The 247589-nt window shown below is 42.3% G+C and overlaps 12 protein-coding genes and 1 long non-coding RNA gene across 18 annotated transcripts; 5 read left to right on the top strand and 8 right to left on the bottom strand.

The window, feature by feature from the left end:
* Nucleotides 1-32670: 32670 nt before the first annotated feature.
* On the bottom strand, nucleotides 32671-78304 carry LOC124121285 (nose resistant to fluoxetine protein 6-like). Its single transcript, XM_048389226.1, has 16 exons — nucleotides 77937-78304; nucleotides 74129-74275; nucleotides 72392-72576; nucleotides 71339-71411; nucleotides 68523-68613; nucleotides 67823-68052; nucleotides 66594-66761; nucleotides 64998-65094; nucleotides 63575-63667; nucleotides 62886-63048; nucleotides 61204-61283; nucleotides 59806-59931; nucleotides 40831-40951; nucleotides 39496-39682; nucleotides 35981-36123; nucleotides 32671-33415 (listed from the first exon to the last, which is right to left on the bottom strand). Exons 1-16 carry the CDS (start codon nucleotides 78139-78141, stop codon nucleotides 33293-33295), a joined length of 2232 nt encoding a protein of 743 aa, XP_048245183.1. The 5' UTR covers nucleotides 78142-78304; the 3' UTR covers nucleotides 32671-33292.
* A 4050-nt stretch (nucleotides 78305-82354) lies between these two features.
* Nucleotides 82355-99082, bottom strand: LOC124121299. Of its 3 annotated transcripts, none has more exons than XM_046484278.2 (6): nucleotides 98995-99082; nucleotides 96311-96523; nucleotides 88600-89486; nucleotides 86774-88349; nucleotides 85471-85594; nucleotides 82355-84818 (listed from the first exon to the last, which is right to left on the bottom strand). In XM_046484278.2, the coding sequence occupies exons 2-6, from the start codon at nucleotides 96337-96339 to the stop codon at nucleotides 83952-83954; spliced, it is 3483 nt and encodes a 1160-aa protein (XP_046340234.2). In that variant the 5' UTR covers nucleotides 96340-96523; nucleotides 98995-99082; the 3' UTR covers nucleotides 82355-83951. The 3 variants fall into 3 exon arrangements, with proteins under 3 accessions (XP_046340234.2, XP_046340235.2, XP_046340236.2); XM_046484279.2 differs by having other exon boundaries at nucleotides 96393-96523; nucleotides 98995-99015; XM_046484280.2 differs by lacking the exon at nucleotides 96311-96523 and having other exon boundaries at nucleotides 98995-99050.
* Nucleotides 99083-103891: 4809 nt separating this feature from the next.
* Nucleotides 103892-120011, bottom strand: LOC124121300. Of its 2 annotated transcripts, none has more exons than XM_046484281.2 (5): nucleotides 119902-120011; nucleotides 116760-116887; nucleotides 114318-115584; nucleotides 110556-110679; nucleotides 103892-107660 (listed from the first exon to the last, which is right to left on the bottom strand). In XM_046484281.2, the coding sequence occupies exons 2-5, from the start codon at nucleotides 116881-116883 to the stop codon at nucleotides 106839-106841; spliced, it is 2337 nt and encodes a 778-aa protein (XP_046340237.2). In that variant the 5' UTR covers nucleotides 116884-116887; nucleotides 119902-120011; the 3' UTR covers nucleotides 103892-106838. The 2 variants fall into 2 exon arrangements, with proteins under 2 accessions (XP_046340237.2, XP_046340238.2); XM_046484282.2 differs by having other exon boundaries at nucleotides 119906-120011.
* A 4685-nt stretch (nucleotides 120012-124696) lies between these two features.
* LOC124130611 lies at nucleotides 124697-130950 on the top strand. The gene is made up of 3 exons (XR_007219428.1): nucleotides 124697-124826; nucleotides 128046-128132; nucleotides 129843-130950. It is a non-coding gene; the product is annotated as an uncharacterized LOC124130611 (long non-coding RNA).
* A 194-nt stretch (nucleotides 130951-131144) lies between these two features.
* On the bottom strand, nucleotides 131145-133847 carry LOC125376867 (neuroblast differentiation-associated protein AHNAK-like). The gene has a single exon (XM_048389234.1). The coding sequence runs from the start codon at nucleotides 133845-133847 to the stop codon at nucleotides 131145-131147; it is 2703 nt and encodes a 900-aa protein (XP_048245191.1).
* Nucleotides 133848-138220: 4373 nt separating this feature from the next.
* Nucleotides 138221-161704, bottom strand: LOC124121302 (O-acyltransferase like protein-like). Its single transcript, XM_046484284.2, has 15 exons — nucleotides 160873-161704; nucleotides 158575-158729; nucleotides 156204-156300; nucleotides 155518-155605; nucleotides 154359-154639; nucleotides 152256-152435; nucleotides 151293-151389; nucleotides 150645-150737; nucleotides 147295-147460; nucleotides 146231-146310; nucleotides 144618-144740; nucleotides 143434-143554; nucleotides 142115-142301; nucleotides 140530-140672; nucleotides 138221-139692 (listed from the first exon to the last, which is right to left on the bottom strand). The coding sequence occupies exons 1-15, from the start codon at nucleotides 161258-161260 to the stop codon at nucleotides 139570-139572; spliced, it is 2322 nt and encodes a 773-aa protein (XP_046340240.2). The 5' UTR covers nucleotides 161261-161704; the 3' UTR covers nucleotides 138221-139569.
* A 1235-nt stretch (nucleotides 161705-162939) lies between these two features.
* On the bottom strand, nucleotides 162940-181446 carry LOC124121303. Of its 2 annotated transcripts, none has more exons than XM_048389385.1 (8): nucleotides 179550-181446; nucleotides 176624-178450; nucleotides 172386-172440; nucleotides 171682-171756; nucleotides 168967-170096; nucleotides 166599-166680; nucleotides 165836-165925; nucleotides 162940-164179 (listed from the first exon to the last, which is right to left on the bottom strand). In XM_048389385.1, exons 2-8 carry the CDS (start codon nucleotides 176673-176675, stop codon nucleotides 164062-164064), a joined length of 1602 nt encoding a protein of 533 aa, XP_048245342.1. In that variant the 5' UTR covers nucleotides 176676-178450; nucleotides 179550-181446; the 3' UTR covers nucleotides 162940-164061. The 2 variants fall into 2 exon arrangements, with proteins under 2 accessions (XP_048245342.1, XP_046340242.2); XM_046484286.2 differs by having other exon boundaries at nucleotides 176624-176686.
* Nucleotides 181447-182756: 1310 nt separating this feature from the next.
* On the bottom strand, nucleotides 182757-186552 carry LOC124121286 (3-[(3aS,4S,7aS)-7a-methyl-1,5-dioxo-octahydro-1H-inden-4-yl]propanoyl:CoA ligase-like). The gene is made up of 2 exons (XM_048389384.1): nucleotides 185737-186552; nucleotides 182757-184558 (listed from the first exon to the last, which is right to left on the bottom strand). Exon 2 carries the CDS (start codon nucleotides 184544-184546, stop codon nucleotides 182906-182908), a length of 1641 nt encoding a protein of 546 aa, XP_048245341.1. The 5' UTR covers nucleotides 184547-184558; nucleotides 185737-186552; the 3' UTR covers nucleotides 182757-182905.
* Nucleotides 186553-186620: 68 nt separating this feature from the next.
* On the top strand, nucleotides 186621-194135 carry LOC124121294 (3-[(3aS,4S,7aS)-7a-methyl-1,5-dioxo-octahydro-1H-inden-4-yl]propanoyl:CoA ligase-like). Its single transcript, XM_046484274.2, has 2 exons — nucleotides 186621-188152; nucleotides 192253-194135. The coding sequence occupies exon 2, from the start codon at nucleotides 192267-192269 to the stop codon at nucleotides 193917-193919; it is 1653 nt and encodes a 550-aa protein (XP_046340230.2). The 5' UTR covers nucleotides 186621-188152; nucleotides 192253-192266; the 3' UTR covers nucleotides 193920-194135.
* A 3434-nt stretch (nucleotides 194136-197569) lies between these two features.
* LOC124121295 (phospholipase A and acyltransferase 3-like) lies at nucleotides 197570-205154 on the top strand. 2 transcript variants are annotated; one of them, XM_048389637.1, is made up of 6 exons: nucleotides 197576-197912; nucleotides 198734-198860; nucleotides 198945-199089; nucleotides 200229-200373; nucleotides 201302-201431; nucleotides 202300-205154. In XM_048389637.1, exons 2-6 carry the CDS (start codon nucleotides 198744-198746, stop codon nucleotides 202390-202392), a joined length of 630 nt encoding a protein of 209 aa, XP_048245594.1. In that variant the 5' UTR covers nucleotides 197576-197912; nucleotides 198734-198743; the 3' UTR covers nucleotides 202393-205154. The 2 variants fall into 2 exon arrangements, with proteins under 2 accessions (XP_046340231.2, XP_048245594.1); XM_046484275.2 differs by having other exon boundaries at nucleotides 197570-197912; nucleotides 198734-199089.
* Nucleotides 202431-206662, top strand: LOC125376866 (calphotin-like). Its single transcript, XM_048389233.1, has 8 exons — nucleotides 202431-202434; nucleotides 202989-203093; nucleotides 203415-203486; nucleotides 203776-203913; nucleotides 204030-204143; nucleotides 204762-204866; nucleotides 204958-205062; nucleotides 206532-206662. The coding sequence occupies exons 1-8, from the start codon at nucleotides 202431-202433 to the stop codon at nucleotides 206660-206662; spliced, it is 774 nt and encodes a 257-aa protein (XP_048245190.1).
* Nucleotides 206663-211239: 4577 nt separating this feature from the next.
* On the top strand, nucleotides 211240-223058 carry LOC124119083 (phospholipase A and acyltransferase 3-like). Its single transcript, XM_046481487.2, has 5 exons — nucleotides 211240-211387; nucleotides 215151-215282; nucleotides 218896-219079; nucleotides 220573-220702; nucleotides 221516-223058. Exons 2-5 carry the CDS (start codon nucleotides 215171-215173, stop codon nucleotides 221633-221635), a joined length of 546 nt encoding a protein of 181 aa, XP_046337443.2. The 5' UTR covers nucleotides 211240-211387; nucleotides 215151-215170; the 3' UTR covers nucleotides 221636-223058.
* Nucleotides 223059-233799: 10741 nt separating this feature from the next.
* Nucleotides 233800-243888, bottom strand: LOC124119114. The gene is made up of 3 exons (XM_048388858.1): nucleotides 243475-243888; nucleotides 239705-239971; nucleotides 233800-234298 (listed from the first exon to the last, which is right to left on the bottom strand). The coding sequence occupies exons 2-3, from the start codon at nucleotides 239964-239966 to the stop codon at nucleotides 234075-234077; spliced, it is 486 nt and encodes a 161-aa protein (XP_048244815.1). The 5' UTR covers nucleotides 239967-239971; nucleotides 243475-243888; the 3' UTR covers nucleotides 233800-234074.
* Nucleotides 243889-247589: the final 3701 nt, after the last annotated feature.

Below are 247589 nucleotides of genomic sequence, written 5' to 3'. Positions count from 1 at the left end.
GGCAGTCAGATGACTACCCCCGTAAGAACAAGTCTTCATCAATTTAGACGTAAGGTCATTGCACGTGAAAGAAGGTTTTTTTTTTAATTTGGGATAATCTTATCTCTTATTAGGACTTATAGCAGGTTATACGATACATGTATGAAATAAACTCAAACCCGTAATTCACCGTAATAATGATGGTGATTATCATGTCATAGTCTGTTCTGTATTGAAGAGATTATATTATCAGGGAATACGATAAGGATTGTGTCTGAGTGGGGGGGAGGGTACATCACAGCATCAACTGGGACAACGTCCAAATCCTCTCCATGATTTCACGAAAAGAAAACTAACAGAAGCAGTCCACATTCACCGCCACCAATCAACAGAGATCAAGGTTATTTCATCCCATCCGCCTACTATGAACTCATCAAGCAATAATCACTTATCCTGTTTATTGGCTTCATGTCCCATTGCCTTCCATCGTGTTGTGACAGCATCATCCCTTTGTTGCCAACACCAGCCAATGTTATCCCACTCATGTATGCAATTGTTGTTACTGTTAATCATCTACTTACTATATATATTCTGCTTCTTCTCAGCAGGCTCAGGCACCACTCTCTCACTAGAACTTTCGGCAGATAAAGTAGGACTTTGGTTTAAAAGAGAAAAAATAAATTACAACAATATTAAAAAAGCCAACAAAGGATACCAGATAATCTTCCCTAACCGAGAATCTTACAACGCAGCAAATAAAATAACTCAAATATTCCACGTCACGGTAATCAAACAAAACACCTAATTGGCAACAATATACACGAGGCGTAATTAGGGTTAACCAAAGGGAAACAACTGAAGACTTACAATTATACTCTCTAGAAGCTAACCAAGACCAAAACCCTCAACCCCTAATCACCAGCAGGCGTAGAATAACCTCAACTAGAAACGGAAAAACGGTCCCAACCTCCATTGTCATAATCAACTTCAAAAAGACTGCTGAAGCCCCCAAACACACATCCTTCGGACCCACACCAACTTAGAAGTCAAACCCTATATAAAGCAGGTTAAGCAATGTACAAAGTGCCTCAAATACAACCACACTGCCTCCCAATGCACATACCGTAAAACTAAATGTAAAAAATGCGCACAAACAGACTGCCCAGGCACATGCACACCCTGGTGCATCCACTGCAAATCCACCCAACATACTTCACTTTCAAACCAATGCCCGCACAGACACACACTCACCCAGCAGGCGAACAAACACATAAACATAGACACGGCTAAAATCCAAACACGAAAATTTGCTACACCTGCATCTAAACAAGTTCCTCCCTACACCAAACACCACACCCATAACCGACAGCTCTGTCTGGGCCCCCTACCGAGAAACCGCACCCACCTCACACACACAAGCAGCCACTCAACCAACCCACGAACCCTCCCATAGCCAAAACATCAACCCCCGCATGCAAAACAAACCTCAAAATGACCACCACAACACGACCCTCATCCAAGCACCCTACAGCCCATATGGTAACAACACTCTCCCACAAGCAAGCACAACAACAAAACACAAACACTAAGAAATCATCAGCTACACCCATCCCACAAACACCTTCACAATCCTCCACATCACATGCCTCCCCCATGGAAACTCAATCAGCTAAACCTAATCTAACCGATGACGAAGATTTCTCCATTACTGAGGAAACAATAGACACTACTCCAACTAAAACAAACCAAACTCCCCAACCAGCCAACACCCAAAACCTAAATAACCTCACCTTACTCCTAGCATACATGCATAGTCAAAACTCACCAAAAGCTAGCATGAAATCCTTCCACAAAGTAGCTTTCAATCTAAAATTAACCGATCTTCCCTTCTTCCTCTTTAACCTCCATCTAAAAGAACTCACCGAATAAAATAAAAAATAAAAAATAAATCACCAATCACCCGAACCCAATATTCGAAGGACTAAATATTTTTCAGTGGAACGCCAACGGACTCACCTCCCACGGCCATGAACTAAAAACTAAATTTAAACTAAATAAAGGCCCTCACATTGCTTGTATAAAGGAAACCAAATTCTCAAAAAAATCCAAATTCACACTACCTATCTACAACTCAGTTAGAACTGACAGAGCTAAACCGAAAACAAGAAGAGCCGCAGGAGGACTAATCATATTTATCAGGGAAGATATAACTTACGAAGAAATAAAAATAGGCACGCCAAACCTAGAAGCCAACGGCATTAAAATCACATTAAATAACCGAAACATAAACATCATAAATATTTACCACTGGGCGGAACAAAAAGTCCAACCTGAGGATCTAAACAAACTACTCCAAATAAGCGATAAATCTACTATATTCCTAGGAGACTTAACGCTCACCATCCTACATGGAGCATAGATGATAAAATAGATAATCATGGCAAATTAATCTCCGAATGGATAGAAACAAACGACCTAGTACTCCTTAATAGCAACCAACCCACGAGGTACGATAAGATAAACCAAAAAATGTCGGCTATCGACCTAACCATATGCACCGCAGATCTAGCCCAAAGTACTCAATGGGAAGTGCACGACGTCCCGCTAGGTAGTGACCACTTCCCCATAAACATAACCATAGGAAATACAAACGTACCAATCCAAACAGAAAACCAAGAACCAAAATTCCATTACAATAAAGCTAACTGGGACCAATTCCAAGATATCTGCAACGAAGATAACTTAAACGAAATAGAAAATAATGATCCAGAAACCTATTGTAAAAACCTAACAGACTATATAATAAACGCAGCCAAAACCTCCATCCCCTTCAAAACATCTAAGACAGGCAAACCGACGGTACCATGGTGGAATGAGGAAATAGAACAGACTAGACGAAAACGTAAATCAGCCTTCAATAAAACAAAACGCGACTACAAATATTTAAACATAGCCCACGAACTAAACCATCAGGTTCAAAAACTAGTCCAAATAGCCAAAAGTAGAGACTGGAAAAAATTCTGCGAAGGTATAAATAACCGTACAGATGCCAGAATGGTCTGGCGCAAAATCCACGCCATCAGAGGCTTAAAACGACATAAAAAAAAACCTTACATTGACAACTCAACCAACCCCGCCCAAAAAGCAAATAATCTCGCCAACCACTTTTCGGCCGTTAGCAGTAACACCAACTTCAGTAAAAAATTCCAAGATAAACTTAAAACAGAAAACAAACCCACAAAAGAACCAAACAATAACAATCTAGGAATAAATCAACCCTACACAATGGAGGAGCTCCTCTACGTAATCCAAAACAGGAAAAAGGGCACAGCCCCAGGATTAGACCTAACTTCTTACCAAATAATTAAAAAACTCCCCCTAAAACTACTCCAGGCACTACTATACAATCTCATCTACCTAAACGGACAGGTTCCTACTCCCTGGAAACAGGCCCTAGTCATACCAATCCCTAAACCTAATAAACCAGCTAATCAAGCTAACTCATATAGACCAATATCCCTAACTTCAAACTTATGTAAAGTAATGGAATCAATGGCTAAAGATAGATTACAACATTACTTAACCCAAAATAACATCATAAACCCAGATCAAAGCGGTTTCACTCCTGGCCGCTCAACCCTAGATAACCTCGCCCGACGAGAACAAGATATTAAGACAGGACAACTAAATAAACAATATACCACAGCCATCTTCTTAGACTTCTCTAAAGCTTTCGACATGGTATGGCACGATGGGCTAATACAAAAACTTAAAAAAATAGGACTCAAAGGTCAGATAATAAACTACATCCAGGACTTCCTAAACAATCGTAAAATAACCGTGGGTATAGACCAAACTCTATCGGACCAATGTCCCGTAGAAAATGGTACTCCACAGGGCAGTATCCTCAGCCCCACCCTCTTCAATATAATGATAAACGATCTATTCGAGGGCCTATCCCCTAAAGTAAACACATCAAAATTCGCGGATGATGGAGCCATCTGGATCCGCACTAAAAGCATGAACATGGTCCAAAATCTACTCCAAAAATCTCTTAATAAAATACAACAATGGGCTGACAAATGGGGCTTCTCCCTTAACTCAGAAAAAACAACAGGAATAGTATTTGTTACCACGTAAATTGTAATAAAAAGGTAAATTGTAATACTTGCAGCAAATTGTAATAATTTTGACGTAAATTGTAATAACAACGTAAATTGTAATAATAGTTGACGTAAATTGTAATACGCAAATTGTAATAAAAATTGACGTAAATTGTAATAATCTTTACTTGCGGTAAAATGTAATAAATTCTTACGTAAATTGTAATAACCTTACTACCGTAGTGTCCAAGACGCCTATTGACTAGAAATGATCTTTGTCAGTTGAGCTTGCGTTTCACATGTACAATTCGAGAAATACTGTGTATGATGACAAACGTACAAAACTGTTAAGTTAGGGATGGTTGGTATAGGCTTTATCGTACAATCGTCATGAAAGGGTGGTGTCAACATCGATAAATTTAAATGACTGAAAGATCCATCCTCGGGTTCAAAATGATAGGTTACACAACCGTATATTCGACAAATAATTTAATTGTGACATATTGTTCAATACTCTTATAAGGCTATTCAAGATGTTTTTTGCATGACTTGCTTCAACAGTACGTTGACCAGTTCGACACGACTGAACGAGTGATGACGAAGGGTACAAACACAGGCTGGTCAACCAGTGTGTCGATTTGCAGTGGAAATGCTATACGAGTTGATAAGGAGTACATGATCCTTTTCTTGAAACAAACGAGGGAATTTAATCATATTTATACAATTCATTTCATTTTGACGAAGAATTCAAATACAACAAATGAGTTGACAGATCCCGTGCATACACAAATAACATCCGGTATCTTCGGATAACTCTTGTACAGTGTCAAAGAGTATACGAATTATCATAAATTTCTTGCAATCAATTGCTGAAATATACCTGCTTGTATCCAAATGGAAAGGAATTGAAAATTTATAATGAAAATATGTTTGTCACTAAAGTAAATTTTCTCTTTAACCTTGAAACGTACTTGATCATTAAACTCGACAATCGTTGGTGGATTGCGCCAAAAAACCTTGATACGAAATATATACGTACAATAATCCCCTGAAAACATAACCTCCTCTGAAAGATTAAGAGGATTATTTTTAAAGTAATTTGGGCTAACATCAAGCACTGTAATAACATACTCTTAAAATTCCAATGAAATGACTGGTGACTTACCAAAAAGTCAAATTATATTTTGCTCCGATTTTTTTTACCTTGTTCTAATTGCCTACCCTTATCACTTTTTTTCTGAAATTATGTTAAAATTTCTTAATTTGAGACTGCAATATATGTCTTCAGAGGGTATTATCACTATGTAACAACTGTTTTACCCCATTTCAAATTTGGTTTCATGCTGAATCGCTCTTTTCAACAACTGCTAACACACTTTAAATGCAAGGAAAGCATCCCAAACATATATTTTTAAATATAAATACATTGTGTTGATAACCACGTACTTAACCTACAGAAATAACACTCCAGTGAGTTTATATATATATATATATACAACAATGTTCGATGTATTAAATTTCAAAAAGTTCTCACACCCCACACTAAGTCATATTTAATGACGATTGTACGATAAATGCTGTACCAAACACACACATACATACATACCTATGTGTGTGTGTGTTGGTGTGTGTGTATGTATGTGTGTGTGCGTATACTGATGAGGGCATAGTATCGGAGATAAATATAATTTGGTTTCTCACTATTCTTTTCATTGGAATGTTAAGAAGGTATGCTATAATTTCAATATTTTATTACAGTACTTGATGTTAGCTGGAATTATATTAATCCTCGTAAACCTCCAGAGAAGATTATCCTCTGAGGTAATTTTTGACCGTTTATATGTCACAAATTAGTGATAACTTATGAAAAACGTAATTATCTGTTTCGAAACTTATGTACCGCATTATACTGAGGTACCTAAGTTGGTATCAAGGTTGCTTGGCGCAATCCACCAACGATTGCCGAGTTTAATGATCTTAGATTACTCTTCGTACACGGTCAAAGAGAATATGTACGTTAGTGACAAAACCCTTTTCATTATAGATTTTCCATCCTTTCAATTTTGATCAAAACATATATATTTCAGCAATAATTGATTGCAACAAATTTATTAAACATTCTGATGCTCTTTGAAACTCAACAAGACATGCCCGAAGATACCGGATATTATTTGTGTATGCTTTGAATTATGATTTCGTGCCATTATCATGATGGATTCTGTTTTTGTTGTTGGGGCAAGGAGTTATTATCCCAGCAAAAGTTGTCAGTAAGTTGTTGTTAGTTCTTCATGACATATGAAAGGAATCCAGACAGTTACATTTATTTCATTAAATATACTTCTTCCTATGAAAAGAAATATTTTATGTTATATTAATGATCCATATGTTAATCATACATTGCTACAAATATTGCATAAGTTAACATGGTTTGCATTTATTTAATATTTTTTCTTTATCTGTGAGAAGTTCACAGAGATCGAGAATACACAATATCTAATAGTATATGCAATGTAGGTAAATAATATCCACGCCCCTCTTTTGATATTAATAAACACATTGTATATAATGTTATGTATTAAGTATTCTCATTTCCCATGCATGGGAAATCTATGCTGCATTTGCTGACGACTGGTTTTTTTCCTTTGACATTGCACTGGAGATCTGTCACTCATTTGTTGTATTTGAATTCTTCGTCAATCAATCAATCAGTTTACTCGGTAATAAGGCCTCAGGCCCTCGTACATATATGTACAAATTAGTTTCAAATCAAGTGCTGCATGAAATAATATTTACAGGTAAGAAGAACGAAGACAGATAACATTTTTAACATAATTGGCGAAGTTCTCAAGGCGGTTTACATCAGAAGAGTTTAACATTCTAACCAGTGTGTCTTTACGATTTTTACCAGTAATGAAGTCTAAATATGGAAAATATTTTGAGCGAATATCTTCATAAATGGGGCAATCAAGAATGAAATGAATTTCATTTTCAACTGCCCTTAACTTGCACAATGGACAAAACCGGAGTGTCTTATCGATGCCATCCCTCCTTCCTGTGTTATGCATAATTCCCAGTTCTCCAATACGTAAAAGGGTAAGCATACGTCGCTTTTCTTTTGATAATAGATACGGTTCAAGTGATAATGATGTCTTAAATAATGAATACAGTTCTAATTTCGAGCATCCAGACAATTCAGAATACCATGTTTGTGCATGACAGTCCTTAACCCTCAGTCTAAACTCACTTATAAAATATTCAGGATCACCAGCACCTTGAAATTACCACACATGTCCGAAGCCATGAGAATATAACATATTCTTAATAGCCGAAACCCATGTATTCCTACCAACGGCATCAAACCTAACTAACATATCGTAAACCCGTTTTGGAAATCTCTCTTGAGACATATTAAGAAGCTTAAACCAGTATCTTAAACATCTTGTGTAAGAATCAATATAAATACCGTATCGACCACACTCTCCGAGCACTGCAACATTTGTAGATTTGGAACCGATACCCAAAACAAATTTACAAAACTTTGCTTGGAAACGTTCGAGAAACAACCATTTATGAACCCCCTAAATCTCTGAACCATATAAAATAATAGGTTTAATCTGAGAGTCGAACATTTTAAACAACACTTTGGGAGCGATATTTCGAAGTTTATAACTAAGCTGTTTTATAGGAATTAAAGCTTTACTTGCTTTCAAAACTAATGTCTGAACTGTTTTCGACCAACACAGCCTGTTTGAAAATATAATACCCAAATAACTGTCATATGTAGAAACCTTGACAGGCATACGCCCCAGTTTCCATTTCTCGTAGTTCCTTAACTTACCACCATTACGAAAAACTAAGATATCAGTTTTATCCATGTTAACTTTTAGACCCCATTTGTTACAAAATTTGTGTAAAACATCAATCTTCTTCTGTAGTTCAAGAACTGAATCTGCAAAAATACACAAGTCATCCGCATATAAGAGAAGAACCAATTCCAGTAAATCCTCGTGTACAAATATCCCTCTACCACCACACTGCTGGATGTCCTCTTCCAACTGGTTTATGAATAACGAAAACAAAAGAGAACTTAAAACGCACCCTTGTCGCACACCACTGAGACTGTTAAAATAATCTGAGATGCTACTCTTTGAAATTTTTACACAAGCGAGAGTTTTAGAAGAAATGTCCTGTATGATAGTAAATAGTTTCCCATGAATTCCTTTTGAATGCAGAACAAACCAAAGAAGATCCCTGTTAATAGAGTCGAAAGCTTTCTGAAAGTCTATGAACATACAGTAAAATATTCCTTTTGACTTAGACAAATATTTCTGCACTAATGATTGAAGAATAAACATGTTATCCACTGTGGAATATCCTTTTCGGAAGCCAGCCTGACATTCCGGGAGCTTATCATATAACTTAACAAAATGCTTTAATCTATTATTCAAAACCTGGGTAAAAACCTTACCACAAATATCCATCAAGGAAATGCCTCTATAATTGTTAACAACATGAACATTACCTTTCTTATGGAGAGGGAAGATAATACTTTTAGACCATTGATCTGGAAAACTACCTCTGCATAGAATGTTGTTAAAAAGAACTAGAAGATGTGGAATTAAAACATCACTGCCATACTTTATCATCTCTGGTAAAATACCATCAGGACCAGCTGCTTTACCATATTTGAGGGAATCTATGGCTTCTGAAACCTCTTTAGCCGTTATATCTTGATTTAACAAACTGTCAACATCCTCATCGTTACACACATGACAATTCATGCTATTTACTGGATGCTCTGTAATAACAGCTTTGCAGAACGCAACAAAATCCACATCAGTTACATTATCAGTAATATTCAAAACAGTTTTAAAGTAATCAATCCACTGAGAAACACCAATACTGGGTGCTGTTACGGGTGGCTTCCGTAGGTGAAATTTCAGTTCGGACCAAAATGTTTTTGAATTTCTCTTATCATTACAGGAGTTAAGAATATTTACAATAGCAGATTCTTCAAATACATCCTTTTTTGCCGGCATATTTCCCTGAATCTATTGCGGACAACATGAAAGTTCTTTAAAGTATCTATATCTCCACTAATTCTAAACATGTCTAACTGTTTGTATTTGTAGCGTTTCATATTTTCACATTCTGCATCAAACCACGGCGAAGAAGCACACCTGCTAATGTTAGTGTTACGACTGTTGCTTACAGCCATCCCACTGTCCTCAGCACACTCTTGAATTATAGATGTCAAATGTTCAGCTTTTTGAGAAGATGTAGAACAGTGAGATATATCTCCAACTGGCATCTCAAGTAATCTGTCTTTCAAAGATACACAAATAAGTTCAACGTTCTGAGAGCGCCATATATATTTCGGTATTGAAACACTTTTTTCTATTTGATCTGCAGGTTTTATCACATTAGGTCTACACTTAAGACTACAAGTAACTGGGAAATGGTCTGATTCAGTACGTGTCTGAACAGTAAAGTCTGATAATGAATAAAATAAATCAGTTGAAGCAACAATATAGTCGACAACGCTGGCCCCAGTGTTTGCAAAACACGTGAATGATCCATGTGCATCGCTGGTAAAACGCCCACTTAGAAAGTGAATCCCGTATGTGCAACAGAAAGCGATAAGCTGTTTTCCAAAGTCATTAACGTAAGCGTCTCTCGATTTCCTTAGAATTGAGAAGACGTCACTTTCATAGTTCATGTCACGTAAACATGGAATGTAATCAATATCGTCATCACATAATATATAGTCAGGCAGTAAACCAATGCGTGCGTTAAAGTATCCTGCCATCATAACATGAACGTCTGGGTAATCTCTTAGCATTTCTAGTAAACAGTACTCTAAATAATCAATACCTTTGAGTCCTCGGGTATCTGTCACCAAAGAGCTATTATCAGGGTGAATGTAAACAAAGCACAGAAGAATATCCTTCTGAACATCAATGAAACTTGAATCTAACACAAGAAATATACAGTCACTAAATGAAGTGTTCACATGTTTTATCACATTAGTTAATGTTTTCCTCACTAAGACAGCCACGCCGCCTCTATTGTTGTAGTCACGCTTGTTCAAATACACTGAGTACGGTTCAAACGAGCTTTCTAAGTTTTCCTTTTAACAACTTTTCCAGGTTTCCAGATATGCAAATAAATCATAATTTTCGCAAAAACTGACAAAGTGAGTTATTAAGTTTATTCCTCAAACCTTGCACATTCCATGACATGAACGAAAGACATCCACGAGGATCCCGGCCATCCTTCTAGCTCTCAGCAGTATCGTGCAGAGTGTCGCCTTCCCGCCTCTCGATCAGCGCGTGTGCACGCGGTTGTGTTTTGGCGAGCTGTACAGGGGAGTTTGTTTCCAGATCATATGTCATAGTTTTCCCGTTTTCAAATATAAGTTTATCAAATCGCAACCGACACCTCTCACCACGTTCTCAAGCGTCATCCATCAGCACTTTGAATTGTCTCGTTTGTTCCAGGAAACGGTCATGTGCTCCTTATCTCAACTCGTAACTCAATGTTATTGCAATGGACTCCTATCTAAGCTACTATTGGATGATAAATCAATTAAGCTATTTGTCGAATAGACGTACCTAATGTCACCCATCATTTTTAACCCGAGGATGGATCTTTCAGTCATAAATTTCGATGTGTACAGTTGCTAGAGAATCATTCTAACAATACAGACATGACACAAGCTGCACGTAAAATAATTGATAAAGGTAGTCCTTGCGGGTTCACATACCTACATGTACATCGCCCAGGACATTGTCATTATTTGCTCTACATCCTCCGAGCAACGTTAAAAAAATTGAAACTTGAATAATAATAAATTGATATTATGTATATGAACATGTATAAATCAGCTTGCACACACGACTACTTCAGAATGACATGTCATCCATTTGCTAGTTTAGTTTAGTTAAAAATTATTTTATTCACAGAACAAAATGAGAATTGAATTGGGGACAAGGTCTTGCAACTTAGTAAACCCCTCTCCGCATAAAATATGTACAAATATACAGTTGCAAAATAAATAAATTTGCTTCAGTCAGTAAAAGTCAGACTTTCCACATTTACACATCAATATATTTTTTGTAAGTTTGTTACGTTATAATTATTCCATTGTGTATATTACTACCTACTTTACCAATTGAAATATGATTCCATTAGGTTAAATATGAACAATTCTGATGAAAATCGTCAATAGGATATATTACAATTAAGTACAAAACACACAGAGTATTTCTCAATTAATAAAGAAAACTAAGTTCATTCTAGTAATTAATCTTCGTCTGGACAACCATAGAAAAGAAATTCCAATGCGTTTATATATACATATAATTATACAACAATGTACGATAACGACCTCAATCCTCCCCCACACCCATACTTTAATGACGATTGTACGATAAACCCTGTACCAACCCTGACAAGGATAGGTTCTAGTCATTTAACGCCTTTGACACAAAACTTATAAGGTTATTACAATTTACGTAAAAAGTTATTACATTTTACCGCAAGTTGAGATTATTACAATTTACATCAATTTTTATTACAATTTGCGTATTACAATTTACGTCAAATTTTATTACAACTTACGTTGTTATTACAATTTACGTCAAAATTATTACAATTTCCTGCAAGTATTACAATTTACCTTTTTATTACAATTTACGTCGTAACAGTATTCAAACATAAAAACATGAAACCCGCCTCCCCACTCCTCCAGCTAAACAATCAAACAATCAAATTTCAAAAACAAACCAAATTCTTAGGACTTATTTTCGATGAACATCTCACCTGGGATGCTCACATCCAAAACCTAACAACTAAATGCAGTAAAGACCTAAACACCCTAAGATGCCTAACTGGCTCTAACTGGGGAGCATCCAAAGATACCCTCCTCTCTCTCTACATATCACTAATTAGATCAAAACTAGACTACGGCTGCGCCATATACAACACCCTAAACAACTCTCTATCTAAAAAACTTGACTCAATACAATATCAGGCTCTCAAACTAATTACACGCACCCAACATGGCACCTCCTACACCTCACTTCAGGCCTTAACAGGAGAAATGCCACTAAGTCTAAGCAGGGAACAGCTAAGCTTAAATTTCTGGGCCGCGTCCCAATCAAACCCTCTCATCCAAAACTTAATAAACCAAAACATCAGCCCCAAAAACCAAGCTCTAGCTCGTAAACACCCCTTACTTACCCCAATATCCCAAAGAATAACAAACTACCTAAATGAACACCAAATTAAAAATATTAAACAAAACTGCAAACAATCAAATATCTTCACCCCTAAACTTAAAATACCCAAAATAGACACAACACTAGCTAGCCAAATAAATAAACAAACCGACCCAAACATAGCTAAAACTACCACACTAGCATACATACACGAAAATTGGCCAAATTGGTGTCACATTTACACGGACGGATCCTCAGATCCGACCTCCAAACACACAGGTTTCGGAGTCCATACCACACAACCAACTAAAACCACACGATCCTTCCGACTCCCAAACAACCAATCAATATTCACGGCAGAACTAATGGGCATGGCCTCAGCCCTCCATAATCAAGAATCCAAAAAACACAAAAATATCCTAATACTTACCGACTCCCTAAGTGGACTGCAAGCCCTCCAAAACAAAAATACCAAAAACCGACCTAAATTAATAAATCAAATACTTAAAAGCTCCAACGACCTAACTAAGGCAGGCAAACAAATAACCTTCTTGTGGATACCCGCCCTCGTAGGAATATACGGTAACGAAAACGCCGATAAAGCAGCTAAACTATCCCTCAAAATCCCACAAATAAGCTTAAACTTACCCATCTCAAAATCAGAAATTAAAAGTGTAAACAAGCAAAAACTCACAAAAAAATGGCATAACCTATATCTAAACTCAAATAGCCAAATCAAAAAAGTGCTCAGCAAACCACTAACCAAACCCAAAATTCTCCATCCATCGAAAAAAATCGACAGAGTAATCACTAAACTCCAAACAGGACACACCAACCTAAATAACCACCTAAAAAAATTAAAAAAACACACTACAGGTAACTGCCCACACTGCAAACAACCAGAAACCCCAGAACACGCACTCATCCACTGCACACACTACCTAACACATCGAACCGCATTACAAACCACCCTCAATCTAAACAAGGCTCTAACTCTAGAAGCAATACTAAACCCACAAAATAAACTAGAAAACTTCAAGGCCTTAGGCGTATTCTTAATAAAAACGGAACTAATAAAACGCATCTAAAAACACAATAACCTACCAAATCAAAATCACATAAACAAACAAACATCCACCATACCCAGCTCCCTTAGTTCTCCTCCCCAATCCCATCGGCATCTATTCCAAATCTCAAAATTCCCAATTTCTATATAAGCAACCCCTAAAACCCCCCTCTTGGGTTGCACAGACCACCTTCGCCCCTTTCGGAAACACATTAAATGGCCTGGCCGGGCCCGTGTGCGAAATACGCATCAGTCGGAAAGCGCACGTTAAATCTCCAAAGTAAGTAAGTAAGTACTCTCATTCAGTCTTGCTTGACAACGGTATAAGGATCTATACTGAAACATTGCTTTTTACAGTATGAAAGAAGTTGTTATCCATAAAATTGTCTATCTTCTCATCCGCCAACGTCTAAGTAATACCTATCAAATAATTTGTGGAGGATACATGTTAAACTGTTGCATAACATCTCAGTAGACAAAAACACTATGGTGTGTGTGTGTAACATCGCATTATTTATAGGGACGACTGGGATGGCGCATTTTAACAAGATTATCCCAATCAGACACAGTATACTGACTCCGAGCCGACCAGTCCTTGTTTCAGCCCCTAATGCCGAGCGCCAGACAGGGTAACAACAAGTACCAAGTTTTAACGTCTTTTGGTATGACGCGGCCCGGGATCGAACCCGGGCGGCTCTCTACCACTAGACCACGGAGGCGGCCTCAAATTAAACTAGGCACCGGAGCGGTGGGGTTGTGCAGTGCTTAAAGTGTTGGCTCGTCAGCCAAGGGTCGGGTTCGATTCCCCACAGGTGAACAAAGTGTGAATATAAACGTCAAGGCCAGAGAATAACCAGTATCCATTATCTTAGAAACAGATTCCATCGAGCGTAAAAGGCAAAATAGCAGTAAAATATATAAATGCAACACTAAAAATAAGTGCTGTTTACTCACAAAGTAGACACAATTTATGGATAACAACTTTTTTAATACTGTAAAGGCGACGTTTCGGTGTAGATCCTAATACCGTTATCAAGCAAGACAATATGGGTCCATTCCGGAACATCGCTTTTTCAGTATTAAAGAAGCTGGTATCCATAAATTGTGTCTACTTTGTCATCCGTCAACTTCTAAGTGATGCCTATCAAACAATTGATATTTACTTGTTTACATTTAGTTCAGAATGCTTTTTGCAAGGAAAGAGACGAAAATGATTTCAAAATTGAAGTATTGGCATCCGCCTACCAAATGAAAATTCCATGGCATCAAGTACTGCACTGTGTTATCCGGAATGCCATTATCAGTGCTGGGCATCTGGTGTACCAAAAGAGGGTTGGCACTCTCAGTTCTGTGAGTAAATCTTACAGGAACAGATGCTGGTATGGTACTCTAAACATTTCAGCCTCAAACACTCAGGGGGCGGTCGGGTACCCTAGTTGTTAAAGCGTTCGCTCGTCACGCCGAAGACCCGGGTTCGAATCCCGACATCTGTCTAATGTGTGAAGCCCATTTCTGGTGTCCCCCACCGTGATATTGCTGGAATATTGCTAAAAGCGGCGTAAAACCAAACTCACTCACTCACTCAGCCGTTTAAGAGAATATCAGACCCGTGAAGATCCGGGTTAGAATAGGTCTTCAGCAACCCGTGCTTGTCGTAAGAGGCGTAACGGGATCGTCGCTGACTTGGTTCATGCATGTCATCGTATCCCAGTTGGTTGATCGATGCTCATGATGTCAATCACTGGATTGTCTGGTCCAGACTCGATTATTTACAGACCGCCGTCATATAGCTGGAATATTGCTGAGTGCGGCGTTAAACAAACAAACAAACAACCATAGAAAAGGGATATTTGGGTTTCTTGGGACATAGTTAAGAAAAAGTACATATATCAATATTACATTTATAAACAGACACATCATAAAAATACTAACAGTGAGTGAGTTTAAAGTCGCTTTTAACAGTCTTCCAGTTAAATCACAGCGAGTCAGCTTGATGTGGGAGGAAAGCCCGAAGTGATGCAGGTCTTAGATGTTTACCACTTCGGTGACACACCTAGGAAGAGGGATTCGGGGCAAAAATGGATTCCAACCCACAATCGTAGGTTCCTGGCGTGCCCAAGGGACGCAACTCTGCACGGCGAATTGAGGCGCCTGAGACGACTGGACACCCGCGTTCCCACTCAAACCATTGTGAGACACTACTGATACACGTACAATACAAATCCAATTTAAAGCTGATATTTTATAAACACTGAAACAGTGTACATCAGAGTATTCAAAGTAAGGAAACGTTGTGCGAAGCGGATTGCAATCCTATGAACTATTGAGGCAAATACGGTAATGAAGCGATGTCATCGACATATTGAATTATACCACGGCGTACTATTGATGTGGTAGGAAAACCTGACCACTGGGGTGAAAGAAAAGCCACGAAAACTATTTCTACAATCATAAAGAAATATCGGCTATAAACAGTCTCCATTTTATAATTCCAACTATATCATAGCCCACAAGCACGAGGTTGGTGTGCCAAACAAAGAATCATTCTCACGGTCACAGCATCCTGGCACATCTAAGGGCCGTAACTTTGGCCACCCGTGCGCCCTCGACATATTGAGGGACTTGATATGTTGGTTGGTTGGTTTGCCACCCTCAGCAATATTCCAGCTATATGACGGCGGTCTGTAAATAATCGAGTCTGGACCAGACAATCCAGTGATCAATATCATGAGCATCGATCCACGCAATTGGGATCGATGACATGCATCAACCAAGTCAGCGAGCCTGACCACCCGATCCCGTTAGTCGCCTCTTACGACAAGAATAGTCGCCTTTTACGACAAGCATGGGTTGCTGAAGATCAATTCTACCCCGGAATCTTCACGGGTACATTGATATGTAATACATGACAAGGATGCGTCAAGTAACAAGGCCAAAATATTCAGATATATCGTATGTCAGGATGCAAATAAGTATAGACCAACCATTTAATATTCTGGGGAAAAGGGACATTTTTTCGATCACTGTTCGGAAACAATTCAACCAAAAATAAATTCACAAGTTGCTTTCTTGCTAATTTTGAGGACATTTATCTTTTACTATCCTGTTTTCACCTCATCTTTTTTTTCAACAACAAAACATTGAATATGCACGCGCAGCAGTGAACATCTCTAAAGACCTGTAGAAATGCACGTGCAGAAATGGTATCAAATGCAATGTATAGTTGCCTAAACATCACAGGTAATGCAAAAGCACAAAATATATGCGGCGTTTAACTGCACAGCAGTGAGGAAGGGCCGTAAATAGGTGCCAACCTTGCCAAGATTGCATCACTCAGATTGTCTGAAAGTCAGACAGACTGGCAGCACACAGGAGACGACAAGGTCAAGCAAACAGTGCACGCGTGACGACACCATATGACGACAGGTACTTGCGCACTTTGCATTTGCGCAAAGGTTTGCCACAGCGACCGAAACGCCACGTCAGTCGACGCACAGCGCTACGACGACTCCGGATCGCATGTTTTCGAGTCTGACGTCCATTCCGTTGAATGGCCTTGACTCATGAAGATCAACGCCCAGGTCAGAATTGGTCTTAGACAACCCATGCTTGTAAAGGCGACTAACGGGATCTGTGGCGAGGCTCGCTGACTTTGATGCATGTCATCGTATCCCAATCGCGTATATCTCATTAAAATCAGATCTTAGTTCTCGCTACCGCTAAATAAAGATCTAAGGACATCCGATTGCGGGTCATATCAGAGCGACCTTTCATCTGACCAATCAGAGCATCGCTTATCAGATCATGAAAGTGACAGTTGGAATGTGATTTTTTATCGTGCAAACTCGAAAAAAGAACACACAGGGTATTCCGAACGACAGTTATGGGATTTATGTCTGTTAGCCATTCCAAAATGGCCTTTTGGGGTGTTTTTTATTTTTTAATCGAGTATATGTCAAAATATGTTTCGAGGCGTAGCCGCCATTTTGAAACTCGTGCAGTAAAACTCGATTAAGCTGCCTTCTGATTGGCTATTGTCAAATTCTTGTTAGTCATTCCATTGGTCGGTCAAAGTTCGCGAAAGGTCGGTCTGACGTGACCCGTAATGGGATGTCCTCCGATCTTTGTTTAGCAGTAGCGAGAACTAAGATCTGATTTTAATTTGATTGGTACATCGATAAATATATCACTCACTGGAATGTCTGAACCAGACTCGATTATTTACGGACCGTCGTTATAAAGCAGGAATATTGCTGAGTCAGAGAGAGAGAGAGAGAGAGTGAGTGAGTATGGTTTAATGCCGCTTTTAGCAATATCACGACGGGTGACACCAGAAATGGGCTTCACACATTGTACCCATTTCGGGAAACGAACACGGGTCTTCGGCGTGACGAGCGAACGCTTTAACCACTGGGCTACCCGACCGCCCCACAGAGACAAAGAGCGGTTAACTTTCGCAATAGCTCAAATGCCACGAAAGCTGAGATTGTAATTAGTTTCAAAAGCGTTACTTTTCCCTGATATTGTCCAATACCATGGCAAGTGTGATGATTTGTTTGTTTGTTATTTGTTTGTTGTTTAATGTTCCAGCTATATGACGGCGGTCTGTAAACAATATGTTTTGACATAGCCCGTGATCGCTGACACGATCAGAAGTGTATATAAAAGGAAGACATCGCACGAAACAAAAAGGCTGGACGACCTAAAGTGCCGCCTTTAAGAAGGTATTTTGTTCATGGAAACCACATCCTACCTACTGGCGATGCAATTGTATAGTTCGTTCCAATACGACCACCGAATGACGCGAACTGTACGAACACTTTTCTAGGGTGGTCGCAGCGCACAGCAACATCGCCATTGGTGACATAGCAGCCTCCCAATGTACCAGGCATCTTTGGTAAAGCATCATGTGATTTGTGCTGAATGTGGATCCTCCTCACTGAAGTATTGGATGCTGCGAACAGAACATCCGCTTCATCAGTCAGACAAAACTGGACAGGCTCATCAATCGGTTTGAATGGGGAAGATGCACTCACATGCGGTTTCGTCATATTGGCTTTTTGGAAATAGGTAGACATCAGTTCGTAATGCATGTTAACTTGAACAACCCACGAAAGACGCCCATTAGCAAATATAGAAAGACTTCCCAGTAGTTTACACTTAGACATACTAATGAAGACCAAGGTCTTTCCCAGTTTTGTGCTTATTTTCATGCGATTGGTGCCCATACCTCTATAATCCCACACCGAATACAATTGGTCTCTCCACTTGTCGACCGCCATAGCGGTAATGAAAGACCCTCGAATAACTGCTTGTGTCTGCTCGTCATTGAAGCACTGTGATGTAATCATGCTTTTAGGTGCGAGAACATACAGTTTACATTCGTGGAAGTCGAAATGAAATTCTCCTTTAGAGTACATGATCCCAGTGGCAATGACTGTCAGTTTCTCTGTGCTTAGAAGAAAAATGTCCCTCGTGTTTCTTGATTTCTGGTGCTTTTTTGTAAAAAGCATAAATTGTCCTTTTGAAACATTGGCTCCTGATGGAAATGTACATGGGCACACCTTGGCTTTTTTATTTGTGGTGGCAGATTCTGGTTGCGTCTTCAGTTTTGATCTCTGCTCAACGGCTTGTGTTTTGTCGGTCTTCTGGTGCACAGCTGACAAAATGCCTGTAGCAAGTTTGGCATCATCAGTTGTAACAGATGGGGCGACAGAGCTCTTGTTGGGAGAAGCAATTTCCAAAGGCGCCAACTTTCTAAGACCTGCTCGTGTAGTCTCACCAGTCTTTCCCTGTGTCTGCAGGGTCGTTCCTCCATGACCACCAGTTTCACGAATGTCCTGTGAATCATAGGTTGTTCTCTCGTCATAACGGTCATCTGATGACGTGGACTTTCCAAGACCTGCTCGTGTAGTCTTACCAGTCTTTCCCTGTGTCTTCAGGATCGTTCCTCCCTGACCACCGGTTTCTAGAACGTTCCTTACGCCAGAGAGTGACATTCTGCCCCTTTCAATGATGTGCGCCATATTACACTTAAGGGTAGTGTTCGACCAGTTTTCTGCCATCCCTAGCTGAACAGCTAATTTTAAATGATACGGATCTTGTGTGCGTGTTCGTGGTGTCCATGGTAACGCAGGTGAAGGGATGCTGGACATGGTTCTCATCGTCAGTGCTGACAGCAACAACAGGCAGCATACGTACTCCATTGCACAGTCCCCGTCCAATGTGGGTCCTCGATCGTGAAGAGAGGCCACTGTCCTTGTGCCGTGTGGTATTCAAGTACAGCAGCAGTCTTCAATAATGTCAGCACCTACTAGGGCCTACACGTCCCATTTGACAATAGTGTTTCCGACCTTACAGGGAACACAGCGTACCACGTGATTTATAGATTGCTCTGACGTCGAGAATATTCAAGTCCTGGATTATCAAGTTTCAATAGGTGGTATATACTGATAGCAATAAATCAAGCAACAACGGAATATATAAGCTGAAGTAATACGTTTCGCTAATTCTGGGGAAAATATATTGGTATAAATTATATTTAAATTAACAGTCTTGAAAACTGGTTCGGAAAAAAATAAAAAAGTATTTGTGATTAAGATTAAGAATCGTTTTCTTGGCCCAACAGCAAACCATCAAGAAGTACCCTGTAAAGACGTATTTCATTGACCTGTCACTAATGTCACAGGGAGTTCAAAGCTAATTCACCTGGCAGTGTGTTTTGGTTGCTAAGTAACATCATAATTGGATTAGTTTGGTCTCGGCATTTCAAGCAGCCTGGGAGGAAATAAAGGCAATTGAGGAATAAAACAGACGTTGTTTTTAACGTCCAACACTAATATCCGACGTTGCTCCAAAGTAACGTTGGACCAGCGTTGCGTCAACGTCTGAATGCTAGCTGGTTGCCTTTGCTGGCGAAGTTCGTTATTGGGGTGGGATTGCGGCGTGTCCTTCACAACAAGTCATTATCATCTCGGTTGGACGTCTTCCTTGGGCGGCCTTGAGTGAGTGAGTGAGTGAGTTGGGTTTAACGCCGCTTTGAAGAATAGTCCAGTCATATCACGGCGTGTCAGCATAATATGGGAAGGAAGCCCGAAGTCATGCATTTCTCAGACGTTGAACCACTTGAGCAAAACCCATGAGCACGGGTATGATGCTAACAGATCTAGAAACGCAATCGGGGCGAATCGAAATTCGATCCAACGATCATAGGTTTCGTGCCATCTTCTCGAGGCAACGGAGTTAACTGACAATAAAAGTTCAGTTTCCACCCTTGCCGAACTAGGCTGGTATTATGGAGTTACATTTTGGCTGGACTAACGAGTCTATGCATAGTCCAATCAAAATCGCGCACCGAAATCGAAATCCGGTTCGTAAACTTTCGTGCAGATTTCGGTCGACTGCAGGATTTGCAAAGCATGTGCACCGCCAACTCGTTGTCAGCAGATATTTTCCAAATCTTTTCATGTTTTTAATCAAGGTGCTCGCGTGATTTGATGCATTTCGCGATGTAAAACCCGTTTTATCACAATATAGATCTTGATTATCGATCAGATCGTCTTGACCGGGCGCCACCATTTTGTGTGAATATACGCAAGTGATACGAGAGGTGAAATTTGATTGGTCCATAGGAGAGGCTTAGAAGAGACATAACTGGTAATAGCCACTGGTGGCGCTACAATCGAGCCCAGTAATTCCAGTCTAGTTCGGCAAGGGTGAAAACTGGACTTTTATAGTCCCTTGCCTCGGGAAGATGGTTTCGTGCGTGCTCAAGGGGCGTCGCCCGTCTGACGGTGTCCCTGAAACAATCTACCGGTGGCGCTGTGATCATTGTTGATCCGGTGTCCAATCTGTCCCAGGGCAACCATGGATCTCGCATGCCTACAATCTCCATCGACTGTCATCTGAGATTCATGTTCAACGTTAGGTCGAGCTAGACCTCGCATAACAAACGCGAATAATGACTCCACACGTCGTTGGTTTGTTTTGTTTGTTGTTTAACGCCGCAAAAAATATGCATCTTCCTTTTATTCCGTCTGATGGTACGGTAACGAGCAAAAGGCCAAATGAAGAGCTCTCCTGCGATAAGCTTGTTTGTTTGTTGTTTAACACCGCACTCAGCAATATAACAGCTATATGACGGCGGTCTGTAAAAAATCGAGTCTGGACCAGACAATCCAGTGATTGACATCGATCCACGCAATTGGGATACGATGACATGCATCAACCAAGTCAGCGAGCCTGACCACCCGATCCATTCAGTCGCCTTTCACGACCGGCATGGGTTGACGTCACTCGAAAAATTAATCACCTTCGATATCTACCTTTTCCTTGTGTACCCTTCACGCAGGTGTTGTTTATCTTTTTACCAGCAGTATATATCATGCTAAACATAGAATATATACGATGGAAATGTAGTATTTCGAAAAGACGGTGCATGTGCCAGACAAAGATAACTGTCTACAAATATCTTTTCTTTTGTTAAACAACTGAGACAAATACATTAAAATCATTAGTCCATGACTTTATCATTAATAAACAATTTCACATCAGCTTCAAGTGGGAGGGAAGCTCAAATGGTCCACAGATCGCAGGCGCTTCTACGCCTGCCACGGATTTCAATTTTGTGAGTCGGCAGATTCGTAAATCCAATATAAAATACCCGTCTGGTCTTATGGTTCCGACAGAGCAAGGATCATTATCAAGTTTGGATTCGAACTCGATCAGCGCATCCTTGCAATAATGCTGAGGAACACAACGATGTCACTGAGCTATTCTTGGCAGTGCAATCTGCGCATGACAGTAAGAGTGAGTGAGTGAGTGAGTTGGGTTTAACGCCGCTTTTAACAGTATTCCAGTTATATCGCGGCGTGTCAGCTTAATGTGGGAGGAAAGCCCGAAGTGATGCAGGTCTCGGACGTTTACCACTTCGGTGAAACCCACGAGCACGGGTATGGTGCTGACAAACCTAGAAACATAATCGAGGCGAACCGGGATTCGAACCCACAATCATAGGTTTCTGGCGTGCCCAAGGGACGCAACTCTGCACAGCGAATCGCGGCGCCTTAGACGACTGGGCCACCCGTGCCCCCTGACAGTAAGAGAGGAACCCCATGCAGACAACCTACCACGCATTCGTGACCAACTCGTGTTATTCCGGGACAAGCCGAATAGCGACTCGTGCCCATCTCGTGGCCATTTTAGCGACCGGGTTCCGTCTTATCGCAAACGGGCATACCTAAAACAATTGTCAACTCGTTGCTATGGTTAACATTTCCCCATATATTATATATATTTCAGATGCAACTTAAAGCACATCGGGACGTGCGGAATTATACAGTATGATTGAACACATTTAACTATGTCTTTGGTATATTTTTATATACAAGACATATGTAAAATCAAAAATTATTTCCGAGGGATTCTTTGATGAAGAACTTGAAATCATACGCGCATTCTGATTGGTTTGTCGTATTTTCGCACATAACATTCATCGATAGGGGGACGAGTCTTCTTGCAGGTAACGGAAAGGGGCGAGTGGTGACGAATGCCTACCACGAAGAGATCAACTACTTAAGTGAGTGAGTGAGTTGGGTTTAACACCGCTTGGAACAGTATAACAGTATCCCTCCTCCCCCCCCCCCCCCCCCCCCACAGTATCGATCCCGGGTCTTCGGTGTGACGAGCGAACGCTTTAACCACTAGGCTACCCGACCGCCCCCACAACAACAGATACGGGTGAATCCGTATTCGAACCTATGACCATCGGATCCGCGTCCGGGTAAGGGACGCAACTCCTTATAAGACTGGGTCACTTGTACCCCATTATACCATTTACTTTGTAAAACATTCTCGGCAAGGATATAGCTGGTTATAAAACCGATAATAAAATATTAATGACAAAACTTGATACTTTTAAAGGTAGAAAATTGAAATCCAATATTTTATCAAAAAAGGTTTTCAGACATTAATGTATTCAACTGATAAATGTTGGAGACACGAAAACGGAAATGTCACTTCAAATGAACAAAAAGACATGCTTCAATTATATTCAGAAACAGATAATATGGACACACCATACCTTGTGATGAATCATTAGAAGGAAATCGGAGATTCGCCATAAGTGCACAAGGTATTGTAGAGGCCAGCAAATGGCAAAACGCAAATCGTGTTGTGAAAGATCCACGTTGTGGGAACAAAATTCCCGTGAACCACACTTAATCACATTAAAATATAATTGCCATGGATTTTTTCAGATATTTGCATGATAATCACGTGTACGAACAATTTGTCATGGTTACCCAAGATGGCGCTGAAACTGCACGTGCATTTCGGTCACTGCATGCATAAAATACCATGAGAAGAACATTCGTCACACATTCGAAGTACACGTGGGGCCGTGTCAATTCAAGTACAGAGTAAATCTTTGAGGAGTTAAACTGTGAAAAGCAACTTTGTTGACAGTCAAACCTCGTAAACGTTATTCATGAACCGCCTCCGAGGTTCTGTTGTAGGGGTGAACTGCCCCCGTGGTTCAGTTATAGGTATGAACCGCCTGAGGTTCAGTTGTAGGTATGAACCGCCTCCGAGGTTCAGTTGTAGGTATGAACCGCCTGAGGTTCAGTTGTAGGTATGAACCGCCTCCGTGGTTACGTTGTAGGTGTGAACCGCCTCCGAGGTTCAGTTGTAGGTATGAACCGCCTCAGAGGTTCAGTTGTAGGTATGAACCGCCTCCGTGGTTTAGTTGTAGGTATGAACCGCCTCCGAGGTTCAGTTGTAGGTATGAACCGCCTGAGGTTCAGTTGTAGGTATGAACCGCCTCCGTGGTTCAGTTGTAGGTATGAACCGCCTCCGAGGTTCAGTTGTAGGTATGAACCGCCTCAGAGGTTCAGTTGTAGGGATGAACCGCCTCCGTGGTTCAGTTGTAGGTATGAACCGCCTCCGTGGTTCAGTTGTAGGTATGAACTGCCCCCGTGGTTCAGTTGTAGGTATGAACCGCCTCCGTGGTTCAGTTGTAGGTATGAACTTCCTCAGAGGTTCAGTTGTAGGTATGAACCGCCTCCGAAGTTCAGTTGTAGGTGTGAACCGCCTCCGAGGTTCAGTTGTAGGTATGAACTGCCCCCGTGGTTCAGTTGTAGGTGTGAACCGCCTCCGAGGTTCAGTTGTAGGTATGAACTGCCCCCGTGGTTCAGTTATAGGTATGAACCGCCTCAGAGGTTCAGTTGTAGGTATGAACCGCCTCAGAGGTTCAGTTGTAGGTATGAACCGCCTCCGTGGTTCAGTTGTAGGTATGAACCGCCTCCGACGTTGTTCAGTTGTAGGTATGAACCGCCTCCGTGGTTTAGTTGTAGGTGTGAACCGCCTCCATGGTTCAGTTGTAGGTATGAACCGCTTCAGAGGTTCAGTTGTAGGTATGAGACGCCTCCGTGGTTCAATTGTAGGTATGAACCGCCTCCGAGGTTCAGTTGTAGGTATGAACCGCCTCCGAGGTTCAGTAGTAGGTATGAACCGCCTCCGTGGTTCAGTTGTAGGTATGAACCGCCTCCGTGGTTCAGTTGTAGGTATGAACCGCCTCCGTGGTTCAGTTGTAGGTGTGAACCGCCTCCGTGGTTCAGTTGTAGGTGTGAGTGAGTGAGTGAGTGAGTGAGTAAGGTTTTACGCTGCTTTTAGCAATATTCCAGCAATATCACGGCGGGGGACACCAGAAATGGGCTTCACACATTGTACCCATGTCGGGTATTGAACCCGGATCTTCGGCGTGATGAGCGAACGCTTTACCGTGGTTCAGTTGTAGGTATGAACTGCCTCCGTGGTTTAGTTGTAGGTATGAACTACCTCGTGGTTCGGTTGTAGGTGTGAACCGCCTCCGTGGTTCAGTTGTAGGTATGAACCGCCTCCGTGGTTCAGTTGTAGGTATGAACTGCCTCCGTGGTTCAGTTGTAGGTGTGAACCGCCTCAGAGGTTCAGTTGTAGGTATGAACTGCCCCCGTGGTTCAGTTGTAGGTGTGAACCGCCTCCGAGGTTCAGTTGTAGGTGTGAACCGCCTCAGAGGTTCAGTTGTAGGTATGAACTGCCCCCGTGGTTCAGTTGTAGGTGTGAACCGCCTCAGAGGTTCAGTTGTAGGTGTGAACCGCCTCCGTGGTTCAGTTGTAGGTATGAACCGCCCCCGTGGTTCAGTTGTAGGTGTGAACCGCCTCCGAGGTTCAGTTGTAGGTATGAACCGCCTCCGTGGTTCAGTTGTAGGTATGAACTGCCCCCGTGGTTCAGTTGTAGGTATGAACCGCCTCCGTGGTTCAGTTGTAGGTATGAACTTCCTCAGAGGTTCAGTTGTAGGTATGAACCGCCTCCATGGTTCAGTTGTAGGTATGAACCGCCTCCATGGTTCAGTTGTAGGTATGAACCGCTCACTCACTCACTCACTCTTTTGAGTGGAAGACTCAAGCCCCAGCGCACAAAGTTGTCATGAGAATCGGGAAGGCTTAATCTGTCAACAATTCTTAAATAGCAAAACACACCAGTACATGGACAGACTGATACACCTGTGTAGGGATCAAGAAATACTAGTATTGGTCTTTGAGTTATGCTCTCGACACAAATCCTACCTTCCTTTGAGCCTAAGTCAAGTTTGTTGTCATGGAAACCTGGAAATGTACACATATCAAACATATCTTAACAGCAAAATGCTGGTATACGTGTACGTTTGATAAAAAAATACTGAAGTGACTTTGAGTGATTCTCCAAATCCAACTCTCGCAAACAAACTGTAGCAAACATATATTTCTTAAAAAACATTGTGTTGTGAGCTAACAACGGGCCAGAGTGTTGAAAGGCACTCAATAAACATCCCAGTTGTGTAGCAGTTCCAGCTGATGTACGAGACAATGTCATACCACAATGTCACACCACACTGCCATACCACACTGTCATACCACACTGCCATACCACAATGTCACACCACACTGCCATACCACACTGTCATACCACAATGTCACACCACAATGTCACACCACACTGCCATACCACACTGTCATACCACACTGCCATACCACACTGTCACACCACTGCCATACCACACTGTCATACCACACTGCCATACCACAATGTCACACCACACTGCCATACCACACTGTCATACCACAATGTCACACCACACTGCCATACCACACTGCCATACCACAATGTCACACCACACTGTCACACCACACTGCCATACCACAATGTCACACCACACTGCCATACCACACTGCCATACCACAATGTCACACCACACTGCCATACCACACTGTCATACCACAATGTCACACCACACTGCCATACCACACTGTCATACCACAATGTCACACCACACTGTCATACCACAATGTCACACCACACTGCCATACCACAATGTCACACCACACTGCAATAATACACTGTCATACCACACTGCCATACCACACTGTCATACCACACTGTCACACCACAATGTCATAATACACTGTCACACCACACTGTCATACCACACTGTCATAATACACTGCCATACCACACTGTCATACCACACTGTCACACCACACTGCCATACCACACTGTCACACCACACTGTCATACCACACTGTCATAATACACTGCCATACCACAATGTCACACCACACTGCCATACCACACTGTCATACCACAATGTCACATCACACTGCCATACCACAATGTCATACCACACTGCCATACCACACTGTCATACCACAATGTCACACCACACTGCCATACCACACTGTCACACCACACTGCCATACCACAATGTCACACCACACTGCCATACCACAATGTCACACCACACTGCCATACCACACTGTCACACCACACTGTCACACCACACTGTCATACCACAATGTCACACCACACTGCCATACCACAATGTCACACCACACTGCCATACCACAATGTCATACCACAATGTCACACCACACTGCCATACCACACTGTCATACCACAATGTCACACCACACTGCCATACCACAATGTCACACCACACTGCCATACCACAATGTCACACCACACTGTCATACCACAATGTCATAATACACTGCCATACCACAATGTCACACCACACTGCCATACCACACTGTCACACCACACTGTCATACCACAATGTCACACCACACTGCCATACCACAATGTCACACCACACTGCCATACCACAATGTCACACCACACTGTCATACCACACTGTCATAATACACTGCCATACCACAATGTCACACCACACTGCCATACCACACTGTCATACCACAATGTCACACCACACTGCCATACCACAATGTCACACCACACTGCCATACCACACTGTCATACCACAATGTCACACCACACTGCCACACCACACTGCCATACCACAATGTCACACCACACTGCCATACCACACTGTCATACCACACTGCCATACCACAATGTCATATCACACTGTCATACCACACTGTCACACCACACTGCCATACCACACTGCCATACCACACTGTCATACCACAATGTCATACCACAATGTCACACCACACTGCCATACCACACTGTCATACCACAATGTCACACCACACTGCCATACCACACTGTCATACCACAATGTCACACCACACTGCCATACCACAATGTCACACCACACTGTCATACCACAATGTCACACCACACTGCCATACCACAATGTCACACCACACAGCCATACCTCACTGTCATACCACACTGTCATACTTGGAAACTGGCTTCCACGGGAGATATCACTTGGGTGTGATACTTGTTACAGGAAGCAGATATATTGCTTTTATCATCTTAACTGGCTTCCACGGGAGATATCACTTGGGTGTAATACTTGTAACAGGAAGCAGATATATTGCTTTTATCATCTTAACTGGCTTCCACGGGAGATATCACTTGGGTGTAATACTTGTTACAGGAAGCAGATATATTGCTTTTATCATCTTAACTGGCTTCCACGGGAGATATCACTTGGGTGTAATACTTGTTACAGGAAGCAGATATATTGCTTTTATCATCTAAACCGGCTTCCACGGGAGATATCACTTGGGTGATATATTTAAGTTGCATTACAATGCTTTGCAGGCCACTGTGACTGGTTACAATGACATCACAATCAAATGACATCATTAACCTCTCTGCCACTGAGGCCGGTTAGCTGAATGTTTTGCACTCAAGACACCGGCTATTACTGATTACAAACTAAAAATGTTGGAAGAATGAATTTGGATGATAAATAGAATCTTACCCTCAAGTCTTGTGATATCAAATATATCAATGCTCATCACTAAATGTATAAAAGTTTGAAACTTCTATCAATAAGCGTTGATATATTTGATATCAAAAGTGATGAGGGTGTGATGGATACCCCTCTTGGTTTGTAGTGATACATAGCACTTAATATCTTGCTCATCAACAGACTTGAGTGAGCGAGTGAGTATGGTTTTACACCGCTTTTAGCAATATTTCAGCAATATCACGGCGGGGACACCAGAAATGGAAACTCACTCACTCACTCTGGCTGCAGTGTTTTTTGTACGATATATAACTCCCACTCATCGTTTATTTCTTGTACGAGATATCAACATTATGTACAGCCTCTTTAAGGATGATGATAAAATATACAAGCTTTAAAAACGTTTTTCAATAATGATGACTCTGTCTATAGAATCAGTCTTCGGCAATGTCGGACAAGTCCATTTCATGCACAGGTGGGAATTTCCCGCATGTTATCACAATCCTCACGTTAATAACCTGTACCGTTTCTCCCAATACCGATTGTCATATCTCTCCTGCTTTTGGATGCAGTCGTTCAGCCATCGCATTTATCTGCGTTGCCCAGTAACATCTATGGGGAACATCTCACTAGACACTCCCCTCTCGAAAATAACGTCAACAATATAAGACGTCATAAAGTTGTAAGCGCATGTTCGAATCTCCAGAAATGACGTCATGATAGAACAATATTTTATTTTGAAATAAACCTGCTTTGTCTTCATTGTTCTTAGCGATTTATTGCAACGCTATCTTATATTTTGGCATAAGAATGTTACATAAGCTCATTGTGTTGGCATAATCATTGGATGAAGTTACGTTCAATTATTTGCAACAGTGGCCTGATAGGATGTCACATTCGCAAACCATGAAAGCAATGGAACAGTTGGAACGAAGCAATCTCATTAAAATCAGATCTTAGCTCTCGTTACCGCTAAACAAAGATCTGAGGACATCCCATTACGGGTCACGTCAGAACGACCTTACGTGAAGTTGGACCAACCAACTGAATGACTAACAAGAAGTCGACATTAGCCAATCAAAAGGCAGCTTTCTCGTGCTTTATGGCACTTATTTCAAATTGGCGACTACGCTTCAAAACATATTGATAATTTCTCAATTAAAAATTTGAAACCTGAACAAAAGAACATTCTGGAATGGCTAATAGATGGTCTAGATTGTATTGATTCAGTCGTTAAGCCCGTACCTATCGTTTGGAATACCCCGTGTTAAAGTTTTCGAGGTTGCATGATTAGGAATCATATTCCGAGTGGCACTTTCATGATCTGGTAAGCGATGCTCTGATTGGTCGGATGAAAGGTCGTTCTGACGTGGCCCCTAATGGGATGTCCTCAGATCTTTGTTTAGCGGTAGCGAGAACTAAGATTAGATTTTAATGAGATTAGGAACGAACTTGCCAGTCAGCATGAAGCAAAACTTAAATGCTCAGTGAAATTAATTGAACAAAATATGAATGAGTTTCAAGCTTATTCTCCAGAGTATATTGCCACAATTGCTAAGATCATTTACGAACCACAATGTGCTTTCAAAATAAATAGTCTTTTTTTTGGTGATTTGGTCAAATCATCATATCTTATTTAGATAATTCTCTCAACCAATTAAAATGCAGGATTTTATAATGCCATGGTAACAATGTATGCAAAATATTTAACAGAAAGTAATAAATCAATTTGACGCTGAAATTCAACATTATCACAGAAGACAGTAAACATGAAATACTAAATAACCTGAATATAACAAAATAGTGCCACAGCACTGTAGCTCACCTGGGTATGTTGTCAATGTTTCCATTGCAAGGACATGCACTTTGATCAAGGTAAAAAAGTGATGGCTCCCTCGTAGCCATATTGAAAGTTCAAGTTTGATATCTTGAACAAACGTAACCCCCTCACAGTAACAATCATACAGAAATAATTATAGCTGATCCATCCAGCCATGTCAGAGAAGATGTTGACATGTAATGCCCCCATTTCACTACAACCACAAATATCCTGAATCGCCCTGAATAGGATATGTTTCATGTTCGTAGATAAATCTCAAGCATTTCTTGAAGTTCTTAAATGAATCTTATTTGATTCCCAAACATTCGTACAGTTTGCGGGAGTTTGACGAATCGGTGAGAAATTTTTTGTTTGTCAAAAACTTTCATGGAAGGGTCCCCGAATTGCAATTTCGTGGCTGAATTGTAATCCATTCGTAATTAATTGTTATGTTCCGTAGCAGCTTCGCAATCGATTTTTTGGCATTCTTGACTATTCTTAGCGTTTTGTGGCTCCCAAAATTTCTTGTCCTCAACCCCAAAACAACCCGAAACAGCCACGAATGTCCCGAGTCAACTACGAATCATGTAAGAATTAAGTAAGAACAACAAGGTTCCCCAAGGACCAGGACCAGCTCGTGCTCTCCGTTGAACCTCCATGGTGGAAATGATGGGTTGGCCAGTTTTTGGGGACCCAAGAACATGCCGAAGTGTCAGGAAAAGTACCGATTTTTGCAAACTATTCATAAATATGTCGTATTAGTCGTATATTATTCGTTGCGATCGTCCTGCATTTGTACATGCATTCGGCATATTCGTAAATTAGTCGTAGGTGATTCTTACAATTCGTGCATGATCCGTACATGAATCTTGTCGTTCATACATGTTTCTTAACCCATTCGGGGGCACGGGTGGCCCAGTCGTCTAAGGCGCCGCGATTCGCTGTGCAGAGTTGCGTCCCTTGTGGGCATGCCAGAAACCTATGATTGTGGGTTCGAATCCCGGTTCGCCCCGATGATGTTTCTAGGTTTGTTTCATGAAAGTTTGCATTATTGGCCGAATCATCACAAATTTCGAAAGTTTCTGATTCGGGTCGATTTGGGATATTCGTGGTCGTAGTTAAAGGGGGAATAAAGAGTTTAAGAACAACGACAACAGACAACTTGCAAAGACATACGCTCACAAGCCCTTTCATGTCAGGTTGACTAAAATGGTAAAAATATCAGAAAACATCACTGCATTAAAGTGTATCCAAGTTTTTGCCATTGCCATTTTAACATAGAATGGATTCTCACAGCAAACTATGGGCTGTGTGAACACATTCAGAAACTATCAAAACCACACACTGAACAAACAATCCCATCCCCCCATCCACCTACCATCCCACCCATTCACTGTCCCTCCCACCCACCATCCCTAACGTCCCACCCATTCACCCATCCCACCCACCATCCCACCCAGTTATAATTATGTAGACATCAATTATATATTTTATCACATCAAACAAGTCACATGTGCAGAATATGTTTTGGCAAATATTGAGATGCTGAAGCAGTTCTTTTATTTTGAAATTACAAAAATTCAATGTGATCTCTTAATAAAAAATGGCCCAATTTTCTTTTTTAAAAAGCACACCTTCATTCGTGGAGCTCTTTAAAAACATAAACAGTCGAATCTTAATGTAAAACTGATGCATGCTTGTATTTGGGACCAATAGCATCCTTCTCTCATAAACAACAACTAGAATCACGTATATAAGTAGAAATAGAGTGTTAAAATAACATAACAAGGATATTGCCATGACAACACTACATACGTCAGCCGACAAACCATTCTTGAAACAGGTATCTCACGGTCATTGATTGGGACCTTTCATATTTATCACAGCTGACAGTGAAGACAACTCTAATTTTAAAATAGTTTATAGAAGAATCGTGTAAACATATTTGGAACATTGTCAGTAAGCGCGGATTTAACAAATATATACCTTGGCAAATGAAGTCAACTTGGCACTATTAAAAACATGGCTGCTGCCATTGATCAACTGCAGCATAATACAGTCGAATTGTGTAAAAGTTAAAAAACCATTTGGAACCAAACTTCCCAGGCTGCAGAAGGGGATACTGTTGTCTCAGTTCCATGAAGGCCGCGGAACGCGAGTCCAGTGGATAGGTGTGGCTCCAGGTGTGGATCCAGGTGTGCTGCTTGGAATTGCCTTGCTGTGCCAACACGACGTCATGATGTACATTTGCCATTCATAGAGTTGAATTATTTTTGTACTTTGCTATTCATAGAGTTGAATTATTTTTGTACTTTGCTATTCATAGAGTTGAATTATTTTTGTACTTTGCCATTCATAGAGTTGAATTATTTTTGTACTTTGCCATTCATAGAGTTGAATTATTTTTGTACTTTGCTATTCATAGAGTTGAATTATTTTTGTACTTTGCTATTCATAGAGTTGAATTATTTTTGTACTTTGCCATTCATAGAGTTGAATTATTTTTGTACTTTGCCATTCATAGAGTTGAATTATTTTTGTACTTTGCCATTCATAGAGTTGAATTATTTTTGTACTTTGCCATTCATAGAGTTGAATTATTTTTGTACTTTGCCATTCATAGAGTTGAATTATTTTTGTACTTTGCCATTCATAGAGTTGAATTATTTTTGTACTTTGCCATTCATAGAGTTGAATTATTTTTGTACTTTGCCATTCATAGAGTTGAATTATTTTTGTACTTTGCCATTCATAGAGTTGAATTATTTTTGTACTTTGCCATTCATAGAGTTGAATTATTTTTTCATAAGCCATCTTGGCAGGGATGTGTCTTGGTCCAGAGGTTGGAGTCTGTTGGTTCGCTCAGTTGCTCTTGTTCTTGTGGAAGAGTGCCTTTTCCAGTCCCATCATGGGTGATTCGAACGTGAGGGAGAGGATGGCAGCGACACCGTACGACACGCCCATGTTGCCCAGGAAAGCATAGGCCTGGAAGTGGACGAAGTGGAGCTGTTGAATTCAACACCAAGTGTCGCAACACTGACACTTACAGATTGTTACACTCAGACATTGCCACTTGGGAGATTCACCTGAATATTCCATCTTACCATGTACCTCCCTGTATATTCCAGCCCTGCCCAGCCAGGTCGACCTAGTGGACCATGTACCTCCCTGTATATTCAAGCCCTGCCCAAGGAGGTTGACCTAGTGGACCATGTACCGCCCTGTATATTCAAGCCCTGCCCAGGCAGGTCGACCTAGTGGACCATGTACCTCCCTGTATATTCAAGCCCTGCCCAGGGAGGTTGACCTAGTGGACCATGTACCTCCCTGTATATTCAAGCCCTGCCCAAGGAGGTTGACCTAGTGGACCATGTACCTCCCTGTATATTCAAGCCCTGCCCAGGGAGGTTGACCTAGTGGACCATGTACATCCCTGTATATTCTAGCCTAACCAATCCTGGTGTATCTAGCGGACCAGGTACCCCCCTGTATATTCTAGCCTAACCAATCCTGGTGTATCTAGTGAACCAGGTACCCCCCTGTATATTCTAGCCTAACCAATCCTGGTGTATCTAGCGGACCAGGTACCCCCCTGTATATTCTAGCCTAACCAATCCTGGTGTATCTAGTGAACCAGGTACCCCCCTGTATATTCTAGCCTAACCAATCCTGGTGTATCCAGTGAACCAGGTAACCCCCTGTATATTCTAGCCTAACCAATCCTGGTCTATCTAGTGAACCAGGTACCCCCCTGTATATTCTAGCCTAACCAATCCTGGTGTATCTAGCGGACCAGGTACATCCCTGTATATTCCAGCCCCGCCCAGGCAGGTCTATCTAGTGGACCAGGTACCTCCCTGTATATTCCAGCCCCGCCCAGGCAGGTCGACCTAGTGGACCAGGTACCTCCCTGTATATTCCAGCCCCGCCCAGGCAGGTCGACCTAGTGGACCAGGTACCTCCCTGTATATTCTAGCCTAACCAATCTAGGTCTATCTAGTGGACCACGTACCTCCCTGTATATTGCAGCCTAACCAATCTAGGTCGACCTAGTGGACCAGGTACCTCACTGTATATTCTATTCTAACCAATCCAGGTCTATCTAGTGGACCACGTACCTCCCTGTATATTCCAGCCCCACCCAGGCAGGTCTATCTAGTGGACCAGGTACCTCACTGTATATTCCAGCCCCACCCAGGCAGGTCTATCTAGTGGACCAGATACCTCACTGTATATTCTATCCTAACCAATCTAGGTCTATCTAGTGGACCACATACCTCCCTGTAAATTCCAGCCTAACCAATCTAGGTCTATCTAGTGGACCACGTACCTCCCTGTATATTCCAGCCTAACCAATCTAGGTCTATCTAGTGGATCATGTACCTCCCTGTATATTCTAGCCTAACCAATCTAGGTCTATCTAGTGGACCACGTACCTCCCTGTATATTCCAGCCTAACCAATCCAGGTCTATCTAGTGGACCACGTACCTCCCTGTATATTCCAGCCTAACCAATCCAGGTCTATCTAGTGGACCAGGTACATCCCTGTATATTCCAGCCCCACCCAGGCAGGTCTATCTAGTGGACCAGGTACATCCCTGTATATTCTAGCCTAACCAATCCAGGTCTATCTAGTGGACCACCTACCTCCCTGTATATTCTAGCCTAACCAATCTAGGTCTATCTAGTGGACCACGTACCTCCCTGTATATTCTAGCCTAACCAATCCAGGTCTATCTAGTGGACCACGTACCTCCCTGTATATTCCAGCCTAACCAATCTAGGTCAATCTAGTGGACCACGTACCTCCCTGTATATTCCAGCCTAACCAATCCAGGTCTATCTAGTGGACCAGGTACATCCCTGTATATTCCAGCCCCACCCAGGCAGGTCTATCTAGTGGACCAGGTACCTCACTGTATATTCTATCCTAACCAATCTAGGTCTATCTAGTGGACCACGTACCTCCCTGTATATTCCAGCCTAACCAATCTAGGTCAATCTAGTGGACCACGTACCTCCCTGTATATTCCAGCCTAACCAATCCAGGTCTATCTAGTGGACCAGGTACCTCCCTGTATATTCCAGCCCCACCCAGGCAGGTCTATCTAGTGGACCAGGTACCTCCCTGTATATTCCAGCCCCACCCAGGCAGGTCTATCTAGTGGACCAGGTACCTCCCTGTATATTCCAGCCCCACCCAGGCAGGTCTATCTAGTGGACCAGGTACCTCCCTGTATATTCCAGCCCCACCCAGGCAGGTCTATCTAGTGGACCAGGTACCTCCCTGTATATTCCAGCCCCGCTCAGGCAGGTCTATCTAGTGGACCTGGTACCTCCCTGTATATTCTAGCCTAGCCCAGGCAGGTCGACCTAGTGGACCAGGTACCTCCCTGTATATTCCAGCCCCGCTCAGGCAGGTCTATCTAGTGGACCTGGTACCTCCCTGTATATTCTAGCCTAGCCCAGGCAGGTCGACCTAGTGGACCAGGTACCTCCCTGTATACTTTAGCCTCGCCCAGGCAGGTGGAAGATAGCTGGTCACTCACCATGTTGAGGTCTGTGCTGTAGAACAGCTGGCGTTGAGATGAGTAGTACAGCTCCATGATGATGGGGTGCACCAGGTAGGCGCAGTACGTCAGGCGACTCAGAGGGATGAAGGCCTCCCAAGACAACAGGGTGTTCACGAAGCCTGCAAGGGAGCATTGCATTCAGCAGTCACGTCACATTTATCTGCAGATGGTCTAGTGGTAGTGCGTCCTACCGGAGAGTGGAAGGTCCAGGATTTGATCCCCAGCCACCTTATACCAAATGACGCTAAAAGGTGGTACTGGTTGTTACCCTGTCAGGCGCCCGGGCTAAAATATGGACATGTCGGCTCGGAGTCAGTAATCTGTGTCTGTGTGGGCTATTCACGCCTCGATATTGCTACAACTTATGACATTGTGTTTGTACACATCCTCAAATATCCCATGTATCTTATCTCAATTATTTAAGAAATAAATGACGAGTGGGAGTTGTTTATCATACAATAAAACACTGCAGGCTGACTCATTCATCACCACTCGCCCCTTTCCGTAACCTGCAAGAAGACTCGTCGCCCTATCGATGAATATTATGTGCAAAAATACGACAAACCAATCAGAATGCGTGTATGAATTTAAGTTCTTCGTCAAAGAATCCCTCAGAAATAATTTTTGAGTTTACATATGTCTTGCATCTAAAATATACCCAAGACACAGTTAAATGTGTTCAATCATACTGTATAATTCTGCACGTCCCAATGTGCTGTAAATTGCATCTGAAATATATATAATCTATGGGGAAATAATATGTGGACCATTACGCAACGAGTTGACAATTGTTTTGGGTATGCCCGTTTGCGCTAAGACGGAACCCGGTCGCAAAAATGCCCATGAGAGGGGCATGAGTCGCTATTCGGCTTGTCCCGGAATATCACGAGTTGGTCACGAATGCAGGCTGACTATTGGCAAAAAAGGTACAGATAATCAACTTAAAAATTGTGAAAATATCCGACATTCCCGAGGTCCGACTGTATTCATTTTTTAAATACAGGCAAATATTTTTAAAAGCTTAAACATTTTATTAGGATCCGAAAGAGGCTGTAAATAATGTTGGTTATCTGTACCTTTTCTCCCAATACCGATTATCATATCTCGTCCAATCGTTTTGACCATTGCGTTTATCTGCTTTGCCCAGCTTCATCTAGTAGACACCTATAGGGAACAACTCACTAGACACTTCCCTAAAAAATAACTTCTTCCAATTTACGTTGTCATCAGGTTGCAAGCGCATGTTCGAATCTTCAAAAATGACGTCATAAAAGAACAATGTTTTTTCGTGAAATATAAGATAGCTACGTGATAAATCGCAAAGAAAAATGAAGAACGAAGCGTGGTTTATCTCAGGAGAAAATATTGTTCCATCATGACGGTTAACCCTGTATGTATGAGGTCCACCAACTGGCGCTGACCATTGTGAAGAGAGCGGTAGCGGGCGGTCCGCCATTTTTGTCCATTCATGAATCCTATAGTGATGTGAGGTCGTAATGACATCACCCTAGAAATGATGTCATAGCTGAAGATTGTTGATGTCCTTTGACAATATTGTGGTTTTCTAAGACAGCAGTCGTGATAAGAGCATTTTTTCTGAAGGGCAGTTCAAAAGGATCAAGAAATAATGGGAAACAAGCATATAGTCGACGAAGTCATCTATATCCCCCGCCATTTTAACACGTTATGGTCCCAAACCAGGTAACTGACCCAACATTTCTCTTAGGCAATGTCAAAATAGCTCCAATGGAAATTCTAAAATAAAAATTTATGAAATTCCTAAATAGCAAAAGGCACCAGTTCAGTATGTGCCTAGTAGACATGCAAAGTTTTGTAAGAAAGTATTTAACAGTTTTTGAGTTATGCTCCGGAAACGAACACCACCCTTATAGAACCTAAGTCCAATTTGTTGCCATGGAAACGTAAAAAGTAAAAATTAATAAAATTCCTAAATAGTAAAAGGCACCAGTTCAGCATGAGTCTGATAGACAAGCAAAGTTTTGTAGAGAAATATTTAATGGTTTCTGAGTTATGCTCCGGAAATGATTTCGGGACGCACACACGCACGCACACACGCACACATGGACGGGACCCATTTCTATATCCCCTTGTTGGGGCGGGGGATAATTAAGAAATGATTACACTCGCATGTGAAATACAGCTTAGTTATTGATGTTACTCCGATCTGATGTCTCTCTGCATGAACATCGGTAAAGGCCATAATAATTTCATTGCTAGATTATCATCAACGCCCATCCATCCACTGGTCTATCAGCCTATCAGTGCGTACCTTCCTGTCGTCTGCTTGCAGTCAGCTGTCAAGATGGTGCTCGCTATTTTGAAAATACCAGAGGGTTGGAAACCATTAAAGACTGGTATGACTTCCTTTGTCAGAGTCTGTGACTCTTGTGTCAGATCTTAAACAAGTTTGCTTGTGTGGAACTTGACAAGTTAATCACTTAATTTCAATTGAGGCTAAATTCATTAACACATGAGTACACGTTGGGGCAGGGAAAACGACACAGGTTTGACACAGATAGATCTACATCCGACTGCTACTGTTGAATTTATTATCTTTGTTTTTTCTATCATCCATTGTTCATACCAATGTTTTCAGTCTTCAACTTGACGACTAATAAAAAATAAAGATAAAAAATTTAAAAAAACTCTCTTCCTAGTTTTGAAAAATAGGTTGATGGTAATCTAGCGATTAATTAATATGGCCTAACAGTAATTAATAAAACACATGCACTGGGAGATTTAATGTTGCGTTGTTGTTTTTGCTCTAAGTGTTTAAGAGGTCGCCTTCTGCCTCAGCAGTTTCGGCTGACCTGTCCCTCATTGGGACTCATGTGTGTGAGTTAAGTAGGGTACACATATCTACCGTATTGTGAGTTTTAGTGTTGATGTAATTTCTTTTTTTTTTGTATTGGTAAGATTTCTATTTTTGTATTCATATGTTTTGATTTTTGAATTTTTGATAATTTAATCAAAAGAATATTGTACTTACCGTATATGACCGCGGATAAGCCGACCCCGTAGATAAGCCGAGGTGTTAACTTGACCATTCAAATACGAAAGAAAATGATATGACCCGCAGATAAGCCGAACCAGGAAGTGAAAAAAACACTGCGAAGTCGGACTGCAAGACATGTGCCGGTACTCGCAGATATTCAATAATATAAGATGAAAACTGTTGTAATTATATTGAAAAAGTCATCATTATTTCTAATAAAGATTTAACAAACCAGTCATCCACTTTCATAATGTGGGAAAATGTTTCTCTTGTCTTTTTTTAATCTCATTATGATCGTTTTTTGTTGCCATCAACAACAATGCGCCATTTTGTGAATTGGTGTATATAGAATTATGAACCCGTGAGAAAATGTACCAACAAAAAAAAAACACGTCTTTTTTCGTTTTGAACTCATGATATATCGCGATATGCACTCGGATTAAGGGAAGATCAACACCTAATCCTGTCTTCTCACCCCCATTCCCGGTGGCACAGGCGACGATCACCCAGGCCACGCCCACAGCCCAGGCCGTGCGTCCGACAGTGTTGTACAGAGCGTTGGCCCCATGGCTCATCTTATGACCGTGATTGGCGCCGTCGAGGCCGTACAGCACTGCCAGACATATAGCAGCAGCGGATGCCCACCCTAGCAGACACAGGACCTGAAACATCACAACCAACATCTGGACTATTTCACTCATGGAGACATGAATGTCAGCTACAATTATTTTCAGTAATTCTCATTGAGCAAAACTGTTATTGCGTCATGTGTGCGGGTAGTTGCCGCTCCCGGTGATGGGGTCAGTGAGTATAAGGCTGTCCTCCATTCACTTATAAAACCTCCAGTCACGTTATCCTATTGTTCTCTCCATTTGGGTAAAATCTCATAAACAGGGATGTCATAATATCCAGGAGATATTGTCATCCCCGCAAATTTTGCTATATTATATGTTATAGGTGAGGTGAAATGGGGTTTAACGTCGCGTCCAAGATTATTGCACTTATATAGCGACGTGGAAGTACGTGTGTGTGTTTGTGTGGCTGCTTGTACTAGTCCGGACTGATGCCGATTTATAGTGCTAGCTCACTGAGATACCATGCCGCAGTTTAACATGAATACCCCACTCAGACACAGTAAACTGACTCCGAGCCGACCAGTCCTTGTTTTAGCCCCTTAATGCCGAGCGCCAGACAGGGTAACAACAAGTACCATCTTTTAACGTCTTTTGGTATGACGCGGTCGGAGATCGAACCCTGGACCTTCCGCTCTCCGGGTGGACGCTCTACCACTAGACCACGGACGCGGTATTATATGTTATAATATCGCTGGGATTCTATATAAATTCCTAGGGATTTCATTAATACAACCTCTGTTAATATTGTAACATATGAATGTTTCTCCCCGGAAATTTATTTTACTTTTGAACAGAATGTAATGAAATGTAAAATCAAATGACAAATGTTTTCTTATTCCCACGGATCGAAATTCAACCTTCATATCTGTAGCTTAGTGAGTTTACCACTAGGCTACAGAGGTCTTCAGCAACCCATGCTTGCCGTAAAAAGCGACTATGCTTGTCTTAAGAGGCGACTAACGTGGTCAGTCTCGTTGACTTGGTTGATGCATGTCATCGTATCCCAATTGCATGGATCAGTGCTCATGATGTCACTCACTGGATTGTCTGGTTCAGACTCAGTTATTTACAGACCGCTGTCATATAGCTGGAATATTGCTGAGTGCAGCGTTAAACAACAAACAAACAAACAAACAAACAATGCTTGGTGCTGAGTCACAGATGAAGATTCTCACCCTGTTCATCCTTATCTTGCACTTTGTTGTGTAGAGGATGTAGCCAGCAACGAGGCCGATGATGTAGGGCCCCATCCGACACCAGGGCTTATAGTAGTACTTTGTCGTATAGTTCACAGCCCTGCAAGAATGGATAGTTAACTGTCTTTGTGATCACTACTCAAACCGAATGTACTTTTCAAACAAGCCACACAACAAAACACTGATTTCAATGTACACATTTTTACATGATTACACTATTTGTAGTACTCAGGGATGAGTGAGTGAGTGAGTTGTGTTTAACGCCCCTTTTAACAGTATTCCAGTCAAATCACGGCGTGTCAGCTTAATGTTGGAGGAAAGCCCAAAGTGCAGGTCTCAGACGTTTACCACTTCGGTGAGCACAGGCATGCTGCTGACAAACCTAGAAACATAATCGGGGCGAACAGAGATTCAAACCCGCAACCATAGGCTCCTGGCGTGCCCAAGGGACGCAACTCTGCACAGCTAATTGCGGTGCCTTAGACGACTGGGCCACCCATGCCCCCTATTCAGGGATGAAACAGGTGAGTGAATGTTGTTTTGTGCCACAGTTTGCAATTATTCCAGAGACCTGAGACCAGTGGTTGATAGCATGAGGATTGATTCCTGACATTCGGCCCATAGTCTGAAATACATAGTCTGTAGTGTCAGTAAACATGGAAGACAGGGGACTACACACTGGACACACATACTGCTGGCATCACAACATGGAGACAGGGGACAACATGGAGACAGGGGACTACACACCGGACACACATCCTGCTGGCATCACAACATGGAGACAGGGGACTACACACTGGACACACATCCTGCTGGCATCACAACATGGAGACAGGGGACTACACACTGGACACACATCCTACTGGCTTCATAACATGGAGACAGGGGACTACACACTGGACACACATCCTGCTGGCATCACAACATGGAGACAGGGGACTACACACTGGACACACATCCTGCTGGCATCACAACATGGAGACAGGGGACTACACACTGGACACACATCCTACTGGCATCACAACATGGAGACAGGGGACTACACACTGGACACACATCCTACTGGCATCACAACATGGAGACAGGGGACTTCACACTGGACACACATCCTGCTGGCATCACAACATGGAGACAGGGGACTACACACTGGACACACATCCTACTGGCATCACAACATGGAGACAGGGGACTACACACTGGACACACATCCTGCTGGCATCACAACATGGAGACAGGGGACTACACACTGGACAAACATCCTACTGGCATCACAACATGGAGACAGGGGACTACACACTGGACACACATCCTGCTGGCATCACAACATGGAGACAGGGGACTACACACTGGACACACATCCTGCTGGCATCACAACATGGAGACAGGGGACAACATGGAGACAGGGGACTACACACTGGACACACATCCTGCTGGCATCACAACATGGAGACAGGGGACTACACACTGGACACACATCCTACTGGCATCACAACATGGAGACAGGGGACTACACACTGGACACACATCCTACTGGCATCACAACATGGAGACAGGGGACTACACACTGGACACATCCTACTGGCATCACAACATGGAGACAGGGGACTTCACACTGGACACACATCCTGCTGGCATCACAACATGGAGACAGGGGACTACACACTGGACACACATCCTACTGGCATCACAACATGGAGACAGGGGACTACACACTGGACACACATCCTGCTGGCATCACATCATGGAGACAGGGGACTACACACTGGACACACATCCTGCTGGCATCACAACATGGAGACAGGGGACTACACACTGGACACACATCCTGCTGGCATCACAACATGGAGACAGGGGACTACACACTGGACACACATCCTACTGGCATCACAACATGGAGACAGGGGACTACACACTGGACACACATCCTACTGGCATCACAACATGGAGACAGGGGACTACACACTGGACACACATCCTGCTGGCATCACAACATGGAGACAGGGGACTACACACTGGACACACATCCTGCTGGCATCACAACATGGAGACAGGGGACAACATGGAGACAGGGGACAACACACTGGACACACATCCTGCTGGCATCACAACATGGAGGCAGGGGACTACACACTGGACACACATCCTGCTGGCATCACAACATGGAGACAGGGGACTACACACTGGACACACATCCTGCTGGCATCACAACATGGAGACAGGGGACTACACACTGGACAAACATCCTACTGGCATCACAACATGGAGACAGGGGACTACACACTGGACACACATCCTGCTGGCATCACAACATGGAGACAGGGGACTACACACTGGACACACATCCTGCTGGCATCACAACATGGAGACAGGGGACTACACACTGGACACACATCCTGCTGGCATCACAACATGGAGACAGGGGACAACATGGAGACAGGGGACTACACACTGGACACACATCCTGCTGGCATCACAACATGGAGACAGGGGACTACACACTGGACACACATCCTACTGGCATCACAACATGGAGACAGGGGACTACACACTGGACACACATCCTACTGGCATCACAACATGGAGACAGGGGACTACACACTGGACACATCCTACTGGCATCACAACATGGAGACAGGGGACTTCACACTGGACACACATCCTGCTGGCATCACAACATGGAGACAGGGGACTACACACTGGACACACATCCTACTGGCATCACAACATGGAGACAGGGGACTACACACTGGACACACATCCTGCTGGCATCACATCATGGAGACAGGGGACTACACACTGGACACACATCCTGCTGGCATCACAACATGGAGACAGGGGACTACACACTGGACACACATCCTGCTGGCATCACAACATGGAGACAGGGGACTACACACTGGACACACATCCTACTGGCATCACAACATGGAGACAGGGGACTACACACTGGACACACATCCTACTGGCATCACAACATGGAGACAGGGGACTACACACTGGACACACATCCTGCTGGCATCACAACATGGAGACAGGGGACTACACACTGGACACACATCCTGCTGGCATCACAACATGGAGACAGGGGACAACATGGAGACAGGGGACAACACATTGGACACACATCCTGCTGGCATCACAACATGGAGGCAGGGGACTACACACTGGACACACATCCTGCTGGCATCACAACATGGAGACAGGGGACTACACACTGGACACACATCCTGCTGGCATCACAACATGGAGACAGGGGACTACACACTGGACAAACATCCTACTGGCATCACAACATGGAGACAGGGGACTACACACTGGACACACATCCTGCTGGCATCACAACATGGAGACAGGGGACTACACACTGGACACACATCCTGCTGGCATCACAACATGGAGACAGGGGACTACACACTGGACACACATCCTACTGGCATCACAACATGGAGACAGGGGACTACACACTGGACACACATCCTGCTGGCATCACAACATGGAGACAGGGGACTACACACTGGACACACATCCTACTGGCATCACAACATGGAGACAGGGGACTACACACTGGACACACATCCTACTGGCATCACAACATGGAGACAGGGGACTACACACTGGACACACATCCTGCTGGCATCACAACATGGAGACAGGGGACTACACACTGGACACACATCCTGCTGGCATCACAACATGGAGACAGGGGACTACACACTGGACACACATCCTGCTGGCATCACAACATGGAGACAGGGGACTACAAACTGGACACACATCCTGCTGGCATCACAACATGGAGACAGGGGACTACACACTAGACACACATCCTGCTGGCATCACAACATGGAGACAGGGGACTACACACTGGACACACATCCTACTGGCATCACAACATGGAGACAGGGGACTACACACTGGACACACATCCTACTGGCATCACAACATGGAGACAGGGGACTACACACTAGACACACATCCTGCTGGCATCACAACATGGAGACAGGGGACTACACACTGGACACACATCCTGCTGGCATCACAACATGGAGACAGGGGACTACACACTGGACACACATCCTGCTGGCATCACAACATGGAGACAGGGGACTACACACTGGACACACATCCTGCTGGCATCACAACATGGAGACAGGGGACTACACACTGGACACACATCCTGCTGGCATCACAACATGGAGACAGGGGACTACACACTGGACACACATCCTGCTGGCATCACAACATGGAGACAGGGGACAACATGGAGACAGGGGACTACACACTGGACACACATCCTGCTGGCATCACAACATGGAGACAGGGGACTACACACTGGACACACATCCTACTGGCATCACAACATGGAGACAGGGGACTACACACTGGACACACATCCTACTGGCATCACAACATGGAGACAGGGGACTACACACTGGACACATCCTACTGGCATCACAACATGGAGACAGGGGACTTCACACTGGACACACATCCTGCTGGCATCACAACATGGAGACAGGGGACTACACACTGGACACACATCCTACTGGCATCACAACATGGAGACAGGGGACTACACACTGGACACACATCCTGCTGGCATCACATCATGGAGACAGGGGACTACACACTGGACACACATCCTGCTGGCATCACAACATGGAGACAGGGGACTACACACTGGACACACATCCTGCTGGCATCACAACATGGAGACAGGGGACTACACACTGGACACACATCCTACTGGCATCACAACATGGAGACAGGGGACTACACACTGGACACACATCCTACTGGCATCACAACATGGAGACAGGGGACTACACACTGGACACACATCCTGCTGGCATCACAACATGGAGACAGGGGACTACACACTGGACACACATCCTGCTGGCATCACAACATGGAGACAGGGGACAACATGGAGACAGGGGACAACACACTGGACACACATCCTGCTGGCATCACAACATGGAGGCAGGGGACTACACACTGGACACACATCCTGCTGGCATCACAACATGGAGACAGGGGACTACACACTGGACACACATCCTGCTGGCATCACAACATGGAGACAGGGGACTACACACTGGACAAACATCCTACTGGCATCACAACATGGAGACAGGGGACTACACACTGGACACACATCCTGCTGGCATCACAACATGGAGACAGGGGACTACACACTGGACACACATCCTGCTGGCATCACAACATGGAGACAGGGGACTACACACTGGACACACATCCTGCTGGCATCACAACATGGAGACAGGGGACAACATGGAGACAGGGGACTACACACTGGACACACATCCTGCTGGCATCACAACATGGAGACAGGGGACTACACACTGGACACACATCCTACTGGCATCACAACATGGAGACAGGGGACTACACACTGGACACACATCCTACTGGCATCACAACATGGAGACAGGGGACTACACACTGGACACATCCTACTGGCATCACAACATGGAGACAGGGGACTTCACACTGGACACACATCCTGCTGGCATCACAACATGGAGACAGGGGACTACACACTGGACACACATCCTACTGGCATCACAACATGGAGACAGGGGACTACACACTGGACACACATCCTGCTGGCATCACATCATGGAGACAGGGGACTACACACTGGACACACATCCTGCTGGCATCACAACATGGAGACAGGGGACTACACACTGGACACACATCCTGCTGGCATCACAACATGGAGACAGGGGACTACACACTGGACACACATCCTACTGGCATCACAACATGGAGACAGGGGACTACACACTGGACACACATCCTACTGGCATCACAACATGGAGACAGGGGACTACACACTGGACACACATCCTGCTGGCATCACAACATGGAGACAGGGGACTACACACTGGACACACATCCTGCTGGCATCACAACATGGAGACAGGGGACAACATGGAGGCAGGGGACTACACACTGGACACACATCCTGCTGGCATCACAACATGGAGACAGAAGACTACACACTGGACACACATCCTGCTGGCATCACAACATGGAGACAGGGGACTACACACTGGACAAACATCCTACTGGCATCACAACATGGAGACAGGGGACTACACACTGGACACACATCCTGCTGGCATCACAACATGGAGACAGGGGACTACACACTGGACACACATCCTGCTGGCATCACAACATGGAGACAGGGGACTACACACTGGACACACATCCTACTGGCATCACAACATGGAGACAGGGGACTACACACTGGACACACATCCTGCTGGCATCACAACATGGAGACAGGGGACTACACACTGGACACACATCCTACTGGCATCACAACATGGAGACAGGGGACTACACACTGGACACACATCCTACTGGCATCACAACATGGAGACAGGGGACTACACACTGGACACACATCCTGCTGGCATCACAACATGGAGACAGGGGACTACACACTGGACACACATCCTGCTGGCATCACAACATGGAGACAGGGGACTACACACTGGACACACATCCTGCTGGCATCACAACATGGAGACAGGGGACTACAAACTGGACACACATCCTGCTGGCATCACAACATGGAGACAGGGGACTACACACTAGACACACATCCTGCTGGCATCACAACATGGAGACAGGGGACTACACACTGGACACACATCCTACTGGCATCACAACATGGAGACAGGGGACTACACACTGGACACACATCCTACTGGCATCACAACATGGAGACAGGGGACTACACACTAGACACACATCCTGCTGGCATCACAACATGGAGACAGGGGACTACACACTGGACACACATCCTGCTGGCATCACAACATGGAGACAGGGGACTACACACTGGACACACATCCTGCTGGCATCACAACATGGAGACAGGGGACTACACACTGGACACACATCCTGCTGGCATCACAACATGGAGACAGGGGACTACACACTGGACACACATCCTACTGGCATCACAACATGGAGACAGGGGACTACACACTGGACACACATCCTGCTGGCATCACAACATGGAGACAGGGGACTACACACTGGACACACATCCTACTGGCATCACAACATGGAGACAGGGGACTACACACTGGACACACATCCTGCTGGCATCACAACATGGAGACAGGGGACTACACACTGGACACACATCCTGCTGGCATCACAACATGGAGACAGGGGACTACACACTGGACACACATCCTGCTGGCATCACAACATGGAGACAGGGGACAACACACTGGACACATCCTACTGGCATCACAACATGGAGACAGGGGACTACACACTGGACACACATCCTGCTGGCATCACAACATGGAGACAGGGGACAACACACTGGACACACATCCTGCTGGCATCACAACATGGAGACAGGGGACTACACACTGGACACACATCCTGCTGGCATCACATCATGGAGACAGGGGACTACACACTGGACACACATTCTACTGGCATCACAACATGGAGACAGGGGACTACACACTGGACACACATCCTGCTGGCATCACATCATTGAGACAGGGGACTACACACTGGACACACATCCTACTGGCATCACAACATGGAGACAGGGGACTACACACTGGACACACATCCTGCTGGCATCACAACATGGAGACAGGGGACTACACACTGGACACACATCCTGCTGGCATCACATCATGGAGACAGGGGACTACACACTGGACACACATCCTACTGGCATCACAACATGGAGACAGGGGACTACACACTGGACACATCCTACTGGCATCACAACATGAAGACAGGGGACTACACACTGGACACACATCCTGCTGGCATCACAACATGGATACAGGGGACTACACACTGGACACACATCCTGCTGGCATCACAACATGGAGACAGGGGACAACATGGAGACAGGGGACTACACACTGGACACACATCCTGCTGGCATCACAACATGGAGACAGGGGACTACACACTGGACACATCCTACTGGCATCACAACATGGAGACAGGGGACTACACACTGGACACATATCCTGCTGGCATCACAACATGGAGACAGGGGACAGCATGGAGACAGGGGACTACACACTGGACACACATCCTGCTGGCATCACAACATGAAGACAAGGGACTACACACTGGACACACATCCTGCTGGCTTCACAACATGAAGACAGGGGACAACATGAAGACAGGGGACTACACACTAGACACATCCTACTGGCATCACAAACATGGAGGCAGCGGACTACACACTGGACACACATCCTACTGGCATCACAACATGGAGACAGGGGACTACACACTAGACACATCCTACTGGCATCACAAACATGGAGACAGGGGACTACACACTGGACACACATTCTACTGGCATCACAACATGGAGACAGGGGACTACACACTAGACACATCCTACTGGCATCACAACATGGAGACAGGGGACTACACACTGGACACACATCCTACTGGCATCACAAACATGGAGACAGGGGACTACAAACTGGACACATCCTACTGGCATCACAACATGGAGACAGGGGACTACACACTAGACACATCCTACTGGCATCACAACATGGAGACAGGGGACTACACACTGGGGACACATCCTGCTGGCATCACAACATGGAGACAGGGGACTACACACTGGACACACATCCTGCTGGAATCACAACATGGAGACAGGGGACTACACACTGGACACACATCCTACTGGCATCACAAACATGGAGACAGGGGACTACACACTGGACACACATCCTGCTGGCATCACAACATGGAGACAGGGGACAACACACTGGACACATCCTACTGGCATCACAACATGGAGACAGGGGACTACACACTGGACACACATCCTGCTGGCATCACAACATGGAGACAGGGGACTACACACTGGACACACATCCTGCTGGCATCACATCATGGCGACAGGGGACTACACACTGGACACACATCCTGCTGGCTTCACAACATGAAGACAGGGGACAACATGAAGACAGGGGACTACACACTAGACACATCCTACTGGCATCACAAACATGGAGACAGGGGACTACACACTGGACACACATCCTACTGGCATCACAACATGGAGACAGGGGACTACACACTGGACACACATCCTGCTGGCATCACAACATGGAGACAGGGGACTACACACTGGACACACATCCTGCTGGCTTCACAACATGAAGACAGGGGACAACATGAAGACAGGGGACTACACACTAGACACATCCTACTGGCATCACAAACATGGAGACAGGGGACTACACACTGGACACACATCCTGCTGGCACCACAACATGGAGACAGGGGACTACACACTGGACACACATCCTGCTGGCATCACAACATGGAGACAGGGGACTACACACTGGACACACATCCTACTGGCATCACAACATGGAGACAGGGGACTACACACTGGACACACATCCTGCTGGCATCACAACATGGAGACAGGGGACTACACACTGGACACACATCCTGCTGGCATCACAACATGGAGACAGGGGACTACACACTGGACACACATCCTACTGGCATCACAACATGGAGACAGGGGACTACACACTGGACACATCCTACTGGCATCACAACATGGAGACAGGGGACTACACACTGGACACACATCCTGCTGGCATCACAACATGGAAACAGGGGACTACACACTGGACACACATCCTACTGGCATCACAACATGGAGACAGGGGACTACACACTGGACACACATCCTGCTGGCATCACAATATGGAGACAGGGGACTACACACTGGACACACATCCTGCTGGCATCACAACATGGAGACAGGGGACTACACACTAGACACACATCCTGCTGGCATCACAACATGGAGACAGGGGACAACACACTGGACACATCCTACTGGCATCACAACATGGAGACAGGGGACTACACACTGGACACACATCCTGCTGGCATCACAACATGGAGACAGGGGACAACACACTGGACACACATCCTGCTGGCATCACAACATGGAGACAGGGGACTACACACTGGACACACATCCTGCTGGCATCACATCATGGAGACAGGGGACTACACACTGGACACACATTCTACTGGCATCACAACATGGAGACAGGGGACTACACACTGGACACACATCCTGCTGGCATCACATCATTGAGACAGGGGACTACACACTGGACACACATCCTACTGGCATCACAACATGGAGACAGGGGACTACACACTGGACACACATCCTGCTGGCATCACAACATGGATACAGGGGACTACACACTGGACACACATCCTGCTGGCATCACAACATGGAGACAGGGGACAACATGGAGACAGGGGACTACACACTGGACACACATCCTGCTGGCATCACAACATGGAGACAGGGGACTACACACTGGACACATCCTACTGGCATCACAACATGAAGACAGGGGACTACACACTGGACACACATCCTGCTGGCATCACAACATGGATACAGGGGACTACACACTGGACACACATCCTGCTGGCATCACAACATGGAGACAGGGGACAACATGGAGACAGGGGACTACACACTGGACACACATCCTGCTGGCATCACAACATGGAGACAGGGGACTACACACTGGACACATCCTACTGGCATCACAACATGGAGACAGGGGACTACACACTGGACACATATCCTGCTGGCATCACAACATGGAGACAGGGGACAGCATGGAGACAGGGGACTACACACTGGACACACATCCTGCTGGCATCACAACATGGAGACAGGGGACTACACACTGGACACACATCCTGCTGGCTTCACAACATGAAGACAGGGGACAACATGAAGACAGGGGACTACACACTAGACACATCCTACTGGCATCACAAACATGGAGGCAGCGGACTACACACTGGACACACATCCTACTGGCATCACAACATGGAGACAGGGGACTACACACTAGACACATCCTACTGGCATCACAAACATGGAGACAGGGGACTACACACTGGACACACATTCTACTGGCATCACAACATGGAGACAGGGGACTACACACTAGACACATCCTACTGGCATCACAACATGGAGACAGGGGACTACACACTGGACACACATCCTACTGGCATCACAAACATGGAGACAGGGGACTACAAACTAGACACATCCTACTGGCATCACAACATGGAGACAGGGGACTACACACTAGACACATCCTACTGGCATCACAACATGGAGACAGGGGACTACACACTGGGGACACATCCTGCTGGCATCACAACATGGAGACAGGGGACTACACACTGGACACACATCCTGCAGGAATCACAACATGGAGACAGGGGACTACACACTGGACACACATCCTGCTGGCATCACAACATGGAGACAGGGGACAACACACTGGACACATCCTACTGGCATCACAACATGGAGACAGGGGACTACACACTGGACACACATCCTGCTGGCATCACATCATGGAGACAGGGGACTACACACTGGACACACATCCTGCTGGCATCACATCATGGCGACAGGGGACTACACACTGGACACACATCCTGCTGGCTTCACAACATGAAGACAGGGGACAACATGAAGACAGGGGACTACACACTAGACACATCCTACTGGCATCACAAACATGGAGACAGGGGACTACACACTGGACACACATCCTACTGGCATCACAACATGGAGACAGGGGACTACACACTGGACACACATCCTGCTGGCATCACAACATGGAGACAGGGGACTACACACTGGACACACATCCTGCTGGCTTCACAACATGAAGACAGGGGACAACATGAAGACAGGGGACTACACACTGGACACACATCCTACTGGCATCACAAACATGGAGACAGGGGACTACACACTGGACACACATCCTGCTGGCACCACAACATGGAGACAGGGGACTACACACTGGACACACATCCTGCTGGCATCACAACATGGAGACAGGGGACTACACACTGGACACACAACCTGCTGGCATCACAACATGGAGACAGGGGACTTCACACTGGACACACATCCTGCTGGCATCACAACATGGAGACAGGGGACTACACACTGGACACAAATCCTACTGGCATCACAACATGGAGACAGGGGACTACACACTGGACACACATCCTACTGGCATCACAAACATGGAGACAGGGGACTACAAACTAGACACATCCTACTGGCATCACAACATGGAGACAGGGGACTACACACTAGACACATCCTACTGGCATCACAACATGGAGACAGGGGACTACACACTGGGGACACATCCTGCTGGCATCACAACATGGAGACAGGGGACTACACACTGGACACACATCCTGCAGGAATCACAACATGGAGACAGGGGACTACACACTGGACACACATCCTGCTGGCATCACAACATGGAGACAGGGGACAACACACTGGACACATCCTACTGGCATCACAACATGGAGACAGGGGACTACACACTGGACACACATCCTGCTGGCATCACATCATGGAGACAGGGGACTACACACTGGACACACATCCTGCTGGCATCACATCATGGCGACAGGGGACTACACACTGGACACACATCCTGCTGGCTTCACAACATGAAGACAGGGGACAACATGAAGACAGGGGACTACACACTAGACACATCCTACTGGCATCACAAACATGGAGACAGGGGACTACACACTGGACACACATCCTACTGGCATCACAACATGGAGACAGGGGACTACACACTGGACACACATCCTGCTGGCATCACAACATGGAGACAGGGGACTACACACTGGACACACATCCTGCTGGCTTCACAACATGAAGACAGGGGACAACATGAAGACAGGGGACTACACACTGGACACACATCCTACTGGCATCACAAACATGGAGACAGGGGACTACACACTGGACACACATCCTGCTGGCACCACAACATGGAGACAGGGGACTACACACTGGACACACATCCTGCTGGCATCACAACATGGAGACAGGGGACTACACACTGGACACACAACCTGCTGGCATCACAACATGGAGACAGGGGACTTCACACTGGACACACATCCTGCTGGCATCACAACATGGAGACAGGGGACTACACACTGGACACAAATCCTACTGGCATCACAACATGGAGACAGGGGACTACACACTGGACACACATCCTCCTGGTATCACATCATGGAGACAGGGGACTACACACTGGACACACATCCTACTGGCATCACAACATGGAGACAGGGGACTACACACTGGACACATCCTACTGGCATCACAACATGGAGACAGGGGACTACACACTGGACACACATCCTGCTGGCTTCACAACATGAAGACAGGGGACAACATGAAGACAGGGGACTACACACTAGACACATCCTACTGGCATCACAAACATGGAGACAGGGGACTACACACTGGACACACATCCTGCTGGCATCACAACATGGAGACAGGGGACTACACACTGGACACACATCCTGCTGGCATCACAACATGAAGACAGGGGACTACACACTAGACACATCCTGCTGGCATCACGACATGGAGACAGGGGACTACACACTGGACACACATCCTGCTGGCATCACAACATGGAGACAGGGGACTACACACTGGACACACATCCTGCTGGCATCACAACATGGAGACAGGGGACTACACACTGGACACATCCTGCTGGCATCACAACATGGAGACAGAAGACTACACACTGGACACACATCCTGCTGGCATCACAACATGGAGACAGGGGACTACACACTGGACACACATCCTACTGGCTTCATAACATGGAGACAGGGGACTACACACTGGACACACATCCTACTGGCATCACAACATGGAGACAGGGGACTACACACTGGACACACATCCTACTGGCTTCATAACATGGAGACAGGGGACTACACACTAGACACACATCCTGCTGGCATCACAACATGGAGACAGGGGACTACACACTGGACACACATCCTGCTGGCATCACAACATGGAGACAGGGGACTACACACTGGACACATCCTACTGGCATCACAACATGGAGACAGGGGACTACACACTGGACACACATCCTGCTGGCATCACAACATGGAGACAGGGGACTACACACTGGACACACATCCTGCTGGCATCACAACATGGAGACAGAAGACTACACACTGGACACACATCCTGCTGGCATCACAACATGGAGACAGGGGACTACACACTGGACACACATCCTGCTGGCATCACAACATGGAGACAGGGGACTACACACTGGACACACATCCTGCTGGCATCACATCATGGCAACAGGGGACTACACACTGGACACACATCCTGCTGGCTTCACAACATGAAGACAGGGGACAACATGAAGACAGGGGACTACACACTAGACACATCCTACTGGCATCACAAACATGGAGACAGGGGACTACACACTGGACACACATCCTACTGGCATCACAACATGGAGACAGGGGACTACACACTGGACACACATCCTGCTGGCATCACAACATGGAGACAGGGGACTACACACTGGACACACATCCTGCTGGCTTCACAACATGAAGACAGGGGACAACATGAAGACAGGGGACTACACACTAGACACATCCTACTGGCATCACAAACATGGAGACAGGGGACTACACACTGGACACACATCCTGCTGGCACCACAACATGGAGACAGGGGACTACACACTGGACACACATCCTGCTGGCATCACAACATGGAGACAGGGGACTACACACTGGACACACAACCTGCTGGCATCACAACATGGAGACAGGGGACTTCACACTGGACACACATCCTGCTGGCATCACAACATGGAGACAGGGGACTACACACTGGACACAAATCCTACTGGCATCACAACATGGAGACAGGGGACTACACACTGGACACACATCCTCCTGGTATCACATCATGGAGACAGGGGACTACACACTGGACACACATCCTACTGGCATCACAACATGGAGACAGGGGACTACACACTGGACACATCCTACTGGCATCACAACATGGACACAGGGGACTACACACTGGACACACATCCTGCTGGCTTCACAACATGAAGACAGGGGACAACATGAAGACAGGGGACTACACACTGGACACATCCTACTGGCATCACAACATGGAGACAGGGGACTACACACTGGACACACATCCTGCTGGCATCACAACATGGAGACAGGGGACTACACACTGGACACATCCTGCTGGCATCACAACATGGAGACAGAAGACTACACACTGGACACACATCCTGCTGGCATCACAACATGGAGACAGGGGACTACACACTGGACACACATCCTACTGGCTTCATAACATGGAGACAGGGGACTACACACTGGACACACATCCTACTGGCATCACAACATGGAGACAGGGGACTACACACTGGACACACATCCTACTGGCTTCATAACATGGAGACAGGGGACTACACACTAGACACACATCCTGCTGGCATCACAACATGGAGACAGGGGACTACACACTGGACACACATCCTGCTGGCATCACAACATGGAGACAGGGGACTACACACTGGACACATCCTACTGGCATCACAACATGGAGACAGGGGACTACACACTGGACACACATCCTGCTGGCATCACAACATGGAGACAGGGGACTACACACTGGACACACATCCTGCTGGCATCACAACATGGAGACAGAAGACTACACACTGGACACACATCCTGCTGGCATCACAACATGGAGACAGGGGACTACACACTGGACACATCCTACTGGCATCACAACACGGAGACAGGGGACTACACACTGGACACACATCCTACTGGCATCACAACATGGAGACAGGGGACTACACACTGGACACACATCCTGCTGGCTTCACAACATGAAGACAGGGGACAACATGAAGACAGGGGACTACACACTAGACACATCCTACTGGCATCACAAACATGGAGACAGGGGACTACACACTGGACACACATCCTGCTGGCATCACAACATGGAGACAGGGGACTACACACTGGACACACATCCTGCTGGCATCACAACATGAAGACAGGGGACTACACACTAGACACATCCTGCTGGCATCACGACATGGAGACAGGGGACTACACACTGGACACACATCCTGCTGGCATCACAACATGGAGACAGGGGACTACACACTGGACACACATCCTACTGGCATCACAACATGGAGACAGGGGACTACACACTGGACACATCCTGCTGGCATCACAACATGGAGACAGAAGACTACACACTGGACACACATCCTGCTGGCATCACAACATGGAGACAGGGGACTACACACTGGACACACATCCTACTGGCTTCATAACATGGAGACAGGGGACTACACACTAGACACACATCCTGCTGGCATCACAACATGGAGACAGGGGACTACACACTGGACACACATCCTGCTGGCATCACAACATGGAGACAGGGGACTACACACTGGACACATCCTACTGGCATCACAACATGGAGACAGGGGACTACACACTGGACACACATCCTGCTGGCATCACAACATGGAGACAGGGGACTACACACTGGACACACATCCTGCTGGCATCACAACATGGAGACAGAAGACTACACACTGGACACACATCCTGCTGGCATCACAACATGGAGACAGGGGACTACACACTGGACACATCCTACTGGCATCACAACATGGAGACAGGGGACTACACACTGGACACACATCCTACTGGCATCACAACATGGAGACAGGGGACTACACACTGGACACACATCCTACTGGCATCACAACATGGAGACAGGGGACTACACACTGGACACACATCCTGCTGGCTTCACAACATGAAGACAGGGGACTACACACTGGACACACATCCTGCTGGCATCACAACATGGAGACAGGGGACTACACACTGGACACACATCCTGCTGGCATCACAACATGGAGACAGGGGACTACACACTGGACACACATCCTGCTGGCATCACAACATGGAGACAGGGGACTACACACTGGACACACATCCTACTGGCATCACAACATGGAGACAGGGGACTACACACTGGACACACATCCTGCTGGCATCACAACATGGAGACAGGGGACTACACACTGGACACACATCCTGCTGGCATCACAACATTAAGACAGGGGACTACACACTGGACACACATCCTGCTGGCATCACAACATGGAGACAGGGGACTACACACTGGACACATCCTGCTGGCATCACAACATGGAGACAGAAGACTACACACTGGACACACATCCTGCTGGCATCACAACATGGAGACAGGGGACTACACACTGGACACACATCCTACTGGCTTCATAACATGGAGACAGGGGACTACACACTGGACACACATCCTACTGGCATCACAACATGGAGACAGGGGACTACACACTGGACACACATCCTACTGGCTTCATAACATGGAGACAGGGGACTACACACTGGACACACATCCTGCTGGCATCACAACATGGAGACAGGGGACTACACACTGGACACACATCCTGCTGGCATCACAACATGGAGACAGGGGACTACACACTGGACACATCCTACTGGCATCACAACATGGAGACAGGGGACTACACACTGGACACACATCCTGCTGGCATCACAACATGGAGACAGGGGACTACACACTGGACACACATCCTGCTGGCATCACAACATGGAGACAGAAGACTACACACTGGACACACATCCTGCTGGCATCACAACATGGAGACAGGGGACTACACACTGGACACATCCTACTGGCATCACAACATGGAGACAGGGGACTACACACTGGACACACATCCTACTGGCATCACAACATGGAGACAGGGGACTACACACTGGACACACATCCTACTGGCATCACAACATGGAGACAGGGGACTACACACTGGACACACATCCTGCTGGCTTCACAACAAGAAGACAGGGGACTACACACTGGACACACATCCTGCTGGCATCACAACATGGAGACAGGGGACTACACACTGGACACACATCCTGCTGGCATCACAACATGGAGACAGGGGACTACACACTTGACACACATCCTGCTGGCATCACAACATGAAGACAGGGGACTACACACTGGACACACATCCTACTGGCATCACAACATGGAGACAGGGGACTTCACACTGGACACACATCCTGCTGGCATCACAACATGGAGACAGGGGACTACACACTGGACACACATCCTGCTGGCATCACAACATGGAGACAGGGGACTACACACTGGACACACATCCTACTGGCATCACAACATGGAGACAGGGGACTACAAACTGGACACACATCCTGCTGGCATCACAACATGGAGACAGGGGACTACACACTGGACACACATCCTGCTGGCATCACATCATGGAGACAGGGGACTACACACTAGACACACATCCTGCTGGCATCACAACATGGAGACAGGGGACTACACACTGGACACATCCTGCTGGCATCACAACATGGAGACAGAAGACTACACACTGGACACACATCCTGCTGGTATCACAACATGGAGACAGGGGACCACACACTGGACACACATCCTGCTGGCATCACAACATGGAGACAGGGGACTACACACTGGACACACATCCTGCTGGCATCACAACATGGAGACAGGGGACTACACACTGGACACACATCCTGCTGGCATCACAACATGGAAACAGGGGACTACACACTGGACACACATCCTGCTGGCATCACAACATGGAGACAGGGGACTACACACTGGACACACATCCTGCTGGCATCACAACATGGAGACAGGGGACTACACACTGGACACACATCCTGCTGGCATCACAACATGGAGACAGGGGACAACACACTGGACACACATCCTACTGGTTTGTCATCAGCCAAGGATCGCCATGGTTTCAATGACGGCTGTTTTCTACTTGCCCTGGGTTTCCCCCCAGGAGGTCGCTGATGCTGGCGGGGAGGGAGTAGTAGCTTGTCACCACCCCCGTCGTGATGAAAGTGGCGAGGAGGAACACGCCGGCTGCTGCAGCACCAAGCACTCTGGAGCTGCAACATCACATCACATCACATCATCAATCATTGTCTATTTGTTTGTTGTTTAACACCGCACTCAGCAATATTCCAGCTATGTGACGGTGGTCTGTAAATAATCTAGTCTGGGCCAGACAATCCAGTGATTGACATCATGAGCATCGATCCACGCAATTGGGATATGATAACATGGATCAACCAAGTCAGCGAGTCTGACCAGCCATCCTGTTAGTTGCCTCTAGCATAATCGCCTTTTGCGGTAAACATCACACTACACCACACAGGGGTAAAGACCATGGTCTTTACCTATAGTCTTTACCCATACTCTTTACCCATGGTCTTTACTCACGATCTTTACCCATGGTCTTTACCTGTGGTCTTTACCAATGGTCTTTACCCACGATTTTTACCCATGGTCTTTACCTGTGGTCTTTACCAATGGTCTTTACCCACGATCTTTACCCATTGTCTTTACCCATGGCCTTTACCCATAGTCTTTACCCACGGTCTTTACCCATGATCTTGACCCACAATCTTTACCCATGGTCTTTAACCACGATCTTTACCCATGGTCTGTACCCATGATCTTTATCCATGGTCTTTACCCACAGTCTTTACCCATGGTCTATACCCACAATCTTTACCCTCGGTCTTTACCCACGATCTCTACCCACGATTTTTATCCATGGTCTTAACCCATAGTCTTTCCCCACGATCTTTACCCATGGTCGTTACCTGTGGTCTTTACCTGTGGTCTTTACCCACGATCTTTACCCATGATCTTTACCTGTGGTCTTTACCTGTGGTCTTTACCAATGGTCTTTACCCACGATCTTTACCCATGATCTTTATCCATGGTGTTTACCCATTTTTTTTGTCTTTACCCACGATCTTTACCCACAGTGTTTACCCATGGTCTTTACCCATGGTCTTTACCCCTGATCTTTACCAATGATCTTTACCCACAGTCTTTACCCACAGTGTTTATCCATTGTCTTTACCCATGGTCTTTACCAATGGTCTTTACCCATGGTCTTTACCCATGATCTTTACCAATGATCTTTACCCACAGTCTTTACCAATGATCTTTACCAATGATCTTTACCATGGTCTTTACCCATGGTCTTTACCCATGGCCAGGAGACAGACATCTCTCAGAAATGCAGTGCCGCATCAATAAGACTTGGTAATTCCGTATAACTCTTGCATGTTACAGACTCAGCAAAAGACCGAAAGACTGGTTCGGTCTGTTAGAAAACCTTTCAACAGCCAGATGATTTTACTCACAAATATAAGGGCACAAATATCAGAGGACTGAGAATGTAGAACTGCATGTCGTTTGCAAGGTACCACGCCCATCCCATACACTGAAAATAGGAGACAATGTTTTTTATAACCTGTTTTTTCTGGGTGTATCCAACAAAATATTTATTTACAGAACACCATCAAACAATCAATTTATCTTCTCTTCTATGACACAAAAAGTGATGTCTGGTTATTTTCATTTTCATTTTTTTTCCACCACCTTTGAAAGAAATTGGGCATATTTCTGAAGAAACTACTCATTGTAAACAGTCAGGTGGTCAGACAGATGGACAGACAATGAACAGATGGATTGACAGACAATAAACAGACAGATGGACAATGAACAGTCAGATGGACAATGAACAGTCAAATCGACAAACAGATGGACAGACGACAGACAATGAACAGATGGATTGACAGACAATGAACAGACAGATGGACAATGAACAGTCAGATCGACAAACAGATGGACAGACGACAGACAATGAACAGACAGATGGACAATGAACAATCAGATGGACAAACAGATGGACAGACGACAGACAATGGATAGACAGGTGGACAATGAACAATCAGGTGGACAGACAGATGGAGAGGCAATGAACAGACAGGTGGACAGACAATGAACAGACAGGTGGACAATGAACAGTCAGGTGGAGAGACAATGTACAGACAGATGGACTGACAGATGGAGAGACAATGAACAGACAGGTGGACAGACAGATGGACAATGAACATGCAGGTGGACAATGAACAGTCAGGTGGACAGACAGATGGACAGACAATGAACACACATGTGGACAGACAATGTACAGACAGATGGACTGACAGATGGAGAGACAATGAACATGCAGGTGGACAATGAACAGTCAGGTGGAGAGACAATGAACAGACAGGTGGACAGACAGATGGACAGACAATGAACACACATGTGGACAGACAATGTACAGACAGATGGACTGACAGATGGAGAGACAATGAACATGCAGGTGGACAATGAACAGTCAGGTGGACAGACAGATGGACAGACAATGAAAAGGGAGATGGAGAGACAATGAAAACACATGTGGACAGACAATGGACAGACAGATGAAGAGACAATGAACAGTCAGGTGGACAGACAAAGAATGGACAGGTGGACAATGAACAGTCAGACAGATGGACAGACAATGAATGAACAGGTGGACAGACAGATGGACAGACAATGAATGAACAGGTGGACAGACAATGAACAGACAAGTGGACAGACAATGGATAGACAGGTGGACAATGAACAGTCAGGTTGACCGACAATGGATAGACAGATGGACAGAAATGAACAGACAGATTGGATAGACAGGTGGACAATGAACACTCAGGTGGACAGTGGCCAGATAGATGGACAATGGACAGACCGATTGTCCATGGACAGGCAGATTGACTGACAGATGACAATGGACAGATGACAACGGACAACCATTGTCACAGCAAACTTAGACCTCAGTGCAGCTGAACTGAATGAAGATCAAACACATTAATAAATATCTACATCATTTGTGGATCTTGTCAAAGTCTTGTAAAAATACTACAGAATTCATTTGAGCAAAAAGATAAAAGAAACGCTTTTAAATATATAAAATCAAATGCTACTTTCCTGTTTTTGATGCTTGACATGGGAAGCTCACCTGATTGTCGGCTCTGATAATGTTCTGCAGGTAAAGCATGTTCACCCAGAAGTTGCTCCGGCATACATGGTTGGGATTCGTCTGGGGGAAGAACGGCCCACTCCCCCAGTACTTGAACAGCACAACATACACCATCATGAACAGCATGTAGGGCGGAGTCAGCCTGAAACAGTGGGACACATACCGTGATTTATACACTTTCATGTTTCCACAGGTTTAAATATTTTTGCGTATCAATTTTAATTATCAGTTTTAAGTTTTTCAAGCATTTAATCAAATTTCGTGACACATTTTGATTTCAGTTCATGACAAAGTGGGGGCGGTCGGGTACCTTAGTGGTTGTAGCGTTAGCTCATCACGATGAAGGTCGGGTTAGAGTCCCGATATGGGTACAATGTGTGAAGCCCGTTTCTGTTGTCCCCTGCCATGACATTGCTGGATTATTGCTAAAAGCGGCGTGCAATCAAACTCCCTCACTCACTCATGACTGAGTGATATAAGCGTGTCTCACATGCCTATTAGTTTATGTTAGTTCATTGTCAAACAAACGAAGGCAAAGATTCCAATGCTGTTAGAAACTTAAATTGTGTCTGGTCTGTTTCAGATATAAATAAAATTATGAAGATCCGCAAAATGTCTCCAAGCCACCCCTAAAAAACCCCAGAAAGAACAGAAGATGACAGCCTCACCTCCAGTATCTGTGGAAGTAGAACATGAACCAGTTGATACGACCTTCACCTTTCTGCAGCTCCTTCAGTGCTAGGTACGCCACTAGCAGCCCACTGAAACACAGCAGGGTTCCGTGCATTGCGGTCATGTGGCTTTTGTGGATGTGGATTTTTATTATGGCTGCCATAGCCACCATATTGAATATTGCATTTGAACTTTCAGTCAGGTGAGCTAAACTTTCAGTTCATACCCAATTTTAAGTTGGGAGGTCGCCTGGTCATTGGGGTCACTAGGGTCACTAGGGTCACTGGGGTCACTGGGGTCACTGGGACTGGGTCAGGGTCACTGGGTCTGGGTCATTAGGGTCTTGGTCAGGGTCACTAGGTCTGGGTCACTGGGGTCACTGGGTCTGGGTCACTAGGTCTGGGTCACTGGGTCTGGGTCAGGGTCACTAGGTCTGGGTCACTGGGGTCACTGGGTCTGGGTCACAAGGTCTGGGTCACTGGGTCTGGGTCACTAGGGTCACTGGGTCTGGGTCAGTAGGGTCTGGGTCAGGGTCACTAGGGTCACTGGGTCATCAGGGTCACTGGGTCTGGGTCAGGGTCACTACGGTCACTGGGGTCACCGTGATCACTGGGTATAGTGTTGGTAGCCACAACAATCCTACTTGGAATGGAAGTCAAGAACATGAACAAGTGTGTCTATCAGGGTGCTGACTCAGGAACTATATCAGATCCCTACAGCAATTAATGATATCGCTTACCAGATCTTGGGACATCACCAAATTGTGAACCTGAGTCAGCCTTAAAACAATGGTCAAATGTCTGTTTATCTTTTTCTAATTTCATTTTCTTCATGTCAGTGAGTTTGTTAACCATCAAAGGCCTTCAACAGCAAAACATAAGTGAATGGGTTGAACTCTGTCGTATATATTATTTATTCTACTTTTGGTTTTTATATGGTACTGATCAGAATCCAAAAAGCAGTTAGGCCTTTTTTGCGTTGGTTTATGGATTAAACAAAAAATTCAGATTGGTGGGAGGAAAAAATAAAAATACATTCTGACATGACAAAGAAAGGCAGGTGGATTATGACGGAGTTACTCCCCCTTACCGTCACCACTGCATTGTCATGTAGATAAAGTGTTAAAGTGTTTCCTTCTTGGGTCTGGATGACAGTGTCATCTCTGTATTGCAAGATTCCAGAAATATAGATTTTTAGTTTAATATAAAGTTTTTCTAGACTGTAGGGATAAGAATATTTTTTCAGTTGCTTGCCATTTCTTTACTTTTACGACAAGCAAATTTCTACATTTTAAACAAATAAAAGTTTCACTAACATTTTAAGTTCACAATAAAATTTCTACGAAAGTGATATGGAGTCGTTATTCTCGTGGATGCAATGTAGCCAGTATGTGGGTCAAGTTGGACTGAAGATACAAACCTCAGAAGGAAAAACGTGTCCACGGAGAAGGTGGCGTTATCGATGGCATCGAATGTCCAGCGACTCACCAGGTTGGGTAACTCTGTTACAACATTTCCTGGAATAAACAAAATGAAAGCATGAACTTTATCAATCACATCTTCATGTTCATCATCAAGTCACAATGGGATACTGTCTTCCTCATCACTTGAAATAGAATCACGAATATCGCGTTGGATACAAAGCTTAAAAAGAAAGTTTCGATACATAGATAGCTGAGTGTGGTAATACTTATTAAGTGATAACAAGCCTCTCCAGCTATAAGGAATAGCCTGTGAAGTAATGACAAACACTGCAAGTGCGCTTTTCAAGAAATATCACTTTACTGGCGATAAACATCATGACTAAGTTTCGACCAAGTGGTTACAAGACCCGTGAAGATTCCAGGGTAGAATAGGTCTTCAGCAACCCTTGCTTGCCGTAAAAGGCGACTATGCTTGCCGTAAAAGGCGACTATGCTTGTCGCAAAAGGCAACTAACGGGATCCGGTGGTCAGGCTCGCTGACTTGGTTGATGCATGTCATCGATCCCAATTGCGTGGATCAATGTTCATGGTGTCAATCACTGGATTGTCTCTGGTCCAGACTTGATTATTTAATCTAAGCATGTTTTGTTTATTTAAAGTATTAATTGTTTTTTGTTAAGCATGTTTATCTCTGCAGACGTTGTAATATGCAGCTACTTGCCGACTCGTCTCGCATCAAAACACGGGCTGTGTCCTCCCGGGCAGAGGACCACAGAGTACTCTGATGACTGTGTTGGATTAACGAGACTGATCATTGAGTGATTTCGGTAATTCGTTGCAAATTAAGTGTTTAGAGTCGGAGTGAGAGACTGTCAGATTAGCGGATCTACTGATTTAATCAGTTCCCATCATTAGTGTCGGATAAAGCCGAGTGTGGAATTAACGAGTGTCGGATTAACGAGACTTGACTGTATGTGACCAATGTTTGGCTGACAAATGCAAACTGTTTCCTGAATTATGTTTATTTGTTTTTATTTATCTGCGCCCCCCCCTTTTCATTCAATCTCATTAAAATCAGATCTAAGTTTTCGCTACTGCTAAACAAAGATCTGAGGACATCCCATTACAGGTCACGTCAGAACAACCTTTCATGAATTTTGACCGACTAATGAAATGACTGACAAGAAATCGACATTGGCCAATCAGATGGCAGCTTTCTCGAGCTTTACAACACTAGTTTCAAACTGGCGACTACGCTTCGAAACATATTTTGACGTATTCTCGATTAAAAAGTTTTAAACTGATAAGAGGAACATGCTGGAATGGCTTATAAATGGCTTGGATGAAAGGTCGTTCTGACGTGACCCGTAATGGGATGTCCTCAGATCTTTGTTTAGCGATAGCGAGAACTAAGATCTGATTTTAATGAGATTGCTTTTCATTCTAATCGTGGTCTTGAGGTAAATAATTTGTCATAATAGTGTACGTTGGCCTCATACCAAATGAAAACATATTTAATAAATGTCAACTTTGATCATGATAGTTCAAGTTTTGTGACTGTGACATTCTGTCAAAGTGTAAAGAGTACGTACTGAATGTTGTAAGCCCGAAGAAGTAGGTGTGTCCGAGGATGACCCACGACATGCTGATGAAGCGTATCCCGTGCACTGCACGCAGGCTGTCGGAGGATTGCTTTGTGCTGAGCAGCTTGCTCCCATTGGTGTAGACAGAGAAGGCCAGAAGCATCTTGCCACCAACACCTGCCACACAATATCTCACTGGTAAAACATCTTGCCACCAACACCTGCCACACAATATCTCACTGGTGTAGACAAAGAAGGCCAGAAGCATCTTGCCACCAACACCTGCCACACAATATCTCATTGGTGTAGACAGAGAAGGCCAGAAGCATCTTGCCACCAACACCTGCCACACAATATCTCACTGGTGTAGACAGAGAAGGCCAGAAGCATCTTGCCACCAACACCTGCCACACAATATCTCACTGGTGTAGACAGAGAATGCTTAAGAAAAACATCTTGCCACCAACACACAATCCACCTGTCACCAACCAATCACAAAACACCATCCACCAGTGACAGCCAATCAGAAATCACTATCTGCCATCACCAACCAATCACAAAACACCATCCACCATCGACAGCCAATCAGAAATTACTATCCGCCATCACCAACCAATCACAAAACACCATCTGACATGACCAACCAATCACAAAACACCATCCACCATGACTAACTAATCACAAAACACCATCACCAACCAATCACAAGACACCATCCACCATCGACAGCAAAACCAGAAATCACTATCTGCCATCACCAACCAATCACAAAACACCATCCACCAACCAATCACAAAACACCTTCCACCAACCAATCACAAAACACCTTCCACCATCAAAAATAATCACAAAACACCATCTACCTATCACCAACCAATCACAAAACACCATCTTCCCATCACCAACCAATCACATTACACCATCCACCATCACCAACCAATCACAAAAAACCATCCACCATCACCAACTAATCATAAAAACACCATCCACCATCACCAACCAATCACAAAACACCATCCACCATCACCAACCAGTCACAAAAAACCATCTACCCATCACCAACCAATCACAAATCACCATCCACCATCACCAACCAATCACAAAACACCATCCACCATCACCAACCAATCACAAAAAACCATCTACCCATCACCAACTAATCATAAAACACCATCCACCATCACCAACCAATCACAAATCACCATCTACCCATCACCAACTAATCACAAAACACGCACCTGGACTGTAGGCCTCCTCTACCTGCCTGTTGAGGAGTTCACTGAGCAGCGGAGCCTGCTCCCCTGATGACAAGCTGTCGTCCGACCGTCCCATGAGATCAGAGCCGTATTTACTGTTACTCGACACAGGGACCTCCAGTTTCTCAGCTTCCCACTTGGGCATCTGGATGAAGACAATGTCGAACACTGTTCCAGCCAACAGGAGGAGAGCAAAAACACTCAGCACAACTCTGTAAAACACAGATTAAAAAAAAATCATTCTAAGAGATCCTTTTGTATCTTTTATCTGTTACCATGGTTACAGGGACATACTTACATGACAACAGAGGCTGCAGAGTCGATGGGTAACTCTCTCTCCTGGCAGATGACGGAGCTTACTGTCAAGTTACCATGGTTACAGGGACATACTTACATGACAACTGAGGCTGCAGAGTCGATGGGCACCTCTCTCTCCTGGCAGAAGGCGGAGCTTACTGTCAAGTTACCATGGTTACAGGGACATACTTACATGACAACTGAGGCTGCAGAGTCGATGGGTAACTCTCTCTCCTGGCAGATGACGGAGCTTACTGTCAAGTTACCATGGTTACAGGGACATACTTACATGACAACTGAGGCTGCAGAGTCGATGGGCAACTCTCTCTCCTGGCAGATGACGGAGCTTACTGTCAAGTTACCATGGTTACAGGGACATACTTACATGACAACTGAGGCTGCAGAGTCGATGGGCACCTCTCTTTCCTGGCAGATGACGGAGCTTACTGTCAAGTTTGGGGTTATTTCTGTTAGGACTGAAACATTTACAAACATTTATCAAACATTTATGACATCTATTAAATGTAAGTGACTTTTCAAAGCAAGAAAAACATAGTATAAACCTTTTTGGCGGACAACATACTGCTGTTTTGTAAGGGATGTAACCATCTCAATCTCCTTTGTAAGTGACGTAACCATCTCAATCTCCTTTGTAAGGGATGCAACCATCTCAATCTCCTTTGTAAGGGATGTAACCATCTCAATTTCCTTTGTAAGGGATGCAACCATCTCAATCTCCTTTGTAAGGGATGCAACCATCTCAATCTCCTTTGTAAGGGATGCAACCATCTCAATCTCCTTTGTAAGGGATGCAACCATCTCAATCTCCTTTGTAAGTGATGTAACGATCTCAATCTGATTTGTAAGGGATGTAACCATCTCAATCTCCTTTGTAAGTGACGTAACCATCTCAATCTCCTTTGTAAGTGATGTAACCATCTCAATCTCCTTTGTAAGGGATGCAACCATCTCAATCTCCTTTGTAAGTGATGTAACCATCTCAATCTCCTTTGTTAGGGATGTAAACATCTCAATCTCCTGTGTAAGGGATGTTACCATCTCAATCTCCTTTGTCTGGACTTTCCACAGGTAATCTCACCCACAAGTGCAAGCTGATATGAAGGCGAGTTTTAGAAGCATATCTTTTGTACGTATGTTTGTTTGTTGTTTGACTCAGCTATATGACACCGATCTGTAAATAATCAGTTCTGGACCAGACAATCCAGTGATTGACATCACGAGCACTGATCCATCCACACAACAGGAACATACGATGACATGCTTCAGCCAAGTCACTAACTGACCACCCAATCCATTATGTCGCCTCTTGTGACAAGCATTGGTTGCTGGGGACCTATCCCGAATCTCCAAGAGTTCTTTCGAATATGGTTGGAAACAAAGCAGTGGTATTTATCATGTCAACGTAGATATAGTCCACCAGCTAATCGAGAATGATAATATTATTTTTTACATTAATATTGGAGATGGGGTGTGATTCAAGTCTGATGTTCTGACATCTATAAAGCAACAGAATCATAAACAAAGAGCAAAGTTCATATAAATATCAAGAAAATATTTGAATTCAGAAAGTTGTCAATAATGTAGCTCACAAGCTTCTCACAATGGATGCCAGATAGACATATGTTTGTTTGTTTGTTGTTTGTTTGTTTGTTAGCAATATTCCAGCTATATGACGGCCGTCTGTAAATAATCGAGTCTGGACCAGACAATCCAGTGACTGACATTATGAGCATCAATCCACACAATTGGGATACGATGACATGCATCAACCAAGTCAGCGAGCCTGACCACCCGATCCCGTTAGTCACCTCTTACGACAAGCATAGTCACCATTTACAACAAGCATAGTCGCCTCTTACGGCAAGCATGGGTTGCTGAAGACCTTTTCTACCCCTGAGCTTCACGGATCAGATAGACATATGTAATTTCCTTCAGTGAGAGGTTGATGTGTACAGCAGTCAACATAAACAATCATAGAAAATTTCTTATTGATGATTTGTCTGACTGCACTTATGCACTTAGCTTCAAATTGTTTCTAACACTTTCTCATCTATTCTACGGCTGTGTCTTTGCGTAGTAATGCCAGCTGGTTGTTGTTTACAAAGCCTAATGTTGGTAAGTGTCATAAAAATTATTGACACATTGAACAGTATTATAGAGGCGGCTAAACATGTAATTCTGACATGAAGATTGTGTTAATAGGGCAAACCAAATTTACATTATGTTTGGTCTATCATCGTGAAATGCTTGGAGTTGAGGTGTAGTTAATTTCATCAGACATTGATACGTTGTAAGAATGCATAAAAATTTGGGTACGATCTGTCTTTAACAACTAGAAAATGTTTGTAAATATGTACATGGTTAATGAGAAAAATGTTTGCAAATATGTACATAGTTTACAACTAGATGTATAGTCAGTATAAACAAGATATATACTCTGTATCAACAAGATGTTTAGTCAGTATAAACAAGATATATACTCTGTATCAACTAGATGTATAGGCAGTATAAACAATATATATACTCAGTATCAACTTAGTATCAAACTGCCCTTTGTCAAAGGGAAGCTACTCTAAACCTAGTCTACGAGATGTCACGGCCACGGTCGGACGTTGTTGACAGTTGGTCTGTCCTGTCATAAGGTTAAGAAGTGTAGTCAGATGTACACACAGCGACAAAACGAAACAAGGTAACAATTCAAACATATTTCGGCCAAATCCAACTATTTTAATTTGTGGAAAAGCTTTCAAGCCGCAGATACAAGCACAGATATGGCTACTGATCCCGCTTGGCTAGGCCTAGTGCCCAGCAAAATTGTGTTCTCCAAAGTTGCCAAAACTTATAAAATGCCTTCGCTACGTCACAGTTAGACACTGATTTTCAGTATATTAGACTGTTCCTTTGATAATGATAGCAATTATCCCTGTAGTTTATCCAGATTCTCGATGGTTAATTCTGACTCGATCGCCGAATGACGAGGGTGACGCCATGTTTGTTTATAAACAGTGAAAATAGTCCCTACTTGACCTTTGAAATTTGCATCTCTATCCGCATATGACCCCAACGGATATCGTTTTTATCCGTTGGCTTTATCCTGCTGAGAAACCTACCCATTATATGATAAATACTCTGTATCAACAAAGTATATACTTTGTATCAAGACATGAGGGTACAACCAACCTCCATTGAGAATCATCATCACGTCTCGGTTACTGCAGGAGTCAGGGAAACACGTTCCAAGCTGCACAAACAACTGAAAACACAAGCAGTGATCATGTCACACTTTCACATGTCATCACTAACAGACTTGTCGCTGTCCTTTATGTTGACTAGGTCAAAATAAACAAAAACTGCAGCCAAATATGTGTCTGGGGTGATAGCTCCTGTTGAGCAAGAGGATGGTATGCACCGACTCACCGGTGGAGCTAGAGGATGGTATGCACTGACTCACCGGTGGAGCTAGAGGATGGTATGCACCGACTCACCGGTGGAGCTAGAGGATGGTATGCACTGACACACCGGTGGAGCTAGAGGATGGTATGCACCAACTCACCTGGGGAGCTAGAGGATGATATGCACTGACTTTCCAGTGGAGCTAGAGGATGGTATGCACCAACTCACCTGGGGAGCTAGAGGATGGTATGCACCGACTCACCGGTGGAGCTAGAGGATGGTATGCACTGACACACCGGTGGAGCTAGAGGATGGTATGCACCAACTCCCCTGGGGAGCTAGAGGATGGTATGCACTGACTTTCCAGTGGAGCTAGAGGATGGTATGCACCAACTCACCTGGGGAGCTAGAGGATGGTATGCACCGACTTACCGGTGGAGATAGAGGATGGTATGCACTGACTCACCGGTGGAGCTAGAGGATGGTATGCACCGACTCACCGGTGGAGCTAGAGGATGGTATCCACTGACTTACCGGTGGAGCTAGAGGATGGTATCCACCGACTCACCAGTGGAGCTAGAGGATGGTATCCATCGACTCACCCGTAGAGCTAGAGGATGGTATGCACCGACTCACCGGTGGAGCTAGAGGATGGTATGCACTGACTCACCGGTGGAGCTAGAGGATGGTATGCACTGACTCACCGGTGGAGCTAGAGGATGATATGCACCAACTCACCTGTGGAGCTAGAGGATGATATGCACCAACTCACCTGTGGAGCTAGAGGATGATATGCACCAACTCACCTGTAGAGCTAGAGGACGGTATGCACCAACTCACCTGTGGAGCTACAGAATGGGATGCCAGGCAGTACTGACTCCGGAATGGCTGTGTGACCACCGTCGTGTTGTCCGCCAGCACCTCCTCCACCGCGACGTTGGTGCCGATGCACTCATCATATGACCCGAGCCAGTGTAGTTGGTACTGCATCAAACCACTGCCGGGCTTCCCAAATGAGTCCAGGACTTGAAACAAACAAACAAACAAACCAGATATGAGGCCTCACAAACCAGAGACTTGTGTTTCCCTCAATTACCTACTCATGTCGCAAGTTTTACACATGCGAGGCTCTAGAAAAATGAAGAAAACTGAAAAAATAACACTAGCGTCCTATGAGTTACTACCAGTAACTCAAGGATTCAAAATGTTTGTTTTTTCTGATTTGTGGGTTTATTGAGTATTAGAACCAATCACAATAACTGTTGGGTTTCAAAGGTAAAGGTTTGCGGCAGTGGACACTCAACAATAACTGCAAATCTTAAAACACATTATGTTAATCACCAATGTACATTGTACAATACATAGTAATCACTTTCTGAAGTACTCTCGATGTCTAAGTGACATGACATCACTCTGGAATGTTATGACATGACATGACATCACTCGGGAATGTTATGACACGACATCACTCTGGAATGTTATGACATGACATCTATAACATCACTCGGGAATGTTATGACATGACATCTATGATATCACTCGGGAATGTTATGACATGACATCTATGACATCACTCGGGAATGTTATGATGACATGACATCGATCGGGAATGTTATGACACGACATCACACTGAAATGCTATGACACGATATCACTCGGGAATGTTATGACATGACATCTATGACATCACTCGTGAATGTTATGACATGACATGACATCGATCGGGAATGTTATGACACGACATCACTCGGGAATGTTATGACATGACATCAGACTGAAATGCTATGACACGATATCACTCGGGAATGTTATGACATGACATCTATGACATCGATCGGGAATGTTATGACATCTATGACATCACTCGGGAATATTATGACACAATATCACTCGGGAATGTTATGACATGATATCACTCGGGAATTTCATGACATCATGATGCAATGGACGACACCTCATGCTTTTATATATTAGTAACTGTTCAAAATAAATATAATTTTTGTTTTGAAAATTATGAAAAGAGAATAAGTGATCACGTGGTCATTGCACATGTATAGTTGCATGCCAAAATATTCATTAGTTTGAGAGCTATGCCCCAGAAATCAAGACTAATGTTGTTTCAAAACATGGTTACAAAATTAAATTTTAAAATTGCAGAACGCACCAGTTTAAGCTCATGAACAATGCATATGCCAAGTTTCATTGAAAAATGTTGAAAGGTTTCCAAGTTATGGCCAGGAAACAAAGCCTACCCTCATTTGAGACTAAGTCGAAATGGTTTCCATGGATACAAAAGAAAAGAAAAATTAGAAATATTTCAAAATAGCACACACAGGCACAAGTTAAGCCAAAAAAGCAATGTATATCCAAAGTTTCCTTGAAACGAACCCTACCCTCGTTTGAGACAAAGTCGAAAATATTTCCATCGAAACATAAGAAAAGAAAACTTAGAGAAAATTGCAAAATAGCAAAAAGCACCAGTTTAGACAAAGTCAAAATTGTTTCCATGGAATTACCTTTATGAGCACCCTTGAAAAAGTGCACTAGAAAAACCTAGATATCTATCCCTGAACTCACACTGAAGAGCCCACTTGTCCCTGTCTATCAATCCCTCCACCAGAAGCGCCGTGTCGTTTGAACATTGAGGAGTGACCCCCACTGCGATCTCCGCGGACTTCTCCAGATAGCTAGCACCTGCCGCAACCACATCTTTCCATTTTATCCCTGGAACATCAACAATTTATATTCCCAACCATACAGCTGATATCGGTTATAGAGCCACATTTTATATACAAAAACATCTGGAACTCCAAAGCAAGTCTACAATACTTTGGCAAGTCTAGTTTTCAGATTTTGAAAATGAAGACATTCTGTTACCTGGGACATTGTATTGAGACCAGATTTTTGTTACAGCTACAGCTTCAAACCCAGATATTTTATTTCACTATGAACCAAAATAGTTCTTTCTAAACTACACACAGCAACAATGTATTTTTTTACTCTCACAATATGAAGCATAACTATTTTTGTGAATGGAATTATTTCACGTGGAAAAACAATGTCTGAAGCAGGGCTGTGGCAGGTAGAAAAATATGGACTTGAGTATCCATTTGTCACTCCCAGAATCGGAATCGGTTCCTGGTTCTTGCCGACTTCGTGTATTACAATTCCCTTACAAACAGACCACATCTTGCTTGTATCCAATGCTTCCCAAGAAATGTATAAAAAAAATTCGTTGGCGATTTACGCGATTCTGAAATTGAATTGTTGTAAACTCTAACAGTACACGAAACATTTCGATAAAAGACATGTCGACTAGCGCATGCCGCTGAAATGTCAATATCCTAGCAAAACTAAGGGAGGCTACTCAGGCCAAATAGTTCCAACAGAAGACGTACACACACAGATAAAACATTAATTGTTTTCCAATGTCTGCGAGATAGTGAATATGAAATGTGATATAAATCACATTTTGACTTTTCATTATTTTATAAAACTACAGCATCTTCAGAACACCAAAGTACAATTCACAAGCTTCAATTAATATTTATTAAAAGATACATGACATCAAACATTTTGACTCATTTTCCGTCTTAAAACTGTTTATGTAATAATTGCAGTTTTTAGACACAATGACTGATGAATTGAAAATAGATTGTATGAGGAAAGGTTGTGAAATATTGTTTTTATTACATTACAAAACGAAAAAAAATTGAAATATTTTTGTACAATCTGCACACATGGTGATCTTCACCGAAGTAGTGAGTGAGTGAGTGAGTATGGTTTTACGCCGCTTTTAGCAGTATTCCAGCAATATCACGGCGGGGGACACCAGAAATGGGCTTCACACATTGTACCCATGTTGGGAATCGAACCCGGGTCTTCAGCATGACGAGCGACCGCTTTAACCACTAGGCTACCCGACCGCCCCCTTCACTGAAGTAAGTTGTTGTCAAACAACTGGGAGAACTTGAGACTGATTCGAACTTCCCGTGTATCTTAGCAGCATGCCCCATTAACGGCATTTTGTGTTCATTTTAGATGCATAAAGGTCAAAGTGTTAAAATATTTCTCTTTCATTTCATTGGCCTACCACAGACACATGCCCTGCTAAGGGTCCTTGTCAACAAAGTTCATCTAGAATTATCTCCCTTCCTTGAGTGCTCAAATTCTCAAGACTTGGTTCCTACCCAATATTGGCTCCTTGAGTCCCAATCACAGCCCTTGTCTCAAGGTACGGAAAAGAGCAAAAGGCAAAATGAAAAGCTCTCCTTCAATATGCATGTTTGTTTGTTTGTTGTTTAACACCGCACTCAGCAATATTTCCAGCTATATGACGGCGGTCTGTAAATAATCGCGTCTGGACCAGACAATCCAGTGATCTTATACACAGGGTTGAAGAGTTTTGATGGTTTTTTTCCCCAACACAGACATAACTGTGAGTACGTAACACCAGGGCCCACTTGCACAGAGCGATCTTAGCGCTAAGACTATCGCAAGCCAATGTTAAAGTATGGGAGTTAAGATCATCTTAGCGCTAAGATCACTTTGTGCAAGTGGGCCAATGTCAACAAATATGTACTGAAGTACGCAAACTAATAATGTAATTACACTGTCTGGTTATAAAGAGTGTTCATTGTATATCTGGATTTAAATTTGTAATCTATTTTATTAATTTTATTAATTTTATTAACTTTATTCAAAATTTCATACAATATTGATTATATTCATTTCTGTGAAATCGTGTGTGAAGTGATAGATAGATCACACAACTCACCGTTATTTACAGCAACCACGGTCAGATTACCGCAATTGATGCCTTGAAACTAACTTTAGTGGACAGAGAATGGAGATATATTTCATAAATGTCATATCATAGGTGAGTCAGTGAGTGCTTCTGGTGACAGGAAATTGCTACCATCATCATTATTACTCATCTCACCGATGTGGTGACTATAAGCTATATTTGTACGCATGTTATCATCAAAGTGTACGCAACCAGTCAGCAGTTTATGAAACTCCACTCTAAATTTGTCCACAGTTTAGATAAACCACGGGTTGAACCATCCTCGATTATCTAGTGTATTATATGGTTTGGTTCATCTCTTCCCTACTCTGGTTGTAGTCATGGATACAAGGATGAAGCTGTTATCTGGCTCAAATACTGATAAAAACAGCACACAACCACAATCACCACCTCATTTACCTTGAACTATTCACTTTAATAGCCCACCCACGTTACGCCACACTTTTCATATTTCATGGTTCACAGACTTTTATCCTAACCAATAAGCTGGAGAAATGGGGACCTATAGAATCACATTAGATAAAAAAATCAATGATGATATTAATCATGTTTATCGCTAGGAAAATAAACATTTCTTGAAAAGTGCACTTTGCAATTCTTTGTCATTACCGTAAACAGTATTCTTTATCGACAGAATGTCTTGTTTTTACTCTATACAAATAAGCACACTTACAGCTGTCTTCGTTAGTTAATCATCGGATATTTCCTAATTCTATTTAAATTGAAGAGTGAGTGAGTGAGTATGGTTTACGCTGCTTTTGACACCAAAAATGGGCTTCACACATTGTACCCATGTCGGGAATCGAACCCGGGTCTTCGGCATGACAAGCGAACGCTTTAACCACTTGTCTACCTGACCGCCCCTTTAAGTGGAGGACTACAGCTCAACATGTTTTTTATTTTATTTTTTACAGTTGGGGAAAGAGCAGAGACTAAGTACAGATTAGTTTCAGCAAGATGAGTATCCATGCACATATATACTAACAGGCCTCTCGTTCTCTGTATACGGTATTTGCAGTGGCCAGAGACAACATATTTAACATGTTAATCAATTATTTTAAAAGTTAACACTCACTGGGTTTTTTGTAATGCTGTACATAGTTTTTTTAAACACACTTCTAAAGATACTGAGTTTGAATGACATGTTTTTGAGTTTTCAGTGTAATTAAAACCTTTATTAATTTTAGGATATTAACTACAAATACAGAACTGACACTTAAAATTGATGTTACATAGTTCAACTCTTGCTATTTAGAACTGTTAAAAATTAAATAAAGTGACTCTTGACAGATTAATCACTTACAAAATCAGAAAAGAAAAGAAAATATAATGGTCAGTCACAAATTAAGTCAAACAGAGACCATATATCTATTATATGGTCTCTGGTCAAAGCAAAGACTTTTTTTTCAATACAAGAAACCTAATTCTACAAAAGAGGTTATAGCACAAAACGGGAAAATAAACAACAATTTAAAAGTAACAAAATTAAAGTGAATTCATAATATTGACGAAATTCGATCTCGAAACCCGGAAGTGAACTGTCAGGTTTTTCAGCAGGTTTTTTAACCGTTAACATACCTTCAATTTGTTCAAGCGTGTCCTCAAATTTTTTGTCTAGATCCTCATGACTTGTTCCTAAAGTATGACCATCACCAAGCACTTGATTCACGGTTTCGCTGTATGACTTTGGCTGACATGTGCCCGTTGCCAATATCGTCATACACAAACACGCTGTGAAAACTACGGAAATGTGTTGAAATTGTCCTCCCGTGAAGCGAGCCATTAGATAGGTGCAGATGTACAGGGCAATCAGCGCAAGTGTGAGTTCGACGACCGGCAGGTTAGACTGTTAATACTCTGTCATGGACATGTGATGTCAAAGTCACTATCTGGGTATTCGCTAGTGTTCACGTACGTGATAGCAACACACTGCACGACCAAACTCGGATCTGTTTGTTTACTTAACATTTCCACCAAACCGGTTTCATAATTCAAATTTCTGATTGGCTCTTTGGTTGTTGCATCCAATGAAACGAGCAGAAACGTAAACCACTGTTTGGAACCCGTTTGTCTTGCACGGGTACAAATGGTTTGGTGGAACTGACCCGGTTCAATGCTGGATTTGGTTGGTTGGTTTGTTGTTTAACGCCGCACTCAGCAATATTCCAGCTATATGACGGCGGTCTGTAAATAATCGAGTCTGGACCAGACAATCCAGTGATTGACATCATGAGCATCGATCCACACAATTGGGATCGATGACATATATCAACCAAGTCAGCGAGCCTGACCACCCGATCCCGTTAGTCGCCTTTTACGACAAGCATAGTCACCTTTTACGGCAAGCATGGGTTGCTGAAGACCTATTCTACCCAGGAATCTTCATCAATGCTGGATAGAAAATGTTGTAAGTGAATAATAACAAGAAAACATTGATGCAGAGCATCAAAGTTCCCCGCCATATGTGATGCCTCACAAACGCATAATTATGATGTTACTGAAAGGCATGATGGAGCATAATTATATTAACCACAAATAACACAACGCTGTTGTGGAAAAAAATATTATTTATTTTGAGTATTGGGCAATACAGTTGATACATTTGCATAGGGTAGGTCTATTTAAAAATAGTTTCTTGTTTAACGCCGCACTCAGCAGTATTCCAGCCATATGACGGCGGTCTGTAAATAATCCAGTCTGTACCAGATCATCCAGTGATTGACACCAAGAGCATCGAACTACGCAATTGGAATATGATGTTATGCATCGACCAAATCGGCGAGCCTGACTACCCAATCCCGTTCGTCGCCTCTTAAATTACGGCAAGCATAGGTTGCTGAAGACCTATTCTAACCTGGGTCTTTATTTAAAAAGTAGATCGAAGGAAATGGAAGCAATTTCTGGCACAAATATAAACATGTGGAAATAGTATCAAAACTGCCAACAACATTGGCAGATGCACATACTCAAATAATAGATCACATTCTTTTTATACTTGGCATTTGGTTATAATAATGTAAATGAAAATACTAAGGGCTCCATATGGCAAAAACGTTATACTAGATAAGGTCTTTTTGTCACAACCACAGATGCACATACTCAAAATATTATCACGTAGTTGGAGAACATTTCAATACCGGGGCTAATCAATAACGGAGATTCCTCGTCTCTTGTTTTACGTTTTTTGGTCAGTTTCTTTTTTGTATTTCTTTCTTTCAAAGAATAGCAATTGTGATCATGATGAGTTGAGTTAATTTTGTTTCTTTCTATGTACTGTTTTTTTTTATCCAGTGTCAGTAACTGTTGTGGATTGTGGTTTACTTGTAACAATGACTGGTTTGAGTTCATATGATGATGATTGATTGGTTTGTCGTTTAACGACGCACTAAGCAATATCCCAGCTATATGACGGCGTTCTGTAAATAATCGAGTCTGGACCAGACAATCCAGTGCCTAATATCATGATCATCGATCCACGCAATTGGGATCGATGCCATGCATCAACCAAAGCCTGACCATCCGATCCCGTTTGTCGCCTCTTACGACAAGCATAGTCGCCTGATATACTGTTAAGATGTAACATAACAATTCATCCATACTACTAAACAGAAGTAAAACCGCTTGTCCATTCGGATCAATCTGACCCAAACCATTCCGCTGATGAGAGTCAAATAATGCATACGAATCAAAATCCGTAAAAATTGCAATAGAGACATCATTAAAAGTTAGCAAAAGTGACGGGGATATCAATATTGCTTGTTGAAAAGATTCTATGAAATTTGTTTTCCCTGCTTCAATGTTTGGAGCACCTGTGACGGAGCCATAAAACTGATCTGTTATGTAGACAATATCGCTTGAGGCAGTGGCTGCTGGGAGCTGATTATGACCTAAATACCCCTCATATGTGACTGTAGAGAGCTGTGCCTTCATCCAACAGATTATCGAGCTCAGTGGAACACGGTACAGACGCAAATAGATTTGAGCCATGGGACACAAAATATATGAGTGACCAGAGCTACCGCTGTACATTGAATTCCACTAAACGGTTGAAAAATACTACAGCCTTGATGCAAATTCGCCGACACACTGGCTATGTGCGGTGCACTGATAAAAACACGGGGGACTGGGTTAATTCAAAATACGGAATATAACTATTCCAAATATTTCCAGGGAACATGAGCATCCAAACAATCAAAAGTGTGGTATGTAGAATGTGGAATTCAGCCATATTACATTTAAATTGAGATGTCGTGGTTGTTCATGAATAAGCATATTCAGAACATAATTTGTATTATGCTGTTATTTACGATCTCCGGAGCGCAGTTCTTCTTTTGTATACACCATGAAAATCAGAAAATTAGTCCTTGAGGAAAAAAGGACATCGGATTACACATGAATGGTTTAATAATGTCAGCTAATGACCAGAAACGGTCAGATGCATCAATTAACTACATAAAGACGATTTTGAAGTATCTCTTATTGCTGGAAAAGAATAGCATCAACATTCCACGCGCATGATTTGTGTTTTGTTTCCGTAAATGCGTGGCTTGAAATTTTAAATAAACCAACATGTCGACATACATGCTACAAAATTAACGTTTCCCGTATACGTTAGAGAGAGAACAAAATTGATAAGCAGTTAATGTGTAAAATGTGATTCACTTAGGCATTTTATAAAATGCTAAAATATTTCAGTCTTTTACAAACTGACTAAAAATTCTGTCAGTGAAATACTGGGTAATAAAATATATTTCTTGTTTCATATTACTTGGAACTCTTCCGTCCACATCCTTGTTAAGGTGACCGTCAGATGTAGACAATGACAGGTATATTGAAGCTTGGACGCTATATATTCTATTTTTTAGCTCTTTATACACTCCTTTGTGAACATTTTATCACGGCGGGGGGCACCAGGAATGGACATCAGACATTGTACCCACGTGGGCATGAAAAAATGACACAGTTCTATGTTTTTCAAACATAAAAGATAAAAACTTGAACGTGTGGATGACCAGTCCCAAGAGTGTTTCTGATTATAGCTTTTAAACTATTCACTGAAAAACGAAAGGGTATAACAATTATTAGTTGATAATAAAAAAAATGTCCGAGGGCACGAGGCTGTCGGTTTTCTGGCAGACAATGGAAGACGTGCACCAGGGGCAAAGTTTAAGGTCGACAGCAACCAGATTGATTGTTTCAGTTGACTAATGGTCGAAAGGTCACGTGGTTATTCACGTAGGAAAAAAACCAGTTGGGTAACAATGGCATGCATCAACCAAGTCAGCGAGCCTGACCACCCTGACCACCCGATCCCGTTTGTCACCTCTTGCGACCGACATGAGTTGCTGAATACCAGTTCTAACCGGATCTGAACGGGGACGATATAAAGAGTGAGTGAGTTGGGTTTAACGCCGCTTTTAACAGTATTACATTTATATCGCGGCGTAAGCTTACTGTGGGAGGAAAGCCCGAAGTGATGCAGGTCTCAGACGTTAACCACTTCGGCGAAACCCACGAGCACGGGTATAGTGCTGACAAACCTAGAAACAAAATCGGGCGAACCGGGATTCGAACCCTTAATCATACGTTTCTGGCGCGCCAAAGGGAAGCAAATTGCAGCGCCTTAGACGAACTTAAAGGTTGCCACAGAGGCGTGGTTACAAGACCAATCTGCGGATTTCTATAAAAGGGGTATTAAAAGCTTGAATGACAAATGAACTATTGAGGTGAATGATGATTATATTGAAAAATAAAAGTGCAAAAGATATTATGCGACATGAGCAAAACTTCACACACACACACCTTCAAGAAACCATTTGGCATGTCCCGGAAGACAGGTGTTGGTCACGAATGATAGCCCATAGGCATATCTAAGTCTGAACTAGACTTTCACATTGGCTAGTGAACATTCTGAAGAGGGTATGGCTTGTCTATTTCTGAAACATAACACTCAGTTGCTCCAGATGTACAGCTGTATGTTATACCATAAAATCAAATATATTCACAAGAATTTTATTCATATTTGTGATACAATGAAGTAATGTTTTACAGATGTCAGGTATATCCTCTTTTCTACCAGTGAATGTAAGCTTGTGATTCCTTGTGGCAGGCTGAATGATGAATTACAGAACCAATTTGATTGATTCTGTTCATGTTGCAAAAAGGGTCATTATAGATTTGACACATACAAGAATGAACACCATACAGGGCAGAGCCTGAACATGAGGCCAGACTTTTTGAGGGGTTACGTATGTTTGCCCCCAAATTTCCGGTATTAGGACGAAAAAACAAAAACTAAAAAACTCCAGTTTCAAACATTTGTTTTGGCTTCCTCAACATGTGAATTAGGTTGGAAAAAGTTCTACAGAATAAAGTGGGGCCAACAGTTTCAATGGTTGGTCCTCCTGAAAAAAGAACCCACTGATTTTCATTACTTTTTAAACAAAAACATATTTTGGAATGAGCCGAATTGAAAACAAGTTTTATAAAAAAATCTGGCATGGGCTGGACAAACTGTTGTGATATCAATTACAGCATGAGTGAGTGAGTGAGTGAGTGAGTTGGGTTTAACGTGATGATAGTGCAACATATGTCTCCCAATTTACATCATGGTAAGAATAAAAAGCCTAATGGACATAGAAAAGTGTCTATCTTAAAACACCGTCTACTCCTCTGACTTAGCACTGTGATTTATGTACAGATGAAACTTAATCACTGATTATTTCATGGCATGATTTAACCTGTGAATTATCATTATGTGAATTAAATGTAAATAAAAACCCAAAATAAAACACAGGGTAGACAATCCTTATCTAACTTTCGACCTCCATTAAACAAGATAAATACCAGTTTGTAGATGAAGAAATACAGAAAATTGTCTGAAATTTTAAAACATTTTAGATGGCAACGAATATTACTCCAGTTTTAAATACAACTGAACAGAAATTGTCCCGAGAACTGAACCAAAGGAAAATACTTCAGCAAACACATTTATCACTGGGCATTATGAAAAAGTTTTATGAGGTTCGAGCCACTGTTTGTCTGTGGGAAATGCTTGATAAATCCTTAAATACTGAACAGTTTCAAAACAATAAAGGACTTTCTTACGACAATGATACAAAACAAACAGTGAGTTACAAAGTTTGAACACTTGAACATACACTAAACATCTCCCACTAAAAAGGTTTGATTCATGTATTGGTATGCAAATAAACTGAAAATACAAGCCAGTCATCTACCATTGTAGCTCATTGTCCTAGTACAAAACCTCACATACCTTGCTAATCAGCAGAACATAATGTAACGTAGACAATGTTTTCTAAGGCATACAGTGAGGATGCTTGATGATTTAAGGTCAACTGTAACCCTTGACATTGAAAGTACAACACAATCTAAAAAGGATTCCATTTCATAAATGAGAAACTGTTTTCAAAGTCACAAAATTCTTTCAAAGGTACTGCTTATCAAACCAGTTCCACCATTCCATACAGGAATACGTGCCAGCAGACTTACTCCAGCTCTAGACAAGTCTTCACTGGCAGCATCTGTTTAGCTATTTTGTCCACACAATCTCCAGTTTGTCTTTCTTCCAACTCAAGCTGTGTAATCCATCTGATCACCACCAGTAGTGTTCTCTTCACACTGCGACACATCTTCATCTTTCACTGCATCCCCTCCAGTCCCCTGGAGGTTCCCGGACACCACCTTGTTCCCCTTCCCTCGGCCTCGCCCACGCTTCCCCTTGTTTCCACCTCTGGGGGTACTTGTCTGGAAGGAGGCGTTGCCACGACCTACATTTGCGAATGGAGATTTCACTTTGGTCTTAGCTCCAGTAGTTGATGTTTCAAAGAAGGTAGAATGTGCAGTTTCATATTCTCCTGATGTGTCAAACGACTGACTGGCTGACCCTTTCCCTTTCTGGCCTTCTGGTTTGGGAGCTGGCATCAGCTGGTCCTTGATGTCAGCATGCTTGGGTAGAAGTTCCTTCGGGATGATGGAGTACTTGCCGCTGTGGCCGCCATTCTTTCTCAACAGCTCCGCCATCTTGTCTGGCATAAACTTCCTGAAGATGACTGAGTAAGCATGATCTTTATTCTGCTTAGTGGAGAAGCGCAAGTCAAAGCTACGTGCGATCAAGTTGAGCAGTTTCTTCTCCCCAGGAGGGAACCCTGGCCCAAACAGGAGTTCCTCTAGGTTTTCCTCCTTGGCAAACTTCTCTACCATCTGTTCGATGACCAGCTTGACCCACTTGTTGGCCATCAGAGGCTCAGACGTTGTCCCCTCTCCATTGGCTGCCCCCTCCTTCCCCTCCGCCCTCGGCTTCTCCTCCACGGAGGAGTCGGTGGTGACGGGGACCATGTCATTGGTTCCAGTGTCACCAGCCTCAGCCTTCAGCTTGTCCGCTTTTTCCTTGATTGTCTCGTATGTGAACCAGAAGTTCGACTCGTCTCGGGACACAACCTGGAACGGGAAAACACTTTTTACAATCCTTATCCATGACGCCGTACCATGCCTCAAAAACCGAAGTCCTCCATGGGGATTTAGAGGAAGAATCAGCACCCTGGGTATGTTTTAAGGGGTCACAAATGGACTGGTCATTTATGATAGGGGTGGGTGGGGCAGGGGATTGGACAAACGACTATCTTATTTTTAAAAAGTATTTCTATTTGAAATTGGTTCATGCCCTGCCCCAAGGATATAATGTCGCATAACCTCTCAACTAAAATATACATGTCTAACAATAACAGTGACTTAGTGCCTTTTTCATTCATTTCTCACAACTGTAGAGTTCCCGTATGCGTGACGTGTGCATTCGATCAGTAAACAGTCAAGAAATACAACGCAAGTTGAAAGGGATACACAGGGTGTTGTTATATTATCTGGTTCCAAGCGATCTTAGCACTAAGGTGATCGTATCTCCCATACCTTAACATAGACTTATGACAACTGAAGTGCTAAGACTGCTTTGTGAAAAGGGGCCCTGGTCTGCCTCGATATGATATGACTACTGGCAGTGTGTCTGTGTCAGTGTCATGTGTCACCTGAGCCGTTATTGACAAGACCAGACAACTATCCTCCTGCATGGTACATGCTAGCTGGACTTCCCCCTCACCTTGATGGCTGTCTGTGTCTGGTACAGCTTGAACAGAGCGTCGCCTGCAGACAGGTTGCGGGCTGCGTTCTTGGCTGGAGCACACGCCTCTCCCACCAGCTCTTGTTGGATGTACATCTCACACCTGGAAGTGGAAGGACCATGTGTGGTCAAACAGGAAGATGGAACACCTGCATATGTGCTCAGGGAATTATTAAGGCATTGGAATAGGCTGATATTCAGTACCATATCTGACACAAAAAGTCAAAAGTGACACAAATTATTGTGGTTCAAGGCCCCTACCACAAAGACTAATGACTGTCGTAAGTCTGAGATCGCTCTATAGAAAAGGACGGAGCTTTGCAAGGCTGATCAATAAGAGAAAAGGGCATAAGTCTTCACGTTCCATTACATCACTGAACATGCTGATTGCAATGCAATGTCAAAATGCTTCAGATTTACAGAAAATATAGAGCTTTGAAAAGAACAAATTCCCTAATTTGCCTGGCTTGTAGTTTGAATAACTAGCCAAATTCTACCTTCTAACAACCTTTTCTTCACTGATCATAATATCTTATCCTTGACTTATTCATGACAGTACTGACTTGGTAAGATCACTTAATGGAATGGGGACCTGGACAACATAAATATCATTATCAACAAATTAGCTGCTTCACATCCAACACCATGTCAGAGTGCAAATATTTTATGTTCATTTATCCATCAGCCTAAACCAAGATCTGAGGACATCACATTACGGGTCATGTTAGAATGACCTTTCATCCAACCAACCGGCGCGTTGCTTACCAGATCTGGAAAGTAGGGATTCTGAATGACTGTTACAGGCTGTTAGACTGAATCTGTCAAAATCATGGTCCATCTCTTGCTTCAAGGGGATAAACATTTGAACAGACACTCTTGGCCATCTATCAGACATTCCAGAATTTTACTTTCTTCAGTTTTCAAATTTTGAATCGAGAACTTTGTCAAGATATTTTTTAAAAGAGAAGTCTGGAATGAAAGTTGCCATTTTGAAACTAGTGCCATAAATCTCGAAAAAGCAGCTTTCTGACTAGCTAATGCCGACTTCTTGTTAGTCATGTCATGAAAGGTAGTTCTGACATGACCAGTAACGGGATGTCCTTGGGTCTTTGTTTTGGTCAGTGGATAAATGAACATAAAATATGTGCACTCGAACAAGGTGTTGGCTGTGAAGGGGGTAATTTGTTGAAGTGGTAGCGAGCACTAAGATCAGATTTTAATGAGATAGAAGTTCTGGGCAAAGACAATGACATCACATATCCTCAATCTCAAGTCAACCTACTTGAAAAATGTCCCAACTGGGCTTATCTTCCATTCCAACAACATAGCATTCTGGGTAGCACTCATGTTGAGGATGCAGAAAGCTTGTCTCTTCCGGTCGAACGCCCACTCATGATGCTCAATGAGGACGATGTCGTTCTTGTCTTTGCCATGCTCCATCGGGTCCAGCTTCATTCGCTTCAGCCGCTGCAGGTTTGACTCCCCAGTCCGGCTCTGTCCCTTCACCCACACTTCTAGGACACCGGGACCCTTGGTGTCTTCAGGGGTCAGTTTCTGAAAGTCATTGTAGATTATTTCAGCCGTGCTTGTGGAAAGAACATCCAAGGCTTTGGTGTAAGCATCGCACTGTGCATCTTTGCGTTTCTCTCCCTCCCCAATAGCCAGCAGGATGTTGTCCAAGTAGAGGTCACACTGGATTGTGCCTTTGACGTCCTTGCTCCCCCCCTTCCTGTAGACACATGTGGGCACAAGGAGCAGTTGATGGGCAGTGACGTCCAGAAGGTTGACCACTGAGTCTATACCCGGAAACTCAGGGACTGATATCAAGAGGGTCTTCAGTTTCTCAAGGGTCCGCTCACTGGGAAGACTGGCGTTGTCCTCTTTGAAGTCTTGACCAGCTGCTGCTGTAGCTAAAGGATCGAACGTGGGCATGTCATCGGCTTCATCTGGAGAAATACCCTGCATGATCACAGAAATGGGTTTTGTCTTCAGGAACACAATGGCCTTTTCAAACGTCTTCAGTTTAGCCTCCTTCTTCTTGTGACTTGTGGCTGAAGCTATTAATGTGTCATTAATTGTCATCTTCCCCTTGAACCACAGCTTCCCATTGGGCAGTCGGGTATTTTCTTCCGCATACTTGTGAGACAGGTTACAGAAGGAGGCAGAGAAGGACTGAGTCAGCTCACTGATGACGTTGTTGCAGTTGGCCTTCCCACTGTTCAAGTACTGTATCAACTGATCAAAGTTCACCTCAAGTCCAACCAGACCCGAAGCAGGTTCTCCCTTAGTGCCCTCCTCCAAGGATGCCACCTTCTTCTGGGCATCCATCACAGGGTTCGAGCTCCCTTCATCCTTCAGCGAAGCCAGCAGCTCGGCTCTCATCTTCTCCGTCCCAACATCTTCCATCTTCATGATGGCAGCAACACTCTTGGATTTCAGGACATCGACAGCCTTTCTGAAACACTCATGCTTTACTTCTTTCTTGTTTGCACCCACACTTCTCGCCAGGAAAACAGATCCGATGAAGAGTCTCCCTGTGAACATCATCTTGTTGCAGACTTTGAGGAGCTCCTCTACTTGGTAATCAGATTTGAGACTGAGCTTGCTGCCTGTCAGACCATTCTCAACCGTCTGGATGTCATTGACTCTCTGGGTATCATTCTGGATAAACAAAGCAAACCGTCGCATCTTCTCAGCCATAGACATGTTGGAGCTGTCGATTGTGGACACTTTGGCAAGGCTGTGAACAGGGGCTACCTGACCAAAGCCTCCTCTGTTTCCTCGCCCTCTTGGGCCACCTCTAGCCACTTGACTACCCTTTGGGCTCCCGCGCATCCCCCTGTTGAATTTGTTTTGACCTGCAACAGTTGTTAAACAATGCTTTATAAATGAGTGTTGTGTAGTGAACGATATCAACATGATAGTGACAGGTGACAGATCATAAATCATACTTACCATACCAGACTCAAATTAAACTATCCCTTGAATATTTACAGGATGTGAGAGTCTATGATAGTATTTAGAATTGGTAGGCAGTGTCCCTATCCATAATAAAGAAGTTGACATACATCAAACTTAGGGATCGTGAACCAAAACACATTTACTCACCACCAAAACCAGCAGCTTTGTCATAGGGTGTCGCCTTGGCAAGACCTCTACCACGCCCTCCTCGACCTCCACCTCCAAAGCCACCAAAGCTTGGCCCGTCATTCCAGTTCCCCCCTCTTCCTCCACGCCCCCCTCTCTTGCCCCTCCCCCCATCAGATTGCTGGCTCACCAGTTGGAGGGCCTTCCTGATTTTATCAAAATCCACAGTCCCCTGCTTCTTATACTGTATCTCCGCCGCCTTCAACACGGCAAAGTCATCGGTAAAGTCTGGATCGTCCGATTGGTTACCAAATGAAAACGATTTTCCCCTTCCTCTCCCCCCTCTACTTTGTCCACCCCAATTAGACGACCTTCCGAAATTTGAGCCCCCCTTGTAACCTGAACCTCCTCCAAAACCCGAACCTCCCCCAAAACTTGAACCTCCCCCGAATCCTGAACCTCCCCCGAATCCTGAACCTCCCCCGAATCCTGAACCTCCCCCAAAACCTGAACCTCCCCCGTAACCAGTGTCTCCCCCATACCCAGTGTCTCCCCCATAGTTGGAGGAGCCAGTACCTCCCCATCCCCCCCCACCACTGTTCCAATCAGCTCCAGAGGACGAGGATGCTGCTGTGGAGGAGCCCATGTTGTCGTACTGTCTCATCTTCCAGGGGCTGTCGAAGTTGTCCATGCCGCTGTCAAACATGCTGTTCATGCCGCTTGTGGTGTTGGACTGGTTGGCGTATGGAAAGGGAGGTGGGGGTGGGAGTGCCATTGAGTCGGAATACCCTCCCTCATTCCACATGTCGGTCTTTCTCTTCTTGTTGAATGGGTCATCTGATCCTCCCATGTCCTCATACGGACGTCGTCCACCAGTATACATTGCCGGGCTGGATGTCGAGTTATACCTGAAATTTGCCAGAAGAAGATATTTCAGGCATGTTCATTGTTCCCCCACACAGATACAAACATGTTAACAGTTGTAGTCAGGTTTGAGAAGACATTATAGTCAAGACTGTTTGTTTTTCTGAAAGTATTCTAGATGATACAAAAGATGCATTCATAAAAGCATCCGGTTACATTTCTGCAGCTAGTTATTTCATCAAAAAGTCATCCTTGTTATTATAAAGAAGTCACATCACGACATTTTTCTCTACATCAAAATCATTACATGTCAGAAATAATTAAACAATTTCCCAGCAAATTACGTTCAATGTAATTGTTTAATGCTGCTTTGAACATTTCAGTAATAATACAGCATTAGCAAACTACAAAGGATAAGTCATAAGACCACAAGTTTTTTTTCAGATTTTGGGTGTACATTTCTTACATTTGTTTTGTCTGAATCCAATCTCATTAAAATCAGATCTTTCACTCCGATACAGAACCACTCTGAGTGAGTGAGTGAGTGAGTGAGTGAGTGAGTGAGTGAGTGAGGTTTAATGCCGCTTTTAACATTATTCCAGTTATATCATGGCATGTGAGCTTAATGTGGGAGGAAAGCCAAGAGTCTACCACGTTTACCACTTGGGTGAAACCACCAAGCACGCGTATGGTGCTGACAAACCTAGAAACATCATCGGGGTGAACCGGGATTCAAACCCACATTCATAAATTTCTGGTGTTCCCAAAGGATGCAACTCTCCACAGCGAATCACGGCTCCTTAAACTACTGGGCCACCCGTGCCCCCAGTCCACATGTGAGGACAACTCCATCCAATATCACATAAAGCGAACCCTGAGCCAACTTTTAACAAAACCAAACCCACAGAACACAGACATTCTTTCAGGGGTACTCCCCTCCATCATGGGTGAAGTGAGTGATTTTACGCCGCTTTTAGCAATATTCCACCAATATCACTGCAGGGTACACCAGAAATGGGCTTCACACAGGGCATATGGGGAAACGAACCCAGGTCTTCAGCATGACGAGAAAACGCTTTAACCACTAGGCTACACCATCACCCCCTCCTTGAGTGAGTGAGTGAGTGAGTGAGTGAGTGAGTGAGTGAGAAAGTGAGTGAGTGAGTGAGTGAGTGAGTGAGTGAGTGTGTGAGTGTTTAGCGCCGCTGTTAACAGTACTCCATTTATATCACGGTGTGTCAGCTTAATGTAGGAGAAAAGCCTGAAGTGATGCATGTCTCAGACGTTTCACCACTTTGGAGAAACCCACGAGCTCGTGTACGGTGCTGACCCCTCTTTATGGGTGTAGTTGCCATGGAAATGATGGTAAGTAAAACATCAACAATATACTGTTGCTGTTTTCCTCATTTACATTCAGAACAGGCTGATCAATTTCATTTCCGATATACAGAAATCAGACATGCTTATCTGAAAGTTTGGCTCATTCATAGCGACAACATAGACGACTCAGTTCTGACTGGCTGGTTAAAAACTATGACCTTCCCTGATATCCTCAGGTCTTCAAGTCATAGGTATCGTGTCGGAGTTAAAGATCTGATCTTAATGAGATTGGTCTTATACAATTATACCTTTACATTCATAACATTTTGAGAACAACTTAACATGCATGCGACTAGGACAATAAATTGTGTTACTTCAAATTATTTCAATATCAATCATTGTGATCATAATAATCATAACAAGTGATCACAATAACATCAGTTTCATCAATAGTGTAATGATGGAATTATAGAGCAGTATAATAGCTGCATTATTAGGGTCATGCTAATGGAGTAATAAAATACATCTTTGTGAAATCTTTCACATATGAATGACTGATGGTTCTCTTTTTCACACAAACACAAAGGATGGCCATCATTGTAGGACTTAGTTTTTGACAAATGGTTTGTTTGTGTCACGCCACACTCAGCAATATTCCAGCAGTCTGTAGATAATCCAGCCTGGTCCAGACAATCATGTCATCAGTACTGTGAGCAACAATCCACGCTGTCCGAGTACCATGACACTCATCAAGCCGCTGAACCTGACCACCTGATCTATTTGGTCACCTCTTACAAAGGTCGCGGGGGACCTATATTGTAACCTGGAGTCCCCACAGGGAGATAAGCATAGGTTGCGGGGGACATATATTGTAACCTGGAGTCCCCACAGGGAGATAAGCAAAGGTCGCGGGGGACCTATATTGTAACCTGGAGTCCCCACAGGGAGATAAGCATAGGTTGCGGGGGACATATATTGTAACCTGGAGTCCCCACAGGGAGATAAGCAAAGGTCGCGGGGGACCTATATTGTAACCTGGAGTCCCCACAGGGAGATAAGCATAGGTTGCGGGGGACATATATTGTAACCTGGAGTCCCCACAGGGAGATAAGCATAGGTTGCGGGGGACCTATATTGTAACCTGGAGTCCCCACAGGGAGATAAGCATAGGTTGCGGGGGACTTATATTCTAACCTGGAGTCCCCACAGGGAGATAAGCATAGGTCGCGGGGGACCTATATTGTAACCCAGAGTCCCCACGGGGAGACAAGCATAGGTTGCGGGGGACTTATATTGTAACCTGGAGTCCCCACAGGGAGATAAGCATAGGTTGCGGGGGACCTATATTGTAACCTGGAGTCCCCACAGGGAGATAAGCATAGGTTGCGGGGGACCTATATTGTAACCTGGAGTCCCCACAGGGAGATAAGCATAGGTTGCGGGGGACCTATATTGTAACCTGGAGTCCCCACAGGGAGATAAGCATAGGTTGCGGGGGACTTATATTCTAACCTGGAGTCCCCACAGGGAGATAAGCATAGGTCGCGGGGGACCTATATTGTAACCCAGAGTCCCCACAGGGAGACAAGCATAGGTTGCGGGGGACTTATATTGTAACCTGGAGTCCCCACAGGGAGATAAGCATAGGTTGCGGGGGACCTATATTGTAACCCGGAGTCCCCACGGGGAGACAAGCATAGGTCGCGGGGGACCTATATTCTAACCCGGAATCCCCACAGGGAGACAAGCATAGGTCGCGGGGGACCTATATTCTAACCCGGAATCCCCACAGGGAGATAAGCATAGGTTGAGGGGGACCTATATTGTAACCCGGAGTCCCACAGGGAGATAAGCATAGGTTGCTGGGGACTTATATTGTAACCCGGAGTCCCACAGGGAGATAAGCATAGGTTGCTGGGGACTTATATTGTAACCCGGAGTCCCCACAGGGAGACAAGCATAGGTTGCTGGGGACTTATATTGTAACCTGGAGTCCCCACAGGGAGACAAGCATAGGTTGCTGGGGACTTATATTGTAACCTGGAGTCCCCACAGGGAGACAAGCATAGGTTGCGGGGGACTTATATTGTAACCCGGAGTCCCACAGGGAGATAAGCATAGGTTGCCAGGGACTTATATTGTAACCCGGAGTCCCCACAGGGAGACAAGCATAGGTTGCTGGGGACTTATATTGTATCCTGGAGTCCCCACAGGGAGACAAGCATAGGTTGCTGGGGACTTATATTGTAACCTGGAGTCCCCACAGGGAGACAAGCATAGGTTGCTGGGGACTTATATTGTAACCTGGAGTCCCCACAGGGAGACAAGCATAGGTTGCTGGGGACTTATATTGTAACCTGGAGTCCCCACAGGGAGACAAGCATAGGTTGCTGGGGACTTATATTGTAACCTGGAGTCCCCACAGGGAGACAAGCATAGGTTGCTGGGGACTTATATTGTAACCTGGAGTCCCCTCAGGGAGACAAGCATAGGTTGCTGGGGACTTATATTGTAACCTGGAGTCCCCTCAGGGAGACAAGCATAGGTTGCTGGGGACTTATATTGTAACCTGCAGTCCCCTCAGGGAGATAAGCATAGGTTGCTGGGGACTTATATTGTAACCTGGAGTCCCCACAGGGAGACAAGCATAGGTTGCTGGGGACTTATATTGTAACCTGGAGTCCCCACAGGGAGACAAGCATAGGTTGCGGGGGACTTATATTGTAACCTGGAGTCCCAACAGGGAGACAAGCATAGGTTGCTGGGGACTTATATTGTAACCTGGAGTCCCCACAGGGAGACAAGCATAGGTTGCCAGGGACTTATATTCTAACCTGGAGTCCCCTCAGGGAGACAAGCATAGGTTGCTGGGGACTTCTATTGTAACCTGGAGTCCCCACAGGGAGACAAGCATAGGTTGCTGGTTATATTGTAACCTGGAGTCCCAACAGGGAGACAAGCATAGGTTGCTGGGGACTTATATTGTAACCTGGAGTCCCCACAGGGAGACAAGCATAGGTTACCAGGGACTTATATTCTAACCTGGAGTCCCCTCAGGGAGACAAGCATAGGTTGCTGGGGACTTATATTGTAACCTGGAGTCCCCACAGGGAAACAAGCATAGGTTGCTGGGGACTTATATTGTAACCTGGAGTCCCCTCAGGGAGATAAGCATAGGTTGCTGGGGACTTATATTGTAACCTGGAGTCCCCACAGGGAGACAAGCATAGGTTGCTGGGGACTTATATTGTAACCTGGAGTCCCCACAGGGAGACAAGCATAGGTTGCCAGGGACTTATATTCTAACCTGGAGTCCCCTCAGGGAGACAAGCATAGGTTGCTGGGGACTTCTATTGTAACCTGGAGTCCCCACAGGGAGACAAGCATAGGTTGCTGGTTATATTGTAACCTGGAGTCCCAACAGGGAGACAAGCATAGGTTGCTGGGGACTTATATTGTAACCTGGAGTCCCCACAGGGAGACAAGCATAGGTTACCAGGGACTTATATTCTAACCTGGAGTCCCCTCAGGGAGACAAGCATAGGTTGCTGGGGACTTATATTGTAACCTGGAGTCCCCACAGGGAGACAAGCATAGGTTGCTGGGGACTTATATTGTAACCTGGAGTCCCACAGGGAGACAAGCATAGGTTGCTGGGGACTTATATTGTAACCTGGAGTCCCCTCAGGGAGACAAGCATAGGTTGCTGGGGACTTCTATTGTAACCTGGAGTCCCCACAGGGAGACAAGCATAGGTTGCTGGGGACTTCTATTGTAACCTGGAGTCCCCACAGGGAGACAAGCATAGGTTGCTGGGGACTTATATTGTAACCTGGAGTCCCCTCAGGGAGATAAGCATAGGTTGCGGGGGACATATATTGTAACCTGGAGTCCCCACAGGGAGATAAGCATAGGTTGCGGGGGACCTATATTCTAACCCGGAGTCCCCACAGGGAGACAAGCATAGGTTGCTGGGGACTTATATTGTAACCTGGAGTCCCCACAGGGAGACAAGCATAGGTTGCGGGGGACCTATATTCTAACCCAGAGTCCCCACAGGGAGATAAGCATAGGTTGCGGGGGACATATATTGTAACCTGGAGTCCCCACAGGGAGATAAGCATAGGTTGCGGGGGACCTATATTCTAACCTGGAGTCCCCACAGGGAGACAAGCATAGGTTGCTGGGGACCTATTTTCTAACCCGGAGTCCCCACAGGGAGACAAGCATAGGTTGCTGGGGACCTATTTTCTAACCCGGAGTCCTCACAGGGAGACAAGCATAGGTTGCTGGGGACCTATATTGTAACCCGGAGTCCCCACAGGGAGACAAGCATAGGTTGCTGGGGACCTAAATTCTAACCCGGAGTCCCCACAGGGAGACAAGCATAAGTTGCTGGGGACCTATTTCTAACCCGGAGTCCCCACAGGGAGACAAACATGGGTTGCTGGGGACCTATATTCTTACCTGGAATCCCCACAGGGAGACAAAAAACAACAAAGCCTTCTCAGACTAGAAGGTACAACACATTCCAGCTACATGATGGCCTTTAAATAATCGGGTCTTGACCAGACACCAGTGATCATATATCATTCTAGTCTGCAGCTCATTTTCTGACTTGTTTTTTTTATTTATTGTAAAATAACTAGTCCCGAAATAATTTCACGAGCCCTGGACAAACGGACTATTGGAAATCCCTGCATCATGAGCACTGTCTTATGCCATCGTGGTACAATGACACTATACCAAATCGCTGAACCTTTAGTCACCATAGGTAGTATGGGACCTATTTCATCCCGGAATCTCCATGGGGACTGCCTCCGTTCACATACAAGTTGGATAGTACGCCGACAACACAACTATTAAGCTTCAGCCTCTTTATGTGTTGATGGTATTTCTGACACTGGTGGTGCTTTGTGTGAAAAAGAGACCCTCTCATTTCAAGTGCTGATTTCTATTGTAAGAATGCAACAAGCGGTTAAGCCTGAGGTTTTACAATGGTTGAAATAGAATCTGATGCATTGGCTTCCCATATAAAAGAAAGGTAATTTCATGTTAAGAGTCTGCACTGCTCAAAATGAATATCCCTATGTAAAATACAAGATTTCTGAAACTCATGCTCATAACATAATCTTAATATGCATGGTGGATCATTCCTATAAACAGATAATGATTTTGCTTTTGAACGGAGAGACTACTAACTCAAGTCTGATCTCTGCAAAAAAATAATTTCACATTATTAATCCTCTAGTTTCCAATACCAACACGTGAACCTAGACTTAAATGTCATTGTTGCACTGGTACCATCTTTGACTGCATTTCAAAATATTTCCAAGGGTTATCAAAATATTCCACTTTGTGTAAACTAGGTTACTATTCTGAAAAAGACAGGCCATAATACAGAAACATTATTTCTAAACAGAGAAGTATGTGCGACCTATGTGAAACTGTGTCCCTCCTAACAGGCTTCCCGCATCTTCAGCATCTTACAATAGCCATCAGCATCTTAACAAGCAACATAAATACTGAGCCCCAAGTCTGAACTCACTGAAGAAAGGACCCCAGATCTCCTGCCATCACGGACAGCACTGAGAGTTGGGGCTAATATATCTTTCAGTAAGTGCAGTTACCTCTCTTGAAATTGTCAACTGATTTCGTTGCTAAGAGACGACTGCTGAGTTAAAGATCAGACTGTACGTGGCACTCTGATCTTGAACACAAAAGGCAGTTTTACTCAGTGTCGTCTTGCTTCAATCGGATCCTGTTGATCAAAGAAGAAAATGGCAGATTAAAAGCACATACTGATTTTGCTCTATGAAGCATAGTTATTGTCTCAAATCCAGAGTGGATAAGAGCTAGAAAATTGAAACTGCTATGAGATAGTATGACAGTCAGTCTGTGCTAACAGCTCTTCAGTCAAGTAGCACAAACTAGTCGTCGTGCATCATTTATCATGTTTACATCATGCACATAGGCTATTACTATCGAAACATAATAATAAGCCCGATAGAAAAATATTGATGCTTTCTGTAACTGCTAGAAGGTGCAAGATGATGTATGCCAAGGTGTTGAAGCAAAATTCAAGACTTCACCTATGCTTCATCAAAACTTCACCTTGATAATTCTAAAACTGTACACTGGTTTAAAACCAAGGTAAGCACTGTGAGTGTGTCTATCCACTCACTACTCAATAGTGACAGAATAGTGCAACATCCTCCAGGCCATGTTTGTCTACCCATTGTGATTAATTCTACCATTGGTTTATCACCAAAAAAGATCTATCCCTCTGCATCGAACTAGAGATTAGTTTTTCAATTCTATTGCCATGATTAATATTTTCATATTTTTAGTTTCGAAAATCACTCATTTTTGTCCCTGTTTCCTTCTATTGTATATTAAGATGTCCTTCTGGGCCTACACTATCACCAAGTTTACTGATAATTCCCAGGTGTGTTGAAGTATGTGCTAGCTTTTCAAAACCACACAGTTATCAATCTATATACTTACCTTTCAGCGATCCCATCAACCACTAATACAACTCAATACACATTAGCATAATTAGGCACATCTTCATGGTGAATGATTTGTCCGAGTAGTAACTTATCATGCTTACTGTGTCTACAAGGAAAGTACAACTGTCTTTCTTAAACAATTCCCAAACATGAGTTGTATACAAACTTTTATTCTTAAGTGTTTACGAATATATTCAAAAACAGACATGTCACTGTTCCAAACCCTTGCTCCTAAAAAATGGGATAACCAGTTTGTCTGTGAGTATCGGTTGTTGACTGGTACCTACAATTACGTCCCCATACAATAATTGGGAAAAGTTGGGGAAGTGAAAACACTGCAACTGAGCTTGAGTTCTGGCATCTTATCAAGAATTTCTGCTCAAGAAGTTGCATGTTTTTCCTATCCTAATGGTCATATGAATATCCCCATGTCACATATTTTTTAGCCTAACCTCTTTTCAAGCCTCTAAACAATACATAATCACATGCTTAATAGTGTAATCAAGTTAGATGTTTCAAAACCCACTGAAGACATGAAAGTCTTTGCTACTTGTCTCTGAAGTTATGTTAGGAATTAAGCTACACAGGGTAAGATATTCAATAAGTAGTGAAACATATCTCAACACTTGCTTTTTCACGAATGCACATTCTAATGAAACTTTGATCTGATGATAATTTTGCATTGGAAAATTTGTATGTACCGATTATGTATCGGCTATCGTACACTTTCTGTCTGTAATGTCATGTGACATATCATGTTGTGCAGCTATTTTTAACTTGACTGTAATGGAGGGGCTCGAAATGATGTGATTGTAACAAGATGGCTCCTGATGGACCTGTCTCGCTTAGCAAGGCATTATCAAGATAAAATTAACAAGACATGGTCATTTGACCATCCAAATGTTAACAGAAACAAATGTCTCAAAGGTTAGACATAATTTTAGTGTATTGATATTGCTATTAGACATGTTATCAGAAATAACTTCTCACAACATGAGGACATTCCATTTTGAGACATTATTTCATTACAAACAGTTGTCAATGGATTTCTCATTGATTAAAAAACATTTCTTATGATGTAGATGGCAGGAGCAGATTATGCCAAAATATGATGTCACCGCAACAAGTTGGTGATTGACTCCTTATTCCTCACCTCTTAGAACATGTAGAATTTAGATGGCACTGGGAAATTTCATTTCTAGATTTACTTAACCATGGGAGGACTAATCGTGTTAAAATACTATGAAATTCTTAGTCACAGACTGCATTCACCAGCAAATATATAAAAATGTATCAACATTTTCTACCCAGTCCTGGACAGGTTAAGTACTGCTTTACTTCCCACTTCTCGTATAGTATATTTCTTTGTTTCTTACTTTTCATCTTGTCATTCGGCTGAACAAATGGCACGATATTACTGAGCTTCATGCGTTAACATGAATTCGTTTGAAATATTAGTTAGTTGTGTAATGTGCCTAAACCTATCACCAAATCAGAGATACGATAAATTGCTGGCCAGTTATTATGCTTTGCAAGAGTGAAATCTGAGGCAAGTGAACGCTTTGCAAGGAACGGATGCGCCGATAAATGTCGGAAAATGAAAACAAACGTTTGTCGATTGGATAGATTATTCTTAATCTACAACAATATACGAATTTGTCTACGTGCTTATAATGACTGGTACTTCCTGAAATAGCGTGTTATTCCATTATGATCTTACCCAAAATTATCTTCATGATTAGGTCAACGTGAAGCCATGCGTCAAAGCGCCCTCTACACGGAAGGAAGTTCGACAACTCTTCTCCCACCACCTACCACATCTTTGCCCATGCAGTCTCACCAGCGTGTTGCAACAATTGTTCGAATTCACAGGTTAGCTGAATACTCCCCGGAGATGAATGTAAACAAATGTTATTGACCAACAAATATATTGAAAAGATATTCTATCGTTCAGAATCGTAGAGTTGTATAAATAAAGTACATAAGTACACGATGAATAATACTAAAATACTAAAACATTTAGCGGCACACCTCATATGTAAGTTAACAAAGACAGATTCAATTGTCCATATGATTAACCAAAAAAACTCTAAACTTGTGTGCAGTAATGTACAACCAAATTCAGTTACACATGAGAAGAAATAAATTTCAATTTCGCATGTTGTTAATTGTTTGAACAATATGCACAAAACATTTCTGAGACCAGTATCAAACAATATATATTACACAATTTTAGCAGGAAAGGATAACAAGTAGCACAAAATTCATTTGACAAGAACAGTGAAGGCGCCAACAGTTCACAAGGAAACATAACCTCATATGACTTTCAACAACGGGATAGGGGCCTCACTTGATTTAAACAGTATGTCTCCCTCGTTGACATATACACATAGAAATTAGTTATGCAACACCCGTATGTTCTCAGATTGAGCAACCTTAATGAACTAGTGCATGAAATGTGTAAAAGATTTCTTTACCAAATAAATTATTTAGTGAAAAGGAAGGGTTGAGGGGGAACATAGCCAAGACTACCATGAAATAATGTGTGCTTTTTTAGATGTTACAGATTTGGAAAATGACTTAATTTCCTCCAAAAAAATCAAACTTAACTGTCAGTACCATCACACTTCTGGTTCACGGAATTGAAGAACAATGTCCTGCAAGTCCAAATATTGACTTTCCATCAGTATCTTGTGTAACCTCCCTGAACCCGAACAACTGCTTCAAGAACCCTCCTCATTCTTTGGATCAATCTCTGGATTTGATTCTGAGGAATTCTGTCCCATTTTAGGCCGTCGTGTTCGACAAAGAGACCCACCTGTCCATACGCTCAATGAATTGACTGCTGCTCTGCTCTGCTCTTTGATTTCTCAGAATCAAATGTCTGGTTAGTGTGTTAACATGACAGATTTGGAGTCATATTTGTTGCACTGAGGTTTGTGCTCAATGATTTACAAAGGGTCTTAAAGTCGCCACTATGCCAATCATAGACTTAAGATAGCCATCTGGTCAAGATGGTTGGTTGGTTGGTTGGTTTGTTGTTTAACGCCGCACACAGCACTATTCCAGCTATATGACGGCGGTCTGTAAATAATCGAGTCTGGACCAGACAATCAAGTGATCAATATAATGAGCATCGATCCACGCAATTGGGATCAATGACATGCATCAACCAAGTCAGCGAGCCTGACCACCCGATCCCGTTAGTCGCCTTTTACGACAAGCATAGTCGCCTTTTACGGCAAGCATGGGTTGCTGAAGACCTATTCTACCCCGGATCTTCACGGGTAATCTGGTCAAGTGGTTAGGGCGTACGCCCGTTCGTTCGATCCAAGTATATCCCAGCAGAGGACAATCGGTGAGTGGGGTAGGGGATTAACCATAGATCCAAGCAGATTAGAATTTGTTTGTTTGTTGTTTTACGCCGCACTCAGCCATATTCCAGCTATATGACAGCGGTTTGTTATAAATCGAGTCTGGACCAGGCAATCCAGTGATTGACATCATGAGCATCGATCCACGCAATTGCATGGGATACAATGACATGCATCAAGTTAGCGAGCCTGACCACCTGATCCCGTTAGTCGCCTCTTACGACGAGCATGGCCAACTCTTATGACAAGCAAGGGTTGCCGAAGACCTATTCTACCCCTGATCTTTACGGGTCAGATTAATTAGAACTTCAGCATCTATCTCTATAAAATGATGTCTGGCAGAATGTCACAAGAGGTCATATTCATAAGGTTTATTTTCATTTAAAATTTAAGATTTGAAATACATTTGCCACCGTGAATTTTGTTTACGAGTTGGGATTGGGAGGGGAGTTTGGTTACGAATTCACGTTCGGCCTGTGCAAACACCTCCCTCAACATCTGCATATGCAGATATAATGTATCTGTCACATATCATGTTGACCTTTTGAACTTAATATACAAATATTCGTAACAAGGGTGAATGGTAGACACAAAGATAACCATATTATCGTGAGTGTGCTTTATTTACTGTCAGAGTTTTGTGTATCTTCAGACACAATTTTTCTGCTGATAGAGTGGGACCGCCTCCGTGGTCTAGTGGTAGAGCGTCCGCCCGGAGAGCGGGGCCGCCTCCGTGGTCTAGTGGTAGAGGGTCTGCCCGGAGAGTTGGACCGCCTCCGTGGTCTAGTGGTAGAGGGTCTGCCTGGAGAGTGGGACCGCCTCCGTGGTCTAGCGGTAGAGCGTCTGCCCGGAGAGTGGGACCGCCTCCGTGATCTAGTGGTAGAGGGTCTGCCCGGAGAGTGGGACCGCCTCCGTGATCTAGTGGTAGAGCGTCTGCCCGGAGAGTTGGACCGCCTCCGTGGTCTAGTGGTAGAGGGTCTGCCTGGAGAGTGGGACCGCCTCCGTGGTCTAGTGGTAGAGGGTCTGCCCGGAAAGCGAAGATCCGGGTTCGATTCCCGATATGGGTACAATGCGTGAAGCCAATTTCTGTTTCCCCCGTGATATTGCTGGAAATATTGCAAATAACGGCGTTAGACCATACTCACTCACTCACTCTTACAATCATGGGTTGCTGAAGACTTATTCTATCCCGGATCTTCAGGGGTTCTATCCTGATAAAGACAGACCCTGGACGCATTCACTCCCATTGCTTCCTTTTGATTCAGTGGCACTGACAAAATAGCTGTTTGTTTGTTTGTTTGTTTAATGCTGTACTCAGCACTATTCTGGAGGTCTGTGAATAATCAAATCTTAACCGGACAATCGTGTGACTGACATGATGAGCATCGATCTACGCACCTGGGACACAAGGACATATAGCCAAGTCAGCGAGCCTGATCACCCGTTGTCCTCTCTTACAAGAAAAGGTTGCTGAATTAACTCGGATCTTCAGGGGTAAAATTGAGTGAGTTGGGTTTAACGCGGCTTTTAACAGTATTCCAGTTATATCACGGCGTGTCAGCTTAATGTGGGAGGAAAGGCTGAAGTGATGCAGGTCTTAGACGTTTACCACTTTGGTGAAACCCACGAGCACGAGCACGGGTACGGTGCTGACAAACCTAGAAACATAATTGGGGCGAACCGGATTCGAACCCACAATCATAGGTTTCTGGCATGCCCAAGGGACGCAACTCTGCACAGCGAATCGCGGCGCCTTAGACGACTGGGCCACCCGGGGTAAAAACATTAATAGCTGTCCAATCAAATTACTGAGCGAGAGAAATTCTGTGCTAAGTCAGAGATAGGAACAAGGAAGACGACCGTGAGGTCACATGCGAAATAAAGGTATTGTGGCGAATGGCTCCAGGGCATTAATCGTAACAGAACTATAATATCATACCCTTGATAAACGAGGATGGCCAGGCATATGACTCTACGTGACTGGTCACTCCTTTCATTTCAAAGCAGACATATTCAGAGATATGTACCCGCTACCAGTCAGATTGGACTGGCATCTAAGTTTAGTAATTATCATTGTCATATCCAGCTATGATTTTGATGAAAATAAGTGATCTTTTGCATTATATTTCATAACCCAACCTCCTCAAAATATGTAAAACCCAACGAAAGCTAAAACAAGTGATTAGTAACCAATTATTGATTGGTTGTTCATGTAGCAAAGTCAATATCTAGTTGAAACAGCAGGTGATGTTTTAAAGACAAAATGTGTAAATTATTTCAGCTAATTTCATTTCAGATTTCAAAATATCCTAAAACGAATCTGCCCAAATAGTAATGGTTGTCATCCCTCCATATTGCTGGTGTACAAAAGAGTCCACTGCAGAAACAACAGTAGACCGACCAGTGATCCAAGGTGTGAGCAACAACCCGGGCTGTTGGCATGGCGACACGATTAGCTAGGTCAGGACTGCCAGCTGTTTGTTGTCCAGCAGTGTGAAGGCAATCTGTAAATAATTGAGTACAATAGCTGAGTCTCTCTTCTTTGTGTGCATCTTCGATTATCCCTGTTTTGCATCTCCCTCATTGCATCTTCTATGATGATCCATACCCTGAGTCCATCCTCTAGAATGGAGGTCAGGTGAAATTGAGTTTAATGTCGCGTTGAAGATTATTGTACTTATATAGCTGTGTGTGTGTGTGTGTGTGTGTGTGTGTGTGTGTGTGTGTGTGTGTGTGTGCCTGTGTGTACCTTGTACCTGTCTGGACTAATGCTGATTTTATAGTGCTAGCCCACTGAGATACCATGCCGCAGTTTAACATGAATACTCCACTCAGACACAGTATACTGACTCCGAGCTGACCAATCCTTGTTTTAGAACTTAATGCAGAGCAACAGGCATGGTAACAACAAGTACCATCTTTTAACATCTGGCATGATGTGGTCTGAGATCGAACCCCCTACCTTCCACTCTACCATGGAGGCGTCCCTCTCTAAAATGGAGATATGATTAGGGGGGGGGGGGGGGGGGGGGGGGAGATAATAAAACATGACATCAATTCAAATTATTTTGAATGTTTGTTGTTAAACCTAATCTCAGCAATATTCCAGCCATATGACTGCGGTCAGTAAATAATCTGGAGTCTGGAGCAAACAATCAGTCATTTCAGCCGAAGTAAACAACCAACGATCGATCCAGTGTCTAAAACATGAAGTTTTACTCAACAACAATGCAGAAAGGACGATTACATTAAAGGTTTTATTTCAGATTAAAGTTAATGTGATCATAAATTCATGACTAACGAGAAGGTGTCTTCTGTACAACAACTGGAGCACAACAGCTAATACAATTCAAGAAGAAGTTACTCACAAAATAGGAAAACAATATCAATGTAGAGATACACACAGAGACTCCATGCTCAGGTGAAACAGCTCTTGATGGTCCTTGCAAGACGGAATCCGGTCAACACCAAGCACCACTGCCAGCTCAAGTCTGGATCAGCTATTGTATTATAGTTCCTTGTTTTTTCAGATGTTTTTTCAGATATGTTTTCCACAAACCATAGTTTGGTTATATGAAATATAAATTCGCAAACACATATTTTAAAGTGGTCAGCTGGTCGGTACAAAGAAATGTCAGAAGTAACATTTAAAGTTTAATCCCCTTCTAATTTTGGGGTCGGTGGTGTGACCTATCCATCGGTGCCTAGCTAGCTGGGCCTCACAATATCACAAGCATGAAGTACATGTACTCACACAACTAGAACCAATTCTAACTTTGGATCCCGGCATAGCGAGGGAAGCAGTAGAGGATGGGAAGCTGCCACAGTTTCTTTAGGAACCAATTGTGTTAGCCGGCGCAATGGAGGTTTCAAATGTTAAATCTCCTGTCACATTCTTCTATCTCCATTATTAGCAGTCGTTATTGAGTATTTGATGACTACAAATTTCATTGGAAGGATGTTATCCAGAGGTTTCAAATGTACAAATTTTGAAAAGCATGTACACAATAACCAAATCTGAAACAAAAGTATCTAGCCATATTGTGAATACAAAATGTAAGCAGCATCCACGGTGTGCAAGACAGACACTGTGGAATGCTATGACGTCATGACACGATGGACAATATGATTGACGTCACAGGCTTCATGACTTTAACTGCTTGGTTATGCTGAGGGAAAACGACAAAAGCACAGATTTGTTTATAAATATGAATAGTATTATTCATGTCACCATACCAAATTACACATTTAAAAAGAAAGCGATTTATCAAGAAAAGTACTCTCTACTTTAGTACTTTGAATCCCAATTATGATCTCTTTTCAACCAGATCACGGCTCGCACTCATTCATTTCACAATAATCAGTAACCATGGTAACCAAGAAAAGACAATACACGTATAAAACTCGTCACCATGCTGCACAACACAACACAACCCAATGACAGGACATGGTGGCATTCTAGTCCTCCCAATCATACACTGTGAACCCAGCCAACCATGCTAGCCCAACGTTCTAGTCCGGAATCATTCAGGCTGGAAGTGTACTGGACTATGACAAGAAACAGCACTATGTACCCAGCAATAGAAACTAACAGTTTTAGTCCACTAGTCCTTATGATGACAACATACAGCATAACCCTTAAAAGGATACCTTAACTATTGGGCAGTTCGGCAAGGACTATTTGACGTGTGCCAATTTCTAACGCTTATATACCTACTGTAAGGCCAGACGTCTTACAATCTTGGTCTACATACTTAAAATTAAATGTCAGCCTGTAGCAGGGGATAAAATCAAATACACACGACATAGTTTTGTGTTCTTCAAACATTACTGAATATATTGTGGTTTGAAAGCTTGGCTTGTAGGCCTTGTAGTCTAAAGTAAGGATGTGATAGTCAGATTTTGTAAGCAGAAAGTACACAAACCAGTCATTAAAAGGAACCGCCTTTCTGTAAAAACAGGTCATTGAAATATAGGGAACGCTAACTACATATGGAAAACAGTGTTCATCATGAACAAACTTCTGGGGTTCTTGTTGAGCTATTACAGAATCTTGGAATGCCCAATACGTTCACCTTAAATATTAGGGTTACGACAAGAAACCCCAGACGTTCATGCCCCATGTTGAACACTGGTGAAAGAAGAACACGATCCCTCATCATGGGGTTTCTTCAGAAAATGAAAAAACAAAGCTGCCAAAGGTCTTGCGGTGCGCAGACATCAATGAAAAGGGCAGTCTACTCTTGTGATATCTCCAAAGGCCTTTTTATCAGATGTGCATTGGGCATTCTGACAACACAACGATGTCCACTGAAACTGGTTAGCATATGCATGAATTTGGTGACCATGATGTGTCAATCTCATCAAAATCAGATGTTATTTCTGGCTACTGTTAAACTGAGGACATCCTATTATGGGTCATGTCAGAACGACCTTTCATCCAACCAATCAGAACGTTGCTCACCCGATCAGGAGTGGGATAATCTTTAGAACGGGAGAGTGAGTGAGTATGGTTTTACCCCACTTTTAGCAATATTCCAGCAATATCATGGCGGGAGACACCAGAAATGGGTTTCAAACATTGCACCCATTGAACCCAGGTCTTTGGCATGACGACCACTAGGCTACCACACCGCCACTTCAACGGACGAGGCTATTCATAGCCCGTGGGAGTACTGCCAAACAATCTAGGCCATCTATTAGATACTCTAGGACGTTCTTTTGTTTAGTTTTCAAATTGTGAATAGAGAACTTTGTCAAAATATATTTTTGAGCATAGTCTGGAATGAAAGTTGCCAGTTTGAAACTAGTGCTGTATAGGTCAAGAAAACTGCTTTCTGATTGGCTAATGTCATCTTCTTGTCAGTCATGTAATTGGAAGGTCCAAGATCACGGGACCTGTCATTGGATGTCCTCAGATATTTGTTTAGCGGTAGCGAAAACTCAGATCTGATGTTAATGAGATTGATGATGTGGCTGTATGGTAGGCATCTGTAATTGAATGCAAATAGGAGATGAATATTTGGAAAATATACAAAGTCATTTCTCATTTTTCAAGTAAGGTTGATTTTCCTGTTGTCACTTAAAATCAATGTTTAGATCAAACTGCAACACTACCTGTGCAGCCGGGGACAAACAAGCCAATATGGAAACCAATGACACATGATGATTTGAGTCTAAATGATGGCCTTTAAGCCTTTCCTAACACCAGCACACTCTCAATGTCGGCATGGCTTGGCAGCCCTTCTCGGGGCACAAGTTCGTATCTACCACTGGGCTCGCCCAGCTTGACAAGGATATCCACCATCTGATCTGGGGTGTTCTTCCTGTACAACTTCAGGAACCGATCCTTGATCTTCTTCTGCATAATTTTCAGGCCAATTTTCTTAGCCAAATACTTGATCTGATCCCAGTCGCCCTGCTCAAACCCATACACAAAGCGCAGATCCCGAAGGGTGTCCATCTGCTTGTATTCCTGCATGACCTTCTCTATGGCGTCCCTATGCCACTTGTTGATACGGCATCTGTTAGGAAGCTCATCCTCTCCCTCCGCGCCACCATCTTCATCCTTGGCTTCTTCCTCCCCCTTACCGGCCTCTCCATCCTTACCGCCATCCTCACCCTTATTTCCATCCCCATTGCTCTCTTTCTCCCCCTCCTTGCCTTCACCACCATCTGAAGCAGCAGCACCACCAGCAGCTCCTGACACAGAAGCACCTGCAGCAGGATCTGACGAAGTCGATGACTGGACCTCACTCTCCTCCTTGACCTCACTTTCTTCCTTGACCACTTTTGGTGCAGCCTTTCGTGCAGCTTTTGGTGGAGGAGCAGGGACCTCCTCCTCCTCGTCATCTTCATCCCCATCGGGATCATCCCGGAAGTACCTCTTGCGGGTGATGATGATAAAGTCGTCTGTGCCCGTTTCTCCACTCTCAGCCTTCAGTTTGTCCCCCTTCTCTGTGATCTCTTCCGATGTCACCACAATGTCATTGCACTCCTTGGTCGATCTCACCTTAAAGTGAAGAGAATACATTTATGTTGCATTTGCTGACTCCAGTGTCTCTGATGCTACATCAGGGCTCAGAGGTCACTTTTGGACTTACTTGTTGATAGCTAAGTAAATGTTTATCAGTAGCCAAAATGAAACGTTAGTCGCCATGCAACTTTACCTAAAACAATTGTGATAAATAAAATATTATGTTTATTTGAAGTTGTTTGTTATTTATTATAATTGATTACAGTAAAAGACATCAAATTTGAACACAAGGTTGCAAGTGTAACAATGTTAAATGTTTGAGCATTAATATATTAGCTGGCTCTCAAATAGATGTTTGTTTTGAGAACTGTCAAACATGATATGATGATATGATCATGGATAGTCACTTTAAAAAGATACTTTATTTCAATCCCAATTTTGTACATAACCATGAAGGTGTATGCCTGATGTCTTGAAAGATTGAAAAAATCAAAATGTCAATGAAATTGACTTTATTTAACTTGTCACTGATTCATGAAAATTGAAAGTTCCCTGAGTGAATGAGTGAGTGAGTTGGGTTTAACGCCGCTTTTAACAGTATTCCAGTTACATCACGGCGTGTCAGCTTAATGTGGGAGGAAAGCCTGAAGAGATGCAGGTCTCAGACGTTTAGCACTTCGGTGAAACCCACGAGCAAGGGTATGGTGCTGACAAACCTAGAAACATAATCGGGGCGGAGCGGGATTCGAACCCACAATCATAGGTTTCTGGCGTGCCCAAGGGACGCAACTCTGCACAGCGAATCGCGGCGCCTTAGACGACTGGGCCACCCGTGCCCCCGAAAGTTCCCAGAGATGAAGCCAACATTTATCAAGGAAAATATCTGCTTGTAAAACATCTTTGCTACTACATGTAATACTTTTTTTTAAAGGTCTAATCCTACTGTTCATACATAGGAAAGCTATGTTTATTACATTATTTAAATAATGCATTTACAATTTAATTAAGGTTGTTGTAAATAAAGATGTAAGCTCACACATTCATAACGTCCCGATTATGGACCAAGGAAGTGAAAAATTGACGATTTGCAGCAAATATAAGATTCCATTAAATCCCCTTACCTATTTCTTTTTTATTTTAATTGTATAGGAAAATTATTTTAAAGAGAATTACAAATAATATCTCTCTTCACCCATTTCCCGATAACAATGGCTGTCCGCTAAGTAACATGAAGAAATACCTACGTTTTCGAAGCTTCATATGAATAACACGTACGTCGAAGTGATACACCCTAAGAAAGCTTATTATTTTTATCTACATGACAGTAGCCTCTCTCAGAGTCTTTTTGTTGCTGTAATATATGAATTAATTGGATAAAAAATTTCTTGTCGAAATCTGCTCCTCAAATTACAGCAATAGTACTGTCCTTGTGCATGATGAATTTCAGATTTTGACGAAAGGTTTTTGTTAAATCGTGTTATTCTGAACATTTTAAGCAGGAAATCGTGATCTATATTATAAAATTGGAACTTCATGCTTGTATCGTGCTAGGTTACGAGCCCTGACAAAGATTTTTCATGCATGTATTTTGGCATTAAACAACCGGGCCGAGAAATCGAAGCGACGAAAGCCGAGATGTCATTTCACTTCCATTACACGCAATCGTGCGAAAAGATGGAAATAATAACTTAGCTGTAAGTTTGACAACTTTAAGATATATTTTTGTTGATTTTTTATATTACTTTGTATAGTGTAATTAAAGATTTAAGAAAAACACCTTGCAATGTCATAATTTTTCAGACAGACAATTTCCTTATTTTTCAACAGTCAGAAGCATAAATGTAAACATTACAATGATTTCTAGTCAGGTGATCATTTCATGTGAGATTCTAACACACAGGATTAGAGTGAACCATTGGTTTGGGTGGTGAACATGGTGATGCTGGGATGTGTTCGGGTGAATTGTTTAAAGAAGCTGGAAACTGTGTTCCACATAAGGATCGAAAGAAGAAGGAAGAAAAGCATAGAGTGAGATAGGATGGGTTAAAAATGTATTTTTTTCAAGAATCATCAGGGACAATTTATTTTTGGGGATAAAATCCAAATATTAAGAATCTAGTAACTAAAATATATTTCACAGATACTTCAATTTTGACAGTTGTTGACATCTAAATACATAAAATCTAAGATCTCTGATGATTTTACATAAACTTATGACATCTTTCTGAGAAACGTAACAGGAACATGTGCACATAATCTTGAAGTACCCACAGTTTGATGATGTCAAGCCCAAGAATGCATGACAAACTACACATAACAGGGTTCAGTGATGTAGAATGGTGCGCAAAGCTTAGAGGTAGTGAGTGTGTTCCATGATTGTTGACTTGAAAAGTAAGTCAGTCAAACACAAACTGAATTTTATTTTACATGCACTTGGAGCAAGAAGAGATAAATATTAGGTTGCACTTTTTAATAACGGTGTGCACTCGTGCAAGTTTTATACAGTTAAATTTAGCCTGAAATATTATGCCTTAACAATTACAAGCATGTAACCAGGGTATGAAACTCCCAAAAATTTCAGCCAGACCACAGGACTGGCTAGCTGAAATACTTGCCAGCCCTGACCAAAACCTGCCTGCCCACTATAATCATATGTTTCTCAGGATAAGCTAACGGGGTTTCTTTTGGGTTACATTTTATCATTCATCTTTATATGTGAATTAATGCTTATCATCAGGAAATATTTAGAATATTTTCACATATGAAATATAACCTGACCGTTGGGCAGGGGGATTTGAAAATCTGGCAGCCCGAGTTGAAATCAACCCGTCTCGGACGGTCGGGCAGGCAGGTATTTCGAACACTGCTGTAACCTAATGCAGATCACAACTTCATTACAATTAACACTAAGAAAAACGAGAGCACACAAACCTTGAGAACTGTCTGAGACTCGTAGAACTTGAAGAGTGCATCTGCCGCTGCCAGCGTGCGGACTGTGTGTTGGTCCCCGGCAACGGCCTCTCCCACCTTCGTCTGCTGCAGGATCATCTCACATCTGGAACACAACAAACATCCACTACATCAACACACCAGCACACACCTCAGCATGTAATGATAAGCATATCTATATCAGTCTTGTTGCAGAGATACGTGTTGCTAGGACAAGCGACAAGCAAAAAGTGACTTAGTTTGTTGGCATTAACCAATGTTGTGGAAGTCGTAGACACAGTATGGTGGACAACATAATTTGGGAATCTTGGATCTGTACAGAGTTGTAGCACCTTCAAGAAGGTGAGGTGAGGTGAAATGGGGTTTAACGTCGCGTCCAAGATTATTGCACTTATATAGCGACGTGCATGTACGTGTGTGTGTTTGTGTGGCTGCTTGTACTAGTCCGGACTGATGCCGATTTATAGTGCTAGCTCACTGAGATACCATGCCGCAGGTTAACATGAATACCCCACTCAGACACAGTATACTGACTCCGAGCCGACCGGTCCTTGTTTTAGCCCCTTAATGCCGAGCGCCAGACAGGGCAACAACAAGTACCATCTTTTAACGTCTTTTGGTATGACGCGGCCGGGGATCGAACCCCGGACCTTCCGCTCTCTGGGCGGACCCTCTACCACCAGACCACGGAGACGGTCCCTTCAAGAAGGACTACAATCTCATTAAAATCAGATATTAGTTCTCGCTACCGCTAAACAAAGATCTGAGGACATCCCATTACGGGTCACGTCAGACTGACCTTGCCCGAACTTTGACCAACCAATAGAATGACCAATCAGAAGGCAGCTTTCTCGTGCTTTGTGGCACTAATTTCAAATTGGCGACTACGCTTCGTAACATATTTTGACAAATTCTCGATTACACATTTGAAACCTGAACAAAAGAACATTCTGGAATGGCTAATAGATTGTCTAGATTTTATGGATACAGTCGTTAAACCCGTAACTATCGTTCGGAGTTTAAGTTTTCGAGGCTGCATGATCAGAAATCACATTCCTACTGTCACTTTCATAATCTGGTAAGCGATGCTCTGATTGGTTGCATGAAAGGTCGTTCTGACGTGACCCATAATGGGATGTCCTCAGATCTTTGTTTAGCGGTAGCGAGAACTGAGGTCTGATTTTAATGAGACTGAGAAGGACTAATGCTTCGCATTTTCAGAAATATATCAGGAATCAAAACTTGCGAGGACTGCCAGTTTGCCCGAGTAAAATTTCCTTTCTGAGTTTGATCTAAGATTCTAAACAAAGTACCCTTGTCCACAGGAAACTGGGAAAAAATGTTATTTTGTTCAAAATGGGACTTTCAAATTTCATTTATTATCAATTTATTCTACCATTGCATTTCACATGTTCAATGCAATAATGTAAAACTAACGTTTAAATCCTCTTCCTCTATATTGGTCTAGGAACGAAAACCAACGTGCGAGCAGGCCTAGATAAATTGGTTTGAATAGAGAATACCGGACATCTTCAGCCATATTCTTGATGAATGTCCTTCCCCAGTAGCAGTTGCTGATTTTTCGATCCTAATGCTATTGTAAGTAAATGTCATTTTTAGTTTCCAAAGTTAATGATAAAATACCTGTCTGATGATCTTGTTCCCAATGGAGGTCATTGAAGACGTTGCTGCACGTCGTTATAACACTTCTATTTTTGAGTAATATCAATATGCTGATGTCCAATATTCACTTATCAATTGCTTTGGATATTCAATTTTGAGGTTTAATTATAAACAACATACAAATGCAAGTGGGGTAATTTTTCTGCTTATTTTGAGCTTTATTGCCCCATTTTACACATAGTAACGCTTTAGCATACTGCCATATTACTTTAAAAGTAGCATCAAACAAACTTGGCGGATAGGTATCTGGTGTTCTGCAGGCAGTACAATGGATGGTGTATCGCATTTTTGTACACGTGCAAACAAGTCAAAACGACGGAAAGGATTTCAAATTACAACGGTATCAACTCTGTGGGAAAACAAACCTACACGCTCTCATGATTAATTGTTACCATACGTAGTTGATATAATTATTGTCTGAAACGTTCTTCAAAACATTGCTAAACTTCTGCTTACAGTATTGGGCATTGCCTCCATTTAAACATGAATATGTTATTAGTGTCAGCAGCAAATGGATTTCCTCCCAATCCTGCACTGTTATTGGCTAATAATAGCGCACTCAAATTTGACAACAAAAATCTGAATGTACAACACAAGGTTTTTGAAAGATGGCAGTGAAATATCAACATGATCATACCAATACCAGTCAATTCTAGAAATGAGCAGTATGGAACTTACTGGTTGGAAAAAATATGTCTGGTATTAGTCAGTTCTGACTCCCCCTCCCACAACCCATCCTCACAACCACGTCTCCTCCCACAATCCATCCTTACAACCACGTCTCCTCCCACAAACCATCCTCACAACCACGTCTCCTCCCACAACCCATCCTTACAACCACGTCTCCTCCCACAACCCATCCTTACAACCGCGTCACCTCCCACAGCCCGTCCTCACAACCACGTCTCCTCCCACAACCCATCCTCACAACCACGTCTCCTCCCACAGCCCGTCCTCACAACCACGTCTCCTCCCACAACCCATCCTCACAACCACGTCTCCTCCCACAACCCATCCTCACAACCATGTCTCCTCCCACCCTTCCTTACAACCACGTCTCCTCCCACAACCCATCCTTACAACCACGTCTCCTCCCACAACCCATCCTCACAACCACGTCTCCTCCCACAACCCATCCTCACAACCACGTCTCCTCCCACAACCCTTCCTTACAACCACATCTCCTCCCACAACCCATCCTCACAACCACGTCTCCTCCCACAACCCATCCTCACAGCCACGTCTCCTCCCACAACCCTTCCTTACAACCACGTCTCCTCCCACAACCCATCCTTACAACCATGTCTCCTCCCACAACCCATCCTCACAACCACGTCTCCTCCCACAACCCTTCCCCACAACCCATCCTTACAACCACGTCTCCTCCCACAACCCTTCCTTACAACCATGTCTCCTCCCACAACCCATCCTCACAACCACGTCTCCTCCCACAACCCATCCTCACAACCATGTCTCCTCCCACAACCCATCCTTACAACCACGTCTCCTCCCACAACCCATCCTTACAACCACGTCTCCTCCCACAACCCTGTCTCCTCCCACAACCCATCCTTACAACCACGTCTCCTCCCACAACCCATCCTCACAGCCACGTCTCCTCCCACAACCCATCCTCACAGCCACGTCTCCTCCCACAACCCATCCTTACAACCACGTCTCCTCCCACAACCCATCCTTACAACCACGTCTCCTCCCACAACCCATCCTCACAACCATGTCTCCTCCCACAACCCATCCTTACAACTGCGTCTCCTCCCACAACCCATCCTTACAACCACGTCTCCTCCCACAACCCATCCTTACAACCACGTCTCCTCCCACAACCCATCCTCACAACCATGTCTCCTCCCACAACCCATCCTTACAACCACGTCTCCTCCCACAACCCATCCTTACAACCATGTCTCCTCCCACAACCCTTCCTTACAACCACATCTCCTCCCACAGCCCGTCCTTACAACCATGTCTACTCCCACAAACCATCTGCACACATGGATGTAATGATCAATGTACCACACACTCTCCATCATCAGTACTTGCCTGTATCCCTTCTCATCTGGCTCAATCTTCCACTCCAGGAGCATCCCATTCCACATAGCGCTCATCATCAAGATACTGTACGCATTTTTTCTTCGATTGAACGACCAATCATGCGTCTCCACAATGACCATCTCATTCCACTCTTTATCTCTCTGTATGGGATCTCGTCTCAGGAGTTTTAAACGGCCAATGTTTGATTCGACACCCTCCGTTCTAGACTTTGCCCAGACTTCAGTTTTGGCCACTTTCAGCTCTTCCTCCTCTGAAGCCGGCTTGCCCGCATCAAACAGTTCCTCTCCTGTCATGGTGGTAAGTTTATGGTAGGCGTTTTCGTAGGCTTCGGCATGTGCGTTTGTCCGAGTCTCCCCCTTCCCTTTTCCGATCAGGACCTTCTGCAGGAAGTACTCACAAATAACGTTCTCCTCGGCTGGTCGGTTCTCATCCGCTTCCAGGAACTTAACAATACATTTGGGCTCCAGGCCAATCCGGAACACGTTCCGATCCAGCAAGTGCATCAGTGAGGCATTGGGGTGGCGTGTCGTCTCCTTGCAGTACGCAACTACCGCTGCTAGCTTCTCCTTCACCTCGTCATCCGTCAGCTCCACTTTGAGCACCTGGTCTAAGGATGCTCCTTCGGGGATTTCGACCTCCATCTCTCCTTTCTCGATTGAAATGAACCTCTTCAGGGCGATGGCACCAGGGTCATCGTACTCTTCGTCTCTTTTAAAGAAGGCTTTGGCATCAAATTTCAGAATCTGTATGCCGACATCTTTCAGCCCCAGTATGTGCCTGATGGACTTGTTTCGGATGATGTTGATGGCCTTCCTGTAAGTCGACTGTTTGGTCCTCTGCTTGTCTCCCCCTACACTGCGGGCTATGAACACTTTATTGAGTTTGAGACATCCGGTGAATATGTACTTCTTGCCTACTTTGTGCACCACTTCGTGGCTGTAATCGGCTCGTAGGCCTGACTGGCTGGCAAGGACTCCTTTCTCGATCACCTGAACGTCGTTATTGCTGTGATATCTTCGGAGATATTCACCAAGCCTTTCCAGTCTTTCAGCCACTGTTAAAATAGCTGGTTCAGTTTCCTCGTTGTAGTTGGGCTGATAGGACTGGGAGCTGCCTGGGTGACTCCAGTAGCCGCCGTCCTGCTGGTACCCCTGCTGCCCCCCCCACCCCTCGCACTGGTCGGGCCCGTACCCTGGGGGGCCACCTGCCGACCCCACCCACTGCATCCAGCCCTGGACTTGCTCTGTCAATTGGTCTTCAAAGAAAAATACAATTCATAAATGAACAAATCACATCAACCTCACAGGGGAAAGGAAAACATCATTATGTCTAATAAGGCTCAGAAGCATTTTATTATGATTCACTTTTTAATCACATTCTTGATACTGAATAAATAGCTTATGTATCGTTCAAGTAGTCAGTGCTAGAGATTCGTGTGTGTGCCATAGTTTGTTTGTTGTTTAACACTGCATTCAGGAATATTCCATCTTCCCGAGGCAAGAGAGTTAACTGACTATAAAAGTCCAGTTTCCACCCTTGCCGAACTAGGCTGGTATTATGGAGTTACGTTTTGGCTGGGCTAACGAGTCTATGCATAGTCCAATCAAAATCGCGCACCGAAATTGAAATCCGGTTCGTAAACTGTTGTGCAGATTTCGGTCGATTGCAGGATTTGCAAAGCATGTGCACCACCAACTCGTTGTCAGGAGATATTTTCCAAATCTTCTCACGTTTTAAATCAAGGTGCTCACATGATTTGATGCATTTCGCGATGTAAGACCTGTTTTATCTCAATATAGATCTTGATTATCGATCTGATCATCCTGCCCGGGTGCAACCATTTTGTGTGAAGCAAACGCAAGTGATATGAGAGGTGGAATTTGATTGGTCCTTAGGAGAGGCTTAGAAGGGACATAACTGGTAATAGCCACTGGTGGCGCTACGATCGAGCCCAGTAATTCCAGCCTAGTTCGGCAAGGGTGGAAACTGGACTTTTAAAGTCAGTTAACTCTCTTGCCTCTGGAAGATGGGAATATTCCAGCTATATGACGGTGGTCTTAATAATCGAGTCTGGACCAGAAAATCCAGTGATTGACATCATTAGCATCCATGTACGCAATTGGGATCCACGGACATGCATCAGTCAAGTCTGCGAGCCTGATCACCAGATCCCACTAGTTGCCTCTTTCGACAAGCATAGTCGCCTTTGATGGCAAGAATGGGTTGCTGAAGACCAATTGTACACCGGAACTTCACAGGTCGTCAGTGCTATAGATGAATGTTGAGTGCTAAAAAGGGAGGTCAGTGCTATAGATCAATCTCAATTCCATTATGATTAATACTGTGAAAATATCCATCACAGTAGCTTCATTTTGGAAGTGATGGCCCCTTTCAATTACTGACAAGTATATGAATAATGAGAACATCTACCGTTCTGAGAGTAGTAATCATTCCTCCTGCCCCCGTAGTAGCCTCGCCCTCGGTTCCGGTCAAACCGCCTCTTCTTGGACCGTGAGTGGTCGCCCCAACCTTCGTTTGACCGGTTAAATGACATGACTCTGCACAGAAGAAAATACATAAAGTAACTCATGACAACCATTGGCTGTTCGTCACGACAGATCTGGAAATATCTCAAGTGAGGGAGTTAGTAGGTTATAGCCACTTTTGTAATATTCCACATTTCAGGAATCAAACCTGGGTCTTTGGCGCTATTAGCAAACACTTAAATTACTGGCCTACCCCACCGCCCAAGAAACCACCAGATATGGGCTTCACACATGTATCTATGTGAGGATTCGAACCTGGGCCCTTGGTGTGAGGAGAGAACACCTTAAGTACCAGCCTACCCCATCGTTAGAAATCTTTTGAAATGAAGCTGTCTGTATAGGGATGTGAGTAATGTATTTTCTTGAGTATAGTGCGCACGATCGGAAGATCACACAACTCACCGTTATTAACAGCAACCACGGTCAGATTACCGCTATTGACGCCTTGAAACGAACTTTGGTTGACAGAGAATGGATACATATATCATAAATGCCATACTTCGAATCGTTAAAACTCATATTTGTTTTTGTTGGACGATTCTATGTCAACACGATCGCGCGATCACGTGCACGGGAGCCTTGACGGTGACTGGTCAGACTGGTTCCATGTAAAAAATAATACCCGGCAATAGCGATCAGCTGCTTCGCTAAGGGTTATTATTATTTTAAATATGTTTAGTAAAAGCTGCATCTAAATTAACAAGATATTGGAATATATTATTCCTGATAAAAAAATAGTTTCAGATACATTTTTTGCCGATCCTTGCATAAAAATCCCGTAAAGTTATATCATTGGGTGTGCCTTGACCGAATCACCGGTAGATTCCAAGAAAACGTGTGTACAGCTGATTGCTGTGTCCGGCTTAGTTTACAAGAAAATACACAAGGTAATCTTAATCCCTGGATATAAAACAATGCCTAGCAGAACAAAAAATACAATTTAAATGGTAAATCAACATGTCTGGTGATTTTTTATCTCAAATTTCGAATTTGTACTGACGAAGTTTCTCATCACCCGTTCGTTTGCTGGACTTTGCTGGAGGGGGCGCGCATTATACTCAAGAAAATCGGCAATGTTTCAAAGCAATGTTGTGTAAACTTGGATTGCTTACATTGACCATATGAATTGTACTCTCTAATATCAGTGAGTGAGTGAGTTAATATTTAACGTCACATTGGCAATATTTCAGCCATATCGTGATGAGAAGTTAGACAGTAATAATGCATATAATTAAACTTTATAAAAACCTGTCATCGAAGGACAGTACGATAACTAGCATATCACAGATTAGATTTAAAACTAGTTGAGGCACATTTAAAAGGAGAAAGAATCAATTGACATCACAATATAAAAATGGGCTTGAGATCGTCAGTCACTAAAGGGAGATCACCATACCAGGGACCATGGGGACTTACAGTGCCTTTGCTTCCTGCATGGACGCTGGTAGGGTTTATATCATCCCTACAGTCACTTGTATTAGTATACCAGTTAAGCCTTATGTTAAAATGACGAAAATACTATTTTTTAAAATTCTGGCATGCATAAAAATACTTTGAATGATGTGGGACTTACATACCCTCTTAGGGGGACAATAATTTTACGCTTCAACCCCCCTCGAGGGTACAGCCACCTCTAATATCAGAATGCTACAGAAGCCACTTGTTCAAATCCTATCAAGTAATATTTCCTGTGGTTGACTACTGTGACATTCTTCATGTTTACAGGCTGGTAACAAGCAACCAAGTCCCAAGGTTTGTAACAAAGTCCATTATTGCACATGTTCCGAAGCCTTGTAAAACGCATGTTTAGATGGGGATTTGTAGGCCCTATGTTTGAAATGAAACTTTGAATGAAGAAGACATGAATCTATTATCATATCGTTAGTGTAGAAATAGGAAACAAATGGTTTGGGTCCACCATCCACAGATAATTTAAAAACTAGAGTAGTAATCACTTGACAACATGAGTTTTCACACCTGCCTTCTCCCCTATGTAATAGGCCAGGGGCAGATCTGTCTCAAAACATGCTTTGATAATTCATGTCACATAAAACCTAGATCTCATATTTCTTCTTTAAACTTATGAAACTTTCAGCTATTCGTTCGGCTGAAACCAGTACAATCGACACTGTCTGTATTCAGTGTTCAATTTCTTCCCAAATTTACTCTTTCGTAACTTTACATAGCTTCATCAACCAAAATGCTGTATCCAATTGGTTATTCCAAAACAAAGATTCTTACTTCAATGAAACAATTATAAATGCTTACAATGTAACGCTAAACACTTCATGCCAACAATACACAAAATATTAATAGTTGATTGGTTACACAGGTCGGAGATTATTTGCATAGTTTATATCTATTATGTTTTTATGGATACTCCTGCTGTAAACATGGTTAAGTAGCATACATACCATCAATAGTTCCCACATAATATCTATAAACTAGGTCGATATGTGCTTGTGAAATAGTTGCAGTGAAAATATATTCAAATATTACCACCTATATTTCAATATTTGCAAGTAAAGAATGGCCTACTTTTACTTCTTTTCAAACTGTTACACTACATACTGATCAATTTGGGTCTACAGAAACCATTTCTCCTTTACTATTACCAAGTGCATTGAATAGATTATAGTACACATATGTGGAAAAGTTTCTGGGTATAATTGAATGAGATTAGTTCGTCTGAGAAATGTGTCAAATATCAAGAACAACAATAAATCACACCAGCAAACAATGACAAACCCGCTATTCCCAGAATTTCTGATCAGGAGGTGAAAATATATTGCTTCAAATCAATACATTAGTATTCTCAAATCGGGCACGACACATTCTACAGTTCCCAAATGCATAATAAAATGGAGTATTTGTTGGAACACGGGTAGAAAGGGTTTCTGATCACCGTTGGGGGCAGCTTCCGGGTCATTGCGGCCAATAACAACTCTTTCATTGCCTAGCACCGTAGATTTTTCTTTGAAATAAGATTAATATACCTTGTTGTTAAATAATACAAACCGCAATACCTACGTAGGTAGTCTTATATGCAGGGATATCGCATATACAACGGACAAACCGGTAGATTATTTCGTCGAGAGAATACACACGCTTCTCTTTATGGGGAGGTAACTCTAAGTCACACATCCGGTTGTGATGGCTCGGAATGTAGAAGTCCTGAAGGTATAAGTTCTAAACTCAATAATAAGTAGTTGTTTGTTATAATTTTAAAATTGACATACCCAAATATGTTTTTTTAATTTTTCATAACTACATATCCTTGTAAGATTCCTTGAATAAATTCACTGCATTTAGCGTATTTGATATATTTGATCTCTGTGTAAAAAATATTAAGTTTAATCAGAGACCATATGTCTCTGGTTTAATTACCCCCCCCCCCCCCCCCCCCCCCAGTAGGTAAGCAAATCAATATCACCTCGTAAAAAATGTACATATCGAAATTCTTTCATCTTCGATTGATGAATAAGTAAATAGATTTGTTGATAGAAGAAATATTGTAAATATGTATGAAGCAATGTATAAATATTTTCTAACAGTATTCCAGTTATATCGCGGCGTGTCAGCTTAATGTGGGTGGAAAGCCCGAAGTGATGCAAGTCTCAGACGTTTACTACTTCGGTGAAACCCACGGACCCGGATATGGTGCTGACAAACCTAGAAACATAATCGGGGCGAACCGGGATTCGAACCCACAATCATAGGTTTCTGGCGTGCCAAAGGGACGCAACCCTGCACAGCGAATCGCGGCGCTTTTGACGATTGGACCACCTGTGTACCCAGCTCGCTGGTCGTAGTAATGCATGGAACCTGTATAATATATACAACTGGCATTTCTCCGCACCCAGTATTCGTTTATCTGGACATTAGTTAATCCGGACGATTTCACTGAGAAGGCCACAGTCCACATAACAGGGTTTCATAACTGTAGTTATTAATCGAGTGAAATATATTAAGTTGTCATAGCGACCGATTTCTAACAACCTTTGTCTGAATGAACATTTAATTCCACAGGCTAATTACCATGCAGCCATGACGTGTGTATGACTGGAATGATTTAATTGCCATTTCTTCTAAGATGCTAATCCCTATCGTTAATCCCCATTGTAATGTACACTGATGGCGGCCGGGTCGCCTAACCTTGTCGGCACCTATTGTTCTGGACGAGTTGAGCAGACAGGCATGCTAATCCTCAGACAATAGGAGACGGCGGGGGTCGTCTCAAGACATAGATATACATTAGGTAATACAGCGGAGAATGGCCTTGACATACGACACATATAAAATCATATACAAAAATAACATAATTTTCTATAATAGATAAAATATAACTACGGTTGATTTCAACATTTCAATATACATACGGTATTGACAACATTATTGATTTTTTAATACGTACATAATTTACTTTAAAAAATGTAACCAGGGAAATTCGTTGATGTCATTATGTCAGTCAACAATACCCGATACAAACAACATTTACATAATCTGATATTCATGTACATTCATAAATACTTCAAGTTGCTCTTGGTAGTTGGTATGATAAACAAGGGAGATAGCTCTGTGGATATTGCCCTCTTTCAAAACGTGAGTTATCTGTCCTTGGCGGCCGCTATAAAATAACACGGTGCGCATGTGCTGGTCAATGGGTATCTTCTTCCTAAGCTGGTCCCTGGCTCCCTATGCGCGTCGTCAACTTGCGCCAAGCTAGGAGCCTGTACAGGCCAAAATTAAAAACACTCAGCGTGTTTATTTGACGTCACATCCGGTGATTTTCAGAAATGGCTACGCTTATGCCGAAACAGGGGACGGACACACCTGTGAAAAGCGTATCATCTTGCGTTCGCTGTGATAAACCAAAATCTGATGGCGGGCAATTTTATAGGGTGGAAACTAGACCAACAAAATCATCTGACAACAATCTCGCTTATCTTTTGGAGCGCTACGGCGGATTAAAGTGTTGTTGTTGTTGCATTAAGTGTTTAAGAGGTCGCCTTCTGCTTAGGCAATTTCGGCTGACCTGTCCCTCTTTGGGACTCCTGTGTGTGAGAAGGATACATATACTCGTATCTATTGTGAGTTCGGTGTTCACATAATTTCTGTTTTTGTATTGATATGATTTCTATTTTCTTATATTGATATGATTTCATTTTTATCCTTGGCTGCTCTGTTTATATACGTTCGAGTAGCTGTCCATCTCTCAGAAATAGAGTTAGTTTGGCCTTCGCTATTGCATCTCTTGGCTTTAGGAGATCTATGACAGATAGCGGATCTAACTGCAATTCTTGTTTTAACCTAGCCCGGGCTGGGGCATGGTCTTGACATTCTAGTAACACGTGGTCAATGGTTTCAGCCTGATTGCAAGATGAACAAACCTTGTCATAGTGCTTTTTGTGACCAAGTCTGAGGCGTGAGATAGCAATTTCAATCTTCCTTTCATTTGAGTATGAGTTTGGCTTTTGTTGGATCTTGGGTTGAATTTTGTAGAGCCATCTGCCGATCTTACTTCCGTCCCATTGGGCTTGCCATCTTTCTGCTATGGAGGCTTTGATTTTGCTTTTTATCTCTAGTTTACTAAAGGGAATAGGCTAGCTTCGCCAGTGAGTCTGCTTTTTCATTTCCATGAATATCTATGTGAGAGGGGATCCAACACAGCTCCACCTGTTGCCCTTGGTCCGATAGTTTTGTATATTCGTATAGAATATTGTTGACTGTGTTTGGCCTGGAGTTTGAGTTTCTGCCACTGATGGCCTGAAGTGCACTTAGCGAGTCTGATAGGACGACTGCCTTTGCTTCCGGAAGTTCCGGTATGAGTTTGAGTGCATGATGAATTGCCTCCAATTCAGCCGTGAATACTGACTGACCATCAGGCAAGCGAACTGAATGTGCTTGGGGTTTGGAGCTGTGGATATGGATCCCGTAACCAGCACTGTTGTTGAAAGTATTCTTGGATCCATCAGTGTATATATGGGCCCAGCTGTCCCAGAGTGACAGACATGTGAAGAAGGGGGGTTATATACATGTGATAACTTATGTTTATATAAGCTTGAATGATGATAGATTGATGTTTACACAAGAGATAAGGATGAAGTATAAAGCCCGACGATGTAGATATAAATAAAAAAAAGGCATGCTAGTAAAAACAAACAGTGACTGATATTTTAGCAATATTCCAGCAATATCACGGCGGGGGACACCAGAAATGGGCTTCACATATTGTACCCATTTCGGGAATCGAACCCGGGTCTTCAGCGTGACGAGCGAACGCTTTAACCACTAGGCTACTCGGCGCACCGTGGTGTAGGGGGCACGGGTGGCCCAGTAGTTTAAGGCACCGCGATCCGCTGTGCAGAGTTGCGTCCCTTGGGCACGCCAGAAACTTATGATTGTGGGTTCGAATCCCAAACAATAGGGGATGACAAAGTAGACACTATTTATGGATAACAACTTCTTTATTGACTGCAAAGGCGACATTTCGGTATAGATCCTTATACCGTTGTCAAGTTAATGTAATGACGTAAGAACAACCCGCGAAGCACAATGACATATAAACATTCACGCTTGTAATTTATCATTTAACTTAAAAAACATAAAATATCATGTCAAAGTTATAAAGCCATATGCTTTCCTAATGTCCACCATATAGGTAGTTCTGTGAACTAGATACTCTTTATGGAGGGGTGCGTGGGGGTGATATGAAAAAAATCTTATATGAATTGGAGGTTCACCCTCCACCAACTGTATTTTTGACATATTTTTTATTTATGTTTTAAAACTGCCAATGTATATATGTAACCATGGGGAGCGGTATTAATATAAGCATTGTTGCTTGTTTACCAGTCCCCATTTTATTCTGCATGTATGTGATGATGTTATGAAATAAAAAATATGTTTAACACCCCTCCCCCAATAACATCTGACCAGTCCTTTAACTTAAAAAACGAAGTTAATTTTTAGAAAAAATAAAATTACGTTTTTGATGCACTGATTTTAATTTCTCACTTACATCGAGTTCAACACAATTTGAAACTTCAGTCAGCTTACAGGGTAACTGAAGTTTTTATTCTCAGTTAAAAGGCGACCCTGTTCTTTGTGCACAAGGCGAGGCAGTAGCTCCTGTGAAGATCTGGGGTAGACTAGATCTTCAGCAACCCACGTTTGCCGTAAAAGGCGACTATGCTTGTAAGAGGCGACTGATGGGGTCGTGTGGTAAGGCTCGCTGAGTTGGTTGATGCATTGCATCGTATCGTGTCCCAATTACGAGGATCGATGCTCATGATGTCAATCACTGGATTGTATGATCCAGACTCGATTATTTACAGACGACCGTCATATAGCTGGAATATTGCTGAGTGCGGCGTAAAACAACAAACAGTAGGAGACCGGACAACACACTGATGGCACACGCCATTCGTGACCAACTCGTGTTATTCCGGGACAAGCCGAATAGCGACTCGTGCCCCTCTCGTGACCATTTTTGTGACCGGGTTCCGTCTAGGCGCAAACGGGCATACCTAAAACAGTTGTCAACTCGTTTTGTAATGGTTCACATATATTTCCCCATATATCATATTATATATTTCAGATGTCGGGATGTGCGGAATTATACAGTATGATTGAACACATTTAACTGTGTCTTGGGTATATTTTTAGATGCAAGACATATGTAAAATCAAAAATTATTTCTGAGGGATTCTTTGACGAAGAACTTGAAATCATACGCGCATTCTGATTGGTTTGTCGTATTTTCGCACATAACATTCATCGATAGGGGGACGAGTCTTCTTGCAGGTTACGGAAAGGGGCGAATCGTGACGAATGGGCACACGCGTGGCGGGGCTTACCTCCCTTGTATATGCCAACACTGAAACGAAAGTAACTTCTGTGAAACAACTCTTTACTGACGTGTACACTTCAGACGTGTTTTCTGTGGAAGGTAGGTTAATATCGTTACGTATGTTCTGACGTGATAGTTTTAGTCATTTACAGAAATTAGATTTTACACTGTTCAGTACAGAACGTATTGTATAACTGCCAAGACCTGCAAGAAGATTGTAACGACCAGATCGGATGCTTTACACCAGGTGTTATAGATTATTCTCTTTTGTGAATTGCCTGGTACAGTCATATATATTGTGTGTAATATATGTGAAAGTATATTTCACAGAATCGTTGTTGTTACCGTTATTAAAGTTTCAATTATTCTGCAAAAGTCTGTTCAAGTATTTTGTTTAAAATAATCCGAGGAACTTTTTTTCTCAGCGAATTGTTTATTTTGGTTTACATGGCTATGGAAAACATGTATCACTACGCACGATCTATACGTAAGATTTCGACAAGTTGCTGATGTTAATGTTTAATGCAATTATTCCTTAATTTGGAAGCAAAAATGTGAAAATGATAAATAGAATTCATCACTCGTGTTTTTTAATATGGGAAATATCAAACTCGTCCCGTTAATCGGTATTTGCCTCTCCAAAGGCTCGGCAAATACCGATTAACTAAGACTCGGTTGATATTTCCCATATTAAAAAACACTCGTGATGAATCCTCTATGTATGTACTATATGTGAAAGAATATATAGATATATATGCATGTAATATATGTGAAAGTATATATATATATATATGTAATATATATGAAAGTATATATGTATATGTAATATATGTGAAAGTATATATGTATATATGTAATATATGTGAAAGTATATATATACATATATTTGTAATATATGTGAAAGTATATATATGTATGTACTATATTTGAAAGTATATACAGATATATATGCATGTAATATATGTGAAAGTATATATATATATGTGATAGTATATATGTATGTATGTATGTAATATATGTTAAAGTATATATATATATATGTAATATATGTGAATGTATGTATGTATGTATGTATGTATGTATGTATGGGTGTATGTATGTATGTATGTATGGTTGTATGTATGCATTACTTTCACACATGTTACAATGTTTTTCCCAATGTTAAATAGTCTCTTATAACTTTAAAGCGTGTGGGTTGTTACTGTATAAATGCTTTTATACTAAGACATTTTTAAAGAGTGTATTCCGAATGTATTATATATGTAAGAGGTGACCCTCACATACAGTATCTGTCAAGTCGAAGAGGCGACGTGACTCAATATAGAGTCACGCTCGACTGCACACCTTTCCCCGTCACCGTCTGATACTGCTTATAATGGTGCTTGTGTTTATGAATATTTGGATATGCGTCAGAAGTTTAACTTTCGATTGTTGATATAAATACTTTGGAATTAATAATGCAACATTGAAAGCGTTATTTTAAACTGTTAATGCATTAAGAAAAAAAGATCAAATGGCGGCCCCGTCAAGCATTAAAACACTTATTTACCTCCTAGTTGTGTGCCTATAACACGTAGCGGAAGGTCCAGGGTTCGATCCCGGGCCGCGTCATACAAAAAGACGTTAAAAGATTGTACTTGTTGTTACCCTGTCTGGCGCTCGGCATTAAGGGGCTAAAACAAGGACTGGTCGGCTCGGAGTCAGTATACTGTGTCTGAGTGGGGTATTCATGTTAAAACTGCGGCATGGTATCTCAGTGAGCTAGCACTATAAATCGGCATCAGTCCGGACTAGTACAAGTAGCCACACACACACATACACGTGCATGCACGTCGCTATATAAGTGCAATAATCTTGGACGCAACGTTAAACCCAATTTCACCTCACCTCACCTATAACACGTGGCTGTCATGTTTCGTCGTTTCCTGGCAGACATTTTGTACTATTATTTCTGAGGTTGCATTTCATGCGTTCTATTTCAGACAGTGCCTTAAGTTCTCCTTGATTAACACTGGTTAACACAGGTTGAAACTTGTTAACGCAGGTTGAATCTTGTTAACCCTGGTTGCCAGAAATGTGGCAACCTTGGTTGACTCAGGTCACTTAAAGTTTAATAATAAAACGCGTCTTGTAACACCACTTTGTTTAGTTAAGGGGAGCTTAATTCACGGACTGCCGTCATTGTAATAAGTGAGTGAGTGAGTTTGGTTTTACGCCGCTTTTAGCAATATTCCAGCAATATCACGGCGGGGGACACCAGAAATGGGCTTCACACATTGAACCCATGTCGGGAATCGAACCCGGGTCGTCGGCGTGACGAGCGCACGCTTTTAACCACTAGGCTACCCGACCGCCACCATTGTAATAACAATCTTATCAGTTGTGGTAAACACAAGACGAAGTTGAGCCCAAAGAATGTGTTGCATATAAACTACTACATATATAGATATGGCGTAGTTGGTATTTATTTGTGAGGGAATATTATAGTCAATCAAAGCTAATAAGCCAATAAATGTTATTAAATGGACAAATTAGTCTAAACAAAGTCAAATATATGTCACATTTTGGTAATTTAAAAACATTATATTTTTTACTTCAACAACCATTTCTGTAAATATTTGCCAAAGCCTCCTGGAGGTTTAGCTTAATGAAGATGTTTTGGGGCTATTTACCAAATGTAAACAAAGACACGTGTGGCTTGAATGCATCATCGCTCCTTCAAGTAACAACCTCATTTTATGCATCAAAATACTGTTATTCATATATTTTCCGGTGTGAAACTAACAATCTCCATTTTCACCATGTTTTTAAAAGCCTCATTTTGCCATATTTAAATAACAAAGATTATATTTATCAAAGTACATAAATCATGACGTGGGGGCACGGGTGGCCCAGTCGTCTAAGGCGCCGCGATATTCGATGTGCAGAGTTGCGTCCCATGGGCACGCCAGAAACCTATGATTGTGGGTTCGAATCCCGGTTCGCCCTGATTATGTTTCTAGGTTTGTCAGCACCATACCCGTGCTCGTGGGTTTCACCGAAGTGGTAAACGTCTTAGACCTGCATCACTTCGGGCTTTCCTCCCACATTAAGCTGACACGCCGCGATAGAACTGGAATACTGTTAAAAGCGGCGCTAAACCCAACTCACTCACTCACTCACTCAATTATGACGCACATTCTGATTGGCTTGCACTGTTTCGACTCGAGCCTCCTTGTAGGTTACGTTGCGAGTGTTGACCAATTGTGTCACCAAATATATAACCGCGATGCTGTTGTTGTTTACAACTCTGATATATATCGTGCATCTGATTTTCAGGTTATAGGTTCGCATCCCATTTGTGAAGAAGAATATAAGACAATCTTTGTAACACTTTGCTGTCAGACGAACAGGAATTCATCGAAGGTAAATTTACTCCAATAATGTTGGCCTTTATTGAGGCATTCGTCACCACTCGCCTCTTTCCGTCACCTGCAAGAAGACTCGCCCCCCTATCGATGAATGTTATGTGCGAAAATACGACAAACCAATCAGAATGCGCGTATGATTACAAGTTCTTCGTCAAAGAATCCCTCAGAAATAATTTTTGATTTTACATATGTCTTGCATCTAAGATATACCAAAGACACTGTTAAATGTGTTCAATCATACTGTATAATTCCGCACGTCCCGATGTGCTTTAAATTGCATCTGAAATATATATAATGTATGGGGGAAATGTACGAACCATTACGCAACGAGTTGACAATTGTTTTAGGTATACCCGTTTGAGCTAAGACGGAACCCGGTCGCAAAAATGGCCACGAGAGGGGCACGAGTCGCTATTCGGCTTGTCCCGGAATAACACGAGTTGGTCACGAATGTTATTGAGGTATAGACTTACAGACCGGTGTGCACACTTTGCGCAAATTTAAACCATATTGAATAAAGTAATATATCAACAATAATAACTTCACAGACTGTTTATTTAATCATTAACAAAAAACAACAACACGAAATAAGTGACATCGTTCAGCGCAATAATGCAACAAAAAACCCGCTCATTTAAATATCAAACAAGATGAAACAGTAGTCCGTTAGTGGGCGTGGACTATTTCTGCTAAGCCAATCAAATGCCACAGAATGTATTTACTTTGGACTGAACCGAAAATATATAGAATCTATCTACGATTGAAGAAAATATGATATCAGAAATAATTCGTAAAGCTCATAGTAGTAAGCTCATATTTAGCTTCTTTGACAGGCATTTAGAAGTTGGAGTTCTAAGTAAGGATACGAATTTATGGATAAAGAAGTTGTTCATCCATAAATTCTTATCCTTACTCAGATTTAGCTGTTACGTCAAGCATGTCTTCTGTCCCTGAAATACAAAGTATCTAGTTATAATTGAGTGAGTGAGTTCGGTTTTACGCCGCTTTTAGCAATATTCCAGCAATATCACGGTGGGGGACACCAGAAATGGGCCTCACACATTGTACCCATGTCGGGAATCGAACCCGGGTCTTTGGCGTGACGAGCTGACGCTTTAACCACTGGGCTACCCGACCGCCCTATGTAGTTATAAGAATTTGAAGATGTAATGTTAACCTATATGCTATCACCACGGCATAACGTCTTGTACACATAAAGAAAGGATGGCCCAACGGTCAAAGGCGTCCCTTTGCTGCCAAGATCGTATTCGAATCCAGTATTCCTATAATGCTCCTTGGATAGGCAACACCATACCCGGTCGTTGGTTTCACGAAAGTGGCAAGTATCTTCTACCTCCACCACTGTAGGTTTTCCATTTCACTAAGATGACGTGAGCCAGGCTGACCCCAACACTCTATCCTCTGTAAACAATACCACGTTAAACATTGGTGACTATGACAAGGAGTGTTTCTGATAACAACTTCTTTATTATGGCCGTACATCAGGTGAATGACATGGGGGGTCAATTGGAGGGAATCGATGGACATAACACTTGTTATCGGGGAGGGGTACAAGGTGAAGTGTTTATACAATAAAATGAAATGTCCCTTGCACTGGGGAAGGAAACTCTCTGATCTCGATTGACTGATGTCTAGGCTCCTCCGATGAACATTTCGTCTTAATGCGTGCATGCTTGTGTTTCAGACCACCACGTCAGAAGCAATGGCCGACATGGAAGTTGGAAATGATATTTATCAGAAACTCCTGGCGGTGAAGGTCGCGATAATAGTTCTGTTTACATTGTTAAATGTACTGTGCTGTAAGAAGGACACTGAATACTTCCGGCTGGTGCTGGTTGGGGTCAGTTTGTCCTTTGTTGGAGATTTCTGTATGATGTGGAATTACTATGTGGGGATGGGTTTCCTCATTGTTGCTCGGGTGCTCTACATTGGAACATCAAGTGGGAAGTTGCACAATCCTTTGTTAGCTACCTTACCTTGCATCCTATGCTGTCTCCTGGTGTATGTCGCTCGACTTGAATTTAAAGGGGGTCTTTTTGTTGTTCATGTGATCGTAGCCATGGTAGTGCCATGCATAGCATTTGCATCCGCACAAGAAAACATGGGGCACATCTGTAAGTGTTTCGGCAGCACAGTGCTGATGGTAGCTAATATTTTATACTCTGTTTCCCATGACTTTGGCATACCAAATGTTAATATAGTGTCAGAAATTGTTTCTTTGTTTGGGCATGTTGCTGTAATGCTGTCTGCGCTTTGTTTGAAGCAAATACGAGAGGTTGAATCTGATTGGTCACTAGAAGAGGCGTAGAAAGGACATAACTCGTAACAGCCACTGGTGGCGCTACGATCGAGCTTAGGAATTCAAGCCTAGTTCGGCAAGGGTGGAAACTGGACTTTTAAGGTCAGTTAACTCTCTTGCCTCGGGAAGATGGGTAAAGTTGGAATCGGAATATCGACTCTGATTGTGCAGAGGTTTCTTACAAATATGGAAATATTTTTTGTCGCTTTTATACATTATCATGTAAGGCATATCCTAGGACTATTGTGCCCGTTCCAAAACAATGGTGGATGTTGTCTTGCTACAACTCTCACCCTACCCTGTCAGCTGTATAGTTTTGCTATCAGGTCAATGTGTGAACCTGGTTTTTGAAATTGGACTTATTATGTGACAATTGACAACTTTGTAATGTTATTGTGAAATAGAAAATAGTTTTCTTGGTGATTATTTTGAAACTTGTGTCGTTTATTTGGTTTTATATTACCAACCAGAAATAAATATGTTGCTAACACTCCGTTCAGAGTTGTGTTGTGTGGAAGCAGCCACAAGAAATGTACGTGTCCAATATATATTCCGGGAGGATGGCTGGCCCTCTGGTTTCAGCGCAACGCTCTGTTATAACAGATCCTATATTTACAGTGCATTCACCTTGCAATCTTAGAATCTCACCTCTCAACAAATCAGGTTCTAGGTTTCTGGCTTTGGACATTATTGCGGGGAGAACTTGGCTCCACGTTGTTCCACAACTGGATACTGGTCACCCTGACTAGGGACACTGACATACAGGTACAGACAGAAGGTTATGGTCACACAGTGAGGGAGGATTGTGTGCAAGTCGTTTTTCTTCATGCCATCACTTGGCCCACTATTGTGCAACTCAGTTTTCTTCATGCCATCACTTGGCCAACTATTGTGCAACTCGTTTGTCTCCATGTCACCACTTGGCCCACTTTTGTGCAACTCAGTTTTCTTCATGCCATCACTTGGCCCACTATTGTGCAACTCAGTTTTCTTCATGCCATCACTTGGCCCACTATTGTGCAACTCAGTTTTCTTCATGCCATCACTTGGCCCACTATTGTGCACATCGTTTGTCTCCATGTCACCTCTTGTCCCACTATTGTGCAACTCGTTTGTCTCCATGTCACCACTTGGCCAACTTTTGTGCAACTCGTTTGTCTCCATGTCATCACTTGGCCCACTATTGTGCAACTCAGTTTTCTTCATGCCATCACTTGTCCCACTATTGTACAACTCGTTTGTCTCCATGTCACCACTTGTCCCACTATTGTGCACATCGTTTGTCTCCATGTCACCACTTGGCCCACTATTGTGCAACTCGTTTGTCTCCATGTCACCACTTGGCCCACTATTGTGCAACTCGTTTGTCTCGATGTCACCACTTGGCCCACTATTGTGCAACTCGTTTGTCTCCATGTCACCACTTGGCCCACTATTGTGCAACTCAGTTTTCTCCATGTCACCACTTGGCCCACTATTGTGCACATCGTTTGTCTCCATGTCATCACTTGGCCCACTATTGTGCAAATCATTTGTCTCCATGTCACCACTTGGCCCACTATTGTGCACATCGTTTGTCTCCATGTCACCACTTGGCCCACTATTGTGCACATCGTTTGTCTCCATGTCACCACTTGGCCCACTATTGTGCACATCGTTTGTCTCCATGTCACCACTTGGCCCACTATTGTGCAACTCGTTTGTCTCCATATCACCACTTGGCCCACTATTGTGTAACTCAGTTTTCTCCATGTCACCACTTGGCCCACTATTGTGCACATCGTTTGTCTCCATGTCACCACTTGGCCCACTATTGTGCACATCGTTTGTCTCCATGTCACCACTTGGCCCACTATTGTGCACATCGTTTGTCTCCATGTCACCACTTGGCCCACTATTGTGCACATCGTTTGTCTCCATGTCACCACTTGGCCCACTATTGTGCAACTCGTTTGTCTCCATATCACCACTTGGCCCACTATTGTGTAACTCAGTTTTCTCCATGTCACCACTTGGCCCACTATTGTGCACATCGTTTGTCTCCATGTCACCACTAGGCCCACTATTGTGCACATCGTTTGTCTCCATGTCACCTCTTGGCCCACTATTGTGGAACTCAGTTTTCTCCATGTCACCACTTGTCCCACTATTGTGTAACTCAGTTTTCTCCATGTCACCACTTGGCCCACTATTGTGCAACTCGTTTGTCTCCATGTCACCACTAGGCCCACTATTGTGCAACTCAGTTTTCTCCATGTCACCACTTGGCCCACTATTGTGCACATCGTTTGTCTCCATGTCACCACTTGTCCCACTATTATGCAACTCAGTTTTCTCCATGTCACCACTTGTCCCACTATTGTGCACATCGTTTGTCTCCATGTCACCACTTGGCCCACTATTGTGCAACTCAGTTTTCTCCATGTCACCACTTGGCCCACTATTGTGCACATCGTTTGTCTCCATGTCACCACTTGGCCCACTATTGTGCACATCGTTTGTCTCCATGTCACCACTTGGCCCACTATTGTGCACATCGTTTGTCTCCATGTCACCACTTGGCCCACTATTGTGCAACTCGTTTGTCTCCATGTCACCACTTGGCCCACTATTGTGTAACTCAGTTTTCTCCATGTCACCACTTGGCCCACTATTGTGCACATCGTTTGTCTCCATGTCACCACTAGGCCCACTATTGTGCACATCGTTTGTCTCCATGTCACCTTTTGGCCCACTATTGTGGAACTCAGTTTTCTCCATGTCACCACTTGTCCCACTATTGTGTAACTCAGTTTTCTCCATGTCACCACTTGGCCCACTATTGTGCAACTCGTTTGTCTCCATGTCACCACTAGGCCCACTATTGTGCAACTCAGTTTTCTCCATGTCACCACTTGGCCCACTATTGTGCACATCGTTTGTCTCCATGTCACCACTTGTCCCACTATTATGCAACTCAGTTTTCTCCATGTCACCACTTGTCCCACTATTGTGCACATCGTTTGTCTCCATGTCACCACTTGTCCCACTATTGTGCAACTCAGTTTTCTCCATGTCACCACTTGTCCCACTATTGTGCAACTCAGTTTTCTCCATGTCACCACTTGGCCCACTATTGTGCACATCGTTTGTCTCCATGTCACCTCTTGTCCCACTATTGTGCAAATCAGTTTTCTTCAAGCCATTACTTGGCCCACTATTGTGCACATCGTTTGTCTCCATGTCACCTCTTGTCCCACTATTGTGCAACTCAGTTTTCTCCATGTCACCACTTGGCCCACTATTGTGCACATCGTTTGTCTCCATGTCACCACTTGGCCCACTATTGTGCACATCGTTTGTCTCCATGTCACCACTTGGCCCACTATTGTGCACATCGTTTGTCTCCATGTCACCACTTGGCCAACTATTGTCCACAGATGATGGTGCAGACACTTGATACACCTGTGTTAATTCAGTACAACAAAGCTAAACGAAAGTGATCGATGTATAAAATTCTATACTGACTTGTACACTGTTCTCCACTTGATTGTCTGGATCTTCACTTGATTGTCTGGTTTGTTTCCAGGCCGCCGTCGCATGGCAGGAATACTGCTGTGCGGTGCCAGGCAATAACAAGTTACTGTTTTAGTTACTGGTGGGTGCTACCGGTAGAGTAGGACATGCTTACCCATTTCGCGAACACCTGGTGTCATCACTAATCTTCAGTGGTCTATTCACATCATGTTTAAAGCCATTTTGACCTTTACCCCAAATGGTTGGTTGGTTTGTTGTCCAGTGATTGACATCATGAGCATCGATCCACGTAATTGGGATCAATGACATGCATCAACCAAGTCAGCGAGCCTGACCACCCGATCCCGTTAGTCGCCTTTTACGACAAGCATGGGTTGCTGAAGACCTATTCTACCCCGGAATCTTCACGGGTCTTACGCCAAATGGAATCTGTTTCGGCAGATAATCTAGAGTGGATATTCTCTTGCATTGACAGTTTATATTCTCTTTCTTGTTTTTTTTCATGTAACGTGAGTGGATTAGACGTTTTATAGTAGGAAATAAACTGAAATGTCCAGTTACATCACGTTTACAATCGTTATTCTACCACCGCCGCACATGCAGGTAAATACACAGTAAATAAAAGGCCTCCGTCAAACAGGCAACAGCTGAAAGATTTAATGATGACAAACAACCCTTAAACCAGTAATGTTGAAACCTAACAACACCAACAGCCTGCAGAGGTATTCTTATGTCAGCTGACTCCTACCTCGCAATGATTGTATGAAAGTAATAGAGCGACACATCGTATACAGGTTTGTATACACTGTTATGAAAGGAACGTACCTTGCACAAACTCGCCAAGTATTGTCGATAGGCTTGGCTGAGTTTTCGGGTATGTCAAGGTGACATTTTCACTATACCTATTTTTATACCGACACTGTTTATTTTGAGCATCACAAATATGACGAAGCTGTTTATTGGCTTGAAATCTAAATACTAAGAGAATTATATTTTGTCGGGTGGAAAACCTGCAGATCTTTCTGCCTTATGGAATTCGGATTTCTAATTGCCAATTTAATTTTGAAATGCTCCCTAGCCTGGTTCTATGTGAAAGCTTTTTCAGCATCCCTACATAACCCGGGTAAATGCATACACCCATGTTTGATGGCGGCAAATAATGAAACAACCAAAATAGCTGGGCAGATATGTCAAATAGATGTTCACTTCTGGAAGAAAGCATTAAAATTTGTACATAGGGATTATTGAGTATGCAGAATCCGATTTTAATTGGATACACGCTGGCAAACCAATGGTTCCCACTGAAATTGAGATATCCAAGATGGCCGCCATCCGTATTACAAATTTCGATATATGGCCCTAACTTTAGATCTGTTTGCATACACCCATGTTTGATGGCGGCAAATAATGAAACAATAAAGACATGGCTATTCGATGGGGATGTATCGTAGGTGAAGGGTAGGTCACAAGCCGCCTCAATGGACAGTTTCACAGTGAACAGTAATGAGCAGACTGAAGAAGGTATTGCCGTGATCAGTTCGAGTGTGTTCACAGATACCAGACATTCTCAAAAGCGAGAGCGAGAGCACCAATGCACACCCATGCTCGTCGTCAAATCAATGTCACGTGCACGTCGCTATATAAGTGTAACGATGCTGAACGTGACGTCTATAAACCCCATTGCATCTCACCCCATCTCTGGCTTATCAACTGCGATGTTTGCAGTCAGGAGAATGTGTCGCAAATTCATTTTTTCCCCTGTTCTTACGTCTCTTCTTACACAGACTTTTGTTCCAATGAACACATATATCTCTACAGCCAGGTTCGAGACAATGTCAACGGACAGCATCGATGTGAGAAGCCAGCATGTTGAGTTTGTTACTAATCAGCGTAGTTTTATTCCTGGAATGGTTTTGCTTGTTTGTTTGTTGTCTGACGCCGCACTCAGCAATATTCCAGCTATATGACGGCGGTCTGTAAAATAATCGAGTCTGAACCAGACAATCCAGTGATTGACATCACGCGCATCGATCCACGCAATTTGGCTTGATGACATGCATCAACCAAGTCAGCGAGCCTGACCACCCGATCCTGATAGTCGCCTTTTACGACAAGCATAGTCACCTTTTTACGGCAAGCATGGGTTGCATCAACAAATTTACTATTGTTCTGCCATTTCACACTACACTACAATTAGGGGAATGTTGGTAGAAGCGAAAGAGTCTGTTTGCAGTTGTCGAAGTTGTTGGTTTGTTGTATAACGCCGCACTCAGCAATATTTCAGCTATATGACGGCGGCCTGTAAATAATCACGTCTGGACCAGATAATCCATTGATTGACATCATGAGCATCGATCTACGCAATTGGGATAGATGACATGCATCACTGATCCCGTTAGTCGCCTGCTACGACAAGCATAGTCCTGCTTGACAAGGGTATAAGGATCTATACCGAAACGTCGCCTTCACAATATTAAAGAAGTTGTTATCCATAAATTGTGTCTACTTGATATGACGGCGGTCTGTTAATAATCGAGTCTGGACCAGACAATCCAGTGATTGACATCATGGTGCCCATTTTAAGCTTTTCAAATTTTTGGTAATTGACGTGAACATACCTGAACGTCATTCTTATTTCTGTAGCAATGAATGCTTTAAAGCTGCTTTGAGCAGATTTCCATCATACCAAGGTGTGTCAGGTTGATGTGGGAAAAACGTCCTATTTTCGTTGTACCATAACAAGGCACTGTCTAGGTGATCTAGACACATTTTATATTTAAGTTACACCCCCATAAAAAACAAAATGTTTCGTAATATTGCCCTATATTGTCCCATCTGAATGGATTACATTAGAGCATTGAGGATACAGCAATGGATACATTAGGACAACGCCTGAACACAAGTTTATCCATCAGATTATTGTAATGAATATAGGGTAGGTGTGTATAATTTGTTGTTGGGATATATATTACTTATTGAGACGGTTTCTATCCAGCCGGTATTTTCAGAAATGGATATGTCAGCCCGAAGGATGATCTAGAGAGAATGACCGGAAATCGAAGAGTACAAAAAATGATTATTTAAGCACTGTCCAATCCAGTGAATATCTTCTTATGTGAGAACCTTGTCAAATTATAGTACACTTCGTGTCTTTGCATGTGTGTGAAACCAAATCCCCCATCCCTTGGACACGCATCTGGTTCAGTGCAAATAACATTGAACATAATGTTTTCCAAACAGATTGTTATAGATTGTAGTATAGGACAAATTACTGATTTCAATTTGTAATTAACGTTATTGTACTAGTCGTTTCAAGCTACAACAAATAAAAGGTTTCCACTGAGTCTAGATATTCAAATATCATATTAAATATGCAAGATACTGAAACTTTATCTTGAATGTAATTACCTTAAGTAATACTAATAATTTTACCCACAGTGCAATAACTGGACAAAGCGTCGATGCACCCAAACCACTCCCACACTGACCATTAATTACAACTATGTACATTGCATTGAGGACTGAATGGGGATTTTGTCGGTTCATTCATGTATAATTAGATTGACCTTGACCTCATTGAAATTCCTGCATTCTGATTAGCTAGATTGGTCACGTGTTATTGCATTCATTTCCCAATGAATGTAAAAAACTAAGCCACGCCCACCGAAGCGGACTGTTTAATTATAAGCATTGACTGTGTATTTTCTTTGTTCATTGAGGCATGAATCGAAAAACCAATGTGTAAACTTTTGTAAGAATCCACTACGCTGTTCTCGGCCCTTGGGTCTCAAAGGGTTGTTTGGACAATGAATATGCATGAGTTTCGCTAAATGCCCTGTGCATGACGATACACGTGAACAGAAAGGGAATTCCCTCGACTGTAACACTGAGATTCCCCGACACTGTTTAGTAATAAAAGTAGTACACTTGTGGGCGTGGCCTAATTTTTTTACATTCATTGGGGAATGAATGCAATAACACGTGACCAATTCAGCTAATCAGAATGCAGGTATTACAATGGACACAACGAAAATTTAATTTTTATGTTATGACCACGATAACAACGGACTGTTTATAAGGTAAAATCAGTGTACGTTTTATATGTAATGACCATTATAACAGTGTTATGTTTATATGTTAAAAACAATGTGCATGTGTACTGGATGTGTAATGACCCGACGGTGCGATGGAGAAATTAGGAAGTTGATAGCCCCACCAGGCGTGTATTGACCAAGAGCAGAAGAAAACACCATAAAAAATATTTTATTAAAAGAAAACAGCACAGCGATTAACTGTCAATGCTAATGGTAGAGGTGGCAAGGCTGAAGGAACTACTGACCAGACTTCCATGATTCCAATGAACGGGATGTGGAAAATAAATGTGTGAGGATTTTCGGCACTCTTTCTCTACTTCTCTGCTTATATATACATCATGGACGAGTGAGTGAGTTAAACTTTAACGTAGCATCGGCATTATTTCAGCCACATAGCGACGACCATCATGTTCTATAGTTGTGCCTTCGAGGTTCAACCCAGTGTTAAATATCATTACCATCGGTTAGGACGTTCACGTGCTTTACAATATCACAGTGAATACCATTAGCATCAAGAACTACACATTTTGCACAATAAAATATTTATCCTAAATATCAATGTTATTAAGAACATTCACTTTGTATAAAACAGGTTATTGTTAATACCAATCTCATCCGGAACATTACATCATGCACAATAAAGCAATTATCATGAATCGGCATTAAGGTGACGTTGCATCAATATAAATAGCATTGACGTTATTTCAACTCCTTTTATTCTTTCTTACGGGCATGCTTAAACAAGGTACTAGTACCAAACGTCGCTTTAATATTGCTGGACGTTGCATTAGTGATATATTGCAGCTATTCACTGCGAGCTTTGTTAAGAACTGATAAATTGAATTTCATACTCACTATATACCATTCTGAAGACCATATAATTTTGTACACTTACAATAACGATTACGGTAACTACCAATCAAATGAAGAACATTCACTTGTTCAATAAAACGACCATTCTGAATACCACTCTCACGGACCCAGAACATCCACTTAGACAATAAAACGATCATTGTGAATACCACTCTCACGGACCCAGTTCATCCGTTTGGTCAATAAAACGATCATTGTGAATACCACTCTCATGGACCCAGGTCATCCGTTTGGTCAATGAAACGATCATTGTGAATGTCACTCTCACGGACCCAGTTCATCCGTTTGGTCAATAAAACGATCATTGTGAATACCACTCTCATGGACCCAGGTCATCCGCTTGGTCAATAAAACGATTATTGTGAATGTCACTAAGATCCAGAACATCCACTTTTTTTTAAAGAAAAAGACAATCGTGAACACGAAGAACAGCAAAAAGCTTAATGAAAAATGATTCTTGCAGAACTAGAACATCACATTTTGTACAGTAAAACGATTATTAAAGTAAAGCTCTCGAATGCACAAGGTGACATTTTGAATGAATATTTAGTGATTACAATTAGCCCCATGAACTCATCTCAAACCAAGGATCTACCAATAACAGCTGTTCTAGACCTGGAACGATGTCTTCAGTTGCGCCGTTCACGCTTCAATAGCGCCCTCTCCAGGCCCATCATCGGCGCTTCGAATACAAGAGAGACAACAAAGGATACACCGTAGGTTATAACGATGAAGCCGAGAAAGTTGTACACCTGTAATGGAAATAAATGTGTTTGTTTGTTTGTTTGTTTGTTGTTTAACGCCGCATTCAGCAATATTCCAGCTATATGACGGCGGTCTAAAATATTAGAGTCTGGACCAGACAATCCAGTGATTGACATCATGAGCATCGATCTACGCAATTGGGACATGTATCAACCAAGTCAGCGAGCCTGACCACCCGGTCCCGTTGGTCGCCTTTTACGATAAGCATAGTCGCCTTTTACAAGTATGGGTTGCTGAAGACCTATTCTAACCCGGAGTCTTCACGGTCCGAAATAAACGTGAATGGGTTTTATGTGACTATGTCACGATACGTCAGGCAACAAACACTTTGTTTTTTATGCAAAATGTGTGAGTGGCAGGTACTACCGATGGGTAGCATATGTCTGACCTTGGACACCTGGTGTCATCACTGATTTTCATTGACCCTTTCACAAAATTTTCACAGCTATTTTCCTTTCACGCCCAATGGAATCTGTCTCGGCAGATACTTAAGTGAGATTTACTGTATAGAAATGTACAAATATGCATGTCGATAGTTATAGATTACTAACAATGAACCAGTGAAGATCCGGGGTAGAACAGGCCTTCAGCAACCCATGTTGTAAAAGGTGACTATGCTTGTCGTAAGAGCGGCTAACGGAATCGGGTGGTCAGGCTCGCTGACTTGGTTGATGCATGTCATCGTATCCCAATTGCGTGGGTCGATTCTCATGTCAATCACTTGATTGTCTGGTCCAGACTCGATTATTTACAGACCACCGTCATGTAGCTGGAATATTGCTGAGTGGGGCAAACAAACAAACAAACAAACAAACAAAACTTACAATGTTGACGTCGGATATGAAGAAGGGGCTCCGGTGTGTCATATACTGGTACATTATCACCATCGGATGAGTGAGGTAGGCGCAGTACGTCAGGCGACTCAGAGTCACAAAACCATTCCAGGACATTAACTTGTTTACAAAACCTGAAAGATGGTCAAATATGGGATAATGTACTGAATGGTTGTTCCTATAATCATTTTGTAGAAACACATTACCCTGTCTTTTAAGATTCCAAAAGCACTGGTGTTTAATTATGCTTAATCTTGACCAAATGGTCTTCTGAGGATTTCAGTCTTCTTCATTTAAAACTTATATTGTATCTTTGCCTTTGGGTTAGGTGTCCTGTTTCAGCACCATTGACGGTGTGTTGTGTGGTCACTTTTACAAAGGCTTAAGACCCGTGAAGATTCCGGGATAGAATAGGTCTTCAGCAACCCATACTTGCCGTAAAAGGTGACTAACGGGATCTGGTGGCCAGGCTCGCTGACTTGGTTGATACATGCCATCGTATCCCAATTGCGTGGGTCGATGCTCATGATGTCAATCACTGGATTGTCTGGTCCAGATTCGATTATTTTACAGACCGCCGTCATATAGCTGGAATATTGCTGAGTGCGGCGTTAAACAACAAACAAACAAACAAATACAAAGGCTTAAAGTGGATGGGATGTTGTACTCTGCATAGAGGGCAAAGGTGTCCAAGCAATATCAGACAACACGAGACACAAATGACCTTTTAGTCTTGCCACGGGGGCAACAATTGTTCAGTTTGTAACGATGTAGGCGATCACTGGGAATAAGTACCAGTTGTAGCCCTCTTACAGAATAGTATTTGCGAGGATACAGTAACAGGCAGTTAAGTAACATAGAGAACATATTCACTTACTGAAAGTTAATCTTTCCATAAGACGTTCTTTAAGGCAGGATAAGCCCTTTGCAACACAGCCTATCTGTGACTTTGCAACCAAATGTTTTCCTATTGACATCCAGTGTAACTTTATACACGTATAAGACAAAATTAGTCTTTCAACTGCCACCCCGGGTAGATGTGTACATAACCTGGCCTTATAAGTAATGGAGAAACCATGACACCGAAGGAATGGTATGATTGTATAACCGGGTAGGCACAGAAAAGCCTCGGACGCTAGGCAATTGTAAAACCTGGGGAGCAATTGTAAAACCTGAGGAGCAATTGTAAAACCTGCTGAGTGGTCTTACTACAAAAGAAAGGTCGTCTGGGAGATGGTTACAACACCACGATAGGTTTATAATTGCAGTAAAATCACACAATATAGGTAGCTTCCCCAGTTCCATTTCTGAGAACAGGAAGCTACTAAACATACCAACCGCAGTTCTGCATCAAATGACACTTACTTGAAAATATCTGTGACCACACATTCAGCATGTGTATTAATGCTAAAACAGGACTGAATATTGAAAAATAGTTTAAGTTTTAATTACTTGATGAAATCTTACACAATATTATCAAATCACAACTGCTAGCCTTTTCACTGCACGCTCAATCTACGAAAGCGTCTTGCCGCAGAACTAACTTGAACTGACTGTGTTGGACATGTAGACCTACCCCCGTTCCCTGTTGCACACGCCACCACGACCCAGCACACCGCAGCTCCCCACACCGTCCTGTGAGCAGAGTTGTAAAATGCTGCCACGTCACTCGGCATCGGCGTCCCATTGGCTGCTTCGTACGGCCCATAAAGCACCGCGAGAGCGGAAGCAGCAGCCAGAACCCAACCACACAGTACTGCTTTCTAAAATAAGAATTACTTGTCAAAGAACAGAACATCTTACAAACATTATATTTTTTACTCATGTTAAGTGTGGGAAATAACACCTGTTAAACATATGAACTGCAAACAACGATTTTCTTCACAGTTTCTTGGAAATACAGACGTTTAATTTTTTAGCTTTTTAGGTACATTTCAACCGTTTGTTAGGTGACAAGATAATGACAGCTTATGATTTCTCTATTAAAAAAGAGAAAATGTCTCAGGTTTTCTTTAGGCACTAATTATAACATCTGGACCTGGGCACCAAACCTTTCAGCACAGCCCCTTTTTAACTTCACAACTACTGTCTTAATATTAACATCACTTCGTGAAATTAGGCCCTGTTGACAAAAATCTAAAATTAGAGATTTTCCAGAAAACAGAAACAAAAGATATATTGCCCTTTGGTTTTCCCCAAAGTATTCGAAGGACATGCTAAAAACGACCTATTCTAGTGAGTGAGTGAGTGAGTATGGTTTTACGCCGCTTTTAGCAATATTCCAGCAATATCACGGCGGGGGACACCAGAAATGACCTATTCTAGAAATCAAAGGTAAAAACACATTTACCCCAGAATTGTACCCAAAAAATGTTTTTAAGTACATGCTGAAAAGCTTTTTTTCAGAAAGCCTAGAATTTTTTTTTATTTTGTCAAAGGATTTTACGCAAAAATGTTCGATGTACATGCTAAAAAAGACATTCTCCAGATAACACAGGGAAAACATATTTTGCCCAAAGATTTAACCAAAAAATGTTAAATGTACATGCTAAAAAAGACATATTTTTCCCAAAGATTTAACAAAAAAATGTTAAATGTACATGCTAAAAAAGATATTTTTCCAGAAAACACAGGAAAAACATATTTTGCCCAAAGAATTAACCAAACATTTGTCGATGTACATGCTAAAAAAGACATATTTTGCCTAAGGATGTAAACCAAAAATGTTGAAAACGACCTTTTCCAGGTAATAACCAAGAAAAACATCTTTTGCCCCGGGATCCTACCCCAAAAATGTTCGCTGCAAATGCTGTACACATAGATATGTTTATAGTTGTGACCGAAACAATATTCTGTCGAAAACAAAATCATTCTGGAAAGTAGTTTCTAACGTACCTTGTTTAGGTGGAGCTTACAGTTTGTTCTGTACAGAAAGTACCCGGCCACCATGCCGATTAGGTATGGGCCCATCCGACAGTAGGGAGTCATGTAGTAGGCGCCATAATCATCAGGGCCCCTGCAAATAGAATTGTTTTGTTACACTGGCAAATACCTAGAAGGGTTAGGGATCGACCATTTGATATTCTAGGGAGGGGAGGGGTGTTGGGTTGGTGTCGACATTAGATATGTTTTCAGCTACAACTACAAATCAAGGTTGTTTTTTTACATTTAAGGTATGAGCCTGAATTTTTTCAAAGAAATGTTTTGTTTGTTTGGATTTCAGCAAGATGACCTCGTAACCTTGTCGCAAATAATTGAAAAGTCAAATTAGTATATATCGTTGTTCCAACGATTAACTACTGACTTATGCCTTTTCTAAGGGTTAGGAACACACGTTTTTCTACCTTTTTAAGAAAAAGAATATGGTTGAAATACAGAATAACAACTCGGAAACCAATGGTAGATATTATGAGTAACGTCCTACGTTTGCACAGGGGTACATGTGCACTAACAAACACAGCTTAAAGTTCTGTTATTGTCTTGTATTCTTGCCGAATGAATTGGGTTTTTATGGCATCCTACACTACTACACATTTGAACAGGACCACGCCTTTGACTGAAAATGACTATTTTGGTCCTTAGCAGTCTATAAATAAGAGCGAAAGTCAGCCATCTCCTACGACAGCACATGATTCCAGACATTAGAGATTCCATCGCTTTGTCACAAAGATCAAGGGTGAAAGGGTCACACATCACAAGAGTCATCACTCATAAGGGTCACAAGTCACAAGGGTCGCAAGAATCTTAAGGTCACAAGTGACTCACAAGCGTCACAAGTCACATGTGACTCTAGAATCTCAAGTCACAAGTGACTCGCAAGGGTCACAAGAATCTCAAGTCACAAATGACTCACAAGGTCACAATGGTCACAAGAATCTTAAGGTCACAAGTGACTCACAAGCGTCACAAATCACAAGAGTCACAAGAATCTCAAGTCACAAGTGACTCACAATTTCAAAAGATAAATTGTTTATATAATATGATTAATGTGCCAATACAGAATGCAGTGTCACTACTATGAATTAATACAACGACAACTAGATAGCTACTAGATAGAAATCACTTCAAGCTAAACCTACGGTGTTCCCTCCGTCTGGTATAATATACCCGTGGTCATGTTGTTCAGCCTTGATATCAAACCAGCAGTCGTGAGAGTAGCAGCCATGAAGACACCGATCACAACCATACCGAGGATCTCCGAACTGGAATTAAAGGATACAAACAGATGTTGTTTTATGCAAAGTCAGCAATATTCCAGGTTCATCACGGCGGCCTGCTAATAATCGAGTCTGGGTCAGACAAACCGGTGAGTGAAAGCATGAGCAATGACCCCCAACCAACAATGTCACACGATATGACCATCCGATCCTCATCACTTGGCTCTTACGACAAGCATGGGTTATTGGTGATTCATCCTGCACCCGAGTTACCCCCCTTGGGGTGTGAGAGACGGATAACATTGTAGTTCAAACACGGAGGTCAAACCCTATCTGCCGAAACAGGACACCCTTGGAAAACAGCCATCCTACATAAGAGCCATGGTTGGTTGGTTTGTTGTTTAACGCAGCACTCATCAATATTCCAGCTATATGACGGCGGTCTGTAAATAATCGAGTCTTGACCAGACAATCCAGGGATTGACATCACGAGCATCGATTGACGCAATTGGGATCGATGACACGAATCAACCAAGCCAGCGAGCCTGACCACCCCGTTAATGGTCTCTTACGACAAGCATAGTCGCCTTTTACGGCAAGCATGGGTTGCTGAAGACCTATTCTAACCCGGATCGTCACGGGTCCAATTATTTGTAACAACATTAAATCATACGTATAAATACGTATTATATTAATTACTAACCCTGGAATATGTATCATATACATTACTAATAATGGAATAGGCATCTACTAATTAATTTAGATAACTTACCTCTTCTGCTAATTATTGATGACTTATCACTTATACAAAACCGAAATTACATATGATACTAATTATAATAATAATGCCACTCCAAATTAGCAAACTAAACTGTTTTGTTTTGATGGTTTGATGTTTAATTTCGCCCTCAGCAATATTCTAGCTATACGACGGTGGTCTGTAAATAATCGAGTCTGGACTAGGCAATCCAGTGATTGATATCATGAGCATCGATCCATGCAGTTGGAATACGATGACATGCATGAATCAAGTCAGCGAGCCTGACCATACGATCCAGTTAGTCGCCTCTTACGACAAGCATGAGTTGCTGAAGATCTATTCTACCCCGTATCTTTACGGATGACATACATATGTAACTGTACATTACCTAGCGTATATATATTGAAGAGATCTGAATCATTATAATACAGTCAGAAATCGTCCTCAAAGAAGTGTTCATTCACAAAATAAGAGACAACAGCGCTATTTGGAAAAAAAGAATCAATCCAGAATTAAATATAGTTGTATCTGCCACCATAATAAATAGTTGGTCCCTGAGACATGTTATACACACAACATCGCATTTTAAAAGGTATAACAAGCATATATACCTCTTAACTTTTCACAGGTATAATGGGGACTGAATTTGACTACTAACTCCAATCTGTTGTCATACAAATAGTGTTCGATGTTGCCATGGAACGGATGCACTGTCATCTTCATTTAAAGTTCAGTGCTCGTAACAGTGTGACTCATTATCCCTAACCTTACTTACTAGAAGAGTGGAATAAGAATGAGCGGGCTCAAGACGTAGAACTGCATGTCGTTTGCCAGATACCAGGCCCATGTGAAACACTGTAAAATTAGAGTGGTCAGCTAGCATTAACATCCATGTCAAAGCCACAACAATGAGTTGAGTTTCAAGTAAGACTTACCTATTATGCTAATTAATCATAAGATTTAACACATATATATATATAACCACACGTGCAATTAACATGGGATTCAAATAGAGTATAGAGTATGGTCACACGCCACTTTTAGCAATATACCAGCAATTTCACGGCAGAGGACACCTTTATCATCTTCCCGAGGCAAGAGAGTTAACTGACTTTAAAAGTCCAGTTTCCACCCTTGCCGAACTAGGCTTGAATTCCTGGGCTCGACCGTAGCGCCACCAGTGGTTATTACGAGTTATGTCCCTTCTAGACGGAGGACACCCTTATGGACTTCACACATTGTACCCAATCGGGCCTTCTGCGTGCCGAACGAACGCTTTAACCCGGTTAGGGTTTACAATATAAAACTAAAAAAATTATCACATGACATAATGAAAACATGAACTGTAGGATCCAAAAATATGTTTGGGTGTTCCTTTCAAAGAATAAGTTGTATCACAGAAGGATAAACAAAATCTCAGGGTCAGGTCATTTCTCACAGGGGGGTGGTGGGTGTCGGGGGCATGATTCACTCCAGCCTCCAGGAATCCAGCCTGTCAATTGACCCGCGTGTTGCACCAAGCATTAACAATTAATTGGTACATTTTGTAGACTTTAAACCCTCTTAAGCGTTTATTGAGTATACATGTATATATATCAAATACATGTACTAATCTTCGTCAATAAAGAAAACCATAAAACAGTTCTACCACATGTGACGCGAAAAATAGAAGGACAACATAAGCCTCGTTCTGGCATTAAACGGCCTCGTTCTTGCTTGGAAAGAGCGCTCAACAGCTACCATTGAGTAAACGGGGAACATTCTAAATGATCACTTTATGGGCTATCACAGAAACATTGGCCATATTTATGCAGGCGCCTTGTGTGATATGTTAACTACCATGTCGTTTCTGTTGACGAGGTTGTTAATGTAAAGGAGGTTGGTCCACCAGTTGTCTCTGCACTGCTGTTTCTGAACACCTGTTTGAGGCCAAATAGGTCCATCTCCGAGATAATGCAGCAGGCATGTGTAAAACATCAGCATCATCATGTAAACTGGAGTCAACCTATAATAATGATAATAATAATACAAATAATAATAATAATTTACAGGATGTCTTACAGATATTGTGTCATCATACTGCGCATCCAATGACATTATTTACATGGAGCAGAAATGAGCTAGAAAGGGATGTTGGGGTTGTAAGGATCAACTACTAGTTCAGAAAATGACCCTTAAAGAGGCTAAAACCTACCACCGTAACCTCTCAATGTGTTGAATAGACTACACAAAAGCTAATTATTCTGTACCTCACGAATGGATTTTGAGGTCACTGGAATGTATTGACTTCCCCGAGCGACTACTTGTTTTACTCAAGTCTTTAATGAATTGCTGGTCAACTCAACTTGAGATGTAATCGCAGGGGCAGGTGGTGAATTTGGAACCCATTTCTACCAGAAGAGGACTATTTCAGGGCGATTCTTTTAGTCCTTTGCTTTTCTGTTTGTCACTAATACCGTAAAGGTTTTTTGCTCAGCAAAGAGGAAGGTTATCACCCGTGACCTCCTAAGCACAGATCCCCAACACTCCTTACTCACCTCCTTTACATGGATGACCTTGAACTTATTGCCAAAAGAGGATCCACACTAAAAACAAATTCTGCTTGTTGAGTCCTTTTCTAATGATATCGGCATGACCTTTGGACTCGACAAATGCAACATTCTTCATTTGAAACGTGGCAAGGTAGAAGAGCGAGGATCAGTCAGTTTAATTGGGGAAGGTCAGGCCTATACGTACTTAGGGATGCAGATTAGGGACAAACTCCAGAATGCCCATATCAAGGGCAAACTTCGGGCAGAGTACATATGTAGACTAAAGAAAATCTGGAGTTCAGAGCTGAACGCTCGCAACAAAGTCAAAGCCACAAATACTTATGCTGTACCCGTCCTTTCGTATTCCTTTGGTGTTGATGATTAGACGAAACAAGAAATTTAGGGTATTGACATCATCACACGAAGAATCATGTCAGACATTAGATCCCACCACCCCCGCTCTTCCCTCAATCACATATATTTACCAATTATGCAGGGAGGGCGAGGTTTGATTAATGTGGAGGATCTTCATGATATAATTGTTTTGTGCACTTTTGCACACATTTATTTGTCTGATGATCCTCTTTTGAAGCATGTCAAGACTCATGATGAAAACAAGGCATTCCACAGTTTTCTAAAACGAGCCAAGGATGTGGGACATAATCTCAATGTCGGTGTTGATTTTGTTGATGGTTCTGTACTGCTGGGCGGTACAGACATGAGTGTCAACCAAGCGAAGTGCCATATCAAATCGGCCCAGACTCAGTTGTTCAAGGAGAGGTCTGAACGACCACTGCTGTCTCGGCTGCGTGTAGAGGGGGCAAGGGCCCTGAGCTGATGATGAGCGTAACCAGCCTGACTGTGACAGGACCACCCAAACCCTCTTTGCTGCATTTTCTATTTTAATCTGTACATAATAATAATATTCATAGTATATTCATAATGAGCTTGGTTTCACACATCGTGACGGGTGCTGGGTGATCAGAGGCACATTTCAAACAAAGTCACGTGCCTAAGGATGGATCAATAGTCTCAGGCGCCTGAATTCTATGTTCAGATTGCGTCCATTCGGCGTGCTATAGACTTTATGCTGGTGGGTTCGAATCCCATATTCGCCCTAATAATGTTTCTAGATGTGTCAGCACTTTCTCTAAATAGGTAAACGTCTACGACTTGTATAATTTCGGTCTTTTGAAGGTCGAGTTAGGATTGAGGCTCGTTCTGGCCCCCTGGAAATGTCAAAATGGTTTGAAAATTATCAGACAGTTCAAATGGAGAAGCGGCTTCTTTGCTTTTCGAACTTGCAAATCTTATACTTCTGACCTGATCAAATGATGAATATGACTACAATGAGGCCGATATTTCGAACTTCAAGTAAAAATCTAAGTATCTGTATCTTCTACGAACATCAGCTTTGGTCAAAGACTTGCTCTTGTTCAAATATTTGAAACCCGCTTTCCTCTACAATCACCTGTGCATGTAGTGTTGTCACGAGTCGCAAACATCCAACTGGTTTAAGAACAAAGACTAATTCTCATTCATGTGAACACATCTGATAACTTTCAAAAAACAATTTCTAACAGTTTTCTCAGCACAAATCATGTGGACCAAAATAGGACCTCATAATAATAGTGGGACTTTTTCTTAGTACGTTGATGTGATTTAAAGAAATATATGACGTTACAGGCAACAAGACGGCTATTAATACATTCTTTTAGACGTGAGACTTATCTAAGAGCTTTCATTTAAGTCACTTACATGAGTGAGTGAGTATAGTGTTACGCCGCTTTTAGCAATATTCCACCAATATCAGAGCGGGGGACACCAGAAATGGGCTTCACACATTGTACCCTTGTGGGGAATAGAACTCGGGTCTTCAGCGTAACGAGCGAACGTTTTAACCACTAGGCTACCCCACCTCTCCTCACTTAATGAAGCATACTTGAATTTTCTTTTTCTTAAACATAAACGTCAATGTCAGAGAATAGCCAGTCGCCAGTATTTGACTAAACAGATTCCATTGAGCTAAAAGGTGCTGCAAATTATATGCATGGGGTATTGAAAATCAGTGATGACACCAGGTGTCCTGCCTTAACGGTAGCTTAAGTTACAGAGTAGGGCTGGGACGAGTCCAAATTAACTACCAGGGTACCCACCCCCCTATTACCCTACCCTACCCGGGTACCCACTCTAGGTCTCAGGAGATGTCTCAAAATGTCCTATTGGGAACATTTTTAGCATAGCCCTGGCAAAACGTATTTAGATACATGTATTAAACAATCTGGTCATGCATACACTGAAGTTCACTTAAGTTATATGCTTATTCAACCATATGAAAAGTCAGAAGGAATGGGTGCATGGTCAGAAAGAAAAGCGAACATTAATGACTTGTAGTGTAACCATAAATTCCAGATAATTTTAGTCATGAGACAATATATCACGGGTCCGGGTAGACCTGTTGGTACCCGGGTCCTACTCTGTACCCACCCGACCCGGGTACCCGAGATACCTCTCCCAGCCCTATTACAGAGCTGCCATGTTTTTAAGTGAATATATCTGTCCACATGAAAATGATGAACCGAACGCGTAAGTAAGCTTAGGGTTGTGGAGACCTATTGGGTTCCTCACAGGGGTGTACAACAGTTGTTTAATGCCTACCTCCAGAATCTGTGGAAGTAGAACATGGCCCAGTTTAGTTTCCCCCGTCCTTTCTTCAGCTCCTTCATGGCCAGATAGGCAACAAGCAGTCCACTGGTCAAGAAACGAAAGGAAGTTCAATAAAATATTGGTGAAAAGTTCTGTTTTTAGATTATTAAAGCCGCACTCAGCAATCTTTCAACTCTATAACGGTTACCGCCTCCGTGGTCTAGTGGTAGAGCGTCCACCCGGAGAGCGGAAGGTCCGGGGTTCGATCCCCGACCGCGTCATACCAAAAGACGTTACAAGATGGTACTTGTTGTTACCCTGTCAGGCGCTCGGCAATCAGGGGCTAAAACAAGGACTGGTCGGCTCGGAGTCAGTATACTGTGTCTTAGTGGGGCATTCATGTTAAACTGCGGCATGGTACCCCCCCCCCCCCCCCCCACCCCACCCCCAGCGTATCCAAACTGAGTAGATCGATGCTCATGATATCAATCAAGGATTGTCTGGTCCAGACTTGATTATTTACAGACCTCCGTCATAAAACTAGAATATTGCTGAGTGCGGCGTTAAACAACAAACGAACAAACACTTACTATGAATGAAACAGCGATAATTCGAATGTCGCTAATATATGTTATTTAATGATTGCTTGAGTCGCATCACCTTAATGTGAAGAATGTGTCGACAGATACGAGAGCATTGAGGATTCCATGGAATGTCCACCTGCTGACATTCTCCTGGATGAAGGGGGCACGATTTGCTGAAAGAGAGAGCCATATCTCCGTGTTTTATGGAAACGAAAAGTTAACAGAATGATATTATGATTCATGCAACAGAAATTCAGTAAGAATATATGACAATGCAAGTTGATACGATAAGTACAAAGGGAATCTCACCTGAGTGTCTTTTGATATCAAGTATATCAACACGAGTTGATAAAAGTGGAAAAATTCCGAGGCTTGCCAAGGTTTTTGCCACTTTTATCAACGAGTGTTGATTTATTTGATATCAAAAGACACGAGGGTGAGGTTTTATTTATCATCCAACATCATTTTTCAAACTTTTTCAATTTGTAGACAGTAATTAGCAGTGTCTTCAGTGTAAAAAGTACTGCTAACAGCTTCAGTAGCAGAGCCATTTGTGATGTCATTTGATTGTGGCGTCATGGTAACCAGTGATGTCACAATGGTCTGCAAAGCATTGTAATGTAATTTCATTGATCTCATCCAAGCGATATCTCCTGTAGGAGCCAGTTTTGGATGATAAAGAGAAATATCATCAAAACTGACGTCAGACTGAAATCGTCCGGATTACCAAAAGGACGAGGTGTGACTTGCATTTTGTTAAGCACACAAACATGTCTGAAAAAAAGCTAAAAAGACCGATTTTGCCATCTTCAAGAGAAAATTTTACAAGTCTCTGGGCCAAGGTAACTGCACACCATACATTTGTTCTGTCTTTATATCCTTAGACAATTAACTTCGGTTAACAACTTAAAAAGGAAACAAAGCCTAATCCTCTGTCACACACAATTCTTTTCCGTTTCAAGACATTTTTCTCTGAAAAGAGGAGCCGTACAAATTGTTTTTTACAACAGTGAAAACAGTGAAAACACATGGCACTTACAGCCCATGGTCATAAGAGTTGAGAAGGCATGTCCCAGAATGACCCACGTCATGCTGAGGAACCGGATGCCATGGACAGCTGTCAGGCTCCCCGCTGCTTGTTTCGTATCCAGGATCTTTGCTCCATTTGTGTAGGCAGAGAATGACACCAACATTTTAATCCCCAGTCTTTGGGATGGTTCTGCAGAAAGAGAATGGGAACAACCGAGTTCGCGGGAGATGGTTCTGTAGATAGATAATGGGAACAACCGCGTTCACGGGAGATGGTTCTGTAGATAGATAATGTTTGTTTGTTTGTTATATTCCTGTCATATGACGGCAGTCAGTAAATAATTCAGTCTGGACCAGACAATTCAATGAGTGACGTCATTAGCATCCCAAAAGCCGCTTACACCCAAACCCACGAGGTGGTTCTGTAGACAGAGAATGCTAACAACAGCTTACGCCCAAACCCAGGGAATGCTAACAGCAGCTTACGCCCAAACCCACGAGGTGGTTCTGTAGACAGGGAATGCTAACAGCAGCTTACGCCCAAACCCACGAGGTGGTTCTGTAGACAGGGAATGCTAACAGCAGCTTACACCCAAACCCACGAGGTGGTTCTGTAGACAGGGAATGTTAACAGCAGCTAACACCCAAACCTACGAGGTGGTTCTGTAGACAGGGAATTCTAACAGCAGCTTACACCCAAACCCACGAGGTGGTTCTGAAGACAGGGAATGCTAACAGAAGCTTACACCCAAACCCAGGGAATGCTAACAGCAGCGTACACCCAAACCCACGAGGTGGTTCTGTAGACAGGGAATGCTAACAGCAGCTAACACCCAAACACCCAAGGTTGTTCTGTAGACAGGGAATGCTTACAACAGCTTTCACCAAAAAACACAGCTGGGTATGTAGACATCCTTTTGAATATCAACACATTCAGCCACTTAATGAAAAATGCCATCAGCATTTATCTGCAAATATTTTGTTCTGATATACTGAGAACAAGGGACTAACACCAAAAGCTTTATGATTTGAAGAAAAAAATCATCAAGAGAAGAAACAGACATGACATCTTTTACCTTCCTCAGTCTTGCAATTTCTGAGTTAACATTGCGAAATATACATTATGAGAGAATTTAATAAAGCGTATATGTGTTGAGTCCCACTACTAAGTTTACATAAACCAAGTTTTTAACATAAATGATTTAAGACCATGATAATGTTTTTTCAATATGGATGCCGTGGCGGCCATATTGAACCTCGGATTGAATTGAACCTTGTGAACAAATTGGGGTGTCATCATTGGAGGGAACAAGTATGTGCAGTTTCAGCGTCATGGGTCCAGTGCTTTCTGACATGTTTACGACTGTGGAAAAACAGGTCATGATATAAGCACACTAAATTTCAGTCAGCTAAGCTAAACAATTAAAACGGGTCGCATTTGTCTTATTCTGTCTGTTGTTTAGGCCTATGAGGGAACATACTTTCTGTAATAATTAATAATTATCCTTCTAGAAAATCGTTTGACAACCTATGACTTCAGTACAAGTTGATCATATCACTTGCCTTGCATACTATCGCAAACGAAATCTACCTGTAGGATAGTACGCTTGTCAAAGTCCATAAATTATCATTAACACACAGTACACAGTTTGTCTACAATTTGTATATACGGTTTCCTGGGCCGTGTGTTTCTTAACTATGCACAATGTCACTTCACACTTACAATTTTTATAATGTAGTTCTAGATTTTACTTTGTTTTGCGTATAGTGTTTTAGCGTGTCCCATTTACCTACATCTAACAGAAAATACGAAATAGTGCTAAGCTGACATGCATGCAATGTTTATTTTGCAGCATAAGTCTGTTATGATGCGTTGGTGATGACATGCGAAAAAACACAGATTCAAACAAAGCACACGCGTGAAGAAGGCTCAGTGGCTCATTTGATTGTGGATCTTCGTATCCTGAGGGCGTTGAACGCTGTTCATACTATCAATCACTGGTTTGTCTGGTCCAGACTCAATTACGTATGTGAAATTTTGTCGATTCAAGCAACAAACAAACCCAATGAAGAATGAAGATTTCACATGTACGGTTTAGTCTCAAAATATTACCCGATGCTTTGTCTTGTGGTTTATAGATGGTTTCTCGGCCGGCGGTTTTACGACTTCTTTCATCTTCCTGTATGGCCTCAGCATCTTCAACGCTCACAGAAGTTGATTCCGACAGCAAAGGGACTTTTTCTGAGTCAACCGTTTCTCTGCGATCAGCGGTTGTCGACGCCCCTGCGTGTTTATAACTTGATTTCGAAATTTCATCTTTGCGCATTTGAATGAAAATGACGTCATATCCGGTTCCAAGTACGACCAGCAACGCAAATATTGAACAGATGACACTAGAACGAACCAATATCATCGTGAAGAGATACAGAAAGTCAAGTTTTAAATGTCTGCTATTTGATACACATGTAAATCCTGATCCGGAATCTCCGATGTGGTCAATGAATACATTGCATGGTATGTGTGTTGTTCCTTATAATGCATGGAGTGATATTGTTCTTTACAATGCATGGTATCAATATTTATTCTTATAATGAATGGTCTGAATATTGTTCTTTATAATGCATAGTTTGGGCATTGTTTCTCATACTCATCTTTATAGTACATGCACTGGTTCTTAAGCCAATCATCTTCCCGAGGCAAGGGAGTCAACAGACTAAAAAAGTCTTCGTTCCATCCTTGCCGAACTAGGATGAAATTTCTGTCCAGCCAAAATATAACTCCATAATTCCAGCCGAGTTTGGCAAGGGCGGAAACTGGACTTTTAAAGTCAGTTCTTCCTTGCCTCGGGAAGATGGAGTTAATCAACTATCAGCTTTCTAACACGATTCGGCTTTATTTCTTCACCACTTCGATCTAAACAAAAGTAAAAACACACAGAAGACAAATGTTACTCAGATAGTACACTGTTGTCAATGTAGGCGACAGATATGACAGGATCCACAACAATACAGCGGAATGAGTTTTAATGTATTCCATTCCATATTCGGAACTGCCCGTATATGTTTGTTTTCGAGATGCAGAAATCAGATATTTTGCTCTAAATGTTTGGCTCGTTTCTACAGAGTATATAGAATCCTGGACGCGGACTGATTGATTAGAAAGCTCACCCGACACCACCTCCAATGTAAAGATTGTCAGATCTTCACACAAAGGTATCGTATTGGAGTAAAATAGATAGGTTTAAGGAGATTGAAAGATACCTGTTACTTACATGGCAACAATGGCGTCAGTGTCAAGGGGCTTGTCCTTTTCATAACAGGTAACACTTGCCAGAAGGGATATGTTCTGAGACATCAGCACTGATAACAAAGAAAGGTCCAGTTAATAAATAACCGAAACGGAGATAATTTAGGGGCCATTCGGCATATTTCATGATCATGTATTATCTTCGTTATCATACCCTGGAAGCAATGGAAGAGGGATATTGCATCATGTTACTGTAATCCTTGGAGTGCTAGATCGGGCGGTGGGGAAGCCTAGTGGCTAAAGAGTACGCTCGTCACACCCAAGGCCAGAGTCCGAGTCCCATCATGGATGCGATGTGTGAAGCACATTTTTGGTGTGAAATTGCTGGAATATTGCTTAAAGCGGCGCAACACTACACTCACTCACTGTATCAATGTAACGCTAGATCCGACTGCATAAAATGTGACGAGCGAAACTAAGAAACAAATTTTCTTATGGTTCATAGCATAGATATACAATTAGATACCCAGCAAGTGATGCATGAACACAATGCTGCCCGAGTTTACCTATATGATTGCAGTGAACCAAGGTGAAAATGCATGCATGGAAGGATGAAGCAGTCTACGTTGAAGTATAGAAGAAGTTACGACAGTTTTGTAAAACAGCCTTTCGTGGCCTTAAAGCATGGAGTAAGAAAAGGTGATAGTTTACGGCCGTTAGCGATGGCTGTGACGTCTTGCCCAGAGCAGGAATCTGGCATGCACATCCCGAGGGTGATGTATGTCGGGGTGGGATTCATCGGGTTCGTCTGAAGTAAAACAAAAGTCAAGAGCGTCACTGCGTGTCGAGAATTAATCACCAGAGTATCAATACATTCTTATTGCAACTACTAAACTTTGCTCCTTGATCAAAACAGGTTTTCGGAACGACCATTGGATTTTCAGCTGTGGTAATCGTAAGCGGGCCGGAATTGTGGTTTGAGATCAGCATTTGTGTTTCTATAGTTTAGGAAATCAATTATTTAACTTGACATAAACAGGTACTTTGTATTATACACTTTAATAGAATCTTCTGTACAGGGTGGTCATGTCTTTTTAATTTTCTTTATTCGTTGGCATCCGTCAATCTCAGGAACGTCCTGTGACCCTGAAGTTTTTTGTAGCGTGGCCAGGCAAGTGAAATCGCCAATGTTGGAGCAGAGAGAAGAGACTCAGGTTTGCGGCGTGGGAAAGAACTCCAGCTTTCTGTGACTTGGTCACTGCAGCTAATTCCGAGGATGCGTTTCATGATGCGCACGTGGAAGGTATTGTGTTTCTTTTCATATCTGGAGGAGAGGGTCTAATGTGCTCGGGATGCAGGATCAGCAGAAAACAACCTTGACCGGGTCTCGGACTTTACGCACTTTAGATTTAGCCTACAGGCAAGCCAGATTGAAGAACTACCCATCACATTTTCAGTGGGTGGTCGAGGGTTCAAAGGCGTGTTTCAGCATCACTGAGAAGTTTACAAACAGGGTAGGGGCAAGTACACAGCCCTCCCTTACTCCACTGTTGGTGTTGGAAGCCTCAGTGTATGAGCCGTCAAATTGCATGGTGCCTTTCATTATGCAATGACTGGAACATGCTGAGGAGCCAATCACGGCTCACAAGGCTGAAGGCTTTTGTGAGGTTGATGAAGGAGACATAGATTTGCTGCTTCTGCTCTCTGCACTTTTCCTGCAGCAGTCGGAGTGTGAAGACCATGTCAGCTGTGGGTCGTTCTGCCATGAATCCATGCTGTGGTTTGGGATACATATTCTCAGCAAGTTTCTGTAATCTGTTCAAGGCCACACAAGCGAAGAGCTTTCCGGTGATGCTCAGGACAGAGTTCCTGTGGCAGTTGTTACAATTGATTCTATCATCCTTCTTCTACAAGGTGACAATGTTGCATAGTCTATCAAGTCCTGTGACACAGCTCCCTCTTCCCCAAACTGGCAGAGAAGTTCATACAGGTGGATTAGCAGGAGTCCCTTTCTGCAGTTGTCAGCCTTTGGAGGGATCAATTCTGAGTGCTTACTCTCAAAACAGATACTCTTGCTCAGCTCCTCAACCGAGGAGTCTTTATCCAGCTCCTCCATTACTCTCTTCATCTGCTTGCCTGTCACTGATCGTTTCGCCTATTAGTGTCAGTTTCTGCATATTAGCTTTGCAAGACAATTTCCAAATTTAGAGATATTAAGTATATTCAGATATTTTTCTGAACCAAATTATGTGCTCAGTACGCACTCTTGCATTAAAATCGCCAAAGATTAGCAGCTATTCTTGAGTGGCGATTCTCTTCATATCAGTGTGGAGCTGGACGTAGAACTGGAACTCATCCTTCACCTCGTGTTTTGAGCGAAAGTCAGGAACGTACACACTGATGAGGGTTAGAGGCATATCGGATGTGAGGAATCGGAGGGACAATAGTCTCTCTGTTCCATTCTTGCCAAGCTCTATCGTTCTGCGCAGTGAGTTGACAGCAAAGCTGACGCCATGCTCACTTGTATGTTCAGGAGAACGTGTAGTATATCTCACACAGAGTGCCAGGCGTTTCCTGAAGCATGATGTATACTTGTAGTTTTCTAGCCTGCCTGCTGCCAAGCTTGAACCATCGAAAGCAGCCCCTGTCAACATATTCTAAGACAATCAAGACAGACTAATCACTGGTAGTGCGAGTTCCTGTTCCAGGGCGCAGGCTGTCGAGGGCCAGCTGTTACAATATTTTGTTCAATTTCCGGTGCTCCCTAACCGTGATATACCTGGAATATTGCAACGTAAACCAATACCCACTCACTAACCCTTTTCTGCTATGATTTTCAACCATATGGAACGAAAATATTTGTAACTAAAATAGCAAAAGAATGTATCAACTGATTTCCTTTCTTCATTTATTTGAAATCGTTTTCCCTGTGCATTTGAAACAATAAATCAACCTTGTCATGTGGAATTAATGATTTATTGAATTTATTTCACATGTAATGTCCATGAAGTAGTGGGACATACATTGACAAAGTGTTGGTATTTTGACATGTTTCTCAAGTATTAAACAGTACATCTCCTACCTGATTCGGGGGCATCAGGAGAGCTCTACAATACGTGGCACCGAAATCCACCTCAGTCCTGTTGGTTGTGACTCCAAGACATTCATCAAATGATCCCAGCCAGGTGAGCTCTCCCTTGAGAATGGCACTGCCAGGCTTACCAAAAGCATCCAACACTGTGAATATACCAGTGGTCAAATATCAGAGTGCGTTGAAGCCGGGTTGGAGTCCAATACTGCCAACATCATGAATACGAATCTTTTGTGCGTGAGAAACATATGCATACCTTGCAGATACGATATAATTAACCAGTGCTTGAATGATTGATTGATCGATTCTTGTTTAAGGCCGCACTCAGCAGTATTTCAGCGATATGACGGAGGTCTCTAAATAATCGAATCTGGACCAGACAATCCAGTGCTTGACATCATGAGAATTGATCCATGCAATTGGGATACGATGACATACATCAACCAAGTCAGCGAGCGTTGCCAGCCGATTCCGTTAGTCGCCTCTTTACGACAAGCATGGGTTGCTGATGACCAATTCTAACCTGGATCTTCACAGTCGTGTGCTGATGATATCCATCACTGACCTGCCTGGTTCAGATTCGATTTCTTCTCCATACCTGGAATATTGCTCAGTGCGGTGTTAACAGCAAACAAACTGTCAAACACAGAAATTCTTAACCAGAAGCTGTTCTGGAAAATATAACAATCAATGTTAGCTAAGGATCACCATAAGCATCTACTGAAATAGCCCGAGACAATACTGCGTGACATGTTTAATGAAATATCCAGATCCCTGAAGCACACACTGGTGTCATCGTGCCTCGCTGTAGGACATGGAGATCGGTTCTTCCAGCTCTACTGATCCAATCCCATGTCACGATTGGGCCCCTTCCATAGCGGTCATGTTCGGCTACGTTGGAATCCTGAAATCTCCTTGTCTACACCACACGAGGGTAAGACGACCAGTGAAGTCTAGACATTATCTAGTATTTCATCAGTGAAAAAGTACTGGAACCCAGACCTGGTCTTTCCAAGCGACGTGATCTTCAGCCCAATCCAAATGTGCCTGCCTGTGATGTCGCCCGGAGGTGACTGGATACCAGCTTCAATGAGAGGACCTCTTGGCGTTCCCCTGAGTGAGGTGGCAGTCACGAAGTGATGATGACGTGCTGCAATGAGGAGAAACCTGTCTTCCCGCTGTGTGGTTGAAGATCGCCTGCATGCCCTGCCGATCACACTTTGGCTGACACCAAAGCAGTTTGCAACATGACGTTGTGTTGACCCAGTTCAAGCATTCCCATGCATCTGCCTAATTCTTCCACCCTCATACGTCTTTGACGCTGAGTGGGCACGGGTGGCCCAGTCATCAAAGGCGCCGCGATTCGCTGTGTAGAGTTGCGTCCCTTGGTCACGCCAGAAACCTATGATTGTGGGTTCGAATCCCGGTACGCCCCCAATTATGTTTCTAGGCTTGTCAGCACAATAATGAGGTCATGGGTTTCACCGAAGTGGTAAACGTCTTAGACCTGCATCTCTTCGGGCTTTCCTCTCACATTAAGCTGACACGCCGTGATATAACTGGAATATTCTTAAAAGCGGCATTAAACCCAACTCACACACTTTGACTCTGAGGGGACATAAATACATTCTCTTGCAATCCTCAGAAGCAAATGCTGTTGTGATCTATGATAATGAGCAACGATTCTGTCACGATACACCCAAACACAGGTTTTCAAGCCCCTCGTGCCCATGACAGCATGCATTTGTCCGTTCATCACGAAATTCAGGTCCTATAGGGGTTACCCAATCATTGTTTACCGGGATATTTCAATCTTAACATGTTGGGGGATTTTGTTGTTAGATCAAAACTTGATTATTAGCGAACGTTGAGTTGTATCGATGGTTAGAATGTGTCGTCATTGCTTCGTTGTATGTATCATCATGACGTCGTCTGTGTATCAGGCCATGTTTGGGCCCATTCTAACGCGGAATCCCTACGGGTCACATCCATGCTTTGCATGTAGCGATTCTGCATTAGTTTATATGGCGATAACCGTGGATATGAGTAGTGCAGTTATCGCTTGGGTGCGATAATCACCCGATAGTACAGCATATTTGTATTCCCTGTAAATATGTTTCTTTGTTGTTTCACATGACACTCTGGGAGCAACACGCTAGGCCAAAAGCTAAGATTAACGATTGAATATGGTTACTATGAGTTTTTTCTTAATGAAATGCACATTTCCAGCTGCCATAGTTTGTTCGTAATTAAAATTGTAACATGTACTAGTATATGTAATGTACTTACTCTGCAGAGCCCATTCTTTATTTTCCATAATACCAGTGATCACATTCTGGGTATGGTTCATACAGACATCTTGTGTGTCCTGAAGAATCCCTAGCATCTGGCGGAGATTAGCAACTTCCTGGGGATTTTCTTCCACTGGAGCATTCGCAGCCTCTTCCTCAAACTCTCCCCTGAGAATGGTCTTGCTTTCTTTGTTCACATTTTGTTCGTCACGAACACTAAACAATTTCTTAAAAGCTATATCTCTGACTAGATTAATAATACTTTGAGACTCGAAATTCTCTTTTAATAGGCCATGGTTTCCTTCCATGTCAAGATAGGCATCCTCTTGACCCAATGACGAACTTACGCAGCCAAGTAAGGTGAATAGAAACAGCTTCTTAAACATGGCGGTCCAAAATGACTGTGGCCTACTAATAGAGTGACTGATCCTCACGTTAAACGGAAATCAAACGCTTGGCGCAAACTCACGGCGCGCAAACATGTTACCTTTACGTGATTCTCAAGCTGAGACACAACCAACTTCAACGCACACCCTCTAACTGTGACAGCTATTGTGTCTGTGCGATATTGTCATACGTGTATGAATCATAGTGCCATACCCGTGGTATATGATAACAATATCTCCAAGCAGGGACACATGTAGTTGATAAGCTGAGTATGTGCACTCGACAACCAGTTCGTGTGAACAGCAATGACGCATGCCATGTTTGTGTGGCTGTTATCTCGGTCAACTAAGGAAGGCATGTTTACACAACTTGACTGGGACAGAGACCATATATGGTCTCTGACTGGGAGTAGAATGTTGTAACCGATGCGTAGTCTGACTGTAACAGAAGTAGGTGTTTTGTGTCCCCCCCCCCCCCCCCCACACACACACACACACACATTTGTCCGACGAATGGTTGTCTGATAACTTTTTATATTTTTAACTTAACTAGTGAATATTGTTTTAACGAAAACATATTCCAGTAATTTCACGACGGCGGAAACCAAAAATGATTTCACAAATTGATGAAGACGATATGCAGATATATGTGTACATGTACTTAGTTATATATAGAAATGACGAGGGGACTGTTTACTGTTATCTGGGAAGGAATGATCTGCATGTATCATGTGTACCGACACACGTATGGGAGCAGTTTATTTTCAGGTTAAAAAACATTCTACTTCGAATGAAGGTCGAAATGAAACATCGCCGAAAACGTTTCCTCACATAGAGTGCTTACTATCTATATTTTGACATATTTGTTTTGAATATTTGTGTTTTCACAAAGTTTCTTTATTTTCAAAATAGCTTCTCCTTGCTTTTGTTATCGTTTTAAAAATCATGAGGTCAGCGAGAACGTGTTTAAACTGGGACGTGGAGCTTAATATCTGTGGATATGGCTTTCATGAATCAGATTGCATTTGTTGTGGTATTTTTATCAAGCTACTTCTCGATGTGTGTGTGTGTGTGTGTGTGTGTGTGTGTGTGTATGTGTGTGTGTGTGTGTGTTTGGATGGATGGATGGATGGATGGATGGATAACATCAACTCAAGGCACTGATTCGCTACAAGTCATGATTAATAATTGACAATTGATCCCAAAATAGAATGCCAATAAAAAATATATAACTGTACATGTATAACACTGTCTGCTGCAAGTAGGCTTAGGTCAACACAAAGAAGCTTTAATTCCAAATTGGGCATGGGTGGCCCAGTCATCTAAGGCACCATAATTCGCTGTGCAGAGTTGCGTCCCATGGTCACGTCAGAAAAACTATCATTGTGGCTTTGAATATCCGGTTCGACCAATTAATGTTTCCAGGTTTGACAGCATCATACCTATACTTGTCGGTTTCAGCAAAGTGGTAAACGCTGAGACCTGCATCACTGGGGGTTTCCTCCCACAATAAGCTGACACAGTGACATAACTAGAATACTGTTCCAAGCAGTGTTAAACCTAACTCACTCACTTTAATCATGAGGCCTCCCCAATGTCTTAACTGCAAAATGAGTGAATGAATGTTTCACAATATCATGAGCAACATATCATATTAATAATCAGCAATAATACAATTATATCAGGGTGGACTGTGTGTATTTATGTCTGGACCAGACAAATCTGCAACTGAAAGCAAGGGCAAACAATCAATGCCAACTCGGCACGATAGTACACAGTTGTAGGTTAAGTCACTGAGCCTGACCACACAATTCTCTGTATTACCAGCATTAGAAACTGGTTTACCTGCAATCCAATCAGAGCTCTTGGAGTGAATGATATTTTACGTATTCTTCCAGCTGATATCACAATAACCTGGACCAATCAATGACCAGTACAATGCCACACGATCAGCCAAATCCCAGAGCTGAGGCTTAAACCTATTTTGAGTACAATTCGGCAATATCTAGTGATGAAATGAAAGCATAATTTCAAAATGCAGTAAACACATTGCAAATATACTGATCCACACTACAGCATACCAAATGTAACTTCATTTTTATAAAAAATATGAGTTTTCAATACATTTCAAAACAAGAACAATATATTGAACTCTCCAACTACAAGCTACTCAGATACTACATTTCTTTTTCATGTTTTCAGAAATAGCTGACTGAAGGCATCACCTGGTTTTTCAACATGACAAACATAGTTGCCATATTATAACATGCTGGACAGGTTAGTCTTGTTAGTCCAGTGACTTTAGAGATGTTGATAATCCATTTGGAGACAAACAAGGGTGTTTAGTAAAAATAACCAACACAAATAAATGTCAATTTCAGAAAATGGAATTATGTAACAGGTTGTGTGAGCACAAGCCAAAGGCCATTTAGACCAATGGTGACATACATGGTCCTGTAAAATGAACAAGTCTGTATTTCAAAATACACTGTATGATAAAACAATAGATAAGTATATTTGTATATATTTCAAATGTGGAAATGTTTCACATAGGCAACATGGCATATGTGGATTTGATGCAAAGAATAGTGTCATAACACATCTTGAGTGAGTGAGTGACTTTTACACCTTTTTTTGCAATATTCCAGTAATATCACGTCGGGGGACACCAGAAACGGACTTCACACAATATACCCATGTGTGGAATCGAACGTGGGTCCTCGGCGTGAAGAGCAAATGCTTTAACCACTAGGCTATCCTACTGCCCCTAACACATCGTAAGTAGTGGTAAAACAACTGCATCAAAACTTCCGGTGTTCCTGAAAGGATTGTCCAGTGACTCTATTCTGTACACATGACTGAGGTTGTCTTTTTCTTCTGGCCGTCTCAATCTCTCGTTTTGTGCGCAGTACAAGTTTGCTGAAATGAAAAGAAACAAGCCATTTAAGAGAGGACCACATGTTGAACAACAGATGCTTTATATTCATTTCAGCTGTTGAATAATATTTATAAAGATTCGTTTTGATAAATGAATACCATTAAGTGGCATTATCATTTCACTAAATGTTTGAACAGTTGTCTATGGTGCCACAATTCATCGATGTGTTTCTTTGGCAAGCAAGAATCTTTTGATTGTGATTTGCCCTGATTATGATGCTTGGTTTGTCAGCACCATATCCTCACACTTGTGGGTTTCACCAAAGTGTTAATCATTCAAGAGGGATGGGTAATGGAGGTTTAAAGCATCACAATATTTTATGATGCACAAGACTGTATTGCAATATATATCACAATATATTGTATAATTCTAAATTTTGAATTCAAAAGCAATTTAAAACACCAGTGAATGAAACAAATTTCATAAATTGAAGAAAACAAGATGCTGGTACAACACAATGTTTACTCATTCAGTAAATATGCATGGATGCAGGCTCTGGATGCACGCTCCGGGTATTTGACAAGTGTATAACATTCAATATATATACATTGATAAATATTGCTATTTGAAATCACCTTGAATACCAAGCATTGAAAAATGATATTGAGATATGTATCGTGGACAGAACGATTCTCTTTTTACCAATATGCTACCAATGTTAATCTGTACTATGGTGACACTGTAAACTTTTTACACCAACAAATAAAGTCCTTTGGCGTTTCTGTGCTCTCAGGTTTATATTCCCGCCATTGCTCATTTTCGTACATCACCGGAAGTATTTCTGCTTCGTGTTCAAACCAGACGATCAACCGGACCGACCCAGGATATTTACAAACCAAATAGTTATCAGGTAATAGCATGCACCATTAAGACCTGCATATCTTCATGCTTTCCACTCACTTTAAGCTGAAGGCTGTGATTTAACTTAAATACTGTTCCACCCTCAGTCAAACACAGACATTGACAATGACGAGTATTGTCCAAATTAGGTTTGATTAGTTCAAAACAACCTGAGCTGGTATTTATTGGTGCTTATACAGTGTACAGTACCCATGCAAAATCCAAAACTACCAGAGGCACGAGCCTACTCCCTTGCTCATCTGACATGGAAGCTGAAAATGGTAGCAACAGCAAGAATGTGAATGTTGTTGAGGGTCAGACAAAAAATCAGATAGGTGAAAGCAAAATAAATTCCCAGAGGTCTTGTGCATAGATATTGCATTGCAAGGTTTAGATGTTACTTTCTAGTTGCGATGTGGTTTATGCAACAGTCGCATCCTTAATCAGAGTAGGGCTGCAATTCATCCCCAAACAGGATTGTAGTCACATATTGACTTTGCTACAGTATAGTCAGAGTTCACACATGATGCATTTTATGATAGAAGCTGCATGTGTTATTTCATATTCTTACATATAAGAGGAAATCTCCCCACGCAAATGTCATATCATTGAAAGGAAACATATCTCACTGAAGATACTTACCTCCTATCCCTGGGAGTATAAATCCAATTATAAAATCACATTACATATTGAATAATCATAAATTGAAAGAATTATGTATTACGTGTCCGAAGATGAGTAGAATTTGACCAATAGTGACTACACCTGTTAAAACATATTAACTGAACAGGCCTTACTTCAGATATGACAGATCTACAATGAGATCATGGATGATCTTCCTTCCTTCCATCCGTTGCTTCTGAACTTCTTGCAGCACCATCAGTTGACTGTAATAGTTAGAAGTGATCTCCATCTTGTTATGTGATGTCACGAAACTTAAGGGGAAACTCAAAGATATCATGTCCGAGGAGAAAACAAGTCACAAATAATAAAAATAGAGCACAAAACTTCAAAATGACATGTGTAAGCATATTTGTCTGTGTCTTTATTAATGCCACACTCAGCAATATTCCATATTCCAGCTATATGTTTATATAATGGTGGGTTCATTCTCCTTGTAGGTTCATCAAACAGACACCTGGTGGTCTCCGGTTAATATATCAGGGAGACAATATTCCACTGCCTGGCTGGGTAAAGATATTGTCATCTGAGCCTTTTGTGAAACTTAGACTGTAATTTAATAAATTCATTAACTGCTACATTGATATACACTCAAATTGTTTGCCAATTCAAATTCGCCTCTGCCCAGAGCAGCAAGTGTAAGGGAGGTAACTCCAATGCCTTTATCAATATGAATGTACAGTATCAATATTCGAATATGTTTATGATGTTTATCATGCACTCAGTAAACTATACTCTCACTAATAATAACCTACCTGTACTTCAATCTCATACTTTTAAAAGTGAATTAAAATGGAAAATCACAGAATATTTCACACTGAAATGTTCATTCACAGATCAGTTTAAAGCAATCATGTGTGTTCAGTACTGTTTCCTTACTTTGCTGATTCCTCCAGACTGACTGCCTCACACAGTTGGGAGTCTGTGAAGTCCATGTCCGCATCTACATCCTTTCCTGGTGCTGTACATCATCAACACACAAGAGTGAGTGAGTCAGTCAGTTAAGTTTTATTTCACTACTACTACTACTACTACTACTACTACTACTCAGGGTTAGAAACTAACAGTTTTTGTCCACTGGTCCTTATAATGATAACATATAGCAAACCTCTTAAAATGGGCCAATTTCTACTAGTCCTTAGGATACCTTTACTATTGGGGAGTTTGGTAAGGACTACAGGACTAGTGCCAATTTCTAAGGCTGCTACTACTACTACTACTACTACTACTACTACTACTACTACTACTACTACTACCACTAATGTGCATATTTATAACGCACCAAATCCACATCCTAAAGCATGGTTAAAGAGCTACATATAACCCAGGCTGAGGGATCAGCGTGCACTTGATTTTCATTCTCATCTCCCTGGGCAGTATACTACCCAAGCTGCTTGTGAGGTGTTAGAAGGATAACAGTTCCTATGCCATCTCATCCAACCTAGCTGGTACCCATTCACTGCTAGGTGAACAGAGGCATATTTCGTTTACCTCAGGAGACGACACATGCACTACATTTGCTTCAGTGTGGGGCAGGACTGAAGCCATAGACTCTCTCTGGGGACCAGTGCTGCTTAACTTCAGGCCACACTTTCTTTCACTTGCTTTACAGATTTTTATAGGAAATTACCCGTCGGTAGGTGAAAAAGAAAAGAAATGGCAATTCAATTTTTCCTCTCCTCTTCTACAGGTCGGCTGGTATAAATAAATAATGCTTTAATGTGGGAGGAGAGCCTGAAACACAGCTGTCACTTCAGCAATGCAAACCAGACAAATCAAGAGGGAACACTGTTTAGACTTCGGAGAGTTCTTGTCTTGCACTGTCAGTACAATCATAAATAGGGTCACTGATAAGATCCCTCACAAACCAAAACGTCTTGAATGTGTACATTGTTTTGTTAAAAACATGGGACATTGATAGGACATTGATAAAACTAACAATTGAAGTGCCTTATTCCTCTGCCAGTTCTTTGAAAGTTAGATTCCGTTTCGAAAAAACAAGTCACCTCAACCTGGGAAAACATATTTGTCATAAGAGTGGCCAACACCTTGGATCGGCAAAATGATTTGGAGTAACCTCCCTTCCCTCTCATGCAATATTATATATGACAGTTCATCATTTATACCGGTAGATGTCAAGTGCAGGGAGTCAGATCGCAAGTTTAAATAATCCTTGCAAACACATAGAGCTTCTCTACGTTTCTAACAAAAATCTTGTTTGTTTATAACATTTCAACAAAATTTACCATCATTAAATTTGTAAAGCAAGTAAAAAAAGATCTGGCCTCACCTGATTTGTGACATGTGCGCAGCACCCCACGAGGCATCAAGTATCCCGATACCAAGTCAGCGAGCCTGACCACCCGATCCCGTTAGTCGCCTCTTAAGACAACCATAGTCGCCTTTTACAACAGGAAGACATATGCTAACTTGGATCTTCATGGGTTTCCAATACTGAGTGTTATTCCATATTCAATAGATTCCACTGACCATAGTAAGTCGCAATTTCATTTAAGGAATTTATGGGCATAACAGAATTAAGTACAAAATTATAAAAATCCCAAAGTGAAGACATTTGGGTACCAAGGCCTGTTGCTGCTGCAGTGTTTCCTGGTATTTGCATAGCAGGGTACTGTTTCAAGTCTACAATGTGTTTTACATGGAGGATGTGGAGAATGAATTCTCTTAATGATTCTCTTTCATTTGATTCTTAATCATTGATACTTTAATCAATCATTGTTTCTTACTTAATCAATGACTGCATATTTTAAACCTAGTAACCATCTATCTTCAAATTCAAATTTCAAACAAAACCTGACATACAGCATATGAACAAGAATCAGTTACTCTGTATTACAATTGCATTGAATGTAATGTTAAATAAATGTTAAAATACCTCTGAATTTAAGAAGATGGGAACTTTAGAAAAATCTTAAAATCTTAAAAAAAAGAATTTGCATGTCAAGGACACATAGTTCCTTAATAAATTCCTGCCAAACCAACATCTGTCAGAAATTCCTCATTTAAGTAGAGAGAGGGGGGGTCGGTTGCCTAGTGGTTAAAGTGTTTGCTTGTCACACCGAAGACCTGGGTTTGATTCCCGACATGGGTACAATGTGTGAAGCCCATTTCTGGTGTCACCCGCCATGATATTGCTAAAAGCGGTGTAAAACCATACTCGCTAATTCATTTAAGTAGATGATGCATAGGCATTCCTTTTGTGTGCAAGTATATCAGACTCACATACCTGCAAGTATGTCAGCTTCCTCGTTCTTCACTGCTGCAGTTCTCTCCTCAGCAATACCAATATCCATCTCAGGAGGAATGATCTCATCTGCACTAACTTCACCCTGTTCACTGGATACCCCTGACTGGCCCTGCAGTATCTCCGTTGAATTCTTCTTGGTCTCAGTATGTTGATCGACCAATTTATCTTTGTACACTTCTTTATTTTTTGTTATGCTTTTGTCCATTGATGAAGGATCAGATGTCTTATCCGACTCTTCAGCACAGCCTGATTCAAGCATTGGATCAATTGGGCTTTCTTCATGTGTAGTCAGCGAGAAACACTTTCTACCCTTCCTGTTCTCTTCATTTTGATTGATGTCTGCTCCCATTGTTTCTGTCAGCTTCGTATCTTGCACTTTTATTAGAGAAATTACCTGTTCAGACATACAACCTTGGTCTGTATGACCTTGATCAGCCTCCTCCATTTCTCCATGAGCTTGAATATCCTCCATCTTTTCTACTGACGCCATATTTGGCTTCAAAATGTCACCGTCTGTTTCAGCTGACTTACCATCTTCAATGCACTGCTCTAAACTTTTCAGTATATTTTTGGAAGGAATCAAGGAAACATTCTCTGCTTCATCAGTTAATGCTGGCACTGGCATTACATCCTTCACATGCCCCCATCTCTCCACACTGACAGGCATACTTCCACATGATACACCAGTGGGCTTCATGACCTTTGTTGTGTCAGCAGCTACCTTGGCCACATTAGCAAAAGAAATTATATTTTCTAATACATGTGCCGTTTTGTCAGTCTTGTTTGGGGAACCCTCCACAACCTGAGGATTTGTTATACATCCAGCTGGATCACTACCTGTTTCATTTAACAAAGTTTTAGGAGTAAGGCCACAGCCTGGGTGTTGATCCTCCTGTTCTGGCAGTTCTTCCTTGGGGCTAATGGAAACTTCAGTATTGACTGTGTACGTGGATTCTTGTGTTCTTGGTTTTGTTTCCAGATGTCCATGTGACACTTCTGCTTCTGTTTCTTTTTCTGTGTGAAGAGGTGATTTATCAAAGGCTAAAGTGTCACATCCTTCAATTTCTTCCTGTCTCTTATTATGAGACCCATTGTCGTTGCATTCTGTCCTACAACACCAAAATTTCTTTATCAGAGTTGAAAATGAGTAAATACTAAATACTGTTTACACTTGTATGCTAATTTTTGACAGAAATATGATTGAAGCTGTGTAAGGTCCAACTGAAGAAGAAGTTGTTCCAACTAGTTGAGTGGCTAATCCCATCACACAGTGCCCACTTGATCACGGAAATGATGACATCACATATCTTCACATTACTGCTTTATCATAACATCTGAAGACATCGTGGGGATTTCACTCTTCCAAAATGGTACGGACATGATATAAATTCGGCTGATAGATCAAGGAAACCGAACCATTTTGATTGCACAGCCGGGACACTGGCAGTGCGAGTGACCTACTGTTGGTCTGATATGTGACTTTTCAAATTTTCTTATAGGTGTCCTGCGTACTAACAACATTGCACTTGAATTACCATAAGTTGAAGAAATTCTTCCAAAAGGATCTTGAGCAATGGTGCTGTTATGTTTGCAAACACAACTGCAGCTTACAAGAAGAATGGCAAAGGATACCAAGGGCGACAATCCAGCATTTGATATCCAGTATGCTCAGATGTTGTGCCTATATTGATGCTCACGGGGCATGGACCAGATTTTGACTTCACTATGAAGACTGAATTGAACAACAACATTTCTTTACAATTAATTTCTGAATAAATATTGGAGTTCCCTTTTAATATTGTTCCCAGTATACCTTGTATGTAATCAGTTTCACTCTACAACTTTAGACACAAGCCTGAAGCCCAAGTCTAGTAAACTCTGTTCGATCTAGTCAGCTAATAAAAATATGACAGCAGTCTACAAATAATCCAGTCTGGATCAGATATTTCAGTGATTAATATAATGAACAACCATTCCCACTTTCTGGGAATGATATGCCTGGTTTGACATACTATCAACCAAGTCACCAAGCCTGACCATCCCATCCATAAAGTCACCTCCAGGTTGCTGTCTAACCTGAAATCCCCACATGCGTCTTGATCAATGAATGCATCTGATTCAATGGCTGTCAACTAAAACATCCACTGAGATAGTTGCTGTCCAGATACTGTGGAGATACCTGACTAGACACTAGGGCTAGTGAAAAACACATTGCCATTTGCCCAGGCTTTAGTTTACTAGCATGAAATGGCTCATCATCTACAGACTTGTTTCCATATATCCCAAGTTAAACACGTTACTAACAGTTTACAGCATATATACAGTGTCAGAACCATTGCATTGCTCTGCGGCATGTTTACACACATAAAGTGTGCATTAAATAACAAACATTAATTTCCATTTCAGTGATGAATTTAATGACATTATGTGTGGTGCAGCAAATGCTGAATGTTGCCAGGAATGTATTTTGCCTATTCTCTGTAATAGTTTCAACTGATGTCATATTCATGTGAGAAAAACACTAACTACTTGCAAGCCATAACCTTTTGTAAGCTTGTAAAGAGTGGAAATTTAGTATCGTGACTCAAGTATCATAATATGTATCCAAACATGACATATGCATTTTGACATCCCTACCCCAGATCATCACCATAATTACAAATCAACAACATTTAAATTCCAACTGTGGCTTACTGTTCAGGTGCAGGCTCAGTTACCTTCTTCCTCTTGGTAAATGAAGGCACAACCCTGGACTGTGAATCAGTCTGTCTGAAATACAAGTTTTATCCACATGAAGTCATACCAGTGTTTTTTGCTATTTTGAAGGTTGTGTTAAACTGAAGGTGCTAAATCGAACAGTCAAGCAGCCTCTTAGTTAACTTGTTTTTGTATAACAGACAAAAAAAATCTTCTAAACTTTGAATATATGTATGTGGACATACTTAAGTTATTTACATTTTGAAAATCTGTAAAGTGAAAGTCAAGTACTTGACATTACAATTTACTATCCAGACCATTAATGTTCATCATTGTTCAAGGTTTGTGCATCTATGTCCAATGTCCATGCAAGTATCTAGATGTAAGTATTCCAAATAAGGAAAGAATGTTGTATTATCATTAAAAAAAAATGTATCAAAATTGTTGATTTGTATGTAGATTTTGCAAATGGATAGATAGTACTGGTACTTGCTTGTGTTGTTTACTATTTTTATGAATGTACAGTAAACTATGGTTATAACAAACTCAAAGGGACCACTAATTTTAGTTTGTAATATGAGTAGTTCATTATAAGCATATATTCAGCATATATACAATAAATGGCCGGGATTAAAAAATAAGTTTGTTATATCGGTAAGTTCACTAACGTGTTCATTATAAACATAGTTTACTGAACTTACTTCAATTCATCATTGTTGGTAACACCCTTCTCCTGGGAGCACTGGTTTTCTTGCTCTGCAGAAAATGAAGAGAAAAACTACTACAACATTAAATTTACAGAAACTAAATGAACATATATAAGATGCAAGATGGAGGTTTCAAGTTTTGTAAAAATTGGCAGAGCTCCAGATACCTGCGTATCTGCGTGAAATACGCAGTAAAATAAAATCCAAGAGTATCAATTACGCAACGAACATTACAGATACGCTACAAAAATAAAACTTGTGCGTATCATCAAAATATTGTGAAGTAACCCTGTGTATTCAATTACCAAATCAGCAACTGATTCTGAAATTATAAACGGGCATTCCGTCAACCTTGCCAAACTCCACGATGACAGTTACATCATGATCATTTGCCATCACACTTTCTTGTGGAAGTGTCGTGGTATTTTTGAGTCCTATAATGTTCTCGAACCCACTCGACACCAGTTTGCAAGGACTAGATTAATAGTTTTTTTAAAATATTTAACTTAAATACCCACATGTGCAAAAACTAGTTGGTAACAGAAATTTGAATACTCAGATAGAATTACTGATACCCAATGATTTTAAAATGTATGGGTAAAATACCCACAACACCACAAGCTTATCTGGAGTTCTGCATTGGTAAACAAAACCAACCCGAGTTATGTTATTGGCCGAAATAAAAAATTCCAAGAACCAGTCTGTATAAGAAGAGCTTCACATACGTGGCCGGTTGCCTTGAGTGACATATGTTAATATCCATTAGATGACAAATTTAAATGACATAAATGTGTTTTAAGGATGTTGGCTCTGAAACCCCTCAAACCATTGAAGAATTTTTATATTTCCCATCTTTTCCAACTGATTGACCATACTCTTTGCATATTTTGCAAAATAATCATTCTTATTATCCCTGTCATATATTACCCACGTTTTGTACTTTGGAAGAGGCCAATTACTGGGAATGCCACATGCTGATTTATGTTTAGATAATTTTGGCTTTGGTTCACCAGTTTCAGTCATGTCTGCATTTAGACTATTTTAAAACAAACATAATCATATTCAATATTGAACATGTATTTGTTCATTATTATCTGAATATTTCTCTTAATCTTGTCTCAGAATTATACAAAAGCAGATGCATAGAAAGCTCCTTTTGGTATAGAGTGAGTGAGTTAAAATTTAACGGCGCATCAGCATTATTTCAGACGTATAGCAGCTGGTATAGAATTATCAAGGATAATCACATATGGTTCGACACACTGGTTACATGGCACGCTTTATATTTTTAATATTTTTTAACAGTTCTTGGAGAAATAAAGTTTAATATCCTGTGATCACAATATTTAAAAAGGTTGAACTCATTATACAATACACAATGTGAGGAATAATTTGTATATCATTTGTAGCTTCACTGTTCTGTATATCATACGACACAAAATATAAAAAGACGAAAAAAATTCTTCTAAAAATGTGTTCATACTGTTCAACAATTTTTTTTATCCATTTTGCTACAGTAGTCCGATTATTTACAGTAATAGATTCAGTTTTAGTTTCAAAATAAAATGAAATGGCTTTTCAGTAACCTGTTTTTATGAAATTACAATATTGAGTATTACACGATTTCATTTCATCTTTTAACACTTGTCTAAATGAAAAAAATATTGCATTCAACGGTATCAATTTCTTGTTCAAATGTTCAAACAAACAGGAGATTAACACAGGTTCATACGTTTTGTGGCCTATATTTTTACGTATGATATGAAATGAACATTGATAAATTTTCATAGTGGAATTATTAAATTATGTGAAAAAATTGCATAAAATACATCTTGAATCTGAATCATAATTGAAACTGTAAACAGCATGATACAATGATCATGTGTGCTTTCATTCAAGGATCTTCACCTCAAAGAAATTATCAAATATGTACAACAACGTTGACGTATGACACCAGTCACACCACTAGCGATGACCAACTTTTACAAAATGGCATGTTCACTGACAACAGCATGCGGGGCTTTACAAGGGGACTTTCGTTGGTTCTGGGATCGTATGTACATAAAATGTGACATGTAAGTAATCAGAAACATTCTGACAATCTGTGTACTGTTATTTGTTGTTATATTTTTCATTGAAAGCAAGAGAAATAGTAAAACATTCTGATAAATACCGCTGGGGTTGTGCATGATTTTGTTTCAGTCATCGCGTCACGCTGGACGAAAACTTTAACAATTTCTGTTGAATTCAACAAATGATTGCAATGTATTTTTTTTATTTCCCTAATTTTTCGTACACTCAGTTTTCCGAGCACAGCGTTTGTTTTCACACCTAATCTTTTTTGCTTGATTTCATCTTGACACTTGGTATTGGTGACAAAGACCCATTGACATTTGAATCTAAACTGTATGAGGAATTTAAGGATGTATGTACATCATCAGAGTTTGAAATATATGTGATGTTATTGGCGTCTTTAATACCGATATGCGTGAAATGAGATTTTTTGTAAACACTATCCAATATTGCAGAAAATTCACTTTGGCGTTTGTGTCTGCATATTTTCCAAAACATTTTAAACACTTCTAGGGTTATCAACGACGTTTTAGAATGAACATTGGATATTTGATAAAACACAGATACCCGTGATCACCAATATGCTATTTTTTAAATTCATTTCTTCGAATAAATATCCGAAATTTAGATTAAAAAAATATGCTGTAAATAACACTGAGAAAGGTGATTTATTAATGTGTAAAAAATGGCAACATTTACAATGTACCTAATTTTCAGAGGTCATTTTCAGTAATTTAGCTTTGCCTTAAATGACATTTGATGATATCACGGAACAGGGAATTTCCCACAAAATTCAAAACTGTGAAGTGTATTTGTCTGCATGATGTATTTTAAATTTTATTCTACTTCAAAGTGAGGGTTGAAGAGGAGGGACATATATATCCCTCTGGCATCCAGGGGGTAAAGAAACACTTGTAGTTCTTTCTGTAACCACGTTCTCTGAACAACTGCAAAACATCTCATTCACTTATAAAAGACACCTTTCTCTTAAAAAACAAGCCATCATCTGAGTATGAACAATGTCTGTGTTATGCAACGGCCCCTAGTATAGCGCAAGCTATCTAGATAAAAATGGCCGTCTGAAAACCTATGATGTCCGAAAACCTATGATTCAACTATATAAATCCAAACACACTTTTGCTAGGAAACTTCAGTGCTGACCATCCACTGTGGGGCACAAACACATATACAAAGAAATTTGGCAAACTCATCACAGACTGGCTTGACAGCAATAACTTAAGAACTTTAAATGATAATGAACCAAGTTATCCTACTGATGATCTTCAAAATCCAACAGCAGTGAGTAACTACAGCGAACCTTTGAAATAAAAAAAAGCTGTGAAGTTCACAATGACACCTGGGGCAATGCCCACTGACCCATAAAAATATCGCTTACCATCTCCAAACCACTACAAGACCCATCTTTAGATCAAAATGCCCAGCTAATACATTTCAACTTCAATAATGAAAACTGGCAGCTGTTTATAGAACTCTGCAATCAAATAGACAGAACACAAATAAAAAACACAAACATAGAAAGTATTAGAAACTTCATGTACAAACTTTACAAATAAAATCAACAAAAATCCAATAAAACTGCCACTAAATGTATACCCATCTCTAAAACCAACCACTCACGTAACCCAGTCCCCCGGTGGAGCAACGAAGTAATACATGCTAGAAAACAGAAAAAAGCCATAAAACGTAACTCCAATAAAAGCAAAACCTTTATTTAACAAACATCAAATACCTTACCACAAACAAAAATGCAAATATAATTGCTGCGCACTTTTCAACAACAAGCAGCTCCACAAACCACACCCTTAAATTACAAAATACCATAAAAATTATGACTTCACACACTTACCATTCAACCAAATAATAAATATACAAGAATTACAAACTGCAATCACTACATATCCCAGTTGCCTGCAGGGAGTCACATTTGACCAACACCTAACATGGATACCTCATATTCCTAACTTGATAACCTCATGTCAAAAAGACTTGGACCTTATGCATCAGTGGCACTGATTAGGGGCCGGAGAAAACTCCCTGCTAGAAGAAATCTGTTGGCAGAATTAGGCAAACTGTTCATCAAATAATGACTTGAAAGTTCCTAACTCAGTTACAGTGAAAAAGAAATTTGTGGTACTTACCTTTCGATGGAGCTTTCCTTTTCTTCCCTCTTCCTTTTGCCTTGTTGTTCATGACGACTAATTCTACAAAAAGAAAATAGGAACCATTTACTTCTTTGTCTAGACAAGTGACATTTTGGTATCATGAAAGACTAATCATAACTCTTAGCGAACATTTGCCTAAACGCTGTAAACGGAGCCTTTGTGGTTAGCAAAGTAGTGCACAATTCTAATTAATAAATTTATGCTTATTAATTGTATTTCTTACTCAAACTTATACTAGGCATTAAAGAGACAAGCACATGCTCTAATTCATAAACACAAACAATGAGTATTTTATAAATGTGCAGACAATATTGCATTTGTTACACTGCTCTGTGTGTTAATACTGTTAAATAGAAGGGTAAACAACCCAATATGGCCCTAAATAAATCAGTTTCTAGTGTGATTTGTCTTATCCTTCCTGGATGAATAACTGCTATTTGTAGTAATTGTCACATTCTATGCAGGGGTCAAAATTAACATAAATTTGCTAGTGCAAGACATAATCATTAATCAAAATTGATTTTTCAGAAAAATGCCATCTGTCATAAATAATTTTATAAAACATGTTTTTCCCTTCCCAAAACTGAAATTTGTAAGTAATAAGATACAAAAACACATGCAACCAATCAAGTATTTTCATTTATGGAATAAGTTTCTTAAACTTTCAGACCAAATCTTTAACATACATTCCTTGACAAAATAGAGATGATACTATTGTTTGGAAAAAAGCAATTATCAGCAACAAAAACATCACCAACTCAAACAAAGCTTACACAATGTGTTTGAATTGAAGTGTGAAACAATTGGCGCCCATGTCTAATTCTGATGCAAATGATATACTAGGTGCATCGTGAGCTCACTGAGCTGAAAGTCATATGTAGTGAAATCTTCAACTACCATGTCAAAAATGTGGCTTTGTACTATAGTTTCATGTTTCCCATAATAATTGTCTGTGTGATGTGGTCAGTTTTATGGAGGACAGTACGGTATCTTTGTAACATTCTTTTATTGTAAAAAATACTACAACATTTGTACTGTAGTTACTGAGATGTAAAATTTGATTTTTCTGCAACCTCTCAATGGCCACTTGGGAGGGGATGGTGATGTTTAGGATGAGGTAGATAACCAAATGAAAATAACTTTTCATTATCCATTAGATCTTACACACTGTGTCTCCTCATTTTGACATGTGGCTTCTGAGAAGTATACTAAGGACAATTTTCTTAAAATTTTCTTTTCAATATTAGCAAATTAATCCTTTTTTATAAATGGCAAAATTTATATTAATACAAATGACAAAACCCTTTCAATTTTTACAGGTGAATGGGTCTTATGTGTTTGATACCTTTATCATGGGCATTAACTATGAACAGAAGTTTGGTAATAATGGTTAATGTTTAAAACTAAAATAACTGTCAGAAGCTGGTAGTTATTTATTGAATATACATAAAGCAGCATTAGAAATTGGCACTAGTCCTGTAATCCTTACCAAACTGCCCAATTGTAAAGGTATCATAAGGACTAGTAGAAATTGGCCCATTTTAATGGTTTTGCTATATGTTATCATCATAAGGACTAGTGGACAAAAACTGTTAGTTTCTAATCCTGTAAAGAATTAAAATAAAACTCATGGTCATATTTAATGCCCATGATGCCTGTGTGTCAGCCCATGTCATTTTGTCTGACGTTTAAGGAATCCTGATGGTTAGTAGAGCTTCATTCTTTAAGTTGTCTTTCTCATATATGTTATCACTATTCTGGCTAGTAAACATTTCATGTCCTGCTGCTTTGCTGACTTGGATTCTGAAAAAACGTGCAAATCTGAAAGAAGTAACTTACACACAACATGAAAGCAGAAATATCTTGAAAACAATTGGCAATGTAGGTCTCTGGCCACAACAATCACCTCAAGGATGAAAACAAACCCTAAATACAGATGTAAATACCGTATTCGACGTAATAAGCGCCCAGGGCGCTCTCAAAATTAGAAATAGGGGACTCTTATAGAATATCATTTTGGTGAATAAAATAAAGTTGAAAGATAAATTTCGTGGTTTATGCTGATAGCCTGAAATGTTTATGTACGACAGATCTATTTTTCCAGGATTTAATTGCCCATAAGTTAGAGTGCCTATAACGCACGAGTGGGTATTATATGCGAAAAGGGGTCGGAAGGGGTGTTAACTGGGATTGTTCACTAGCCAATATATCAGCAAATCTCGACCTGGGCGCTTATTAGAGTGGGGCGCTTATTACGTCGAATACGGTACAGGTCATGTATCTACACTGTCGAGGCAGTGGGGTAGCCTTGTGGTTAAAGCATTCGCTTGTTACACTGAAGGCCCGGGTTCCATTCCCAAAATGTTCATAGTAGTTATTTTTATGATCATGAGATCAATTCAGAGTGATATTCTGATGATCTACTTCAATCAATGATTGACTGGTTACCTTAAAAGATCCATGATTGATTGTAAGTGTCAATAATTGGTTGTGGAGAAAAACATATTTATATATTAACTCATGATAGGTAGATCTTTTTTATCCCAATCAACATGATCTATGTTCAACCGTCCATTCAATCCATACGTAATCAAAATAAAGACACATATAATCACATTCGAAAATATGCAAATACAGTATTTAAAAAAGAATAACGATAAATCTTGTCCATATTTTATATCACTAGCCTACATAAGTTTGTTGTATTTATTGTATACTTTAAAAATCCAAGGTGAATAAACGAGACGGTATTCGTGGAATTTGGAGGGGTGGAAATAGGAACACGCCCGTGACCTACTTATTGTGCATGAACACCAGACCATGGGGCATAGTTAATAGCTATACTTTAACTGAAATAGTTTGAGATCAAGTTACTCCAAAGAGGCATGTGTTCATTGTCTACCTGCTTAATCAACCCGTCTGAAACGGAGTCTTGTTTATGTCGTCTGCTTGAACCGGAAGTTTGCTGCCGTAAACCTATACAATATCTGTTACCACATTTCATTATTAAAGTACTTGTTTATTTTTATTAGATCTGTATGATTTGACCCCCCATCACGTTTAATGCTAAGCTTTGCATGCTTTCTTAACATTGATAAATACAGAATATATTTACGACATACTGCAGTCGAGAATCCCGACGCACCCACAGGCCCCTGAAGCAGGATAGTGAAAAATGAAACACTGGACCCATATATATATATAAATAGAGCGCGGAGATTTTTGTATACTTCCGTGACCCACAGCCGCGACTGAGCCAATATGTCGATAAAATCGCCCGATATAGGTAATAAATTGCCAAAAATAAAGGTTTGTGGCATGCAGGTCGTATTTGGAAGGAGGTGTGGAGGTATTGTGAACATGACATGCACACATTTCCATTTAATTTAAACGATACAGCCGATTTCAACTTCGGCCAAGATGGCGAGTGACGTACCTTGTCTATTTATATATATGGGTCCAGTGTTTCAGTTATATCACTATCCTGCTTCAGGGGCCTGTGCGCTATCTGTCCTCAGATCTTTGTTTAGCGGTAGCGAAAACTAAAATCTGATTTTAATGAGATTGAACAAGTTTAAACACCTTCGCTTTCGTGATGTACAATATAGTCGATATTAGCATCTTCACAATTTGTGAGCTTTTGTTTGCAGTATCTATGCAGTAAATTATTAGATCTAATTTAAACTCTCCACGGTCGAACTTGATATTTATTGACTTGAAAACTGGAATCTTACGCACTTTAGGATTTTAGTGGTAGATGGTTTATCACGTTGTGAGAGTGGTGTCCCTTTGTTGACACGATGCACGTTTTTAATATATATATATACCGTCAACATGGTCAAGGAAGAAAGAAAGGCTGTTTTAGATGATCATGACATCCCCATGCGTATTTATGACAATCTAATAACCTGTTAGTAGACTACTAGTAACTTTTGTCTGTTTAATATGATATTCTGAACTGCAATATCCTAAAATGAGCAAGAAATTGAAATTCAGGGGTGGATTATAGGACAATTGTTTCCTTTTTCATGGTCAAATGTGCGTTCAGTGTTCATTTCAAAGTTGAATTGAAAAAAATACCAAAAAAACATTTGTTGTATTTTAAGTTCATCTCGAAACCTTCTGGAAATAATTTGAAGAAATACTATAGTAGGTATAGTTATATAAAAATTTCAAATGACTATACTTTCTTGTAGATCTATTTCACTAGTCCTGCACCCTGACTGTGGAATATATTTATTTTATGAAAAATAAGCACAATCTAGAAACGCATACAAAAGCAGCCAGCTCTAGCTAGCTCTATCAGCATAGGGAAAAATGTTTTTTTAAATATTTTTAGTGTCAAGAAGGATGTTGTGTAATATAAGGTTTCATAGACTTAGTCTAGTATTTCACACATGCTAGCAAAGAGCCCTTTTAAGTAAGTGTTTCACACTTATACGTACTTTGTGACGTAAGCAAACCGCGCTCTCACAATTATCCGATCTTTTTTTTAAAAGCATCTATTTTTTAATCCCTGGGAGGGCTTCGACACTCTGCACTGTTGTAAAATTGGTTTTGCTTACACTTAAAATTAGCCTAGATGCGCTCCTGTCTCTCCGACTAACTTAACTGAGAGTGAGTGAGTTAGTTACGTTTAATGTCGTTTCGAAGAGTATTTAACATCACCCCCCTGATGTGTAAGTATTAAATGTCATGTGACAGAAACATTAATTTTCGTGGGTTCGAATCCCGGTTCGCCCCGATTGTGTTTCAAGGTTTATCAGCACCATACCCGCGCACGTGGGTTTCACCGAAGTGGTAAACGTCTGAGCCTTGCATCACTTCGGGCTTTCCTCCCACATTAAGCTGACACGCCTTGATTTAACTGGAATGCTGTTAAAAGCGGCGTTCACCGTAGGGCTACAAGGTGCAATAGGGCGGATTGGAAAGGTAAAGTCAGGTTTTGTCTATAAGGTTTTCGAAAGAACAGATTTTCGAGATATAATTCCAGGTCAGAGAGGAGAGGTGAAATGGAGTTTACGTCGCGTCCAAGATTATTGCACTTATATTTCGACGTGCGTGTGTGCGTGCGTGCGTCCAAGATTATTGCACTTATATTGCGACGTACGTGCGTGCGTGCGTGCGTGTGTGTGCGTGTGTATGGCTGCTTGTATAATGCCGAGTTTATAGTGCTAGCCCACTGAGATATCATGTCAGGGTTTAACATGAATACCCCACTCAAACACTAGGCGACGAGTCCTTTTTTAGCCCCTCAATGCCGAGCGCCAGACAGGGTAACAACAAGTACCATCTGTATGTCTGGTATGACGCGGTCGGGGACGCTCTAGCACGAGGCCACGGAGGCGGACCCCGAAGCCCCGAAGCCCCTCAGAGCGCTCAGTCTGAACAAGTCCAAATTGCCCCTGTAATACGCTGCTTGGGTGGATTGCTCCAAATTTGTTTTTTTCTCACGAGCTGCCCTTTATACCGGTATAGTGAGTGAGTGAGTGAGTGAGTTGGGTTTAACGCCGCTTTTAACAGTATTCCAGTTATATGCCGGCGCGTCAGCTTAATGTGGGAGGAAAGCCCGAAGTGATGCAGGTGTCAGACGTTTACCACTTCGGTGAAACCCACGAGCACGGGTATGGTGCTCAAATCTCGGCGAACCGGGATTCGAACCCACAATCATAGGTTTCTGGCGTGCCCAAGGGACGCAACTCTACACAACCAAACGCGGCGCCTTAAACGACTGGGCCACCCGTGTTCCCTAGTACAGGTGTAATTATGTAAACAATATGTTAAGTTCCTTTGAATATCCTGATGAGAATAGATGCAGGCCCCCAGCAACGTACATACATACATACATACATACATACATACATACATACATACATACATACATACATACATACATACATACATACATACATACATACATACATACATACATACACACATACATACATACATACATACATTTTTAACATTATTCCAGTTATATCACGGCGTGTCAGCTTAATGTGGGAGGAAAGCCCGAAGTGATGCAGGTCTAGGACGTTTACCTCTTCGGTGAAACCCACGAGCACGAGTATGGTGCTGACAAACTTAGAAACATAATCGGGGCGAACCAGGATTCGAACCCACAATCATAGGTTTCTGGCGTGCCCAAGGGACGCAACTCTGCACAGCGAATCGCGGCGCCTTAGACGACTGGGCCACCCGTGCCCCCAGCCGGAATATAGAAGAGACCGCCGTTAAGCATCAAACACACGTGTTCTAACTCAGCTTCGATGTCGCCTCAGCTGAAAGTTTCTTCCGATCTAGTTTACCCGTACTGGTAAGTGGGAATGCTTCGAAGAAGACTACATATTTGGGGACAACATTGAGAGTTGAAGTCTGAGCAAGTGCAAGCTCCTTCCTACAGAACATGATGACGTCTTCCGTCGTTGTTTCAGCGCCGGCTTGAGGCTGCACGCACGCACAGATCTCATGATGCATGACCTGGTCGGGAACTGGAACAATGGCCACCTGCTGCACCCCGGGACACGCCATCAGCACCTTCTCCAGCCACGTCGGGTAGAGGACATAGGAGCCGTGCATGATGGCGTCGGAACTTCTTCCTTCCACTGCCACACTGCCATCTTTGTTCATATATCCAATATCACCTGTGTGGAACCAGCCGTCGGTAACAGGAATGGGTTCATCACCGGCGTAACCCATACAGAGAGTTGGAGACTTGACCAGGACTTCTCCACGACTCTCGTTGTGCAGAGCTGTCGTGGACTCGCAGTCTACTTTCAGCTGTACACCTGGGAGAGGGTACCCAACGGTGAAGTCTCTGAAGACAGCAACACTGTCGATGTCCACATTCAGGGATGCAATATACCCTAACTCTGTGGCACCGTAGACTATCTGAAGTGAGTCTGCAAGGAACCCAACTGCACAAAGGTTCGCTCGTTTGATCGGCTGGCCTCCAGTGATGATTTTCTTGAATGGTGGTCTATTAAACCCCTTCTTCTTAGCTTGTTGGTACAGCAGTTCAACATGAATTGGCACAGCGTTAAATACACTGACGTCCTCTTCATTAACGGCATTCCACATCAGAGAAGCGAAATCCGTTATTGGTCCAGCTCCAGCGTCAACCAAAACGCGAGTGCAGCCAGTGTACAGGAAGTGTGCTGGGTACCCGCCAGCCCACCCTAGAGGCGACGAGTGATATATCTTGTCGGGTGCACTGAGTTCAGTACATCTACTGAACATGTACCCACTGTTCAGGATATTTCTATGTGATTGTTTCACCAGTTTCGTGTAGCCCGAGCTACCAGATGTTGTAAATATTGTCGCAAGGTCCGTTGACTTTGTGCGATCATAGACGAATAACTGTTCTGATCTCAAACCTGCCAAGAAGCCTTCGCTGTGCCTTTGAATTCGGCAAAGCTGAACAATTTCCAAATCTTTGACAAAATCCGACGTAACCTTTAAGAGGTCCTTTCCTGATTCCAGAATAGTAAAATGTTTCTGTAAGAGGCCCCAAGCGCTGTCCGATCTTTCAAGATCGGAAATTAAGATCTTACACCCTACACTGTTGATGCTTTCTGCTAGATCACACCCATCTTCTCGTAGAACCTGCCCATTCATAGACACCCCTCCTGCCAGATGGACTCCGAACTCCACAACTATTCTCTCAGGACTGTTCGGGAGAGCAATACAGACGACCTCACCAGGCTTCAACCCTCCCTTGGTCAGTCTGGACGCAAACCTACTGGACAAGTCCAACACGTCCCCCCTTGAGAGGGTGAACCTGCCATTTGAACTCCTGAAGATGAAAGCAGGTTCATGGGAATCAGTCTGTCCCCAATACTGGATTCTGTCCACTATTGTTTCATCTGTAAACCCTTGGCGGTCAGTGTGTGCCATATTAGCTTGTAGCTGAAACAATATACACTTTTGTATATCCAATATAGTTTGTTTAGTTTGTTTGTAGTTGTTTAACGCCGCACTCAGCAAATTCCAGCTATATTACGGCGGTCTGAAAATAATTGAGTCAAGACCAGACAATCCAGTGATTTACATCATGAGCATCGATCCATGCAATTAGGATACGATGACATGCGTCAACTAAGTCAGCGAGCCTGACCACCCGATCCCGTTAGTGGCCTCTTACGACAAGCATAGTTGCCTGTAGCCAACCGTGAAGCGGCCGCAACCGTGATAAGTCCCTATGTCAGCCAGTTAGCTGGGTCACAGTTTGACCTGCGTTTACTGTTGCGAAAATAACCGCGTGACCTTGACCTGTTATTGCCACAGACGGTTCCGCCCTTGATTGGGACAGCTAATCCACATCAAACATACGAACTGTAAGCCACGTAAAGTTGCACATGTGTCATGGTGATATGAAAACTATTACCTCCATCAACACCCGATACTCATTGTGGACATCTCAAGACGGGCATAGGTACAATCGGCAAACCTCGCCCCTTTCCGTAACCGCAAAGAAGACTCGCGTTTAAACGTGAGAAATAGAGTCACTATTCGTGTCCAACTCGTGTTGTTACGGAAAAGGGCGAGTGGTAACGAATGATGGGGTCACATGTCCCCATACAGCAAACAGGCCTCTGCCCAAACACGACCACGGATGCACAGTATTGCGTCTCTGTGTTTAGTTGTCGTTAGTCATACATATACGTTGGTTACTTATTCCGTTTTTATCCGAAATATATTCAAAATATACTTGTATACACCGTTTTGAAAATAGTTCCAACCTGTTGACTGCAAACAGTTATTTACATTGCTAATACATATATTAGTGATATATCGTCGTCACACATCGCTACCAGATTACCAGCTTTATGCAGGTTTTTTTCCGAATGACAAGGCGTTCATGGTCGCCGACAGCAAGCTAGGATGTTTTCATCACGTGGCGGTCATATGCTGGCGAGGTCGACGGGTCAAATTTAGTCAAGGCTTACACCGTTACAAGTCACCACGGCGGTCATGTGTGCAGAAATGTCGGGTCGTTTTGAGACGGGACGTATTATACCATGAAATTTCCACGGGCTGTAATGGTAAAATGTTCAAACGAATCAAAAGTGGGACAATATAGTTACCTGTGTCGTACACCTGCCGTCCAAATGAATTCAGCTTTCCCTTAGTGCAGCCAATTGTTTGTTATCTCTTTTCCCTTTGACGGTGTTAGGTCACAGAAAAAAAATAGTATTTTATCAGCACTTGATAAAAATATACACAAAGTTAACGTGACACATTGCCAGCCTTGGATCGAGGCAAACTCACACAGTCAACAGAGCATTGATGCAGGGTGGATACCTCAGCCTCTTTGAGGAATATGACGGCGGGGACACCGGAAAATGGGCTTCACATATTGTACCCATGTCGGGAATCGAACCCGGGTCTTTGGCGTGACGAGCGAACGCTTCAACCACTTGGCTACCCAACCGCCCCTACCGCCTCATTGATTAGAATTCCATTTCTGAGGAAGGATTAGCCGGAGGTGCTGCAACGTTGCTAACGTCGTTCCATTTCATCCCTGACATGTGGTAGGGGCGGTTGGGTAGCCCAGTTGTTTGAGCGTTCGTTTCATTCCTTTTCTTTTGCTTTTGTGGACAAAAGCCCCACGGCGCACAGAGGCATTAATACAATGCAGATATTTCGTCGAAACCGCATTATCAGTGGTTCATATTGGGAAAGGGAGGTCACTCTAATTTCAAACGGGAGCTATCTCCGTTGTTTTCGTATTTGCGAGTAATGGCGTCACCCACGCTGTACGTACGTTGTTGGTCCAGCTATTAAATGCCCAGCTTATCCCTAAGGTAAACGTATTCTTAATTAAATGTTTGAATGCATTATATATTTATGTTTCCATCCGTACATCTTCTAAGATTGGTTTAGTGCTGATAAACATTTTCTAAAATGTGGGACCACATCTTTCCCGTGATCTATGGTGTTCGAAACAAGTGGGCCCACGTACATTTGTATTTCGCCTAGCTTCGTTAGGTTGTTTCGTTAGTTCTGATAATCAATTCCTAAATGTGGGCAGACGTTCTTCCGTCATATTGATTGCAACAGGAGGGACCACATTTATTAATCGCGAAATTCTACTTAAATATTGAAAATCATTTTCTCAAATGCGGGCCCACATTGTTCCCGTCATATATGGTGATCGAAACAAGTGGGCCCACATTTGTTTATCGCTTAGTGGGTTGACGTTCTTCCGTCATAGTGATTGCAACAGGAGGGACCACATTCCAAAATCGCTAAGCTTCATTAGCTTGGCTTACTTAAAACCATTTTCTAAAATGTGGGCCCACAATGTTCCCGTCTTATAGTGATCGAAACAGGTGGGCCCTCAAATGTAAATCGCTGGGTTTCATTGGGTTGACAGAAGTCATTTAGGCTAGTGGGCTCACATTTGCCATTACTTTGCATGGGTATGTGACATTATATATTATTTATATTTTCTAATATTGATGGGAAATATCTTTATAAATCATTTCGTGTGACGTTAATTCCACGAAAGGCACAAACATCTTTGAAGTTTGAATAACGTCATCATAGCTGACCACACTAGTTTTACAAAAATAGTTACAAAGCAAGAAACTTAAATCTACTTCAAATTAAATTTACAGAGGCAATACCACCCATTCTACCTTTTCCAGTATAACACATCAATCTGATCATAAGTGTTGGTGGCGATATAAGCCTGAAAATATGTCTACGCTTGAATTGACCTCGGACATGATACAAGCCTCAAACTTGTTCCATAAAAGGAATAACTCATGAATATTAATGACCCCACCACCTAGTTTGGCGATGTTCGTAGAAGTGAGTTCTGCTGTATTGCCATCGCATTTGTACATTTTAATCCAATTATAAGTCATAATAATTATTTTAAATAGACAAAATAGCAGTTCGTAATGCGGGTTTGTTTACGTAGTACATATTCTCAACAACAAGTGCGTTCAGTTTCGAATGTGGACCCACCTCGAACTTTCGATTAGGCAAACGGAGTTAGCTCCCTTCTCGAACCACCGATAATGCGGTTTCGCCGATATTTCTTTATCCTTTCGAAGCCTAGTTCGTTTTTGAATACACATTTTCGGCAACCAGTCCTCAAACTTTCAAGAGTGAAATTCTTGCCTTATTTCTCCCTAGGAATTTTATTCCATTTCCCGACAAGTATGACTTTTGAAAGAAACTATTTCACCAATGATATTGGTGTTATTGCACTGCATATGTTTCTTGATACTTTTCCATATTTTTCATAAATAATCCTTAACAAAGGAACTCTTTATATTGGCAAGTCTCCAGGCACGGTATAGCTCATTTATCACAACACTATTCAAACCCAGCAGCCCTTAGCAAGTTCAGTCATGCGCATACCATTGTGTCCAACGAACATACGAGAAGTGGTTCATGTGAGACGAGAGCTGTGAGGTATGTACCCCCTTGGCACACTTGCTTGAAACAAACAAAGGACGTCACAGCTCTCTCTTCTCTCGTTTAAAGGTAAGAAATGTTTAAATATTAGTGTTTTTTACGTCTAAAGTAGAATTGTTTTCGGTTCAGTTTGAATCAGTACTCCCGTGTAACGATATTTAGGCAATAACACCTTATGGTGTGTTAAGTGTGTTGTCGTTGGTTCCTCCAGTTATATCTTTGAAATGTGAAATCAATATTCCTTTTCTATGTTTCGACAACTATATTCTTTGTTCATCAATATATGTTCAAATGCATATACAGCCTGTATGCTAATTTAATTACCGTAGTCATTTAAAGACAGTCAGCAAAGTACATTCAAACGTGCATCGATTAAGTATACAATTACGGTACTCTCTCAATTATCTGTTATTATCTAGCTCTCTCAATATATAGTAAAGCAACGTCTAATCGTAATACATTACAGTAGTCACCAAAATCATCGCTACTGAACTTACTATGTCTCGGTAAAACTGAGCTATACCTTCTACCGTGTACCTTCTTCCCAATACGTGGTTATTTTCTTTACCGTACTCTCCGAAATTAGTACGTCGGTAAATTTATTACAAAAAAACAACAGGTATGAATGTTTACCGTCTTTACCGTAGTAAATGTTATGTTTTCACCCAACCCTGCCATTCGTCACAACTCGCCCATTTCCGTAACCTGCAAGTAGACTCGTCCCCCTATCGATGAATGTTATGTGCGAAAATACGACAAACCAATCAGAATGCGCGTATGATTTCAAGTTCTTCGTCAAAGAATCCCTCAGAAATAATTTGTTATTTTATATATGTCTTGCATCTTAAAATATACCCAAGACACAGTTATATGTGTTCAATCATACTGTATAATTCCGCATTTCCCGCTGTGCTGTAGCTCTATACCGAACCGCCGCTTTTTACAGTTGTTATCCATAAAATTGTGTCTACCTTGTCACCCAACCACTCTGCGCAGTTTACCGTATATGCTCTAGGTATGTATTCCCATTATTCAAATTAATATGAACAAGTCATACATATTTACCGTAGTTAACAAAATAGGCGCTCGATGAGTGAGTATGGTTTTACGCCGCTTTTAGCAATACTCCAGCAATATCACGGCGGGGGACACCAGAAATGGGCTTCACACATTGTACCCATGTCGGGAATCGAACCCGGGTCTTCGGCGTGACGAGCTAAAGCTTTAACCGCTAGGCTACCCGACCGCCCCGATACCACATATAGAGTTGTCTCCTTATAGTTACTCAATTTATCTGTAAACTGTTGTCATTATCGTAATTACTTTAGTAAAGGTTGCATTAATTGTATAGTAACTCTGTGTTCATTTACCGTACATACTCCAATATAACAAACATAGTATTTATTCCCAGGCTTAGATTGAAACTGTATTAGGATATTACTATCATCATTATTATCATTGTGATATTATTTTAATTAACCGTACAAACGCCAATTCCCCATACCTAGTATTTATTCCCAGGCTTAAATTGGAAGTGTATTAGGATATTATCATAATTATTATTATCATCGCATGTAATTATTTGATACGAATTAATGTATTTTGAATGATATGACCACACACTTGCTAGAATATACCCAAAGAATTCACAGCTCTCTCTCCTCTCGTTTCAAGGCTTGCTCCCAATAGGTACTTCCCCATATCGAGGCCTGACAGTACTTTGGTCACTTATAGTTTACAAGGGCGTACGTTTCGGCCCTCGCATGGTAGTTCAGGGTGATGACGGAAGACAAAACTCAGGGGTGAAGTTTAGACGACAGCAGCCATGTTTATTGCTATTTCAAGCCTACTTTGCTGTGCTAAAATATGAGAAGACTTTCACACATGTGATTAGTCCAATCAGAACACGTTTGACATAATCAACATCCGGGTTCCGAAAACGTCGCTGTTATGGCTACAGCCCTCACCTATCGAAATTTGGGCTGAAGATATTTCAAATATTAAGCGAAGGCAAATAGTTCCGAAGTGGTTCAAAGTTTTCAATTAACAAGTACTTTTTTATATTAAAATTTGAGGGTAAACGTCATTGCTTTTTATCTGCAAAGACTGAACGCGTATCTCAGTGACTGAGATGCAATGCTATTTTTAGTCAACCTCTGCTGAGCGTTTCATGTTACCGCGATGTGCAATCATTATGTTACTTAATACAGTAAACTACGGTTATAACGAACACGCTTATAACGAACTGACGGATATAACGAACTTACTTTTAGGTCCCGACTATATGATGTAGTTATGCTGTATATATGCTTATAACGAACTACGGTTATAACGAACTAAAATTAGTGGTCCCTTTGAATTCGTTATAACCGTACTTTACTGTACTGTGTTGTCTGCACGCCTCTACTATTAAAGGGGCGACATGCGGCTGTAGCATGTAACTTTCCTGTGATCATTTTGTGTGGCTGTCAGGGATGAAAGCTCAAATGTTTTCATTATCGGATCGACCAGGTAGTCATTGTGTAGCTATGTGGCGTTTTTATTACAAAGGACATAATTCGAGATCTACACAGGGTGGCGCCACGATCGAGCCAAGAAGGGTACAAAAGCCTAACGGTATCACTTTGGAAGCAAAACTTGATTTTTTTAAATCGAAATTTCTTTTCTTTTCAATTATTGCTTTATTTTTGTTTCAAAACTCAAAAATTTTAATTTTTTCCCGTTGCTTCGATTATTTTCTCGTAATGTCAATTTTTTTTTTTTCATAATATAATAGTTCGATCTTTTAAAATAAACTTGTAATAACGAAGTAACGAGGGAACAAACCGAAGAAATAAGAAAAAAAATCAAAATTTCGAGTATTTGAAATATATTTGAAGTAACAAGAAAATCATCGAAATAACGAGAAAATAATGGAAGTAACGGGAAAATCTTGAAGTAATGAGAAAAAACTAAAATAAGAAGAATAAACTTGAAGTAACGAGAAAATAATTGAAATGACAAAAACTTTTACAAGTAATTTAAATTACGAGAAATATATATTTCTAATATGATATTCAGGGTAGGAAGGCCCAGCTTATAAACTCTGTGTCTACAATAACGAGTAAGAAACATTTAAATCAATATATGGTGAAGAAAAGCCAAAGATTAATTTGTATTAAACTCGTTTAAACGTCATTCGCAAAACACAATTATACGTGTAGGTAGACCTTATATAGATCCCCATTTTACAAGTTATATAGGCATTAATTATGCACCAGTTTAGGGCATATTGAGAAGGCGAAGCGCAATTTGTGCATATCATGTGCATATGTATGTTACTGAAGTTAAGTCACGTGAACGAATTAAGATAGGACTTAGAAACAAGTCCTAATATTTCTGGTCCGGTGGGGTAGCCTAGTGGTTAAAGCGTTCGCTCGTTACGCCGAAGACCCGGGTTCGATTCCCGATATGTTAAAAGCCCATTTCTGGTGTCCCCCGCCGTGATGTTGCTGGACTATTGCTTAGGCGACGTAAAACGATACTCACTCACTTTAATATTTAAATTATTAAACGGATTAATCATTCTTCAAAGTAACATTGTTTTAATTCCACATGGGCATAGTTACAGTAATGGATATTTACAACCTGTTACAATTGTTAATGTGACAGAAATCTAAAGGAACTCACGAGATGACTTTCAGTTATTGTACTTACTCCAAGTACAGCTGCCTACACACATCACAGGTCAGTGAGTGAGTGAGTGAGTGAGTGAGTGAGTTGGATTTAACGCCGCTTTTAACAGTTTTCCAGTTATATCGCGGCGTGTCAGCTTAATGTGGGAGGAAAGCCCGAAGTGATGCAGGTCTAAGACATTTACCACTTCGGTGAAATCCACGAGCACGCGTATGGTGCTGACAAACCTAGAAACATAATCGGGGCGAACCGGGATTCAAACCCACAATCATAGGTTTCTGGCGTGCCCAAGGGACGCAACTCTACACAGCGAATCGCGGCGCCTTAGACGACTGGGCCCCCCAGGCCCCCCACAGCTCAGTGATACGTGTATCTATGTCCATCCCACTAGCGAATTCTTTCTGAATGGAGTGTTGCATGTTTAATGTGTTTACATATATTAATATCCCACGCATTTTTACACCAGTCATGAAATGTACCATGGTGTCTTGCAGGAGATACATCTAAAATGGAAGAAGCATGCAAAGACCAGACTATTGCTGACAGAATCAAGCTTTGGGGAGAAACAGATCCACACACACCTGCCTTTATTTTCTGGAGTCCTAACGGTAGATGTGTCCTGTCTCGGGGCGATGTCCTGGATCTGTCGAGAAGATTTTCCGCCAGGCTGACTCAGAAAGGTGTCCAGCCGGGCGATGTGGTGTGCGTGTCTCTTCCGAACAGTCCAGAGAGAGTTGTGGTGGACTTTGGCGTGCAGCTGACGGGTGCTGTGTCCATGAACGGACAGATTCTACGTTCAGATGGGCAAGATATCCTTGAATCAATGCGCAAAGCAAAATGCAAAGTCTTAGTTATTGATCCAGATGAAGGGAATGATGCATGGAACATATGCAGGAAACATGTGTCCATTGTATCTGAAGACCAACACATGCCTATCGCCACGAGTGTGGAGGTCCCAACACTGGCTAACATTGCATTTTGTAAAACCAGAAAACCAGAGTCGTTATTCCTGAAAACTCTCCCTTCAATAGAAACTAGCATCATGAACATCCCGAAGCACAAGCCAACTGATGTTGCCTACATATTTGCAACTTCCGGCACCTCAGGGTACAGTAAACTTGTTCAGCATACTCACAGGTCTCTGATGGTGATGTGCTTCAGACTGACTGAAGATACAGGAATGAAAGACAAGCATAGTAAAAGCTTCAGTAGTGGTCCTCTTGGGTGGATTGGGGGCTTCCCAGTATATTACCTTTATTCCGGGTGCCCCCAGGTATTGATAGATGATACAGCCGAGGCTGTGTCCGATAGACTCCAATTTATTTGGGATGTAGCCTGCAAAGAAGACATCCAAGTTTGTACCCTCGCCCCTTTTCAGTTTATGGGCATTCTTGGACGCAGGGACATCTGGGAGTCCTCAGGAAAGAAACTTCCTATGATTGTAACGGGAGGACAGCCTCTTCACAGAGAGTATCTGGATACCATTGGACAGCTTACAGAATCCATATTTTGCCTGTATGCCTCAACAGAGGTTGGGTATGTTGCTGGCATCGGTTTCAGGGAATCCAATCTGAGCCTTTTCAAGGAAAACATGGCAGGGGTTCTTGCTTCAGGTGTGGAGGCCAAAATAGTTGATTCAAATATGGCCAGTGTGGCAGAGAACACTCGTGGAGAAATTCTCATACGTTCAGAGACAATAACTGCAGGATATGTTGATGTTCCTGATAAACATCCAGCCTTTCTGTCAGACGGATGGTTCAGAACAGATGATATTGGGTTCATTGACGGCAAAGGTTGTCTGATTGTGGAAGGAAGAAGTTCGGATGCCATCATGCACGGTCAGTACATCCTCTACCCCACATGGCTGGAAGAAAAGCTTGCCAGATGTCCTGGTATTAAGCAGAACTATATTGTTCCGGTGCCAGACAAGGTCATGCACCACGAGATTTGTGCCTGTGTCCAACTGGAGGAGGGAGCTCGCCTTACAGGGGAGGATGTCATAACCTTTGTTAGAGGTGACGTGGCTGAGACCGTGAGGTCGGATATGAATGTTGTTCCAAAGTATGTGTTATTCTTTGATTCGTTTCCTGTCACAAAGACATTGAAGTTGGATCGAAAAGAACTCACCAGGTTTGCCCAAAAGAGGCTGCAGCTGGAGTAGACATCAATAAGGCGTATATTCTATCAGGAGAACACAAGTTTAAGCGTTACATCAAATAATTGTTTGCGTTTGGTGAACAGGGCTCCCTAATGTTAAGGGGGCACGGGTGGCCCAGTCGTCTAGGGCGCCACGATTCGCTGTGCAGAGTTGCGTCCCTTGGGCACGCCAGAAACCTATGATTGTGGGTTCGAATCCCCGTTCGCCGCAATTATGTTTCTAGGTTTGTCAACACCATACCCGTGCTCGTGGGTTTCACCGAAGTGGTTAACGTCTGATACCTGCATCACTTCGGGCTTTCCTCCCACATTAGGCTGACACTACGTGATGTAACTGGAATACTGTTAAAAGCGGCGTTAAACCCAACTCACTCACTCACCCTAATGTTAAACATGACATTTCGATTTTCCTGGCAAGTTTTACATAAATATTAGTGTATGCTTTATTCATCCTATATTTGCAGTGGTTTAGGCAAAGGTGAGACGAGAAGTTTGTTAAATATATTATGTAATGAATCACGAAGGAAATGGGTTGACATGTCACACAACTCACGAATCCAAAATAAAGGGAGGCAACACCCTCCGTGTGTATAGATACATTGTGTTCAGCCAAAGCATCATGTATCAGATGTTTTAACTACATGATACAATCAACAAGAAAACATTGATGCAAAGCATCAAAGTTCCCCGCCATATGTGATGCCTCACAAACGCATAATTATGATGTTACTGAAAGGCATGAAGGAGCATAATTATATTAACCACAAATAACACAACGCTGTTGTGGAAGAAATATTATTTATTTTGAGTATGGGGCAATACAGTTGATACATTTGCATAGGGAAGGTCTATTTAAAAATAGTTTCTTGTTTAAAGCCGCACTCAGCAGTATTTCAGCCATATGACGGCGGTCTGTAAATAATCCAGTCTGGACCAGATCATCCAGTGATTGACACCAAGAGCATCGAACTACGCAATTGGAATACGATTTTTTGCATCGACCAAATCGTCGAGCCTGACTAACCAATCCTCTTCGTCGCCTCTTACGGCAAGCATAGGTTGCTGAAGACCTATTCTAACCTGGGTCTTTATTTAAAAAGTAGATCGAAGGAAATGGAAGCAATGTCAGAAAATTAGTCCTTGAGGGAAAAAGGACATCGGATTACACATGAATGGTTTAATAATGTCAGCTAATGACCAGAAACGGTCAGATGCATCAATTAACTACATAAAGACGATTTTGAAGTATCTCTTATTGCTGGAAAAGAACAGCATCAACATTCCACGCACATGATTTGTAAGTTTTGTTTCCGTAAATGCGTGGCTTGAAATTTCAAATAAACCAACATGTCGACATACATGCTACAAAATTAACGTTTCCCGTATACTTCCCCGCCTTAAGGGCGGGGAAGAATAACTATTATCATACAATTGTAACACATGCATTACTTATGATGTGACAATCATAATTCAGTTGGTTTGGGTTTATAAGTATTATATACACACCCATGTTACAATCAATGTGTAAAATGACTGAAATTTTCACTTAGGCACTATTTTGCCGACTGAAAGGTATTAAGAAGTTCAAAAAGGGATGAAAAAACATAACACTAGAGTTATTATGCTAGGATTAGTAGCAAATTTGTTTATAAAATATACAGAGAATTTCATTTTCTTTTAATCCTATGATATTCAGTCACTGGGTGATGTAATAAAGGATAAAAATGTTTGGAATTAGTTATCATAATATAATATATGGAAAAATAATTGTAAAATGACTTAAATATTTTAAGTCATCCATCTTGTCATACAGTCTTGTGGATATTGTTTGTCACTCTGAATCGTTATACATCACAGATGAAGGGGTTTCACTGGTCTCTTTTCTCTTGCTCAGATGGGTAAATGAGTGGAAGGGAATTGGCAAGTCTACCATTATTGAATGATATCAGCTGGTTCCAGTTTGCCACAACAATTACTCCAGCAATGAATCTATTGCTGAATGATCCTTGCTGAAGCGCTGATGCTATTTGTCCAAGGGAAGACAACTGTATTATTTCTGATGTATACACCTGGAAATTAAGTTATCAATCGTGAAGAAAAAAACAGTTTGAATTGGAACATTATCATTTACTCTGAGGGGGCACGGGTGGCTCAGTCGTCTTAAGGCGCCGCGATTCGCTGTGCAGAGTTGCGTCCCTTGGGCACGCCAGAAACCTATGATTGTGGGTTCGAATCCAGGTTCGCTCCGATTAAGTTTCTAGGTTTGTCAGCACCATACCCGTGCTCGTGGGTTTCACCGAAGTGGTAAACGTCCGCGACCTACATCACTTCGGGCTTTCCTCCCAAATTAAGCTGACACGCCGTGATATAACTGGAATAATGTTAAAAGCGGCGTTAAACCCAACTCACTCACTCACTCATTTACTCTGAATTGTTGGTATTATGAAGAAAGACGTGATGTCACAGGCAATGTTTGGTGGGATGTGGGTTTAACAGGGAGTTTTCATGTTTCATAAATTATATTGCTATATATGTTAGGATGTAACTTCGTACATTTCTATTTTTGAGGAAGTCGTCACTCATGTATCGTATTATTCAGAGGAAAATATTCGCCAAAACATGCTCATTTTTCCTACTTTATGTTGATTTAATCAGGTGTTAATTAACAACTTGTATTGTCATGACCCGTGAAGATCCTGGGTAGAATAGGTCTTCAGTGCTGATTTAATTTCAGAGCTGGAAACTGGATGTGAATAAGCTGCTAGATCTGAGAAGGGGATGCGAGTGAAATTGGGGTGAATGGTTTATTAGATATATCCTTTGGAGCCAGTAAGAGGCAAGAAATAACTGCAAATGTTCTGTTCACATTATAAGTTTTCAGCTTTGCCATCTTTTAAGTTCCAACTTTGGATAGTCATTTTGGAAAATGTTATTTTTTGTTATTGTCTTCCATCCACCCGCTGCCTCTGAAGCTGAACATGGAGGTGAGGAAAACCATGAAATGATATGGATGTCCTCACAGACATGCACGTGCAGGTGCCATATCGGCAGTAAAACTGGGAGAAGCATGTTGTGTACTGGGGCTGCAACGGTTCACCAATACTTCGATTCGGTTCGATTATTTCCATTCGATTCGATTATTTTCGATTCGATTCATTAGTCTAATAATATGCAATAAATAAGTAACAAAACGTGTTTTTACTTTATTTTTTTATTGAACAGTGCAACTCTGTGCAGCAACAGGACAAACTCATCACCTCAGACTGTGAGGTCAATCAGGTCATCAGGGATGATCATGTTTTTGGATAAAAACACAAGCATGTCCACATTGTCACTACTGAGGTTAGCCCTCTGAGCAATCACAACATCCCCGGCTGTTGAAAAGACCCTCTCACTAGCCACACTTGAGCCCAAACCTTAGTTTTAAGATGACTTGGGATTGGTGACAGCACGTCGTCTGCCATGCTTTCAAAGGGAGGTCACTCTAATCTAATTATAACATTGTGTTGACGTAATATTAACAAAATCAGTATTTCACGCCTCTGCGGGGGTAAGTTTCAAAGGCAGCATTCATCACAAACTGATGCGTGGATGGATGCTCATGATGTCAATCAACGAATTCTCGTCCAGACTGGATTAATTTATTTACAGACCGCCGTCATATAGCTGGAATATTGCTGAGTGCGGCGTTAAACAACACAAGAACACAAACTGAATGTAAACACCATGAATAGGTCGGACATCAATACAGAGAATGTGCACTCGGAACTACTCGGGTGAGTCCGTGGTGAATGAGTCTATTGATCTATATTGGCGTCTCCACGCGGTATTGATTCGTGTGAATAGACGAACAACTGGTATCGCCGCGCTGTTGTACATAGTGTTGCTGTGCTTTCGTTACGCTACACTATAACAGAAGGGAGCTTGTGCTGTTAGCCACGGCTGTACGACAGTGTGCCTAGGTTTTCTGACGTTTATCAGGTGAGAGGTCTACAAGGTACGTATCACTAGATTGGGTGTATCTGTTTCCTAACTACTCCTATTGGGCCAGGGAGACGCTGTTGAGGGCAAGTGATCCTTTAACCGGTTTAAGATACAGACAGTACGTAGTCCAGTTAGTTTCGTATCTTTGTGTGGCCAGCTTTATGGGACAATAGGGACACTTTATAAGTAACAGCTTCTGGTGTATTGCATATAACGACGTTTCGATGTGAGGTGAGGTGAGGACGCTCTACCACTAGACCACGGAGGCGGTCGACCTTTCGATGTAGGTTCATACACCGTTATGTAGATTGACTACGATCAAGTGATAAGAGGTACATTTACATGATATATTGTGATAAGCAGCAGATTAATATTAACAACCGGTAATAGATGACAAGGATGAAACCAGATTTAAATATGAAAAGAAAAAATGAAATGTTGTTTTTTACTATCAAGCTGGAGTGACGACAACCACGTGACGAGAGGTACAGATGGTACAGTCAATATGTTTATTGACTCAAAAATTCAGTCAATATGTATCTCGAATGATTCACTTAGGCAATGTACATATTGACTGAAATTTTCAGTCAAAAATGCTCATAAATTTTCAGACTGAAATTTTCAGTCAAAATACAGATTGCCTGTAAAATGAGAGCAGATTGATTGAAATGGAATAGACTCCCTAATTTAATCTCCTCATTTAATTTGGATCTATTTTGATCTTACGAAGATGTGTTTCAGTTCTGTAACAGCACTACCGATGGCATCTTATGACAAGCGAAGGTAGGGTAATTTAAGCGAATTCATTATAAGACTTTGTGCTATCTGATTCACGTTTAAAGATATGTTTACACGCAAACGGAAGACGACAACCAAAGCTCAAGGCACGAAGAAGCACAACGGAGAGACGTTGACTGACGCTAAAGGCACGAAGACGCACAACGAAGAGACGTTGTCTCAGGCTAAAGGCACGAAGACGCACAACGAAGAGACGTTGTCTCAGGCTAAAGGCACGAAGACGCACAACGAAGAGACGTTGTCTCAGGCTAAAGGCACAGTAACGCCCGAGGAGGCGTTGGCTCGCACTGCAAGGATAAAGCAACACAATGAGGAGACGTTGGCCCAAGCTACCCCGGGAGACATGCTGAAGTTTGACCGAGGAATCTACTGTCACTGGGCGCTATGCATAGGTAGGGAGCTACACTGTTTCGTCATAACTAAATGTCGTGATGCATCGAGTGAATATATAAGACGCTCTGTGTGATTGTTTACATGTGCATAAACACAACGGGGACATATTCCAGTTTATAATGGATCCCCTATACGTTTCATACAAGGCAACTATATTGAAATATTGGGATAGTGTTCATCTTCCCGAGGCAAGGGAGTTAACTGACTATAAAAGTCCAGTTTCCACCCTTGCCGAACTAGGCTGGGATTATGGAGTTACAATTTGGCTGGACTAACGAGTCTATGCATAGTCCAATCAAAATCGCGCACCGAAATCGAAATCCGGTTCGTAAAGTGTCATGCAGATTTCGGTCGACTGCAGGATTTGCAAAGCATATGCCCCGCTAACTCGTCAACAGATATTTTCTAAATCTGTTCATGCTTTTAATCAAGGTGCTCACGTGATTTGATGCACTTCGCGATGTAAGACTCGTTTTATCACAATATAGATCTTGATTATCAATCAGATCGTCTTGACTTGGCGCCACCGTTTTGTTTGAAGCAAATGCAAGTGATACGAGAGGATAAATCTGATTGGTCAATAGGAGAGGCATAGAAAGGACATAACTCGTAATAGCCACTGGTGGCGCTACGATCGAGCCCAGGAATTCAAGCCTAGTTCAGCAAGGGTGGAAACTGGACTTTTAAGGTCAGTTAACTCTCTTGCCTCGGGAAGATGGATTGTGTTGGGCTGGGAATTTGTATGAAGGCTTCTGTTTCACTTTTCAGGCCAGCCAACTTCAACCAAGCGAAGAACTCAGCAGGGTTGCTGATCGTCTCAACACACTGTACATAAACTCGATGCAGTGGTCGTTCAGATAGCCTGTCCTTTAAATACTGATTTTGGGCCGATTTGATGGCATTTCGCTTGGTTGACATTCATTTCTGTAACGTGTAGCAGTACAGAACCACAAACAAAATCAACATTGACATTGATATTATGTTCCACATCCTTGGCTCGTTTAAGAAAACTGTGGATTATGATTATGATCATGATCATTATGATGATGTCACTGGTCTGCCTTGATGTAGCTGGAATAGTGTTCACTGCGGCGACAATCATTCAGTGAAGACTTTCACGTTTGTTTTACCATTTAAGGTGAAGGTCGTGTGATTCACCTTGCGGGCAGGGACGGAGATATGAACGATAACGCCAATGACGTGAAGGTCAGAGAGGACAGTTTCTGGAAGGTTGCTGGAGGCGATGAAGTTGACGTCAGCAATGATAAAGACGACAGATGGGAGTGAGTTCCTGTAGCTTTCTATGATTACAGTTTGTGTGTATTTCAATCTGTCCCTTATCAAGTCATCCTGATATGTGTGAACTATGCAGGATGATCGACGATCATTCAAGGTTTATTATGATTATAAATGTTGGCTGTGCACAAACTATACCCGTATTCGTTGGTTTCACGTCTAATGTGGTAAACGTTTAATACCTGCATCATGCCCGACCTTCTCCCTGCATCAAGCTGACACGCCGTGATATAACTGAAATATTGTTTAAAGTGACGTTACTAGCCAAACTACTTACTAGTAATGCATTTAACAACAATAAACAATACTCACATATATGTCTTCAGCAAATACAAAAACAAAACTACAATTTCTTCATGCCCTTTCTCCCGCTAACTGTTTAACTTTAACACTATTCACACAGGACTCCTTTCTCCTACTTTGTTCATCCATCTTTCATTCATTTTCTATTATTTCTTCCGTTATCCTCATTGACCCATTTCCAGCCTTCTCCTCCCCTTGCCTTTTCTTTCAGTTACCTCACGTACTCTGTAACGCTGTTTCAGTTGCCTCACTTACTCAAACGCTGCTATCAATACGTTTAAGTGAACTGTAGTTAATCTGTTATCTCGCGTACACTCAAACGCTCCTGTCAATACGTTAAAGTGAACTGTACGTTAATCTGTTACCCAACACTCAAACTCAGCTATCAATACGTCTTAGTGAACTGTACGTTACTCTGTTACCTCACGTACACTCAAACGCTGCTATCAATACGTGTAAGTGAACTGTACGTTAATCTGTTACCTCACGTACACTCAAACGCTGCTATCAATACGTCTAAGTGAACTGTACGTTAATCTGTTACCTCACGTACACTCAAACGCTCCTATCAATACGTCTAAGTGAACTGTACGTTTATCTCCCCTTTGACAGTCCGTATCCTCCAGACGAAATCGTTGAAAGGGCGAAATCTCGACTGGACCGGGTTGGCTACAATCTGGTCCTGTTCAACTGTGAACACTTCACCTCCTGGTGCCGGTACGGGAAGAGCCAGAGCGATCAGGTAATGGCGATAGTAATACGTTATACATACATGGGCTGGGACGTAAACTTAACCTTAATTATATAATTGAAGTCCTCATACATAAATCAAATCTCTCGTATATACATGTGTTGTTTCTGCAGATCACAATTAACTGCAAACAATCCAGAGTAACAATTGTCTACCTTCATGCTATTGCCATTCTGACGTCATCAGTTTACCCAGGTGTGTGTACAGCATAAAAAACAACAACATTAATCAATGTTGCGAATCAAATCACTCTGAAGTGCTAAGATTTGATGGTGTTAGAAAATCTCCCCAACTAATGCTGTCTGTTGGAGGCAGCTTATAATCGGTGACTTGGAAGAATGCGTTTATTCGTACCCACTCAACATCAATCACTGGTTTGTCTGGTTCCATCCCAGAGTGCATGCTAATATGGCTGTAATATTGCTGACTGCGACGTTATCAAGCTAATTTCAATCTTTATTGGCTTTACCCCTTAAAGAAAGGTTTGTTATGAGAATCACGCATCCCTCACATCTGTGTCATCACTCGCTATGTTACCTTCGTGATGAGGGGGCACGGGTGGCCCAGTCGTCTAAGGCGCCGCGATTCGCTGTGCAGAGTTGCGTCCCTTGGACACGCCAGAAACCTATGATTGTGGGTTCTAATCCAGGTTCGCCCCGATTATGTTTCTAGGTTTGTCAGCACCATACCCGTGCTTGTGGGTTTCACCGAAGTGGTAAACGTCCGAGACCTGCATCACTTCGGGCTTTCCTCCCACATTAAGCTGACACGCCGTGATATAACTGGAATACAGTTAAAAGCGGCGTTAAACCCAACTCACACACACGCACCTTCGTGATGATGTCTTGTCTCGGCACAGGTGGACCAAGTGGCTGCTGCTGGAGCACGGGTATTCGGAGGAGGAGTGTTGCAGATATATGACATCTTTAAAGGTCTTGTGAACTCGAGCTAGCGCTGAAGCTGTGGCTGTGACGGAGGCTGATATTTCACATGTGTATGTTTCTATGACAAGGCTTTCAGGATGGATCTGTGACTAGCTGTATTTGCTATTTTGACACCTGAAGCAGAGGCTCTATTTGTGGTTGTAGCTGACAGTGATTACAACGTTGTAGCTCCTGTAGCTGACAGTGATTACAAGGTTGTAGCTCCTGTAGCTGGCAGTGATTACAAGGTTGAAGCTCCTGTAGCTGACAGTGATTACAAGGTTGTAGCTCCTGTAGCTGGCAGTGATTACAAGGTTGTAGCTCCTGTAGCTGACAGTGATTACAAGGTTGTAGCTCCTGTAGCTGACAGTGATTACAAGGTTGTAGCTCCTGTAGCTGGCAGTGATTACAAGGTTGTAGCTCCTGTAGCTGACAGTGATTACAAGGTTGTAGCTCCTGTAGCTGACAGTGATTACAAGGTTGTAGCTCCTGTAGCTGGCAGTGATTACAAGGTTGTAGATCCTGTAGCTGACAGTCATTACAAGGCTGTACTCTTGTAGCTGGCAGTGATTACAAGGTTGTAGCTCCTGTAGCTGACAGTGATTACAAGGCTGTACTCCTGTAGCTGGCAGTGATTACAAGGTTGTAGCTCCTGTAGCTGGCAGTGATTACAAGGCTGTAGCTCCTGTAGCTGAGAGTGATTACAAGGTTGCAGCTCCTGTAGCTGGCAGTGATTACAAGGTTGTACTCCTGTAGCTGGCAGTGATTACAATGTTGTAGCTCCTGTAGCTGGCAGTGATTACAAGGTTGTACTCCTGTAGCTGGCAGTGACTACAATGCTGTAGCTCTTGTAGCTGGCAGTGATTACAATGCTGTAGCTCCTGTAGCTGGCAGTGATTACAAGGTTGTAGCTCCTGTAGCTGGCAGTGATTACAAGGTTGTAGCTCCTGTAGCTGGCAGTGATTACAAGGTTGTAGCTCCTGTAGCTGGCAGTGATTACAAGGTTGTAGCTCCTGTAGCTGGCAGTGATTACAAGGTTGTACTCCTGTAGCTGGCAGTGACTACAATGCTGTAGCTCTTGTAGCTGGCAGTGATTACAATGCTGTAGCTCCTGTAGCTGGCAGTGACTACAAGGTTGTAGCTCCTGTAGCTGGCAGTGATTACAATGCTGTAGCTCCTGTAGCTGGCAGTGACTACAAGGTTGTAGCTCCTGTAGCTGACAGTGATTACAAGGTTGTACTCCTGTAGCTGGCAGTGACTACAAGGTTGTAGCTCCTGTAGCTGGCAGTGATTACAAGGCTGAAGCTCCTGTAGCTGACAGTGATTACAAGGTTGTAGCTCCTGTAGCTGACAGTGACTACAAGGCTGTAGCTCCTGTAGCTGACAGTGATTACAAGGTTGTACTCCTGTAGCTGGCAGTGACTACAAGGCTGTAGCTCTTGTAGCTGGCAGTGATTACAATGCTGTAGCTCCTGTAGCTGGCAGTGACTACAAGGTTGTAGCTCCCGTAGCTGGCAGTGATTACAATGCTGTAGCTCCTGTAGCTGGCAGTGACTACAAGGTTGTAGCTCCTGTAGCTGACAGTGATTACAAGGTTGTACTCCTGTAGCTGGCAGTGACTACAAGGTTGTAGCTCCTGTAGCTGGCAGTGATTACAATGCTGTAGCTCCTGTAGCTGGCAGTGACTACAAGGTTGTAGCTCCTCTAGCTGGCAGTGACTACAAGGCTGTAGCTCTTGTAGCTGGCAGTGATTACAATGCTGTAGCTCCTGTAGCTGGCAGTGACTACAAGGTTGTAGCTCCTGTAGCTGGCAGTGATTACAAGGCTGTAGCTCCTGTAGCTGACAGTGATTACAAGGTTGTAGCTCCTGTAGCTGACAGTGACTACAAGGTTGTACTCCTGTAGCTGGCAGTGATTACAAGGCTGTAGCTCCTGTAGCTGGCAGTGATTACAAGGTTGTAGCTCCTGTAGCTGGCAGTGACTACAAGGTTGTAGCTCCTGTAGCTGACAGTGATTACAAGGCTGTAGCTCCTGTAGCTGGCAGTGATTACAAGGCTGTAGCTCCTGTAGCTGGCAGTGACTACAAGGTTGTAGCTCCTGTAGCTGGCAGTGATTACAAGGCTGTAGCTCCTGTAGCTGGCAGTGACTACAAGGCTGTAGCTCCTGTAGCTGGCAGTGACTACAAGGTTGTAGCTCCTGTAGCTGGCAGTGATTACAAGGCTGTAGCTCCTGTAGCTGACAGTGATTACAAGGTTGTACTCCTGTAGCTGACAGTGATTACAAGGTTGTAGCTCCTGTAGCTGGCAGTGATTACAAGGTTGTAGCTCCTGTAGCTGGCAGTGATTACAAGGTTGTAGATCCTGTAGCTGACAGTCATTACAAGGCTGTACTCCTGTAGCTGGCAGTGATTACAAGGTTGTAGCTCCTGTAGCTGGCAGTGATTACAAGGCTGTAGCTCCTGTAGCTGAGAGTGATTACAAGGTTGCAGCTCCTGTAGCTGGCAGTGATTACAAGGTTGTACTCCTGTAGCTGGCAGTGATTACAATGTTGTAGCTCCTGTAGCTGGCAGTGATTACAAGGTTGTACTCCTGTAGCTGGCAGTGACTACAATGCTGTAGCTCTTGTAGCTGGCAGTGATTACAATGCTGTAGCTCCTGTAGCTGACAGTGATTACAAGGTTGTAGCTCCTGTAGCTGGCAGTGATTACAAGGTTGTAGCTCCTGTAGCTGGCAGTGATTACAAGGTTGTAGCTCCTGTAGCTGGCAGTGATTACAAGGCTGTAGCTCCTGTAGCTGGCAGTGATTACAAGGCTGTAGCTCCTGTAGCTGGCAGTGACTACAAGGTTGTAGCTCCTGTAGCTGGCAGTGATTACAAGGCTGTAGCTCCTGTAGCTGGCAGTGATTACAAGGCTGTAGCTCCTGTAGCTGGCAGTGACTACAAGGTTGTAGCTCCTGTAGCTGGCAGTGATTACAAGGCTGTAGCTCCTGTAGCTGGTAGTGACTACAAGGCTGTAGCTCCTGTAGCTGGCAGTGACTACAAGGTTGTAGCTCCTGTAGCTGGCAGTGATTACAAGGCTGTAGCTCCTGTAGCTGACAGTGATTACAAGGTTGTACTCCTGTAGCTGACAGTGATTACAAGGTTGTAGCTCCTGTAGCTGGCAGTGATTACAAGGTTGTAGCTCCTGTAGCTGGCAGTGATTACAAGGTTGTAGCTCCTGTAGCTGACAGTGACTACAAGGTTGTACTCCTGTAGCTGGCAGTGATTACAAGGTTGTAGCTCCTGTAGCTGGCAGTGACTACAAGGTTGTAGCTCCTGTAGCTGACAGTGATTAATAGGTTGTAGCTCCTGTAGCTGGCAGTGACTACAAGGTTGTACTCCTGTAGCTGACAGTGATTACAAGGTTGTACTCCTGTAGCTGGCAGTGATTACAATGCTGTAGCTCCTGTAGCTGGCAGTGATTACAAGGTTGTACTCCTGTAGCTGGCAGTGATTACAATGTTGTAGCTCCTGTAGCTGGCAGTGATTACAATGTTGTAGCTCCTGTAGCTGGCAGTGATTACAAGGTTGTACTCCTGTAGCTGGCAGTGATTACAATGCTGTAGCTCCTGTAGCTGGCAGTGATTACAAGGTTGTACTCCTGTAGCTGGCAGTGATTACAATGTTGTAGCTCCTGTAGCTGGCAGTGATTACAAGGTTGTAGCTCCTGTAGCTGGCAGTGATTACAAGGCTGTAGCTCCTGTAGCTGGCAGTGATTACAAGGCTGTAGCTCCTGTAGCTGGCAGTGACTACAAGGTTGTAGCTCCTGTAGCTGGCAGTGATTACAAGGCTGTAGCTCCTGTAGCTGGCAGTGACTACAAGGCTGTAGCTCCTGTAGCTGGCAGTGACTACAAGGTTGTAGCTCCTGTAGCTGGCAGTGATTACAAGGCTGTAGCTCCTGTAGCTGACAGTGATTACAAGGTTGTACTCCTGTAGCTGACAGTGATTACAAGGTTGTAGCTCCTGTAGCTGGCAGTGATTACAAGGTTGTAGCTCCTGTAGCTGGCAGTGATTACAAGGTTGTAGATCCTGTAGCTGACAGTCATTACAAGGCTGTACTCCTGTAGCTGGCAGTGATTACAAGGTTGTAGCTCCTGTAGCTGACAGTGATTACAAGGCTGTACTCCTGTAGCTGGCAGTGATTACAAGGTTGTAGCTCCTGTAGCTGGCAGTGATTACAAGGCTGTAGCTCCTGTAGCTGAGAGTGATTACAAGGTTGCAGCTCCTGTAGCTGGCAGTGATTACAAGGTTGTACTCCTGTAGCTGGCAGTGATTACAATGTTGTAGCTCCTGTAGCTGGCAGTGATTACAAGGTTGTACTCCTGTAGCTGGCAGTGACTACAATGCTGTAGCTCTTGTAGCTGGCAGTGATTACAATGCTGTAGCTCCTGTAGCTGGCAGTGATTACAAGGTTGTAGCTCCTGTAGCTGGCAGTGATTACAAGGTTGTAGCTCCTGTAGCTGGCAGTGATTACAAGGTTGTAGCTCCTGTAGCTGGCAGTGATTACAAGGCTGTAGCTCCTGTAGCTGGCAGTGATTACAAGGCTGTAGCTCCTGTAGCTGGCAGTGACTACAAGGTTGTAGCTCCTGTAGCTGGCAGTGATTACAAGGCTGTAGCTCCTGTAGCTGGCAGTGATTACAAGGCTGTAGCTCCTGTAGCTGGCAGTGACTACAAGGTTGTAGCTCCTGTAGCTGGCAGTGATTACAAGGCTGTAGCTCCTGTAGCTGGTAGTGACTACAAGGCTGTAGCTCCTGTAGCTGGCAGTGACTACAAGGTTGTAGCTCCTGTAGCTGGCAGTGATTACAAGGCTGTAGCTCCTGTAGCTGACAGTGATTACAAGGTTGTACTCCTGTAGCTGACAGTGATTACAAGGTTGTAGCTCCTGTAGCTGGCAGTGATTACAAGGTTGTAGCTCCTGTAGCTGGCAGTGATTACAAGGTTGTAGCTCCTGTAGCTGACAGTGACTACAAGGTTGTACTCCTGTAGCTGGCAGTGATTACAAGGTTGTAGCTCCTGTAGCTGGCAGTGACTACAAGGTTGTAGCTCCTGTAGCTGACAGTGATTAGAAGGTTGTAGCTCCTGTAGCTGGCAGCGACTACAAGGTTGTACTCCTGTAGCTGACAGTGATTACAAGGTTGTACTCCTGTAGCTGGCAGTGATTACAATGCTGTAGCTCCTGTAGCTGGCAGTGATTACAAGGTTGTACTCCTGTAGCTGGCAGTGATTACAATGTTGTAGCTCCTGTAGCTGGCAGTGATTACAATGTTGTAGCTCCTGTAGCTGGCAGTGATTACAAGGTTGTACTCCTGTAGCTGGCAGTGATTACAATGCTGTAGCTCCTGTAGCTGGCAGTGATTACAAGGTTGTACTCCTGTAGCTGGCAGTGATTACAATGTTGTAGCTCCTGTAGCTGGCAGTGATTACAAGGTTGTAGCTCCTGTAGCTGGCAGTGATTACAAGGTTGTAGCTCCTGTAGCTGACAGTGACTACAAGGTTGTAGCTCCTGTAGCTGACAGTGATTACAAGGTTGTAGCTCCTGTAGCTGACAGTGATTACAAGGTTGTAGCTCCTGTAGCTGACAGTGATTACAAGGTTGTAGCTCCTGTAGCTGGCAGTGACTACAAGGTTGTAGCTCCCGTAGCTGGCAGTGATTACAATGCTGTAGCTCCTGTAGCTGGCAGTGACTACAAGGTTGTAGCTCCTGTAGCTGGCAGTGATTACAATGCTGTAGCTCCTGTAGCTGGCAGTGACTACAAGATTGTAGCTCCTGTAGCTGACAGTGATTACAAGGTTGTACTCCTGTAGCTGGCAGTGACTACAAGGTTGTAGCTCCTGTAGCTGGCAGTGATTACAATGCTGTAGCTCCTGTAGCTGGCAGTGACTACAAGGTTGTAGCTCCTGTAGCTGGCAGTGACTACAAGGTTGTAGCTCCTGTAGCTGACAGTGACTACAAGGTTGTACTCCTGTAGCTGGCAGTGATTACAAGGTTGTAGCTCCTGTAGCTGGCAGTGATTAAAAGGTTGTAGCTCCTGTAGCTGACAGTGATTACAAGGTTGTAGCTCCTGTAGCTGACAGTGATTACAAGGTTGTAGCTCCTGTAGCTGACAGTGACTACAAGGTTGTAGCTCCTGTAGCTGACAGTGATTACAAGGTTGTAGCTCCTGTAGCTGACAGTGATTACAAGGTTGTAGCTCCTGTAGCTGGCAGTGACTACAAGGTTGTAGCTCCCGTAGCTGGCAGTGATTACAATGCTGTAGCTCCTGTAGCTGGCAGTGACTACAAGGTTGTAGCTCCTGTAGCTGGCAGTGATTACAATGCTGTAGCTCCTGTAGCTGGCAGTGACTACAAGATTGTAGCTCCTGTAGCTGACAGTGATTACAAGGTTGTACTCCTGTAGCTGGCAGTGACTACAAGGTTGTAGCTCCTGTAGCTGGCAGTGATTACAATGCTGTAGCTCCTGTAGCTGGCAGTGACTACAAGGTTGTAGCTCCTGTAGCTGGCAGTGACTACAAGGTTGTAGCTCCTGTAGCTGACAGTGACTACAAGGTTGTACTCCTGTAGCTGACAGTGATTACAAGGTTGTAGCTCCTGTAGCTGGCAGTGATTAAAAGGTTGTAGCTCCTGTAGCTGACAGTGATTACAAGGTTGTAGCTCCTGTAGCTGACAGTGATTACAAGGTTGTAGCTCCTGTAGCTGACAGTGATTACAAGGTTGTAGCTCCTGTAGCTGACAGTGATTACAAGGTTGTAGCTCCTGTAGCTGGCAGTGATTACAAGGTTGTAGCTCTTGTAGCTGGCAGTGACTACAATACTGTAGTTCCTGAAGCTGACAGTGATTATAATGCTGTAGCTCATGTAGCTGAGATTTTATTTATTGATGTGTTCACCACTTACTACAGACTACCGACGAATGTAGGACACCAGTGTAACATCTCTCAGAGAGCTGAACAGGAACGGACTGATATTACTTTAGGTAGTTGTACATGGTGTCCTCCCAATATTGTTCTATTTACTTCATATGAACAGGCATTCTAAGCCTCTATGTTTCAAACATTGTATGATTTAACATATGACCGAATAAAACTGATTCCACTTACTGTGTTTTACTGATGTTTATGTCTAGAAAGGCAGTAGGCCTTGGAAGTAAGACATACCCTTCTTTAAGGGTGTGGGGACGTTTAACCGGTAGCAGGTCAAAACGGCATCATGTCAGAACGGCCTCAAACGGTAAAGTCAAAACGGCTACAGAAAGAAGTCTAAACGGCCACAACCCATAGTCAAGACGGCCAGAAAAGAGTCATTAGGGCCACACAGAAAATAAAGAAGTCAAACTCAAGTATTGTGTCACATTACAGTAAACTACGGATATAACGAACACGCTTATAACGAACTAACGGATATAACGAACTAACTTTTTGGTCCTGACTATTTGCTGTTGTTATACTGTATATATGCTTATAACGAACTACAGTTATAACGAACTAAAATTAGTAATCCCTTTGAGTTCGTTATAACCGTACTTTACTGTAATTGTATTATGCATTAATTGTAGTACATACATTGTACGAGTTTTGGGGTCGCCATGACATGAGGCCCCGTTAAACCTTTAGCACTATGCAAGCAGTATCAGTGACGTGCCACGAAGAATGAACTTTACATTTTGCATAAGTAGACATTAGAAGCCTCTATTTTTTAAAGATTTGTATTATTTCACATATGACCGAATAAAACATTGTCCCACTTACTCAGTGATACAGATGTTTATGTCTTACAAGGCAGTAAGCTTTGGAAGTAAGACATACCCTTCATTTAGGATGTGAGTATTGTGTGAGTATCAGTGAGTATCAGTGAGTATCAGTGAGTATCAGTGACGTGCCACGAAGAATGAACTCCCGTCCTTGTCCTCTTGTAAGATACAGCGATGTGACGATCTACAATACCCAATACGGGAAGCCTAGTGGTTAAAGCGTTCGCTCGTCACGCCGAAGACTCGGGTTCGATTCCCGACATGGGTACAATGTGTGAAGCCCATTTCTGGTGTCCCCCGCCGTGATATTGCTGGAATATTGCTAAAAGCGGCGTAAAACCCCACTCACTCACTCACTCACTCATCTGCAGCTGCTTATTATGCTGCACTAGTTTGACATATGTTCAATTGAGCTTTCCTTCACGCGCTACAGAACCCCTCTGATACATAGACGCTACTTGTTGCATCCCGTATCACATTAACCTGACTACACAAGCACAACAATCTCTACCCGACGCAGAATAGCGTGCACGCCGCGTAGATTCTGAACAATCGTTAGTGTTACCCTGTAAACAGCATTTCAACCTATTTCATAACTGTTGAGAACAAACATTACGAATCAAATATATATTTTTAACATTGCTGACATCATGATGCTTATTTATGTATGATTAATGTTACCAGTAAGCTATAATGTCCCCCACAAGAACCCTCCCTCACTCACTAACTCACTCACCCCACTCACCCGCACTCACTCACCCTACTCACCCACCCCCCACTCACTCACTCACTCACCCACTCCCCTTCCTCACTCACCCCCATCCACTCACTCAACCCACTCACCCCCACTCACTCACCCTCACTCACTCACTCACTCATCCCCCCACCGCCACCCCCACTCACTCACCCGCCCATATGACTTCATGACTTCTCACAGGAGGTAAATCCACCCGAACACGCAACAGTGTGGAACATCAGTGTACATTGAATGGTGTGTTGACACCATTGAATGTTTAATCTAGGTCACATATGACAGCACACTCCACCAGCTGGTGTTTTTATATCCTTGCACACTGACAAGCAATAAACTGCCGTGTCTATAAATAGCCCTCGCAGTAACGATTCCTCGGAAATACAACTGGAAATCCCGGTGACGACATGACATCACCGCATACGTAGGCCTCCCAACGCTGTACGAGTACAGCGGCCCGAGGGAGCGGATCCTGAATCTCTGGGAGAGGGGTAAGTGAACATATTTACCCATCATCTACACAATTCACGACGCGAACGTGTGAGTGAGTATGGTTTGACGCCGCTTTTAGCAATATTCCAGCGATATCACGGCGGGGGACACCAGAAATAGGCTTCACACATTGTCGGGAATCGAACCCGGGTCTTCGGCGTTGCGAGCGAATGCTTTAACCACTAGACTACCCCACCGCCCCCGAAGTGAACGAAAACATGATAGGTGGACTGAGATAGGGGGGCACAGAGTGCAAATCGCCTACACCCCAACCCTCATACCCACCCCATCCCACCCTCCAGCATCCCCACCTCACCCGCATCCCCACCCCACCCCACCCATGTGTTCCTACTTTGACCCGGCAGTCCATGCATCTGTGTTATCTCACACCACAGTCACGGTGCCACGTGTACACAGGTCGATACTGGTGAAGACTGCGAGAGTACTACATCACATTTTTACATTGAGGTAGGTGAATCAGCGTATTCGTTTGTGGATTCTGTTCTGTGATGTCATGATGGATGCCCAGCCTGACATTCTTGTTGCAACAACGGGGTGTTTTTCGAAAAGCGACTGATTTTAAAAATATGACGCCATTTTATTGATCGAGTGTACTTTCGATTTGATAACGAAACTCGGTTTTTGCATATATCAGCATGCAGTACATAGCCCTTATACTGCTGAATGGAATGGAGTTAACGCATCTTTGCAAAGTTTGAGACGCTGTGAAAGTATGTGTGTGAGTATGTGAGTGAGAGTTTGTGTGTGAGAGTATGTGTGTGTGAGTATGTGAGTGAGAGTATGTGTGTAAGTATGTGTGTGAGAGTATGTGTGTGTGAGTATGTGTGAGAGTATGTGTGTGTGAGTATGTGAGTGAGAGTATGTGTGTTTGTGTGAGTGTGTGTGTGAGTATGTGAGTGAGAGTATGTGTGTAAGTATGTGGGTGAGAGTATGTGTGTGTGAGTATGTGTGTAAGAGTATGTGTGTAAGTATGTGTGTTGGGGTATGTGTGTGTGAGTATGTGTGTGTGAGTATGTGTGTAAGAGTATGTGTGTAAGTATGTGAGTGAGAGTATGTGTGTAAGTATGTGTGTGTGAGTGTGTGTGTGAGTATGTTTGTAAGTATGTGTGTGAGAGTATGTGTGTGTGAGTATGTGTGTAAGAGTATGTGTGTAAGTATGTGTGTGTGAGTATGTGTGTGTGAGTATGTGTGTGAGAGTATGTGTGTAAGTATGTGTGAGAGTATGTGTGTGTGAGTATGTGTGTGAGAGTATGTGTGTGAGTATGTGTGTGAGAGTATGTGTGTGAGTATGTGTGTGAGAGTATGTGTGTGAGAGTATGTGTGTTTGTGAGAGTATGTGTGTGTGAGTATGTGTGTGAGTATGTGTGGGAGTGTATGTGTGTGTGAGTATGTGTGTGAGTATGTGTGTGAGTGTATGTGTGTAAGAGTATGTGTGTGTGAGTATGTGTGTGAGTATGTGCGTGAGTATGTGAGTGAGAGTTTGTGTGTGAGAGTATGTGTGTAAGTATGTGTGTGAGAGTATGTGTGTGTGAGTATGTGTGTAAGAGTATGTGTGTAAGTATGTGTGTGAGAGTATGTGTGTTTGTGAGAGTTTGTGTGTGTGAGTATGTGTGTGTGAGTATGTGTGTGAGTGTATGTGTGTGTTAGTGTGTGTGTGTGAGTGTATGTGTGTGTGAGTATGTGTGTAAGAGTATGTGTGTGAGTATGTATGTGAGTATGTGAGTGAGAGTTGGTGTGTGAGAGTATGTGTGTGAGAGTATGTGTGTTTGTGAGAGTATGTGTGTGAGAGTATGTGTGTGAGTATGTATGTGAGTATGTGAGTGAGAGTTTGTGTGTGAGAGTTTGTGTGTGAGAGTTTGTGTGTGAGAGTATGTGTGTTTGTGAGAGTATGTGTGTGAGAGTATGTGTGTTTGTGAGAGTATGTGTGTGTGAGTATGTGAGTGAGAGTATGTGTGAGAGTATGTGTGTTTGTGAGAGTATGTGTGTGTGAGTATGCGTGTGAGAGTATGTGTGTGAGAGTATGTGTGTTTGTGTGAGTATGTGTGTGAGTATGTGTGTAAGTATGTGTGTGAGAGTATGTGTGTGAGAGCATGCGTGCGAGCGTGTCCTACTGTCCCACATGAAAAGTTTGCACTTGTTCCCAGCGACAAGTCCTTAAATAACATAATTTATCCATTATATGCAAGCACCACTACATTAATTGTTTGATCAAAACATTTGGATTAAGTGACACATCAAATATATATAAGATGACACCGTAAAGGTTAGGGGTCAAAGGGAGACTACTCTTCAACCCTTAGAGGCCAAACCGTGATGATAATTTATCAATAAGGTCACGAACGTGATCTAAACATATAATGTCCTTGCGCATCAAAATAAATGATATTAAGACACAAAACAGTGTCGAATAACGAATTTCTGTACTAGAATTTTCATGTGAAAAATGTGAGGTGGGTTTTGGAAAATCCAAAATGGCTGCTACTGACGGTATAGGTCTCATATCAGATCAGTATGAACTACTTGGATTTTTACTGACGGTATACGGGCTCGTATGGTGTCAGTAGCTCTGCTCTCTGATTGGTCAATCTCAGTATGGGGCATAATAATGCGACATGCACAGCCTGTATAACACAGGGAGACATTTGCTGAAAACCTTGCATCAGCACTTTCAACATTTGACTTTAAATCCTTCAGACTTTCCGTTCCTCCTTTGTACTGGCTTCCAAAGCTCTGTAAAGATCCGTAGAAAGAGATACATTGTCCATCACATGTACACCAAACCCCTGATTCAAAGATTAACCATAATTTGTAATACAATCAAGGAAGGATTTTCTTTATATTTACAGAAAGCTTGGAGGCAAGTGGAATTAATACCTTGTGGATACTCAAAAAACCCAGGGATTAAAAAACTCAGAAAAGTTCCAATCTGTCAAAACATTATTTTTTTTCCATTTTGTAGATCTCTTTCTAACAGGACTAAGAAAAGGGAAAACGCCATTCCCTGACCCCTGGGTTCGAAGGCCCGGGTTCGATTCCCCAAGTGGGTACACTGGTTAAACCCACTTCTGGTGTCCACGGCCGTGATATTGCTGGAATGTTGTTGAAAGCGGCATAAAACCCAACTCACTCACGCACTTGATCTATGGGGCATTTTTCACTAAACTTGACGACCATAGATATAATTAATTTACATATCTGTCTTCTTGATGATCTGTTTCTGTCATATGACATTCAAGTCCTCAGTAAAGCTTTCAAAACGTTTTGTGGTGGATGCATTTGACGCATCAGAGAAAAAAAAAATGAAGTCGGATGCAATTGCCAAGGTTGACAGTTTACTTGCCTTTGCATGTGTTTGTGACGGGTGTCACCGGTGGAGCAGGATACGCTCACCCTTTCGCGAACACCTGGTATCGCCATTAATTGATATTGATACAGACGGAATAAAACCTGCTCATGATATAGACGAAATCGAACAATTGACTCTGCTAAATGCATGTCGCTTTATTTACGTATAGGAATCAAAACAGTGTAAAATAAAACACACTTCATATACATTACCGTCACTATATGGCTGAAATATTGCCGATGTGACGTTAATTTTTAACTCACTCAGACACTCATATACATAACACTGCAGTACATAGAAAATAAACAATAAATTAAATTATTAAAAGATTGTAATATATGTTCATTTCCATATGGATGCTTATGGCGATGTGTTTTGTTTTATAATCGCGACAGTTGAGTGACCTACAGCCGGGATGACGTCCAAGGAAGTTCGCCGCCATAATGAGTCCGTGTACACTGACCTGGAGGTGGGAGACTTAGTGGAGTTAAAGCGAGGAATGTACTCCCACTGGGCGTTGTTCATCGGTAGGTCATCGTCAGTCCTCTCCAGTGTCTGTATTGTCTGATGCTACAGGGAGCAGGGGTTGTCTGGTCATCTAGGGCAGCGTCACTCCTCTCCAGTGTCTGTATTGTCTGATGCTACAGGGAGCAAGGGTTGTCTGGTCATCTAGGGCACTGTCACTCCTCTCCAGTATCTGTATTGTCTGATGCTACAGGGAGCAAGGGTTGTCTGGTCATCTAGGGCACCGTCACTCCTCTCCAGTATCTGTAATCTCTGATGCTACAGGGAGCAAGGGTTGTCTGGTCATCTAGGGAACCGTCACTCCTCTCCAGTATCTGTAATCTCTGATGCTACAGGGAGAATGGGTTGTCTGGTCATCTAGGGAACCGTCACTCCTCTTCAGTATCTGTATTGTCTGATGCTTCAGGGGGGCAAGGGTTGTCTGGTCATCTAGGGCACCGTCAGTCCTCTCCAGTATCTGTTATGTCTGATGCTACAGGGAGCAAGGGTTGTATGGTCATCTAGGGAACCGTCAGTCCTCTCCAGTATCTGTTATGTCTGATGCTACAGGGAGCAAGGGTTGTCTGGTCATCTAGGGCACCGTCACTCCTCTCCAGTATCTGTATTGTCTGATGCTACAGAGAGCAAGGGTTGTCTGGTCATCTGGGGCACCGTCACTCCTCTCCAGTATCTGTATTGTCTGTTGCTACAGAGAGCAAGGGTTGTCTGGTCATCTAGGGAACCGTCACTCCTCTCCAGTATCTGTATTGTCTGATGCTACAGAGAGCAAGGGTTGTCTGGTCATCTAGGGAACCGTCACTCCTCTCCAGTATCTGTATTGTCTGATGCTACAGGGAGCAAGGGTTGTCTGGTCATCTTGGGCACCGTCACTCCTCTCCAGTATCTGTATTGTCTGATGCTACAGGGAGCAAGGGTTGTCTGGTCATCTAGGCCACCGTCACTCCTCTCCAGTATCTGTATTGTCTGATGCTACAGGGAGCAAGGGTTGTCTGGTCATCTAGGGAACCGTCAGTCCTCTTCAGTATCTGTATTGTCTGATGCTACAGGGAGCAAGGGTTGTCTGGTCATCTAGGCCACCGTCACTCCTCTCCAGTATCTGTATTGTCTGATGCTACAGGGAGCAAGGGTTGTCTGGTCATCTAGGCCACCGTCACTCCTCTCCAGTATCTGTATTGTCTGATGCTACAGGGAGCAAGGGTTGTCTGGTCATCTGGGGCACCGTCACTCCTCTTCAGTATCTTTATTGTCTGATGCTACAGGGAGCAAGGGTTGTCTGGTCATCTTGGGCACCGTCACTCCTCTTCAGTATCTGTATTGTCTGATGCTACAGGGAGAATGGGTTGTCTGGTCATCTAGGGCACCGTCACTCCTCTTCAGTATCTGTATTGTCTGATGCTACAGGGAGCAAGGGTTGTCTGGTCATCTAGGGCACCGTCAGTCCTCTTCAGTATCTGTATTGTCTGATGCTACAGGGAGCAAGGGTTGTCTGGTCATCTAGACCACCGTCACTCCTCTCCAGTATCTGTATTGTCTGATGCTACAGGGAGCAAGGGTTGTCTGGTCATCTGGGGCACCGTCACTCCTCTTCAGTATCTTTATTGTCTGATGCTACAGGGAGCAAGGGTTGTCTGGTCATCTTGGGCACCGTCACTCCTCTTCAGTATCTGTATTGTCTGATGCTACAGGGAGAATGGGTTGTCTGGTCATCTAGGGCACCGTCACTCCTCTTCAGTATCTGTATTGTCTGATGCTACAGGGAGCAAGGGTTGTCTGGTCATCTAGGGCACCGTCAGTCCTCTTCAGTATCTGTATTGTCTGATGCTACAGGGAGCAAGGGTTGTCTGGTCATCTAGGCCACCGTCACTCCTCTCCAGTGTCTGTATTGTCTGATGCTACAGGGAGCAGGGGTTGTCTGGTCATCTAGGGAACCGTCACTCCCCTTCAGTATCTGTATTGTCTGATGCTACATGGAGAATGGGTTGTCTGGTCATCTAGGGCACCGTCACTCCTCTTCAGTATCTGTATTGTCTGATGCTACTGGGGGCAAGGGTTGTCTGGTCATCTAGGCCACCGTCACTCCTCTCCAGTATCTGTATTATCTGATGCTACAGGGAGCAGGGGTTGTCTGGTCATCTAGGGAATCGTCACTCCTCTCCAGTATCTGTATTGTCTGATGCTACAGGGAGAATGGGTTGTCTGGTCATCTTGGGCACCGTCACTCCTCTCCAGTATCTAAACGGATTGATGCTACAGGGAGAATGGGTTGTCTGGTCATCTTGGGCACCACGAGCAGCTGAGAAGAGTCCGACACCCATCCCCGAATGCGCTGTTCCCAGCAGACTTCTATATTAATGTGTACCAGTGGCTACCCTCCCAGCAGACTTCTACATTAATGTGTACCAGTGGCTACCCTCCCATCAGACTTCTATATTAATGTGTACCAGTAGCGGTATAAGTAACTGCTATTGATATAGGTAAATTTCGTTCCGTCTGGCTGCACCTGTTTTGTGCAATCGCAATCAGCAATATTCCAGCTTTGTCATAGCAGCTTGTAAATAACCACGCCAGCTTGTGAATAATCGAGTTACATACCCGTGAAACGCCATGGAGGTTTGATTCCACGTGATCAGCTAAATCACTGTCCCCGACGACCCAGTGTAGCCCAGAGTGTGTTCTTGACAGTCCCCCGTAATGAAGCTGCTCTACTGTTGACTTTGTCCTCGACATGAAGTACTAAATGTTTAAGTCCCGCACCGAAAGCACTTCTCCTGCCGTGATGTGACTGACCTAGTTGTCCTTATGAAGCAGTGTTAAAGAGAAACTCTCTCTGCTGAAACCCGGCGTAACAACTCACATCCCTGAACTCACCAGGCATAACTCCACATCTTCCCCTCTGCTCTCTGTTTACTGAACAAATCCCACCTTAACTATGCCAGTGCATTCTGTGATTACAGAACACCAATAAAAAATATATTGCACGAACTAGAATGAATGAGGTAATCGAACTCAGTTTTTGCTCATGACTTAATTTCATATTGTAACTATCCATGTTCTGTAGAAGCAGTTTGCCATTTTGCAATATGCTGGGGTCGTAAAACAGGGGCCCTCGTTTACTAAGCGAACGCTTTATCGATAAAAAAACCCCGAAAATGGTCATTTCAATATTCAAACTTCTGGTGTAAATATATAATTAGGACCAGGATGATTGGAACCCATGGTAACAGGATGACGATGTATTTAACACTGGTCGCTAAAAACGACGAGGTCATCTGCGCCTATTTATGTTGAAGAGAAAATGCAGGTGACAGTTCAGAGACAATAGTAACTTGGCGTCGGAGCGGGGTATATTTTCAGCTCACCTTGGATGAAGGCATACGTGCACACATTGACATATGGCCTTACTCCATGGCCTTACGTTCTTCTGTCTGGCACAAGGGATGAGCCTGAACCTTCAGTTCCTCTCAAGAAACTGCCAATACCCTGAGTGCTTGAATTTATGAAGATGTATTTATGTAGCAGTTATGTACAAACAGCTCATTGCTTTAATCAAATTGCTTTAAAAGTCATAGAACAAGTTTATTGAAAAACTTTAGCAGCGTTATTCATATTACATAGGTAACAACGAGGTGATCCATCTTTCCGGCGAGGACGACGACGGCCTTGGCGACGTTGACAGGAAGCACATATTCACTATAAGTGGAGTGACATTCGATAAGGCGATCGTCCGGCGAGACAACTTCTGGGACGTTGTTGGCGACGACATGGTCTACAAGAACAACTCCAAGGACTCCAAGTGGAAGTAAGTATTTAGTTAACATAGTGCAGGGAATCAGACTCACCTGAAACATTTATGTGCCAAGGGAATCAGACTCACCTGAAACATTAATGTGCCAAGGGAATCAGACTCACCTGAAACATTAATGTGCCAAGGGAATCAGACTCACCTGAAACATTTATTTGCCAAGGGAATCAAACTCACCTGAAACATTTATTTGCCAAGGGAATCAAACTCACCTGAAACATTTATTTGCCAAGGGAATCAAACTAACCTGAAATATTTATTTGCCAAGGGAATCAGGCTCACCTGAAACATGTATTTGCCAAGGGAATCAAACTCACCTGAAACATTTATTTGCCAAGGGAATCAAACTCACCTGAAACATTTATTTGCCAAGGGAATCAAACTCACCTGAAACATTTATTTGCCAAAAGAACAATACCATGTCATGACAAGAATTTGATATTCGAGACTAAACAACTGGATTGGAAACCATTGGATCCTGCTTTAAGAAGAGCTTGATGTTCTACTGGGCCACTGGACACCTTAAACAAGAGACAAAATAACGTAAAATCTGTAATGAAATCAATGATCAAGCAACCTGGTGATATAACCATTCAGATACCTGTTAGAATTCCAGGGTCGAAAAATCCCCTTGTACCATGGTTGTAAGAGGCAACTATTGAGGATCGGTTGGTCACAATGTGCAACCTGGCTGATAGTTGATCATCATGCCCAGTCGTTCACCCCTTAAATAAATAAATAAATATCTAAATAGTCATTGTTACGTCTTTGTCTGAACTTTTGTGACGACTGGTTTACGGGTGCGCCCTTCCACAACTTAACAAACATGGAAAACAATGACTATTTAGGAGAGTTAGAACTGAGGAAATATTCTCAGTATAAGGCTTGAAGCAAATTATTGACCCTTTGTTTTGACATATAAACAACAGCATATATTCCTCCTTGTTCATTGCACAAGGCGTTTGTAAGAGAACATTGGGTTTTGAAATAAATCAGTGTAAGATTTAAATAAAATTACTGACCCTTTGTTTCGTCATAAAAAGCAACAGCATATATTCTTCCTTGTTCATTGCACCAGACGTTTGTAAGAGACCGTTAGGTTTTGAAATAAATAAAATTACTGACCCTTTGTTTCGTCATAAAAACAACAGCATATATTCTTCCTTGTTCATTGAACAAGGCGTTTGTAAGAGACCGTTAGGTTTTGAAATAAATAAAATTACTGACCCTTTGTTTCGTCATAAAAGCAACAGCATATATTCTTCCTTGTTCATTGCACAAGGCGTTTGTAAGAGAACATTGGGTTTTGAAATAAATCAGTGTAGGATTTAAGTAAAATTACTGACCCTTTGATTTGCCATAAAAACAACAGCATATATTCTTCCTTGTTCATTGCACCAGACGTTTGTAAGAGAACATTAGGTTTTGAAAGGAATCTTTGAAAATCTAATATAGGTGTAACGTGTTATGATTCGTGACTATGTTTCCAGACCATTACGTCCGTCACAGATTGTAGAGAGGGCCTTGTCCAAGGTCGGCCGTGTCGGTTACAACCTCATCTTCAGCAACTGTGAACATTTTGTGTCCTGGTGCAGATACAACATGGAGCGAAGTGACCAGGTTGGTAAATAGTTTTCATATTATTGTTCATTATTATTATTATTATTATTATTGTTGGAATATTGCTAAAAGCGGCGTAAAACCATACTCACTCACTCAGTAACTGAAATCCTGGGACATTCTGTTCTGATGTTATCCCTACAGAGAGGGCATGTTGTAAAAGGGATGAGAAATATTTGGTTTTGGTATCTCTACCCCAGTGAGGATTGCAGATCAGTATAGGTCCCCAGCAACCTACGCAGCTTACTGGAACGGGTGGTCAAGCTCGGCGAGGGCGTGTTAACAAACTTAACAGCGTAGGACATTGCTCATTATATCAATTACTGGTTTATCTGACCAAACTTGATTATTAACAGGCCACTCTCACATAGCTGGAATATTGCTGAGATCGGCCAACCGGACATTCACAAAGGAAAAACAGTATCAGCTTAATTGCAGTTCTAATACCAGTTATTAATTATGTCGCAATTTTCAGGTCAGAGAAATATTATCTTTATTTTGTGTTTTCACCTAAACGTTTAAAGAACTGAGAACAATTCAAATGACAAGTATATTATTAAAACGATGGTGTTATGTCTGCTATGGGCTAGAGTTACTGACCGATACATCAAGTTTTGCCCCCGTTTAGTTATTGGAGCTACAGAATCAGAAAGCAGTATCTTATTATTCTTCGTTTCCTCTCGAATGGAGATGTTGGTCAGCAGATACTGAATACTAAGTCTAACATCAATGAAAATCAATGATTATTTATTAACCGTGTTCTTATACATGAAGTACACATAGGAAATCCCATCTCCCTGCATTCCCTTCCAGGTGGAGAGTTATGCGACAGGCCTGGCTGTGGGTGGGGCTATAGCGGCGGCGGTGGGGGCGGTTGTCTGGCTGGGGAGCGGCTCAAAGGACAAGACGAAGGAGAGAAAGTCAGAGAACTGAATACTTTGACCGGAGCATCCGATGGCTACGTTAGATTACTTGCATTGAATTGATTGAACTGTCACTGCTGATGAATAAAAAACTTCGTTGCATTCGTAATAAATGTGTGCTTAACACGGCTGACCAATGAACCATTGCTAATTGTAATGGAAATACTCTGTTTGATGTGGATGCTTACACATTTTCATTGAAACTGGCGGATATATAAGGTAGTTCAAAATGAAATATTGGCTGTGAGTGCCCACAGTTTAAGTGATGAAAGTCACTGTGTGTATGAAAGTATTCTGTTCGAAAAGTACTTTTTATCAAACCATTGTACCATGGTAGAATTTCTTAACCTTGTAATGTGTTCCATGTTATTATTATTACGAACTGTCCAGAACCCGTGTGCGTTTGGCGGCAGTTTGCAAGGTTTTGTGTCAAAGTATCCTTGTGATAATTACACCCATGAACACTCGAAATAATTAGTACTCTTCCACACGAAGATATATGTTCCATTCACTGCTTTGTCACGACTCAGATGTACCTCATACCTCATTGTTGTGAGAGCCAACTTACACAGCGACTGGGTGGTCAGTCACGGGGACTTGAGGTGGTGTCAACGTACATCGTTCCCTGAGAGAATAGGACGTTGATGATTCTGCCGATAACTTGTTCAGTTAACCACGGCTATTTTACAGACGACCGTAATATAGTTAGAATATTTATGCATGTTGACATTTTGTCAAGGCAGTCTATTATTGCTCACCTATGCTTTTCCATTCACGACTTGGTTGTGTGTGATTATCCAAGTTCAAATTCCAATACGTCAGCCTTATGTCCTTGATTGTTAAGACAGAGAAACTCAAATTTTAGACTTTTTAAGTGACATTTAAAAACATTCAAGGTGCATGTATATCAAATGTGTATGTTAGTAATGGTTTTGAATGTCATCTTTTTGTTTTTCTGTTGTATTTGTTTGTTTGTTTGTTGGTTAACGCCGCACTCTTCCAGCTCTATGATGGCGGTCTGTAAATCGAGTCTGGTTCTCTGTTGGGAATGCGCGGCGTAACACCCGACTTATTCGCCCACTGCTGCAATGTATATACAAATTGTGATTGTTTGGAAGTGTTCATCAACCTCCTCAGATATATTTTTGTAGTGGTTATTCATTGAGAGATGCCTCCATACTTGTTGCATTCTTATGTGTTCTGGGGCGGTCGGGTAGCCTAGTGGTTTCAGCGTTAGGTTTTCACGCTGAAGACCCGGGTTCGATTCCCGACATGGGTACAATGTGTGAAGCCCATTTCTGGTGTCCCCCGCCGTGGTATTGCTGGAATATTGCTAAAATCGGTGTAAAACCATACTCACTCACTCACTCTTATGTGTTCTTAATAACATTGGAGATGATTAAGAATCTGAATAAATATGTTCTTATACGTCATGCGTTGTGAGAGTTCTTGTATGCGATGGTTAGAAGTGCATGAAGACAGATGGCATTCAAGCGATTACATACTCTGACATTTAGTGATTAATACCAATCTGACAGTTAAACAAACGGTCATTACATAGTTATCCAGTATTAAGACTTAGAGGGAGAACGTGGTGGTAGGGTATTTGATTATGTGGAGAAAAGGTGGCTTCACATTGGAAACCTTAGTTTGTCGATTAACGTTAACAAACACACGTCTGTGTGTGCATATGGCGAAACTAGTTTTTGAATACTGACAACTGTTGAAGAATCTGTCTCTCTACGCTCCAATAGTTTAATAAACATGTTGGTGTTTTCCAGATTTGTGCTACGTGTAACATTAGCAAAATGTGTTAACGTGTATCTTCACTGTAACGATGATGTCCCTGGCTTGCTGGAGGCCTGTTCAGCACGTCTCTGTGTCATCCCTGAAGTGTCACCTCATCCTGGAGTATCAGCTGAATCATTGTATTTAGCCAGAACGATCTACTCCCGAATGTATCAAGGAGTCAAGATTTAATAGAAAGAATACCATCATATATGTATGCCCGAAAAAAACAACAGTGATGTAAAGTAAAGTTATGTGCTATTTGTCCTTCAACGTAGTCAAGATTTAATATAGTACCCTTATATTATAATTTTGCTCTTAATTGAAACCAGCAAGGACATCTGCTGTGCCTCTCTCAGGGGTACGCTTGTATCAGATGTTGTCATCAGTGTGCAAGGATGTTTCTTTCTCAGCTCCCTATGTAGACAATAAACAGTCCAAGGTTCAACCGACAATCAATTCTCTGCACTCTGAACACGAGGACTTAAGAAACAAAAGCACGTGTCAAGAAAACGCCATCAGTTTGTACAGATTTTTAACACAGCAGAACCTTCCCATTACGTCTGAGCGATTTTCATGCAACTTGGAAGACAAGAAGTTTCTTGTGGCTTCCAAAATCCGTTTACTACTCATACTATTATCACTACTACTATTTCTACTACTACTACTACTACTACTACTACTACTACTACTACTACTACTGGGGGCAGGGGGCACGGGTGGCCCAGTCGTCTAAGGCGCCGCAATTCGCTCTGCAGAGTTGCGTCCCTTGGGTACGCCAGAAACCTATGATTGTGGGTTCGAATCCCGGTTCGCCCCGATTATGTTTCTAGGTTTGTCAGCACCATACCCGTGCTCGTGGGTTTCACCGAAGTGGTAAACGTCTGAGACCTGCATCACTTCGGGATTTCCTCCCACATTAAGCTGACACGCCGTGATATAACTGGAATACTGTTAAAAGCGGCGTTAACCCAACTCACTCACTACTGCGGGCACAGTCTTCGAAGGTGCTGCAATTCGCTGTACGAGTTGCGTCCCTTGTTGACGCCATCGCTCGTGGATTGGAATCCTGGTTTGCCCGATACAATTGTCAGCAACATACCCGTGCTTGTGGGTTTCACAGAAGTGACAAACATCTTAGACCTGCATCGCTTTGGGCTTTTCTCTCACATTACGCTGACACGCCATGATACAACTGGAATATATTTCCAAGGCGCGCTAAACCGGTCTCACTCCCTCACAGCCACTACTACCTCTGTCAGAAAAAATAGGAATACATCATTCAGAAAGTTCGCCAAATTTATTTATCCAATATGAGCAGAAGAAGATGATAAACGCTACGATAAAGCTAAATTCATTACGCGTAGAAACTTTGACCAATGGACATTTACAGGACGATTATGCGTAACACTTGTTTATCATAACACGTTAATCATTGTTAATCATTACAGTGACAATTCCTTTAGTTTTTGCGACTAAACAAATTGCAACGCGTAAAGGCAGTATATTATCTGTAACGCTCCATTTCCTGGATTGGATATAATGTTTACATGTAAAGACGTTAGCTTTACGGGTAACGAGCGTGTAAACTTTCATCACTATTCATTGATCAAAGGCTTTATGTGTTTTGACTTCAGCTTTACGTGTTAGGCGTAAATACATTAGTTTTACGCATGTGAAGTGTGGTTACACGTCAACCTACATGGTCGGTCTTTACACTTAAAGTTTTAGGAGATAAACATACTGTGTTTTCAATGTAGGGCTAGGTTACCTGTGGATTTAACCGCATGAATTTGGAATCGAACGCGCATGACTAAATAAAACGCGAACTCTTTGGTGTTTGCAAATATATTGAGTGAAGCGGCATGGGTTGAGTCCAGTGTTTTGAGTGGGTTGTCGGTCTGAATTACGGAATCACCGACAACAGTCTGTAAACAAAATATGCCGTTTTATATTACTAAGCAGTTTGTCTCCACCGTAATACTTCACTCGAACATATGACAAGCATTGAAAACATATAAGCACGGCAAGCTCACGTGAGGTGGGCATCCCTAAATAAAACAAAGCAAGCTTTGCAAGACTTTCGTTCTACACAACGCGTCACCATTATGACGTCATATCGCTCATTGTGACGCAAAAGATATGACGGTCACAGTCGTCAATAGAAAAGCACCAAGCTCTCTGTTGTCTCCAAAACGTAAATACATTCTTTTTGTAGATTTCTATCATGTTTTCTGCACGTAATGTATTGACACACATCCTTTGAATATTGTAATAACAGTAACTGTGCATTTTGTAACATGTAATTATACATATAATTATATAAATATGCCTACCGACAATGACTGAAAAAAGTACTATTCTATGAATATAAGCTTCCGCGGTGATGCAGGAGTCAAACCAGCTCTTTCAATCAGAGGGGGTTTATTGTGATTTAATAGCCTCTGATTTACCAATCAGAATCGAGTAATTTAAACATTCATGGTAGAACTGCGCTTTACTGTGTAACGTTTATAATAGATTGACCCTATCCGGTAACTATGGACATAAGGATGATACGTGTCGCCATAAACTCACTGAAATTTACAATGATGATGAGATGATGGCAAAAAGTGATCCGTTTTTATCCCAGCATTGATACACATTTACAAGCTGATCATGAGTGAAACAAACAAGAACATTTTTACAATATACAGTGTAAAATACAGTCTGGCATACAAATACAAACACTACATATGTGCAGTTTCCATGTTGATACACACCACATGTAGTTGAGAAATATACAAAGAGAACTAAAACCGGCAGGCGTCCATCATGATCTGGTAAGACTTCAGCGCTGAAAGATAAAAGATGAAATTGTACAACAATTGATCTAATGTGGAATGAATAGCAGCATCTTGTGTGAGAGACATTTCCTACTGTGCATTAAAATACATAATGATTTCTGATTCACTTTGTATTGTGCAATATTGTAGCATGACAAGTGGATGAACTAAAATATCTAGTTTTTACATCATTTTGGAGTGAAACAAATGTGTTTCCCACTTTGCTGCCTTGAAATACGGATGCCTTGTATTATTACTTGGAACCCAACGTTTATCGGGTCTCTAATTTTCTATGTGATAGTCAAAGAATTAATTGCATTCAGCGCACATCATAAGTACCAGTCTGATTTGTCAGTGAGTGTGAGAGTGGTCTTGTGTAGCTAATCTAGCAATGCACCGGATTTCACTCATACTACCCATATGAGGAATCGAACCCGGGTCTTCACCGTGTTTACTGACGCTTCTGCAAGTAAACTACCCTAGTACCTGCTTAGTGTCTGACAAAACACCACTGTGTCAAACCATCTGCTGCCAGAGAACGTTCAACATTGCTTACACGTCAGTTAGGTCTTGTGGTGCATGCTTGAAATTAGTTTTCTAATAATTAAAATACATTTCTTCCGATGGTGTTTCTTGTTTGGCATTGTCATATATTCATAGATCAAGGTTTCCAGGTTTCATTTGTGCTAAGTTGTATTATCCAGACGGTATTAACGTCTCAGATTACAGAGAGACCACTAACAGGTGAAATGGTTCCAGAAATTTTAAATTAACCCAACAGTTACCATTTTTTTGTCCATATTTGCTGATGTATCATGTAAGTCATTACTGATTATACGTGTTCAGTCAGTAAAGCAGTGATCATAACACCCTACAGTGCAGAAGATGTCGAGATCTTCCACAAAATTACACAGCAATGAAAGACAACGGATACAAATTCGTGTATAAATCAATTTGATGACATCGTCAAATAAACATCTCTGTGACGTGACAAGTCATGATTATGTCACTGCACTGGTCAGTTTCGAACAGTTTTGAACAGTGAGTGATTACAGGCAAGGCATGGGGACGAGTTATGTCGAGATGTTTAGACGGTTGGGTGAAAGTTGTTTTTCCACACAGAATAGTACAGACATAGTCAGCACAAACTTGTGGTCATCTGTCACTCCTGTTGGGTGAAAGTTGTTTCTCCAGACAAAATAGTGTAGACATAGTCTGGAAACAGTTTCGTCACAAACGTGTGGTCATCTGTTTCAGCAACGACTCTTGTCTGTGTGCTACTACTACAGTGCATATATTTCTTGATACTTTTATATATTTTTCACAAATTACCCTTAACAAGGGAAATCCTTATATTTGCAAATCGGTAGGCACGGTATAGCTCATTTATCACGACACTAATAAAACACAATGGCATTCCCTCAGCAAACTCATTTATGTGAACCTTAAATTACGTAATCCTAGATAAAGCATGTCGTATTCGTGGCGAGACGAGTTTTCCTCTCTTGGTCAAGTGTCGATAAATATTCATCCCCAGCAGGCACATGTTTAACGATCTTCCAAACTATAATTAAAATATGCTTTTATAATTATATAATCATAAAAACTTTGTTTGGCAATACTGAGATTACCATCTTATCATCCCCTTTTACAGTCGTGAATACCATGGTCAAGCGTTAATACCTATTCCCTTGGCGGTAGACATATGTTTAAAAACGGACATACCAGTACATGTAAATGATATAAGTTCCCATTAGCTGCCTACCATATACTGAACTGAACTTTATCGGCTTTGGGCAGATAACATTGTGTCAAACCCACAACATCAAAGAAATGGTAAATGTTATACAGAGAGCTGTTGGGTATTTATCTTCTAAGGCACACCAGCTTGGATACACACCAGAAAATCACAGCTCTCTCCTCTCTTGTTTCAAGGTAAGAAACTGTTAAATAGTTTTGTAATTTTATGTCTAAACTTCCTATTTCATTATTATTTTCTAGATAATTCGAGAATTAAGTTTGAATCAGAACTGCCGTACTGTAACGGTCAGTTTAACATGTACAAGAACATGATATTTCTAAACGGCTGCTAATAATATATTATTTATTGTTTAATACTTAGGCACTATTCAAACTATTTTAGGTACATTGCGTCGTGGGATCATTCAGTTATATGTCTTTTATATACAAAACCAGTGTTCCATCTCTATATTTCCACATCCACTACCATATCCCCTTTCTATGTCTATGTTCAACAATGTATACAAAGTCTAGATTTTCATGGGTAGCGTACGTGTAGCGTGGTCACAAAACGGTTCCTAGTGTTAAGGCAACTACTTCAAGCAATGTTTATGTTATACGTTGTACATTTTTTAAATATTGTCCGTCAGTCGCCCATTATTTGAATAGATTTACCTCCTGTACGCGCTAACAGTATAATCTATAACAACAACGCATTCTTTAGGTTTTATCATCGTGTATAAGTATATATATATATCAATTACTCAGTTATGTCCAGTGCAACACAATCCACACGCCCATTTCATTACCGTAGTCATGAAAATTCAGCTATTGTCTTCTTTTGTATCTCACGAAAATGCACCTTCAAGTGCGCATCGTTTAAATATATAATTACCGTATTCACTCCATTATCCGTTATCGTCTAGGTCCGTACATAACGTACGTAATCAATAGCAACATCGCCTTCGTGATGTATTACCGTAGTCAGAAAAATAATTACTTCTGAAACTTACAGTATTTGCCGAAATTATTACGTCGCCTTAGTGATACATTACCATAGTCACCAAAATATTCACTACTGAAAGTAGTTATTCTCTCGCTAAAACTGAGCAATATCTTCTACTGTGTACCTTCGTATCTTTATTCTGAACAATCACCCTGCTTTTTTATTTACCGTATTTGCCGAAATTATTATGTCAGGTAAGTTATAAGTAAAACTACACATATGAAAGTTTACCGTCTTTACCGAAGTTAATGCAACGTTCCTCATCTAAACACACAGTTTACCGTAGATGCCATACGTATGTATTTTTCATTTATCAAATTAATGTTACCGATATTAATAAATCCTTACCATAGTTACCCAAACAGGCGCGACATCCCATACATAGAATTGTCATGAAGGTTGTCCCGTACATGCTCTATTAAAATGTTATAATTACTAAGGCTTTCTGTAAACTTATGTTATAATCATTACCGTTCTTACTCCAGTAAATGTTGTATCCTTTGTATATTGCCTATATGCGCATTTACCGAAAATACTTAAGTATTACAAACATTTATTCCCAGAATTAGATTGAAACTGTCTTAGGCCATTATTATCATTGTTTGTCATGATTACATATGAATTAATGCAATTTGAATGATATGTCGCAACACTAGCTTGAATACACCCTAGGAACTCACAGCTCTCTTGTTTTAAGGCTAGCTACTAATAGCTAATTCCCCATAACGAGGCCTGACAGTAACGTGATCATTAGAGCAAAGCTGTCTTACTACAAAGATACTCAGTCAACCGGGTAAATCATTCCCACCATCTGGTCGTTCCCCTTCGTCGTCTCTTCGACATGCACAATGTTCTGTAAACTTTTCTACTCTGGAATGATCACGATTCACAATGGGCCCTGAACATATAGGGTCACCCAAATGTAAATATTTAAATATTCCAGTCCTAACTGACAAGTTATCGTTCATATGTTGTTTGTGTGGTTATATTAAGTCAGTGACTATGTGTCCATAGTGTTTGCCTGTGATCCAATCTCACGCTGTCAACATTATCCAAATAGTGTCCAATTTTCACTTCCATACATCAGGCCTCGCATTATGACCTGTATGCTTATATCTGACAACGATCAAGGAATAGAAGCGACTGTTGATGTAACTGATTACCTATTTCAAGCAGTCTACACAAACATGCATGGTTACCCGGACATCTTTTCACGCGCACAATGCTGGTGATTAGAGTGGAATGCATATTGTTTAAACATGCATATATAAGCTTTAAACATCATGGTACTTACTCTCTTGCCTGTGCAACACCACAATACAAAGTCAAAGTCAAGACCATCAAACACCTGTCCGACTCTTCTTGTAGCTCGCTGTACCCTCTCTACACTGTAATAGTCCCGGTAACTGAAATGTAGATCACAAATACATGTACACATATGTTCTCCTCCTGCCCCTGCAATATTAACATGCTTTACCATCTAGGGCCGGACACATCACAACTGAAATGTAGATCACAAACACATGTACACATATGATCTCCCCTGTCCCTGCTATATTAACATGCTTCAACATCTAGGGTCGGAAACATCACAACTGATATGTAGATCACAAACACATGTACACATATGTCCCTGCAATATTAACACAACATCTAGAGCCGGACACATCACAACTTAAATCTAGATCACACATATATGTACACATACGTCCTGCTCCTGTCTCTGCTATATTACCAGGGAGATAATTTTATCATATGGCATATATATGTTCCCCTCCAACCAAGGTGCAGCGCTAGTTGCATCATACTCAATGCGCTATCAAAACTTAAGGTATCATACCAACGGTGTCGTGAAAATACATTTCATTCTGTAAAATTAAGTAGTAAGGTCCTGCTCTGTTTATGCTATTCGTATCTCAGGATAAACAGGAGACAATTCAAATCGATACTGGAACATTCAAAAGGCGAGAAAGAAATACACTATATTTTCATCCTCCAAGGAAGGGCGGTAACTCATTCAGACATAAGACTAGAACTGCATGTCAGTGCAGCTGGGCAGCGTAGATATAAGGAGCAGACGTAGGTTGGACAAAGCCAATAAAAAACCGTTACATAACTCGAACGACATATGAACAGGGAGATGGTTTATTTGTGGATGGGTAGAAAACTTATTTTGAAGAACTCTTGATAGAAATGTGGTATTTTCTGGAGATCTACACAAGTAAGCGGTTTATTAAAACTGTGATCATTTACGAATTTGGGAACAGTAGCAGGCATCTCTCAATACATTGTGACAGTTTGCCATTTACAATGGAATGATGATAATTTGATCTGAGTAACAAAATATGATTCAAAGACAAGTGACTGCTGCATGTAGATACTTTCAGCTGGTCGCTAACTATAAACATATATATTGTTGAGAAAAGAATGGGTCATGTGAAAGGTAAAGAAAACAATCACCGGAAATCCAACTTCCAAAGAAGATTGTATATGTATGGTATGACAGTAATTTGAAAGTTGAAAATTAAATCAAACAAAATGGCACTTGTATTATTTGGATAGTATAGTATCGAAGTATATTCATGTGAAATGTCCAATGGGATTTCCAAGTACGAATGTAGACCCCCAACAACCTATATGTATGCTTGTTGTAAGTGGATCAGGTGGCCAGTTACTGGATTGGTGGCTTTCACCTCATCAATTCACTAAATCGGTGATCATGATGTCAATCACTGGATTGTGTTGTTCGGACTCGATTATTTACAGACCGCCGTCATGCAGCTGGCATATTGCCAAATCGGTGTTGAACATGTGTCAATATATGTCAGGCCATAGAAATCGTATTTTGTCCTTTTTTCCTGTGCTTCATACGAGTTCATCAACTGTTAGTTTGACTGATCGTGGTTACTAATCCTCATAAATAAGTTACGACAGAGACGCTCGAGTGCGAGATATCATGTCAAGAAAGGGACACGGGGAATGAGTGTTGCAATAAATACGAATCAACCATGTAACTAGGGTAACGTAGGGTCCGTTACAAGTTCTACCCGTGAAGGGAGTCCAAGTTACCCTCGCCGTTTTCCCGCGGCTGAGTGATTATTTTCATTTTGACATGCAGATCCACTTTATGGTTTAATATTAAGGTAGTGTGTGGAATAGAAATATTATGTTGGTGATGTCGACGTGGACGTCCCATTCGTTTACAGTAGAGTAAATCTTTGGTTTGAGTGAGTTAAACATTTGACCTTTGCTGTCACCTTGCAATAATATTATATTCTGTCAACATGTAGTTCAGTATTACAAATGCTATTTTCATTTACAGCAGAGTAAATGGAAAAAGGGAAGTGTACGTAGTAATTGGAAGATACTTACAGTGACGATATTCCCCAATATTTCGTGAAAGGCTCCTTAACGTCCAGTGGCACCTTTACTGCCTTCGTTGTGTTCTCGTCTGCTGTGACGACCATCCCGTCTCCTGCAACAACGTCACCATGCACTCAGCACGACATACGACATCACAACATCAACATATTATCAGGACATTCACGAGAAAGTGGGCAGGTATCTTCACAATGATAATAATGTCAATGTCACCTAAAGCACTTAGTCATATCATCATATTCCATTTTGTATGTCAACAACGTACGTTTTCCTAAAAATATAGCACGGAGTAACTTAGTTTTCCTTCAAGTTAATCAGTAAAGGATTATGTGAGTATTCCTTCTGGTGGCATTGAAGCAGAGGGAGAAAAAACCAGAAGCTTTATCATAAAATCACCTGAACAATAATCCTGTTCTTTGTGTATTTCTAAAAAATACATTCTTTTACTAACATGCCCTATAACGTATTATGTACATGCTGATGTGAGTGAGTGAGTTGGGTTTAACGCTGCTTTTAACAGTGTTCCAGTTATATCACGGCGTGTCAGCTTAATGTGGGAGGAGAGCCCGAAGTGATGCAGGTCTTAGACGTTTACCACTTCGTTGAAACCCACGAGCACGGGTATGGTGCTGACAAACCTGCAAACATAATCGGGTTGAACCGGGGTTCGAACCCACAATCATAGGTTTCTGGCGTGCTCAAGGGAAGGAACTCTGCACAGCGAATCGCGGTGCCTGGGCCGGACGACTGGGCCTCCCGTGCTCCCCCATGCAGATGTAGATGTTACACGTAGCGTGTGTCTCAAAAAGCGTAAATCTGTTGGGATCCCTGGACAGACTCGGACCAAAGTACTTCAAGCCTGTTGGGAGAGCAGTTATAAGATCGGACTCAGTCAGCCAGTCCTCTTTTTTAATTTCTTTCCTAAAGGAGTCATTTGGCTCCTGCATGAAAACATACTGGAGCCAAAATGATAATCCATGGAGCCAACTGAGCCAACTGAACAACAAGCACATGTCATCACAGTTTTGTTGAAATGTGAACATTCAAACACTTTAAGTCACGTCTTACGAAAGACGCAAGGGGGTGTTTGTCTGTCGTTGCTTTGTCGGGCATGTCACTGTCAAACTGCAAAGTCAATACTCTAAACACCACCACTGTATAACAACAAGGCAATAGCACATTCTATTCAGTATGTACGGAGCTTACTACGCTTTTCATTTGATGCACATCTTAGGAAACTGGACTTTAGGTGAAAATGCGCATGCGATATAATGACTTATAGTTGAAAAAAACCTTTAAAACACAGCATAGTTTGTGATATTGCAGTGTTAACATGACGGACATGTGCTATGGAATACGGACATTGTTTTCTCAAGTACATTCTGCGAATAACTTCCAGCTACGTATCTGTTAATTCTTTTGAAAAGTCAACAATAATGAGGCAAACAAATCAGCAAATTAAAGTTCAGTCGCTTATGCGATCGGTCAGTCGCTAATAAGAGGGCTGGAAGGCTCTGTCATGATCACTAGGATGATTGTATTTCAGTTGACTCGGAAGAGTTTGGAAAGTTGATAATGCTATCAGCGACGTACCCGGAATTGATTGCCTACAGCTGCCGTGATGTAGCTAGAACATTGATGCCTGTGGCAGTAAACAACAAACAAAGCAGCAACATTCAATGAGCAGAAAACAACGTATGAACTGTAGACTACACAAACACAACGCATATTACAGCTGAAGTCGAGAGTACATGTGGAGTAATGTGGGGTCTGTGATGTGTTTTCGTCTCACCAACAAAAATACCGTAGTTATAGTTTCCTTTGCTGCCTATCTCCACACAATCCCCCGGCTCGAGCACACTCCCCTCACTATCCACCACTGTCTGGGTGCAGATCTTCACTGCATGGGAGGCTGGTCCTTGGTGGGGTCTGCCTGCAGGCGGAAGTAACACACACATGTTTAGTAACTTATGCAGTCAAGGTGATGCATCCGAATTACACAATATGGTCTGAAAAGAAGAAGAAGAAGAAGAAGAAGAAGAAGAAGATGAAGAATGTTTTTGAAATATATCTTTTTAAATATATGGATTTTCTCTACTACTTCTATAAAAAGGACAAATTAGCAAAAAATGGTATTCATTTTCTATTTCATAGCGGTTACATATCATTCATAAACTAAACGATGATTTTGTGGTTGTATTAAATCGAGTTTTCTGTACATATCGATTATGGCTTAAACAACGGAATTTACGTAAACCTCTAACAAAATCTCTAATACCCTAGCCGATATTTAAGTCTTACACAAGGAAATATGAAATATCCAATACAGCCCGAAATAATAAACTGTTGAAAAAGAATGAGGATTTAAAGCCACATTTTTACATAATTGCTGCTTGTCTTCAATTTATCGCATTTTGCTCTATTTTGCTATATTTTTGCCATATTTTGCTAAGCAGTTGCTAAAGTTTGCTAATCAGTTGCTTTACTTTGCTAATCAGTTGTTAAAGTTTGCAAAGCAATTGCATCAGCAGCTGGTTGGTCAGTTTTTAATACGAGTTTACAGTGCTTCGTTTCTGCTTACAGTTTTCTGACTTATCTCGGTCGAGCTTGGTATAAATAACATCATTTTCACATAGACATTCCTCAAATGAATCTTGGTCTTTGCAGTGAAACAGGGCAACCGATTTGGTCTGCTCTCTGAGATCTTTCACACTGCAGTCGTCTATAATGAAAAGAGTTGATTCTCCTTTGTATTTACGTGACATACTCGTAAACAGTCTTGTAAACGATTGCACGGATCAAAGTTGTGCACATCCTTCATTACACAATCGCTTTTTAGGTATGTTTTATTCACGTTTATAGTTGGGCACAGAATAATCATATGGGCGCAAAAAGTCTGATAAATATCTAGAATAAAAGCTGATTTCCACACCCCGTTTGCCCGCAGATGATAGCACAGTGTGGGTCTTTAGGTAAAAGATTATTAACAGATCGCTTGCACGAATCTTCCATCTTGTATGTTAAGTTGCGCGTCCATAATCACGTACAAATATATGTTTAATTTACCAGTCGTTTCAGCCTACTTCGTTATCTGTATAGTAGTACCCTCGGTAGCATTCTCTATTCTCCGCCCAGTATCGTGTAGTTGGCCATTATCTGTACTTTGCATGTTGAGCCATAGGGCATACTTCGTGGAAATGAATCAGGGTAATGAACAAAAAAAATGAGCAGCAGAGTATCTTACTAAAATCGACAGGTTCGCAAGATAGGCTGCATCATTACTACACTCGGTATTAAGACCTGCCATATAATATAGTATTTTTGTATATTTAATATGTACGTTACACTTCCGGGAAACGCGCTAAAACTCGGCTGGGCAACTTAAAGTTGCTCTCTGTGATATAACGTATCACCCACGGTTGACCAATATAGAGAGGTAATAACAAGTTATTACTAGATAAAGAATGTCGCACTATATCTGATGGGTATTACAGCGTTTGTTCACTCAATGATGAAATGATTAAGCCTTTGGGAGCTAGCCTCACACGAAATGAATGGAATGGGGTGCTGATTTTAGTCAGTGGAGCACATTCTATAAAACTTGACAGGGACTTAGCAAATACATTTGGATTTATAAGAAGAGAAGTAGCAACAATCACAACAGTGCATGGAGTTAAATTACCCAATACAGTTCCCTATCAAGAGTTGTGCATCCATCTTGATCAGATTAGTACAACGGATAATATTCAACATGAAAGTCCTTTAACTCTGCTAAGAGCTATTCCAGCCAAAGATGAAAAATACAATGGTGGTAGAATGGACTCTTTCTCATCTTTGCAGTTTTAGCAGTATAAGCAGGATATTATTACAGATCTCAAAATTTCTGTATTAGATGTAAAACATCAACCTGTACATATAGGATATATGAGTGTGACACTCCTTGTTATAAATAATGGTTGATTCTTCAGGTCCTGGATCATTACCTTAGAGAATGTAATATATTTGCGCTTTCCGATCTTGGAGACACAGAATGATTTGACAAACCTGCTATCGAGGGCAAGTTATGTGCTTTACACTTACAAGATAATGTCTACAAGTGGAAAGAAGTTATATTCATAGGACCACAAACTAATCTAGGAGATTTAAATGATGTTGATGTAAGTAGACTCCATAAAAAACACTTTATACAATCTTTTCGCGACAATAACAATAAATGGACTATGCTCTAAGCAAAATCGTGCGGCTACTGAATATCGGCATTGCCCCGCCATATGTGACGATGGGTAAGGGACATCATTTAACAAAGATAATGAATATTAGGATCGTACTCGGGGCTTATATCCGAAAGAGTGTGTTAGTCGCTCCCCTGCCAGATGACCCAGGCTATATGTCATTGAGTCGTCCATCATTAAAAGATGTTAGCTTAGATTTGGTTACTTGATTCAATGATGTATTAAATAACTTGAAGGATATACCTGATGGTACTACAATTCTTATGGACTTATTTTTTGGGGATGCACCAGAAGATGCCCTATAGTAGATATTACCAGGTCTCACCTCTAATTCCCACTAATTCATCAGTCTGATCCCAAGTTTCACCCGGAGACCCCTCAATGCCATGCATTATAATGTTATTGCGTCTACTCTGAGCGTCAGCCTTATCAACATTATCCTCTAACTCTGTCACACGGTTCCTCAGTTCAGTATTTTCTGATTTCAGTTTACCAAATTCCTTAGTGAATTCAGATTTCACATTATCAAAATAATTTTCAAAATATCCGCTACATTTTCCTCGGCATGAACAGTACACACTGTTACTTTTATCAAAGAAATGTATATATACTGAACAACAAAAGTGCCTGTGACATTGAATAAGATTTCATGCAAAGTTATGCTTTTCACCAAATCTGAAATAATTTCGGTTTGCAAGAGACAAAAGACTCCTGTAAGTTTTCAAATGGTTTAATTTGCCATACTGACTTCAGAAAATGCCTGATTTAATGAAAAAAAACCATGAACATGTCAAAATGTCAATTTACAAATCAATAGCTTGTGTGTCCACTTGTGTCGCATGGGGATATCTGTCCTGTGGGATATCTGTCCATATTTGCTGGAGCATGTTTCGAAGTTCCTGGAGTGTCTGTGGAACACGTGGTTGACGTTGAAGTCGCCAATCCACTCATCCCACATGTGCTCGATTGGTGAGAGATCAGGGGCGTCGTCATGTTGAAAAGTAATGCCTGGGCCATGACGACGCAAAAAACGGTAGAACAACAGGGCCGATGATCTCGTCGCGGTAGCGCTGTCCATTGAGATTTCCCTCTACCACTATCAAACGGGTCCTCTGTCTTGCTGTAATTCCACCCCATACCATAACGCTGCTGCCCTCGAACCAATCTTCTTCCATGACACAATGATTGACGTAGCGGTCACATCGACGTAGGTACACTCCAATCCCTCCTTCGCTGTGACTGAGGTGAAAACGAGACTCATCAGTGAATAGAACTTGTCCCCACTGCATGGCCATCCAGCATAGACGCTGTCTGCACCACTGTAGACGTGCCTGACGGTGGTTTCCTGTCAAAATGGGACGTCTGGCGGGTCTTCTGGCGACAATCCCTGCACATCTGAGGCGGCGACGTACGGTTTGTGAAGATATTCGTCAAAGGCCAGGGATGCTTCTTGCAGTCACTGTTGCTGGCTTGAATCGAATTCGTAGGTGTGTTGTTCGAATCTAGTTGTCTTGTCGATTATTGGTTTCACGTGGCCTGCCACTCCGAGGATGGTTGGTCTCTGACTGCATTCGTCTGTTGCCAATGTTGCCATAAACACCAAATGGCACGTTGACTCGATCCTGCTTCAAGCACACCAATGGCTCACAGACGCTCATTTTCGGACAGGCGTGGCATTTCGTAATGTTGAATAATTGCGTAATTGTGTTGTTTTTCTGAGTGGTTGTTGTCAACACGATGCTAAACAATGCATATGGAATCCAATCTCATTAAAATCAGACCTTACTTATCGCTACCGCTAAACGGAGATCTGAAGACATCCCATTAGGGGTCATGTCAGAACGACCTTTCATCCGACCAATCAGTGCGTCGCTTACAATATTATGAAAGTGACAGCCGGAATGTGATTTCTAATCATGCAATCTCGAAAACTTTAACATTGGGTATTCCGAACGGTAGTTACGGGTTCAGCGACTGAATCCTTACAATCTAGTCAATCTATTAGCCATTCCAGAATGTTGTTTTGTTCAGGTTTCAAATTTGTAATCGAGAATTTGTCAACATATGTTTCGAAGCATAGTCGCCAATTTGAAATTTGTGCCGTCATTCCATTGGTCGGTCAAAGTTCGTGCAAGGTCGGTCTGACGTGAGCCGTAATGGGATGTCCTCAGATCATTTTTAGCGGTAGCGAGAACAAAGATCTGGTTTTAATGAGATTGATATTGAATCCCGTTAACGCACATGTTTTTATACCCATCCTTAGGAAGTGAAATGTATGGGGCTTGCATAAAAGTCAACTTTTGCATGGAATGCATGCTTTTCTGTAGGAGTTGCGTTTTTGTGACTTGATTCCATACATGTACTACAATATTGAAAACCAAACTTTACTTGTTTGAAAAATACACTAAAGAATTGGTGTCACAGGAACTTTTGGTGTTGAGTATATTTACCAATTACACAATATGGTCTGGAAAGACTTACCATTGTTATTTGACTGACAAGTCCACTATAATCAATACACGCTGTTACTTTTTTCACAGGAATGTAGATATGTACCAAGTCAATATGAATCATGGATTATTTGCATTAATAAAAATTCAGCAAATTCTATTATATGTATGAGATGTATATGTTACAGATTTCAGCAAACTCGTGATATATGCATGAATGACACAGAGACTACAAACGCGACAGGCAATGACAAAAGGACATAAAGCATGGTGTTGCCACCACACACAGATATCTGGCAGAAGTGCGAACATCCAAACACTGTTTGCTGAACCGACACAACTGCTGGCTGACTACTGCCTTGACGTTGACTGAAGTATCGAGTATATACCTATTCCTACAATGAAGGTGTCCCCATGACTACCATGAATATATTACCATGGTTACCATCATGATATCACCATGACTACCATGAATATATTACCATGGTTACCATCATGATATCACCATGACTACCATCAGTATATATCACCATGACTAGACACATATAACCATGATAACATGCCATAGGACATTTAAGATACACATGGAACATGCAATGTGATATGACTTAATATAATTATAGGTGCTGGGATAATGTCTAATCACGTGACTTTTACCTGGGGCCGTTGCAGGTTGGCCATTGTTCTTGGCCTTCTTTTTAACCTGAACTTGGACTTGACGGAGATAAGGTTTAGTTGTGTGGCCTCGTGCAGGGACTGTATCAGCTGCTGGGGGAGGAGGTTGGTTGTAGTAGTTGGTGATATTGATAATGCAGTTGTGGAATATTTTGTTGGTGTTGTTGTTGTCACCAACTTGAATTCCTTCCCCATTTTGGATGTCTATCACTTTCGTTGGTCTAGACGAAGTTGACGCTGCCATTTTGCCTGCAGAAACAGAGGTCACATAAATGCGAACACATGAACGGTATAAAACACGTGAGTAAATTGGGTTCAATCAAATGTCAGGTCACATCACCACCGCGGAAGATGACACCCTCTTTCTTGACTTGCACGTGGCAGTTTTGCAGGGGGAACACGGGCGACCGTCAGGGACTCGCCGACACCGCATATAATTCTGTTGAGGGGATGATTTGATGACTTTTTGCTGTTGGTGAGTGAGTGAGTTTTAACATTATTCCAGTTATATCGTGGCGTGTCAGCTTAATGTGGGGGGTAAGCCCGAAGTGATGCAGGTCTCAGACGTTTACTACTTTGGTGAAACCCACGAGCACGGGTATGGTGCTGACAAACCTAGAAACATAATCGGGGCGAACCGGGATTCGAATCCACAATGATAGGTTTCTTCACTGCCCAGCGAATCTCGGCGCCTTAGACGGCTGGGCCACCCGTGTCCCCTTTTGTTGTTGGCAACTGTGATGAAAAATCCCCATCCTCCTCTGTTATGTAGTAATGTAGTAGTCATCTTGTCAATAAGTTTTATACAGCAATACGTTTGTATGTTTGTTTGCTTGGTTTTAAACGCCGCACCCAGCAATATTTCAGCTATATGACGTCGGTTTGTAAAACAACGAGTCAAGGGACCGTGCGGCGACGTGTTCAAGCCTGTATTCAGAGCAATGGAGGCCATACAAGATTCTGACAGTAATGCATTTGTGAAAAAAATGCGTTTTCTGTTTTCGTTCAGATGATTTGTTTATTTTGCAAATTGACATTAACCTCCTGTGTCATTCCTTACCTGATATTGAAGTTCCTGTAAATGCCACCTTTGTGGAATTTGAATCAGAACATCGTCAGATAAACAGATTTTCTTTCCAACTCGCAACACTATATTTTTGTGATATATTTGATGATGTTGTCAACACCAAATCAATGTTGGTATAGTTTCTTTTGCCTGTAAGTTTAGTACTGTGATATACACTGGTCACTGGTTCAACTGGTATTGTGATATACAATGGTCACTGGTTCAACTGGTACTGTGATATACAATGGTCACTGGTTCAACTAGTACCGTGATATACACTGGTCACTGGTTCAACTGATACTGTGATATACACTGGTCAATGGTTCAACTGATACTGTGATATACACTGGTCACTGGTTCAATTGGTACTCTGATATACACTGGTCACTGGTTCAATTGGTACTGTGATATACACTGGTCACTGGTTCAACTAGTACTGTGAAATACACTGGTCACTGGTTCAACTGGTACTGTGATATACACTGGTCACTGGTTCAACTAGTACTGTGATATACAATGGTCACTGGTTAACCTAGTACTGTGATATACACTGGTCACTGGTTCAAATAGTACTGTGATATACAATGGTCACTGGTTCAACTGGTTCTGTGAAATAGAATGGTCACTGGTTGAACTGGTACTGTGATGTACACTGGTCAATGGTTCAATTGGTACTGTGAAATACACTGGTCACTGGTTCAACTAGTACTGTGATATACAGTGGTCACTGGTTCAACTAGTACTGTGAAATACACTGGTCACTGGTTCAACTAGTACTGTGATATACACTGGTCAATGGTTCAGCTGGTATTGTGAAATACATTGGTCACTAGTTCAACTGGTACTGTGATATACAGTAGTCACTGGTTCAACAAGTACTGTGATATACACTGGGCACTGGTTCAACTGGTTCTGTGATATACAGTGGTCACCGGTTCAACTGGTACTGTGAAATACAATGGTCACTAGTTCAACTGATACTGTGATATAGAATGGTCACTGGTTCAACTGGTACTGTGATATTCACTGGTCACTGGTTCAACTTGTACTGTGATATACACTGGTCACTGGTTCAACTGGTACTGTGAAATACACTGGTCACTGGTTCAACTAGTACTGTGATATACACTGGTCAATGGTTCAGCTGGTATTGTGAAATACATTGGTCACTAGTTCAACTGGTACTGTGATATACAGTAGTCACTGGTTCAACAAGTACTGTGATATGCACTGGTTCAACTGGTTCTGTGATATACAGTGGTCACCGGTTCAACTGGTACTGTGAAATACAATGGTCACTAGTTCAACTGATACTGTGATATAGAATGGTCACTGGTTCAACTGGTACTGTGATATTCACTGGTCACTGGTTCAACTTGTACTATGATATACACTGGTCACTGGTTCAACTGGTACTGTGATATAGAATTGTCACTGGTTCAACTGGTACTGTGAAATACAGTGGTCACTAGTTCAACTAGTACTGTGATATACACTGGTCACTGGTTCAACAAGTACTGTGATGTACAGTGGTCTCTTGTTCAAGTGGTACTGTGATGTACTGACCTATATATAATTTGTTTTGCCCCTATTTAAGATGGAGCCGTGAACGACGTACGAAGATGTTATGTGTTTGTTGCTAGGTAACGGTAAAGGTGAGAAGAGCTGACCTCAGCGAGTCACACAGTCGATCCTTTTTTATGTCGATTTCATTCGGTGTTATTGAACAATTTCAATACATTTTTATAGAAAGTTTAAAAATCAGTAGCCCGTGATATTCCCTACAACAAAGGGGACAAACACTATAGACTGTTTCACTTTGACTGACTTTTAGCCAGACTACAGCCTGTTTAGGTAGATATAACACCAAAAATGTATGTAGTAATATAGGTTGTAATTATTCATTAATAAAAAACTACATTTATGTACAGATGTACAAATTTTCAAGACAATATAGTACAGTAGTTTGTATAGATACAAATAATGTATGTAGTAGCATAGGTTTTTATTAATTATTAATTACAAATTCACCTCCAGTGCACTGTGTCTCGTCTTCTTGTCTTGATTCTGAACTTATGCCCACCGTACACTAAACTCTGTCCACATCGCGAATTAGGGATGAACGTAACGTTTACCTGTGCATTTGCCATTCTGCAATAAATTCTCAAATGGCACCTCCATATATATACAGTGTATATACCCGTTATTTTAAACTGACTCAATTTGTCTGTTTAGAAAAGTATAATAATCAGTGATTTATGTTCACATCAAATAATTTAGCCATATCTGTTGAGCAGAACACAGTTCACTTCATTAGTTAAGTTTGGCTCACAGTGGGTCACAGCTAAGTCATCAAGGAGCTCAGATAATCAGATAAGGCAAGTCACAGGACTGTACTGACGTCACTCCCTGACACGGTGGATCTTTTTGTAGATATCAATTGACAATTAAATTACAACTGAGTGTTTGAAGGTCTTGAAAAACAACTCAACGCGATACAAAATATCAAATACGTTTACATTAAAGCACAAACATGCTATTTTCCGGATGTGTTTATCTTAATGTGGATAAATGTAGGGCAACATACTGATTTAAGGTGGGTGAGGTTTTCAGAGAGTAGGAATCGGACAAAGCTGCCTTCTTGTGTCACTAATGAAGATCTGTCATCATAAAATCATCAACTTACAGATTTCCGATGAATACCTGGAGATTTCTGTCCGTTAAACACTCCTGCTTGCTGTCTGTGTCTCGCCGTCTCCGTACATCCGCAGGGGAACCCCCTTCACATCACGTGACCCCAGCTTTCATTCAGATTGGTTAGGAACGGATCGATAAAAAAAGAACCAGTTTGTTCGGGTAAGTGACAATGTGTGAGTGTGGCTGCTTGTGGCGGCTTGTACTTCTCCGGACTTAAAGTGCATGGCCACAGAAATATTATGGCTCTGTTTAACATGGTTTGGTAAAGAACGGATTGATTCAACAAAAGCCAGCTGGTTAGTGACAAAATATCTCACACGGTCGAGGTCAGGTTTTGACTGGATGTTCGTTATCAGTATCGTGTATCGGGGACTAAGTCGGGGTTTTATCTCAACTCGGACCTGGTACATTCACGCCATGGCGTTGGAAACCCAAATAAGTCCGTGTGGTATTTCTGCAGCAAGATACTCTGACACGTCATTGAATGATAATCTCCTGACCGTACCGGATCTTCTGACCAGTTTAGACCGCCTCCGTGGTCCAGTGGTGTAGAGTCCGCCCGGAGAGCGGAAGGTCCTGGGTTCAAACCCGGCCGCGTCATACTACAAGACGTTAAAAGATGGTACTTGTTGTTACCCTGTCTGGCGCTCGTCATTAAGGGGCTAAAACAAGGACTGGTTGGCTCGGAGTCAGTATACTGTGTCTGAGTAGGGTATTCATGTTAAACTGCGGCATGGTATCTCAGTAAGCTAGCACTATAAATCGGCATCAGTTCGGACTAGTACAAGCAGCCACACAAGTACACACACACGTACATGCACGTCGCTGTATCAGTGCAATAATCTATGACGCGACGTTGACTCGCTGACTCGCCTCGAACTATGCGATCAAACGACCCGCTCAGGACAATGCAGGCAAGTTGAGTTTTACTGCTGTTCAGAGTGTCCCGCACGACTTCGTCGTCGATGACCTAATTATATCTGTGGAGTCTAAAGAAGAAGCAAAATGCCTGTCGCAACAACTTATCCAGCTATCGCAGCTATCCAAATTCAAAGGAAGTCCTGAACACAATGAGTGAAAGAGCTATCGAGACTGACTTGGATTTGGATTAACTACATATGCAGCATGCACTTGTTCTGAAGTGGAATATGCCTGATGATCCACCCACAGAGAGGATTAATAAGCACAGTCAGTTATTTGATCCATGTGGCTTTTAGCTCTGTAAGAGCGAAGTGTTTGATACAAAACCTATGGTCACAGAAACTATTATTTTGTCCCTGACCATCTTTCTGCCTATTGCGTCAAACAGCCAAAAACATGTTGAAATTTTGTCCAGGGAGTCTATTATTGTTCATCTATGCTTTTCCATTCACGTCTTGGTTGTGCGTGATTATCCAAGTTAAAATTCCAATACGTAAGCCTTATGCCCTTGATTTTTAAGACAGAAACTCAAATTTTAGACTTTTTAAGTGACATATAAAAACATTCAAGGTGCATGTTTTATCAAATGTGTATGTTCGTAATGGTTTTGAATGTCATATTTCTGTCTTTCTGTTGTGTTTGTTTGTTTTTTAACGCCGCACTCTTCCAGCTCTATGATGGCGGTCTGTAAATCGAGTCTGGTTCTCTGTTGTGAATGCGCGGCGTAACACTCGATTTATTCGCCCACTACTGCAATGTATATACAAATTGTGATTGTTTGGAAGTATTTATCAACCTCCTCAGATATATTTTGGTAGTGGTTATTCAATGAGAGATGCGTCCATACTTATTGCATTCTTATGTGTTCTGGGGCGGTCAGGTAGCCTAGTGTTGGAATATTGCTAAACGCGGCGTAAAACCATACTCACTCACTCACTCTTATGTGTTCTTAATAACATTGGAGATGATTAAGAATATGAATAAATATGTTCCAATACGTCATGCGTTGTTAGAGTTCTTGTATGCGATAATAAGAAGTGCATGAAGACAGATGGCATTCAAGCGATTACATACTCTGACATTTATTGATTAATACCAATCTGACAGTTAAACAAACGGTCATTGCATAGTTATCCAGTATTTAGACTTAGAGGGAGAACATGGTGGGTAGGGTATTTGATTATGTGAAGAAAAGGTGGCTTCACATTGGAAACCTAAGTTTGCCGATTAACGTTTACAAACACACGTCTGTGTGTGTACATGGCGAAACTAGTTTTTGAATATTGACAAACTGTGGAGAATCTGTCTCTCTACGCACAATAGTTTAATAAACATGTTGGTGTTTTCCAGATTCGTGCTACGTGTGTGTTGTAACATGAGCAAAATGTGTTAACGTGTTTCTTCACTGTAACGATGATGTCTCTGGCTTGCTGGAGGTCTGTTGACCACGTCTCTGTGTCATCCCTGAAGTATCACCTCATCCTGGATCATCAGCTGAATCTTTGTATTTAGCCAGAACGATCTACTCCCGAATGTATCAAGGCGTCAAGATTAAAAGAAAGAATACCATCATATATGTATGTCCGAAAATATAACAGTGATGTAAAGTAAAATTATGTGCTATTTGTCCTTCAACGTAGTCAAGGTTTAATATGGAGAGTACCGTTCTATTATAAGTTTGCTCTTAATTGAAACCAGCAAGGAATCTGCTATGCGTCTCTCGGGGGTACGCTTGTATCAGATGTTGTCATCAGTGTGCAAGGATGTTTCTTTCTCAGCTCCCTGTGTAGACAATAAACAGTCCAAGGTTTTACCGACAGTCAATTCTCTGCACTCTGAACACGAGGACTTAAGAAACAAAAGCATGTGTCAAGGAAACGCCATCAGTTTGTACAGATTTTTAACACAGCAGAACCTCCCCATTACGTCTCAGCGATTTTCATGCAATTTGGAAGACAAGAAGTTTCTTGTAGCATGCCAAATCCGATTACTACTCATACTATTATCACTACTTCTATTTCTACTACTAGTACTACTGCTGTTGCTGCTGCTACTACTACTACTACTACTACTACTACTACTACTACTACTACTACTACTACTACTGGTGCCAGGGGGCACGGGTGGCCCAGTCGTCTAAGGCGCCGCAATTCGCTCTGCAGAGTTGCGTCCCCTGGGCACGCCAGAAACCTATGATTGTGGGTTCGAATCCCGATTCACCCCGATTATGTTTCTAGGTTTGTCAGCACCATACCCGTGCTCGTGGGTTTCACCAAAGTGGTAAACGTCTGAGACCTGCATCACTTCGGGCTTTTCTCCCACATTAAGCCGACACGCTGTGATATAACTCGTACACTGTTAAAAACGGCGTTAACCCAACTCACTCACTACTGGGGCCACAGTCTTCGAAGGTGTTGCAATTCGCTGTACGAGTTGCGTCCCTTGGTCACGAATCCTGGTTTGCCCGATACAATTGTCAGCACCATACCCGTGCTTGTGGGTTTCACAGAAGTGACAAACATCTTAGAACTGCATCACTTTGGGCTTTTCTTTCACATTATGCTGACACGCCATGATACAACTGGAATATATTTCCAAGGCGCGCTAAACCAGTCTCACTCCCTCACAGCCACTACTACCTCTGTCACAAAAAAGGAATACATCATTCAGAAAGTTCGCCAAATGTCTTAATCCAATATGAGCAGAAGAAGATGATAAACGCTACGATAAAGCTAAATTCATTACGCGTAGATACTTTGACCAATGGACATTTACAGGACGATTATGCGTAACACTTGTTTATCATAACACGTTAATCATTGTTAATCATTACAGTGACAATTCCTTTGGTTTTTGCGACTAAACAAATTGCAACGCGTAAAAGCAGTATATTATCTGTAACGCTCAATTTCCTGGATTGGATATAATGTTTACATGTAAAGACGTTAGCTTTACGGGTAACGAGCGTGTAAACTTTCATCACTATTCATTGGTCAAAGGCTTTATGTGTTTTGACTTCAGCTTTACGTGTTAGGCGTAAAGACATTAGTTTTACGCATGTGAAGTGTGGTTACACGTCAACCTACATGGTCGGTCTTTACACTTAAAGTTTTAGGAGATAAACATACTGTGTTTTCAATGTAGGGCTAGGTTACCTGTGGATTTAACCGCATGAATTTGGAA

Source organism: Haliotis rufescens, unplaced genomic scaffold (genome assembly GCF_023055435.1).
Source record: "Haliotis rufescens isolate VD_foot unplaced genomic scaffold, xgHalRufe1.0.p SCAF_8, whole genome shotgun sequence".
NCBI lineage: Eukaryota > Metazoa > Mollusca > Gastropoda > Lepetellida > Haliotidae > Haliotis > Haliotis rufescens.
The sequence above is the reverse complement of the archived record's forward strand: the minus strand, read 5'-3'. Positions and strand labels throughout refer to the sequence as shown.

Bases quoted from the DNA above. Each gene is read 5' to 3' on its own strand.
- LOC124119114 (XM_048388858.1), bottom strand. From the start codon at position 239,966: ATGGCAGCGTCAACTTCGTCTAGACCAACGAAAGTGATAGACATCCAA. The intron at 234,299-239,704 runs GTAAAAGTCACG...TTCCGCCTGCAG, and splicing joins CCAACCTGCAACGGCCCCAG to GCAGACCCCACCAAGGACCA.
- LOC124121286 (XM_048389384.1), bottom strand. From the start codon at position 184,546: ATGGCACACACTGACCGCCAAGGGTTTACAGATGAAACAATAGTGGAC.
- LOC124119083 (XM_046481487.2), top strand. From the start codon at position 215,171: ATGACGTCCAAGGAAGTTCGCCGCCATAATGAGTCCGTGTACACTGAC. The intron at 215,283-218,895 runs GTAGGTCATCGT...CATATTACATAG, and splicing joins CCACTGGGCGTTGTTCATCG to GTAACAACGAGGTGATCCAT. The intron at 219,080-220,572 runs GTAAGTATTTAG...CTATGTTTCCAG, and splicing joins TCCAAGGACTCCAAGTGGAA to ACCATTACGTCCGTCACAGA.
- LOC124121300 (XM_046484281.2), bottom strand. From the start codon at position 116,883: ATGTCATTTAACCGGTCAAACGAAGGTTGGGGCGACCACTCACGGTCC. The intron at 110,680-114,317 runs GCAAGTACTGAT...GTTGTGTTCCAG, and splicing joins CCAGATGAGAAGGGATACAG to ATGTGAGATGATCCTGCAGC. The intron at 107,661-110,555 runs GTTTGTGTGCTC...CTTCACTTTAAG, and splicing joins AGTCTCAGACAGTTCTCAAG to GTGAGATCGACCAAGGAGTG.
- LOC124121285 (XM_048389226.1), bottom strand. From the start codon at position 78,141: ATGGCTCGCTTCACGGGAGGACAATTTCAACACATTTCCGTAGTTTTC. The intron at 74,276-77,936 runs GTATGTTAACGG...TTGATGTTCCAG, and splicing joins CACGCTTGAACAAATTGAAG to GGATAAAATGGAAAGATGTG. The intron at 61,284-62,885 runs GTGAGCTTCCCA...TCCTATTTTCAG, and splicing joins TTATCAGAGCCGACAATCAG to TGTATGGGATGGGCGTGGTA.
- LOC124121299 (XM_046484278.2), bottom strand. From the start codon at position 96,339: ATGGCAGGAGATCTGGGGTCCTTTCTTCA. The intron at 89,487-96,310 runs GTGAGTTCAGAC...GGCAAATTTCAG, and splicing joins GATCTGGGGTCCTTTCTTCA to GTATAACTCGACATCCAGCC. The intron at 84,819-85,470 runs GTGAGGGGGAAG...TTCCCGTTCCAG, and splicing joins AGACACAGACAGCCATCAAG to GTTGTGTCCCGAGACGAGTC.
- LOC124121303 (XM_048389385.1), bottom strand. From the start codon at position 176,675: ATGAACAACAAGGCAAAAGGAAGAGGGAAGAAAAGGAAAGCTCCATCG. The intron at 166,681-168,966 runs GTATGTGAGTCT...GATGATGTACAG, and splicing joins GGAAGCTGACATACTTGCAG to CACCAGGAAAGGATGTAGAT. The intron at 165,926-166,598 runs GTAAGGAAACAG...TAACTATTACAG, and splicing joins AGTCTGGAGGAATCAGCAAA to TCAACTGATGGTGCTGCAAG.
- LOC125376866 (XM_048389233.1), top strand. The intron at 203,094-203,414 runs GTGATTACAAGG...GTACTCCTGTAG, and splicing joins TGCAGCTCCTGTAGCTGGCA to CTGGCAGTGACTACAATGCT. The intron at 203,914-204,029 runs GTGACTACAAGG...ACAATGCTGTAG, and splicing joins TGTAGCTCCTGTAGCTGGCA to CTCCTGTAGCTGGCAGTGAC.
- LOC124121295 (XM_046484275.2), top strand. From the start codon at position 198,744: ATGTTTACACGCAAACGGAAGACGACAACCAAAGCTCAAGGCACGAAG. The intron at 200,374-201,301 runs GTGAGTTCCTGT...CCCCTTTGACAG, and splicing joins GATAAAGACGACAGATGGGA to TCCGTATCCTCCAGACGAAA. The intron at 201,432-202,299 runs GTAATGGCGATA...GTCTCGGCACAG, and splicing joins GGAAGAGCCAGAGCGATCAG to GTGGACCAAGTGGCTGCTGC.
- LOC124121294 (XM_046484274.2), top strand. From the start codon at position 192,267: ATGGAAGAAGCATGCAAAGACCAGACTATTGCTGACAGAATCAAGCTT.
- LOC124121302 (XM_046484284.2), bottom strand. From the start codon at position 161,260: ATGTTTAAGAAGCTGTTTCTATTCACCTTACTTGGCTGCGTAAGTTCG. The intron at 144,741-146,230 runs GTAAGTAAGGTT...CTTTAATTCCAG, and splicing joins ATTCTTATTCCACTCTTCTA to TTCGGAGATCCTCGGTATGG. The intron at 139,693-140,529 runs GTAAGTTTTGTT...TTTCCATTACAG, and splicing joins TCATATCCGACGTCAACATT to GTGTACAACTTTCTCGGCTT.
- LOC125376867 (XM_048389234.1), bottom strand. From the start codon at position 133,847: ATGGAGACAAACGATGTGCACAATAGTGGGCCAAGTGGTGACATGGAG.